General features: G+C 46.3%; 30 protein-coding genes across 36 annotated transcripts; 14 read left to right on the top strand and 16 right to left on the bottom strand.

The window, feature by feature from the left end:
- Positions 1-16,286: 16,286 nt before the first annotated feature.
- On the top strand, positions 16,287-24,332 carry LOC122623310 (mitogen-activated protein kinase kinase kinase 7). 2 transcript variants are annotated; one of them, XM_043802390.1, is made up of 8 exons: positions 16,287-16,423; positions 16,829-17,128; positions 17,349-17,664; positions 17,724-17,905; positions 18,057-18,470; positions 18,906-18,954; positions 23,128-23,591; positions 23,657-24,332. In XM_043802390.1, exons 1-8 carry the CDS (start codon positions 16,355-16,357, stop codon positions 23,897-23,899), a joined length of 2,037 nt encoding a protein of 678 aa, XP_043658325.1. In that variant the 5' UTR covers positions 16,287-16,354; the 3' UTR covers positions 23,900-24,332. The 2 variants fall into 2 exon arrangements, with proteins under 2 accessions (XP_043658325.1, XP_043658326.1); XM_043802391.1 differs by lacking the exons at positions 16,287-16,423; positions 16,829-17,128; positions 17,349-17,664; ... (1 more) ...; positions 18,057-18,470; positions 18,906-18,954 and adding an exon at positions 21,935-22,499.
- A 63-nt stretch (positions 24,333-24,395) lies between these two features.
- LOC122623311 (kelch-like protein 26) lies at positions 24,396-28,783 on the bottom strand. Its single transcript, XM_043802392.1, has 4 exons — positions 28,225-28,783; positions 26,484-27,333; positions 26,032-26,394; positions 24,396-25,936 (listed from the first exon to the last, which is right to left on the bottom strand). The coding sequence occupies exons 1-4, from the start codon at positions 28,411-28,413 to the stop codon at positions 25,476-25,478; spliced, it is 1,863 nt and encodes a 620-aa protein (XP_043658327.1). The 5' UTR covers positions 28,414-28,783; the 3' UTR covers positions 24,396-25,475.
- A 941-nt stretch (positions 28,784-29,724) lies between these two features.
- Positions 29,725-69,285, top strand: LOC122625142 (serine-rich adhesin for platelets). 5 transcript variants are annotated; one of them, XM_043805067.1, is made up of 16 exons: positions 29,728-29,746; positions 30,973-31,083; positions 47,969-48,859; positions 50,655-50,972; positions 51,835-52,367; positions 61,235-61,948; positions 62,033-62,334; positions 62,422-62,496; positions 62,753-63,260; positions 63,320-63,419; positions 63,486-63,584; positions 63,647-63,997; positions 64,054-65,019; positions 65,107-65,367; positions 65,578-66,010; positions 66,072-69,285. In XM_043805067.1, exons 3-16 carry the CDS (start codon positions 48,512-48,514, stop codon positions 67,538-67,540), a joined length of 6,477 nt encoding a protein of 2,158 aa, XP_043661002.1. In that variant the 5' UTR covers positions 29,728-29,746; positions 30,973-31,083; positions 47,969-48,511; the 3' UTR covers positions 67,541-69,285. The 5 variants fall into 5 exon arrangements, with proteins under 5 accessions (XP_043661000.1, XP_043661002.1, XP_043661003.1 ...); XM_043805065.1 differs by having other exon boundaries at positions 29,725-29,850; positions 65,107-66,010; XM_043805068.1 differs by lacking the exon at positions 62,422-62,496.
- LOC122625145 lies at positions 52,734-53,236 on the bottom strand. The gene is made up of 2 exons (XM_043805071.1): positions 53,078-53,236; positions 52,734-53,007 (listed from the first exon to the last, which is right to left on the bottom strand). Exon 2 carries the CDS (start codon positions 52,993-52,995, stop codon positions 52,816-52,818), a length of 180 nt encoding a protein of 59 aa, XP_043661006.1. The 5' UTR covers positions 52,996-53,007; positions 53,078-53,236; the 3' UTR covers positions 52,734-52,815.
- A 453-nt stretch (positions 69,286-69,738) lies between the features above and the next one.
- On the bottom strand, positions 69,739-71,791 carry LOC122625144 (glutathione S-transferase theta-1). Of its 2 annotated transcripts, none has more exons than XM_043805069.1 (4): positions 71,652-71,791; positions 70,820-70,966; positions 70,107-70,529; positions 69,739-70,030 (listed from the first exon to the last, which is right to left on the bottom strand). In XM_043805069.1, the coding sequence occupies exons 1-4, from the start codon at positions 71,740-71,742 to the stop codon at positions 69,885-69,887; spliced, it is 807 nt and encodes a 268-aa protein (XP_043661004.1). In that variant the 5' UTR covers positions 71,743-71,791; the 3' UTR covers positions 69,739-69,884. The 2 variants fall into 2 exon arrangements, with proteins under 2 accessions (XP_043661004.1, XP_043661005.1); XM_043805070.1 differs by lacking the exon at positions 71,652-71,791 and adding an exon at positions 71,098-71,220.
- A 2,070-nt stretch (positions 71,792-73,861) lies between these two features.
- Positions 73,862-82,033, bottom strand: LOC122624429 (small G protein signaling modulator 1). Its single transcript, XM_043803962.1, has 9 exons — positions 81,968-82,033; positions 77,511-77,973; positions 77,225-77,444; positions 76,381-77,104; positions 75,946-76,272; positions 74,833-75,887; positions 74,444-74,748; positions 74,088-74,365; positions 73,862-74,011 (listed from the first exon to the last, which is right to left on the bottom strand). The coding sequence occupies exons 1-9, from the start codon at positions 82,014-82,016 to the stop codon at positions 73,923-73,925; spliced, it is 3,510 nt and encodes a 1,169-aa protein (XP_043659897.1). The 5' UTR covers positions 82,017-82,033; the 3' UTR covers positions 73,862-73,922.
- Positions 82,034-93,570: 11,537 nt separating this feature from the next.
- LOC122624428 (small G protein signaling modulator 2) lies at positions 93,571-103,886 on the bottom strand. The gene is made up of 7 exons (XM_043803961.1): positions 103,740-103,886; positions 98,203-98,876; positions 96,896-97,619; positions 96,532-96,828; positions 94,935-96,417; positions 94,600-94,877; positions 93,571-94,269 (listed from the first exon to the last, which is right to left on the bottom strand). Exons 1-7 carry the CDS (start codon positions 103,810-103,812, stop codon positions 94,181-94,183), a joined length of 3,618 nt encoding a protein of 1,205 aa, XP_043659896.1. The 5' UTR covers positions 103,813-103,886; the 3' UTR covers positions 93,571-94,180.
- A 931-nt stretch (positions 103,887-104,817) lies between these two features.
- On the bottom strand, positions 104,818-107,998 carry LOC122623469 (molybdenum cofactor sulfurase). The gene is made up of 4 exons (XM_043802657.1): positions 107,854-107,998; positions 107,628-107,778; positions 106,503-107,285; positions 104,818-106,441 (listed from the first exon to the last, which is right to left on the bottom strand). The coding sequence occupies exons 1-4, from the start codon at positions 107,924-107,926 to the stop codon at positions 105,106-105,108; spliced, it is 2,343 nt and encodes a 780-aa protein (XP_043658592.1). The 5' UTR covers positions 107,927-107,998; the 3' UTR covers positions 104,818-105,105.
- Positions 107,999-108,463: 465 nt separating this feature from the next.
- Positions 108,464-110,725, top strand: LOC122624013 (activating signal cointegrator 1). The gene is made up of 6 exons (XM_043803431.1): positions 108,464-108,633; positions 108,701-109,340; positions 109,570-110,036; positions 110,097-110,218; positions 110,275-110,469; positions 110,529-110,725. The coding sequence occupies exons 1-6, from the start codon at positions 108,566-108,568 to the stop codon at positions 110,597-110,599; spliced, it is 1,563 nt and encodes a 520-aa protein (XP_043659366.1). The 5' UTR covers positions 108,464-108,565; the 3' UTR covers positions 110,600-110,725.
- Positions 110,726-111,398: 673 nt separating this feature from the next.
- On the top strand, positions 111,399-112,056 carry LOC122623409 (migration and invasion enhancer 1). The gene is made up of 2 exons (XM_043802560.1): positions 111,399-111,501; positions 111,565-112,056. The coding sequence occupies exons 1-2, from the start codon at positions 111,476-111,478 to the stop codon at positions 111,824-111,826; spliced, it is 288 nt and encodes a 95-aa protein (XP_043658495.1). The 5' UTR covers positions 111,399-111,475; the 3' UTR covers positions 111,827-112,056.
- A 30-nt stretch (positions 112,057-112,086) lies between these two features.
- LOC122623408 (cactin) lies at positions 112,087-114,441 on the bottom strand. The gene has a single exon (XM_043802559.1). The coding sequence runs from the start codon at positions 114,351-114,353 to the stop codon at positions 112,194-112,196; it is 2,160 nt and encodes a 719-aa protein (XP_043658494.1). The 5' UTR covers positions 114,354-114,441; the 3' UTR covers positions 112,087-112,193.
- A 273-nt stretch (positions 114,442-114,714) lies between these two features.
- Positions 114,715-117,534, top strand: LOC122623083 (serine/threonine-protein phosphatase 4 catalytic subunit). Its single transcript, XM_043802011.1, has 3 exons — positions 114,715-114,872; positions 115,616-116,509; positions 116,574-117,534. The coding sequence occupies exons 2-3, from the start codon at positions 115,716-115,718 to the stop codon at positions 116,701-116,703; spliced, it is 924 nt and encodes a 307-aa protein (XP_043657946.1). The 5' UTR covers positions 114,715-114,872; positions 115,616-115,715; the 3' UTR covers positions 116,704-117,534.
- A 90-nt stretch (positions 117,535-117,624) lies between these two features.
- On the bottom strand, positions 117,625-118,569 carry LOC122623084 (general odorant-binding protein 19d). Its single transcript, XM_043802012.1, has 4 exons — positions 118,361-118,569; positions 118,100-118,188; positions 117,902-118,038; positions 117,625-117,837 (listed from the first exon to the last, which is right to left on the bottom strand). The coding sequence occupies exons 1-4, from the start codon at positions 118,506-118,508 to the stop codon at positions 117,759-117,761; spliced, it is 453 nt and encodes a 150-aa protein (XP_043657947.1). The 5' UTR covers positions 118,509-118,569; the 3' UTR covers positions 117,625-117,758.
- Positions 118,570-119,785: 1,216 nt separating this feature from the next.
- LOC122624404 lies at positions 119,786-120,717 on the top strand. The gene is made up of 2 exons (XM_043803926.1): positions 119,786-120,141; positions 120,207-120,717. The coding sequence occupies exons 1-2, from the start codon at positions 119,821-119,823 to the stop codon at positions 120,417-120,419; spliced, it is 534 nt and encodes a 177-aa protein (XP_043659861.1). The 5' UTR covers positions 119,786-119,820; the 3' UTR covers positions 120,420-120,717.
- Positions 120,718-120,791: 74 nt separating this feature from the next.
- Positions 120,792-121,948, bottom strand: LOC122624391. The gene is made up of 3 exons (XM_043803905.1): positions 121,759-121,948; positions 121,461-121,683; positions 120,792-121,012 (listed from the first exon to the last, which is right to left on the bottom strand). Exons 1-3 carry the CDS (start codon positions 121,940-121,942, stop codon positions 120,928-120,930), a joined length of 492 nt encoding a protein of 163 aa, XP_043659840.1. The 5' UTR covers positions 121,943-121,948; the 3' UTR covers positions 120,792-120,927.
- Positions 121,949-122,308: 360 nt separating this feature from the next.
- On the bottom strand, positions 122,309-122,931 carry LOC122623354 (general odorant-binding protein 19a). Its single transcript, XM_043802463.1, has 3 exons — positions 122,824-122,931; positions 122,597-122,764; positions 122,309-122,512 (listed from the first exon to the last, which is right to left on the bottom strand). Exons 1-3 carry the CDS (start codon positions 122,929-122,931, stop codon positions 122,309-122,311), a joined length of 480 nt encoding a protein of 159 aa, XP_043658398.1.
- Positions 122,932-124,418: 1,487 nt separating this feature from the next.
- On the top strand, positions 124,419-124,970 carry LOC122624348 (putative 60S ribosomal protein L33). The gene is made up of 2 exons (XM_043803853.1): positions 124,419-124,621; positions 124,689-124,970. The coding sequence occupies exons 1-2, from the start codon at positions 124,559-124,561 to the stop codon at positions 124,815-124,817; spliced, it is 192 nt and encodes a 63-aa protein (XP_043659788.1). The 5' UTR covers positions 124,419-124,558; the 3' UTR covers positions 124,818-124,970.
- A 55-nt stretch (positions 124,971-125,025) lies between these two features.
- On the top strand, positions 125,026-126,291 carry LOC122624347. The gene is made up of 2 exons (XM_043803852.1): positions 125,026-125,186; positions 125,354-126,291. The coding sequence occupies exons 1-2, from the start codon at positions 125,130-125,132 to the stop codon at positions 126,200-126,202; spliced, it is 906 nt and encodes a 301-aa protein (XP_043659787.1). The 5' UTR covers positions 125,026-125,129; the 3' UTR covers positions 126,203-126,291.
- A 122-nt stretch (positions 126,292-126,413) lies between these two features.
- Positions 126,414-143,010, bottom strand: LOC122624968 (probable E3 ubiquitin-protein ligase HERC2). The gene is made up of 11 exons (XM_043804776.1): positions 140,660-143,010; positions 139,955-140,523; positions 139,342-139,890; positions 138,340-139,277; positions 138,124-138,280; positions 136,301-138,063; positions 135,868-136,241; positions 128,127-135,801; positions 127,567-128,050; positions 127,321-127,497; positions 126,414-127,253 (listed from the first exon to the last, which is right to left on the bottom strand). Exons 1-11 carry the CDS (start codon positions 142,560-142,562, stop codon positions 127,101-127,103), a joined length of 14,742 nt encoding a protein of 4,913 aa, XP_043660711.1. The 5' UTR covers positions 142,563-143,010; the 3' UTR covers positions 126,414-127,100.
- A 574-nt stretch (positions 143,011-143,584) lies between these two features.
- Positions 143,585-144,952, top strand: LOC122623656 (syntaxin-16). Its single transcript, XM_043802931.1, has 3 exons — positions 143,585-143,780; positions 143,855-143,988; positions 144,047-144,952. Exons 1-3 carry the CDS (start codon positions 143,700-143,702, stop codon positions 144,879-144,881), a joined length of 1,050 nt encoding a protein of 349 aa, XP_043658866.1. The 5' UTR covers positions 143,585-143,699; the 3' UTR covers positions 144,882-144,952.
- LOC122623657 (RNA-binding protein pno1) lies at positions 144,950-145,877 on the bottom strand. Its single transcript, XM_043802932.1, has one exon. It carries the CDS (start codon positions 145,780-145,782, stop codon positions 145,060-145,062), a length of 723 nt encoding a protein of 240 aa, XP_043658867.1. The 5' UTR covers positions 145,783-145,877; the 3' UTR covers positions 144,950-145,059.
- A 1,600-nt stretch (positions 145,878-147,477) lies between these two features.
- LOC122624683 lies at positions 147,478-148,400 on the top strand. The gene is made up of 2 exons (XM_043804354.1): positions 147,478-148,103; positions 148,168-148,400. Exons 1-2 carry the CDS (start codon positions 147,550-147,552, stop codon positions 148,316-148,318), a joined length of 705 nt encoding a protein of 234 aa, XP_043660289.1. The 5' UTR covers positions 147,478-147,549; the 3' UTR covers positions 148,319-148,400.
- A 3,971-nt stretch (positions 148,401-152,371) lies between these two features.
- Positions 152,372-153,155, bottom strand: LOC122624717. Its single transcript, XM_043804397.1, has 2 exons — positions 152,721-153,155; positions 152,372-152,664 (listed from the first exon to the last, which is right to left on the bottom strand). The coding sequence occupies exons 1-2, from the start codon at positions 153,050-153,052 to the stop codon at positions 152,439-152,441; spliced, it is 558 nt and encodes a 185-aa protein (XP_043660332.1). The 5' UTR covers positions 153,053-153,155; the 3' UTR covers positions 152,372-152,438.
- A 5,525-nt stretch (positions 153,156-158,680) lies between these two features.
- Positions 158,681-159,448, top strand: LOC122624621. The gene has a single exon (XM_043804276.1). The coding sequence runs from the start codon at positions 158,811-158,813 to the stop codon at positions 159,381-159,383; it is 573 nt and encodes a 190-aa protein (XP_043660211.1). The 5' UTR covers positions 158,681-158,810; the 3' UTR covers positions 159,384-159,448.
- A 1,577-nt stretch (positions 159,449-161,025) lies between these two features.
- LOC122624728 lies at positions 161,026-161,879 on the bottom strand. The gene is made up of 2 exons (XM_043804412.1): positions 161,455-161,879; positions 161,026-161,398 (listed from the first exon to the last, which is right to left on the bottom strand). Exons 1-2 carry the CDS (start codon positions 161,784-161,786, stop codon positions 161,167-161,169), a joined length of 564 nt encoding a protein of 187 aa, XP_043660347.1. The 5' UTR covers positions 161,787-161,879; the 3' UTR covers positions 161,026-161,166.
- Positions 161,880-167,999: 6,120 nt separating this feature from the next.
- LOC122624283 (calcineurin subunit B-like) lies at positions 168,000-168,515 on the bottom strand. The gene has a single exon (XM_043803778.1). It carries the CDS (start codon positions 168,513-168,515, stop codon positions 168,000-168,002), a length of 516 nt encoding a protein of 171 aa, XP_043659713.1.
- Positions 168,516-173,804: 5,289 nt separating this feature from the next.
- On the top strand, positions 173,805-174,771 carry LOC122624707. Its single transcript, XM_043804381.1, has 2 exons — positions 173,805-174,210; positions 174,267-174,771. Exons 1-2 carry the CDS (start codon positions 173,876-173,878, stop codon positions 174,529-174,531), a joined length of 600 nt encoding a protein of 199 aa, XP_043660316.1. The 5' UTR covers positions 173,805-173,875; the 3' UTR covers positions 174,532-174,771.
- A 34,467-nt stretch (positions 174,772-209,238) lies between these two features.
- Positions 209,239-210,456, bottom strand: LOC122624602 (serine-aspartate repeat-containing protein C). Its single transcript, XM_043804242.1, has 4 exons — positions 210,209-210,456; positions 209,778-210,149; positions 209,630-209,721; positions 209,239-209,570 (listed from the first exon to the last, which is right to left on the bottom strand). The coding sequence occupies exons 1-2, from the start codon at positions 210,321-210,323 to the stop codon at positions 209,779-209,781; spliced, it is 486 nt and encodes a 161-aa protein (XP_043660177.1). The 5' UTR covers positions 210,324-210,456; the 3' UTR covers positions 209,239-209,570; positions 209,630-209,721; position 209,778.
- Positions 210,457-222,626: 12,170 nt separating this feature from the next.
- LOC122624804 (chondroadherin) lies at positions 222,627-227,963 on the top strand. Its single transcript, XM_043804505.1, has 2 exons — positions 222,627-222,749; positions 226,809-227,963. The coding sequence occupies exons 1-2, from the start codon at positions 222,627-222,629 to the stop codon at positions 227,961-227,963; spliced, it is 1,278 nt and encodes a 425-aa protein (XP_043660440.1).
- Positions 227,964-234,026: 6,063 nt separating this feature from the next.
- LOC122624281 lies at positions 234,027-234,750 on the top strand. The gene is made up of 3 exons (XM_043803776.1): positions 234,027-234,101; positions 234,387-234,504; positions 234,635-234,750. Exons 1-3 carry the CDS (start codon positions 234,027-234,029, stop codon positions 234,748-234,750), a joined length of 309 nt encoding a protein of 102 aa, XP_043659711.1.
- Positions 234,751-247,965: the final 13,215 nt, after the last annotated feature.

The raw sequence follows: 247,965 nt of genomic DNA, 5'->3' as shown, positions 1-247,965 counted from the left end.
ACAGCAGCGAGAAATCCTTGCTGCCGCCGAAAGATTTTGTGCAAATAATTCTAAAGTGGAACGACAATGGCTGCAAAGCGGTGGCAAGTGCCACTGAAGTGGGTGGGTGGCCGAGTGGGTGGTGGGTCATGGGTAGTGGGAGGTGGGTAGTGGGTGGTGCAGGTGACAGGCGGTAGGACACTCTTCACTTAAGGGGAAGGGTAATATTTACTTAGAAAAGCAGCGCAATAAATGTATATTTCACAGTCCGTTTGTACCAACTCTATTTAATAAGATATTAATATTAACAAAATTAAATAATTCTCTTATGTTGCCATAGCTGAAATTTAAGGAAACTAAATTAATTCATGAATTTAATTATTAAGCTCAGGTGTCTGATTTGAAGTTCGAATATGCTTTAAAATAATCGAGAAACTATATAAGGATATTCGAGATACTTTTCAAGAAAGATTTTAAAAGCTTACGTTCAATGACAATTTTTTTAATAGAGTTTAAGGAAAAATTTTAAACTATGGTAATATGTACATATCAAATAAATAAATATGTAGTAGTGCTTAAATGTTCAGTAGTTCGGCTTTCTGAGTATTTATTTGAACGCTCATTAAATTGGATTTAACATTGAACTAAAGCCAAAGTAATAGCAGTAAGCTATATTTATATATATATTATTTAATATCATTTTGTAGCTTAAATTGCGCAAAAGGGTAAATGAAATGCAATTAAAGTCCTGCTTTTTTCCCAGCCTCTCAGTGCGCCTCCTTCAACCGCCTTCCACTCTGGCCCATTGTGTTGATTTTTCTTTTAATTGTTGCGGATTTGAGTTCTGACACATTTGTCAACCTCAACAAAAAAAAACCAAGGGAGGGGAAGGGGAGTCAGTCGGTGTGGGACAAGGTTTGTTTATTATTTATTAGCCTCAGTCCGAGGGGGACTCCCTGCGTAGGGAGGGGGTGTGAGGGGGCTGGGGGACATGCGAGGACATCCGCAGGGATAATAATAAACATCGGGGGACTGAAGTTGTGGACCAGGGAGGGGACACCCCCAGTCAAGTAATTTGTCAACGAGCCAACAACAAGAACAACTATGACAGCACCTACACTGAGAGTTTAAGTGTGCAGCTTCAAGGATATACAACTAAATTGGATATTAGGGTAAACAGTATAAACAGTAGTATGTTTTGTCTCATTTACATTGCACTTTGCATATATATATTTTCGGAAAGCATTTATTGGTCAATAAGTGATACGCCTCAGGATTATTTCAAGTGTACGCACACGGACACCTGTGTGTACGTGCACTTGTGTGTGTGTCTGTTTTGAGTGACATGTGTCAAAACTGAAAAACTACGCGAATTTGTGTCAAATACCCTTGTCAGCCCGCTTCAAGTGCAATAACACTTTGCCCCAACAAACACACGGCGCTCGCTTAACCCCACACAGCCCTTGTGAGGCTCATGCTCGGGCCGAGGCCCACCCTTAACCCCTGGCGCCCCATTTTGAACCGTCATAAAGACAAAGATAAATACCAGACAGGTGCAAAGTGGAGTGTGCGAAGTGGAGTGTTCTAGAGTATGAAAAAGTTTGGAATTCGGAATTTGGAGTTCGGAGAGGTTGCGGCGACTGTTGATACATGTCACTCAGAAATTTATAAAACAGATTCATTTTCAAGGGGATAATTGCAGCAAATAAACTTGATCAGCGTTTTTTTTATAAAGTTCTTTATCAACCTAGTCACCTGTAGAGCTGTATAGAAGTATGGAAAAAATGTAAACTTCTCTTTAAAAATGAGTTACACTTCTGGGTTTTCAGAGATTTTCCATAAATCCATTACCTTATAAAAAAAGCTATAATTTCATGCCAATTTAAATTATATTCCCATAAAAAAATCAAAACAAGATTTTAAACTGTTTACACTCTTCCTCGCACTCTACATTTTTTTGTTCGTTTTCCGGACAGCCTCACACATGAACAGCGATATTTCTGGGGGTCAAAGGTCACGCAATGTCTCAATCCAGCCCGTTTTACCCCCGAGCTAAACGCCGCCGATTACACACATGGGAGCTGTAAACCGCGTTTTATGATTCCCTTCCTTTTTTATGGCCCATACAGTATGTGCCTCGTCGCCGAAACAGATCAGCAAAAAAGCGAAATTTGTGCAAATTGCAGTTTGCCATTTATATTGTCTTCGGCCTTGCCGAATGATGAGATATGGCAAAGTAGTGCTTTGGTGGTTGGTTGCTTGGGGTGCTATGTGGCAAGTTGCTTAGTTTCCGATCCCATAACTCATTTCATTCCATAACTTGTTGTGACAAATGTATTGGCCATGTCCATGGGATGTATGGCGTTACTCTATTATATTTGTACAGCAAATATTCGCTCGTTGGATCTAAAGATCTTCCCTTTTTTATAGATTTTGTTATTTAAAATCTTCGCAGAATGTGCCTTGTACTGCAGAGTACCCACCCAACTTGGTAGTAACTCCTCCATGAGACCTCAAGATACATACTTCTATTTCACGTTACCAGCTGAAAATCCATAAAAAAGCTACTCACAAAAACGCCAAGCTGTTGGTGCGTGCCAAGCATAGTTAAAATGGAGATCCATACTTGGCTTAATGGCCACGGACATGGATATGGCCGGCCATGGAAACCCGAATTGGAGGCTAAGAGGTCTACTGCCGGATGACAATAACCATCGGGATAATAATAAGCGACAGATAACCTTAATAATGACCAGAAGCGTCAAGGAATTACAAAGGAGGGACTCCGCACTGGAATGGGGACGGACGGTGGCTAAAGGACGAAACGTGCTCGATATTCAATAACCACATGGGTGAAAAAGACAAGGGACCAGTGCTGCTCAGGCACTTGCAAGGAGCTATAGCTATAGCTATATAGAAAATAAATTAACAAACTAAATAATAAAGTCTGAAAAAGCATAAGCAACACCTAGCCAAGGGTTTTATGATTACACTACTTAAACGAACTACATTTTGCAGTTTTAAGTAACATTCGACAAACATTTATACGTATCTATACTCATAAAAAAATAAGAAAAATAAGAAAACAAAAACTAACATGAATATCCTTTTTATCTAAACTTAAGCATTCATCATTCAGTGTATCTACCCTTTTCAATTTATTTCATGAAAGGCCATGCATACATGAACAGCATTTCACGATTTCTTTAGCGCACAAACGCTGACTTTTACTGTGTTTAGTAGAATTTTGTTTAATAAAAAGTTTATATTCGTGTGTGCAAAAACGGCATTGCACGAACTCTCTAACCCACGAAAGTTTACTTTGAATTTAGATGGGTGCATTGAGAAGCGAAAATCCTACTGCTATAGAAAATTAAATTAGATTCTTTACTAATTGCTTTAGCTTTGTCCTTGCAGCGCTTTAAATAAATATATAAACAAATTATTATAGCGCTGCTGGTTTCCAATTAGCAGAGACATAATAAAAGCACACATTTGGTTGGCTTTCAGGAAATCATAAATTTTCATAGCATAAACTACTAATTATAATCTCTTTTAGTTTTCAACACAGATAACAACATTTTCTACGTAAGCTAGAAAACCGCCAAGTAGGCAGCGCTGGTGCGGCAAAGGGCTCAATAAAAAATTGAATTGAACATTTCCGGGCGGACAGCGCTTATGGCAACCGTGTGGGCAACCGGACAACGGCCCATGACTGACCCATTCAATTAAGCATGAAAAAAAGTTGTTCGAAAAAATTGGGGGAGTGGCCATGGAGGAGCAGGACGTGGCAGGACGTGGCCGTCTAGTCCATAAAAAAGGACATCACTTAAGGAGAAACTCGGACAGTGGCCGCAACAAAACACGCATCACTTGTCACACATACTTAGCAGACATGGGCGTGGGCAGGGGGGCGCAGGGGGGTTGGGTACGGAAGAGCCCCCCTCCTTTGGCCGCCCCCACCCCGGGAAATCCCCTCAGTCATGTCCTGGTGTTGTTATTGAGGTGTAATACAATTTTTTGCCATGATACCCCATAACAATGGCTGAAACCGAAACAGAAACGGAGACAAAACAAACTGTTCTGCGTTCCATGATATTTGGCGAATTGAAATCGACTCAATGGAACTGAATTTTATAATTTTTTTTTTTAGGTTTCCATAGGCTGAATTTGTCATTCAAAATGTCCTTAAATGGTTTTATTTTATAATATTTTTATATTACTAAAATTAGTATTATTTGTTCAACTCACACGTTAGTCAGTATTTACTTTCTTAAATTAAAATTGAAAAAAAGAAATTTATATTTATTTTGTGCTGTATTTTCACAGATTGGTATTTTCACAGATCCTGAAAGGAATTCGCAATCTGGAACATGGCCAAACTTTCGTGTAGACTGAGAAATCGAATCAGAAAAGGTTAACGAGTCCTGGGCACATATGGCGTCATTAGTTTGGGATCGGGATAAGGGGAATAAGGGGGATAGGGAGGATGAGGCAGGATGAGGCAGGATGAGGGACATGGGGCACGGGGCATGGGGCATCCAATCGTGGACAACGCATAAACTTGCAATTGAGCCAATTTGTAAAAGTGCGGCAAGCCCATTAAGATGAGGTCCTGGCAGTCGGGTCCTGGCAATCGAACGGCGACCAGGACACCTGCTCCATCTCTGGATTCACCCCCATCGTGTGCACGAGTATGTGTAGATGTGCATACATATATTCCAGATAGCCCCCAGCCCCCAGTCGGCAACCAAACGAAACTTTTGTTGGGCATCTACTTTGCATTACAAGCGCCCACATTAAAATTAAAATAAAGTTTTCCTGGGAATATATCCCTTTCAGTTCGGTCCAGTCCCTTGCTTTTTGGTTACTCGTTTGGTTCGTTTTCCCTTTTCTTTTATTTTCTATTCTTTTTTTCTGCAACTACAAATAAATCTAAAACTCGCACATTTCTGATGGATACTTACACTTAAGCTCACACACAAGGACACAAAGGATACGGGTCGGCCGCAGTTGGCCGTTCGCAGTTTTATTTTTGCATTTACATACATCAGCCCACATGCATAATGCATACGTACTTATATACACGGGAATACATAACAACTTATATGGCAGATATTTATCCATCTGCGTGCAAGATGTCCTTTGCATACCCTTTCCGATTAATTATTTACTAGCTTTCCGAGCTTGCGAATAAATATATTAAGCGCTGAAATAATGGACCTAAAACTGAAAAATATCAAAGTGAACCTTTCTGAGTATTTGGTGAAATATGGGAAATATTTTGCTATAACGAATGTATCAGGACTCTCAGATTGTGTGGAACATATTCACCTAGAGGGCATCAGCACTTTCGAGTTTTATACTTGCTGCCACCACTCACATTTGAGCTTAACTTCGCATTTCTTGTTGAATTTCATGTTAAGTTGCGTTCTGTGTCCCTTGTTTGATTTCTGTTTTTTTTTTAGGATTCACTATAGCCTCTGGAACAAAGCGCTGGGCACAACAACCAAAGGGGGCAGCATAAAAATAAAGTATGCAAAAAGTGAAACAAAAAGGAGCTCCGGGCACAAAGGATGCAGAGGATACAATAATATCCTTAAGCTTCGAATGCAACATGAATTTGTCTTTGCTCGACTGGACTTCTCGACCTTTTCCCTCGCTCTTTTTCTTGGCGAGGCCAGAAAAAGATAAATAAATGTACGTACATCCACACATACATACATATATGGGCAAAAGTAAGACAAAAAAACGGAGCAGCAAAAAAGGATACTCGAACTTTACAAATGCATGCACATTAGAGAGCTTTACGTGTGTGTGTGCATGTGTGCATGAGTGTGTGTGTGTGTGTGGGAAAGCAGGGAAAGCATTCACATGCGACGCATAAGATTACTACCCACACACTCGAAAAGCCAACGTCCTTTGGTCCTCGGGTCCTTTTTGGCTTTGCCTTTGCCTTTGCCTTTAGCTTCGACACTTATTTTAATTTATTTCATTTTCATTTACGTACAACGCTTCAAATGTCCTTTTTCCTGCGCTGCCCTCTGTCTGCGTGTAATTAAATAAAAACGACTTACAGCATCGCCCACCCACACACCCACACACTCGCATCTCGATGCGTTTGAATTCTCCAGCAAGCTTTTACTTTAATTGCCCCAACAGAACTTGGGCTATACAAAGTATATGGCTCCTAAGATCTCGGAGAGAAGACTATCTACTTTCAGCAATCGAACAGCCAAAATCTAAGCAGGATTAAATACGTTTGAAATAAGATCCGAGTTACAAATTCCAAAACGCAAGTGCAATAAAAATATATCAAGTACTCCAGATTCACATGAAACATGCATTTCCGAGGGCATGATATTTAAATTTGCATTTACATAACATAATTAACCAGGCATCCTGGTAAAAATAAATCTAATAATATACCAATTTTACATAAAATACATTTCTTCTAGAATATTCTAGAAATATTTATTTAGCAAAAGTCACTCTAACGCCCTTAAACAAACAAAAACTCAACAAAAGCTTACATATTTAAAATTCAAATTGATTATTTATGTGAAAAGTCATTAAATCAAATGCACATAATACTCAAATCTTTCTTAAAGATTTCGTAAAAGAGTAAAAGGGATATTGTTAAGCTTATCTGTACTCATCTACTTTTGTTACATCAAATCGAACTAATAAAAAAGTCTCTCAGTTCGAGAATAGCAACGAATCGGTAAAGACGTGCTATCGGAAGAGCTTCGGTAAATCCACCAATCACAAAAACAAAGTTCTACCAAGTTTGGTAAAAACAAATAAGCGCACAAAGAAGATCTAAGAAAAAAGCACAAAAACAAATATACAGGAAAACAGTTACACAAACGCAAGTGTACCGGGCAGCAGCCCAAGCACAAACGAAATGACGAAACCGCCTGACTTAAATTACCCCGCACTTTGTGGCAAGACCCCCATAACCGAATCGAAGTTTATAACTATCACTAGAACAGACACCAAAACATTTGAAAACGTATCACCATTTGTGATTAAAAAAGTAATTGACTTTACATGCGGAAGCGAAGTAGAGTCATGTAATAAAACTCGGAACGGAACCTTATTAGTGAAGACCAAGAACCTAATACAAGCTAGTAGGCTACTGAAACTAACAGCATTCCATGACTTTACCGTATCCTCATCTGAACATCAATCCTTAAACTATTCAAAAGGTGTTATTTACTCCAACGAACTACGCAACATTGACGAAACGGAAATATTAGAAGAACTTAAACACCAAAAAGTTATTAACATTGAAAAGATTCGTATGTTTAGGAACAACGAGCTGCAGGAATCTGGACTAATAATTGTCACTTTTGGATCAACTATTCTACCAGAAACAATGATGATCGGATATGAACGAGTTAAGGTTCGACCCCATGTCCCTAACCCACTCAAATGCCGCAACTGCCTCCGATTTGGACACCCTTCTAAAGCCTGTAAAAGCCATAAAGCCTGCAAGAACTGCTCGGCAGAAGAACATACTACAGAAGACCAGGAATGCGACAAGCCAAAATTCTGTGTAAACTGCAAGTACGACATCAATGACCAATTCAACCACAGCCCCCTAGATAAATCATGCCCCGCTTTTATAAAGCAAAAAGAGATAACAACAATTAAGACTCTTGAAAAAGTGGACCATAAAACCGCAACAAGAATATACAATCTTCGACATATCCATCAGCCTACTCCGTACTCCAAGATAACATCTGCTCAACAACCTGAAAAAATAATGATGCCAACACAACAGAATGACAAATCCCAAGGATCTACACACAAAAACCCTAGCGCACACCAACTCAATCGCCAAATAAGATCGTACAGCGACATCATCGACACCCAGCCCAGTACCTCATCGAAGTCAACAAACCCAAGAAAAGAATTCGTCGACGAAAAAATGGATACCGAAACTTCAGCAGCCCCCAAGAAGACCCACTCTAACAGACTAATTCCAGAAACTGATCGTAAACTTAGAAGCCAAGTTAAAGATAAGTCTAACCCTATTGCAAAACCCTCTTTAAAAGCCAAAAACAAAACCGAAAAAATTAAACCTAACTCCTTAAGTCTGGCAGAAGAATTAAGTAAAATAGCCAATAACAACAGCTCCGAAGAAGAGCTCTAAGCACTTATTTATAAAGTTTAATTCTCATTTCATTTGCATTTTCCCTTTACATAAGTATTTTTGATGATATTAATTGTTCAATGGAACTGTAACGGTTACCTAAATAATTACGACCAACTTCAATTACTATTAAAATATTATAAGCCAAAAGCCATATGCCTGCAAGAAACCCATCTTCACTCCCTTCATAACATCCCTATCCCTATCAACTTCACACTTATACACGAAAACACGTCAAATAACACTCACGGAGGAGTAGCAATACTTGTCCACAACTCTATCCAATATGAATCTCTAACTCTAAGTAACGACTTCGATGCGGTTGGAGTACTTTTGCACTCCAAACAAAAAATACGACTTATATCAACGTATATTGCCCCAGACAAAAAAGTTGAATTACACAATTTAGAAAACATGTTTGGAAACCCTAACGACAACACTATTATAACTGGCGACTTCAACAGCTGGCATCAGAGCTGGGGATCGCCGAATAATAACAAGAAGGGCAACACTATTTTTAAATATGTTAGCCAGTCAAACTTAATAACAATTAACGATGGATCTCCCACTCACTTCTCAACACACCATACTATGACACATGTAGACCTAACAATTATAACTCCAAACCTTTTCACTTTCACTAAATGGAAAACTGACCACGATCTCTACGGAAGTGACCATTTCCCAATCCACATTTCCCTCTTTGAAAATGAGGTAACGGGAACGAACCACCGATTACCCAAGTTTAAAGTAGACTCTGCGAATTGGCCCCTCTTTACATCTCTAACGTTGACATACCACATTGAAAAACCAATTGGCAACCAAGTTAACCAAGAAGCCGCCAACATCATTAAGATTATTCGGCAAAGTGCCAACATCGCAATACCCCAAACAAACCCAATCTTTAATAAAAAACACACTGTGCCTTGGTGGAGTAAAACTCTCGACCAATTAAAAAGAAATAAAAACAATTCATGGTACAAATTAAGAAGGTGTATTAACATCGAAAACATTATACAGTTTAAAAAAAACAAGGCTTTACTGAGAAGAGAAATAAAGCAAGCAAAACGTAGCTCACTCCAAAACTTCACTGCGGAAATTAATCCCAGCTCATCTCCTTCAAAGATTTGGGCAAACATCAACACCTTTTGTGGCAGAAAGATTAGAAATGACATTCACTGCATAACCTCTCCCACTATTCCTACCCTAAACATTATTGATAAAAAAACCATCGCCCAAATTTTCGCCACCCACTGGTCAGAATCGTCTTCCGACTCTAATTTCAGCGACTCTTTTCAAGCAAATAAGACACGATCAAAAGCTATAATCCCCACCTACGAAACATCATCAGAGTCATTTTTGATAGAAAGTAAAATCTCATACATAGAATTTAGAGCAGCACTAAATAGCCTTAAAGGGAAGACCCCAGGGCTTGACCGGATTTCATATCCCATGTTAAAAAACATCAGTTACCCTGTATCACTCCGCCTTATAGACTTATTTAATAACATTCTCGATAGCCACATTCCACAGCATTTTAAGAACAGCACAATACTACCAATCCATAAACCCAACACAGCCAAAATATCCATAAACTCATATCGACCGATTTCTCTAAACCCTTGCATATCTAAGGTACTAGAAAAAATCATAGCAAACCGACTATGGTGGCTTGCGGTTAACAGCAAACTTCTCGATAGTCGACAACTCGGATTTCGGAAGGGAATGTCAGTATCTGAGTGCCTAACTCTGTTAGATTACCAGACTACAGCAGCCCTATCCACTAGAAGCCACCTATCAGTCATAAGCCTTGACTTTGAAAAAGCCTATGATAAAATTGGAATACACAGTATAATCGACGAATTGCATAGATGGAAAATCGGCCCAAAAATACTGAATTTTATAAAAAACTTCCTGACCAACCGTAAAATTAAAGTCCAAGTCAGCAACGAATTTTCAGACAACCAACCACTCTACAATGGGATTCCACAAGGTTCCCCATTATCAGTGGTTCTATTTTTAATAGCCTTCAACAAACTCTGTCGTACCATCGAAGTCCATAGGGGCTTCCAGTTCTTCTCCTACGCAGACGACTTCACTATTGTAAAGAAAATAAACAAAAACGTAAATTCCTTGCAAATCAATCCCCTTTTCAAAGACATAATAAAATGGTGCGAGTATTCTGGAGCGAAACTCTCGATTCATAAATGCCAGCACCTACACATATGCAGAAAACACAGATGCAACTTCAAGATCAATTCTCAGGCTTACCCCCTTATCCAAACTAACTCCCTTAAAATCCTTGGATTAATAATCTCGAACAAATACAGGTGGAAAGACCACATAGAGTCATTGGCAATTCAGATCTCCAAAAGATTAGATATTATAAAATGGTTAGGGAACCAACGACTCAACTGCGACTTCAGATCTCTAGTAAGTACAATAAATGCCCTCTTAATGTCTAAAATCGACTACTGCCTACCGTTTTACGGGAATTGCCCAACCTCATACCTAAAAAAACTGAAAACGCTCTACCACGCTGCCTTAAGGTTCGCTTTTGGTGCCTTCCGCACCACACCTATTAATAATCTTCTCTTTGAAGCTGAAATTATGCCAATAGAGTTAAGACTTAGTCTGACATCTGCAAGAATATGTAAGTCGTTCCATTTCGCAAACAACACTCCTCTTCAAAGCGTCCTACAAAAAATTAAAAAATCTAGACGAAAACCCAGAATTCCTTCTATCATACACAGAGTATCCAAATTTAGATACGAAAATGGTTTATTTATTCCCCCTTTAAAATCAGGAAAACAAAAAACTCCCCCATGGTCTTTTTCAAAAGACACAATAAACTTAACTTTACACTACACCTTAAAATCCTCCACCCCACCAGAAGTATTTCAAAGAAAGTTCCTCTCCCTCAAAGAACACTATAACACCTACACATTCATTTACACAGATGGATCGAAATCTACAAAAGGAGTCTCTTACAGCATTACTACTGACACACACGTTATCAAATCCACTCTCCTACCAGCACATAGCACTATATACACGGCAGAAGTGGCAGCCATTTATGCTGCCTGCCAATACGCGGAAAGCCAGAAGCAGAGATTTATTGTCTGCTCTGACTCGCTGTCATCACTACAATCAATAGGCAATATTAATAATCAAACTTTTTATACGTCCCAAATCAGGGACATCCTTAACCGATGCCAACCAAAAATAATATTATTGTGGATCCCAGGCCACACAAATATTACTGGGAACGACACGGCAGATTTAGCTGCTAGGGAAGCTCATATCTTCCCACAAATATTCGAAATCAATAAAAATTATAAAGATACACAAATATATATTAAAAACTTATTTAAAAAAGAATCCATATTAATATGGGAAAATACATCGGAACACTACAAATACATCAATCCCAACAAAACATCAATTAAAAACTATAATATTACTCCACAAGACAACATCAACCGCAAAGATATGGTGAAATTTATAAGACTAAGGTTCGGACACACCAAATACACAAAAGAACACTTATTTAACAAGCAACCTGCACCCCAATGTGGGCTCTGCAACGCCAGTATCACGATACGCCACATTTTTCTAGAGTGTCCTCTTTTTGAGGCGGAAAGAAAGAAGTTCCTACCAGCTAACCCAATTGATTCCCTATCCCCAAGTACCATGAATATCATCTCTTCCCTGAAATTCCTAAAGGCTACAAACTTATATCACTTAATGTAAAACATAGACAATACTTTTATTCTAACCAATATCTACTCATATTACTATTAAAACTCAATTTAATGTAAATCCAAGTATGTAAATATAGCTTAAGGCCTAGTAGCTATAGCTTAACAATCGGTTAGAGGTAATTTGTAATTGCCCCGGAACCAGAGTATAAATAAATAAATAAAATAAAATAAAAAAGTCTTTTTTAATGGAATTATTATATTATAACTAAGATTTGATAACTCGGAAACAGCCGCCTTGCTCCCTAGCACTCTCTTTAAGTAAGTAAAGGGTATCCGACAGTTGGATATAGCGTTATTTCTTGCTTTTTTTATAAAAAGTGCAAAGATAACGGGATGGATTCAATGATGCTTCCACAAAGCTCCAAATCGAGGCATCTCGACTCCGGCAGAAGGATAATTCAGTTCGGCTCGAAGAGCAAAAAGGACAACGACAAGTCGGAAAAGGACGAAAAGGAAAAGCTGCAAGCAGAATGAGGAGAGTTTCTAAGGTGCCACGCATCATGGTCATAAAACGGGTGTTCAAATGATTGCTATAGTAACTCTCTCCTGGTATCTGAGAAAATATATAAGACTCTTATTATAATGTAGGTAAAAAGAACATATTACTGTTTTGTTCACCTCTTTTGCGGATGCAGTGGTCTTGGGCGCTTGTAGAGCAGAGCTCCAGCTGGGTTTCGCTTAAGTTGATACCCATTCCATACCCATTGATGCCCATCGATGCCTTTTGCTACTTCTTGAAGTGGCGAGGAGCCACGGGCGGAGCTGGATCATACGAGTCCATGGTTCTGGAAGCAGGCAAATTTTATTCAGGACTCTCACTCTTATGCTCTGAAATCAGTTCCTTAGCTGCAATTCCTTAGTCGAGAGCCTAGTTCGTGAGCAGGAATATATTTATATACCTTATATGCATGCGGTGCAAACAAGGATACACCTATACAAGGATACACAATGATATACCTATTTATCCTTGTAACTCATCATCATTTTTTTAATCCATTAAAGGGAGAACAAAGTTAAAGGCATCTATAATCCAAGTATTAGCTCCCATAAATTGTTTCACGTAGTGTGTTCTTCTTTATCGGGCCTGTTTCAATTGTCACTTGGAAGTTAATTTTGAGTACAGTGGTTGCAGTTCCCTTTAACATAACTACAAGTCATTTCCTTGTTTAAAAACAGTTGAAAAATCAGCTGATTGCCCGACTATTTTAACAAATTAATGAGATACAGATGTCATAAAATGATTTTGAAAAGAACAAGGAGTCTTAAGTCTTTCTAACCGGCAGTGAATAACGATGATTGTATAAAGAGGCTATTAAAGTTTTTCAATTGCAACTAGAACAGTGTTTCTTCCTGGCAACTATAGTATGGAAAATATAGCCATTGAAGCCCCACATTCTGGATCAACACATGATTCTTTTATTTAGAAGCAAGAATGATATGTTTTTGAACCGTTTGTGCTAACACCTTGCGTAGTCCTTTAAAGTGGCAGTATGCATAATTTACATATATAATATAAAGCACTCATTAGCTCGGAACCAGAGAACTGCAGTAAGCCACCGGCACTCTAAGTGCACCTGCTAAACACCGGGTGTCTTAGCACAAAAAACAATCTTATATATTACAATATTTATTCTTAATTAACACTATTCGATTTCTATTTGTCTAGCTGTAATTCAAAGAGAAATTATAAAATTATAAGTAAGATAGCGGAAAGTATTTCGTTACATTAAAAGGAAATAATGAATAATACTTAATAATACTAAGTACTAAATTTTAAATAATACTAAATACGAAATAATATTAAATACTAAATAATACTAAATACTAAATAATACTAAAAACTAAATAATACTAAATACTAAATACTAAATAATACTAAATACTAAATAATACTAAATACTAAATAATACTAAATACTTAATACTAAATCATACCAAAACATATGTGCCCTTCTCTGCGCTTCTCAAAAGTCCTACGTAAGCAAACAACTTTTTCGATGTTTTTTTTTAAATACTAATTGTGAGTGAGTGGTGTAATGATTTTATGTGGCAGCAGAGGATATCAATAATGTGATTTCGACCTATTGGAGGAAGTGCCTGAAGTAGCTATTTTCCAGGAGCTACAACCAGCTGTCAGTTCTTACGTGGAAAGAACTTGAGGAAAGGGGTGAGTACCTGGGGGGAAATGGAGAGGGACGCTTAACTTTCTGACTTTTGGCTGCTTGTTTTTTTTATTATTTTAAAAAGATAAATTATACATTTATAAAGTTAAATATAAGAAGCATATATTAAAAATTTTAACAAAGCAAATAATATAATATTAAAAAAATAAAATGCCACTCTTGCAGTTTTCTGCCCGGAACATTGTTAAAGGGACTATTGGTCTACTAAAAGGTAGATTCAGAACTCTATCCTATGATCCTAAGTTTGGGTGAAATCATGCATGCTTGCTGCAGATTAATGAGGATCTTCTCATGGAAAAGAAAACTTTTTAAGACAGATTTTCTATTTTTCTTATTTTCTGTGCACTTTATGCAGCAATGAGGCTGGGCCATCATCGCTGCATAGCCTCGACCATCTTCTCCAAGCTCCTAACCACACTTTCCAACAATCCTTAATACGAACGACCTCGGATCCTTCGAACACCTCTGGTGGTGGACAACTCCATTCGATTATGAGGCAGCTTTTGTTGCAATTGCACCATGCCCCATGTCATGCACTATACCATTTATAGATCTGTAGGTGTAAAAATGTAAGCTAACCTTCTTCCATCCTGAGACGACTTTAACTGGAGGTCCTGCTGCATTCAGTTGGGCAAGCCACCTAGCTAAATATGTCCACGTTCTGTCCCTTCAGCATCAAGAATGTGTTATCCTTGCCCCGAATTTGTGTGCTTTCGTCAGGATAAGAATATTATAAATAAAGAAGTTCATCGCAATATTCCCAGTTCACCATTGCATATGAATTTCGAACTAAATTAAGTGTTATTCGTACCGAAAAGACACTCATAATAGTCTTACCTACTATATACATAGTATCCAAATCAGAGATATTTAAAATAACTTTTAATAGTTATTTTACAGGCTTCTGAGAAGCCTCTTTAGAATAACTAGTTATAAATCAAAAATGATACTAATTTAAAATCCGATGACGAAAATATAATGTTAGGGCAAATATCCGCTGATCAATAATATATTATAATATATTATGTATATCCAAGGGGTTAGACACTCCTGAAATGGGGTCTACTGGCGCCATCTATCGGAGCTGAATGTGTACCACGTAACGCCAGCAAAGCGCCAGAGGGCGACACAAATTTTCCGACGAGCTGGCATAGCTATTTTAAGAATATTGGCAATTTTAGTGTCTCGTGTGTAGAATTAAATTGATTAATTATTGTTGAAAATTTGATGCATAATTCATCAGTAGTCTGATCTATTGATGCCGCTGGATATAAAAGTACAAATACCCTTGTTATCGTTATCGGCACGGCCACACTGTGCGAATATATCGTGGTACTATGCGCCCGATAGCTAGCACGAAATTTATCGATGACAGTCTTGTTAAATTATTAAAAAAAAACAAGTTTGTACTTGAAAAGTACGGCGTATATCCACGGCGAAGAACGCAAGCATCCGCCAAGGAAACGTCCGATGCAGCAGCCATCCGCTCAAGCATTGAACCCGGAATCCGGAGGAATCCCGGCGAGGATGTGATGTGCGCACTGGGCCCTCTCCGCTGGTCGATATAAACTCGTGCCCCCCTCTTCTCGCCACCTTCCTGCTGTCCACCGCCTGCTCATCCTTCTCCACAGTGTCCCAGTCCTCCGTAGCCATCGCCTCCGCCTGGAGATTCGGCCGTAGTGGAAGACCTTCCGGTAGCACGAGTGGTGGCACCAGGCAGACCGCAAGGCACACGGAGCCCGCGGTGTCTTGCAAATCGGCGGAGCACGGAAACCGCTGCACTAGGGGTGGCATCAGGAACCAGCAACCCAGGAATCTGGGACAACATCTGGAGTCGCCATTGACCTGCGGAACACCCCGTTTCTTAGCAAAACGACATGGTAACGGTTGTGAGTCCCAATCCAGAGAGTGGCAAGAAGCTTTGAGATGAAGTCATTGATCCAGGTGTAGATATTGCACAGATTCCGGAAGCTAAGGATTCCTGCTTCAGATTTCAAGAGGCGCAGCTTCAGAACCGAAGGCAAAACTTGCCAGGAATGCAATCGGGAGCCTACAGTATCTTAGACCCGATAATCCGCCCATAAAAGAGAGCCTTGAGGCAAGGAATCGGTGGCGTAGCTGGACAGGTGCAGAGAACTTAAGATCTGGAAATTCGACGCACCCAAGGGAACTGCAACTAGTACTTATCTGCGAGCCAAAAACCTGACAAACGGAAGCTGCATCTTAAATCCAAGTGGGGAACATTAGGATCCTTAGGGTTCCGCGGAGATGGCCACCGCATCGCTGGACGCACTGCAAGCAGCCTATGTGGACTTCAGTGAGCTAACACTAAGAGAGGTGTGCATCCCAAACTGGCCAATAACCCAGTAATCAATCTCCATTTTGATCAGCAGAAGTTTAAAAAGATCATGTTTCTTAAAGATTCTATAGTGAAAGGAATAAAAGATTGCATTCATAAATGCGTTCCTTCTGTTTAGGGTTTCGTTTCAAACATTTTTAAATTAAACTGCAGAATATATGCATATCTCAGTAAATGTATTTATGATATGTTAAATGATTTATGATATGATGAAATCAGTATGATAAGAAATGAAATTTAAATAAGCCCATATATTCATACGTTTGTTCTACATGTAGTGATTTCAAGTTGTGTTAGCCCAAAGCAAAGGATTATAGCTTAATTAGTTGCACAAGGGCACAACTTTCGACTCAGATCTAATACCTCCACCATTTTCCCCCCAGAAAGTCGGCCATGGGTCCTACGGAGTGGTCTGCAAGGCCGTCTGGCGCGACAGGCTGGTGGCCGTCAAGGAGTTCTTCGCCAGCGCCGAGCAGAAGGACATCGAGAAGGAGGTGAAGCAGCTGTCGCGCGTGAAGCACCCGAACATCATCGCTCTGCACGGCATATCCTCGTACCAGCAGGCCACCTACCTGATCATGGAGTACGCCGAAGGTGGATCCCTGCACAACTTCCTCCACGGCAAGGTGAAGCCGGCCTATTCCCTAGCCCACGCCATGAGCTGGGCGCGCCAATGTGCGGAGGTAGGTCTTCCGTCATCAAGAGGCGCTTTTATCGTAGAGCCCAACCCTGTAGATCCAATTCGTTGGTATCTTGTGGAATAATGACTCAAATGGTTTATAGTAATTCACATTGTTTGCATTTAAATACTTGAAGAGTTCCAATAACTATACCGCATAACTAGTAACTCATAGTTACTTAACTTACCTTCTTTAATTACATTTCCATTTGTTTTCCTTCCAGGGACTGGCATATTTGCATGCCATGACGCCGAAACCGCTGATCCATCGCGACGTGAAGCCGCTGAACCTGCTCCTGACCAACAAGGGGCGCAATCTGAAGATCTGCGACTTCGGCACGGTGGCGGACAAGTCGACCATGATGACCAACAATCGCGGCAGTGCCGCTTGGATGGCGCCCGAGGTCTTCGAAGGCTCCAAGTATACGGAGAAGTGTGACATTTTCAGCTGGGCCATTGTGCTATGGGAGGTGCTGTCCAGGAAGCAACCCTTTAAGGGCATCGACAATGCCTACACCATCCAGTGGAAGATCTACAAGGGTGCGTCCTCCACTTAACTCCACTTCCATCGACTTTATCATGCTCTGTTCACCTCCTAGGTGAACGCCCACCGCTGCTGACGACCTGCCCCAAGCGCATCGAGGACCTGATGACCGCCTGCTGGAAAACGGTGCCCGAGGATCGCCCGTCGATGCAGTACATAGTGGGCGTCATGCACGAGATCGTGAAGGACTACACGGGGGCGGACAAGGCCCTGGAATACACATTTGTTAATCAGCAGGTGAGGTGGACTCTTACAACTTACAATTTCCTTTAAATTCGATTTGAAAGTGGGATTCATTCGTGGTGAATCGCACTAACTACAACCATTTCCCTATACGCCTTACCCTTTTCCACGTAATACTAACTCTTGATCCTTGAACTGCTCGCAGATTGTCACCAAAGAGAGCGACGGCACGGTGGCCGCTCAACCGGATAGCCTCAGTTCGCAGGAGGGGGAACTGAGCCCCTCGTCCACACAGTTAACACCGACAACGGCGGCCAACGCCAATGTGAACGCGATAGCAATAACAGAAACAACGACTAGCTCAATGACCGAAAATACCTCATCAACATCATCGGACATCACGCCGACGAACTCGGGCCAACTTGACAATAATCCGCTATTCCACATGGTCAGCAATCGCTGGGACGCGATTCCCGAGGAGGATAGCAACGAGAGCCGGAACGATAGCTTCAACCTCACCTCGTCGGCGGAGGCCACGCAGCGCCTCGAGACGATCCGGAACGGCATGATCCTGATGGCCTGCAAGCCCATGGAGCAGCTCACCCTCGACGTGGAGGCGGTACGTCTTGCGATGGCTCAAAGTTGAGGAAATTCGCTGAAAGTGCATTTATATTTTGGTGTTATTGGGAACATTTGCTTCTCCTACGAGTGTTTTGCTATCCATAAATAAGTTGTATTGATCTTGAATGCAAATTATGTTTGTTTATAGTCTGAAGTATAAGATTAAGATCTAAATTCGAGCACAGTTCCTAAAAACCAAGCCAAACGTACATATATCCTTTGCAGTAACAAGAAAGTACACAACATTTATGCTAATTGAGTAAACCTTAACAAAAACTACCATTTGTTCATGTTAGAAGGTCAAACCACGTAAATTGTAAAGCAATAGTAATTTTGCCTTGAGATTCGCAGGTTTTTTCCCAAGAACACCACTGACTTATAGGTGTAACACGCTGAGCAGTTAGTAATAATGCCCCTTGATCTCTTTCCCCAGAATGGCTTTGATCTGAGTCGCAGCGAAAGCAGCAGCAGCAGCACGAACGGTGAGTTTGCCATCGGGAATGTCTGATTGTACGTCTATGAACCCACCTGCTGTCCGTATGTTTTCCGCCGATGTTCCTCCGTCTGCCGTGAATCACACGCACTTTGGCGTCGAACTGAGACACAATGGCGTGGTTCGGATTTTATATAATAGCATTTAATAACAACAATTTGAATAACAAAAGACAACGACTTGGTTGCACAAACATTCACAAGTGATTTCAGCAGTAGAATGCCCATGCAGAGTACTTCTTTGTGGAACATTAGGAGTAGATACTATTTCTATTCCAAAGGTTTACTGCTTCAATCCCTGAAAGAAACATTACAGTCCATGACAAAAGTTTGAAGGATTCAAAATCAAATTGGGGCAGTCTTAGATAGGAGCCTAATAATTCGAATAATGATAGCTTGTACTGGGGACTGTGATCACTTTTTAAGTAGATTCACTTAAAACCTTGGACTAGGGTATCCCGATGTCGACTCCACTATTCGTGTGGACCTTCGCAGGTCACCCTTACTAGAGCGTCCCAGCTTGACGCATTGTGTCCACCTCTGTGGCACGACAGCTGTTCGGTCTTGGCTCCCGCCAAAATAGGCACAGGTGACGCATTTTCGCCCAGTGTAAACAATGCACTCGCCAGCCCGCCCTCTCCTCTGTACCGCACATTGCCCAATGCCTGGTTAATTGGCCGCCGCGGTGTTTGTGCATAATCTATGTACATATATGCGAATGCGAATGTGAATTCGAGGGGAATCTTTTGAACATTATTCAATTGTCAATGGTCTGGCTGTGCGACTGCATAAATTATAAATATTTAGTGCGCTCATACGGATCGGATGGGATTGGATAGGTTTGGGATCTCGTGGGATCTCGTAATGCGGTGGGCGTACATAGTTGGGATAGATCGGGAATTTCTTAGCCATGAATCTAGCCTATTTTTAAATCAAACGCCTTTTATTCAAAATGTTTTCGAATTGCTTAAAGCGCAGAGGTTGATTTCATTAGCTTTGGAAGTTAAAGGGGAGTAGACATTTCAGGGTATGAATGTAAGACCAAATGTAGTTTCACATCTAAATACAACAATTCCTGAAATGACTTAAAACAATTTTCATAACATTTTTATTATACCATTAGTTTCCATCGAGCACGCACATTCGAATGCACAAAAAGTACATCGATTTGCACAGAACCAATATACCCCGCGGCGATTGCACGGTAGCGGCCCCAAATAGTTGCACAAAATTTCGCTGCACAATTAAATAATTTGTAATTTGTTAGCCTGGCAATTTTGGGACAGATTTATAGCCGAAGGCATGCTCCGTCGCTGCTGCCCGGCGAGCATAAACAACAACACCCCCCTCTTAGTGCGGAGTGGGGTGGATAGAGGGGGCGGTGCTCGGGAAGATCGGGGCAGATAGAAATCTGCCGTTGAAATATAGGAACGCACACATGACGATGCGATCGCCACGGACTTTTGAGCATCAGCCCCAGCGAAACGCGAAACATGACTCACCCGGCAATAATCTCACTTTTATTTCGATTTCGTCTATATGGCGCACACTCACACTCGCACACACACTCAGGCCAGATCGTAGAACTTATATATAGATCGGCGCATATAGCGGATATATGTGCGGGGCGATGTTACCGATTTGTATAATCGGTGGGAGCCGTCGAATCGAGTGGGCAAATCTCACTTGCTTCTCGGTTGACACAGACTGACGAGATCTCCGACTTACATATCCACATAGAAGCCATATGCCATATATAATATATACATATATATATAACCATATACTACATATATGGGATTTGTATCTGGCACATGGTATATGGTATATGGTATATGGAAGCCATGTACTGCGCTGGCAATGTGTAACTAGTAAATGCATCGGGATACTTTTTGGCTCTCAATGTTCTCGGAGTTCGCCGGCTGCGTCAGATGCCAATACACAGCAAGAAACTCACTCAAATGCAGCTTAAAATCCAGCATTAAATTCCATTTTCCCCATGAGTAGAAGTAAGAATCTAAACGAACATGGGAGTTGCAATGAATCATCCATGCCAAGTCCAGCAGTGAACCCTAATCTGATTTTGAACTACAATTTTTGCTCAGTGCAGGGAAATTATTCCGCTATCCGCTCACACCCCCGCCCCTCTGAGATTTCCCAACTGCAGATGCCAACTGCATTAATCACCGATCTCGATCAATGTTCGCCGCATCGAATTTGAATGAATCTTCATTGACTTTTGGTTCGTCATGGAATTTGGTGGGTGGGTGGGTTGGTTGTCTATTCATCGAAAGGGTTTTCTTGGGTTATTCTTGACCCACTACAATGTGCCCTACGATCTATACTGTTGATAGTAAGAACTAGTTGTTCCTTTTTTCCATTTCCTTTGTTTCTAAGACATGTACCTTCTAACCAAAGGATAGCTGATCAAATTCAAGCCTTTCTGGGATTCCTAGGCCATAAAAAGCCATTTGTGAAATTTTCGAAAATTACATTGTAATATTTCGACTGTACTCAGTAAGCTCTAAGTGCTGAGTCACTGAGTGCGGTATTCGAAAGCGTTTTTCAAATCGGTTCGCCGCCGAGTGACTCACCCACCACAGCACCGCACCGCACCGATTGCCTGTGCTTAACCCATGTGTTACTGCGTGTCCCAGGCTAAGAAACCACTTAACCCGCACATCTTGGGGCGTTTTCCGCCCCGCCGAGTGGGAATGATGCCACGGATTTGCGTTCTGGCCGCGTCATCGCCATCGGGGCCTCCGTATATAGTATATAACCTCCCCCACACCGAATCCCCCCCTCGGCGCTGCCGAGCAGATCCGAGCGATCTTGCCACGTCTGCAGAGCGTTCAGAAGGCAATCCCCGGCGCGAGAATTGGCGCGTTTGTTTGCCTTACGGCGGACGTGGACGTGGACGTGGTCGTGGTCGTGGTCGTGATCGTAGTCGTCTCGGCTTTGGCCTCAGTCTGCGTCCGAGAGCCGTGCGATATTGAGTGCTACGCGAAATGTTCCGGAGTGATCGGGATCGTCTGCAGCGCACTTTGCCGCAGAACTTGGCCAGCAGCGTTGCCTCCCCAAAGGAAATGCTCCCTAGAAAAGCTTGGAAGCCGCTTGCGCCCGTTTGCGAGTGAAATTTCCACAGCATTTGTGCGATTTGTTTGCGGTTTGTTTTCCCCCGAATCGAAAACAACAAAATAGGAATAACAAAAAGGCACCAGTGCTGTTCGGCGGAAGATCAGCAAGCAGAACTGAACTGAACTGAACTAAACAGAGTTGCGTTGTGTTGTATGTGCGGAAAACACGTCATCGCAAGAAAAACAGAGGCGGAAAAAAGAAAAGTGCCAGAGCACCAGTGCGGGCACAAGGATTTTCATCCGCAAACACAAGTGTTGAGTGTGAGGCATCCACCGATGCGAATGCCATATAGCCAGAGTGCCAATACAAAGATCCTGGAATCCCAAGATGTGCGACACACGCGCCCTCATCAACACCACGCAGACCAGCGATCTGCACAGTTGCTGGATCATATATAGTAGGTGGTGCTCCCAAACACCCATCCTTTGGGCTCTGCCAACTGGCGGAAGTTGCTTTTCACACTCACTCCCCTTACAGACATTTTCTTTCACATTTTCAGTTTTTTGTAGTAACTGGAGCAATTAATATTCATTCAAAACCTGCACCGATTGAAATAAATAGTAGCTTAGGAACTAAACAAAACCAGGATGGTTTTTGCAAGTTAATAGATTTATGCATTCATGCACATTTGCATCACTATTTCACAAATAAATTATTTCAATTTGCTTTTATAGATTTGAGTAAACTTTTAGATTTGGTTAGCAGTAATAGGATTCGCTTGAATTGCCATTTATTTCGTACCCTAAAGAATGCCACAAAACAATTTATTTTCCATATTCTTCTGAACATTGAAGAAAACAATCGGGTGTCTAAAAAATAATCAGGACTAAATTAAGTATTTACTGATTTGCAACTGTTTCTCTTTTTAATACTGAGGAAGTCATTTATACGACTTAAAGAGTAGTGGTAATATTTTTTTAAAGTCAAATGCTGGTGATTATGTTGAAACTATCTTAATCACATTCAATCTGAATCTGAGTTGGCACTAGTTCTTATTAAGTAAACTGAAAATATTGTCATTGCAGCAAAGAGCGATGGCCGCGAACGACTCACGGTGACGGACACCAAGCCGGTGATGATGACCACGGACCTGGCCAACAACAACAGCGGCAGCCACGCCCACGCGAACGGACTGCTGAGCCATGCGAATGGGCGGCAAGCGGTGGATGAGGAGCTGCAGGAGCAGGAGCACGAGCAGGAGATCGTCAACTCACTGGACGTGGACGTGGATCCCGACGAGGACGAGAACGACGGCACCGAGCAATCGCTGGCCGAGATCCTCGACCCGGAGCTGCAGCCAGAGCCCCCGATTCCCAACGATGCCGAGTCGCAGCTCATCTACCGGGAGCACCGGCACATGGCCAAGGAGTACCTGAGCGTCGACACGAACCTCTACTACGCGCAGGACTTCAAGGACAAGCTCATTGTGCAGATGGATCGCACCGAGCGCGAACAGAAGCAGGAGCTGCTGCGCAAGATGAAGGATAAGGTGCGCCAAGCTAAAATGTCCTTTAAGCGCTTTTTTAACTCCTTCTTCGTTTTCTTTTCACTCAGGAGGGTCTACAGAGTCTGTACAACAATCTGCAGCAGCAGTACGCTTCCCGCCGACTTGCGGCCGGCCATCATCCGCACCCTCATCCGCATCCACATCAGCATCAGCATCCACACTCGCATCCCCATCCGCACTCGCATGCGCAGCAGGAGGAGGGCAGTGGACTGCTGTCCGGATCGGTGGGCGGAGGCTCGGAGTCCGTGGAGGAAGGCTGGGTGGTCATCCCACCGCACCACAACGCGTAGTCTCGTGCGCCGTCGGATCGACTCTCTATGTCTTTTAGGCTAGTACTGTAACCTTTAATCCGTAATCCGTAATCCGTAATCCGTAATCTGTAATCTGTAATCCGTACTCTGTAATCCATAATCTGTAATCCAATATTCGTAATCTGTATCTGTACCATTAGCCATAGCACATTGTTTATTTCTATAGCTATAACTATTGCGGACGTGTTTGTTCGTTGTAAGCGTTTTTTTATTTAAGTTTAAGCGTATTTAGTCCGTGTTTCTTTTAATTTAGCAAACAACTGTTCTGATCCATTAGCAGTCTCGCAAACTTCATTTAGGTTTTAATATTATGGTAAAGCTTAATTACACACATACTTAGCATTAACACATGTATCTGACAAGGAGTAGACCAAAAAAATATAAAAACCATCGAAAGCAACGACAAAACAAACAGGCGCCCCTTTTTTATTCACAAAAGTCCAGTACATGTAGGCCAAAAGAAAAACGCGCTGAATTCAGATTGATTTAGTGTTTTTATTTATTGCCGACGACCTTAAATACTGAGTAATAAATTCTTTATACAAACTGTAAACCTAGTAGGTCCTTCCTATTATCGTCGATTCAACGAAGAACGTTTTAGTTCAATAACTTAGGCAGTGTCCTTGTTTTAGAATTGCAAGGAAATACAACTTTTAGTGTTTACTCGAATGGGGATGATTCCAAACTTGAAAACCTAAGTGTGGATCACTTTGATGATAAAAAAAAATAAATTAATGAATGAGTGATTTCGGCTCGACGAAGAACAGTCCAGACTTAGGAACGAACTAATTCTAGTTTATACAAATTAAGTACATGGTCTACTTATTTTACACTCACTATTATCAGAGCTCGTTAAAAAGGTTTTCTGCGTAAAACAAATTTATCAGAATAATTGATCGAGTTCTTTAAACATAAAAAAAAAAACAATTCAGTGCAATACACCAATTTGATGAGCAAAAGGTAAACAGTTGTGCAAGAACGCAAATTACAAATAGACAAATTTCTCTCGCGAAAATTGTTACAGCTGATACCGATTTAATCTTGACGTAAATCTTTAGATACCGTGAACTCTAGTTTACAAACTTTCTTATTTCATATATTTACAAGACATGCATAACAACATAGCGCCTTCTACAAAAAACTTACTGCATTTTAAAACACATAGACAATTATCTTTTATGTTTGCCTATGATGAAATAATCAGGGCAATCAAAGGATCACACAAATAAAACCCTATTTTTCGAGCTCTGACTTATCAATCAACTGAGAAATGAAGGCATACGCGGTCTATACAAGTTAATTAAGTGTTATTTAATAATTTAGCATTATCTGTATATTCGTTCGAGAGCGAAATTAAGGCATATACGGTCTAAACATGTTTCGTTGCCGTGCTTGGCACATTTTTGTCACTGCAGTCATCACAAAATCTCGCATGTACATAGGTCTACGCTAGCTACACATACTATGTATACATTTATAAAAATATAATGAGAATCGCTAAATTCGATGGGGAGGATGGTGGAAATGGAGGCTTGGAGGCTTGGTGGGACATCAGTTAGAAATCGCACATGGGCACATAGATGGCCACGCACGTTGATTCCCACACATCGTTGGGCGAGTCCCACGAGTCCTTCTCGCGCCACCATTCCTTGCTATCCAAGTCGTAGGCCATTGTCTCCGCACTGGCGCGATCAATCGATTCCGTAGAGTCCAGTCCGCCCACAAAGAATATGGTTCTGCCCATCGCAGTCACGCCGGAGTAGAACTTTGGGGCCGGTATCTGCGTCTCCACGCTCCACGTGTTGCTCTCAATATCGTAGGCATAGATGTGCTCCACCAGAACCCGCGACTCCGTCAAACTCTCGTGCCATCCGCCGCAGGCATAGATTCGGTTATCCACCGCCACCAAAACGTGGTCGCAGCACGGCGTGGGCATCGAGGCCAGCTCTTGCCAGACTTCTGTCTTCGTGTCGAACACCCACAAGCTCGCCAATATGTTGGCCAAGTGGACGCCACCTGTTGAATGAGAAAAGCACAATAAAATATGACCTTTTACTCAAACGCCTTCCACTAATTGTAAACTATGCATCGTTTGCATCGTGAAAACCCACCAGAGATGTACAGCTTATCGCCCACAACGACGCCGGCATGCTGACTGCGATTCTCCTGCAGACTGGGCATATAGGTCCATACATTCTGGGCGATATCGTAGCGCTCCACGTTGGAGATCATGCGCAGGGCTTCTTCGGAGTTATCATCGTCCAGAATGCCGCCCACAGCATAGAGATGCTGATCGCCCACAGCGTTCAATGAGAAGCGGCAGCGATCCAGCTGAATGGGTGCTATGGTCATCCAGGTATTCCTGAGCGGACAGTAGCAGAAGCCAAAGGGATGGATGTACTCCTTTAGACAGACATCGTAGGCTCCACCCACGATGAACAGTTTGTTGTTCAGAACGGCAGTGCCAAAGTTGCCTGGAATGCAAAAGAACACGAATGAAATAGTACGACCGAAGAAGCTTAACTGATCAAAAATAATCAATCTCAATTCGAATGTCACTTACACTGATCGATGTGCGGAATGGCAGTCAACTCGAACCAATTCATTTTCGTTGGCGAGAAGCACATTATCACGTTGGTCAGTCCCTTCCACTCGAAGCCGCCGATCTTGAGCAGGCACAGCTCCATGCCCCGCATGTTAGTTGGTCCCTGTGGCAGTGATTGATCCTTTAGGGGGACCACTCCGTTGAGCAGGCGCCCCATGTACTCCTGTTTGATTCGATTGTAATAGGTGGTGGGCAGTTGCAGCTGCTTTCCCTCGTCCAGCGAGCAGTTCATGTGCCTCAGTTCGTCCAGGGACTTATAGCTAATGTGCGGCCAGTTGATCAGCCTCAGCAGATCCCCCAAAGCGTTCTCCTCCAGCTGCTGTTCGATTGCAAAGCTGCACACCAGACGCACCAGATCCTGCTCGGCCACGTCGATGGGATAGTTGCTGGAGAGGATGAAGCGCAACTGGTCCACCTTCATTTCCTTGAAATCCGACGTGGTCGCGAACTCCTCGAAGTGAGCGCACATATAGCGGTGGGCCCGCTCGGACAAGTCCATGATCCCATAGATATCGGCCATTCCCGCGATGGCCAGGCAGTTTTCCATCTCGATCTTTGCGCCCAGAAAGATCGTGCATCGCTCAATCACCTCGCGCACCTGGACGTGTGTGGCTGCCGCCAGGATCTCCTCGATGTTATCGTAGTTCAGCTCCAGCATCGATGTGTATATGTAGTCGATGATCGAGCCCATGGCCCTCGCTGTGATCCCATAGAGATTGATCTCGTCCTTGCGCGACTCGATCATGGCACAGTCGGCGAACATGGCGCAGAAGTAGTCGCTGCTGGCCGCCAGGACGACGCGGTGAGCCTGCAAGTGAATAATTTTGTTAACTACTTGGGAAACATGGCAAATAAGAAGTATGTAAATGCTACTATACTCGTAGGTTTTCGAAATAGCTACCTTTGCAACCAAAAACGCTGGTAAATTCCCATACTATTTTCAAAAAACGTTGAAAATCAGATTTAAAAAGATCTATATAATGAAATATTCCTATGAATTTTCTGGAAATATGTATATGCACATATGAATAAATATGAATCCGATTCCGGGAATCCCTAAACATTTACGAGTATAGGAAGCGCGCAGAAAATGCGTCATCGGCAGAAACACAGAAACACATCAATTTGTGTCGCCAATTTGTTTTCGTTTCGTATTATTAGCAAGAGAAAGTAAAGATGAGCTTTTTTGGTGGCCACGATTATCGGTTCGCCTACCACTTACCACTCTAACCCTATAACTGGTCACCTTATGCTTTCGTGGTTTTTGATTTATAATTAACACGAACTCGCCAAATGGCCAAATGTCCAAATTGCCAAACCGTCGAGTTTAGGATGCGAACAATCCGGTTTAGTTCGATTTCTATTTGTCCTATGCGCAGCCATTGAAGGCAGTGCCATAACTAACCTAGCCTAATCATAACCAAGTTGCTCTCAAAGATAATCTATGCATACTTGCTATTCATACTTGCTATGCGCACTTTGGCAGCCACTCTTGTGCAACCCAACCATGAGAGGTGCCCGTTGCACTCCAGCTGCCTTCGAAGATGTGCCTCTGCACCTAATGTGGCATGGGGCAATACGTAACCGCCAGCGATCACAGCTCAGCTGATCCCACAGATGTGCCACGATCTCTGTAGCTGGCTCTGGAGCTGGCGCTGCTCCAAATGGGTTTTGTTTGGATCTGGGTACTGGGTCCTACCTTGAATCGGTGCTCCTCGACGATCAGGGTGACGTCCGTGAGTTTCTCCTCGTTGCGCAGTTTGTTGAGGCCGCGCAGAAGGGTCTCCTCCTCGGGGGACAAGGGATTCGATGGATTCGCAGGAGTTTTCGCCGCAGTCGACGTCGCCGTCGCTGCCGGCGTCACTGCTGGCGCTGGCGTCGCTGCCATGTCGCTGTGCTCTTTCGGAACGGACTATAGATTAGCGCGGGCTATTAACCCAATTGTGCACCTATGTGGGCCCAAGGTTGGGGAATCCGTCTGATAAGAAATTCTTGAGATGACTGAGCTTCTGGTGCGAGTGCGAGTGCGAATGCGCGTGCGAGTGCGAGCGAGAGGGCAGCACGTTCTGTTTACACTCGCGGCCAGCTGTCCACAAACCGTTAGTTGGCGAACTCTGCACCGTTCAACGGTGAATATCCGCAGAAAATGATATAAATTAGTACTAAGCCCGAGCGGAGACAAAAATTTCGTGTGCGTTTTCTTTGCTTGTTGCTGCCCCTTTGCTTCTTTTTTGTTTCTTTCGACTTTTTACTTTTCGTTTTTGACGTTTCTTCTCTTGACGTTTGTGCTGCCAAATCGGTCAGCACCGCCAGAGATGCGCAACTAGCTATCGATTGAGAGGCGCGATCATTTGAAATTATTTAAATAGCTTTGATATCAAGTAAATCTTTATAATTGGGAAAAGGGAAAGCATGCAAATTAAAAGATTTGTATTAGAGCTTTCCTGCAAGTTGGATTTGGAAGCCTAGAAATCGAGATTATCCCCTTTAATATTTGAATGCTAGCATATAAAATTAAATGATTAAAATTAAGTTTCACTTAAAATGATTTGCAATGATATTAGTTAAATTATTCTTTGCTAAGTTATTTACTTTATGTTTTTTGGCACTTTAACAATATTTTTTACAATATTAGCAGAAAAGTGTATATTAAACAAACGAAATACGCTTAAAAATAAAGCGTTCAAAGAGAATACCATTCGAAATATTGAAGTATTGCACAATAACTAGTGGTTTCTTGTCAGAATATGTCTTTTACATTTAAAAGTAATTTAAATACAGTAAAAGCCTGTTAAATTGAGTGATCTAAATGGATACAATATTTGTAATATCAGTGCGTTGGTCAGTCGGGCATACAGTTTTTCAAATGCATTTTTAAAAATATATGCTTTCCTTCCTCGTACTAAATATATTTCGCGTGTTATTTCTTTTTATTGAATTTTTTTCGGAACGAAATTCTGGTTTAGCGGGTAAATAAAATTATTCTGATTTTTTACTCCAAGTATCGTTTGTATCCAGTGTTGACAAATACCCAAAGTGGTGCATAGTGGTGATATCGCAACGAACGCCGATAGTTTGCTGCACGGAATCGATAAGAGTCCGGTGAAAACATCGATATATGCATGAGCATCGGCCGTATTCCATCTCTACTCGACTGGTCTGGTCACTCGAAAATCACATCGGACGAAATCGAGTGGAAAGCGGAGCAAGTAAAACAAGAAGTAGAGTAAAACACACAATTAATTAGTTGTAATTTGGCCGAAAGTGTAGACGGCGCGCGCGCGATCGCTTAATTGTATTGTGAATTATAAGTAATTAACGCAGCGTAAGTGCAGGCGAAACCACAACAACAAACGTGTGGCGTGAATTTTTTTTTGTGAAAAGAAAAAGGCGAAAAGTGCAATAAAAAAGTAAAAAGCAAGCGATAAATGTGTACAAGGCGTAACAAAAAATACAAAAAGCGATGCAAGGCGAAAGAAAGCACACATCGAATTCGGCAAACATTTTAGTTATTCGTTAGTTAAAGTAATTAGTTTATTTGGTTACCGCCGCCGACGACGCCAAAAACGACAACAACAACGAAAGAAAGCAACAGTCAAATGGCGAAGAAGAAGCATAAGCAGAAGCGGCAACAACAACAAATTGGAATGCAAAATGCAACGTGCATGAAATTAAGATATTCACTATGTTTTTGTTGTTTTTTTTTTTGCACAGGCACAAATAAAATTGTCGCCCTGTTGTTTCTTTTTGTCCCTTTCTCTTTCCCGCACGCTGCAACCTTAAAGAAGAAGCAAAAAAGCGGAGCAATTACGAAAGGAAAGAAAAGAAATGAAAAAGAAAAGAAGCCGTGTAGGTGTGTGTGTGTGTGCTTGTGTTTATGTGCGGTATGTGCGTGTGTGTGTGTGTGTGTGTGTGTGTGTGTGTGTGCTGCGCGCCACATGAGGAAACTGCCAGCAGCGACGGCGACTGCGACGTCGGCAACGTGTAGAACCCAAAAAATAAAGCAAAACAAAAAAGTCCACAAGGAAAACATAAAACACAGTTAAGGTTACGATAATAGTATCAATAGCATCGCGTTCACTGACATACATAATTGAAATTGCCTTTTTGATTCTTTAAAAAAATTTATATATTTTAGTATCTTAAAAGTGGATAAGCTTATGTCACGAAAGTAAGAGAGTGCAATCTTTACCACTTTTCTTGCAATAAATTGCAAAATACCGAGATATCAGTACATGTGGAATGCCCTTTGAAGTGCTATTATTTTGACCACCATTGTGGATTTTTTTTTTGGCTGCCACTGACTCACGTTTCATTGATAAGAAGAAGAAAGGCGAGGGAAAAGAAACGAGAGGAAAGAATAGGGAAGGATTGTGGAATGTCCTTAAATAAACAAACAATAAATCGCCTTATCAGCTCTTCACCATTTTGGTTGTGTTTTTTCTAGTTTGCAAAACTAAAACGAAAGCATAAATATACAAACAAAAGAAGCCTACAAGCGACAAAAAAGTGTAAAAGAAAAAAGTCAAAAAGGGAGAACAATCTTCCTAGATTTTTGGTAAGTACCATATGCTTTTTGTTTATTTCATAAAAATGTTGTGTAAATCTAAACAGTATAACAATTGAAGAATCGGCACTTATCGCCCCGTTTTGTGCACTCTCTTTATTGCTCTCTTGCTCTTGTTCCCAACTTCCACGTCTTCCATTTCCCGTTGTACGCCAGCAGCGAAAGTTGTCTTCCTGCTTTTTAGGTTTTTTTTTTGTTTTTTGTTTACGTTCCAGGCTCCCTTCTCTCTTTTATTGGGCCTCTTTTATTTCCTCTCTGCGGAGAATTCTTCTGCGAGAATTCGCAGAGAGAGCGGCTGAGAGAAGACGAAGAGCATCCTGCTCTTACTAGAAAAAGTGGTTCATCCTTAAATCTGCAGAACTACTTTTGGTTTCTTTGCTGCCTAGTTGCAATTTATTTAATTTAAATTTATAGGAATTTTAACCCTTAACAGTTTTTTCGAACTTCAAAAACACTGTTAGGTTCTTAACTGACTGATATAGTTTTCAAAATGATATACTATATTCGCTTAACATGAAAAATATGAAAACGTATTGATGAAATAACAAAAAGGAAGGAATTACTGAAATTATTCCCAAATTACCGCATTATTTGATTGGATACAAAGATATTGCCAAATAGAGACCACTTAAAAGTTGCAGGATAATTTTCGTTATACCTCTGTAATTTGCAATCAATACTTATCGGGTTTAAATTTTCCCATTTCGCAGTGGAATTATCGGACACTTTCGCCAAACTTTTTACCCAAATCCTCTACCATCTTACCATTTTGCCATTTAACTTCGTTGACATTGCCCCGATCTTGAGGACAATGGGCAAATAAACACATAAACAATCGGAGCACACGCACCTCTGCTGCAAATGGTAAAAGTCAATAGATAATTATGTATAATGAGCAAAGAATTACGTTGCCCAATTGGCAATTATTGCAACAATAGTTAAGTCCATTACGTGTTTCCTCCCCTCCCCCCCAAATGCCGGCCAATAATAACGGGCATTTCCAGCTGGAGCTCGAACTCGGACCGAATCACGAATTGTAAGAAAACTCAACTTTATGCGCCGGACTTTGGTTACTGTTACTGTTATTGCCTCTCCATGGGTTAATGTTATTTTGTATTTTGTTTTCCAATTTTTTGTGTCTTGGTCAACACGCAAGAAGCAAAAGTAACACAAGAAAACCAGAGGGGCGAGGAACGAAACAGCAACAAACTAAAATTACATAAAACCTTGAAGTTACACGCGAAGAAACAAATGCTTATCGAACTCACAATTAATTTAGCTCACATATTTGCTAAAAAACGACGTCCCCAAGGAACCCAATATGTCTGAAAAGTTGGATCAATAGGGTTTTTGGAAATCTTGTGCTCAAAACTGTAAGAGTATGGTTAAATAGCGAATGACAACCTGCAGTTTACCTTACTTCGGTGTCAATGGGAGTATTTTGAGATTCATTTAATTGGCAATGCGAAATAGAGGTGCCCAGCCCTTTCTCGCAGTGTAGGGACGGGGCTGGGGGCCTGGGAACCGCTGTCTTCACCTTCTGCCTCAACTTTAAGCCTAGTGGCAGCGGCCGGAGCACGAGCCGCCTTAACCCAAAGTGGGGGAAACGAACTCGGGTCCGAGCCAAGCCGCTTGATTAACCTTCTTTTTTATTACAATATTTTTGTTGACTCTTTTCGTGTGCTCATTGCTGTTGCTATTGCTGTTGCTGTTGCTATTGCTTTTGTTTTGTTTTGGTCGTGGTTTCAAGGCGGCCACGTTCGGGATGGGAAATTAAATGCACTGCAATTACTGCACCCAAAAAAGCCGCGCAATATGTACATACACATGTATGTATGGCTGTGTGTTCAAAGAGAATGGAAGTCGGGGGCAGATAGGATCTCGGAGGCCAACGCGAGGGGATTAGAGTTCAAGGGAAGAGAGCTGTCGAGGGGTGGTGGCCGCAGACTGGGCTTCACTCTACCAGTACAGTGGGCCTCCGAAAAATCAGATTGTAGGGCTCGAGGAGAAACGTTGGTACTCGCAGATCTGCAAAATAACATCTGCATAAACCAATAAATTAGTATCTCTTCTCTTTTTCAGTTTTATGCAGTGCAATTCGAGCGCTGCAACACCCCATGAGCCATGCACTTCGTTTTTACATGTGTATTTACTTACCCCTTTTTTTTTTGCAATCTATTACTCACTTGTTGTTGCTGGTCGTCGGTTAATTAAGCTCAAACATTTGTCAACGGCTAGTCATTGTTCTTTTTGTTGCTTTGTTTGGCTTTGTTGCAAGTCGCGTGAAAATTACAACGTTATACAATTTAAATACTAGAATTAACAACTTGTTATTGTTGCCGTGCTTGTTGTCGCATGACGAGAAAGCGGCGGCGAAAACGCCGAGATGACATAACTAATGTCGCACAGATGAGATCAGAATAATATTCTCAATTTCAATATTATTTATATTTAAGTTGCTTTATAAGCAGTGAGCTTTATAAGTTACTCGGGGCACTCCCTATTTCACTGGCGATCATTGCGAAAGTCCCACACCCACTACCTAAAATCAGTGCCTTCATTCGCCTGACCGATTAAGCAAATGCTACGCTATCACTGCACTTATTTTGTTTTTCGTTTTGCCCTACTCCAGTACTCCAGATTTGTTGTTACTTGAAAAAAGAATGCCAAGGTCGTCGCCGTTTATTATTATTCACTGTCTTCGCGCGCCGAGCTCTTGTTCTTCTCGATTCGCGATAACAGAAGAGCAAGTATGTACATAGGTTTCTAATGAAATGACAAAACTGCTGAACGTGGAAATGGAAATGGAACTTCGGCGGCAGAGAAATAACAAGTGCGACGGAAAGCAATCGAATTTGTTAGAGCAAACGAGTTACCGCCCAGTGCCACCCCCTTTTTCCGCCAAAACCGGAAATGGGGACCAGCAAGAACAACTCGCCGAGTGTTACACAAAATATTTAACATATTTTATCGGTTGCCGAGCCACTTGGCATTCTAAACAACATTTGTTGGGGGCCACAGCTTTAATCAAGATATTAGCTGACCAAAGTATTGGTATTAGCAAGTCATATTAAAGCGCATAGATTGCTGAAGTGTGCTAAGATATTTTTTCAAGACAACTCATTTATATTTAACCATAACACCTGGAACACTATACCTTTGAGGCTTCATCAAATTCAAAGTATACATATATGTGTAATGTTGTCTGTACATGAGTGTTCCCTCTGCAGAGTTGAAACAAGTTTCCAGATAGAGCTGGTGCATCGCTCCAAATTAGTATTTATATTAATATTAATATTAATATTGATATTGATATTGACGGACTAATGGGAAGTGCAAACGCACTGAAATCGTCGTCATTGGCGCAATTGTCTTTGCTTTGCCTTATCACATCGCCGCCTGGCCGAAAGTAAACTAAAGCCAATTGCAAAAACAGTCGGGCGGTACTTGAAAAATGAATTGAGCAAGCAAATTGCAGGGGAAACGAGAATTCGCATTCGAGTGAATGGCTATGGAAATGGAAGTGGAAATGGCAATGGCAGGGGGGCACCACTCTGATTGGGATTTGGGGATTGGCTTGTTTACCACTTACCAGTGTCGAGTGCATCGGACACCTTCCGTGTGTCCTCGCAATTCTCAGGTGGCTCCCCCAGGTAAAAGGGTGCCTGGTGATTGGGCTTTGTCCACCTTGTGATTACATTTCACGCCCCAATCGAAAGCCAAAGGCCGGAAGAGTCGAAAAGGAAATGCAGCAGGAAGCAGTCCGTCACCAGACTGCCACTGCGGCACTGGACGAAAAATAGCAAGTTTCCCTGATAGTCAAACTAAAATGTGTTTTTAAATAGATAAAAGGTACAAATATGAAAGAAATGAATGAATAAACTCTAAAATGAATTGGCAAATGAAGAGTTAGGTGAATATACGAATGAATACTGGAACGATAATTAGAAATTCTAAAATGAACTGGCAAGTGAAGCCTTAAATGAATATAAGAATGAATTCTTGAAAGAAAACACATACTTTTATCAGTCATCCAGCAGAAAGTACGCTTATAAGTAGCTGCATCTGGTTATTTATTAACGTGTAGCCGGAATCCAGATTCAACTCAGCTTCAGACTCATCAACGTCGCCATTATCAACTCGAGCGTTGTGATTATCCTGATGATTGTGGCCCTGCTGCTGCTGCTGTCATTTTATCTCTGGCCTCTGTTTTAGGTGGTTCGGGTTGCCGGGTCGTTGGGTGGTTGGGTGGATGGCTGGTTGCCTGGCTTCTGTGGAGTGGGTGGTGGGTGCTTTCGACACGTGCGACGGGCGCAGAGTGGGCGGCTATGTGCTATCTTTCTGCCTGCCAGCCGTTTCCTCTTATCATAAAGCAAGTCGGCAGCACAGGGAAAAACAACAGCCGTGCCTGGGCTAACGTGTAAGGAAACTCCTCGAATACACTACCTTTTACTCTTTAAAAGTGTGTTTCAGGCAGATGGATTTCCAGGACTTTCACATTTACATTGATGTTATATTGTTTTGAATTGGTAGTTCTATAAACTAGTTGGGTTTTATAAATAATTCGCATGTTTCTGAAAACTAGAAACGTTGAAAACGAAGTGGCAACCAACCCGATCTCAAAGTACACAGAATCAAACGACTCTAGGGTACACAAAAAACAAAAAAGTACAACACTCGGACAAACTGAACAAACAGAGTATCGTGGAAACGGGTGGTGGAGCACGGGGGGAGAGGAGGGGAACGGAGTGTGAAGTAGCATTGGGCGATAGCGGAGAACAACAGAACGCCAATGCGTTGGAGGACAGCACTTGACTACAACGAGCAAAGTCACAAAACAGCCCAGGTGTGCAGTGTAAGAAACCGTTAAAAACATATGTTCTACAGTTCTAAATTTCTTAATTTATTAGCTCGTGTTTTTACCTTTACTTTGAGAGACTTCGTTATGTTTTTAGATCAAATCATAATTGAATTATTTGCAAGTGCAACTAAATCGGTTGGTAAACAAGTATATGAAAAGTATGCCTGTAGTTTCGTTGAGTGTACAAGTTCTATATTTATTTATAGCATGCTTTTAGACACTTTCGAGTGATTTTAAGTCACTCCCATGCAGTTCATATTTGTATAACACATATAACTTTTCAACACTTGAAGAGTTTCGCTACTACCAATTTAATTTGTATCAGTGTTGTTTAGTGAAATGCCTTCAAGGCCGAAAGTACTGAGTACACTTTGGTCGCCTTTTTTCCGAGTTGCACTGCAGCTGAGGAGCTTGTGTATTTCGCACATTTCGCTCAGTGTATGCTTAACGGCGACAGTAGCCGGCTCTGTTAACTGTTAATGCTCACCGGTGACATCGAGCGACAGCAGCAGCAACAAAAGGCGGAAAGCACAGCTGCAGGGCAGTCAAATATCGATCGACATTGTCAAGAGCAGCGGGCTGGGAAAATTCGGTGAAAAGGGGCTGCTACTTGTGCGGCTGACACTTAAAGTATGGGGGCGGAAAAGGGGAAAAGCTCCACGCCCAAGGAAGCCAACCGCGCAATTCTAGCGGTTGAATGAAAGTGCAAAGGCAAAAGGAATTATGAATGGGTTTTGCAGGGCACAACTAAATAGTAACAAGTTGCAACATATACTTCCCAAACCTGGAGCTTCATGACCAGTGGCGTAATTTTCGCAGGAAAACGCTGTTTTAGATCGAAAGTTAATGCTCCGAAATTTCGATTGAGTCATTTGGCCCATTCCGCTTTCCCACCTCATTCAATAATCTCAATTCGATTTCAGCAAAGTAGATTGCATTCACTCTGCGAGGATTGCATCTTGCAGATAACTTGATTTCCTTCCTCGTCCCTCTGCTCAGTTGCCCCTTGGAGCGCACAGGAAATTACGTTTAAATGAATCAATAGATAAAAGCTTTTGCCAATTGCATTCGCATCTATCGCAGTGAAGTAGGGAAAATCCCTCGCTGCACAGTGCAAAATAATTGGGTTAGGCACATAGCACTCTTTGTTGCAATCTAATCAAAGTTGAACCTTATCATTTGGCAGTGGAGTTCTAAGGAAACAAGGTGCTAGAGCATCTGGCAGAATCTAATCATTCTTGCATTCTTTGCAAGCGATTGAACTTAAGTTTTGTATCATATATGATAGCCAAAAGATATGCTGCTGTTCCGATGCTGAAGAATTCGCGTTTAGTTGCTAATATTGACTTTCAGGCCAAACTGTTTGAGTACCGCCAAGGGGAGTTTCGTAGGACATGGACTCTTTTTCGAGTGTATACTTGAACTTGGCTTGGTGGGAGAGAGATAGCGAAGGATGCGAAAGAAAGGGAACATCTCTTTATGTGTGCAATTTCCGTTTCTTCTGCAGGGTTTTCTGCTCTTCTCCCTTCTTCCTCTCTCATTCCCTCTCGCACGTTCTTCCGTTCCCCCCGAATCCCTCAGACTTCTCTATTTTCGCAATGTAACGACTTTTGCGGAGGATGCGACAGATAACAATAATAACAACAACAACAATGACAAGTCAAGGAGCCTTGAAGTTGCAGCTCCTGCTTCTTCTTTTTCGCCGTCTTTGTGTATCTTTATGTATACACTGGAAACATTTGTACATTCCCAACGTTGTAAGCAATGTAAATATTTTTTCCATATGTGTGCATGCATACAAATACCGACTATACATTTTATTTCATTCTGTTTTGTATGCAAGCAAAATTGAGTAATTGTTTTCTGTGTAGCTGTGACTTGGCAGTCACTTGATTTCGAAGCTGAAACTGAAGCCGGTTTGCGATGCTTTTTGCGGCCTGTTTTGTGGCCTGGTCCTTGAACTGTCTCCCTCTCTTTCTCTCTCTCTCTCTCTCTCTCTCTCTCTCTCTCTCTCTCTCTCTCTCTCTCTGTCTGTCCCTCGGTTTCTCCCCGCTTCTTCTTCTCCGTCTCCGTCTCTTTCTTTTTCTGGGTCCTCCCCATGTGTAATAACAAAAAAAATAAGAAATACAAAATAAAAAAAGCGAGGAAGCCAGGGCTTAAAAGCCAAGAATACAGTGGGCTTTCACTTCAAAACATTATCAACAATTATTCAGAAAAAGTACACCAAGTACAAAAGTTTATCCATTGTGCTCGCCTCAAAAGTTTTAATGCAGTGCTCTTCAAACGAATGCATCGAACACACCTGTGTTTATTTAGTAATCGCAATTGCGATGGTCGCTCGCAAGTAAATACTTTATCACGCTTTACTAAAAGGGTACATCATTGTAGAATTCCGTGAGACAGCTTCATCCTTCTGCTCTCCTCCTGCATTTGCAAATTGCATTGAACTGCAGCCAAGCGATTGCAAGTGAAAGAGACAGCGGCGCAGGAGGAGAAGATTGGGGGAGGAAGACCGAGTTGCATCCAATTCATGAAAGGCCCCGAAGGCTTTTCGTTTACATCCGAAACTGTACCAAATTAAACAATAAAAAATAAATAAAATTATGTTAGAGGGGAACGATTGGTGCCCCTCTAACCTCTGTGTGCACTGGAAAAATAATAATAACAGTGTTAGATTAATAGAGTAAAATATACAAACGTATTTCAGTGAATCAACCTTAAAGTGTATAAAGAGTAAGAATTTTCCTATTACTGTGGCAACAAGTATAGGCACTTTATTCTCATATTATTCGATCTTGATTCCTTTAAAGTGGTTTCATTAAGAAACAGCATTTGTGTGATATACGGTTTATGTCCTGTTTTGTAGCTCTGCATAAATCCTTCGGATTATGCATATGGTTGCAAGTTGCAACCCTCGAGCGACACATATGCAACCCTCTTCCTGTTTACCCCCAATCCCAAACCCAAACCCAATATCCACACTCCCCTAGTCTGTGAATTGCATTTTGAATACTCATTACGAAGGGTTTCAGCACCGGGGGACTCCCATTCCCTTTGCATGCGTGAAATGAGCAGGGCGGGGAAATCCCCGAACCACCCAGAGCCCCCTCAGGGGGTGAAACCAACCCTCGATCCCAAAAAAAAAACAGAAAAGAAAAAGCTGGAAAAACCCCCAGAAGCCAAAGCTGAAAGTCCAATCCGAACTTCTGCGCCACCCTTTGTTGCTTTTCAGTCATAAATGGATTTTAAAGTGGATGCAATCTGGGCCCAAAAGTGGGTGGTGGTTCCAGGGGGTGGTGGTGGTAATGGGGGTTCGGTGGCACGAGTTCGGGGACCGTTGCTATTATTAACATGAGTATGCACTTGGAGCCTTCATTATGAAATTAAATATATACACCACACCCCCACCAGAACATATGTAAATGTTTTCAAGCCAGAAAATACGTGTGCGTTTTCCCCAAGATTTTCATTGTTTTCCCGTACAGTAAACACTCGAGACAGTCTTCTAGCGAAACGGCTAGTAGCGAAACACGATAGGTGAGGCAAACTTTCTGCTGAAGACTAATCATAACACATTAACTGATGAATTGGAACTTGAAATGCTGAGCCATTTCTTAATAACATCAAAGTAATACAGTTTTGCATGCCGAAATATTATTTAATGCTATTTCCTCTAAAACTGCTGCAATTTCGACTTAAGGCCTACCCAACCAAAGTGCTGCTTTTAAGATAATGGAATTAGAACCAAATCCAATCAGGCTGATTAGCAAAGTCAACCCTGAAACACCCCGCAAAGATCCCATTGGAATCGAACACTTTTCGGATTGCTACATCGGTCAGAAATAATCCTTGGAGAGTTCGCTGAAAACCATCCATCAAGTTGTCAAACCAGGCAGAAGAAGGCAGAATAGAATGGAATGGAATCGAATGGAATGGAATGGAAGCCAGTTAGGGGATTACTTTCGGGATTCGTAACTGATATGATAAGTGTGTCGGATAAGCTAGGGGTTTTTGCTCTGGGTTCGCAAGTGATCTGATAATAATACCTATAATGCACCAGCTGAGCTGTGGATTTCCATATGTTTAAGGGTGACTATTGCAGTGAATTACAGTGCAGAAAATGAACTTATGCCACCCCAAAGAAATACTCTTACTTGGAGTGTTGCTATCGGATGTGTTTCCTTCGCTTAAAATTGTTCTATATTTTAATAGTGTCTTACGGCCTGCTAACAATTTCATTCGTCTGTTTTCAAGACCGACAAAACTTCCAGTCATGCTGTAAACCATTAAGTGGAAATCTTTAAACCTCAAGTTTAGCCAGCACCTCCTCCAAACTTTGAGCCCGCAGCAAAGTTTCAGTTCAGGGCCTAAAACTACTCGCAAACCAAATTGAAAACAGATACAAAGGAAAAATAATGAAGCTCCTCCCCTTTAATTGAGTTTTGTGATGCACCGAAAAATGACTTTGCAATTTAATAACTAACTTTCGGTAATTTAGTTTTGTATGGCTTTTCCGTAATTTGAATTTGAAACCCAACAGCAGAGAAACTGAGAAATGGAGGCCGAACATAGTGGGGCAATTGCTGTTGCAACATGCAAATGGTCACGTAACGAAAAAAAAAATTCAATTAAAAACCAAAACCGAAACCAATGAACTTTGGGAGACAGCAAAATAAAGAGAAAACTGCCACAATAACAGCACAACCAACTGGAGAATATTCTCCATAAAACGAAGTCAGTGCAAAGATCTTGTGTCTGTGATAATTCGACATATAAGTTCAGTTCCAATTGAACTCCAGGGAATCCATGTCAATGAGCAATATGAACGATGTGAAGTATTTCTGCTCTCACGTTTTGCCTGTTTTTTTTATACTCTAAAAGAAAGTGGTGTTATTGGTGTAGCCATATGGACCTTATGCTCTCAGCCCGCTGGCAAATTGTTATCATATATAATTTTAATAAACCGACAGCTTATCAGCAGCGAAGAATTTTAAAATCAACTTATATCATGAATCCCTTAATATTTCGGAAAGCGTGCTTTAAGTTGCGTTGGCATTTTGCTCTTTTCCTTTTCGGCGAGCTCTCTATTAAATCGGTCAGAGGCCTGAATAATTGCCAGTGGAAGGGGCAATCGCAATTGTGGGGCAGGTCGTTTTTGCATAGTGCCTTCCCGTGCCCCATCCCCTTGTGCCCCTTTAATTTAAAATTTGCCCCGTTTTCTCTGCTGCTGCCAAGGGTCGAAGCGAACCATCGGCTCCACCGCCAGTACATGGGATCCCAAGTTTAGTTCTTATATCAGCTACGCGCGCGTACAATATCATATTCTGTTTTTGCTGTTCTATGTTCTTTTGTTTACTCCAAAAGTGTTTGGTTTGTTTATTCATTCTGGGGCCGCGTGTGTTCGTGTGTGTGCCTTTCTGCCTCTTTTTTTATGTATTCGTTTACTCTTAGGCTGGTTTTCTATATGGTTTCCAATCGAAATCGAATGGGAATCGGAGAAAGCTGTTTTGGGGGTGTGATGGGAATGGAGCGTCTAATTTAGTACTAATGTTTTAATAGTCGGAAGATCTGACGATCAGCAAAAACTTCCCTTGGGCGCCTTATACTAATTTTCAATGACACAATCTTGTGGCAAAATCTGTGGGCTTATTCAAATGTTTACGTCATTGAATACTAAATACTCATGGGAAGACGACAATGTTTACACGAATTTATTCGCTTAAATTACATTTGTCAAAGAGCCAGAAAAGAAAGATCTACACGAACGATCATTAATCATACTCGAAGAATTCAGATAATGATTGAAAAAACCGAATACATACGTGTGGCTTAAATAAACAATACATATATGTGGGTTCTGTCGCTTAATTAATCATTGAAAGATGTATTAACTTATTTTTGGTTCATTTTAATTAATGCAACTGCATTAGTTGCGAAACGATTTTAGAACCAAGTTTGGTAAGTTAAACATTAGCATAAAACAAGGTTGCAGCATTAACCCTCAAGCGCCTTAATCTAAACCCACGTTTTCCGGAATTCAGTTCAAGGTTATTCATAAATTTGTCAGGTTTTCTAATATTCCGCAAAATTTGGGTACTTTTTTGTGACAAAATGTGCAATGCACATTCCTGGGCTGCTGTTCGGTACACTGTGGAGAAATGGAAGCTGTTCTGGGGTCAATGATAAATCACTTAGTTGAATAAAAAAGGCTTTGAACTGATTGAATCATTTATGTGGTGGACGAGTTCAATTGATGATATGATATATATTCTGATTATTGTTCTTAATACACCTATTATTCGTAGTGCTCTCAAAATGAAGGCGTTGGAATCGAATTCGTTGGTTTTAAACTGTTATATTTATTTTATTTTTTTACCTTGAACTAATTTTATTTGTTTTTCACTTCATTTTGGTGCTTAATTATTTTGTGAGCAATTCTTTAGGCACGTCTATTTGTCTTTCAACAATTGACAAGTGGAAGTGTTGTTGAACTTCTCTGTTTAGTCTCTGTGTAGTTTTTCAACCCGGACAGGATTGCGTTGTTTCCAGCTTGTGTTCCTCGGTTTCCTCGATTTTCTTAGTGAACCATTCAATGATGATATAATACAAGCCAACTAAGCACCCAAAATACGCACACACTGGCGCGCTGGGAAATGGCGAGGAAGAAGAAGCTTAGCACGCAAGCAGAGAGTTTTCCCCATTTTCCGAACTCGACCCCCTTCCCCTTGCGCTCCACCGTTTCTCATCTCACACCAAATAAAAAGGTCGTTGAATGAGGTCAAGGTAGCACTGGCTCCCTCTTTGTCTCTCGCTCTGTCACTCTTTCTCTCTCTTGCATCTATATCCCCCTCGTTCTCGATCGATTTTCCATCTCTTTTGGGGGAGGAAGAGGAAGAAAGCGATAGAAGACGAAGAAAATGCTTCCATTTTCCACTTCATTTATTGATTTGCCCGTCAGTTGTCAGAAATTAGATTATTAAGGCGTTTGCTCCGCTCAGCTGGACCAACAGTTTTCCCGCCACTGCCACTCCCACTGCCTTTCACCGCCCACCGCCCATCACCCATACTTGCCGCCCCCCGCTGGCGGTAGGAAAAGCAGGGAAAAAGAAAGACATAAAACACATAGCACAAACAAACAAACGACGCTGCAAGAACATTAAATAAACAATTCGAAAATAAACGTAACAACAAAATTAAGTATCGGAAACAGTCGAGATTTGGACGAGCATATCACCCTGTAAAACAAGCTAATGCTAAATGTTTATACCAAGGAAAAGTGTACATTACTCGGAAATTACACTAGTTCAAATATATTTAACTATGTAATTTATGAAATTACTGAATGGCATCAAACAGAATTTTGTGCTTCTTCTGTTAAAAGACCTGCTCGTCGGAACTGGGACGGTACCAATATAGCCAGGATCTTGAAATTTCCCAGGGTAAATAAAATGGAAATTGAAATTGTGAGTGACGCCAGGCCAAGACACATGAATGCCTGGGTACATTGCCTTTTCGGTGTGTATTGGTGGGCTGTTTCGCCTTCTTTCTGGTTTTCATATAAGTGTACGGCTATTCCGATTCCGAATCGGTGGCGGCGACACTTGGCAACAAGTTGAATGGCTCTCGCTCAGCACCCCAAAGGGGCTCTAACCCCCTGATAACGAGGGGACAGATCAATATACACATCTACGCGTATATACACATATGCTATGTATGTATGTACATATGTATGTACTCATGGACAGGTATATAGCTATATACCGGTTGCTATATGGGTTCGGTGTGCATAATACACGGGCGTGATGTTTGTCGAATCCGATCGCATCGGCATCGGCATCGGTCTTTGATGTGCGTCTGCCACAATATTTTTCATATTCTCCGGCCCGACTTTCTCATGTTACCCCGGCTTGCTTTTTGATGGATTCCGATCGGATTTGTGGGGCGAGAGGTGTGAACACGCCGCAGAGATAACCTTTGATCTGATATGGGTAGCTACAGCTACAAGGTGTGTGATTCAATTGGGTTAGGTCGGCGTTCCAATGGGTTACAGATCGTGCAATATCAGTACATGATTTTGAAACTTAACTTCATTCTCACGATCAAAATATTATCACCCAAAACCTGGGGATACCCTGGCAACCCTATAGGACAAAGTTCCTTTAAACTCTTATTTCGTTCCAATCCAATTAATATGCTATGAAATGTCAGATGTCATATATGGGTAAAGAAACCAGTTAAAAGCCATAAAACTTTATTGTTTACGTATACGATACGCACAATAAGACTTTTAAATAGTAGACGCCTTTTTATTAAGAAGATATTGCCCTTAATACCTTCTCCGATCGTCGAACTGATCAGGCGATTTCCAGCAATTATTTTGCAGATATATGTGCGCAAGTGACTTTTATATAGATCCAGCATATGAATGATTTATCGCTGATATCGCTGTTTGTTTGCATTGTACTTTTGTTTCGCTCTCGTGTCAGCTTTATATACAGACGCATATATCGCTTTTTTTTTATCGACTTCCATTCCGCGAAATTGATAGACAAAGAAATAAAAATGGAGTCAATACGTATACGTATAGTTGTATTTATCTATAATTTCTTTTTGTTTTTTGTTTAATGGAGAGGAGAGAAAGAAACCGAAGAAATTTTATAAATGTAATTGCACGTAATTGGATGCCCCCGCGTGTGTATTTCTCGGTTTGTGCTTCGTTTTTTGTTTATCGATTCCAAGTTGGGCATACGACCAAGCCGTTTATCGGCTATCATGAACACATATATCATATGTCTTTCTACATATATATTTTTCTGCTTTTATCTGTCGACAGATATGGAGTGGGAATGGCTATAGCCCAAAAAATTGTAATGGCAGGTGAACGGTGCAAACATACATAAATGAAAAAATATCATAAAACATGAGGGAACGGGGATCCGAAAGTAAATAAACAGTTATCGATTTATAATTTATTACTAATAAATCAGGAGGTGTGTTTACTATTTCCTAATTTGAACTTTAAATTTAATGCTGCATGTAAATAATACCACAAGTGAATGGGTACAGCAAGGTTCACCATAGAAAACGATGTATTCGAGTGCCTTGACTACCACATACCCCTTACTCTGCTGTTTAAGGCACAATACATTAATTGAGTAATTTATAGATTAGATTTGTTGAAACCACCATTAAATTTGAAAAGCTCTCAAAGGGCAAATTAATCAAAATGACCAAAAAGGTTAAATATTATTATAAAATTTGTTTAGTCTCTCCTCTATTGAATACCTGTTGCACAGCGAATCAATTTTATATATCGAGTCCTTCTAAATTCTCATAATTAGTGCAATGATATTATTGTTGTATATTGTATACATATGTACATATACAGTATGAAGTAATGTTTATAGTTGAAATAAATAAACGACACTGGCACAAAACCAACAAGGAGAATTTCTGAGAATTGATTAAAGTTTGTTTCAGTGAATGAATCTACTCAATGGAGTGCAGCGTAATTTCTGCTCAGTTATTTTAAAGACAGGGCTAAGACATGTTTTTTTTGTAAGAGAAACTAGGTAAAAATACGATATCAAATTCTTTAAAGCAGTAAATCAGGAGAACCGTTACGAATTTTATTGCGCCTCTCGATTATAAAGGAATATAATAATGAGCAGAATAAAAGACATTGCGACAAAAAAGGGGATTCAGTTGCCAGCTTTTTATTGACAATACTGAACAATTCGTGTGATAACAATAAACTTGATTGTTTTGCACTACCAGCGGCCGTTGAAATCGAATTTAACAGAAAAAACCGGGTTACGTACAGTGGAGAGGAAAGATAAAAACCCAGAATCACATCGTGGCAAGTAAAATAATAAAAAATCAAGATTAAAGACAGAACATGCGTGTAATGAGCCAGGCAGCGGTAAAAGTATTAAAACGCTGTTCAACAACGGCAAGAAAAAAGAACAAGGCACAGAATTACATCAATCAAAGTTGGGTTTTTTTTTTTGGGGGCGGTTTCGATTGATGGAGCTTAACGAAAATAAAACAAGAACCCGAGAGTCCGAGAATCGAGAAGAGATAAGTGGAAACTAAAAAAAATATAGGTTAAGAAATGTAATGTTATTGGTGAAACCTAAAATATACATATATTGAAATGTAGGATGGCTTCTGGTCTGCTAGTCTGGCAAATTTTCCATTCCATGGAAAATATCTTTAGTTTTCAGCTATCGCCGCCCAACCTTCAAATGGATTATCGGTGCCGCTGCTGATAAGTTGATATAGGTCGTTATATGATGTTTTTCAGTACCAGTGACGGGCGGCCAAGGTCTAACAGTAGCCAAGTAGTAGAGTGTTTTACAATCATTCATTTGGGTTTGCTATTTCTTACGATTCGCCAACAAAACTTAACACATTTTCAGTAATCTGCAGCCGAATCGGTTTATCTGTGTGTCTATCGCCTTGAGTGACTTGACACACTCGATCTCCCCCTTTCGCAAAAAAAAAATAAAGAAAAAAACTACTTTGACAATGCAATTACAATGGGGCAATTATAGAGACTACTATCTGAACAATCCGTTTTTGTCTGTCTATCTGTTTGGGGGTAATTACACGTGCTTTGGCTCAAATTATTATGGCGGCTGTCGCTTTTGCCTTCTTTATGTTGTTTAATTGCGTTCAATGAGATAAAGCTGGCAAACAAAACAGTAATCACAATAATATATATATACTGCAAATCATAAAGCCTATTAAATCCTTTCAATACTCGGCCACATTTCCCTACGGGTCTTTAATCTTTGACCTTAACGCTCGGCTAATTAATTTGTATTAATTGTGTTGTTCATGAAACAAAACCAATTCGCAGAGGTACATTTAACTTAATGTATCCTCAAATAATTTAAAAATTTAGCTAGCTCTATAGCTAAAGTGTTGCAAAATTGGTATAATAGAAACTGCACTTTGGCTGATACCCATCCTGTAGCTTAGTTTTTTACAAATTAAGCGCACATCGTACAATTAATCAATAAAATGCTAATTGCGCAAGGAAACAAATGTACAGAGTATTATCATTTTGTTTTATCAAACAATTATACTTATTTAGCGTCTTTAGTGAGTCTACACATAAAATCTTCTTTGACAAAAATGTCAAACTAGGATTGCCGACCAAAAGGGGGGCGTTAACCTAAACCCCTTTGAAAGGGCGATTCCGGCTTTAATACCCTTCTTAATTTCAGTTTTATTTTTGAAGAAAGAGATACTAACAGCATTATATCATCGTAGCTGTGTTGATTATTACGATCGACCCAAAGTCATCGCATATGCCCAAGTACAGTTAGTTAAGTGCTTTTAACTTTTAACTGTTGGACAGAAAGGCAAAAAAGAAACAAAGCCTTCGAGACACAAAAGCGAGGAAAAACAAAACGAAAAACCTCTTTCGGCTTTAATTACAATGCATAAAAAATACAGTAAAAAGCCGAAAACAGATTCAACTATGGGGTTTTCTGTGCTGGACATTGACCGTCAAATGAGAAGTCAAAAAAGTGTAACACGCCTCGTCGCATTTTAACCCCTTCTGTGCCTCAGAAAGCTGAAACTATTGGGTTAAGAGTCGGGGAATGCCAGAAGTATTTGATAGCTTGGACCATGTTTAATGGATTCTAAGGAATAGGATCAGTTTTTCAATAAACAAGTACAAAATGTTCTTAGCTCACAATGCACACGTAATTAAAAGTGAAGTGTTTTTAAAGCAAGATGTATTAATTATGTATCAATTACACTCCTAATTGTGATTAAAGACTATACACTATGTCATACTAATAATACATAGTAATCTTTTTATAAATCTAATGCATCTAATCTTTTGATAAAGCTGTCTGTTCGGCTCGAAGGACCAATATCTGTCGAATTTCCTTGTTGCGCAAATTAGTTTGCCAAACCTTTTAAAAAAAAAAATAATCGACTGTCGCACTCTGTTTCACTAAATAATCGACTAAGTCTTATTTCTGTTTTTTGCAGATGATTTTCGTTAACCCATCGATGGATCAGCACGAGGAGTTAGTAGCAGTACTATGGTAATATCGATCGGTACGATGGGCCTCGTGCCGCAGCCACATCGAAAATTTGCAACTTATCGTAGGATGTAAAGGAAAATCCACGAAGAAAGGACCGCAAGCGAAATTGCAGATAGAGGATAAATAGTTTAGCAAATAGAAGAGGCGAACCAGGGGTGAAGCGCCACCCCCACCCACCGTCACACAAATGAGGGTGCCACCAACAGGTTGACCACCAAAAAACAAAAACAAATAATAAGCAAAATAACGTAGTAATAAAAGAAGCCAACCGCACGACAAATAGAAAAGGCAACAACAACCGAAACCACCAAGCCACAAAGCCAGCCACCGAAAGAGATAGAGCGCCAAAACAGAGCGAGAGGAGCGTGTGTAAACAGAAAAAGGCGAAACACAACACACGAAAATACAAAATTCAAGAAGAAAAAAAACCCGAAAACACCTAAAAATCCACACACACCCCCTTCAAACCACAGTATCCCGCTACAAAATGTTACAAAACTCGAACGCCGCTGCCGCAGCGCATTCGGCAGCGCAGGCGGCCTCAGCGGTGGCGACTCCGGCAGCGGCGGCAGCAGCGGCATCCGCAGCAGCTGCTGCTGCAGCGGCGGCGGCGGCTGCAGCGGCCAACAACGCCGCCCTGGCCGCCTCCTCCATCCAGCCCAAGCTCATCGTCATCCGCCGGCGACCGAACCAGGGATTCGGCTTCACGCTGCGCCACTTCATCGCCTATCCGCCGGAAGATGACCAGGCATCGGCATCGGGTTTGGCATCGGGATCGGCATCGGCTTCGGCGACAGCAGCAACGGCGGCATCGGTATCGGCCAACTGGCCACAGGTGAGTAGGGATGATGGTTATAATGGGAAGAGGTAGAGATTGAGGGTATATATAGTATAAAAGATATAATACAATATAATATGATATTGAAGATGTAGAGGATAAAGAAAATATAGAGAATTCAGAGGATAAAGAGGTAGAGATATACATATGAATTCAAACGATATGGGGAATATAGATAGATAAAGTATATCACTGTGCACGCCTGTCTACGTTGTGACGAAGCGCACCAAGAGTTTCAGAGAATGTCGACAGTTTTAGAGGGACATATGTAGGTGCCGAAGTAAAACAAAAAGCGAATACACTTTGGAAAATAAATACCGTGAAATGCAAACATTTATCATAAAAAAGTCAATGAAGGGTTCTCAAGCTTTAGGTGAAAAATTTAGGAAATAAAAACAAATTATAAACATCATAGAAGTGTCCGTTAAGGACATCAAATTAAGAAACTATTGGAAATTGTTGCGTAAAAACCATGCTATTTGTTTTTTGTACATAATCAGTTTTGATCACAAAGTTCTCCCTCTATTTGTTAATACGCTATAATTTGTTTACAAGTTTAATAACTTTTTTGTTAAAACGTGTAAAACTCTATTGGCCTGGCCCCAAGGGTAGTGCAAGTGAGAGAGCGAGAGTGAACGACTCTCTCTTTCTGTCTCTCGCACTACGCTGAGTCGCTGCCTCAGCTGACGTCGACGTCGGCGTTGGCGTTACGTGAGCGCTGCGCACGCGCGACTTATTCAAATGGCCGCTTTTGCTTTTTCTGCTTTCTTTTTGCTTTTCATTTAAGCGACGCTGATACCCAGCACGAAAGTTCATGGGTATGTTGACTAATTGAAAGAAATATGCTGAAAGTCCGATTTCAATATTCAAAAGTGGTCGTCCTTGAATTTTTTATAACAAAATGCTAAATGCGCTGGCAATACATGTTGTTCCATATAACTAAATTCTTTCTAATAGCTTCAATATCTTAATTTTAAACTTTAGGTTCTGTATGCCAGTCAATCATTAAAAAGCACCATGCTATTTTAAAATTATAACTTTACAAATAAGACCACTATTTTTACTCAAACAAAAAATTAACTCTAATAATCAAATAATCCCTTTGTGATACTATAATTTTTATATATGTTGATTAGGGTATTCAAATGTCGGTAGGGCCCCCTTCTCTTTCTCTTTTATTTTTATTTTTGCACTAATTTGCGTTTTGCTCACTTCACTTTTTTGTGCCCGTTTTATTTTTATTTTGTTGATATTACATCCTCCGCTTGTCGCTCTGTCTCACTCGCACACTCTCTTTTCGTCTTCTTCTTGACGCTCGCAAGGCGACTCAATCCAATCTACACTCTCCTCGCAAAATGTTGTCTCACGACCCACAGTCACGTTCGCAATAATAGGTGTTTGTTTTGAGTTCAGCTGGTATCTGCTTATATTCGTAGGTATTTTACATCTTTCTTTAAGCAACAGAAAATGTTATATTACAATTTTTAGAAGACAGGAATTTATTTTTAAGCTACCACCTTTCTTTTTTTTTTCAAATATAAGATTAATTTATAATTTATTCCTGTAAATATTTGTATAACTTTCCTGTTTCGATTCCAATCGGTGAGCAGACATAATTTTTTCATCGTTGCTATAAGGATCCCTCTATAAAGATTTGACATTGGGATATACTCTATAATCCCTCTTATTTTAAAACTTAGGGCCCACCTTTACTGCGGGTGGTACGTAGTTTTCGCACCTCAGGCGTACAGCTGACTAACTATTTTTTGTTTCGGTTTCGTTTGGTGTGTAGGAAGCCTCCAGTGCGGCGGGCAGCAGCAGCGGCAGCAGCAGCAGCGTCGGCGTCGCCGGGATCACCGGTTTGGAGCCAACGTCGCCGACGTCGCTGCCGCCGTACCAAGTGAAAGCGATGGAGACCATTTTCATCAAAGAGGTGCAGGCGAACGGACCGGCCCACTACGCCAACCTGCAGACGGGCGACCGCGTGCTGATGGTCAACAACCAGCCGATCGCTGGCATCGCCTACAGCACCATCGTCTCGATGATCAAGCAGACGCCGGCGGTCCTCACGCTGCACGTGGTGCCCAAGGAGTGCGATGTCCTGCAGATGGTAAGCTCCTCCAAACCCCACAACCACACCCACAGCCCCAGGGCCACCGGAATACCTGAGCTAAAAACTTTTTTTTTTTTTTTTGCCAAGTGTTTACTGCTTTCTTACCCAAAGTGTGATGATAAAAAGTGGTCATCTTTATAAGGTCTGACCTTAAGTCGGACAAAAAGCGGTATTTTCCAAAAAAAAAGGCCACACAAGGGTCTTTCATGCAAACGTAATACAAAAGTGTCTCGTCCGAAATATCACAGATCTTTTAAATATCGCGGATTAACATCCAAAAAAGTGTATATTTACTTGTGATAGCATAAAAGGGATCGTGACTCACCTATTGTGCAACTTATAACAATTATAAATTTATGATTTATGATTTATGATTATTTGGTATCTGCATGAGCAATATTCACTTTATTCGGAATAGTTAAATTGAGATGGAATCGAGCCCTTATTTATTGAATATCGTGTAACGAACAAACCGCTTTGTTAGGCAGTTCAGTTTGTAGCAACTTTGGCGAAAAACAATACATAAACGATGGGTTTTCGTAAAGCCAATACATTTTCCATTGACCAGCGAGTTATGTGAGTAAATGGTGCTCCACTTTGCAGTAATAATAATGCGTTTAAAAATTACAAGAACCTAATACCAGTGACCAAAGTCCGCACTTAAATTATTAATTGGATAAATTATAGCTTGCTTGAGATACATTTGTACGTACATATATACGTACATATATATGAACATATATACATACATATGTATGAAACTACTAATTAAGAGTGTGACTACTATTGAAATACACCCACTGACTAATACGTTGTGTTGTATTATCATCTCTAACTTGTTTTCCCCGTCTTTTTACAGCACTATACGAGCATTGCCCACACGCCGGAGTCGAATCGCCTGACCATGTCGACGCACTCGCCCTCGCTGCTGGCCAACGGCTCCCACAAGACCACATTTCCAGCGGCAGCAGCAGCAGCAGCAGCAGCAGTTGCAGCACCACCGCATCAGCATCAGCAGCAGCAACAGTTGATCTCATATCCCGCTGTTGCAGCCGTGACCACATCATCGCCGGCAGGATCGCCGCAATCGCAATCGCACTCGCACCCCAACCCCCATCATGCACCATCCCTGCACGGAGGCAGTCGATCGGGCAGCATCACCAGCACGGCCAGCGGAGGCATCACCATCCTGAGTCAGCCGTTCTACCCACAGCAGCAGCAGCAGCAGCAGCAGCAACATCGTCACCCAGCGCTGACTGGCGGCAGCAGCAGCATCGATTTCGGGGACATGGCACATGGACTGCGGCAGCATCAGCAGCAACAACAACAGCAGCAGCAGCAGCAACAGCAACATCTGTACCAGCAGCAGCAACAGCATCACCAGTTTATGCGGTAAGTCAACAAAATAAATGAGCTCACCTTGGCGAACGGCAAGCGGCGAGCGGCAATTGACGTCACACATGATGGCAATTACAGCGGATTTTCGGATTTGGGGATTTCGAAGAGCAGAAATAAAGCCCACGTATTTACAACGCATTCAGATCTATAAACAAAATCTATCACCTTTCCGCCAATTTGCTGTTTTTGAATTCAACACACGTACTTTTAACGTTGGTGGGGTTAACGTAGGTTAAACCGATAGACGAACCAGTTAGTTGCCTAATTACATTGCTAAAAGGCAAACCAACACTTTGAATATATTATGAGGCCAAGACTCATCAGGACCAAAAAACCAGACTCATCAAAGACCAGACAATGTTTTACGGTATCATCGTTTGCCTTGATCAATAAACATTTAATTTACGTACACTTTGCACAAATCCGCTCGCAAAAAGAAAAACTACACAACACCATTGGAAGGCAGTACTTGGAAGCCATCGAAGTACTTGGCCAGCGGGATCGCCAGGGAGAAGAGTCCATAGCTCTTTATGAAGGTCCAGCAGAAGTGGTCGTTATAGATGATCGTCAAGACGGAGCGAGCCATTCGCAGCAGCTGAAGTGTTTTGGTTTTCTCCACCATAGCGCCAGAAAACTGTCCATGAATTGTGAGTTGTGAATGTAGAGGGGGATTTCGATAGCTGGCCAGCTGCCCAACAGCTTACCTGATTGTTCGAATCAACGGGAACGATAACTATATAGACTTTTTTCGAAACAAAAATTCAGATGTGTGTGCTCTCCAAAAAACTGAAACAGAACTGGTCGGTTGGCTCAATGCGGAAACACTGAAATCACCAGGTCAACTGGGTCCCAAATGGGTCAGGGGAGTCTGACAGCAAATTCTGGGTAACTTGATGGGTTTTCGGGTTACAAGTAATATGTTTATTTTCTTTATATACCCATTAATTGCAATTACGTTCAAATGCTGCTGGCTCCACTGTGCAGTGGCGATCCGTTGTGATTTATGGTGGCAAAAGTTGAGAGGCGGTCAGTCGTCTCTGCTGTCTTTGAAAGCACAGTGATGCATATATGTACATGCATGCATATTGCACATTATTTCACTTTCATTGCCAACAAAAAACCAACGAAAAAATAAGTGAAAACTTAATATTTGAAATTGGAAACGAGAAACGAGAAATGCCAGGCGATCAGGGGGCGGAAAGGCTGCCAATAAAAGAGGCAAATGAGAGATGAAAATTGCGCTGAATGGCGATGAACTAAATGACAATAACTAACCGCATAATGAACAGCAACTGGCGGCGCACAATGTGCATAATTAAGAACAATTGTAAACGAACTCTGTGCGAAAGGTTTTATTCCCCTCGAGGCTATTCCCTAGTAGATATATTTATATCTATTGCCCGTTGGAATTTTCATCTGATCTCTGACATTGTGGTCGATTTTTGAGACATTACTGTTATTTACAAACTACCAATTGCAAATTCCGGGCTTTGATATTGTTCTTAGTTATAGATTTATAGATAGCTGTACTGTTTAGGGGAACACAGATGACTCGCCACATTTGCCATCCTTGGACCGTGTAGACCATATGACCGTATAGCCATATAGCCATATAGACATATAGAGTCGGCAGCCCAATATTGGTCGCCATTGTGGCTGCGCCGGGGCCGCTCGGTGATTTCATCGGTGATTTTCATCCCCGCGGACGGAACCCACTCCAGTGCTCCTTCATCTGGCGTTCCCATTTCGTACATTCCTCATTTCAGTCTCATTTCATTCATCGCCCGACTCGCGCTGTCTTTCCATGCATATTTGTCATTGTTTTGCGTCTGTCTGTTCTGAATGAAATTTATTTTCCATATATTTCCCGCTGTCTGTCTGTTCGTCTGTCCGTCCGTCCGTTTGGGGATGTGCAAAAATTATTTATTATTTCGTATTCTATAAAAAGTTCAAGTGACGTCAGCGGGATACAACGTACTTATATGTACTATAGATAAGGCCGACCTTTCCAAAGGGTCGATTTTACAAAATATCAAACGGTTTTATCCCTTTTTTTTCTATTTCTGTTAATGCTTATGTTAATTATTTATTGATTTTCGTGCCATATTTTTGAGATAGTTATCTCTAAAGTGGTCTGCCGATGGGAAAGTTTAGACCAAAAGGAAAAGCAATTAGTTAAATTAGATTTTGTGGTACGAAAAGATCCAATGACTTATTGTGTACCCTTCGCTATCTTTCTTTGTTTACACTTTCTCGTATTCTTTTCGGAAAGTTTGTCACGTCTTCACCTGGCTGCATGTGCAATTTTCAAATTACGTGAGTTGGTTGGGGCAAACTTAGGCGAACATTTAGAGAGCTGTCAATTAGAAGAGATACACACGTCTATTGACTAACTGGAAATGAACATCGCCACAGACGAGTCTTTCAAATGTGAGATAACTTTGGAAATTAATTGATTATTGATTGCGTTTCATCCGCCACAAACATGGATTACCACAACAAATTGAACACCTGAATGTTCCAATTAATTATACTTATTTCTTTCGATTCTCCCGATTGAAAGTTCTTTTTCCACGTCAAACACATATCTTGGTTTAAATATAGATGGGTTTAGTGCTTAGATATTAATATAACTTTTATGTACTCGGGGGGCCGTTTTAATTGAAGGTTAAACTTTGCTAAAAACTTTAACGCGCCAATTTCTGCCACCGCATAAATAATTCAAAACTATATTAATATTCAAAACGCAATAGCAGACATTTTTCAACACCCGCTGCAGTCGCGCATTGCGTATACGCAGCGTTGCTGCACATGAATATGAATAAATAAATCAATTATTATTACTGCACAGTAACCACTACCCATTGACTAATCGGGGGGAAAAGATGAGGGAAAAATAAATAAGTAACCGCATAACTTTATGCACACACAACGAGTGTAAGCGGACACCTCGCAACAATAACAATAACAATAAATTTGTTGAGCTGCAAAGCGAATATTTGCTCCATTGTTAAATGATTACGATAAATTTAATTGAATTTTGTATGCCAGCAAAGAATGGGTAGCAAATAATGCCTTCAATTCCCGCAAACTTCAAGTCGTCTCCTCGTTTCGCCTTTCGCCCTCTTTCCCTTCTGTTTCTCCCGAGCGGATGAGGGATTTATCTTTTCGAGATCGAGATGGAGATGGAAACTGAGACCACTCCGATTGGGTTTGAGTTGATCTGGCCGCCCGGCAGGAGGCTTTATGTAAATTATTGACTACTCCAGGCATTCCGATTCCGATTCCGAACATGCCACTGAAGTAATTTGCACTACAAGAAAATATTGCCTCTTTGTGTACGGGGTATACATGTGTACATGTGTACATGTGTACATGTGTGTGTACTTTCTTTTGTTTGCATATGAAATTCGCCTCAATTGATTGATTGATTGATCGCCCGATTGATTGATGGCTGGTGAAAATATGTCATCGGAAATGCAAAACTCATTGCGTGCACAGTGGGTGCTGTTTTGTCGGCCAACTGGAGTTCTGTCCAATTATTGTTATTCTTGCTTGGAATATTCTACAATTTATGCAAGGCTTGGTCCCACTGTGCACTGTACAAATTTAACTACTTTGCTTTGACAATTACGTATACGCCCTGCGGTTGGGTGGACTTCCCCCTGCCGCTCCCCCCTGCCCATCCGCCCACTCGGTAAATAAATAAGCAAGACAAGGTTGCCCGCTGGCCAGGGAGAGGGGGGTGGTTGGGCGGTTAGGCGGCAGAGCATGGGGTATATATTTGGTCAGTCGGTGACTGATAGTGATATAGTGATTCCCACTCTCTCCCTTTCGCCGATCCTGTGCAAACTGTGGGCAGCTCCCTGCGCCCACTTGCCGCCCCTCGCTTCTTTTCTGTTTGTTTATCTATTTATTGGTTACAAAGTACAGTGGACGCTGGCTTTAGGCTCTAATGGGGGAAATCCATGTTAATTGTGTGGTATAAGTTATTGATTTTATCAATAATTTGGTAGTTTTTTTTATACTTATAATTCTTGTATAATTTGTACTCATTGTTCAACTTTGACAACTTTCCTATGGCGTTACGATCTATTACGGGCATCTGTGGGAATACAAGTTGAGTGTATGAAACATTGCCGTTCTCTTTCAGAGGGATCACTGTACTGAAATAATAAAAAAGGAAATCATGTGAGAGGAGAGCATCGGTCGGTGGGTCGTTCGCCATTCGGTCACTGCCCACTCAATGGGTCTCTTTCAATTGCTGAGCCTCCGCCGCTCTTTAATACAAATTTCATACATGCATACAAAGCCAATTTTTGCTGGGTTTTGTTGTGCCTTCTTTTTTATTTATTTTAGTTTAGTCGCAGGGACTTGGCGTAGTACTTTAGTTTAGTTGACGATGGCGAGCGGTTCGCGCAGATTTCAGATATTGTGATACGCGGCAAACGAAGTTTTGTAATTTTAATTCACTTACTAGCATATTTCGAGAGCTCCGGCTGCCGTACACTGCCAGCAAAATGTATGCGCTACCTTATCAGGGCGAGAAAAAGCCGATGCTCATACACATGAAAATGATACGATTCGAGATCGATCCCAATAACGAAAACAGGTTAATTTGCCATTTCTCTACCACTAAGTTGTGTTTTCAATTCCAATTTTTTGTTTGTGATACTGATAATGTGATAATGGAGTAAAACCCAAACAATCGAGAAACCCAACAAGAAAGCATAATTTGCCGAAAAAAAGAATGTACATTAGATCAAGAGTTCAAGTGTTTTCAATGGAAACAATTACAAACAAAGACCACCATGAACGTGCCTCGTGTAACGGTGCTAAGCCCGCCCTTGGAAAGGGTAAACTGAAACCCCAGTTATCACAGCAAGGAAGTGTTTCAGATCGGTTCAAGAAGCACTCGTTCTGTGCGAAAATCGGTTTAGAAATTGCTTGGGGGAAATGCATAGTCTGCCAAACATTTCTGAACTCCTAACAAGTAAATAAGTTATTTACATTTACATAGCAATAGCAGCTTTGTAATGAGAATAACTCCAAAGTGAAACTTTTTCAACAAGGGTCTTAAAAGCAGACAAACCTCTTCAATTGTGCAAGAAAAAAACCCTGGAAATAAACTACTCGACAAGGAAATTGACAATATTTAACGACTTGAATTTCTAAACAATTTTTGTTTGGGGGAAAGAGGGGAAAATTGTGGAACTTGCGGAAATTAAACACTGCGCGAAAAGCAGAGTGTGTTGTGGGTGTGTTTTTGCATGTGCGCCGGCGGGCTCTCTCCCTCTCTTTCCTTATCTATCCCGCTCCCGCTGCTGCTCCCTGCGGCTTCTGTTGCTTATCAAATATGTCAACAATTTTTTATTTACGACTTGTTAATTGCAAAGAGTCGCAAGAGTTGGCAGAACGCAAATCAGGCAACTGAAAATAATACGAAATATGCCCACAGTGCAGACAATAAAACCGCGAAATTCCGCACACCGAAGGGGAGAGAGCTTATAGATATATGCATGCATATGTGTATATGTATCTATGTGTGTTCATGCCCCCTATAGATACAGATACTGCTAATTCGCTGGCCGCCCCTTATCGATATGCACCATTATGGGGTATACTATGTGTGTGCATGTGGCGTGATAAGGGCTTTTGGGTTTGGGTGTGGGTGTGAGGTGCCATGTATCGAATCGAATTGAATCGAATCGAACTGAATTGAATGCGAGCCTAACTTGTATAACAGCTTTTCTGCATTACGCACTCAGGCACCGAAATAAATTTGTACACCCGTTACTCCTGGAGAAACAGGTCTTAATAGATTCTTTGTAGAGTATATTACAGCTAAAAGAAGGAGTTTCTTGCTCATGATCACTCGCTTAGCCTTTCTGCCCGTCCGTCCGTCCGTCTGTCCGTCCGTATGAGTGTCGAGATGTCGGTAACTTTAAGAGCTAGAGATGCCTACGCAGCGAGCCTACCTGTTTCTTAAAGTATTATTAGATTTGTAAATGTCACTGTTTTAGCTTAATAATGCTCATATACGTACCAACAATTGTTTAACTCTGACCATAAGAAACCTGTTTAAAGTAAATGAAAGAGCATTGGAGAGAGCCGTCTGCATACTGCACACTAAACACTACATTGCATAGTAATTAGTAATAATTAGCAATGGGTATCCAATAGTCGACTCTAGCGTTCTCTATTAAAGCTTAATTTTATATGCATTTGACTTAAAGTATCTCTCCCTATTGGCAATATAGATTTTGGGAAGAATTAGAATTTTTGCTCGGTGCACAACCTATCGAATTTGTTGTATTGAGCTTATGCATAGATAATAATCCCGAAAAATGCGCGCCAATAATCACACATATATTTGCTAAGCACACGAGCTCGAGATCCTGATCCAAAGTTTTTTTTTTGCTACCTGTTGTGTCGGCGCACAGTGGGCTCAACTCACACTGTGTTAAAAGTGAGTGTTAAAATATTGCATTTTGCTTATATAAAAAGGAACTTGCTTCTCGCTTAGATAGGTAAACGTTTAAAATGCTAACATGCAACAGGCAAGAAACAGTTGTTGCTTTCTTTCTTTTGCGGAACTACCCTCCCAAATTAATTATTATAAATTTAATATAACCAAGACTCAAAAACTTCTTTTAGGAGAAGAACGTAATTTTTCGACAAGAATCGATCCAACTTAGCCCACTGTGCGCTGATAGCTAGGCAATAGAAACATGGTGCGAATGTGTGTGTGTTTCCTTTATTCTGCGACCTGTGAAATATGATCCAGGGATATAGAAGGAGTGGGGTTGGGGCCATCTATTCATTACCTTTTGACCTTGACAGTCTGACGGGCTTTTGAGCCTCGAGTGTGGGAAGGGCTTTTAAAAGCGAATTGAATTAACCATCCTGGCGCACACACACTGCCATTTACCATACTATTTTTAGCTTTGAACTTTCATTTGACAATCTGAAGAGGCGGAGGTTGCGAGCGCGGGATGCAGGATGTAGGATGTAGTGTGCAGGATGCAGGACGCGGGATGCGGGATGCGGGGGCCAGGGAGTGGAGGCATAGTTAACCTAATTTGCCATTGGTAGTGCCACCACAAGCGAGAAACTAAAACTCGATACGCAAATGCTCCTTCTTCGTGCGCCACATGGAACTTAATTATTCGTGCTGCTCTCAGCCACTTAAACTATGGCTCAAATCTAATTTGTTTTGTTTGCCCGCCTGTGGCTGTGGCCGTGGCCGTTGGCTTACGGAGTGCCCACTGTAGCGGTGGTGGTGGCGGAAAAGCAACAAGAAAAACAAAACATACAGCGGACAAAGAAAAATGCCCAAAACCGGTCCACAATTTGACATTTTCACATTTTCACATATCACAAAAGGCTTTTAGCCGTGAACTTATGTGTATCTACTTGACATTCATGTCAATTAGGGATGTCAGTGGAAAATGCAAAACATTTGATAAACGCGTGGGTTTGATTGCATGCTGAAGTTTGTTACATTTTTCATGAACGTGTTAATTCTCAGAATGTTTTTCCTGGATTTTTCATGTTACACAATTCGCAGAAACTTAATATGAAAAGGTTGACCTTCGTGGGAGATATTCTGTGTGCGCAGAGCAGGTTAATTAATTTGAAAACCCAAAGGTCCATGAATGATGGCTTAAATATCGACTCTACAACATTTATGTTTTTGGGCTTTGAGCAATTTAAACCGTGCTATTTAAGTTGCGAATCTTTTGTATTATGTGGTCATTAGCGGTTGCGCAAGTCGGAAAAAGAAAAACTCTTTCCCCACTGGGGGCGTATGAATGTGTAAAACGCATTGTTTGGCTTCCGAATTTCCCCCTCAGCCAACCTGTGTGTGTCATGGTTGGGTGATAATAAAACAGAGATTCATGATTTTCACACAAAACTTTGTGTCTAGCAATGACAGTTATGAATTGTATCGCCAGCAAAGGAAGTGCATTAAACTGAAATGTGCAAACTGTTTAAGAGGGTGAAAATGGGAACAAAAGGTGAATACTGTGCATAATTTCACTAAATTAAAAGATGATTTAAGTAAAGGGGCCCACGTCTTTAGTGGTTTTAAGAACTACATTTATTCATTTTTTACTGAAACGGAAGCAAACATAAGTTCCATTGAATCGCAATAAAGCGATTGATTGGTTGAGAAATAAGAATATTACGCTTTGAATGTGTTTCTCACAAAATAGGGAATGGAATTCGGCTATATGTCGTCGATCGTGATCGGCCTACGGTAGTGGGAATATTACGCATGCGCACCGTGTGACGACAGCGAATCGGAGCCAAACTCAAACGCATTGAGCGACTGACAAACTGATGGTGGCACGTGCCATCAAAAAGTGGGCAGCCCACTTGGAGCGCACTGCTTTTGGCCGATTGCCAATTTGGAGCTACTGCGTCTGCGTCTGCCCATCAGCCGCTGATTCAATTGACAAATATTTTTGTTGTGGTGCGAAAAAATTAAGGGGCCGCAAAAAATGTCTAGATCCGCCAACAGAAGCACTTCAGCTCGGTTATCGCTTATTGAAAGGCAAATAGAAAATCAGACTGTTGATTTCGGTGTTTTATGTGGCGTTCGGCGGTGTAAATTGTGGAAACAAAGTTCAGTACCGTGGCTTAAATAAAATAAATTTAAGGTTTTCGTGTTGCGTTTTTTTGTGTTTACCAAATGACACAATTAAGGTGGTTTATGAATGATGAATATGCTCGGGGGGACTTAGTAGCGAAATCAAATGCCTTTTCTTTGTGGAAATAAGAGATATGTGTTTTAAGTTCTCGATTCTAGTCGAACACATTTTAATGTTATCAATTATGATTCTTTGTTGTTGCAGTGCTAATCAGCCGCCAAATCTAACAGTATTATCGGCCAGCTCGGCAACGACCACGCCCACACCCACCGCCCGCCAGCCCAAGTCCGCGACGAGCCACAACCAGGCGTTGTATGCAGTTGGCGCGGGTCCGAGCTCAGCAGCCGGATCTGGGTCGGGATCCCTTTCGGGGGGCAGTGAGAACAGCGACCTGATGATCCGACTGCGCGAGTCCATCAAGCAGAAGGAGGAGTTCCTTAAGTCGCCGGTGCCCGCCTCCATGACCTCCGCCTCCTCGATCAACGGCAACCAGGCGCAATCCTCATCGCCGGCACAGCAGCAACACCTGCAGCAGCACCAGCAGCACTTCTTTCCCTCGCACACGCCGCCCGGTGGTGTCCAAGTGGTGGTGCCTCCGCCGCGCAGTCGCCATCAAGTGATGCTCAAGCAGCAGCAGCAGCAACAGCAGCAACACCATGTCCTTGGCTACGACATGTACCACTCCGGTGGTAAGCTGGTGCAGCGGTCTTCCACGGCTCCCGGCAGTGTGTGCCACCACCACCAGCAGCAGCAGCAGCAACATCAGCAGCAGCAGCAACACCACCACTACCACCAACAGCAACATCAGCAGCTCCAGCAGACGCAACATCGCCAGGTGATGATCAACAACAATGCCAAGTACGCCAAGGATCTGGACTATTTCGAGACATTGCAGGAGACGGGAGTCACCAATAAGGTGTAAGTACCAAGCCCCATGCCAGTGACTGTAAATATACCCAATGCGTAAATATTTCATTAATTTGGGTTCCCGTTTATCCGCAGCTTTGAGCGCAAGCTGGTGTCACACATGTCCAAGGGATTCGATCCGTTCAAGCCGCTGTCGATCAACACCAGCGCCCTGGAGTCCTCCGCCAGCACGTCGAGCACTACGGCCACCACGACGGTGAAGAAGCAAAGTGTGCTGTACGAGTCCCTGCAGCAGCATCCGCTGGCCAAGTACCATCAGACGCAGCAGCAAACGACAACGACGACGACGGTGGATGGGCAGACGAGCAGCCGGATGGAGCTGCACAAGGCGACACTGGCGAACGCCACCATCGATCCGGTGCCAGTGGGCTCCAGCAGTGAGTATAGCCACGCATCTATTCCCCATTCCCCCCTTCCATCTACTAAGATACCTAACCACAAACGTGTTTTCATATTTGGTGCAGAGTTTGTGGCGCAGCCGGATAAGCCGTCCGCGGGTTCCTCCGTTGCCACCTTGGCGGACATTGCCGAGAGCAGTGGTAGGTTTTTGGTTGCCCTGTCTAGTTTGCTTATTGTTCCTTTGCTATATCTGTATATCTGATCCCCATGTACTTCGGGCAGAAAGCGAACTTGAACTTAATGTTCACCGAGTTACCAAAACGTAATTAAAAGTAAATTTCCTGCTAAGTGTGGCAGCTTTGATTAAGAATTTTAGTCAATTAGAGTATTTTATCCAATTGGTAGTCTTAAATATTTTATTAAACTAATGGATAATAAAAGCCATTTATTTTACAGCGGCAGCCATTGTGGACAGTGCGGCGGGAAGCGGCCACGTTGTGCGGCGCTACAAACCATTATCCTCCAGCTCCTTCGACGAGGGCAAACCAATGCGTAGGATCTCCTACCTGCGGGCAACCAACAATGAGACCGACTTCAATGCGGAGGCTGCCGCCGGCGGAGATGCCGCGGCAACAGGGGCATCAGGATCAGCATCCGCAACGGCACCTTCATCTGCATCTGCACCTGGACCCACGCCCACGCCCTCGTCCGCTCCAGCTGCAGTTGCAGCTCCAGCTCCAGCACCTGCACCCCTGCCCATTTCGATCCCCATTCCGGTGGCTGCAGTCGTGGAGCCGCAAAAGACGAAGTCCCTGGTGGAGGAGCATCCGGATCCCACCTACGATGTGATTGGAGGCACGGGTGGTGGCCACGAGTTCATTGAGACGCCGAACGGCCTAGAGGATGTGCGTCTGTCGGCCCACGGGAGTAGGAGGGCCTCTATGAGCAGCGACATGCGAAGCAGGTTTGTCAGTGTATCATATTGCCCATAAATAAATAAAACCGTTTTCCTATATTCAATAGCATCCACATTGATGCCGAGTTGAATGGCAAGTACGTGCCAAACGAACTGGAGGCCTTTGAGACGGAAATCGAGATCAAGTCCTCTTGCATCAACGGAAAAGTGAGTGGTCCTCCTTCTTGCAAGGCAGCCACATCAAGCATACTGTAACATTCATTCCATTTTCAGCGCATGTCCGAATACCGATCATGGCGTCAGGTGAAGCTGGAGATCAAGGGAGATCTGCTGCGAATCTACTCAGGCCGCCATGCCAAATCGGAGCACAATGTAAGAGCATTCTATATGAATAACCTAGGCCTCGTTAACTAATGACCGTCTTCTCACCTTAGGTGATAGAACTTGATATTAGAAACTTTAAGTTCTTCGACGAGTCGATGGATAAGAAGAAATACTTGATCCGAATGCAGTCGAAGCCATCGCCCAGTGGAGCGCATTTGGCCTCCTTGGGCAACGAGTTAAACCTGGACGAGGGTCACGACAAGCTGCTAACCTCGTCGGGCAGCAGCAGTGCGAATGAACCCACTGCTAACTCAGCATCGGCCCTGACCGCATCCACCTCCTCGTCCACCTGCAGCAGCGGTCCTTACACGGAGATCCTATTCAAGACGAAGAGCAGCAACGAGATGAAGCGTCTGTTTGGACTACTGCAGTGGAAGGACAGCCTCAACTACGATGATAATGTAAGTGTTCAGGTGCACGTAAGCCGAAAAACATCCACTTACATACTTCTCAACAGGAGCACCAGCCACAAGGCAAGCAGTTGGCAGAACCGCAGAAAACAGTGGCCAGCGCCAGCTATCTGGATGATGTCCAAGGTGCAGCGAGTGCAGCCGACAGCTCACCCTTGAGCTCCCATTCGGGTGGCATTGCAGACGCCAGTGGCAGTCACCATGTTTCCGCGCTACCAGCAGCTGCGGCTATTGTTGCTGCCACCAGCGACTCCATCTCGCCGGTGATGAAGGCAAGGAAATCCTCTTCGCACAAGCATATACCTGATAAGGATTTGGGTTCGCCCAAATCGAAGAACTGGAAGGATTTGCTCTTCCGCCGTGGCGGCAGTGGCAGCGGCGGAGTGTCGCATCACGACTTGGCCTCGCCATCCGCCTGTGCAGCCAAGCAGATTGGCTCCATTGGCGTTCCCCTGCGCAGCTGCCCCATGTCAAAGGTCAATGCCTATGTACCGCATCTGGTAGAGGTGTGCACGAACATTGTGGAGACGAAGGGTCTGGGCGTGGTTGGCATCTATCGCATACCCGGAAACAAGGCCGCCATATCGGAGCTGTCCGAACTGGTCAACACCAAAGACTTTCAGTTCGAGAGTTGTGCTAGCGATGACCGCTGGGAGGATGTGAATGTGGTGAGCAGTCTGCTCAAGTTGTTTATCCGCAGTCTGCCCGATGCCTTGATGCCGGCAAGTTACTACATCAACTTCATTGAGGCGGACAAGAAGTTTGGCTTGGAGAGAATTGTTCTGCTGCGCGAGATTGTGGAATCGTTGCCACGTCATCCCTACGAGACAATGAAGCACTTGATTCGGCATCTGTGCCGAGTAAGTGGCAACTGCGATGTGAACCGCATGGAGCCCAAGAACCTTGCCATCATATTCGGGCCATCGATAATCAGAACGCCGAACGATACCCTGGAAACGGCAGTCAAGGACATGAAGCATCAGTGCCGCATCGTCGAGCTTTTGGTCACACAGGTAAGGATCCTAAATTTGTATACGATATAAACATACATAAATATACGTATAAACTTTTTTAACAATCCACGCACCTTTCAATTGCAGTACGACTACTTCTTTGAGGGCGGCAGTCTGCCGGATTTAGCCGAAGTAAGCGGCGGTACCGCTGCTATAAGCGCCGCTCAGCCGCAGCAGCAGACGCAGGAGGATCAGACGAGCATGCTGCTGCACAACCTGTCGAAGATCGAGCGGATCACAGAGCGCGAAACCACGCGCACCTCGCGCTTTATGCCGCAGCTCAGACGAAAGACCCATGGCAAGCGGAGCGCCGTTAACTCGGACACGTACTCCGGCGAGAGCGTTCTGGTAAGCGGGAGCTCCTCCAACACCAACACCACCACCACCACCACCCACACCACAAGTAGCACAAGTAGTAGCAACACCATCACCACAACCATCAGCACCACCACCATCCAGCAGCGACGGGCGCAGCGCAAGGCTGTGCAGAGCATTTGCGACCAGGCTCTAATCCTGCTCCTGCCCACACCCGTTTCTTCCGTCTCTCTTCCCTTTCAGTCGTTGGACTACGCCAAGGCGTCCGCCTCTGCCTCGGCATCCGCCAGCAGCACCGCCAGTACCTCCAGCAGTTCGACGCTTCACAGCGGCAAGGCATCCGCCTCATCCTCTTCCAGTTCCACCACCAAGTTCAGCTCATCGTCATCGTCGTCAACAACGGCTGTGGCGATTTCTTCCTCCATCTCGGCGACTTCCTCCAAGTTGTTGAGTGCCAATTTTAAGAAGCGAAGCACGGGAGGTTTCCTGGGCTCAAGATCATCGCACCAGACACGCAAGGCCAGCTTGGACGAAAAGGACTCAGGACAGTCGTCTGGCAGCCTTGGCCACAGTTTGGGAGTAGGTATCAATCTGGCCAAGGAACAACAGCGCAGCAGCGTGGACATATCCATTCTGCTAACGGACGACGACTCTAGCAGCAGGCTAAGCGATACGGGTAAGGAAACCCCGGTGAGATGAGGAAGCCGATAATAAAGTTACTCCTTATCGTTGACCAGGTTCCATGTCGCTGACAACCATTACGGACACACTGGACAGCAAGCTACGCAACCTGCGCAGCGGCTCCGAATCGAACGATGAGAATGGATCGCCCGAGTTTCCCAAGAACCGGCGGCACACCTTGGGCCAGCCACTGCACATGCACTCCGAGAACATTCCGTATGCGGACGAGTCGCCTGAGCGGCTGTTCCATCAGTTTTGCAATCCCCTTGAGACAGCCCCCCTATCCCTGCACCTGAGCCGCTCCTGCACGGCCACCAATACAATTGGCGGCGATGAAAAGCCCTCAAAGCAGTCGGCTGGAGTTGCGCCACTACCACCAAGTTTGCTTAAAGCGGCACATAAGTTACAGCACTCAGCCACGGTGCCCATTCATCAAGGAAGCTCCACTGCACCAACTAGCGGAGCAGCCACGCCCGTCGGCACGCCGACCGGGAGCAGTGGGGCCGGCGCTATTCCCTCGCGCAGCTCCTCGAGCAGTGTCACTACGCTAACCAAAAGCATACATCCCAGGTTCAGTAACTATCTAAGCTACGAAAGAGGCAACGCAGCCGCTGGAGGCGCTGAAAGGGTGGTGGCATCCGCCGGAGGAGCTGCCTCCGAGGACGACTCCGAGGGCTCGACCACCAGTGATCCCAAGGAGAAGCTGCTTCTCGGTGAACGCCCGTCGCCTTCGTTTTTTATCGAGCGCTACAACAAAAAAAGACGCGATCATCGGTTATTTCGCAGCGCCAGCTTCAATTGCCGGAACTACTCCACCCGGCACATAACGGCGCAGCCATCCGGAGGAGTAGCGACGGGAGTATCGGGCGGAGTAGCTGGAGCGGTGGCGGTGGGGGTGGCTTGCTGCCAGGCATTGAGCACCACCGGCTTGACCAAGGACGAGAAGACTGACATGAACCTGACAAAGAAGCGCCAGATCCAGAACAAGCAGAATCGATCCATTAAGCGGCGGCATACGGTAGGCGGACCTCACGACTACTCCGCCAGCAATGGTGGCTGCTCGAATCACTCACACGGTCACGACCTGGCGGCCATAAACTACAATCACCACAATCGCCATCACCAGCAGCAGTTGCTGAAGCTGGGCAGCGCTACATCTGGCGGCGGAGGCAGCGGCGCAGCTGCGGCGGAGACGACGACCACCACAACGACCACTACCACGGTGCTGCGGCGCCTCGGTACGGGTCAAGCCGCCGCCGAAGCCAGTGTAGCGTTGCCCGGATCTAGTTCCGGATCCGGCAGCAACAACAATAACTCACCCCAAAGCGACGGCAGTAATGGCAACGGCGGTGGAGTAGCGGGAGTAGCCTCGGGTGCACCGCCAACTGGTGTAGGTGTCGGTGGCAACAACAGCAGCGGAAGCAGCAGCAACAGCAGCAGCACCAGCACAACTCCCGCTGGGAACGGAGATCAGGTCCTGGAAGTGGGCATACGCATTAAGAACCTTAACCGCGGTCGCTTCTAAGAACCTAGATCCCCAAACTGTGAAAACAAAGCAGTTTCACATGCATGAAACAGTCTTGCGAACTCACATTCACAGGAAACAGTCTACACAAATCTAAAACTGTAGTATGGTTAAAAGCAGACAGTCTGCTTATATCGCGTTTTGAAAAACCTGACGAAAAACTTAGTTTATAGCTCCTAATGCAGATTACTGCGACAAGACCACCCCGAAATAGCAGTTGTTTAAATGTGGTTAACCTGATTAATTGACACTTTGAATCCCACAGTTTACAAGAGTATTATCGAAAGGTTTAATATATAAACAAAGGCATAACGAGAAGATATTTAACAATAGTCTGTTAAACACACAAATGCTAAACACACATTTAAAACAAAAACAAAGTTAAATTGAATGTTAACCCTGAACAAAGTTGCTAAAAAGGCAAATCGTTGTAGCAAAGGCTTTTCGAACACCTCTAAGTAGTCTTGCTTCACAGCCCTCGCGTTTAAAACTGAGTTTGGCATGTTAAACGGTCAAAACGAATTCTACGTTCAAATTGGGCAAAGCCACTTAAAAGGGGCGAAAATACCTTATGCTACTTAGATTCTGTAAAAAGTAGTCACCATAATCTATTTTACTATATACCTATATCAATGTGCAGTTGCAGTGTTGTGTCCGAATTGGGTCTTAAAAGTTAACCAAAAGGAGTGTAGAAAAAGAGTTGATTGCGAAACAATTCAGCAGAGCAGTTGAAATACATATTATTACATATTCTATCACAATATATTTATATATTCATGTGCAGACCCCAGGAAGTTGTGTCGACTAAAATATATTACAAAATATAACCCATTGAAACCCAACCAAGGAAACCTAACTTAACTAGTTGGCAAGGATCCGAGATCGAATTGCTTAATGCACTGTAATGAAAAGGCACAACTTCAGGAGACAACAAATCGTAACAATGCAACGCAGGAAAAACAATCTGTACGAGGGCAGGAAGTAATTTATTCGCACACACGAAATACACAAAATACACAAAACACACAAATTAAATGGGAACCAAGCAAAGATGGCACATATATTGCGAGAGACAGAGCAAGATATATATAAGGAGTGACAAGGAGAAATAAGGAGAGGGAGATAGAAAGAGAGAGAAACTATTTTGTAAAACTTATACAACACAATACAGAGAAATCGCATAAGCAACCACCTACGTAAAGGGAAAATTGAAAGAGTCGCCTGTCCGCGTCCGCGTCCGTGCACTGGCATGCGTCCCTCTGACAACTCAGTTGTGCTAGGTCCTGCATAGGGATCAGTTCTGTTCTTAATTTAGATGTGCTAGTTGATTTGTTTTTTTCTGTGTACCTCTGTACCTGTTGTACAAAAATCGTAGGGTTGATGATCCCATTTTTGGTGCCTTAAATTATTGGCTTTAAATTCTGTTAACCTCTTTTCCACCCACAAAATTTGTTTCTTTGTATAAACCAATTTTTTTTTTATTTATTTGGATGGTGCTGAGGAAAATGCTTGATACAGGTGCAGCTACAAAGCTATGAAGTGGGGGATAGATTTTCCCGACAGGCGACCGGAGGAGGGATGGCGTGTTCGAAATTAGGTTTGATTGATAAAGCGACTATATGTTTACCATATGACGCACGAGAAACGGCATAAATTTACATTTACATTTACATATATAATATTATATATTTTTGTGTAGTTTGTATATGATTTAAGTTTGGCAAATAAAAGAACGCATACAAGTACATGCAAACGCATATGCATATAATTAAGCAATTAGATAGTAGTTGTATAGTATTCCTCCAATTTTTTTGCTGTATATACGAGTTAATTTTTTTGATTTCATTCACAATTATGATTTACACCACCCCCGAAAAGGATATATAAACATTATATATTTTCTACGCATTTTGTTTTGTTACCCGATGGCAGAATATAAAAAAAAGAAACAAGAAGGCAGGCGAAAAGTATATAGAAAGTACCCAAGCGCGTAACGTTGCTATATAAATATTATGATTAACTAAAAACAATTTTTTGTTAGACTTTAGGTAGTTATTTTTTAAAAATTGTATTTTCTATTATACATGTATACATCTATATATATTTTATTTGTATTATGATTTTTTTCAACAACAAGTAAATGTGGATTTTCTATAATGCTGACAACACAATAAAAAAGAAACAACCAATATTAAGAATAAATTGTACAAGTATAAACCAGAAACAAGCTCTTTTTATTTTCGCTTTGTTCCCAGTGTCAACACGCTTTATCAACTATATCTAATTCCCCAGCAATGATAATGATAATGATCTATGTACAGAATGGCTTTGTGAACGTTGGAGCTTATAGCTTGGCCTGTGGACCCGTGCCGGAGATCTTGTAGACGAACTCGTGGGCCACATCGTAGTACGGGTTGCAGCTCTGGCGCACTCTCTTCAGCCACGCCCTGATCTTGGGGTACTTGATCCTGACATCGTAGTCGGCCATTCCTGGATTGAATGGATTAAATGTGATTTTTACAACTGGGAAATACTTGAACTATCCTAAAACGGAAAGTAAACGTACGTGTCTGTTCGATTTCACAGGCTGCAAAGATGTCTGCCACGGTGAGGGTGGATCCTGTGAGAAAGTCCTTGCCCTCCAGCCAGACCTCTTCCACCACGTCGAGGTTGCGCTCCATGTGCATGCGGAACGTCTCGATTTTGGCCTCGGAGGGAGTGCGTCCGGTCAGCAGCGGCTCCAGCCACACGGTGCGGAAGTACATGGCGCAGGTGAGCCGCAGGGACATGTGCTGCCACTCGAGGAACTCGTCCACGCGGCTCTGGTCGACGAAGTACTTTGGGTACAGGTGCTCCGGTATCTTGCCCTTGGCGCTCAGGTAGCGCAGGATGGCCACGCTCTCCGCCAGCTTGTAGCCGTTGTCGTGGATGCAGGGCACGCGCTGGAAGCGGTTAATCTCCTTCTTGAAGTCATCGGTCAAGTGCTCGCCTAGGGGCAAAGACCGTGGTCAATTGATTAGATTGCAACAAATAATGGCGGTGGCGTGTGGATCCACACAGAAACACAGATGGTGCCAGTTACGCACTCATTCAAATGATATATAAAATTGAAATGATAAATCCTTTCGCAAGGTATCATTTTTGAGAGTGAGCAAAATGATCAAATGTATTGATCATCAAAAATAAGTTACGCTTTGTATTCTGTTTGAGGTACGTGATTTGTTGGCATACCTGCTCACCATATGGACACACTTTGACCCGCACCCTGAATACCCTTACCATTGCGCAGGGCCACCACGCAGTCTTCGAAGGGCATGTTGCTTAGCCGGAAGATAATGAACAACGCCCTCGAGGGCTGTGACATCAGGTCATAGTAGTAGCGAATGGGAGCGGACATCCTCAGGTTCGTTGGCTGTCTGGAGGGAACTGCAAAGAGGAGGTGGCTACGGTTACAGCGGTTGGGGGCTTCATAAACAAATGGGAGCCGGTCCAAAGATCACCCAAGAATCTCCGCGGAGAAGAAGCCGCGGAGCAGCACTCCATACCCCCGAACTCACCACAAACACGGTCTGTGGGCAACTGGAGGCCGCTATGCCACTGAGCTCCGACTTGGATCGGAATCGGAATCAGCTGGCTGGGCAACCAGTTGTACGTAGGGCAGTGGTGAAGTGTGTGGAGAGCGAGCTTTACGTAGTGAATTTTATCAACGAAAAGCTCTGCGCTCAGTAGTGATGCGCGTTAATGGGAAAATCACGTAACGAACGCATTTACAATTTAAAAAAACTATTTCTGAATCAATAAATAATACAATCCAATAATATGTGCTTAAATAAAAGGGTTCTAGATCACTTATTGGCCACAGTTTGTAAATTCGATACATTCATAATTTACATTCCATAATTTGTTCTTTTAAAAACTACAACTATACTTCTCCATAGATGGCATAGTAAATGAATAAATAACTCACTTCGTCTATAATTTTGATATTATATGAAACACTGTTATATTTAAAACAAATAAATGAAATTAGAAACTTGAATCAACTGCTGTCAGTACTTCTACTAAACTTGATTCTTATATTTATACTTTGAAAACATTTTTGTAAACTAACCTCTGCGATGTTGTACCTCATCAAAGGCCAACTGCAGCTGATCCTCGTCATTGCTGAGTCCCAGTAAACTGGCCAAAAACGACACCGACATGGCGAGATCCGAACTCCTTCGAATCGAGCCAGTGAATGAACTGGATGCAGCTGCTCTAACTCACTATATATACCTCGGTTGTGGATGATCTGCAATCTGGGAGAAAATGCGAATGCGACTGCGACTGCGAGTCAAATAAACAGAAATGAAAGAAAATAGGCGCAAGGTATTATTAACTCTCGAGATAAGGCGGAATTCCCTCTTTGCCACACTGGCTACACTGCAAATTTAAACGAATATTTGTGGGTAATTTATAAACAAATACTCAGTAGGAGTTATTCTCTGAAAATGTTGCGAATGGTATATGAAAATATATGAAAAATGCACAAAACAGGACGAAAAGTCGCATATGACTTCAACTAAAGAGAGAGATCTCCATAATGCAATAATTAGCTAATCAAAATTCCGAGGTGGTAGTGAGCTCCATATGTTTTTTGCAGTGCAGCTGCCTTTCATTCATCCCCCTGCCAATCTGCAAAGTAATAAGTAATCAATCCAGTTCTAAGCAATTGGCAACTGCGGAGGCCACGAATAGAAACTCCACGGAAGGTTCGACTTATCGCTCGATAAGGAGAAATTGTTTACCTCGAGTTCTGTGGCAACAGGTGAATGGGGCGATCAGCTGATGGATCGGGATATATCTGTATCTAGACCTCGGCATCCGCCACGCAAACTTCGCTTTTGATAAGGTATATATCGTATGTGTATTTATTAATTCCGATTTAAACATTCCGACGTCATTTGCTTTGTACTTGTATACATTTTAACTACATATATATATATATGTATATATATATATTCATATTCATATTCAATTTGCGTGGGCGTATATATATACACAGACGTATATATACACACGTATATAAGTGGTATTTGTAATTGAGATAAAGTGGAGCCGAGGTGTCGTCCACCTCCTTTTTGGCCGCGGAAAGGTACATTTACAAAGAGTATAATTAGGGTATAAAGATAATCCACAACATTTATACTCGGTGTAGAGAGAGAGATCACACAGTGGGGGAAATAGTTATGCGTACGCCTTGACTGCGCCTTGTAAATATATTTATATAAAAATAAGATACAATTAAATGAAGCTGGAACTTGGTTTGGCTTGGCAGCGTATATAGATATAATAGACACACAAGATCCGACGATATGCCGCCCATATACATATACATATGGTACTCTAGGGGTACTTGACTTATTGTTGACTTGATTGTTACACACAATTGGATATTTTTCGCTGGTACTGAGTTTAGTTGTCTTTGCTTCAATCTAGTAGAAGGTTCGGTTTACTTGGGAACGAAACGTAATTTAATATTTGTCGCATGTGCTTTTTGTTTGATGTGCGATTGCTAATACAGCCCCATAAATATTGTTAGGCTTTTTTTGAAAATTTCTGGTCATTGTCTTACTTGAAATACTCGAAAATTTGATAATGTACAAACAATAGAGCGTTGAAGACGTCTAACCTCTCAGTCCAACGTTTTCTAATACTTGATATTGAAAGTTTTAAATTTTTAATGTTTTAAATAAATAAATTTAGTATTACTTGTTTATCTGAAATATCAGCTAAACGCACTTGTTGTGTGTATATTGATAATCTAATTCGCACTTTGATATAACGTGATAATTACATTGCACTTTCCTGATTTTCTCTACATAATAACACATAGTACATACATAGTATATGTTTTCCGTGTATGTATACCACTGCACTGAAAACAAATTGTTCGAGTGCACAGTGTAAGTAACTGATGTCTAAACAGTTGTATAAGGTTTTAGATTTCATATAAGTTGTCATTCTTTTGATCAGAGTCTTATGCATTTGCTGCCCCTGTTTTCTGGTTTCCTCCATTTGGGGATATGCGTGAAGAGTTTGGGAAGAACTTACTAGACACTAGACATAGGGTTGGGTTACCATTAGGATTACAGTTACAGGTTCAGTTTCTTCAGTGGTTTCTGGTCGCATACAAATCTAGCTTGAATACTTTATAGCGAAGACATCGATCGACTTATTCGATTCTTATTGTTTGTTTGTTAATCCGCGTTTTCGCATTGTTATCTTAGTGGGTTTCGGTGTATTTTGGCAAACGAAATTTGACTGAACTACGATCTACATTCTAGAATAACGCTCTATATAACTTTATAGCTGGATTCTGCCCATCCTCTATTGTTCTCCTCTACTTGTTCTCGATGATCATCTGCAGCTGGAGAACCAAACTCCGGGCCAATTGGAGCACCGACTGGGCATTGTGGCGTTCGGCCATTTCTGAAACCAAAATAAGCATATAGATAGATAGTTTTAGATAGAATTTCACTTATAAGATGTATGGCGTGCATCCCACCATTGAAGAACTTGATGACGTCGGTGAAGTCCATGCTGTTCGAGAGGATGATGTCGCGATAGGTCTCCAGCAGGGCCAGGGCCAGGAAGAGGACGAAGTGGCCGGAGGCGATGTGCTTGGCCGCCCAGATGACCTCCCAGGTGGCGAAGACGTCGTCGTAGACGAGCTCCCTCTTGAAGTCGAGCAGGAACCACCTGTAGCAGAAGTAGAAGTGCGTGTAGTCGCCGTTCGAGTCCATCAGGTCGTACATCTCCGAGTCGAGGATCTGGATGAGGGACCTGTGCGAAGTGGGGGATTAGTCCGACTGACTCAAATAGTGGCAGCACTAATGGCCATCTTGGCCATTAGGCACTCACCTCATGTTGGCAAAGTGCATGTCCATGGCTCCGCCGCTGGGAAAGTTCTCGATCATGCGCTCCATGAGCTTGCAGAAGCAGCTGTAGCTGAGCGACTCGTCGTCGAAGATGACCAGGAGGGGAGCGACCAGGTCGCACATGCCCTGCATGTAGCCCACGTCCAGGTGCTCCCACACGTACGTGGAGATCACGTTGCGCAGCTTGTCCAGGTTCTCGTTGGCGAAGTACCAGTAGTTCCTGTCGCACCGCTGCACGTCCTTCTCGATCCGGTGCAGATTCAGCCCGAACTGCTCCAGGAGTTCGCTCTGCAAGGATTACGAGCCAAAGGATTACCCCGGGAAATAAAACAATATCTCAGATGTGATTAAAGAAGTTAGTTAGTTACTTACACTGTAGACACCTCCATTGGAGCTGGCTGGTGAAGCGCAAGCGGACTTGGGCTGCTGAAGCGCATCCATATTGACGCCTGCTCCGCCGGATTCTGCAGCCTGCTCCTCAAGGGGTGACATCTGGTCGCCCTCTGCCGTCTTCGGACTGCGCTCCCAGTTGCTGATGTCCACGGAGGCCTTTGTGATGATGACAGCGGCGGCAGCCGGCGGTTGTGGCTTCACTGCATCTTCATCGTCCGGCAGCTGGAGGTCGTCGGCACTCAAGTACTCCGGACTGAGGACACTGCGCGTGTCGCTGGTCGGGCGTTGATGCACATCGCCGGGTCCCACTGTCTCGTACGAGGAGGCTGTGGATGCGGAGCAGCTGGGCTCCGGATTGAGCTGGTCCTCCAGCTTCCGGTACTCCACCTGGTCCTCAGACTCCGGATTCTTTGGATCCTGCTGCTGCTTTGCATTGTTGTCCCCCTCATCCGGTTCGTCCAGTTCATTGAAGCTCTCGCCCTCGTCCACGTGCCCCGAATCCGTGCTGGTCTTCATGGCCCTCGGAATGGGCTTCACGCTCAGGTGATTGCCACTCACCGCACACTCCGCCTGCTGCTGATGCTGCTGCTGCTGTTGCTCATCGAACTCCAGATCCCCGGGATCGGAAATGTCCGAGATGTCCTCGAACACCTCGTTCTCCAGTTCGCCACCGGCTTCGAGGTCGGCTGCCCGCACGGTCCTCTCGTTGCCAGAGTTGCTGCCGGAACTCAGCTTGGCCACCGCCCGCGCTGTCTTCTCCTTCTCTCTCTGCTGCACAATGGCGTCCACCGCCAGCCACTCGCTCATCGTGGTCTCGTAGTAGTGCTTGCAGGTCTCGTCCTGCTTCTTGCGATCCTCCGTCGTGGAGCCGAAGGCGTAGTGGCCCAACAGGTACGGCCACACCTCCTGCCGCAGCTCCGGCTGGACGCCACCGAAGTAGACCAGGCGAAAGAACTCGTTCGCATTCTCCAGCACGCCGTCCACATTCAGCAGCTGCCAGCGCTCCTTCGTCAGGCCCTCCTCATCGGCTTTCACTGAAAGCAAAAAAGAGAGTTACAATATGTGAGGCATCATTGAGTCTTGCCAACTCACTCTCCGGCGTAATCCTGCCGTGCACCAGACCGGACAAGTGGGTGCGGACCGTGGAGAGGTGGCGACAGTAGGCCAGCCAGCCGTAGAAGGCCCTGGAGATGATCTGGCGGCGCATCGTGGAGCAGACCATCTCAATGCTGGTGCTCTGCGCCTGGAGCAGCTGTTGCTGCTGCTGCTGCTGCTGGAGGAGCAGCGGCGACTCCAGCGGGAACTGGTCGATGGAGAGGCTCTTGTTGGAGCAGTCGCTGCTGCCGGTGGTGGAACAGCTGCTCAGCTGCGCCCGCCGCGGAGTGCTGCGCACAAAGTCCAGGATGGAGTGGGTGGCAGCTGGAGAAGCAGAGTAGTCATAGGTTTAATAACTCAGAATGGGTTTAGCAATGAAGAACAACGATATGTATGTTCTGTATTCTTTGTAGTTGTAGCTGTAGCACTCACCGAACTCCTCGTGGCGGCTCTTGCTGACGATGCGGAAGACGTAGTCGATGGGCGTCTCGTCCACGGACTCCATGACCGAGGGCAGGATGCGGCGTCGCATGCTCCTGGGCCACAGGAACATCTTGCCGATGCCCCGCTGCGACCACAGTGGGGGATCCAGCTGGCCGTGCGGCAGGAGACCTGTCTCCAGGCAGCTGAGAAACTGCTGCATGTGCCCGCCCTCGGGGAAGTGGATGGGCGGCCGTTGGACGCCGTCCTGGCCCACAAGGATGACGGTGCCGCCGCTGTCCTCGCCGCGACTCTGGTGACAGTGGACGTAGACGATCTCGTCCACGTTAATGTTGAGGGCGTAGGCCCAGAAGGTGTCCTTGTCGATGTCGTCCGCCTCCTCCGCCTCGGTGTAGCCGTTCATCAGCTGGTTGGGCGTCCACTTGATGGTCAGCGTCTGGATGTGCTGGTGCAGGCTGAGGTATCCCGGCATGGGCTCGGCCACATCCTTGGGCAGCACCTGCACATTGTTCTTGCCGTAGAGCAGCGTGGCCTTCGCGTTCTGATGCAGCGACTCCACGTAGTCCTTGGCCACACTCGCCGAGGCGATCGACTTGAAGGATCCAGTGCCCGCCTCGTCGGAGCTCGTGTTCAGGCTCCGCTTGAAGTTGATGATCGCCGGACGCGAACACGTCGACGAGGAGCGGCGACACGAGCTGATCCGGTGACGTTGCACCTGTTTTCATGGGGGATTCATATATATTTACTTATTTCAACTGAATTATTTCTATATATTAGGTATTATTAGTAAAACTATTTAGGGATAACTTGGGAACTGGTGTCCAGCTATACACACCAGTTCGTCTGCGTGCGGATCGGTCCAATAGTGATCGGCTGTTTTGGCCCGCGTGAATTCCAGGGCGCAAGGACCCACCAGCAAGGAGCTCAGGATGGAGCCGTAGTCCGGATCGGACACCAGGGAGTCCCGGTCGTAGAAGCTGCTGGCATTGCTCACCAGGTACTCAATGATCTTGGTCAGTCGCTTCTCGTAGAGAGCCAACCGAATCCACAGATACCTATGCGAATAGGAATGAATTTGCTTTAGGTCGATTCCAATCTTGCACTCCGTTAAGGGAACTCACTTCATGCTGGCCAGGGACATGCTGGAGGTGCTGGCACTGACGCTAATGGAAGCGGAAGCGGAGGCGGAGGCGGAGGACGAGGTGGCCGCCGCATTGGTGCCGCTGGACATCGAGTTGCTGCTGCTCTTCTTGAGCATCGGCGGCCGCTGGAAGCTGTCGCTGCTGCTGGAGGACCGCTTGCTGGGATCGCTGGCCTCGATCTCCTGCACCAGCTTGCTGATGTGCTCCGCCTCCGGGCAGCTCTTGGCGATCTTGTGCAGCAGCGCCGTCGTCGACGAGGTCTTGAACAGTCCCAGCGCCCTCCGCCGGAGGCCCTGACTGAGGCAGGCCTCCACGGCGCCGCACAACGAGGTCACCGAGCTGCTCTCCTCGTGGACGTACTTCTTGGTCACCGCCTCCTCCATCAGCTGCTTCACCTCCTTCTTCACGCTGGCTATCAGCCGCTCCTTGTAGTCGGAGCCATCTGGAAATGGATACAAAACATGTACAAAACGTATGGAATCATCTACATCTGGGCAAAGTTCAGATGTATGTTCTCGAACGGGAAAGGATTTTGGATCACAGTAAGCAGTATTTTAGGCACTTAACTATATAGTTCCTTTTTTAAAATGTATTTTGTATGTTTGTTATCATAGTAAATAGAATAAAGCATCTATGGCCGCATTATCTAAATAGGGCAATAATTTTGTCCTTGGTTATTTGCCAAATCAAATGTCTAGCAATAAATACGTGTCGAAAATGTGTCGCAAAAATGTAATCACTTCCACCATAAAAATGTAGATAGCGATAGTCGATCTGATCCGTGATACAATCTTATCTGTGTTTATAAAGGTCACCGATGACTGATAGTCAATCAGGGTAAAGTCATTAAACAGATGGCGGAATGTAATAGTTGTGTAATTAGTTTTGTGTGCACATTCTTTTAATATTTAAATATTTACTGCGCATCAAATAAACTATATTCGGTGTCGCGGAAATTCGATCGCTGCCCAAGATGAGTAATTTTAATGATTATAAATAATAGTGATGTTTGACAATCCCCTGCTATTACATTTCGCCGAGTGAGTCCAAGGAAAAGTAAACCCCGTCGGGTCTTAAAATGAAATCACATCGCCAACGCCCAGTAAACATTTACCCCAAGCGCCACATCCTATCCTGTACATACATATGTATATGTACATATCCCCCATGTCCTGTTCGTCCTGCAGTCTCTGAAACTCAATATGTCCAGCATGTGTTGACTGCCGCCCCTCAAACACTTTTCCAACCAGAATGCTAATGGCATTTGCACTCAAAACGCACGATGGCCTGCGGCCACGTTTAATTTCATTTTCATTAATTGTTTTCCAGTCGGAGCGACGGCTAGTAGCATGGTAGCATGGCATCCGTGGCTGGCCCGGATACCCACGGAGTATCTGTACACACTCACAGATCCATTCGGGTGATGGATGATGAATGATGGTCAAAGGACCACTCGGCGCACAATGGGAATACACGCAGATCGGGGGCAAGTGGAACGATGGACCGATGGACAGGCCATAAAACAAGCCAATCAAAGCCATAAATGATTAGGAATTATGATCCCCAGATGGAATCGCTGTAATTGCAGACTCCAATGGTGCGGTCGAGTCTTAGGTGCTCGGCATCGGAATCCTGATCATGGTTTCTGCACAATATTACTTATTGTATTCAAGAAATAGGCACAACTAACAATCTTTCACAGGGAGATCTAAAGAGAGGACTATGGTATGGTTATCATTATTAGGAATATTATATTAAAGAAATTGGCACAACTAACAATCTTTCACAGGGAGGCCCAAAATGAGGACTAAATTATGATAATAGTGAAATGACGGGTCAGCTTGGCTCAGTAATCTGAGTAATTGGCGCCTTAATAGCGATCGATGGAGTAAGGACTTGCAGTGCAAAACGTATGTCTAATGCAAAAGTAAACAACCAAGCTTTGGAGAAATGTAATACATTTCTAAGATGCCAACTGGGCGTCGTAAAAAAGCCTCATCAATATTCCATCAAATTGACTTCGGATTGGATATTGGTTTTGGGGTTTCCCGGATGCACTTCCCACTGGCAAGCTGATGGTCGCCGCCCACTGAGCTCGCTTCATTATGCTGGCTGCGGATGACGACGTGGTCGTGGAAGTGGATGTGGATGTGGACTTGTAGGTGGGGCAGTGGGTCTCCGGAGCTGTGAACTGTGTGGCACAGTGCGGCACTGTGGGTCTGTGGCGACAACAAAGTGCTCGCCGTCTGGAACGCCGACCGCGTTGTCGCCATGCCACGTCCTTGATGGGTGGAGATGGGTGCCAGTGGGTGGTGGGTGGTGGTGGCACGTAATGGGGCCCCTTTTTAATTGCTGCTCCTTTGTTGCACCATTTCCATTTTGCATTTGACACTTGTTGTTAGTTTTCCATCTCCCTTCGACCAGCCATTGCATGTAATTAGCATTTAAATGTACGCAGCACGGGCCTTGGCAACAAGTTTTAATAACTGCACTTTCCATCAGCCGGGAAATGCAAATATGCTGGCGAGAAAGTGGAGAAAGTTTTTCATCCCGCCAGTTGCCAGTTGCCATTTGCCATTTGCCATTCGCTATTTGCATTTGCCTTTTGCTGATTTCTTTATTTGTTTGCCTGGCCTCCGTGGACGCGGCCAAACGAAAGTAAATAATAAAAGATACTCGGATAATTGTACCTTTATGTACATACATATATGTATGTGCATGTACATACATACATACATTAAGACCCAACGTCCTATGTAAATTACAAAAAATGTATTCACATCATTTATTCCTGAATTGCCTTAAATTTATTCCTGCCTCTGATTAAATAAATACTACTTTTAAAACCTTTGCCATGATCGAACAACATGATGAAGAATGTTGCATAAACCTTAACGACATTTAAACAGCGCATAAGTATGGAAATAAAACGGTTTTTAGGCATGAATTAAGATTTTTAAATATATCACTCATACGTACTGTTGTCCATAGTAAAATATGTTTCTTTTAATTTCCGAAATAATCCCTCTGAGTTTCCCCCAAACAAAAAGATAAAGATGGCGAAGTGTTGTGAATTAAGACTTAGTTTGTGAACTGCCCTAAGTTATTTAAAGTTAGAGTTGGTTAAAAAAGCATATGGATACATTTTTCTCCCAGTGCAGTGGTCTCCAGCTCCATCGACATTGGCGCTGGCCACGAACCCCTTTGGGATCGACCAGCCGGAGCAGCATCAGCCAGAGCCACTGGATGGAAAGGGGCGGGGCGGGGCGGGGCTGGTCCTTTGGGCGGGTCCTTACCCGTGCACAGCGACCTTGACGAGCTTGATGGTCTTGGACGTGGTCTTGACCAGCGATTATCCCGCCGGGAGAAGCTGTAGGTCAGCACGCACATAGTAATAGGTGCAAGCGAAGCCATAAAGGCAATCTTTAAAGCTCCCGGCGACAGTAAAACTTTTACCGCTTTCATCACACTAACCGCTTGCTTTAAAATCTGGCAAAGCGTTTGATTAAGTTAAAACCCTTACTAAACATCTCGAATAGGCCGAAATGGAACCCAAGAGAGGGCAACCATCAATCTCAATATATTTAGTTTTCATCGATATATATTATATATATATTATTATTTTATTATATTTGAAACTGGCAAAAGTTAAAAGCTAGCCAAAAAGTAACCAAAGTGTAAAAGCTTAAACAGATTACACTTCATAAAATATGAAACATTTTTCGCAACCCACCTGGCGTATGGGTAATAAATCAATCGGGCCAATGAAAATCAAAATCGACGTGGAAGACAAAACCAATGAAAACGTTTCGAAATTCCTCTTAAAAATTAAAAGGAAACTCTAGAGCAACAGAATGCAGAAGCTCTACGAGAAACTTTATCAATTATCCGCAGAACAATCAGGAGCGAAATTTGCCGCTCTGAAAATCAATTTCAGTTTCTTCCAACTTCAGGAAAGATGGGAGATGGGAAAAACCAGACTCTGGGAAGGTCCTGGAGGGTCCTTCGTCCTATGATGGTGTCCTCTGCCTGCAATCGTAAATTCATTTGGCCCACCAAATGGCAATTGATGGCTTAAACAGGCTCAATAACCATTTTGGGCCACACACACACACACTCAAGGTCGAACCTTAATTAAGGGGAGCGGAAAATGGGAGGAAAATGGGGGGAAAATGGGGGATAATGGCCGCCCGTGTGGTTGTCTATTCCTAGCCAGCAGCGTTTTAAATAAAATGATTCTATTTTCATCGCCCGAAATGTTTCGCTGTTCGCTGGTTCGCATTTTGTTCGCTGGGCTCCTCGATATTTGTTCTGATGTGAACACGGCTATATGGTGTACATATATATAAATATATACATATATATATATATATATATAGATGAGGGGATTTCGTTTAATTTCGTCCTTACGACCCTGAGCCATTTTGTGTACTTACAAGGAGCTATGGACACTTTAATCGGTTTAAAGGGACAGCGATGTTCCATTTGTGGCTACAAGGGAAGACGAATACTTTTCTGGGAAAAAGTTATACTTTTGCTCCAGCTTACACCTTTTAAAATTATTTTGCAAACAAAACGCAGGCCTGAATTCCATTGAAATTGATTGCAACACAAAGTGGCTTTAATGTCTTACTCTGTTGCCCTTCCTCTAACCACTCTCACAACTATTAATTTCCGATTGAACACAAAGGCATTCTTCAGATACTTTATCTGAAATCAAAATCGGGCCGCATGGGTGCAGATATATGTATGTACATATAATGGCTTGGAGTTTATCAAGCTGACAACTATTTCCATTGAATTAAGATAAAGACTTGAGTTATAAAAGGCAATGACAATGACACGAAAAGAACGTTTTGAAGCTATAATAAAATAAAATCCAATCACACACGGCGCCACAACAGATGTCAGTACACTGGAGAAAATTAGTTAGTGTGTAACTCCTATTTCGTTATTTTATTGTTGTTTCTGTTATTTAAAAGCACCCTGCAAAAGTATTGCGGTGCAAAATATTCATATCTGCGGGACCAGCACACTAACAGGATTTACTTTGTTATAAATAGTTATATTTTCAACAACTGCAACTAGTTTCAGGTGCGGTTTTCGCGCAGTGCACAGCTCATTATTCGACATTCGTTCGGATACACATCTATTGTTTCTTTTTGTGCTGCGTGACATTTTTGCCTTCGATTCATTTGGCTGTTTGCCTGTTTGCCTGTTTTTTGGGGCTCGCCATACTGCAGAGAGCGTGGAAAGACCCGCATAAGCAGATAACCAAATAAATGTGTACACGTATCCGTGGACCTGAAGGGGGCAAGGGGCAGGGGCAGGGGAAGGGGAAGGGGGCAGAAACTACGGCATTAATTACAGACTAATGTATCGTACATATTGTACGCTTTGTACATATTGTGTATGTTGGCCCCAACACGCAAACTGCATTAAGTGCTGCTGTTCGCCTTTGAGTGGGGAAAAACTTTCGCTCGCTTTCTCCCAGGGGTGGCGAATCGAAGTTTGAGGGGGCCCCAATACCCCCCAGCCCCCAATTGAACGGCATCGAGGGGGAATTAATGCCGGAGTTACCCAAATACCAAAATACCCAAATAATAGAGTCCCAACGTGTGTGTAAGTGTGTAAGTCCCAAACTTGCAGGAAAATGATTAGCTTCTCGATTAAGAACTCAAGCACCTGCTCAATTAAATAGTTGTGTAAACAAAGTTGGTCGTGGAAGGTTTCCATTTAAATGCACGTGGTATTAATTCCCCTTGCAGAAAGGTTAAACTCATCATCTTTTATCGCCATTGCCTTAAATGCACGTGTGTTTATTTTCCCGCAAGTCCGTAAAAAGTTCATAACGCACGCGTTCGGAAATGAGTTTAATATTTATATTCGGGATAATCTTCACGGAGTATGCTATATACCATAATTCAGACAATAAAGTCTTTGTTTAGTAGAATGCCATTTGCACATTTCGATTAAGTGGCATTAAATTTAAACCAAGTTGAGCATGTGCATGCACTTTGCATTAAAAGAATTTGACGAGTTATAATTTTCTAGAAATTAAACGTTTTTTAAATTCAAACGGAAAGTTTCAACATCAAACTTTTAATTAACGCAAAGGTGATGGTAAATATGTAAACATTGTAAGAGGGCTTATTCCATTAAAACTTTTATCATGTCGTTAATATTTGTGATACATGAAGCTTACAAATTGCCATAAGCTGAGGGTTTGCAAGTCTGTGAAAAACGAAATATTGCACTTAAATACTCTGTTGAAAATTGTATGCATTCTACGTTATCAGAACTAATTTAAAGATAAACAACTGGAAGTTTGTGTCATACTTAAAAGCTTAAAATATGGATAATCCCAGAAATTAAAGTGAGATAAATGCCATTCAGTTAAATGATATTAAGCAAGGAAGCTTTTGCATGTTTAATAAACTGATAAAGAAGGCTAAAGCCTTAATAAAACTCGCTTACGTACAAGCGAGTCTGTGGAAAATTAAACATTTCAGCCCATTTCCGTTAAGAACCTGGGAAAACTTACACTTTTCCATGTCAAAAGAAAAGTGAGGGAAAAGTGCACGAAGGGAGGGAAAGAGAGAAGCCAGGAAATACCGAAAACTGGGAATCTCTGCAGCACTTTCCCTCCAGAAAATGACAGCTAAGCCGCGCGACTTCCCGAGGATCTGGAGCTGGAGCTGCTGAAGCTGCTGCAGTTGCTCGCCCACGCCGCTGGCAAATGCAATTTGTTGGTGTTTGCAATTAAAATTATATGCGCTGGGCTTCTACGCTTTACCATTAGGTCTACCCCCCGCACCGCGCCCACTTCCCGCCGCGCAGTCGACCTCTGAACTTTGCGCTAATTCCCCATCTGTTTGCAGCGCTGGGAAAATGGGCGAGCGGGAAAACTTGCAGTTTTCCTTCGCCGTGGGCGTTACAGTCAAGTCCATGCAAAGCAAACATGGCACGGAGTATTTAAGCAGCTTACGCCGCACGAAAGAGCCGGAATCTCAGGGAGCTGGCAGTCACAGTTTGTGCGCCAACTGGCAGCAAAACTCTGGCAAACAAACACTGGCCGGAATACCTAATTAGGCCGAGGAAAGGCAGCTCCATTCGCCACTCAGCATTCTCTACTTTCCGCTTCCCATTTGGAATGCATCAAGTGCACGGCCAGCAAAGGTCAGAAGGTCGGGCGGTCAGAGGGCAGTGGGCAGTGGTGCATGCTGCATGATGCATGGTGAATGGTGGATGACATATGACTAATGCGCTGACCTTTGCCAATCCCACAAGCCCCGAATTGTGGCGCTTGATTGAGCTGATTCGGTGCCCGAATAAGTAGGCAACATTTCTTGGCATTCGAACTGATTTGATTTGTGGAATTCGCTGTGTGGCATTGCATGTGCGTGCAACAATTACATGAATGGAAGCAAACAAATAGGACCTTATAGATGCAAGAATAATATAGAAATTAGCCAATTCTAAAAGCCAATAAAAGGGAAAGGGATAACCGGTCAGTACGGACTTTCAAACCTGGGGGATGAACATCACGGAATATGCAAAGAGCAAATTTTGTATTCATTCACAGCATTTCCTCACCTTTTAGGTCATATTTCTCGGAATCGTTGCTTCTTGGAATCATTGCTGACCAGATTCGTAACTTTGACCACACTTTTTGGGTCCCATCAAAGCAATTTAATAAAGGTTTCTGTTTGTAACTCAGTGATATTCGACAAGCCGAAGCTTAAATACCCTGTGCAAAGGTATAACAAGTTTGGCATCGACTTAGTTATTAATGTGATAACAAATTTTAGCCTTTCACCTGCTTTCATTCTGCTTTTGATTTACAAATATATGATTTTAGGTGCCATTTTATTTGCAATTTATTATCGTGACTTATAGGAACGTAGCTTACTTAGTCGAATCCTATGCTCTGAGTCCTTCTTCAGATTTCCGTTCTGTGTGCAATCCATACCCATGGCATTTTTTAGGCGAACTTCTATCCGCTCCCTCCCCCATCTGTCCATCCAACTATCAGGTCGAAAAAGAATTGACAAACAATGCGATTTCTTTCCCAGGCGCTTGATTGACATCTGGGAATGCGGCTCTTTGAAGAACTCGGGCTATTCGGTTCGCCCCCTGCTCCGAGAGTCCTTGGGAAAGGACCAACTTTTGGGTCGGCCCCGAAAAGAGCTATCGAAGGGAGGGGAGAGTGGAGCAGACGGGCTGACATGAAATTAATGATGACCAGACAGTGGATTTTTAATTTTGAAGGTGCCCAGCTCTGGCTTCAATACTAATGGCAGCGACAGGACGCAGGGCATGCAGGCCACGCATGTCAGGATAACGACTGAGCCGTTGACAGTAAGCTCACACTTTGATGGCTTTGTCATGAAAGACAGAGGACGTGACGGCAGCAATCGCGCTGAAGCTATGGCACCCGGCGTACCCAGTACCCAGTACCCAGTACAGGTAATGTGCCAACATCTGTTCATATCACTTTCAGTGATACCACATTCCTCCTATTGAGCCAAATATGTTGCTCTATTCGAGCCATTTACTCCTATAATTCCCCCAAGAAATGGGTCTTTAATTAAATTATTCCTTTTACCCATAGACAGCATGGTCTGTAGTGCCAGCATACCCCTGATACCGCAGAGAGGCATGCCATACTTTGTGGCTAGTACTTCGCACACACGTGTGCCTCACAGACGCATGAGCACTGCCACTCGCACACGCACACTCACACACACGCCCTCACACACACACACACACACACACTGAGGCACACAGGGCCTTCCATTTGACCTCTGTTACTTTTACTGTCAACGGGGCGTTAAGTGCACGGCCGTATGTTTGCACTTTGGGGTGGACCTGCCCAATAAGCAGCCTTTTCGAGACCCATGAGTCACAATTATCAATTTGAAACTGTGTGGAGTACAACGAGGAGCTTCTTACATTGCTAAGCATACCAGACATTAGATATGACAACTAGATTGATATTTTGGTACTTATGAAAAAAAGTGCCATGGAAATCGATGTGCCATCATTTTCCGACTTACCGTTATAACCAAGAACACATGTAAATTTTCATCGGTAAAGAAAGAAGTACCCAAATTAAACTATTTCGCATGGCACCGACCTGAAGCCACGTTTATAAATTCTTTTCAAGCTGTTTACCCCTGGGGAAGGTGCTCAACATTTTCTAACTTTGTTAAATCATTTTTAAGTACATAAATATTCTATTTTCAGAGAACGTGGAACACTTTATATATGCACTTCCGGCACAAAATGTGCAGTTGGTATTTTTCAAATGAAAGTTTGCTTTCAGTTCTTGGATCCGTTTGCGATTTCTTCCGTTAAACTAACTCGATTTAACTCACGAACTCGACTTCCATGGCGGCTCACTCTGATGAGCGGCTATGGGCGACAATGAGCCACAACTCTGCCAAGTCAATCTCTTCGAGGCCGACTTGAGTCCACGGCTTACGGCTCTTGGCTTTTAGCTAATGCCATAATTGAGCAATTGATGACGGCCACATCATCATCAGCATTGCCAGGCGATGGCCACGTCATCGGGGATATGGCGGAGAACAGAGTGGAGTGGAGTGGGTGGTATGGGTGGTGTGGGTGGTGCGGTCGGTGTGGGCGTTTGAGGGGCAAGGCCGAACTGCTAAAACATAAACAAACGCCCCCGCCTTGACTACGGCACTTCGCATTGCCGCATTTTGCTGCCACGCCACATCGATGCGGCCAATCGACGTTCATTCATAAAACTTTTACGCCCGTGCTCATCAGTCAGGCTCTCAGTGTGCGGAACCCCCACTGCACTCCATTCCCAAATCACCAGACCTCGTACTCCGGACATTGGACTACGGACATTGGACTACGGACATTGGACTACGGACATTGGACTACGGACATTGGACTACGGACGTTAGACATTGGACATTGACCGGAGTGCAGGAGGAGCCACGGGATGTCTGTCTGGCGCAGGACATGCCGATATGAATCGAGCCGAGCAGCAAACACACAAGGCGCCCCACAGTGCGCATTAAAATAATACAAACCATTGGGGAATGGGTTAATAACTCTTTTGCAATGTCTATCACTTAAAGTGCGCCACATGAAAATGCTCCATAGCTTTGCATTTCAATCTCTCTTAATTGAGTTTTTTGAAGGTAATTCCTTCGCTCGAATTTCGAGTCTGCACAAGTAGTCGAGTTTAATTTGCTTTATGAACTGCCAGCCATCAGCAGAGCGTAATTCACTTACTTCAGAACTACTGAATAGCCAATAAAAATGCTGGATTTATTACAAATCAGCCTCAGTCTGCCTCAACAAAGGCCAAAAGTCAGGGCCACACAGTGGCAGTTGAATAAAACTCATTAAATTATAAAATAAAATTGCAGAAGCAATTAGGAAGAGAGTACCTGTTGTCCTAATCAAATCAAGAGCACTCCGCCAGCATTCCATTCACTGAAAGGGGCTTATCCCAACGGCACACAGATAAGTGGTGCAAGCAAAGGCGGGCCCGAGACACACTTTTGTGGCCCTGACTGTGCGCCTCCCCAGCTACGGCAATTGCATTGATTGCCAGGGATTAGGATTACCGGAAAATGCAGCACGACCATCAACCACCACCCACCTGAGAAGAGCTGCACAAGTCGTGCACACCTGGATGAATAATACCTGGCTACCTATACATACTTCAATTTGCATGAGGCTTGCATCGCTTTTGCCGCTGCGAGCAGGCGGAGTCACGAAAGTCTCGCATTTCTCGAATCCATGAAATATGAATAGCGATGCACGAATGCAGAATTCACCTGAGTCTGCAGATGTGCACGTGTGCACAGGCAGCACCAGGGTGTATCGCTCAGTTTGAGGTTAATTACCATTTGTGTTGCGGAAAAGGTAGTCATCAATGACAGAAGGATGGTTCTGGAGCTACTGGAAAACTCTAAGAATGAATGTGTGATTTCCCAATACACTTGTTACGAAGTGAACGCTTTTCATTTGCCGCAGTTCTGCACAATTCAACTCAGAGTTTGTCCTATGAGTTCTACGCTTAATTGCTGCTTGTTTCGAATTTATTACATTTTTGGAAAGAAAACAAGCTGCAATTGAATACCAATCTCTATAAATTCAAATTGCGTCTTGTGCTTGGGCAAAAACAATGTCCGCAAAATATATCTGTCATACGCCACGTTGGCCCTGTTTACAATATTTCGAGCTACCAGGAGCATTTCACTTGTATCTTTCCACTTCATAATATTCATTCACAACATGTTGATGTACCCGCCCTTAAACTTGTGTTTCGCACCAAACATTCAGGGTTCCAGTGAGAGCAACACTTTTTAGCGCATTTTTGGAGCGACTGAAAAATGCGAGAAGGTGTTATATGGACCACCCAGGTTCTTGTGGGTTTTGGAAATTTTTTGGTTTTTTTTTCGGTTTTTTTTGGGGTCGATCACTGTTATTACCTGCATTGCCTTGCACCATTTCGCAGCGTATCTCGTAGTATCGTATCGTATCGTATTGTGGCGTTTCTGGCTGCGCGTGGGCGTGTGTTTGGGCTTGCGGAGATTGCCCGAAGCTTTTCGCCGTAATTCCGTTCCTCTTCACGCGCGCGTAAAATGTATTTCGAAAAATTGTATTTGTATTTGTGCTCGTACTTGTATTTTGTATTTGTGTTTGTATTTGTTTTGCGTATTTTGCGTACGCCGACCGACGCCAGCAGAGCGCAAAGTGTCGCCTATGGCAGCGTGCGATTGCCTCGCTTTCTGCGCTTTCTCCGCTTTCACCGCTTTCCTCGCTTTTCCTCCTGTATTTTCCACGCTTGCGTCCCTTTTCGCTTGCCCAACTAGTTGCTGTTGTCCTTTATAAATAATTTGGCTGCCGCCGCTGGGGGTGGGGCAAGGAGTTTCGCCTCCCGCTCGCCCATCGGACGACTCCTGGGCACTCTGACGCACTGACTCACTGACCAACTGAACCCACTTTTGGTAGAAAACCAAAAAAAAAAGTGAAATTAGGACCAGACTCTCGGCAGCAAGTCGTGTGTTTTCCCAGGAAATGCGCGTCGTGTGCACGCGACCAACTCCGCAGCGAAACTGAAGCGGGAACTGAAACTGAAATCGAAATGAAAGCCGAAAGGGAATGTGGCAACATCGGCGGCAGCAGCATGAGGCTGAGCGCGCGCAACATCAGTCCAAGCCACTTCGGCAACAATTACAGCAGGACCCTTTGAAAAATCCCACATCTACCACACAACTACAAGGTATTGACTGTTATTATGGTTTTCAATCAACTTGCTGTGCAAAATATAATCAAGATCCTTGCTTTTATAAAATAGTTCAAACCCTTTTGCGTACCTTACATTAATGAACAATGTTGGTAATAACAGTTTGTTTTCAACTTTAATCCTAGAAGGATATAGAGATCTTGTATTACACATCCAAAATTGTTGACCCATGTTGCCCCATCCCTTTTAATGCCCACAAACCGCCCAAAACTAACATGCCCACACTTTTGGAAAATGTTTTGATATTTTTTCAGTTTTATATTGCTCTTGAAAATGTATATTTCCAACGACTACAAACCGGCCACGCCCACAATTTTAAAAAAAGGTCTGTTTTTTTTCGTATTATTGCTTGTCTTCCAATTTCTATCGGTATACCAAAAACACTTTAGCCACGCCCATTCTAACGCCTACAAACCATCCAAAACTCTTACGCCCATAGCTATGAACACTTTTCCAATTTTTATTTATTTTATTATTTGTTTTTTTCCCCCAATTTCTATCGATATTCCAGAGAAATGTTGATATTTCTCGAACGCACATCCACTAGCTGAGTAACGGGTATCTGATAGTCGGGAAGCTCTCTCAATTTTTTTTTAAAAAACTGTTGCATGGAAAAATTACAGTACCAACAGCAACAGCAAAACCAACAACAGCGCTAGCAACATTTACAGCTGCAACACGCACGCCGGCAACATGTTTCACAGCAACATAAACAGTAACACAACGAAGCTTAAGTCTCCGCACCCCGCTCACAACTCATCCTCTCACAATCGAAACTTTCCCGTTACTTTTCTTTAGGAAGCTTTTTGCTACACACATACACACACGCCCACGATGGAGGTCAAAATTGCAGTTACAGATAAATCTTTTCCTAGTTTCCCTTTATGGTTTCTTTTGCCTGCTACTGGAATATGGTAATCAGTTTTTTCCTCACACTATTTGTATAACCGTTGCTGTTCCCTTTGAGAGAGTCATTCTCTTTTAAAGATATGTATTTTTTATATGCAGACCGGTTTCCTGGCCCTGAGAACTTTTGACTTAATAAAACTTAAAAAAACATAACAAAAAAGGAAAATTCCTAACTTGTTACAGATAAAGAAATGCATCCTGACCCCAAATATGTATAAGGTTGCATCAAGTCGCAATACTTAACTATTTTTACGACCGCTGCTGTGTGTATGTAAGCTGGCAGTTTGCTGACGTCGAAGTCGCTGCCTGTGTGGCGCAAAATCCAGCCACAAGCAACAGGACAGCATGCCAGAATTCCCTGCTGAGTGCCGCACCACCAAACGGCCCCCTGCCCCAAAAATTCTGGAAACTCCGCTCCCTCCTGCCACGTTCTTAGAAGAAAGCCCCATCCATGCACACAAGTCTGCCCCAAATTTGGATGAAAACATTTCGGTGTAACTCGTGGCCCGCTGTTGCTTCGCATTGAGTTTGCGCCTTGGCCATGTAACCCGCAACCTTCCGCCCTGCACCGCCCTGCGCCGCCCTGCACCACCCTGTGCCACCCCTAACCACCCTAAGCCAGCCTGCACCAGCACCACTGGAGTGCTTAACATAACCTACTCACTGCGGATTCGTGTGTACCGAAATTTCCCCCAGCCCCGGTCTCAGGTGCAGGCGAAAGCGATTTTCCATGCTGCTCAAGCGGGAATTCTGGCCAGCATTTTTTCGCCATCCAGCTGTGCAGCAGAAATAGTTATGCTTCCATTACTGAAGCCAACAGGACGAAATCGACCATTAGCTCTCCGGGGGGCTTGGCAAATATGAAGGGGACTTTGCATTTATAAACTTTTAAACTACCCTTTATGATAATCCTAACAAAAACTTAGTACAGCTATCTCAAAAATTAGAAGTCACGTATTAGCGAACCAATACTTTTAGATTTTAAATGATATATAGTTATTGAAATTTAAACTTGTTTTACAAATTTAAAATTTTTTAAATGTTTTTTATAACATTTATTATAAAATACCAATGAATTCATTTTGCATACCCGTTACTGAAAGAGTTACCCTATGAAGTATATTTATGTTTAGTCATGATGACAACCCGTCCGCCTGTCCATCCGTTTGTCCGTCCTTTTGTCCGTCCGTCTGCCCGTCCGTTTGTCCGTCCGTTTGTCCGTCCGTTTGTCCGTCCGTTTGTCCGTCCGTCTGTCCGTCCGTCTGTCCGTCCGTTTGTCCGTCCGTTTTATTATCCCTCTGTCAGAAAGTGGGCAGGTAGATTTCTTGTAAACATTTTACATAATTCCTTTTATTTGGTTTTCATCGACATGGTTTCGGTAAATTATACATTGATCAGTTATTTGTATTTTTTTGGGCTTTTATATGGTTTCACTTGGAACATAAAATATTCGTAGTATTCATGCGTATGCTATATGTGGTTACAATCGTGGGTAACGTAATACTCTATATGCTCGGGTTCTATAGGTGGCGTCTCTACACAGACGGGTATAAATATATATATATATACATATATTTTTGTATATGTATATGTATGTGTAGCTTAGCTTGAATACGATACAATATAGCGAGAGTTCCTGCCTTGCTCTTCGGGTTTTAGTTATTCCTACTTCGTCGTGGTGGATTTGCAGATCTTCTGTCGAATATGTGTATCAAAAGAGTGGCCGAAGTTCTGGTTGGACTTTACTGACTTTCCATACCCTGCCTGTTGCCCCAGCCAAGTGTAAAATATATCTTATCTCTCTTTCTTGCTTCAGATCCCCGTCTCTTTCTCTCTATCTCTCCCTCTCTCTGTTGCCCACCATCTCGTTTTGTTTCGTAAGGTATATATATTCATATATACGTTGTAGCGCTTACAAAAATATCGATATTCAAAGAAGCAACAAGAAATCACATGAAGTATTTTTTTGGTTTTTCGTTTTCGACTTTTTTCCATACACAAAAAGCGTGCTACTCGCATTAACTCAGATTCCACACAAAGTGTTTGCGCTCTAAATAGTTCTATATAATATATGTAGGTTGTATATAAGCCCAGTGGAGGGATTTTTGGTGCGCCTGCACTTACCAAAAAACAACGAAAACTGTAACCGAAACCGAAACCGAAACCGAATTTGAAAACCGGAAATTGGAAATTGGAAAATGGAAACTAGGTAGTTCGCCTGAGAATAGCAACGAATCGGGTTCGATTATAACAATACACGGCTAACACATTCCGCTCTCTATAACTATGCTTCGGGTTAATGCTTGTATAAATATTATAATATTCGTTAAATATATATCTTTACACATATTGGGTCGCACAAACAAACTCAACGCTTCGCAGCCATCAACAACAATTTCGTAACAGTTTCGTGTGGTAAGTGTTCGATTTACCTATAGAGATATAGCCCCAGGATCCACCTGTCGGGCAACTCGAGTACAAAATTTCTTCTCAGCGCTTGCAGCTACAAATGAAAAGCAGAAGAAAACATAACTAACAACAATTGCAGTTCGATTCGGGGGTGCCGTCAAATCTCCTAAAACGATGCCCTCGACTTCGCTTTTCTTTCTGAAACTCTACTTATTGCCGATACCCCTCGGGTGCCTCAAAATATGTGAATCGTGGTTTCAAGTGGTTTCAGTTTCCCATAACTTTCATGGCGCTCCCCCGAATGTCGTTGAATACAGGTGTATACTCGTATATAATAATATATCTAATTATTAGCCAAAGCGATAACATAACATTAACAACAGTTGGCCGCAGTCGCAGCCGCACAGCATTGCCATATATAGACGATATCTAATACAATATCCATATATGTACGTGATCCACTCCTGGTTCTCTCGAATATACAAAACGTATAAATATGCCACTGCCTGTGTATAATATAATCGGTATATCCATGTATATTGTATAAGTATAAATAGTTTATCTTTTACGTTGTTCGATTTCCACTTGATTTTCCTTCTTGTGTTTTTCAGGTCACTACAATTTCCTTAATTGTGTTAAATTTCTTTAAGCGATTCCCAGCCGTTTCCAAAAAAAAACCATTGCGGATTACGGGAGGCCTCCCAAAAAACCACAGCGAGATCCTCAGCTAATTGCAATCTCTAGGGTGCAGGTATGTCATATATGTTATATGTTATATGTTATGCGCTATTTGTTATGCGTTATATGTTATATGTTATGTATATATGTTGTAGGGTATACGTTAGTGGGTATGTGGTATGCTCACGCTTTGTGGTTGGCTATATACCCCTAAGCGCTCTCTAACTGCGATTCTACGATTCTAGTTTCTAGGTGCTAACAACATAGTACGTCGCATGCTCAATACTGATCGGCAACTGAGGTCTCCAGGAACTGACGATGGTTTACGGATGGCTGACGATTCGTCCCTCCCCGTCTACTTGTTCTCGATGATGGTCTGAAGCTGGAGGACCAGGCTCCTGGACAGCTGCAGGATCGACTGGGCGTTGTGGCGCTCCGCCATTTCTGCAAGGATCGTGAAAACACAGATTTATCGCAATTCAAGGTAAGAGGAAAATTACACAACGGGCACCCTTTTTCCGAACTTTTCGCGCAACTTTTCTGTTTTTACAATAAACGAATTTGTATTTGCAATTTAATTGCAAGCAGTTTCGTAAAATGTAAAGACGTTACTAGGATTTTCGGAATGAGGATGCTCCTTTTGCAGGATTAACTACTAGGTTTATTACATATCATAAATATATTTCATAATTAACCGTTTAGCTATTTAGTTTATTTTAACTACTATTTCCTTTTCCTGATTACTTTTAAGTCTTAGAATTTGTAAACCATTACCATTGAAGAACTTGATGACGTCGGTGAAGTCCATGCTGTTCGAGAGGATGATGTCGCGATAGGTCTCCAGCAGGGCCAGGGCCAGGAAGAGGACGAAGTGGCCGGAGGCGATGTGCTTGGCCGCCCAGATGACCTCCCAGGTGGCGAAGACGTCGTCGTAGACGAGCTCCCTCTTGAAGTCGAGCAGGAACCACCTGTAGCAGAAGTAGAAGTGCGTGTAGTCGCCGTTCGAGTCCATCAGGTCGTACATCTCCGAGTCGAGGATCTGGATGAGGGACCTGTGCGAAGTGGGGGATTAGTCCGACTGACTCAAATCTTGGCCATTAAGCACTCACCTCATGTTGGCAAAGTGCATGTCCATGGCTCCGCCGCTGGGAAAGTTCTCGATCATGCGCTCCATGAGCTTGCAGAAGCAGCTGTAGCTGAGCGACTCGTCGTCGAAGATGACCAGGAGGGGAGCGACCAGGTCGCACATGCCCTGCATGTAGCCCACGTCCAGGTGCTCCCACACGTACGTAGAGATCACGTTGCGCAGCTTGTCCAGGTTCTCGTTGGCGAAGTACCAGTAGTTCCTGTCGCACCGCTGCACGTCCTTCTCGATCCGGTGCAGATTCAGCCCGAACTGCTCCAGCAGCTCCACGCTGTAGACACCTCCGTTCGAGCTGGCCGGCGAGACGCAGGCGGACTTGGGCTCCTGCAGAGCATCCAGCGAGGCGACCACCGTGATGTCCTCGTTGAGGGGCGACATCAGGCTGGTCTTCCTCGAGGTAAACTCCTCGGTGGGATCGTCGTCCAGGGCGTCCAGCGAAGCCGCCTCTGTTATAATAACCGCAGTGGCTGGCTGCGATGATTCCTCCTCATCCTGGTTGTCCAGCCTCACGTCGTCGGCGCTGTGGAACTTGCTTAGCTGCCCAGGGGTCTCCTCCTCCTCCAGCTTGGCCTCCGCCATGTCGACGAACTCGTTGCCCACCGTCTCATAGCTGCTCGTCGATGGGGAGCTCTTGATGCTCAGCATCAGGATATTGCCGCTGCCATCCAGACCCAATCCCAGATCGTTTTCGGTCTCGGAATCGGCAAAGCAGTTCTCCTGCAGACGTAATGGTTCCATATTGTCTATGTTTTGGAACTCCAGAACAAGTTGCTCGCTGAGTCGCGGCATCTCGCGTTGATCACCGTCCTCCTGGTCCTCCTGATCCTCCTGGTCCTGCTGATTTCCCAGGTTCTCCCGATCCTCCTGTTTTTCAAAGACCTCATCCTCGGGGTTACGTTCCTGCTCCTGCTCCTCGGCCTCCTGGCCCAATTCCGGCTCATCAAACAGATCACCAGGATCGGAAATGTCCGAAAAGTCATTGTCATCGAAGACATCATTCTCGCCCTCGTCCAGGACCAGCTGCTCCTGATCTTCCTCGCCGTTCCCATGAGCAAGCTGCAAGTGTTGGCTGCCGTTGGTGAGTTTCTGGTGGGGATTCGAGGAGCTAGCGGCATTGGCCGCTAGACGCGCCTGCTCAGCACTCAATTTGGCCACGGCCAGGGCCGTCTTCTCCTTTTCCCGCTGACGCACGATGGCCTCCACAGCCAGCCACTCGCTCATCGTCGTCTCGTAGTAGTGCTTGCAGGTCTCGTCCTGCTTTTTCCGCTCCTCCGGCGTGGAGCCGAAGGCGTAATGCCCCAAAAGGTAGGGCCACACCTCCTTGCGCAGCTCCGGCTCCACGCCGCCGAAGTAAACGAGTCGATAGAGCTCCAAGTCGCCGCTGATTACCCCATCCTCGTGCATCGCCAGCCACTTTTCACGGGTCAGACCCTCCTCGTCCGCGGCCACTGGAGGTGGATGAAATAACATTTTATAAAATATCTAGCTATAAAAAGGAATACCTGACAGATACATAATCTAATCCAGACAAAGTAGACTATTTTAAAAATCGAACAACTCACGATCAGGCATGATGCGGCCGTTGACCAGCCCGGATAAGTGGGTGCGGACCGTGGAGAGGTGGCGACAGTAGGCCAGCCAGCCGTAGAAGGCCCTGGAGATGATCTGCCGGCGCATCGTGGAGCACACCAGCTCGATGCTGGTGCTCTGGCTGGCCTGGATCAGCGGCGTTTCGCAGCTGCTCTGGTCGATGGAGAGGCTTTTGCTGGAGCAGTCGCTGCTGCCGGTGGTGGAGCAGCTGCCGAGGTGCTTCCGCCGCGGACTGGATCGTCCCAGCTCCAGGATGGGGTGGCTGGCCACTGAAAAGTACAGCACAGGCTTTCATTAGGAGACCCAGTGCATTCGAATGGGTTAAACTGCTCTTACAGAACTCCTCGTGCTGGCACTTGCTGACCACACGGAACACATAGTCGATGGGCGTCTCGTCGGCCAGGGAGCCGCCGGCCTCCATCACGGAGGGCAGGATGTGTCGCCTCACGCTCTTGGGCCAAGGGAACAGCTTGCCAATGCCGCGCTGCGACCAGAGCGGCGGATCCAGCTGACCATGTGGCAGGAGACCCGTTTCCAGGCAGCTGAGGAACGCCTGCAGGTGTCCGCCTTCAGGAAAGTGAATGGGCGGCCGCTGGACGCCGTCCTGGCCCACCAGGATGATGGTGCCGCCGGTGTCGCCGCCGCGATTCTGGTGACAGTGCACATAGACAATCTCGTCCACGTTGATGTTGAGGGCGTAGCTCCAGTAAAAGCTCTTGTCGCCGCCGTCGCCGTCGTTGTAGCCATTCATCAGCTGGTTGGGCGTCCACTTGATCGTCAGCGACTGGATGCTCTGGTGCAGACTGAGGTATCCCGGCATGGGCTCGGACACGTCCTTGGGCAGCACCAGCACGTTGTTCTTGCCGTAGAGCAGCGTGGTGCGCGAGTTCTGGTGCAGCGATTCCACGTAGTCCTTGGCCACGCTCGCCGGCGAGCAGGCCTTGAAGGAGCCACTGCTCGTGTCCTCCGAGCTGGTGTGCAGGCTGCGCTTGAAGTTGATGATCGGCCGGTGGGTGGTGGGTGGCGTCCGGTTGCCCGAGCTGATTCTGTGGCGCTGCACCTGCGATGCGGAGATTACAAAGAAATAAATATCTATTTTCGGGTGGCTACTTATACCCTAATTCAATTCATCAAAAGCCAATCCTTTCCATGAATGGTACCGGATATGGTTGACCGATCTAGGTGGTTGTTGGCGGTATTGAAACAGACGGATGGCTAAATCGACTGATGCTGATGCCAGTTACCTAACTGCCCTGCCTTACCTAACTGCAAGGGGATCGTGACTATTAGATACCCCTTACTCAGCTAATGTGCACTACGTGCTATCTTTTATAGGATAATTTTCCATTAGACTTTTAGTCAACCCTTAATTCTTTTATATACAAACATTTAATACAATGCAATAATTAATACAGTAGTCCAAATGGGCCCTTTATAGTTCGCCAAACTTCGACGTTTATCCGGACAAACATGTAATCGGACTTGGTTAGTGATTATATAATATAAGCTCTATACGGTCGAGGACATTTCCTTCTGGCTATTACACACTCATAACGAAGTCTCGTATACCATGTAGAGTACAAATTATACAAATTATTTTAGCATGCGTACTTCATTGTCACTTTCGGGAGGAGCACACTCACCAGCTCGTCGGCACAGGGATCGGACCAGTAGTGGTCGGCAGTCTTGGCCCGGGTGAACTCGAGGGCACACGGACCCACCAGCAGGGAGCTCAGGATGGAGCCGTAGTCGGGATCGGCGACCAGCGCCTCACGATCGTAGTAGCTGTTGGCGTTGCTGACCAGGTGCTCGATGATCTTGGCCAGCCGTTTCTCGTGCAGGGCCAGTCGGATCCACAGGTACTTGACCAGCGGAGCATTGGCCCCCACCCCTCCTCCAGGTCCAGCTCCCGCGCCATTGGAGACCGTGTTGATGGTGGTCACCGAATTGCTGCTCCCGCTGCCCTTGCTCAGGAGCTTGGGCTTGATGATGCTGTCGCTGCTGGAGGAAGATCGTTTGCCGCTCACCGCGTGCGACTCCTGCGCGAGTTCCAGCTCGAGGAGCCGGCGGCTCACGTAGTCCGCCTCCGGGCAGATCTTGGCTATCTTCTGGATCAGCGCCGTCGTCGACGAGGTCTTGAACAATCCCAGAGCTCTTCTGCGCAGGCCGTGGCTCAGGCAGGCCTCCACGGCGCCGCACAACGAGGTCACCGAGCTGCTCTCCTCGTGGACGTACTTCTTGGTCACCGCCTCCTCCATCAGCTGCTTCACCTCCTTCTTCACGCTGGCTATCAGCCGCTCCTTCAGTTCGGTTTCCGCTGAATAATAGAAAGCAAGGAATTCGATATTTCAGTTAGGATCGTAAAATCTGCTGATCTCAGACTATAAGCAAAATTGTTTGGCAACAATTGCTCACACTTGTAAAAGGAATCCTTGGTTTTAAACTGAGAACACCTAAAATAAATAAAGTCTAAACGAAGGAAGTCGAGAGGCAAAGGGTTGCCAGAGAAGAGGGGCATTTTGGCCACCAAATGGGAAATTACATATTTACCTTCGTGCGGTTATTGTTAATCCCAGGACCTCTCCTAACGACCGACATGACACTTCCACTCCCACTTTTTACCTCCCCACAGAGCACTCGTAACGGAGGCCCCATAAATGTGCTTTGATTGATTGTACATGCCGCAGTGTTGCCCCATGGAACCCTCCCTTTGCTTGGCATTAGCCTACCCACAAGTTCCCACATTCCACATCCCTGTGTTCAGTGTTCAGTGTTCAGTGCCCAATGTCCAATAACCTGCCCCCAACTCGTCTGGGATTGCGTTTGCTTTTGGAGTCCACCGACCGACGTCAATCATTTTCTCATCGCTGTCAATTTTTTGTTTCGTTAGCTTCAGTGCACATAATCGTCCCTATGCTTCACTGCCCCATGTACCAGCATTTATTAGTACATAAATGTACGCCGAACACAGTGCGTATGCGTAATTTATCATTTTTTGATCGATTTAATGAAAGAAACAAATTTCTATTTTAAATATTAAAAATTCATATAAAATCTGTATAATGAGTTGAATTATTTACGAACTGTTATAATGATCGCTGTTGGTAAGTAAATGCTAGGCCGAACACAGTGCGTATGCGTAATGTTAGAACATTTCCATCAATTTAATACCATAATAGGAGAGCAATTATTGATTTTAAATATTATGAGGTAGTGTAAAGCCTGTTGCTGGGCTGTAATACTTAATGACTATAGTGAATCATAGTGCTTTGTATATTACTGAAGACACGGCGTATGCTTAGCGAGTGAACTTTTTAATCAAGAAAGTTAGGAGCTAAGTTTCTTAAATATCTTAAAGAAATAAAAAGAAAAAAACATATTTAATTAGTTCGTTTTGTAGCGCATTTGTCAGAAAATCAGGCTAAATCATGCATGGTAACCTGTTGCGCCCGAAATTAAAATAAAACGCATTGAACAAAATCTGTGAACAACACTTCAAGTTTCGTTTGTGCTCCTTTAGAGCCCTTTAATTCCTACACGCACTGTACACGCATGTACGCGAAAGTCCCGGCATCGCTCTATATACAAATATGCTAATAGGATGAAACGACCACGAAGTGGGGCAGGCCGAGAATGGAAAAGAGCCAGGAAGCAGGCCGGAGGCAGGGTGCGCTTCTAATTAGAATGGAAATAAAGGATTTACGCTGCTACGTGACATGGACCTACAATGTCTCGGATCCACAGCTCAGAAGCCAGGAATCGAGAGCCGGGACTAAGTTCCCGGAGTCGAGGAGTGCCAAAATCGATAAAGGAACATCCCAAAGACATTGCAACAGTTCTGTGGGCAGTTCAAATGTTTCAGCTTCGGAAAACAAGCTGAAGTTTCACAACTAAATTCAAATAAAATCTAAATGAATTTGAAAGAAAATTAAATTTTTATTGGACTTCCCAGATTATTAGGCATTTAACAAATTTAAGTCGAATGCTGTTTCTATTGTGGCTGAAAGTAACTAAGTAGGTAGGTGAAAAAGATCGAAGAAATATTACAAATCATTAGAGATCTTGCTTTTTTTCAACGCCCACCGATAACAAATCGTTTCGAATAAACGCTCCAATCTGAAACCACGTATGCATCAACAAAAGTCACTTCATTTCGGGTTCGGATGCGTACAGCACATTTTCTTAACATTCAAACTATCCAACATACCGCACTTTGCCTGTAAAAACCACATTGGAAATGCGCGAGGAGGCGGCAGGAAAATACGAAGTGCATTCGGGCACATCGACACATGCACTAAGTTGTTTATTTTCGATTCCCTCAGCAATTTGAGTGAAACATTGCGATAAACAAGACTGCGTGTGTGTGTGTGTGTGTGTGCGTGTGCAGAGTGCGGCTGTGCGTTTGTGTGTGTGTGTAGTAACCTTGACTCGATGCTAAAAAACTTCCTTGAATTCCAACCTACAACAACAGAGCGAGACGGACGAAAGGGCGAGAGAGGGAGAGGGCAACACCTGCGACGCTACCAATACACACAAACAGGCGCACGCACACGCATGCACTTGACCCTGAACAACATAAAACAGCTGATGACAGGGCGAAGGGCAAAGAGAGATAGCAAATGAGACGCTCGCTCTCGCACTTTCCCTACGCTCTCTTTTTGCAAAGAGGGATGGCGAATGTGAGTGTGAGTTTGCATGTGTGTGTGTGTGTGTGTGTGTAGTCGCTCTTTAATTTGCCAGTAACACAATAACAAAAACGACGACAGGGGAGGGTCCCTTACACACACAAGCACACACACAGGATTAAATCCCATGCCAGGGCGGCCATATTGCTCAAACATATGTTTGTTACCGTTACCCAACAAAAGACGCTACACACACGTTCGCCAACATCTGTGCGTGTGTGTGGGTGTGTGCACAGAGAAGAGCACAAACAAACAAACCGGGAATTTAATAATGGGATTGCAAGGACGATTTCTTAGGGACTTTTCAACAGCAATTGCCTTGTTCTTTTTTAAATTGTTAAGCTAGTTATATTAAAACTTATAACAATTCCAGTTAAATGTTTAAAGTCTTAGAATTTTCTAACATTTTTAAATCCCTTTTTTACAAAAATTTGTAATTGCAGTTGAGATAAATAACTACTACCCATAAATGCACAATGATCAGAGATATCTGCATTATTAAGCGATCCAGCAAATGCAACAGTGCGTATACGTCATAAAATATTGCTCATACGCAGCCCTGCTAAATATGCTGCGATTTTTGTAGTTCTCAATGCCGTAAATATTGGAACGCCTTGATAATTGGTAGACACAAGGAGCACTGAGGGAAAAATGTATTTACTTATAAATAACAAATTTGTAGAAATGGTTAAGTCCATAATTAAATCTAAGGATGTACATATGTACATAGGCAATGGATAAACGGAGTGAAGTTCTGCTATAGTTTCTTAACGATTGAATGAACACCGTCTGAAAGGTAAATGTGAGAAAAGAAAGCCGGACAGTCAGCGCGTTCCTTTGATTACATTAATTGCCGGGCAATTTGATTGCTTTCAAATGAGAGCCTGTGGGGGTCTGAGGGGCGTGGTCCGTGGCCCGTGGAACTAACCGAGCGTAATCGCATCGAACGACGTAATGCAATTACCGGTTCCGTCCGGCACTAAGGGTCGCTATATGCGGTACATATGTATGTACATACATACATACATATGTGCGATACGGGCACGCTATATATGGCCAATTAGCCAGGCGCGGAAAGGTAAGGGCCGGGTGAAAGGCGAAGACAAACAGCAGATTAACGCCAAATTGACCTATTGGCCGTGAACTTGAATTTCGCATGGTCAGTGGTGGTCAGTGGCAAGAACGTCACTCAATCGATGCCAATTAGAGCGGCATTACCTGCGATCCACCTGATTGCCGTCTGATGCACCATTTCCCGTTTGACTTTTTAATTATTAAGCGATTGCCTCACTTTCCGGCATATATAATTGCATAAAAGTCCAGAAGGTGATTACCGCTGAAATGCCAAACGCAGACTCTTCTCTCTTCTGCTGGCAATGGCGGGCTAAAGAGGACATTAATTGGACTCCAGTTAATTAAAAGCAGCTGTACTGTATTATACCTCCCCTAGCTAGTTAAAAACGATATCAATTACCATTATTTGTGTCCTCTCACTCAAAGTTCGCCCCATCAGAAGCGCTCTTAATAAATAAAGCAAATCATTTCCATTTCAGCTCACGGCTAACTTCTATGATGTATCGCCGCACTCAAGTTAACTCAATCGCAAAGTATTGTTCAGAAAGTTTGATTCTAAGGCGATGGAATTAATACACATGTGTGTGTACACATCTATTCCGCTTCTTTCCCCGCACAACACCACCCTCTCGATTTTATTGAAGCAATTACGAAAAGTTTCGCTTTCCTTAGCTTTCAACATACAGCGATCTCTGCCCAAATGATTTCACTAAAATTAAGTTAAATTGTGGAAATATTATGGCAAATGCTTTTTTCTAAAACTGGTTAGACATCAGAAGCCCTAAGTAAGATTTACTCCTATTCATTTCTCAAAATGTATTGAGCACATGTAGAGCGGTCCCACTGTACTCCTATATTTTAGTCTTCTTCCAGCTTTTCTTGCAGAAACGACGCCAAATCATTTCACTTTCGCACCTTCTACGCATCAAAGCCAAATACAACAAAAAAAGGCACACATACACACACACTGACAAAAGTCCTGGCATTTTGGCATTTGTAAATATGTGTGTGTATGCATTATATGTAATTGGTATTTGCCACGTTTGTTGTTGCCAAAATATTAACACTGGAAAAACAGCTTTTACTTTCCAAAACATTGTGGTGCGTAAATAATGCCAAGTAAACATAATTGTCAAGGTCCTTACAATATTTAATTAAATGAATGGTCAGTTATTAGATAGTTCTTTGATACCTTAAGAGTTTTTCAATTTTTATGAACTCTATCCATTTAGCCATCTCATTTTCAGTGGTGGGAAACTTTATACAAATACGAGAGATCTTTTATACTCGGATTCCAAATTTCCGAAGAACAAACAACGTTATCAAGACCAACAATTTTTGTCAGGTTATGTGCACCATGTAACCATTTTGTCGCTCAGTGTACGGGGGGAAAGTGGAAAGAGTAACTGTTTCTCACTCACCGTTGCTGACGTCGCCTGAGGCGTTGGCAGCGCTGCCGGCGCCGCCGCCGCTGAAACTGTGTAGCATGTTCATCTGTATTGGTGGTTGATGGACGCGCTTTCACTCGCTCTCTTTTGCTTGCTTGGGTCAAATTGTTCCTCTCTCTCTGCCAGCTGCTTGTTTCCTTTTGCTTTCCTTTGTGTTTTCTTCTTTTACGCTTACTAACAAAAATTGCTGTATCAAAAATTTTCTTAGATTCGTTGTCTCATTTTTTTACTTGGCTTTTGTTAAGATACAATTGTAGTTTTGCTACATTTTTACTACTACGCACGCACACACTCCCGCTCACGCACACACTTATATAACAACAACAGAGTGTGTGTGATGATGCTGCTGCTTTGTTGTGAAGTAGTTATTCACATTTTTGCTGCATACTTTTCGGCTGCTCCATCCTCTTTCGCTTTTCGCTTTTGCGTGTATGTGTGTTAACGCAGCGTTTAATTAGTATTATTTTGTATATTTATTGCTCCTGTCGTCCTTTGTTTATTTTTGATTTTGTTACTTATTGTGCCAGTTGTTGTTTTTCCGCCACTCAGCAGCTTTTCCGCTCTGCTCGCCAGTGCGATTGGTCTTTGCTCTGCCCGTCAATCGACGCAACAGCGCGACCCTCTGGCTATCGATGCGCAGGCATTGCAAAACAGGGTTGCCAGTCCATGGAAATTGTAATATTGTACGTATTTTGGAAAAGTACTCTGTTTCAGATAATTTAGCTTTAGAACAACTTATAAGAGTATAAAAGGGATACGCTAAATTATTAAATTAAAATGAAACAATGACATTTCTGCTGTATAAAAATATTTTTTAATTTATATGTATGTATATCAATAGAAATGTAATTTTATATAAAAAATTTTAATGTTCTATTAATATATTACAAATAATTGATGTTCAGCAACTTGATTTGAATTTGCTTTCCATGTTTCGTTGGCAGCCCTAATCGTCACTTCTTCAAATGATGAGCGCCCGATTCAAAGTGGCATTTACTTACCCCACTGTTGAGGTTCGATTGCCCTTTCCAAGAACGGTAGTATATACAAATCGATTTGAAATTGTTTATTTTGCAATTAAGGCCTTTTAAAGGCTTAAGACACTGGCAAGAGGTATCCGGTTACTTTGGACTTAAGCTATCGTGAATGTTTCTTTAAGAATGTTTACGTATTCATGTTCCACACGTACTTTAAAACAAACTAAATGCAAAATGTGATGTGAAGTTACGCAGAATTACCAAGTAAAGAGAGTTAGGCATTCTTTTGCTAAAACTATGTACTATAAAAAACATATATGTTCAACGAACCACATTTTTGGTATGAAAAGTGTGAGGTGAGCTTATTCCACAAGGACAACATCGCCGCAGGTCATGTGCTCCTGGGGCTCAAGCTCTTTTGTGTCCTGGGGGATCCTAGTGATATAGATGCCGAATCGCATGCGACCTTTTTGCAGGCGAGATATGGTGGTCAAGGTTTCCGGCGACCGTTCGCCTGTCCTTTGGTTAATGCAAATCATGTCGCAGCGCTGGCAGGGACCCTCCACCTGGAATTGGATTCCCCCAATGGACAGGGCTTTGTAGGTAAGCTCCTCAAAGGCACTGCCCGTGTCGATGATGATATTGGCCCGAAAGCGATCCACAGTCTCATCGAGAGGCTCCTCAAATTGAAGAGATCGCACGGAAGATTTGTTTAGCAGCAAGAACTGGGCCTGATTAACCAGACTCAGCTTCTGCTGATCCTTGGAGGAGTTTCTCTGGCCCGATTGCCGGAGCAAACGGAGGCCCTCTAACCCAAGGTTTTCGCTTAACCACTGGGCCACGCCATCGCCGCAATCCAAACCTTCAACGGGCTGTCGACACACCTTGCTTACGCATTTTGCTGAGTCGGCTGCCTGGTCCTCCAGCGAAAGGGGCACCGAGAAATGGGAATTGTCTCCGAACTGCAGCTCCAATTGGTCGACCTTAATCACAGGCCTTATCAGGCACAACTCCGTGCAGCGCTTCTGAGTCAACGCCATGCCATTCATGTCCACGATCATCCACTCACGGTCATATTTCAGACCTTGATCCGTCAACGGCCAGGAGCCTTGTGATTCGATTTTAAAAGCGGCACAGGATTTTACCGGATATATGGCCATCTGCAGCAGTTTGGGCCTCAAGAGCTGGACTCGCTCCTTAAGCAACGGTGGCAATTGCTCTGCCTGCTCCTCGATGAACTGAATTCGCTGCAGCGGTTTGGTTGCCAAATAACTGGAGCGCAGCATCTGGAGCAACTGCTCTACGTCCTGAATGGTTGTCATATAACCAAAAGATACCCGCACCGCTCCCGTCGGCTGTCCATCAACCAGATCAAAGTAGTCGCCGCAAATGCGACCTGCTCGCTTGTATATCGTATCCATAGCATCTTCATCGAGGTTTAAGTAATATTGACAGGCTCCGATGTTGCAGAAGCATCCAGTCCGCAGGAGTATGCCGTGCAGAGCAGCCACACAGGCGATCTCGCCGAATCCCACAAAGGATCCAGATTCAGTGCGTACATTAAAGGCAACGATGCCACCCTGGCGAGATTTTTCCTGGTAGCCCACTTTATTGTACAGCTCGACGAGGGGTTCACCGTTGGGATGCTGCAGCTGGCGCAGCTGATCCTCCAAATACTTGGCCAGCCCAAAGACGTGTCTAAAAATACAAATTTTGGGTGATAAGGCTGAAATCACCTGGCATATCACAATCTACCCACCTGGAAATCCTCTCCATGGTGCTGAACTCCTCCGTTTTGGGCACCAATCTCTCCAGCGTGCGAAATCCCTCGAGCAATCCAACAATGGCGAGGAATGGCAGGGTGCCATCCTCGTAGCGCTGGTGGAAGGTCTCCCTCAGCTGATAATCCATGGCATGTGGATATGCGTAGTTGATGGTACCACCGCCAAAAAAGCGACGCTTCTGGAAGACCTCGGCTCCCCGTCGACTCACCAGCAGGGCTCCCACGCCCGTGGGATAACCGAAGATCTTGTAGAAACTAAGGCATACATAATCTGGGCGGTATTTTTTCAGATCCAACGGACTGCTGGCTACAAAAGACGCCGCATCCAGGCAGATATAGTAATCGTTGTGCGTATTCTCCTTATTCTCTTCCAAAGAGCCCCAAAGCTGTTTTCCCGGCATGGACAAGCCATCGATTTGGATTTTTTCAATGGTATCCAGTGGAATTTTGTATCCACTGAAGTTGCATTGGGCCGAAAAGGTCAGCAAGGAGTTTCCCGTTTTCCCGGACACCTTGTGAACTGTGCCGTTTTCCTTGGACTTTCCGCCGGAGATTTCATTTTCTTTCAGCATATATATCCCGTTGGCACGGACCCTTTCCCGCATTCCCAGCACTGAGGTGTGGTTTTCCTGGCAGAAGTGAAAGTCGCCCGTGGATCCAAAGTCAAAGTTTTCCGCCACCAGCGACAAGGCAGCGGTGGCATTCGCCGTAAATATCACATGGTAATCTTCGGCGGTGGTGTTAAAGAATTGCAGTATTCTAAAAAAGTTTAAATGAAGAAATTTTACTTAAAACTACTTAAACGCAAATAAATTACAATTGGGCAAATTACAATTTAAGTCATATTCGCCAAGATTAGCTTCCCGGCTCACCTAATACGCATAATTTAACAGTTTTATATTAGGTAAGTTGGAACAAATAGTTTACACAAGGTTTGCGTATATGTGTAGCTTTTATAGAGACACGGAGGACTGGATATCTTCTCGATCATAAGGATATTTTAGGAGATTGCTATATGCACATACATATTTGGCCCTGCAAGGGCAACCCAATGACAGTGGGAGTATTACTAACATGGATCGTGGACACGGTTGAACTCACTTGAATCGCACCTGGTCGACGAAGTCGCCGGTGAGGCGACAGGTGTGCGGATTGCAGATGACATTGCGCTGAAGTTGCTCCGCGGCGGCCGTCACCTGGTTCTCGGCATAGAGAGTGGTGCCCGCATGATCCAGGTAAACACTCTTGTTCCCTGTTCGAAAGACGGATAGTTACATAGATTCGTTATCTGTTTGCGGTGGGTATTTCACCACGGTTCTCCACTTACTGGCCAATCTAGAGAATTCCGCGTCGATTCGCGACTGTTCCGCTGCGGAGAACTCCGGGCGATATGGTGTCATGTTGGGAACTAACTATTCGTGTTAGCTGAAAATCGGGCTTTATTTATTTGCGACCGGCCTGCATTTGTTGCGCCATACTCTTTCCTGGAATAAGCGTCCGCAGTATACATCAGCTATTAGTTTAGCATTAGTAATGATTTTCCGTTTAGTTTACTTCCTCATATTTTATGACACTCCATCTATTCAAATACCACAGCTATTATAAAAGTAGCACTTTACTAAATCTTTAAAAAAAATTTTCCCTGAATTGCATAGAATTTGGCAATAAGCCCTGATAAGAATACTTAAACCATGGGAACTGTAGGGTATTAACTAGTCATTGTGCAATTTGTTCCTCTCTTTAAGCATATGTTCTAAATAGTGTTGGCCAACAATTGGCATTAGGAAAATTGTTGCTATTAGCTAATTGGGCAGTTGTTTAAAAATGATTTTAACGAACAAAGACCTTATTATTTAAAACATTATCTAAAGTAGTTTAAAAGTTTCATTTGTGCTTACTTCCAGACGGTAGCCAACACTTACAGCTGATTCTTCAATTGACATCGATATCGGAGGCCGATAACAGCCTGCGTTGAGTTTTTAAAGTTTTACATTGTTATTTCACAATTGTAATCAATTTGCCAGCTTTTTGACTGCAAAATGGAAAAGTTCGTGCGGGACACGTTGTCCAAATGTCTGGACTGTGTGGTCACGGATCAGATGATGTCGTAAGTGCAGGATGCATCCAGTTAAATGCGTTTCTCAATGGGTCAATGGATTCTTAATCTCTTCCAGCGCCATCCTAAGCATCAAAGACGACTATGAATTCGACAGCTACTTTGGCAATTTACTGAGCGAGGACATTGAGGAGCACCGCATGTTCCTGCTAAACTGTCGCCGAATGCTACTGAGTGGCAAACAGCCGCGGAACAACGGCAAAAATCGCTCGCCCCACAAACAACTGGCACCCACATCCCCGCCCAAGGATCCCAAGCAAAATATCAGCCAGGGGGCCAAGGGTAAGTCCGGGAAGTACGTGAATCTGTATGCCAGCGATGGACGTGTGCAGGGTGACACCATACTGCTAAAGGGTCGACGACATTGCGACTGCCAGGCGGCCCAGCACAAGCTGATCAACAATTGCCTGGGCTGCGGCCGGATCGTATGCGAACAGGAGGGAAGCGGCCCGTGCTTGTGCTGCGGCGCTCCCGTCCACACGCCTGAGGAGGAGCAGCAGCTGGCCAAGGCGGCCAGGGAGAAGGGCGGCTCGAAGAGTGCCCCCAAGCACGGCAAAAAGTCCGGCAAGGAGAATGCCAAGGAACCTTCCAAGGAGGCGCTGGACAAGGCGTTGGCCCAAAGAGACCGTTTGCTGGAGTACGACAAGAACAGCGAGAAGAGAACCACAGTTATCGATGATGAGCTGGACTACTTCCAGGTGGGTTTATTCTTATAGAAATCGTAATTCTCGCAATTGGATAGAGAAAAACCCATATTTAAATACTTTTCAAGCAACTTCTAGACTAAACTATGCACGATTTTCAATTTGATGTTTTCTAAATTTCTTATTGTTCGTTAAAAGGCTTTGAATTCTATTTACAAGAAGATAATCTTAAGTTAATTACAATTTATGAAGCGTCAACGATTTTTACTATTACCATTTTTAGGAGAACTCCGTGTGGCTGAGCGACGCTGAGCGGGAGAAGTTCGAGAAACTGCACCGAGAGATGGAGGAGGTAAAGCACGGCAGTCGCATGAAGCGCAAGATCCGGGTTGACTTTGCTGGCCGGGAGTTGCCGGAGGAACCGACCATCTCCAAGGAGTACGAGCAGCAGGTGATCAGCGAACTAGCGGCCGTTTCTAAGGCCTCGGGTGTTGGATCTAACTGGAGTGCATCCGCGGTCACCGGCCACTCCGCTTTGACACTCGCACCCAATTTGGACATGGCCAAGCCGCCGGTCTACAAACCCAGCAAGGAATCCAAGAGTTGGCCAGCTCCCGCAGCAGCCAGCGATGGGCTGGAGAGGATCTACAATCGGGTGCAGGACAAGGAACTCCTGGAAATGCAGGACATGCGCCAGTGTCTGTCGATGCATCAGCCCTGGGCGTCGCTCTTAGTGGCGGGCATTAAAAAGTGGGTGCCAATGAAGGCACACTTCCATATTTTGTATATCTAACCCTGTTTTTTCAACAGACACGAGGGACGAGTGTGGTACAGTGAACACCGTGGTAGACTGTGGATAGCCTCCACCTCCAAAGAGCCGCACGCCGAGGACATTGCCCAAATGGAGGGCTTTTACAAGGTTCTTTACGGCGGTAAGTTTGGACTTCCATTGCAAACTCTCAGGAATTACATATAATTGTAATCGCAGATCCCGATATCAAGTTCCCAAGTCATTATCCCACTAGCAGCCTGCTAGGTTGCGTCAACGTGGAAAGTTGCCTGCCGCAAGAGGAGTACCGAGAGGTATATCCCAACGGAGAGTCGGAGAGTCCCTATGTCTTTGTCTGCACTAAGCCAGAGCAGCTGAATATTCTACTGCCTGTTAACGGCGATCACAAGATATGTAAGCTGTTAAAAGTACCATTTACTTTAAATCGTGTCTTAATTTTCTATTATTTACAGACGACCTCCCGCTGAAAACTCACACGGCCGCCTGCAAAACGCTACTAAGGGCCAGGGCCAACAAGGGTTAAGTTTTCAGTTTCAAGCGCATTCTTATTAGTTTAATGCAAGCAGTCCTATGTTGGGGGTTTGCTAATTTACAAAATTTAAAGCTCATGTAGTTTCTCAGAAATTAAAGTGGAATGGAATATTTAAAACATTTTGCAATTCATTCGCACGTCTGTTTTGTTTCGGTCATTAAATATTTTAAGCCCTGTGGCCTATCTTTAACTTAATTGGGATCCTTAGCTCGAATCCGTTCTAGGAAGTTAAAGTCCAAAAGCCAAAACTGCGATTGGGAATATTTTGCCAAAGAAGAAGATAGTTATTATTAGCTACTGGAAGACATCATATGAAAGACTTCTTATAAAACAGGCAGTTTTACTACAAATTAAATTTTGCATTATAAAAACAAAAACATCGTTTAGAACTCTATTTTAGCAAGAGAAATAAATTTAATAAAATACCTAAATACTTGAATCTTTAAGAAGTTATTTCCAAAATTAGAGTAAATTATTTCATCTTTTTATGAATTTTCAAATAGAATCAACTGAAATAGTTACAAAAAAAACACTAGTAAATATTATGGTGCGTTAGGAAAATTTGGCAGCATCAAAACAACGAGAAAAATAATAAACTGCTAAATTCTAAATTTTCAATGAGTTAAAAACACTTTGTATCACAGGATCGTAATTTGAAATATAATTTTTATTAATGTAAATAAACGTAATTGTTTGTAAAACATTTATATTCCATTTGCTTGCGATTTTGCATTTAAATAAAATTCAAATAATTCAATAATTTTAACGATAACGATATTTAGAACGATAACGACAGCGATAACTCGGCACCAGCTGATGCTGAAGCGCTGATTTGATGTGCGTTTTGATTTCGAATACTTTTATGTAATGGTGAAAGTGGAGGTGGAATACTGGTAAGGGGAATCACTAGACACTGCCAGCACTGAGCAGAATAACGGCAATCAATCCTCCTGCAGCGGCATCTGCAACTTCAGCGGGCAGTGCCACCTGCTGCGCGAGTTCCTGCTGGCCTCGTCGCCCGACTTGGACATATCCTGCCGCCAGGGACGGCGGGGATCCTTTGAGGTGGCCATCGACGGACAGCTGGTGCACTCGAAGCTCTCGTGCCTGGCATTTCCCCAGCACGCGAGTGTGCTGGCCCAAGTGCAGAAGGCTGAGCGCGGGGAGCCCGTGGAGAAAGCCCTGGAGCAGCCCATCAAGGACTGCATTGTGATGTGATCTTTTCGTGATTTCAGTTGAAGTATCCTACTCTTATGGATAGACTGCTAAAATATGAAAGATTCAAGCTTACACCAAAACCAAAACATACGGTGCTAGAACATTTGTAGCATCCGTTCAAAACCTGTGATACATGGCCATTTGTTTATAAATATGATAATGCACTCCCTACTTCCTTTATGGAAAGCATGCTAAATCTAAAAAAGGGAACGGTTAAACTAAAGATCTGCATTCTTAACTGAATCAGCTAAACAATCGCATTAAATGATACCACTTTGCCAGTCGTTCAGGGCTTACATTTTATTTGAAAATAACATATGACTTCACAAAAGGATGGTTTAGGCGATTCAGGCCAAATGACAATCCTTCACCGCCTGTAGCGATAGCGCTTGAAGTGGAACCACAGCTGGAAAATGTTGTTGTGGAACTGGCAGCGGAAGCCTCGCTTGTAGCTGAACTCCCACTCCCGGTTGACGATCTTGAAGGCGATGTCCTCGTACGGCGGTCCTGTGTGGAAACGCAGCACCGCGAAGTCCCCGTTGTCCGCGCAAGGAGTGAGGAAGTACTGCGGCGTCTGGGATTTGTCCATAAGGTCCGGATAGAATATGTTGAACTTGTAGCCCTGAACGATCTTGGGCGGCGGATTGTCCATGTCGTAATGCGTCTGGTTGTACTTATTCCACTCGAAGCCGGTGTGCACGCGATTGAAGTAGCGTGGCTTTCGTGGTCGGTATTTATCGGTGGCCAGCTGAGGCACTGCATCCAGGGTGGTCTCCACACTGAACTCGGCCTCGTCACCCTGCATTCCCTGCCTCGCCTCGTTGCGCATTCGCAGCTCCTGCGGTGTCAGTTGATTGGTGTCCACTCGTTCCGGATGAAGGATTAGCAGACGCTGTCTCTGTGTTCGCCGCTCATCATCCTCCTCCTCGTAGAGGACTCCTTCCGTATCCGGCTCGTCGTCGTCTTCGTTTTGAACTTTTCTGCCGGTGAAGTCCTCTTCGCGTATATAGCGCGGAGTGTAGTTGCCCGCCTGGTAGAGACGCACTGCTTCACGCAGCTCCTTCAGGGGATCCTCTTCGTCTTCGGGTGAGCCCTCAGCAACCTCCGGGTCCTCTGCGTCCTGGGTTTCCATCTCCTCTTCCTTGATTTGTGGTGCCGCCTCCTCCTGCAACGTCTCATCATCGTTTTCACGCTTGAGGAGCAGCAGCTTCTCACGCAATAAGGCCTGATGGCGATCTCGCAATCGAGCTCTGGCCATGTGCGCCTTGAGTTGCGAAAGCAGACTTTCCCAGTAGCTAATATCTACGCCATCCGCTCGCCCACTTATCTTGGCCTCGATGCGCTGCCGCATCTCCTCTAGCTGCTGGGCATTCTTGCCTCTGAAGATATCCGCCACATCCTTCACCACCGCCTGGTGGATGCCATCCCGGCGTTGATTGAGCGAAGTATTCTCCGCTTGCAGTTTCTGTTGGCGCTGCAATTCGTCTTGCACAATGGTGATCATATCGTTCCAGAAATCTATGTGTTTGCCCTGCTCCAGCTCTTCGTATACCTTTATGTCCACCAGCAGGTCCTCCAGTTCCTCCATAGGCAGACCGTTTAGCAGAACATAGGGCTCGTGCATCTGCATCTCGAGGGACTCTTCAAGCGGCGCATTCCCGGCGGCCACATATTGGGCGAGGAGATCTATGGGCTTGGCACGGCCATCGCGGATCCGAATTTCGCTACGTAAGCGTGCCTGCTCTAGGTGAAACTGATCCTCCTGGCGCTGCCACTCTCGGAACTGCACCGCCTCTTTGGCGCGCTGCTGCATCATTAGATCATCCTCGCGCACCTGCCGCTCCAGCTCCCTCTCCTGCCGCCGTTTCTTGACCTTCTCCAGCTCTCTGCGGTTTTCCAACTGCTTTTGCAGGGACAGTACCTCTACGGTTTTGGTGGAGAGATTTGATAGTCCCTCCACCTCCAGCTTTTTGCCCCAGTGGAAGGTGGAGGTGAGATTGGAGTCGCCGAACGGGTTGTCCTCGTTGGAGTACGTCTGGTACTCGTTGTCCCAGCCCATTCGTTCGCGACGACGCTGCTCCTTGGCCTGTTTCTCGCGCAGGCGACGGGCGCGCTTCTCCTCGGGCGTTTCATGGGCCTTCAGCTCCTCCTTCTTACGCTGGCGGTCCTTTTGCTCGACGAGACGACGCGCTTCCAGCGTCTGAAGCAGTTTCATCGAGCTCTTTGCCAGCGGCGAACGAGGGCCACCGGGCGCCGTGCTGGACGTCGAACTGGACGAGGATGAGCTGGAGGAAGATCGGCGCCTCCGGCTCTTGTGCTCCCGCTTCTTGTCCCTGTTTTTGTCCTTCTCCTTTTCCCTGCGCTGATCTCGTTCCTTGTCTCTGTAGTCTCTGTGATCACGCTCCTTTTCCCTCTCGCGCTCACGATCCCGATCCCTGTTCCTGCTGCTCCTCGGATCTGGACTGCGATGATCCCGCCTCTCGCGACTGCGGCTGCGATGGCGGTGCTTGGATTTCTCCTTGGGCATTTTAGAGAGGTTTTTCGGTATAAAATGTGGGGGAAACTTGTGAAATAAAATATAAACAATGCTAGTGTTGCCAGATCGTGATAACAGCTTGAGACCAAAGCAACCCAGGTTGCCGATCACTAATGCCAAAGTGCTATCGATATAAGCATTATAACACTATAATATTTCCTTCACGTATTATGTCGATTTTTAAACATGCGAAGTTAAAAAAAAAAAGAGAAAGCGCGCGAAAGGCACATAAATATTCTCTCTTCGAGTAATCGGGGTAAATGAATTATCGATAGTAGTGTAAAAGGCTTATATGCGCTTAGACTATCGCCCAATATCGAAACGGAGAGCTAGATGGGCCATCGCAAGTGTCATTACTCGATATATCGATACAACCGTAAGTGGCCAACCCAGCTCTACACAGAAACCCGGTTGCCAAAAAATTTGATGTGCATTTTTTGTATTGAAACCCGAGCACGAGAGCCGAGCTACCAGCAAAAGGACTGTCGAGATAGCCCGCCACTGCGCTGAGTAAGTAGTGTTTGTGGAAAAATCGTCGGGAAAAGCAGGAAAAGCACGGCAGACGGTGGAAATTGCGCGCGGCAAAAACGCCAGCGACAAGCCACACACACGCGCGGGCACGCACACACACACAAGCATCCGCACAAAGCCGACGCACACAGACGCATGCACGGCGCATGCAAAAACCGAAACACAAACAAAAGGAAGGCTATACTCGACTATATGATACCTTAGTTCCAGTTTCGCGGCAACTGTGACAAATCTGCGGCTTTCAAGCGGATCACTTCCTGTAAAGAACCAAGCTATAGACCAGAAATTCTAAATTACAGAAGCAAAAGATCCAAACTGATCGACTGTAAAATGCACTATTCGCATTTGAATGTGTTGAATGTGTTCACTGAAAGTATAGCCACCTAAAACAACTAAAAGAAGTTATGTGGAGAATATAGCCTCTCATCTCGTTGGTAGATTAAATAATTTTTCATTGCGAAACAGTCCCATGTACCATTTCAACAAGTGGCATAGCTGGGAACACGAATGTGTGTGTTTATATGGTTTGTCCAGTCTGCAACTATAGTTAAATCGTCTTGATTCTTAGCTGTGGGATGCAGCTACACCGATGCATTTCATAGGGTCTAAAATGCTTGGCTTGCGTTGCACGACTAGATTAGTACCTCATCACTCAAGCGACCAGAAACTCATTGTCTTTCTCTTTTGCAACCTTGTTTCTCCCTAATAACCACCCACTCCAGTCCGGTGAACGACAAACGACGCTGTCCCCGCCCAGTCAACGCCTGCAGTCCGATTCACCGTTTCCCCGTCGCCTCGGCTGCCGCCATCCTCCGGGTGAAGATGTCCGACTACAGCGACCTGGACCGCCAGATCGAGCAGCTGAAGCGCTGCGAGATCATCAAGGAGAACGAGGTGAAGGCCCTGTGCGCCAAGGCCCGCGAGATCCTGGTGGAGGAGGGCAACGTGCAGCGGGTGGACTCGCCAGTGACCGTGTGCGGCGACATCCACGGCCAGTTCTACGATCTGAAGGAGCTGTTCAAGGTTGGCGGCGATGTGCCCGAGAAGAACTACCTTTTCATGGGAGATTTCGTGGACCGCGGCTACTATAGCGTGGAGACGTTTCTGCTGCTCCTGGCGCTGAAGGTGCGCTATCCGGACCGCATCACGCTGATCCGGGGCAACCACGAGTCGCGTCAGATCACACAGGTGTACGGCTTCTACGACGAGTGCCTGCGCAAGTACGGATCGACGGCCGTGTGGCGGTACTGCACGGAGATCTTCGACTACCTCAGCCTCTCGGCGATCATCGACGGCAAGATATTCTGCGTGCACGGTGGCCTGTCGCCGTCCATCCAGTACCTGGACCAGATCCGCAGCATCGACCGCAAGCAGGAGGTGCCGCACGACGGGCCCATGTGTGACCTGCTCTGGAGCGATCCGGAGGACCAGACCGGATGGGGTGTGTCGCCGCGCGGTGCTGGCTATCTCTTCGGCTCGGACGTGGTCTCCCAGTTCAACCGCACCAACGAGATCGACATGATTTGCCGTGCACACCAGCTGGTGATGGAGGGCTTCAAGTGGCACTTCAACGAAACCGTCCTGACCGTCTGGTCGGCACCCAATTACTGCTATCGGTGAGTCATCCTCCAGTGCAATTTCGAAATATTGTTGTTAACTCTGTCATATCTCCACACACAGCTGCGGCAATGTGGCTGCAATCCTGGAGCTGAACGAGTACCTGCACCGCGACTTTGTCATCTTTGAGGCGGCTCCGCAGGAAAGTCGCGGCATTCCCTCGAAGAAGCCTCAAGCGGACTACTTCCTCTAAGACACTCCCGCTCCTGACTCTGGTAATCCGCTCAAATGGACGCGGGACAGAAGGCGGGTGCCCAATGGTGGCTTACACAAATCATCTAGGGAATAGGAAACTGCCAGCCTGCATACGCAAAGCAAACGCGAACAGCAACTGATGGTGTAAAACAAAAAAGATGTAACATAAACGTAAGCTAGGGTAGAGCAGCCGGACACAGGTCCACGTTCAGTTACAATTATTCCCTTTTTTGGTTCCACTTAGATATTACATTTTTTTTACCATCTGTTTACCTCTATCTGTGTTTAACCAGGCCATTTGCGCGATCTTTTGATGGCCGTTTCTTGCTGGAAATGGTAATCATCTAGAGATCAACATCGTAGATCGCGTACGAACCTGTGCACCGCATCTAGCTACTAACTAATAGGATTAATAACCATTGCCCGAGATTCCTGCAAATTCGCCTGGCGTAGACGGTCCGCAATCACAGCCGCCGTCTCCTCGATGCGAATTTCCTGAGCCCGGGCAACACACTATACTTGTAGCGTAGGTTAAGGAAGTAGATATTTTTAACGAAGGATTGTGTCGAGTCGGCAGAGATGAGGACGGATTTAGGGCAGCCGGGTGCAAACGTGCGGAGTCGTCGATGTGTTAATTGATTAAAATACGACTTTGCATGCCTGGTCGGGACTTTCTCCGCAAGAAAACAGCTGGAGAAAACCAGATACGAGGAACAACGTGTAGTAATTTATAGCATGTAAGAATCTTTTAAATATGCCCCAGATTGGGATATTATATACAAATAATTACACTTGTATTTAAAATAAAGATTGTAAGCTAATCGACGAACGTGAGCAGGTATTTTCTGTACATTGGGAGGCCCGAGGAGTCTTGGAGTACATCTATACCATTCCTTTTACAACCCAATAAACAACAAAGTTTGCAGTTACTCAGTATATCAAGTACTTAGGGACTAGTCATAGCATACACATAAAAAAAATAGATGGTTGTATTCCAGAAGGGCGCTTGTGATGCAGCAACGGGGGGTCTCATCTTGGGTATCGAATCTGCTTTCAGTGCTCCTCCAGCTCGAGTCCGTGCTCCTTCATTTGCTCGTAAATGCATCCTTCGAAGGCAAAGGCGGCGTCGCAACTGGAAATGGCAGCAGGATTATAGTCCGGAATTGGGCGTACAGCCTCCGGCGAGCACTACTCACTGATCCTCGGGTGTCTCGATGGCCTCGCACTTGGCCACCACCTCGCCGGGAGCGTCCTCCTTCTCCGCATCGTTCTTGCTCATGACCTTCACCAACTCGATGGCGTGCTCCTTGTTCAGCTTGCCGGACTCATCCATCTGCAATTAGAGACAGAGAAGGTGGTGAGCGGAGCGCACTTCCTGCCGGAGCAGCACTCACGATCTTCAGCTTCTTCATCACGCAGGCGCGCAGGCACTTGGCCTCGTGCCTCTCGGGCATCTCGTGGCTCATCAGCTGCTCCACATCCTCTGTAAGTGATAGATCATGCATGATAGAATGATGATTAAATAAGCCTTTCCTCCTGCGTGCTATGTCTATTTTTTCTAACTCATCCATCACAGGTACGAGTGATATGCTGGCAGCTATATCCCTACTGGATCTTCCCCACTGCTGACCATTGGCCAGTGGCCAACCACTCACCATCGGTGGCTCCAGTCTCAGCCTGGCACTCCTTGGCCATCTCGGCGGCATGGTCCTTGTTGATCTCCTCGTGCGGCTTGGCGGTGGTGGCTCCCAGGCAGAGGAGTCCTACGAGGACCAGGACGGACAGGTGAACCAGATGCGACATTTCGATTTGCGATTGGACTGCGCGAAGTGCGAACTCTGACTTGGATGCGAATGGTCCGTCGAATGGCGACGTCGGCGTTTTATAGGAGCTATTGCCCAAGCCGAGTCCCGTGATTGACTTGGCAGATCGGATCCATCGCCGATCTCCAGCCGCGTCTCAAGCAGCTCCGGCAATTACGCGCAATTATGAACTACATGGGCAGCACATGGCGCTCCACTCCACTCCGCTCCACTCCACTCCGCCGTTCTGGAGGGGATGTGACGGGATCCGGCGGAGATGCCCTCGACTGGGCAACGTGTGAACGAGTGACACCCCGCTGGAACTGCCACTGCCAGATGAGATGGCCCACCGATCTCCACTTACCCGCTTAATTGGTGACTGGCATGAAATCGCTTCAAATGCGGGGGCATATAGAATTGGGAATGGCTATGGAAATGAAAATGCAAAATGCAAAATGCAAAATGCGAAATGCGAAATCCCGCTTGTAATTAAATCGATCAACAGCTCTGGGTGAGATGAGTGATTGTGACTGGCGGGGCCATGGAGCGATTAAATAATTATATGGAACTGGGCGAGCTGTGATGGGAAATTGGCCGTTTAGGCCATAATATACCCTTCATATGTCCGCCTATTTCCCATTTTGCCCGTCAGCTTGCAAACTCTCTGATAATTCGAGTGCCAATGATCGCAATCTGCGTTCCTGGCAGTCTGTTTGTCCATCCATCAAGTGGATATTTCAGCACGCAATCTATATTATGGACTCCAATAGATGGAATTGGATTGTAGCCAGTAGCACTATCGTGTGGGCATGTTGCATGCTAATTTTGTCCAATTCCAATCGGTTTGAGTGCAGCTTACTAGATCATTAAGATCTTTAACAGGTCGGAAGTCTGTGTGATTGAGTATCAAGTATATAGTAAATTATCCATGAATAATAACAAATGGTTTAACTTTAGTTTAATTATCTCTATTATTTTCAAATAGGTTCCCTCGAAAATAGATATACCCTCCAACATCTTGGTAGAACTATCCGCTTTCAACTATCAGATTACAGATCTAAATTGATCCGATGGTCATTGTCTCGAGTGAACTGACACATTGCTCGATGGCGTTGGCGAAGTCACAGATCGTCTTTGGAGCGTGACTTGTGGGGGTGACGCCGAGAATGATGAACTTGGCACTGGAGAAATGCCTGCCATCAGCAAAAATCAAGCGACGAAGCCATGTGCAGACGACTGTGGTGAGGTCATGGGTCACTTTATAAGCCAAGAGTCCGAGCAAGAGCAGAGCCAAAGAGCAAGCAGCCGCCAAGATGAAGCCATCCACTCCAGTCGCAGCCCTTCGCATTCCCCTTATGACGCTCGTGGTCGCTGCCCTGCTGCAGACGCACTGCGTCCGTGGCCAGAACCAGGCCTTCGATCTCACCAAGCTGCTGCCCAAGACCGGTGCGGAGCCCATCTGGACGGTGATCGATCGCAACTTGCCGCAGGTGCAGGAGCTGATCAGCGCGGCCAGGATGGAGTGCATCCAGAAGCTGCAGCTGCCCCGGGACCAGCGCCCGCTGGTGAAGGTGACCAATCCCAGCGAGAAGGAGAAGTGCCTGGTGGAGTGCGTGCTCAAGAAGATTAAATTGGTGAGTAGCCGGACGCGGGGCACAACCAGGACTAAGGAGTACTAATGCTTGTTTTTCGCGCCCAGATGGACAGTGACAACAAGCTTAACGTGGGCCAGGTGGAGAAGCTGACCAGCCTGGTGACCCAGGACAACAAGATGGCCATCGCCGTCAGCTCCAGCATGGCGCAGGCCTGCAGCCGCGGCATCTCCTCCAAGAACAGCTGCGAGGTGGCCCACCTCTTCAACCAGTGCATCAGTCGCCAGCTGGAGCGCAACAACGTGAAGCTGGTCTGGTAGAGGGCATCTCCGCGCCAAGGCCATGGGTACCACCAACTATTACTAAAGATCTTCACTAGAACGTGCATATTTTGGCCATACTCTTTACTGCAATGGTTTCACACATCCTTTAAACCAACAGTTTTTGCTATTGAAGGCAATGTAATTATATTAGATATTACTTATAGTAACCCTACTTTTTCTAGTACTAAAGCAAGTTGTAGTAGCTCATTCGTAACTGATTTTAATAAACATATATATACATATATATAGTAATTCATTTGCACTATTCGATATAATTAAAACGCAATCTTTCGTATTTCGCATAGACTGACGTCCAATTAAGGGATTACGTGTGTTATTCCCACCCGATAAATATTCAGTAATTCGTAGTTCGTTGGTTGGGCGCTTTATTAGTTTAGGAAACCACTCCAGGTTCTCGAGCTTTGGTAATTAAATCGAACTGAATCACTAACAAAAAAAAAAGAGGAGAACATGCAATGGTGGGCCAGTGAGCAGCCCAGTGACCTCATTCCTTGATCTCGGGAATCTTGAAGCCCGAGGAGCGCATCTCGCGGAGCATGCACATGCCGATCCCGTGGGCGGCCTCGCACCTGAAATGATGTGTAATGTTCATATTTGTATTTATGTATCATATCTTTAAAAATATTTCAAAGGCTTTGAAGAGCCCAACCGATTTGGTAGCTTTTCGAACACATTTACTTGGACACTAAAAAAAATATTCCAAAATATTGGAAACTATCTTCTAGAGATCAAAAGCTGTGCACTAAAAAAAACACTAACAGTTCGCACCTCAAAATTCCTCTGGAATTAAACGTGCTTTTTCGAGTTCGGAGTATTTTCGAAAAGCAGAAAGACTGAAAAATTCCTTTTTGAATCGCTTGAACTTTTTGCTTTAGAGTTAATTTACTCCGACTTTGGAAGCTTTCAGTTTCCGATCACCAATTTCGCGATTTCTTGGTCACCGAGACTAGGAATTGGGTAGCAATTCGTTTCGGGCACACTATGGACTATGCTCCTCTGTTGCCCCACCACACTCACTTGTCCTGCTCCGCCTTCATCTTCTCGTTGCAGGACCTGACGATGCGCCGGCCGTCCTCCTCGCGGTCCGGGAACATCATGTTGATCATCTCGAGCGTCTTGTCCTCGCTGTACTGCAGCTGACCCTCGGGCATCAGCTCGAACTGCTCCAGCAAGCAGTGGCGGAAGCACTTGGTCTCGTGCTTGGCGTCCTCCTTGTTCAGCACCATCTCGACGATGTTCTCTGCGGATATGGAGTGTTATGGAATGGCGGGATGGGAGTGGTTGGGTATACGGAGTGACCCATCGGTGCACTTACCCCTCAACGGCTTGGGGGTGCAGCCTTCGCCGAAGGGCTCTATCAGCTCCACCACCTCGTCCACGGTCATGGATACCTCCTCCTCCTCCGCCAGCGACGATCCCATCAGCACGGCGGCGCAGGCCAGTGCTAGCAGCAGGTTTGTCATCTTCAACGACGTCGTCATCCGGTTGCTCTGCATCATTATTGCTCCTCTTGTGAATAGTGGACGGGCAGCAAGCGGCCCGGCAAATTTATACTCGCCGCAATCGTGTCCAGCACATCCGGTACAAGCCAATCGCCTCGGATGTAGATCACCCGGCGATAGCCATGACATTGCTGGGGTGGATCATGCAAGCCCCGCCACAACCACCCATCCACCCATCCATCCATCGCAGCCCAATCAAAATGCACCACAGTTGGCGGGGCCCTTCGGCTAGCTTTTATTGGTCATCTGGACAGGGGATTGGGTTTGGGATTGGGATTTCGGGCAAGAGATATATGTTACATGGATACTATATTTGTTGCGGAATCACCTGTTCCAGATGCCAAAGTGTGACGCATCCAAGGCCTAGGGAAACACGAACACCTTGATGTTGTTCTTCAGGCAGCTGAGCAGGGCGTGGGCGGGATCGCAGTTGGGGGCGTTCTTCAGGCCGACGGTGGAGTCCTTGCACAGGTGGATGCCCTTGCGGTACTCGTCCTTGTAGCTGTCCGGCAGCATGATGTCCATCTGCTTGAGGGTCGGCTCCAGCTGGAACTTTCCCTTCTTGATCTGAGCGGGAGCAGAGCGGAAAGGTTATTACGCTGGGCGAATCGCAGGAGCTGGTGCACCCAATAGAATCTGTGAAATACGTACTGCCTGCATCATCTCCAGGATGCAATTGATGTAGCAGTTGGAGTCCTTGCTATTGGGTATAGCCCCGTTGCGGATGTTGTCGGCCACCTCCACGCTGACCTTGGGATACTTGGGCAGGCAGACGTCGCGCATTAGCTTTCCGGCGGCCCACATCTGCTCCTCCGTCACCTGCAAGTGAACCGAGTATCCATGAGGCAGCCTTTGGCACAGAGAGCTTAAGGACCTACCCCTGCCTCCGACTGGGGCAGTGGTCCCAGGGATATGGCGACGCAGACCAGCAGCAGATGAAACTTCATTTCCGAGACGATGTGGCGGATTCCAGACTCCAGACCCATCGCCGACTCCTTTTATACGCGGTCCCCGGCGACATGCAAATGACTTCATATTGGTTCGATCGAACCCCTAAGAGGGTGCTGGAATTATGGGTTAGCGCCAATCCTGCCCCCAACCGCCCATTTCCATGGGTGGCGAGCGGCGCGCCTGGGGCGGATCGCTGGGTGGTTGGGCTATAATCTCGTCACACTAATTGACAGTGTGGTGTTGGGGCACCGTGCGAGGTGACATGCGAGGCGCGATTCTGGCCGAGATGCGTCGACAATCCCATTGCTGGGCCGCATCTCCCCACTGTTTTCGATCATGCGAATGCAAATAAGACTTCAATCAGAGATCTGCGGAGGCGGTTCCAAAGTTAGAGCTTGAGTCTCAGTTTGAGTTTGAGTTTCTAGTTTTCTGCTTTGAGGCCACGCTAAAATAGTTCGACCTGCTATCAGTATACAGATAATCGGTAATCAAATTATTTACCAACTTAAAAATTATTATTTCAAAACAATTTTTGCATATTTTATTTATTATAACCTAAACATCTAATTAAACAGCTGATTACATTTCTTACCTGAAGCTGTAGATTTTAATATTTTAAGATATGCTCTCAGAAAAAAAGTAGTTTCCCAATTTCTGAATGTTGCTCCCCGGATGGTTACTTTTTTTGTTGGAATCTCAGACAAAAAGGGGTTATTTTTTAAACATATTTATAAATATAATTGCAAAGCAGACATTAAAAATATAACCCTGCCAGCCCTTAAGTAAGTCCATTACACTCACTTTAACCACCTATTACCTTGTAAGCAAATGAGTAGTTCTATTTGATTAGCATTCAAACCAGTTGCAAGTTGGCATTTATTTGGCGAAATATATTTCATTTGTGCATTTAGTACGACTGATGACGTTGAAATAAGTAGTGTTGCGTGTGGCATGAGCACAAATCGCTGATAAAGCTAACTGTAATAAATAATACATGTAAATTATAAAATCACAAAAAGCTTATATTTTCATTAGTATAACTGAAGCTTATTGCTAAATAGGCCAGATTGTTTACACTGCAGTTAGGTGATAAAATACCTTTATAGAAACCCTCAAGCGAACTGGCATTTGTTGTATACGTAATGGTCGAATAACTTGTCTTTTCGTTTATACGGACGGACAGACGTACGGACAGACATGGCCAGAATCCTGGTTGAAAAGGTAGGAATTTCTGCCTTATATTCTACGAGTAACTTTTATAAAAATAGTTTATTTTAAAATATTCCAAAATAAATTGTTAATGGTATTTTATATAGCTGGCCATAAATAAAATCGGACATTTCGAAAGTCCATTTAAGGGTATAGATAACTCCATATTACAATCTCGATAGCATTCGTTTTGCCTCTTGCATATCCCAATTTTCGTCTCATTTCTTAAGCTTCTTAGTGGGTATCCTGTAGTCGATACTAGACTAAAGACTATAGCGTTCTCTACAGTTGGCATACCCGAGACGGCTTTGACGACTGTAAGTGACGTTCCCTTCATTCCGAACGCCTAAAAGTCACAATCCGAGTCCCGGTCCAAAATACAGGTCGAATATCGAATCCAAATTTTAATCTTTTGTTCGCAGCCGCGCCGATCCGGTCCACAACGATCCAAAGATGTCCGAACAGTTCAACTTCAACGACGCCTTCAACAGCCAGACCATGCGTGGTCGCGCCAACGTAAGTGATTCAGTCATCAGCACGGCAGTCTACGAGATGCGCCCAAATCCGCCTCCGAAACCCACAGGTTGCCAAGGCCACCTGGGCCTCGGTGGGCCTCGTCTACGTCCTGGTCAAGATGCACCGCCGCAACTCGAAGCGGCGCGAGGCCAAGCTCTACTGCAAGGGCTGCCAGCAGGCCATGCTCCATGGCTAGGGCGCCGATGCTGCCAAATCATTGTCCCCACTCCTCCGAACCGTCAGCAATCAATATCTCGTTATAATCATCATCCCGTTTGCGGTCCCTGCCACAGTTGAAGGCGTGGGACCGAAACTCCTGTACCTTGTTCAGTCAATAAAAATCGAATCTTGCCACCAATCAGATTTTGTACTCTCTAGTAGGCCGGGCTATAGACTTCGCTCCTGTCATTAGGTTCTCGCTCGGAGCTACAGGCAGAACACACACACCTCTCACCCGGACCCGAAACCAAATCCAAACCGAAACCCAGATCCAGATCCAGTCCTAACGATGGCCGACGGCTTTAAGAAGTACTTCAATGGGACAACCATCAATGGACGCGCCAACGTAAGCACCAAGTTAACTAAACCATCGCTTTGGAGCGGGTAATGTACACAAATGAATGCTCCACATATTTTTTGAAAACTGGTTGAGCATCAGAGATCCTTCTAGATTTGCTTAAACTCAGTCAGTATTCCACTTGCTAGTCGATAGTACAAAGACTCATTCCGCAGGTGGCCAAGGCCACATACGCCACGTTGGCCCTGTTGTTCATCGTGTACAAGCTGCGTCGCGGATCCGGCAAGTCCGGCGAGTTGGCCAGCGGCAAGTGCAGCTGCGAGTCGGACCACGACTCGTCCCTCAATGGCGACGTTGGCGTCTACGGCGTGGATCCCGACTGCTCCGTTTGCCGGGAGCGATCGGAGCGGGCCATGACCGAGTTCGATCGCGAGCAGCAACGCCGGGCGGCGGGCGAGAATGACAATGGCTGTCGCGACGATCCGCCGCCGCCACCACCACCCGCATCGGGGGGATCCGGCTCAGCTCCGCGCCGCAAGTGTCCTTGCGAGGAGCCGCAGCGGCGGGCGGAGGGAGCGGTGAAGCATAGCAGCCACATCAGCAAGGCACGTGGTCAGCAGACCCAGCCGCCATATCAGTACGAACAGTACTCGCAGCCCGAGGCAGAGCAAGTGCGTCCGGCTAGCCAAGTGATGGGTCAGGTGCACGACGCCTTCTACAGGGTGCTGCGTGGAGTCGTGGGAGCTGTGTTGGGCAATGCGGCGGTCAACACCAGCGGCACCGCTTCTGATGCCTCTGCTCAGGCAGCTGCAGTGGAAGTCTCGCGGGATGAGCTGGACGAGGACGAGCGTGACGACGGCCAGGATGATGAGACGCCGTTGAAGCGCCGCACGGCACCGCGCTCCTGCGTGCCCACTGGTAGCCAAGAGAACGCCTCGGGGCAGCCGGAGGAACTGGGACGGGAACAGGCGGGCGCCCAGCCGCAGGCGGAGGAACAGGCGGAGTACAGCGCCTTCAGCGATGGCTTCGCTTCCGGCCTGTACTTCACCAGCGATGAGAAGTAGTTGGCGAGTTGACGAGGTCAGGGCGTAGGCTTCTTTCGATCTGCTAAATTTTTAGTCTAAATAAATAAAAATAACTTTTTTGATCTCGTCTTTTTGCTTAGATAATCCATTACTTGGCGCCCCCGGGCGGATTAATTTCTATTAGTTGTACGATACTCGTAAATTCAAAAGGGGGCGTGTTTGCTTTATAAAGTATTTTATTTAGCTTCCGTTTAGTTCAGATAGAGTTTTCTTTGCGGCATCTAACTTTTAAATAGATCATCATTAGAAACGTATTCAGCCCCTTTCTGTTCTCGGGGTTATCAATACCAATTACATAGCTTATTAACTGTTTTGGGCGGGGTTCGGACTCGAGATGGATGGGAATGGATTGGATTCGATTGGATTGGATTGGGTTGCGTCTAACGTTTAAGCCTTGTGTATAATTATGAGTGGACTTCAACTAACATTTATATTTAAATTTATATGTATATATAATATAATATGGAAATAACTTTAACGTTTTGCTTTTTGGTTTCATTATGCGATCGACCGATTATTTCGCTCTCTCGCCGTCTCTCTCTCTCTCTCTTTCTCTCTCTCTCTCTCTCAATCTCCCTCGCTTGGCGTCTCGCTCGCTCGATTCGTCGTCTTGCTCAGATTCAAGTGCTAATTTAAAATATATGTTTATACGTGTATATATGTGTACGTGTCGCGTGAGTGGGTTTAACTTGAAGGCTTCGTGTGTCCTAGTGGGTGAGGATCGTAAACTGCTGGGAGATTCGCCAGGCTTCCAAGGTCTCCGGTGGATCCTTGATCGATTTGTTCGGTAATGCGGTAACTCGCTACTTTAATTGTTCAGGTCGGGCAGGATGGGTCAGTTGGACAGTGGGCCGGCCGGATGGACAGTGGGTTCGGTTCAACCCTCGTGGCTAGCCACCGACTCCAGGTCGCTGTTGTCCTCGCTGCCGGTGGCCTCGGTGGGTTCGCCCATGGCCACGCGTGCGTACTCGTCCGTGTCAATGCTCTTGCAGAAGTGTATGGCATACTTGAGCTTCTCAAGGAGCACGGCCTGGAAACAAACGGTTTGGCATTAGTCAGATTCCCTGTTTCACGCAATTCGTTGCCATTGTATTTACCTTGCACGAGTAGCGGGGCATCTTGAGCAGAAAGAAGCACGTGTAGCTCTCAGGCAGGAAGTGGTCAGGCGGATTCTTCTCGAGCACTTGCAGCACGAAGTCACGGCCCCGGAAGTCAGCAATGGTACGCGGCAATCGGGTGCGACCCCATACGAACCGCAGGAATAGCGAGCGCTCCTGAAAAAGTCAAGTGTGAAGTTAAAGTGCTGCTCATGAGGACGTATAGTATTGCCATATGGGACCCACCTGATTCGTGAACTCCTCCATCACCTCCCAGAACCAGGTGACCAGCGCAGAGCTCGGATCGAAGCCCTTGTAGGTGGCCACCGACTTCAGCAGACCCAGCGGAATGTCCGGCGAGCCGCAGACCATCGCCTGCAGCTCCGCGGCGGAGAAGAGCGAGAGCAAAGGCACTGGAATCACCTTGGACATGCCGTCCCGAACCGCCTTCACCTGCTCGTCGAACTCGTGCAAACGGAATCCGAGCGCCAGGCGGACATACTCCGCCCGATTCCTGGGCGAGATGTGCGTGTAGCGCGTGGACAGCGGCACCTCGTGGCCACGGGCCGAGGACGTCGAGAAGGGCAGCTCCAGAGCGGTGAACAGCTTCGGGTCGTCGTCCATGTTGCGGATGCAGAGCAGTCCGGCCACGTAGTCGCGGTCCACCTCGGTCAGATCCGTGGGCCGTAGAATCTCGCCCGTCAATTGACGCCATACAGGCTCCGCCAAGCTGAAAAGTCAAAAGAACAGCTTTATCGACTAGCCGAAGAATCGGTTGTTAAGGCATCCCTCAACTCGACACTTACTTGATGCTCAGCGGCGATCCGGTGCGCACGGCGATGCCCATGAGGACGCCAAGGAAGCGGAACATGTTCATCTGGAGCACCGAGGACAAGGTGGGGTCCAGCAGGAAGCAGTCGCGATTGGCGCCCGCCTCGCCGCGTCCGTTGGGGGTGTTGATCAAAAGCGGCACGCTGCCGTTCTGCAGCTCGTCGCACATCTCAGCGATGGACTCGCTGTAGCCACCGCCGCAGTCGTCCACACTCTCGCCCACGAACTTCACCTTCCAAACGCGGTGGGGCAGAGCCAGCGCCTCCTGGGTGAGCAGCGGCAGCTTCTGCACCATCTGGCCAAAGACGCTCTTCATGCCATCGACGCCGGCCAATCCGTTGCACCGACTGCGCGACCGCTTCACCTGGATGCGATTTAGCTCGATGACAGGGCCGTGCTGCTTGTCGCGCACCATCGTCGTTTGGATGACCTTGCGGAAGGCAGCCTCCTTGATGTTGTACACGAGCACATCCTTCAGAGCGCCCAGACTCAAGTCACCGGAGATGGGCAGCATGGCCAGGCACGGGCACACCAGCTCCGAGAAGTGGTGCAGCAGGATAAGGCGAGCGTGCAGTGCCTCCGGCGCCAGGTCGCGCACCAGGTCGTACTCCAGCGGTGGATTGGGCAGCGGGCGCAGGCGCTCGCTCAGCTGCGATGTTGATAGAGCCAGCGTGTGGGCGGATCCACAAGTGACCTTCACAATGTGCTTGCCCTGGAGAGCGGCTACCAGACGCGGCCGCTGAATGGCTGTAACCGTGCCGTCGCCCAGCTGTCCCTCGTCGTTGTCGCCCCAGGTGTACACCTCGCCGGAGTCGCTGCAGGCGACGCAGTGCAGCGAGCCGGTGGCGATGGAAATAATCTTCTTTCCCTGCAGAGCGGCCACCTTCTTGGGCCGGCGGACATGGTCAACGGATCCGTGGCCCAGGCGATGGAAGTCTCCTTTGCCCCACGTGTACACCGCTCCGGATTTGGTCAGTGCCACCGAGAACTGCGAGCCGCACTCCACCTTGACCACTCCCAGTCCGGCCAGACTCTCGATCTTGTACGACAGCTTGCAGCCGTCGCTGCCGCCGCGTCCCAGTTTGCCGTAGTCGCCATCGCCCCAGCTCCACACATTGTCGTCGTCGGTGATGCACAGCGTCTGGGCATCTCCGGAGCCGCAGGCAATGTCGATGGCCCGATAGCCGAGCAGCGCCTCCACCAGCTTGGGTCGCAGCTGGTCCTCGGAGTCGCCGTGTCCCAGTCGCCCGTAGCGCCCCTTGCCCCAAGTGAGCACATGGCCACTGGCCGTGATCGCCGCTGAGTGAGCACTGCCGCAGGCAATGTCCGCCACGCTCATCCCGTTGAGGTGCTCCACCAGCTTGGGACGGTCGTAGCTCATCCGGTTCCCGTGGCCCAGCTTTCCGTCCTCGCCCTCGCCCCAGGCGTACACTTCGCCCTCAGTGGTCAGTGCCAAGCAGTGTTTCCCGCCGGAGTTCACCGCAACCTTCTTGACGAACACGTGCTGCAGGGAGCCCAGCAAAGTGGGAATGGCCCAGCTGTCGCTGCCCCCGACGCCCAGTCGTCCTCCGGATCCGTATCCCGTGGCAAATAGTTTGCCATCGGGCGTCACCGCGAACAGGGATTGCTCTCCGCCAGCCAGCTGAACTGGTCGGAGAAGGCTGAGCGCCTCGCACGGCGTTGGCGTCTTGATACGGCTGCCTTCCAGTCCGCCAAGCTGGCCGCGGTGGTTGTGGCCCCATCCGTAGATGGTGCTGGCTCCACCCCAGCTGAGCGCCCAGTCGTCTGGTCTGCGGTTGAGCCACTGCAGCAGTTGGGCGTCGTGCGGAGCTTGAAACAGCGTGTGATCCTCGTGGAGCAGCGTGCTAGTGGACTCCAACTGATGGGCATGGCAGTGTAGATCCGGCTGCTCGCTGCTGATTCCCGGCGGTGGAGACACATTGCTGACCGTGCTGGACGACAGTGAAGTTGTGGAGTTCAGCATGGACGCTCCGGGCGATTGGCAGCCAGGATTGGCATTGGAGTTCGAGCTCGAACTGGGCAGCATTTCGGCGAACTTCTTGCGCACCTCCAGACAAAACGCGCGCGGCAGCTCCGTGCGCCGGATCAGGGATTGGGCCACTCTAACGGCGATGCAGTATCGCTTGAACCAGGCCCACTTGTGCACGTCGCCAGTCGAGGAGGTGGCACCCGCAACTGCAGCCGACGCCGATGACGAAGTGGCGGGCAGTGTGGCGTCCAGCTGCATATCGCAGGCCAGTGCGGCCAGGGTCTTGAAGTAGTCCGAGTGCATGAGATGGATGCCTCCGCGCACCTGCGGCTCCTCGTACTCGTACTGGCGCAACAGCTCCGGTATCAGCGGCTGCAGCAGCGTGGACAGCGACGGATCCTGTGGTCGAGGAGCTTGCTCCAGCAGCAGTACGGCGTGCAGTTTGCGCAGCGACCAAATCCTCTGGGCGGTGGTTAGGGCGCCCAGTTGTGAGCAAGCTGCCAGTGCGGAGGCCAAGCGGAGCAGCACACTCGGCTGTCGAGGTGCGAGGCGGGAGTCCAGCAGCGACATGACCAGTGCCATCGAGGGTTGTGACAGCACAGCTCGATCCGATCCACTCTCGCCCAGCGTGGCCGCCGGCATGATGGCGTGCACCCAGAAGCGCCAGCCCCATCCGTTCACCGAACTGTCCGAGGAGAATTTCCAGCGCAACTCGTCGCCCGGCACACGGATCTCCGGAGCCCAGTGGGCAAACTCCCGGCCCGAACGCATGGCCAGCACCCGACCAGTGCCGTCCATGATCACCAGCGGATCGTTACGCTTCTCCGTGCTACACTGGCTGTCGAACTCCAGGCGCAGCATCTCCGCACCGGGGATGCGCACCACTCCGGTCACGTTCACGTTGTCCACGTAAGGGTGGCTGCTCTCCTGCATCACTGGCTTGGGCAGCTTACCGAGGCAGTGGCGCGAAGTGCACAGGTCCTCCAGTTCCGTGATGCACGTCTCAAGGAGCATTGCACCCACCGGCGCTGCCCCAGCTCCCAAGGAGATTAGAGTGTCGGCGATGGTCTGCGCCGTGCTTGGTGGTCCACATCGTCCGCAAACTGCCAGCTTTAGCAGCTCCACCAGACTCTTTGCCTCCGGCTCACCCAGCAAGCCGCCGAAGTCGTCTAGGCCGTGGCAGTGGCTAATGTGGGATAGCATCTCCTCCTGCTGCGTCATGGTGGCAGCCATCACGGACATGGCGCTGGCCGACATCCGAGAGTGCTTGTGCTGGGGCAAGGCGCTGCTGGAGAGCGATCCCGACATGGACAGGGATCCAGTTAGGCTCTGGAACGCGCTCAGTGGGCCGGCGGTGAGCGGTGGCAGAGTATTGGCCCCGCCGGCCGACATTCCTCCGGTCATCGCATCAACGGCAGCCTCGGGACTGTGCTCCTGCAGACCGGCATCCGTGGCGTCGGCGGGCGCCTCTCCTCCACCCTGAGCAATCGTTTCCGCCAGCTGCAGCGGTGGCCCCATCATGGGTCCTCCTATGAGTTGGTCCTCCTCGCCTCCGGCTGCTCCCCGCTCCTTGAAGTTCACCTTGCTGTGGCTGGTGAGTGCGGCGACGATGAGCTGGCGGGCCTGCAGGATGCTCATGGCACGCAGTACGTGACCCAGGGCCGCCTGCCGGGCGGCTGGAGTCTCCAGAGCCAGGCTCTCGCTAAGGCTGCTCTGGTTCAAGGGCTTGGCCTCCTGTTTCAGGGTTTGGACAGTCTCCGCTTCGTATATGCCCAGGCTACTCCCGCCCAGGGGATCTCGAGTGCTGCCGAAGGGCACGGGTCCTCGCTTCTCCTCATCCGAGGATGCGTTGGGCAGTCCCCAAGCGATGGAGTGAGAGCTGCCGCACGCAACGCGATTCACAAATACCGCATCCAATCCGATGACCAGAGCCGGTTTCTTGTTCACGAACGTGTTGCCACTGCCCTGCTGTCCGTGGTCGTTGTCGCCCCACGCGTACACCTGGCCAGCATCCGTGACGGCCAGGCAGTGCAGGGCACCAACGGCCACGTGGATGACCCGGCGGCCTCGAAGTCCTCCAATGGGCTGCGGCTTCCGCACGTGCTGATCTCCACCGTGGCCCAGGCGGTAGTAGTCGCCCTTGCCCCAGGTCCACACTTCTCCGGCTCGCGTGAGAGCCAAGCTGAACTGGGCGCCACATTCGATCTGCACCACTCCTATGCCCGAGAGCCGTTCGATCTCGTGAGGGGTGTCGGATCCCTCGCTGCCGCCGCGTCCCAGCTTGCCGAAATCACCGTCGCCCCACGAGAACACGGCTCCGTCCTCCGTGAGGGCAAGTGTTTGTGCATCCCGACTTCCGCAGGCCACTTGAACGACCCTTCTGCCCGCCAACGCCGCCACCAACTTGGGCTTCAGCTGTGTGGCGTTGTCGCCGTGGCCCAAGCGCCCGTACTCACCCAGTCCCCAGGTGTAGAGCTCACCCTGGCTGCTGATGGCCGCCGAGTGCGAGGAGCCACAGGCCACGTCGCGGATCTTCTTGGCTCGCAGCGCCTCCACCAGCCGTGGCTTGTCCAACGTTGTCCGGTTGCCGTGGCCGAGCTTGCCATCTTCGCCCTCGCCCCAGGAGAACACCTTTCCATCCAGCGTGAGGGCGAGCGCGTGCTTGCCACCGGAGTGCACGGCCACCTTCTTGACCACATACTGATGCAGCACGGGCAGCTGGTGCGGCAGTGGCACATTGTGGGTCACCCCGAGGCCGAGGCGACCGTTCGTTCCCTCGCCGCAGGCGTAAACCTTTCCGTCCTGGCTCACGATGAACAGGCTCTTGGATCCGCCTGCTATGTGAATGGGACGCAGGCGACTGATGGTCTGCGAGAAGGTGGGCACCTTCACCTTCGAGCCCTTAAGCCCGCCCAGCTGCTCTTTGTCGTTGAGGCCCCACACCATTACGGTGCACGGCAGATCCTGCTCGGGCGCCGCTCCAGCTTCCTCGTGGGCTGTGCTTACTACTCCGGCTGCTGCTGCCGATCCAGGTCCCACTCCGGCGCTGTACTCGCTGGCCAGGAACTGTGCGTTAGCCAGGATGTGCTGCAGATCCGGTTGCTGGCGGCGACCAACGAACTTGATTCCGTGAATCTTGCACTGGATGCCGTTGTTCTGGCACTGCTTCACCACCACCTCCACCCAAGGGTAATATGTGGGCACCTGCTGCATGAGCAGCACGCGGCTAGCACCCGCCGGCACGGGGATCCATGTGTACTCCTTCAGGCTGTCGACGCACTCGCCCACGCGTATCTCCAGCAGCGAGGGCATGTGCGAGTGATCTTCGGGACTGACCTTCAGGGTCAGGCTGTGGACCAGGATGCGGTCGTGCAGCTCTAGGCGGATCCAATGGCGGCAGGGTCCGCTGGAACAGCTCTGCCACGGCTGGTTGCTGCCGTTGAGCAGATGTTTGGCAGCTGCCTCATTGGAGCTTACGGTCAACGAACGAATGCATCTGGACCAATCCTCGATGAGATCGCTGGGCACCACCTGGCTGCAGGAGTCCCCTAGAGGAGGGAGCGTGGCGACGGTGGGCAGCGATGCCACCAGTTCCACTTCGTTGATGTGACCCTGCCAGGCGGGCAGGTCCGGAAAGTCCACAGTGAGTTGTTTGCTGCGCACGGAGCTCACCACTCCAATGGCCGCCGATCCCTGGCTTCGGCCCAGGCGCAGCTGGCACAGCATTCCGTAGCGGAGCGAGGAGGTGCGCAGCCTTACCCGTGCACCCACTGCGATGGGCGGAGGGCGTGGCTGGTGCTGCGTCTGAGCCGCCTCCACCAGCTCTATGTGCACGAAACACACCCAGTAGGTGGTGCCGTGATTGCGCCAGTCGACTTGAACGTTGAGATCGTGCAGCCCTTCGGTGTCCACGATGAGCACGGTGCCCATATCGCCTTGTTTGATCTCCTCAAAGTCCCGACAGCAGCGCACCGTCATTCCCGGGCGAACTAGTCCCCGTACATACAGGGCGTAGAGGTCAGCAGTCTGGAAGTCCTTCCGAGACTCAAACTTCACCGGTGGTGTGGCGCCACTGGCGGACACCGGCTGGCCCTCTACAGTGTCCGATGAGGAAGAGGACGAGGTTGTCGAGTTCGAACTGGGACACTCGTTGTCCGAATCCGCCTCTGGATCGTGAGCCGAGGCTGAAGAGGCCAGTGGCAGCGGGTCCTCTTCGATGGTGTTAGCACACACATCCGGGTGCTCCAGGATCCACTGCACTATCTGTTCGGGGGTAGGCATGATCTCCGCTTGCAGCGACAGTTGCTTGAGGGCTAGTTCCACCGTGCGACGAGTGAAGCCCATCTCCATTATCTGTCCAATTAGCTGGGCATCGGTGGCCGCCGCCGGCCACTTGGATTTCTGTTCCACTTGCTCCGCAGGCTTCTGCTCCTTCCTTGCCACATTGTAGACAGGCACTCCGTGCACCATTGTCGGCTGAGGTGGCGAAGAAGGTGCTTGACCATTGGAAGGGACACCACCACCCTCGCTTAGTTCCTGGTGAGCCTGGGTGGCCAGAGATTGGATGCAGTTGAGGGCGGCTGTGGCCAGATCCATGTAACTGTAGCAGGCCTTTACTGGGGACGCCTGGGTCGCTCGCAAAAGGATGCACTGTATCAAGAGCTGAGACTCCTGGCCACTTCCTGTGGACAACTGCTGGTCCTGCTCCCCGGCCTGCTGCGACTCCGCATCGCTTCGGTCCGGCTCATCGGCACTTGCGTATATGCTACCTGGTGCACGTTGCTTGAGGATGCGACGCAAAGCGACTTGGTGGCGATACAACACGCCGTTTGTGTGCAGTACCGCCATCTGAAGTTGCTGCGCCCGGAGCAGGGCTAAGTCCAGACGACCATCGGCGCTGCTGGGCAGCTCCCGGAGTTCCGGTGCTGGTCCGTACAGTAGCACTGTCCAAGCATTAAGCAACATCTCGTTCATAGGCAGACGGCTCAAGCTGAATACGGTGTGATCCAGGTGGGGCATCACCGTCGGCAGCTGCACCTTCACGAATCCCACGCCAGATCCCACGCCTCCAGGCGCAAGGAGACAGCGGCCCTTGGGCGTAAAGCTGGCGATCACCATGTGGCTGCCTTCGTGGAAACAATGGAGACCGACGCGCGGACGCAGGTCGTGTCCACCCATGGCTCCGAGTACACCTAGCACAAAGACCTGTTCACTGTCCAGTGTCGTGGAGTGCGGCGACTGCTCGGCCAGCAGCTCGGCGGCTACGCAAAGCTTCTGCGCCAGGAAGGAATTGATGACCGGGTTCCAGGAGGGCAGCGTGTGCAGCCGGCGAAGCAGAGCGACGAGCTCCTCGGCCACGCTGCCCGAATGCGATGCGGTGAGCAGGACGCGCGCCTTGCCCTCGGCCGTGGGCAGCAGACTGGCATCGCCCGGACAATGTAGCGCGATGCGTCCCAGGGTGGCAAACAACTGGTGCACCAAGGCGGGCATCCGGGGCTCCTCCTCAGCGCCCCACTGCGCCAGAATGAACTGCAGCAGGCGCAGGCAGTGGAGCTGCCTGTACACGCCCGCCTCGTTTCCCGCCGGCTGCTCCAGCAGCGACAGGTAGTGGCTCAACCATCCCGGCGTGCTGAGCTCCAGGCAAAGCCGTGGGCAATCACCTAAAAGACGCACATTATTTGTTCCACTTAATCGATGCTGGTTTTACTAGCACAAATAACACCTACCAGATATGGCTCGAATGAAGCCCAGGTTGAGCCATCCCAATGAATAGGAGATGTTTGACATCGTTGGTTTGGGGTAGATGATGGTCCGGAACATGCTGGTCATGCCACGCAGGGCGTGCTTATCCAGCTGAGCCCCGTGCAGTCCAGTTCCCACCGCCAGAATCTGAAGGAGCTTGGCGGCGCAGTGGCGCAGCAACTTCGATGGGTGCGAATCGCTGGTGGGCGACGCTTCGCTTCCAGACACATCCTCTCGCTCAGGTTCCGTGGGTGAGGCAACGTTGAGCGCACTGTCGGCCAGCTGGAGGTCGTACTGACCCTCCTTACCCATGCGATACGAGTTGGTGGCTCCGGTGTACCACTCCACGCGCACCCACCTGGTCAAGAAGGGCAATTAGTTGCGATATCAGGAAATGGAATCAGTGCCAGAACTTACCCGTCCTCGCCCACCTCACTAATGATGCGACCCTCTCCCGGCGGATTGCCATCCTGGTCACCCCACTTCCAGTCCGCTCCCCTCACAATTCTGGTGCCGATCTTCATCAGCTTTGCCAGATCGGGACCGCTGAGCTGCGCCTTGCTGGACTTTTGCTTAAGCACGCTGTCCTCGTAAAGGATACTCAGTTCTCCGTGCACCTGGCCGCCGGTCGCGCCCTCGCCGCCCGTCTGCGCCAGCAATCCAAGCACGGTGCCCAGGAGGCCGGAGTTAATGAGGAGGCCTAGCTCGTTGGGGCCCAGCTCCTTGGCCAGCAGCCCGAACACGCTCAGCAGAAAGCGGGCCCGCGGCAGGCGCTTCAGCAGCACATAGGTGCCCAGATTGGTGCTGTCCTTGCCACGGGCGTGGCCCTGTTGCTCTTGGTTAACCAGACGACGGAGCTCGCGCACCGCCCAGTCAAGGACGCGAGATTGTGCCAGCAGTAGCCTGGCTTTCTGGTAGGCACTTATCATGTTCAGCTGACCGAGAACGTGCAAGGAGCTTCCGGATCCTGCGGATCCTCCGCCGGACGATGTGGATTTCAAGTGCAGCCCGAGAAAACCGTTCAGGAGACTGTACTGTGCCGCATCCAGCAAGCCGTGCAGCTCAAGCAGTTGCTGGACGATCTGGAGCCCGGCCAGCCTCAGTTGGTATCGCTGCATCTGGCAGTACATGGCCCGTCGTGCCGTCTCCACGTCGCAGCTGTCCTGCAGGGCGAAGTCCACAATGTCCTGCATGAGTGCCGGGTCCAGCTCTCCCTCGCCGTGGATCTGGCGTTCATTCAGTCGTCTTAACAGTGTTTCCTCTTCTTCCTGCTCCTCTAGCTCCTGCTTGGGCATGGCCTGTGGTTTTTTCTCCTGCTCCTGCTGAATGGAGGCATTGAGCAGATCCTCCGGTTTGGCCGGTTGCCGCGAGGAGCGCAGCTCTTGAAGCAGACGGCGCACAAGCATCCGGAAGCGCGGCGGGCGCTGCAGAATGGGCAGACGACGTAATCCACGCTGCTGGGGACTAATCGCTGGTCGCACCTCGTAGAGCAAGAAGCGCAGGCGCTCGAGAACGGGGGCACACACCTCTTTGTAACTCCGGTTCAGTTGCTGCCGTGTGCGAACCACCGACCACTTGGCCTGGTGCACAAGCCTAATGATTTCGCCGAGCTGTCGTGGCGGCGGCGACTCTGTCTCCAATGCGTTCAGCACCAGGCCGCCGAGGTACTGGTGCCGGATGAGCACGGCGCTTAGCAGGCGCTCTAGCTCCTGGACGGGATGTTCCGTGGCGAACTCCTGGTGCCACATCAAGTTGTGCGCCTTACAGTACCGCTCGGTGAGCGCCAGCCAAGCAGCCACAGGCGGTTCCGCAATGCGCGCCTCTGCTAGGCCGCTGATGAAAGCATCTGCCCGCTGCTGCAACTGGGATTTGCCCCGACCCGGAGCCAGCTGCTGCTGCATGGGCAATGGAGGCGGCAGTTCCGTGGGCGTGTTACCAGCTGTGCTGTGACAACTGTGGCTGCTGCGCGCCTCGCCCTTCTCCTCGTCGAAGGGATTGCTCGGCTGGAGGAGCTGTAGTCCACCGCTCAGCAGGTTTGACTTGTCCAACTGACGGCACTGCAGTTCCGCCGGCTGTAGAGCCGGTCCGCTGCACATCAGATTGGCCACCAGGCCGAGCAGCTGCGCCAAAGCGCACTCCGAGCTAAAGTGAGTCAGCCGACTGGGTCCAGGCGCCGATGACTGAATCGGATAGAAACACTCGGTTGGTTGAGGAATATCAAACATAGATTCAAATCTCACCTTCTCCTCAGTGCTGGCCTGAACCATGTACTTGCCCAGCTTGTGGTGCTCCAGGATGTGCTCCATGGCGCTCCTGTGCACCTGACTGCTCATCTCGGCCGTAAGATCCTTGCCCAATCCCGAGTCCAAAATGCTTCGTAGTGTTTCCGACTCGCAGCTACAAGTGGTTATTGAAGCTTAGAAATAAGCTGAAGATAGCTCTGCAAGTTGACTTACTTGTACCCGCTTAGATCGCAGACGTAGCCGGCCACAATGATGCAACGACTTCCATCGAGCAGTAGATTTTCCATGTCCGCACGGCGCACATAGTGCGTCTCGGGATCAGCCGGCGGAGGACCGCCCTTGGGGCCCCCTCGACAAATGATGCCCGGCCAGCCCATGTCGTCGCCGTCCCGCAGTTCTCCCTCGCCAAGCGCTCGATTGAGTCTGTCTAGGACGCGGAGCAGGGGCAGGAAGAGGCGGGCCCAACGCAGGCCACCCAGGCACTGGGGACGATCGCGCTTGAGGAGCACCAGACCCACCAGCAACTCGTTCAGCAAAGCGTCCGAAATGTCCGCCTGGAGGACGCGGCCCAGATGGCCAACCATCTGACCAAAGGAATGTTCACCCGGCTCCCGACATTGCAACGCCAATTCGTGGGCCTTTTGTAATGTGGCAACGCAGGCGGGGATTAGCGCATGCATGTATTGCAACAGCAGCGCCTCGGCGCCAGTTGTTTCCTCCTCGGGCTGCGCCTGGTGGATGTGGGACAGCAGCAAGCGCTGGAAGCGGTGGAGTAGGCTCAAGCTGGGACTGGTGCTCGGCTCCTGGTGCTGCTGCTCGCGCTCCTCCTCCTCTTTTTCCTGCTGCTTGCCCAGCGTGGGAGACAGTCGGGTTTGGGACAGCGCGGCGTTGTTGCTCAGCAGTCGCGTGATCAGCTGCAGCAATGGCAAGTGGACTCCGTCGCCGCAGTCCGCGGAGCAGGAGCTGCTCTCCAGACGGATTGCGTGTTGCAGCGCCGACTCTAAGCCGCCCTCGGCCATCAGGGAGCTGACTAGGAGGTCCGTCATGAAGCGGTGACCAGCGGAGGACGCCTGTCCGGGTTCCGAGGGCAGCAGCGAAGTGAGTGTCTGGGCACGCTCCGCTGCTGTGGGCAGCAGAACACTCCATCCGTCCTAAAGTAACAGATCAAGGAAAGGTATTAGTACGAAGCACATAGGATGTGCCCCACATATATACCTGCAGTGCCTGTTGTGCGGCCACTTGGATTGTGCGTAGCACTTGGCTGCCGCCGGCCAACCCGAGGATTCGTGTCTTGAGGCTGCAGAGAAGGCGACTGCCGCTGGCCAGGCCCACCTGGCGCGGCTCTACCCCGTTGGCGATGAGGGCGAGCAGCTGCAGGCGGAACAGATTCAGGCAGGCCACGGCGATGCACTCGCTCTCCTGGTTCGGAGTCTGCCGGTTGTCCTGGCTGCTGCACATGCTCAGCAGTTGGTCTAGCAGACGGAACGTCGGTTCGCCCAAGTCAACGACGAAGGGGGCGCGCCGCGGTACACCCTGGTGGGAGCTCTGGGTCCACACAAGACTCTGGGCACTGGTGCAGGCGATTCCGCTGGCCGGGAACGTCGGCAATGACACGAGTATGGGCGTTCGCAACAGAGGCTCGCTGGACACGGAGGCTGGACAGATTTGTTGGCTGTCGTTGCGGCCCCATCCGAATACCTCCCCGCTGCTAGAGAGCGCCAGACAATGTGCCACGCTCACGGCCACGTCCACAATGCGTTTGTGCTGTAGGAAAAACCAGAGGTTAGGATACGATGGCAGGATAACTGGGTACCTGGCGATAACTCACCTGCAAGCTGCTAACCAGACGCGGAACACTGCACCCCTGGACACTGCGCTCCACCAACTGGTGGCCCAAACAGGTGGCCTTGCCCCACGTATACAGCTGACCCTCGCTGCTCAGGGCCACCGAGAACTGGGAGCCCGCAAAGACGCGCTGCACCCGGGGAAGCGATTCCACAAGGATCGGCTGCAGGCTGCCGTTGCAGTTGCCATTGCCCAGCTTGCCGTAGTCACCGTCGCCCCAGGCAAACACCAGTCCCTCGGATGTGAGGGCCAGCGAGTGGGCGTCGCCGCTGCCCAGGGCCACGTCTACCACCATGTGGTCGGAGAGGGCCACCACAAGGGTGGGCAGACTGCGATCGTCGCTGTTCCCGTGGCCCAGTCGAGCATACGTGCCGCGTCCCCAGGTCAGCAGGTTTCCGCCGCAGGTGATGGCTGCGCTGTAGGAGCAGCCGCAGTAGACCGACTGTACACAGTGCTGCTCCAGGGCAGCGATCTTGGTGGGAACGGCTCGGGCGTGGGTGTCCCCATGGCCCAGGCGGTGATCTTCGCCGGTGCCCCAGGAGTAGGCGTTGTCTGCAACGAATTTGAAGAACGGCGTTAGGTTTATAATTCAGTTAATTCAATGTTAGAAACACACAGGAAACCTTCACCTGCGCAGAAAAGCGTGCTACACTTTTCGCTAAACCAAAAACACTTCAAATTCACTTACGGTTGCTGTCAATGGCCAGAAAGTGGCGACCTTCACAGTGGCCGGCGATGCTGATGAACACCTCGTGGGCGACCTCCTCCATGGGTAGCGGTTCCGCTTCCGGTTTGCCCAAGCGCCAGGTGTACAGCTTACCCTCCTGGCTAAGGATAAGCATCTGTGTCTCGCAGCAGGCCACCTGCTTGATCTGGAAGCGGCAGCTGAGCGTGGGCACGGCCGTGTATTCTCCACTCCAGCTGAGCGTCGGCTCAGCGCTGAATCCCTGCTGATCCTTGGAGAGCGATGGCCAGCCCAAGGCGTAGATCCGCTGCTGAGGTGCCGAACTGGATGATGCGGCGGTCGCTTGTCCCCCGCGGAGCAGGCAGCGCGGCATCAGCGGCTGCACCATGCGGTCCAGGTGAGAAATGATGACGACGGCGGCGCGACGAAGATCCACAATGGCCGCACTGCTCTTGGGCAGCGAGAGAAAACGAAGAAAGGTCTCCGTGGCACTGGCCACTGGAGCAGGCTCTCCTCCGGCGATTCCAGCTCCCTTGGCCGTGGCTCCAATCTTCTGGTAGCGCAGCAGGATGCGCTGCAGCGGGGCGCCCGTCTTGCGTGGCATGTCCCGATTGTCGTTGCCCGCACGGTCCTTCTCCCAGAGCAACAGCAGCAGGACGACGCACTCGAGCGTGGCGGCCAGGGTGCCCTTCTGCACGCCCAGCTCCAGCAGCAGGCACAGCGCCGTGTGGCGGTCGTTTAGTGGTGCGGTACAGCGACCGCCCATCGGATCACCAAGCGCCACCAGACGCAGGAACTTGATGGAGCGCTCCATGACCTCCAGCCAGAGCGAGGAGACGACGGCTGCCTCGAAGAGCGTGGCCTCAGGCAGTTCCTGCAGAGAAGCCAGCGCCTCGCTCAGCAGCTCGCTGCACATTTCCGTGTCCTCACCTGAGCGCCAGGCGCGTCGCAGGAAGGCGAAGCTGAAGTTCAGGGCGGCGCGGGTGGCTACGCGTGCCAGGCCCAGTGCTCCATGCTCCGGCTGCTCAGCCGGCTGGGACTCCACTGCAGCACTGGTAGTGGTGGCAGCAATGGTGGTGTTGGCGGTGGTGACACTGACCACCGCCTGTGCGCTTGTCGTGGGCTGGCGCTCCCGTTCCCTCTCCCTTTTCAGGGCCACAAAGTAGCGCTCGTAGACGAATAGTTGCTGGCGAAGATGCTGTGCAGAGAGGCAGTTGCCGGCTGCGCGCAGAGCCAACTCCTGCAGCTCCGAGATCATGGAACGCTGGCAATCCAGGCGCGCCTGCTGCGACGGTGGCTGGCTCCAGAGCCAGCCGCTAAGGACCATGTCGGTGGCCTGGCTGAGATGGGCTGCTTGCTGGGCGGCGGCTTGGGTGGTGAGCTTTTTGATGGCCGTGTCCGAGTCCAGAGGCCGGCAGCCGTCGCAGTTGCAGGCGGAGAGCGGGCCGCAGTACTCCGGCTGGCAGCAGGAGCACTTGAGCTGCTGAGCACCGCAGTAGTGCTTACCATCGTCGCCCAGGTAGGACAGCTGGCCGCGGGCATTGAGGAGCGGCGCGGTGGGCGAGGAGACCAGCTCGCAGTCCTGGATCAGATGGTTCCACAGTACGGCGCCGTCGGCGGCGTTGCGCAGGGAGGCGATGAGATCGGCGCGCAGCCACTTGGCGTCCAGAAAGGGTAGCGGGCGCAGGTAGAGATCGGGCGAATGGCTGGGCGGTGCTGCTGATCCGGAACCTGATCCAGATCCAGATCCTGCTGCGGAGCCTGCTCCTGTCGCTGCAACACTGGCACCTCCTCCTCCTCCTCCTCCTCCTACTCCCGAGGAGACTGGTGGTGCAGCAGCGGGCTGGCTAGGGCCAGCACCCTGGCCACTGGATCCGGCTCCTCCGCTCGCCTGGCGGTTGAACATGTTATTGTCTCGGCGTTGTCTTCTCTAGTGCTCCACCGCCGAACTCAGCCTAGAAACGAACACGACCACAACCACAACAACGGCAATGGCATGGCACATTTTCCCCTGCAAGGGGGGTGAGGTGGTGGGTTGGGCGCGGGTGGGGGCGGGTCAATGTCGTCACTGGCACACACACTACACACACGCACACGCGCGCACGCACACACACAACTGCACTCGGGAGTCCAGGATCAGGATAATCCGTTGTTATCCTTGTCCGCACTGCTCATTTCGTTGCTCCGCTCGGAGTTATGACATTCGGACTTTTCCACCCGCACTCGCACTCTCCGATATCCGCACTTGCTGCTTTTGAATGGCTATTGGACGTGCCAGTTGCCAGTACAATGGGAATTGAAATCAAGGAATTATTTTAAAATGAAATAAAATTGTTTGATGGCAATCGATATCAGGGGGAGGTGCAAACTGTCAGAGCCATCAAGTAATCGATATCAGGCTCTGATGTGCAATCGATATGATTTGCCTGGCGATAGTTTTCGTTGTTTTTCAGTCGCGGGTTTGAGTCACGGATTGAGACTCAGTACAGTGGATACTGGCTGTTAGAAACCGCCAAACATAACTATCAATTAGTTCCCTGAAATCATGTGCGCTTAAAAATGAAGTGTTAGCTTTGAATTAAAAACTAGCAATATATCACGCGAACTAGTTTAAATTATTATTATTTAAATTTTTTTATATTAAGCTATCATTTATTTAAGGATTAATAAACATATTACATTATAATCAGGCTCGGATGGATGGACATGGATAAATTGGATCGGCCGTTGATGCTAATCAAGATCCATATATGTATATATATATATATACATATGAAGTGTAGATTTAATTCGTGGTGAACTGCTGGATAAAATTCATAAATTATTTAAGACAATATAAAAGTGTAAAACTAGGAAATGTTACGGTGCCATCACCCCAGTGTGACCAGTGCTTCGTACAAACTATCGGCAGTAGTTTAAGTATTCTAGGCGAAAAAAGCAGCGGGCACACTGCACAACGAAATTGGGGAAAAATCTGATTGGGATTTCAGCTGACTTGGATCAATCCTCTGAATCCCCAAGAAATCGGGAGCTGACGGCCAGGATGACGTCGCGCAACCTGACGGAGGTGTTCGTCATCATGCGCAACAACGCGTCCAAAAACCGGAGTCACTACGACGATCGGGTGAGTGCGAATCTGGCGTCTCCGCTCTGTCCAGTGTCTCACCTAGCATATGTTATGGTTTCTCCGTCTTCCAGAGGGGCAGCGATGCGGAGCGCCTGCTGAAGCACTCGGTGCGGGAGGCGGAGGAGGGACTGGAGCTGCAGGACGACTACGGCACGCCGCCCGCCTGGCTGGACAAGTTCGAGGAGGCACAGTACACCATGTCCAAGTGGGTAAACAGTAGTTCGTGCGCAGGGTTCAACTTCACTCGCATCACTCCCTTGCAGGATCAAACCGAAGCTGGATGAACTGGGCTCCCTGCACGCCCGCCACCTTCTGCGACCTGCCTTCGATGATCAGCGGGACGACGAGTGCGACATCGAAGTGCTCAGCCAAATCGTCTCCAAGCTGATCACCTCCACGCACCGGCACATCCAGTGCGTGCGCAGCAGCATCGGCGTGGGCAGCAAGATGGAGCAGTGCCTGACCGCCAACGCGGTGCACTGCGCCCTGCTCCAGCTGCAGGAGCTGACGGTGAAGTTCCGGGCCAGCCAGAACGCCTACCTGCTCCAGCTGAACTCCCGCGAGGAGCGCTCGCAGAAGTACTTCGACGACGGCGGCGCTGGCGACGTCTTCACCAACGTGGAGCTGGGCGAGCAGAGCGTCGAGAACTTTGTCGACTCCTTCGACAACTTCCTGCAGCCGCCGGCGGAGGGCAAGGCGAGCAATGGCTATCTGTTCGAGGACGACGAGCAGGCCATCGACGATCACTTCCAGAGGCCGCCGGCCAGCCGAATGACCCAACAGCAGCTGCTGCTCTTCGAGGAGGAGAACACGCGTGTGGCGCAGCACCGCGAGCAGGAGGTGACCAAGATAGTCAAGTCCATCTACGACCTGAACGACATCTTCAAGGACCTGGGCCACATGGTCCAGGAGCAGGGCACCGTGCTCGACCGCATCGACTACAACGTGGAGCAGACGCAGACGCGCGTCTCGGAGGGATTGCGCCAGCTGCACAAGGCGGAAATGTATCAGCGCAAGAACCGCAAGATGTGCGTCATCCTCGTCCTGGCGGCGGTCACCTTCTTCATGCTGCTGCTGCTCATCCTGACCAAGCTCTAGTTACCCACCCGCTTCCAGTTGGGCGACCTCATTCCCGTGTCTATGTGTGTATATTGTAAATGTATGAATACATGTTATTATATTTATTATTTATTGCTAATGCTAAAAAAAAACCGCGACTACTCCCTCTCAAACTGAACTCCACTCCGCTCCAGTCCAATTCAGTCCAGTCTCCCAATCACATGCGCTCCGAGAGGCGCGAGGCGACTGCCCTCAGGTTGCCGTACACCTTGCTGGGCGGCGAGCCGAGAATCAGGTTGCAGACGGCGCGACGCGCCAGCTGGATGTTCTGGTAGCTGCCCAGGATGTGGATCTTGCTGTCGGCTAGCACGATGCGGGTCTTGGTCACGTTCTCGATGGTGAACTTGGTGCGTCCGCCCTTGCCGGCGAGACGGCCAATGGCGCGCGACTGGTGGTCGCCGCGCAGCGTCTTCACGTCCTTGATCTCGAACGACTCGACGAACAGGTCCTCCAGCCGCAGCAGGGCCAGGGCGTCGTCCACCTCGAAGCCGCAGAGGAAGGCGCGCACGAAGTCAGCGCCGCGCTGCAGGTTGGCAATGTCCGGCGTCTCCGGGCCCACACGCAGCTCCACCTGGCGCGCCTTCATGTTGAAGCGGATCTGCAGCTTCATGTGCTCCACCACGGGCGTGAAGATCTTCATCCAGTGCTCCTTCAGCGAGGAGTACCTGTGTGGCGGCACGGACACTTTGCGCAGCTCGCTCTTGGCCCTCTTCGCCTTGGGCGGCGCCGATGCTCGCGAAGATCCCAGCACCTGGCCTTCGATGCCGGTCGCCTCGTCCACCTGCATCTCCACGTCGTGCTGGCCGCCCCCGGTGGCTCCGCGCTTGGTCGCTCTCTTCGCCGGCTCGAATGCGTCCGCCTTGATGTTCTCTGCCTCCATGGTGCGATCTGTTGTGATTCTACTGCGTTGTTTCCAATAATTTCTCAATCCAGCTGCTTCGTCTTCTCCACGTGCTCAGTGTGACCGCGTTCGAATCTGAGATTTCAAATACAGCTGAATGTGGCTGGTGTGGTAGCACTGGACCTCGACGAAAATACCGATGCGTATGTAAAATTCTACACTGCGCTGGTTCAACGGAATGTAGAATGTGGGGATAATATGCGCATGAATTCTTGATTGGCATCATTAGCTTTTAACGGATGCTTAAAGTGGATATATATTTTTCGCCTTATCGGATTATTGCTATTTAAAAAGTTATAAATCAAGCACAGTTTTAAGGTACAAGGTGTCATGTAGATGTCATGTAGATGAACACGCCTTCTGCACGCAATGAAAATTTGCAATAGATGGCTCTATATGCAAAATGTACTAAACGGGAGAGGAGAAAAGTTCGGTTGGTTTTTGAGTCATAATTAAGCTCTTTATATATAAATATAAATTTATTTTTCGCCTTATCGGATTATTGCTATTTCAAAAGTTATAAATCAAGCACAGCTTTAAGGTACAAGGTGTCATGTAGATGTCATGTAGATGAACACGCCTTGTGCACGCAATGAAAATTTGCAATAGATGGCTCTATATGCAAAATAAACTAAACGGAATGGGAGAAAAGTACGGTTGGTTTATGAGTCATAATATATTTAACAATAAATTTATATATGTATATAAAGGGTACATGTTTTATACTGTATGGGCTGAGATCTCTGAGAAAGTGTGGCAGACAGATAAGTCAAACAGAGGAATTTAGATTCAGATAATGCTGGGGGATAGCTTTATTTTCTAGGGGGTTGGTCTATTGCTGATTTAGGGATGAATGACTAGAACAAGTGGACAATGAAATCCAAAGGAATCGCCTGCTAGTGCCACAGGATCAGCTTTTCCAGGTTCTTTGCCACCTACTGGTTCCTGTTTACCTTCTCCAGCTTCAGAGCCTTGAAAAGAAAGCTTCTAAACGCATGGTACACCGCATCATGGCCTTTCAAACCACCAGGATGAAGTTCAGGACCAGAAGGTGCCATACGTGAAGTCACAATAAATGGAAAATCAAATCTATCTACCATCTATCTTTAGAAATGTAGATCTGCTGGTAGCAGCCCCGATTTTCTGGATGCGTGGCACTTCCGACTCTTCATTATCCCATCAGCTTTTCATTTTCGTTTTATTCCAACTTATCGTTGGCCAAATGCTTGAAGCTGAAGCGTGATGGAAGCAGTATTGAACCTCCGTACCCAATCCTCTAGTCCTTCCCCTTTCCATAGGTTATTCAGAACAAAACACCCTTTATTCGCCTGCGCAGAGATAAAGCAATGGTCGAGCATCGACTATCAGGTACCTGTTAATCAAAGGCATGTGGGATGCAGATCCTTTAACAGTTTAAACATATTAAAGTAGAAGCTTGAAGACTTTTGAAGAAAAAGGGTAAATTGCTGTATTGTATTTCTATACATTTCTCCTACTATTTAATATTTTTTAATATTTAATAATCAAATTCGCATTAACATTTTTAAGTGTCTCTTGTTTACTTTTTCAAGTGTGTACCCAATTAATCTTGTAAAGTACGAAACATTAAAAGCACACTTTTCATTTTCAATCAAGTTGGCCCTGCCTACTTTTGACATTTGGGTTTGAGGAAATTACGAGGAAATTCAGTTCACATCTAGAACCCGAACTGGAGAAACCATAGTCATAGTACAACTGAACTTCGATATGCCGAACAAGTCGAAGGCAAGTCCACCTGGAAGCAACCAAACCCGTTCCTCTTCCCCCGACGAGTTCCTCATGCAGGAGCAGCCTCATCAGCCACGTGGATCCAATGTGGAGTCCATAAAGACGCAGGATATGGTGGATCAGTCTACCCAGACGCGGGATATGGTGGATCAGTCTACCCAGACGCAGGATATGGTGGATCAGTCTACCCAGACGCAGGGTTCGTCACCTGCCTTGAGAAGTGATGACCAGTTCCATGGTCGCGTGATCGAAATGCTGAGAGCACTGAACTCGATCTTGGCCAAAAAGGAGATGCGGGCCACCAGGAATCCTTTGCGCGAAGAGCGCGATCGTCTTGATGCGAATCATTCCGGAATCATCACGCCGAACCAGAACGATATTAGTTTAATCAGCATGCTGGGCTTGAGGAGGAGAGTCCCTCCCGAGGAGGATCTATCTGGGGACCAAACAGTAGTATCACATCTTCAGACAGAGCTAAATCCATATGGGGAACCGCTTGCCAAGCGAATGAAGGTGGAGGGTACCCAGGACAGGTGAACAAATGTCACGAGGAATTTCGTTTATTCCACATATATTAATTCATACATATATTTTCAGACCCCATGGTTCTTCCTACAAGCTTCCTAACACTACTAACGCCGTGGAAAAGTCTCCTCGTGGCAGGGTGGTCTCGCTGGCCAATCTCTTTGAGAAGGGATCAGTGTGGTCACATAGACAGGACCAAAAACCACATTCCGCTGGAATGTAAAGAGTTCAACTAAGGTCATCCTCCACATCCGTCGGCGCAGAGAATGGAGTTCCTTTGTACGCCGTGCTATCATGCTGAGATTAAGGAAATATAGAAAACACTTTATATTCTGAAAGTGTTAAAGAAACCAAGAGTGTCCTGCCTGGCATAGCAGCTAGCTTTGGGACAGGTGCTCGCCAATCGTTATCGAAAGATGCCAATCGAGTAAGCGGGTAGATTGAAATTTACCCGCGGGCGGACATAGGGTTTCCAGATTAATTGTGGTCAGCGTGGGCGGCGCTCCTCTGGCGGCCATTAAAAGTTTCTTGTGCCACAGTGGGAATTATTTGTGCATCAACCGCAGCGATAAGAGGGCCATTGCAATGCCGCCCTGCACTATTGCCCTGCACTTGGAGCAGAGTTAAGTAAGCCAAAGTGGAGTTAAGGAAAGTTAAGTACGAGTAATGCGGCCACCGCAGGCGGGCGATAATCTCAAGCTTGCAATTGCACTGGCAATTTGTTTGTTATCTCCTCCGCTTCCGGTTTCCCACGTCTCTCCCCCTCCACCTCCTCACCCTTTTCCGGCCTCTTGGGAAACTTTTCCCAGGGCGTGAGCTATTTGAATAAGCACACTGCACAAAATTGGTCTCAGCTGTTCAGTGTTCATTCACTGTATGAATGTATATAATGCATATTGAGCATCTCATATCTATTCATCAACTGCAGATTCTATGAAAATTCAGCTTCTTTTATTTGCTTATTTTCTTTGCTTTGGGGGAGTTCAATGGCTTATGGCTTAAATATTGCGAAATGTAATACGTTAATGTATTTCAAATGAAAAGTGTTTATGTTTATGGTAAAAGTTTAAACACAGTTCTTTTAATATAAATATACAAATGGATGGTTTTCAAGTCAATTTACGATGGACTTTTTTCAGACGGAACTGTGCAAAAAATGTTGCCTCATTTATCTGGGCTAAACCATTCGGAACTGGGACTGCCTCCATCCACCAACCAGCTGAACTGGCTCCCTTTTTTCGCAGTGCAAGGAACAAGGAATTCGTGGGCGATATGAGTGCAAATTGCGTTGGCTTCCATTTGGCATGCACTCATTTGGGTTATCTGCTCGCCCACTTAATAAACTTAATGACTCTCGAAGCCTTTGGCTGCACATGATTTTGCCAGGGAAATCGCCTAAAAGCGCTCGCCTCTCGAGCAGCCAGGCCAGCTGATGGGCCACGCCCACCTCAGCCGCTCCGCCCTCGCACCGGCGAGGTCCTGCGTCACAGCGGCGTTGTCCTTGGCAGCCCTGGCAGCTCCGAAACTGACGACGAGCGCGACATGAAAGCGCGAGTACACGCGCAAGGGCTTCAAAGGTTCTGAGCGAACTGCACCAAAGTTATAATTAGTTGAGCTTAGATTCGGGCCAGGACCTCAAAGGCGAGCGTGTATCCTGCGTCAGCCACACGGCACGTAAATCAACATCAGCTGCGCCCGAACTGAAGTTCATATTTCGCAATTAGGCCGCCATGCTGGACCGGATTGCTGTATTGCTGAACTCCTGTATGGCTGGGCATTTGTTTGATCAAACGTAGATGTGTAAATCAATTGCTGCGTTTGCAGCTGGTGGGTTTTTGTTTGAACTAACCGTTTTGAGTTTTTCACAGCGAAAAAGCGTGTATACACACTTAGCCAGCAATAGGCATATACCTTTTAATGTCTGTATCAAATGATTGGCTCCTGTTTCCGTGCCTCATTCGCAGTCTTGTGCCGCAGGGATAAGCCGCTTAGCCACTTGGCTGACCATTGGGATAAGCACGGGGTCCACAAGGGTTGCGGAAGCTGCTCCGAGGATCCTATCCAAAATTCTGCGTCCCGAAAGAATGTGCACAGTGGCCACTAAACTGGCATCATGAACCAAAAGCTCTCAAGTCTCAAGTAGTTGATGAATAAGGACATGTTTCCAGCGTCCCTTAAGAGAGAGGATATAGTATGCTAGTAACACTTGTGCTTCGATAGTTAGTTGTGGCCAACCAGACTGGAATGAAGAAAGCAAGCTTTAGATCGGTTCATAGTGAGTATGGGAACTGGACAGTCCAAACTTGGAAATGGAGGAGTTTCCTCCCAGTTACAACACCAAGGAAACTGGCCGTCTGCACCCGAAAGTAGCCACCTCCATTGCGTCCAAATACGTTGTTAGTTCCTTGAGGATGTAGGTTAAACCTGGGCTCTGCACAGTCTGCGATTCGACTTGATTACGCCCAAACATCTCGACTTCCCAGCCAATACAAGACAGATTCGTGGAGGGGGCGTCTGGGGCTTCAATCGAGGACGTGCTCCTCCATCCGCCGCGTCCAGCTCATTTGGTGCTCGGCTAATCGCGAAAAACACACATCGATTACGGGGCACACATCCCGAAAGGGGGCAGGGGGCGGGGCTCGGAGGGCGGTCTCGGCGAAGAACAGAAGGCAGAAAAACGGCAGCAGAAACAGAAATAGAAACAATTAGCACGGAGCAGGACGTAATTGGCGTGCAGTTACGGAGGCTGATTAAAGAAGCAATCATAAAATTAAGACCCATAATCCTGTGCAATTTGGACAAACACACACACACACACGCACATACACACACGCTAACGGAATGGAGTGGAATGGTGTGGTGTGGCAGAGTATCGCAAGGAATCGAAGGAAGGAAGAAGGAGCCAGTGGGGGAATCCCAAGAACACGAAGCCCAGTGGAAGCTAATAATAACCGAAGGAAGGCAAGGCACACGGCAGCAGGAGCAGCACGGGAAAAACAACAACACCGGCACAAAAATCACTTTACACGCTCCAAATACGAAACGAATGAGTGTGTGTGTGTGTGTGAGCGTGAGTCAGGGGCGGAGACGAAGGGGGGGCGCTCCGCAAGGTCCGAGTATCTTACCTCTAAATATATCCAAGTCAGCTGCAATTGAAACTTCATTTGGTACTGGTTCTCTCTTCCAATATTAAAGCACATATATTGTGTGAGGAGATAGGCTATCCGATACCCATTACAGCCAGCCACACAAATGGAAATAAGCTCGTTTCCTAGAACATTTTATTGCAAGGGAAGAGCAGCCTGAAGAAGCTGTTTCAAGGGGCAACCAGTGCTGCAGCCTTGCGTTAATAGCCCATTAATGGACCCCCCGAAAATACAAGCCACCGCTGCCCCTGGCGTGTCCGTGTAAGTGTGCCGGAGTCCGTTGTCCGTTGTCCATTGTCGGTTGTCCGGAGTCTGAACTGCAGTCCCGTTAAAGGACGAGACGGAGAAGTTGCTGCTGCTGCTGCTGCTACGTGCGGCGATTTGTGCGCCTTATAATTCCGTGCCACAACAGCCACATCAGATCCAAGAGCAATATGAAACCTTCATTAGCGAGCTGGCTGCGGGAGGAGTAGGGGGAGTGGAAGGAGTTGGAGGAGTGGCAGGAGTTGGAGGATGCCGATGCTGAAGCTATAGCCCGCACCACCACAACGGATTGAAAACGCTTCCGGCCATACAAATTGTACGTGAAACGTGAGAAATTAATTTCCAAGGTGGCCACGCAACAGCCCGGGACTCCAGAACGATTTGACCCTGGCTTCGAGTCCTGCATCGGAATTCCGAAAGGACTTGTCCTTGGCTATCTCCATGCTACACACGTGTACATATTTTGAATCTACGTATATGTTGTTTTAATTCAAGTCAAAACCAATAAATCACTTACTCATCCATTAATACGAGTCAGCGCCATTTGTCATTTAGTTTCAATTAAAAAACAAGACTTTCAGATCCACCTCCTTACTCACCACATCAATTTTAGTTACAAAGTTCGGATGCAGGTGACAGGACCATGTGAAGTTCTACTTAGGCATCTATGTTCATATTAATAACTTCTTGGACCCTCTTTATGTATACGAAGGCTGTATAGGATGACATAAACTCAGTTCATTATTATGATTATTTTGATCGCCATATAAATAATCAATTTCCCAAAAAGACAAAATTAAATCTGTTTAGAACATTCATTCAAACAATTTTTTTGTAATAGTTTTAGTTTATCTTTTCCATTTCGACAGGATATCCTATCCTGTAGTCCACCGCATGGCCACAAAGTGGCCAATACGACTTCCAAGCCTGCAGCTAATCTGTACTGGTACTCTTGGAGCACTTGTCGATGGCTTCAGCCTTCGTGGTAGGGTCCATCCTTTCGCCGACGGAGGTGGAAGATGCCATGTCCTGGTTACCCTCCACCTTCTTTCGCTTGGCAAGCGGTTCCCCATCTGGATTTTGCTCTGGCTGAAGCTCTGGTACCCCAGTTTGATCCCCAGTTAGATCCTCCTTGGGAGGGGTCCTCAAGCCCAGCATGCTGATTAAGCCATCAACTTTAATGCAGGACTCTCACAACTAATCATTCGAACTCACCCGAGCTGCAAAGTAATATCGTTCTGGTCCGACGTAAAGAGTCCAGGGTTATTCCGGGTAGCCCGCATCAACTTCTTGGCCAAGATCGAGTTCAGTGCTCTCAGCAGTTCTCTCACGCGGCCATGGAACTGGGCATCACTTCTCAAGGCAGGGTACGAACCCTGCGTCTGGGTAGACTGATCCACCATATCCGATGGCGAATCCTGCGTCTCTATAGACTCCACACTGGATCCACGTGGCTGATGAGGCTGCTCCTGCATGAGGAACTCGTCGGGGGAAGAGGAACGGGTTTCGTTGCTTCCAGCTGGACTTGCCTTCGACTTGTTCGGCATATCGAAGTTCAGTTGTTGTACAATGACTATGGTTTCTCAGGTTCGGATTCTAGATGTGAACTGAATTTCCTCGTAATTTCCTCAAAACCAAATGTCAAAAATAGGCAGGGCCAACTTGATTGAAAATGAAAAGCGTGCTTTTAATGTGGCCTACTTTACAAGATTATTTGGGTACACACTTGGAACGTAATAAGGCCACACTTAAAATAGTATAAGCGAATTTCATATATAAATTCGTATACTAATTTGTGGGAGGAAGGTATAGAACTACAACAGCAATTTATCCGTTTCCATAAATTCAAATTAAAAAGCCTTATTCAAAAGTCTTCAATCTTCTCCTTCAACTCAAAATGCTTGATCGGTTAAATAACTGCCGCTTATTCCATATTCCATATCTACATTCCACTCGAAAGGGTCGAAAGGGTCTCGTCTCGTAGTGCGTCGAACTTTTAAGACAAAGTACATGATTTTGAAATATAAATAAAAATCAGATTATAAAAGTTTGCATGAATTTCCAACTGTCGTTTATACGGACGGACAGAGAAACGGACAGGCAGAAGGACACGAATCGATCCCATTGCCAAGCGATCCTGCGATTCATACATCTATTACAGACTATTTAACGCATCTAGTATACCCTTTTCGCCTAAGGGTACCGAATATTGTGTTAGAAAAACCAGAGAGAAGAAGGAGTAATAAAGACACAAGCATTTTCCAAAGAGTAATTTCTTTTTATTTTACAGGGATCTATTGATCGGAGGTCTTGGACAAGAGAAGATTGAAGCGGCTTGTTGCCATAATTCAGACTGCCATTGGCTTGTGAGCCCTTTATTGTTGCGGCACTTTTGGTTTGGCCAAAAGATTCCCACCCCGCACTGCACCGCACCGCAGGTGGGATTTTCGGTGGCCGCCTACTTCGATATGCATGCAAAGAAATGTCAAAATTCAATTTAATGCTGCCGTAACGAAAATCTGTCAGCTTGCAGCACAAGTAATGTCAAAGCCAAGCGCACACACACATGCAGACAGATAGGGAGTGAAAGGAGTTGAAGGCAGCCACAAAGTGACGCTCACACACACGCACACACACACACACGCACACATGACGCACACAAAAGCCAAAGCAGGATGCTTGCGTCTGTCAGCGGCAATTGTGGCTGATTTGCGCTTTTTCTTCGCCGCAAACGCGAAGGGATGGGCCGAAAGGGGGCGGGGAAGTGGAAGGGGGAGGGGGGCAGGGATAAACGGGGGGCGTGTGGAACACACAGCGTACAGCATTCCAAGGCATTTGATAAACGGTGACGCATCGCAGTATACCTACCTTCCACTTCGACCTCTCCGTAGAAATCCCATTCCTGCTCGCTCTGCACGGAAAACAATTACTTGAAACTTATGAAACACTAATTCATTCACTTCATGAATATGTATGTTCATATATTACAAACATGGTATGTAATTGTAGATTCATTACTAGCTTGTACTACTGCTCTACAGAAATTTTTATTTCGAAAGAGATTATTCTTATACACCAGGAAATGTAGTTAATATGTTTTTCATATAGATTTCTTCAAATAGTTTACTTTACCACGTATAACTGATTTAGGAAGTGTATATAAAAGAGTTACAAACTTTGAGTCCATTACGATGTTCAGTGTATTTGGAGGGCACCTAGTCATCCTTTCGATTTGTACTGAGTTGCGCTTTGATTTCTTGAAAGGTGCATCCGCAAAAGCGGAAAAACAGAAAAAGATTTGGCATGCAAAATGCGCTGAGAAGATAGAAGAGTAAGTATGGGTTTCACTGTATTGCATCGTATTTATCTGTACCTATTTGCTGTAGTTGTAAAGAAATAATGTTACATTAATGTTTTCATAATTTTAGTTCATAAAAATACAACGCTAAAAGTAACCGTCGAAATTATCAAGAAGGTTGAATTTGAAATGCCCATTTTCATTCCAAGTGCTCAAAACATGTTGATGCTTCGTTCTCTTTTTATTCATTTCGAATTAAATGGACATACGGACATACATAAGGACGGACATACGGAAGGACATACGGACGGACATACGGACATACATACGGACGGACATAAGGACGGACATACGGACGGACATACGGACAGACATACGGACAGACATACGGACAGACATACGGACGGACATACGGACGGACATACGGACGGACATACGGACGGACATACGGACGGACATAAGGACGGGCGGACAGACGGATGGATAGAGGTGCAACAGCTGTAGATGCTCATCAAGAATCAAGATATATAAATATATAATAAATACAAATATAAAAGGAAATGACCCTTTTATTGTTTACTCCTTCGCGTTGGAAGCTTTTGACTGAACAATAATACCCCTCCCAATAGCTTAGTGATAGAATAGATAACATTTAAGAACGACTTTATCACTAAGTGCCTTTTTTGGAGCCTGTGAGCACGCTCGTTAAGAAGGATTTTAAATCAAAGTGAATTTTTGTGAGTTAAAGGAGCTTTTTATGTTCTTGCCGCTTTTAATTGAGCTGCAAAGAAGGGAAATAAGAACGGCGCGGAACAGCGCTGAATTTGTGAATTTCTGGCGGCATGCCGACAATACGAATCCGAGTGTTTTGACTTTGTCGAATTAGCCATTGTGATAACATTTATGAGCCCGCGCTCAGGGGTTGTGTGTGTGTTGTGCTGTGTATGCTGTGTGTGCTGTGTGTGCTGTGTGTTCTGTGTTGTTCTTGTGTTCAGCCGGTGCTCCATCGCACTTAATTGGGCAAGCGATTGCCTGACTTGCTTACAAATGTGCGTTTGAGTCGTCGGGCCAAAGATCACCCATCTTCCATCTCCCAGCTCACATCACCCATACGCCCCGTGTGCGGGGCGAGAAGCGAAAAGTGGGAAATGTGGAGTTGCGAGCGGATGGGGGTGTCACGCGCTTGAGGAGTCGCGCACGTATTGAGCATGTGTGTGAATATTGCACGCGATAAATTATTTTAAAGCGCGCCTTCCAGTTTCCATTTCCCATTTCCCGTTTCCCATTTTCCGACCCTCTGGGGCGGGGCCCTGCAGACATCTATTTAATATAGCGCGACGCATCAGTTTTAATATTGTTACGATTTTATTTACGCACATGAACATTTATAAACGTTTATGACATGTCATCCATACAGGCCATCCTCCTTTAATTCCGCTGGCTGCCTTCGGTTTGTGGGCCGACACTACTGAAATAATATTTATTGTATCTGATTTTTCTTTAGTCATTATTATTACGCATATTTATTATGCATTTATTAATTTGTTTTGCTGTGGTTTTTGCCCACCCTCCACCCCCTTCGCCAAACGGACAAACAGACAAGCGGACAAACAAACGAACGGACACATACGGACACGGACAGGGACAGGGACAGGGACACGGGAATAAGGATACATCAGTGGGCAGGTTAAACAGTTTCGTTTGATTTGTTATCATTGAGGGCTGGGCTTTTGCTGTTTTTGTTGCTTTCGCTGCTGCGGCTGTCGTGGCTCGTTGATGGCGTTTGTAATTTCGTTTTCGGCACTATGTAATTTATTAACTTTTCATTGAAAGTTATGTGCAAACGCACGTTGACGACATCTTTAATTAATTACATTTTAACATGATAATTAATAGTGCCGCGTGCGTCGACAGGCCGACAAAGCCGCCATAGCCGCCATAGCCGAGTGCCAAACGCCGAACACCCCGAATGCTAAATCAATCGATGGGTGCTGGTGCTGGTGCTGGTACTGGCTCCTTCCCCGCCCAGGAAGCCACCTGAATCCGCCCCAAACCCATGTCGAATTCCCCCAAACCCGCGTCCTTAAAGCCGCCCGATCTTGGGTTAGGTTATGGCTACGTGCCCGGCTTTAAAGCCGTGCCCATCCGTCGGAGCATCGATAGCCATAATAATAACAGCGGGCACAATCAAACACACTCAGTACAAAGTCGTGGGCACTGATGATGACCATAATGATACACAAACAATTGCCAAGGAATTTCAATTCAATTCCCTTTCATACCCATCAATCGTGCTTACTGCGGGCATGTTCCATTGCTCATTCACATACCTCTTAGAATATCCCCTATTTGCATGTAGCGTGTAAGTTAGGGCACATAAACCAAACGCTTTAAGCATTTGTGGCATATTTGAACTGCCACAGCAATATGCATTTGTTTTCCATCAGGACACCTTCAATAGGGAGTATTTCTCAGTCGGGAGAGTCGCCTCCGTGGCGAACCATTTCCACTACTGCGTTTGTACTTTCTGTTTTTCCGCATCTTGGGTGTGTGCTTGTGTTTTTTTATCATTCCGCCTTGCTCACAGGACCCTTCGTCCTTCGTCCTGCTGCCCAAGAAAGTGGCCAAGAAAGTTGTTCGCACAGTAGCCAAGATTGAGTTCTTATTCAATTTGTACGGATTTGTTGTTCGCCGGTCCTCTTGCAGTCCGCTCTTAAAGCCTAACCCCAAACACCCCCCTCCCACCCAGCTGCTCCAGTTGCTCCACTTGCTCTAGTTGCTCCAGGTCCTGTCCAGCCACTCATCCCTGCCAATCCCAATCCCCAATTGGCCCCGGCTCGAGCCCACTCAACTTCTCATTCTTCTTCGGCTGCTCTATTGGAATTTATTTCATATTATTTTCGTTGGTCATGCCACAGTTTGCCCCCGTCAATATTTCTCCTCTCCCCTTCATCCCCCTTTCCCCTTATCCTAATCCCAACCCTAGAAGCCCAAACCCCGAAGCCCCAACCCCAACTGAAGCCACCGACATTACAAGTTGGCACTGGTCGGCATTGTTTTTGGGGTGCGATGGCAAAAGTTGCTCGTGTTGTGGACCCAGCTGCAGTCAATTTGAGTTGACCACCCAAGGAGCACCCAGGACCATCCAGCACCATCCAGGATCATTCAGGACTATCCTGCACTTTGGCTGGATGCCTGCAGATGGATCAAGTTAGCTGCTAGTTGACTCCTGCTGCCAGTGCAACGAATGCTCGGGGCCAATCAATGCGCCGGCAAAAGTATGCTACGAAAAAGTTGCTATCGAAACGGAACTGGAAAACCATGAAAATGTCCTTGCCAGCTAAATGCCACTCTCACACACACACACACACACAGCGAATGCAGTGCGGCGAATTTCTTGGTATAAACTTAATAATGCATCGGGGCAAATAAGGGAAAAAGGGCGAAAGAAACAACGGCAAGTCGGTAAGCCAACATAAGTTTTGGGGCTAACTTGTTATTTTTGTAATTGGCACTTTGCAGTTTTATTGAAGCGCTGGAGCCCCGAAAAGGGCGCTCGGGATTTGGGACTTCCACTGCCGCCGTCCTTTGTGCGGATCAAAATCCAGTTTGGTTATTTATACACTGCGTTCAGGTGTTGTGATCGATGTCCCTGACCACTCAACCGGGACCTCAACCGGGGTGACCCCACCGACATCCAATCCGCATCCGAGGTGGCCCACGTTAACCACTTTGGCGATGAGCAGCCCTTGGTTCCGCATTCCATGAGCTGGTGATGCTGATACTCTGCACTGGCGGGGTTATTTGGTTCAGGGAGTATAGAGTAAACTGAGTTGGCCTGGACTCGATTTTCAAAGCCCTGCCTGGGGACTGGGAGTCATTGGGCCTCAGTCTTTCCAGACCCCAGTCTCAAACTAGCAACGTTCAAAATTGTCAGTTCTAGTGTTCGGAACAAATTAAGTGAACTCGCATATCGTGATACCACAGTGATAGATTCGATAGCAAAGATGCACGTGGTGGGGGCTCTGGTCAATCTGCTGCTGATCTCGGCCTGCGTCTACACGATGTACTCGCTGACCCCGGCGGACCATCCGTACGCCTACCTGGCGGCGTCGTTCAGCCTGGTCCACGGACTGCTGGGCCTGCTGCGCTCCTACACCGAGGAGCCCGACGAGTGCGGACGCACCTTCATGATCTCGGCCAGCATACTGGAGGTCATCCCGCTGCCACTGGCCAACATCGAATTCTACCTGGTATCCGATCAGTCGGGAGTGGCGCTGGTGCACGGCCTGTCGCTGATCCCACTGCTCTACGACATGATCGGCAAGATGGGCGAGGACTGGGACAGCTCGACGGAGACGCTCAAGGACCTCGCTCTGCTGGGCAACATCGTCTCCACACTGTATCTGGCCATCAAGGACGGCAAGAATCTCTACTACGCCGTGGCCGCAATCGCGTTCCTCGCCAGATACGGCAGCTCCCTGGTCGATCGCTGCAACGAGGGTCTTAGCCACACTGTGGGCACCCTGGGAAACGCCGGCATCCTGGCCCTTATGACCTACTCACTCGCTGAGGGCTAGTTGCTTACCCTTGAAATTGATCGTTTCGCGGAATAAAGCCAGCATTCAATTGCAATGAATCAGAATTTTACAATTGTGCTGCCAATCATTATTGCATTTAGAACGAACATTTGAAAGCACATTTATGGGGTTTTTTGGGTAAAATCTTTAGAGACAAATCTACCATGAAGGAGGAACAAGCATTGTCAATCAAGGAAGCCTTGTCCAGGGTATTCAAACTTCGGTGTGCTGCAGCTAAGTGGCCCTCTCACTCGCGCGACTTCAAATTGCCAACTTCGTTGTTATTTGTTCGCTGTCTGGCTGCAGGGGCAGCGCGGAAAAGACGCGGTTCAAGGGCCGAAGGACGACGGTCGACGGTCGACGGACGACGGACGAAGGACTCAGCACGAAGGACTCAGGAGGGCGGAGAAGAAGGGAGAAGGGACGGGCAATATCCGTGGACGCAGCACTCTGATGGCTCTCACGTCACCACTTCAGCAAATTGCGGCAATAATGCAACAAAGGTTTCTTGGGAAACACATACCAAATTGCATAAGCAAGGCAAGGCAAGGCGAGGCAAGGCCACGGAAACCGGGTGGTCTGGCCCGATTCCTTGGGGCGGTGCTGGTGGGATGCATGTGCGCTCCTTGGCGACTGGCGACTGGCGGATTGGAGGACTGGCGGACTGGAGGTCTGGCATACGGAGAGACTGAGAGACGACGTCAGTCGCTTGGCCGCCAAAGCTCTTGAACCTCCTTCCCCTTCCCCCCTGCATTTCATTTTCAATTTGATTTTTTCCTGCGCCTTTTTTTGGATCTTTGTTTTTCCGCCCCAGAAGAAAGAAATTCCCCTCGACAGCCCTGCGCCCTTGTTTACATTTTGGTTGGCTGTTGTGGCTTCCGCTTTTGGGTCCCGCGTGCGTTTCCGTTTTCGTTTTCGTTGCAACATTTTTGTTTGTAATTTACTTTGGAATGCTGGCGCCACAGTCGCCGTCGTCGCCTTCTGCGGTTTTCTTAGAAAAATCTCCAGTCGCCGTAATTGCAGTGCCTGCAATGCCGCCTGTAGTGCTCCGGACCGCGGACGACGGACTGCGCACTTCGGACTCCGGACTCAAAACCTGCCACTGCCGACAGGCAAATCAACTGTCACCCAGTTGCTCAGATGCGGGACCACGGGCGGTATGAGCAATTCCTCATTCCGCATTCCTCATACGCCGCGTGGGTCGCAAGCAGAGTGGGCAGCTGCAAGGGAAGAAATGCGGGTGCCACTTTAAGCTTGCGTTCGCAAAACACCCAAATATCTTCATCGCCTTGCATTCCCATTCGTCAGAAGAACGTAGGGCAAGGAATAATATTTTGCACCACTTTCCTATGCATAATACAAGATATTGTCAATAACACAATAGATATTCTCACAAAAAACATACATACAAAAGCTGGACTTTGGCATGATTGTGTAAACGATGGTTTTGCTTTAACTTTTCCAATGTTCTCCCCGCAGCCACATTTAACTGCAGGCGATCAGCTGTGAAAAAATCAGCTTAAAAATATTAAAATGGAGCCGCCAAAAAGTCGCACAGGTTACGAGTTATTATCTTAGCTGACATATAAACAATCGATTATTAACAAAAAAATAATTAAGTCTGTTAAGAATATGCATTTCTTGCTTTGGGTTCAAAACAAATATTTTGTAATAGTTTTAGTTGTTGTCCATATTCGTATCAATTTCGCCGCAACAACCTACATATGTACATGTAGTCCACCGCATCACCACAAAGTGGCCAATACGACTTCCAAGCCTGCAGCTAATCTGTACTGGTACTCTTGGAGCACTTGTCGATGGCTTCAGCCTTCGTGGTAGGGTCCATCCTTTCGCCGACGGAGGTGGAAGATGCCATGTCCTGGGTACCCTCCACCTTCTTTCGCTTGGCAAGCAGTTCCCCATCTGGATTTTGCTCTGGCTGAAGCTCTGGTACCACAGTTTGATCCCCAGTTAGATTCTCCTCGGGAGGGACACTCATCCTCAAGCCCAGCATGCTGGTTAAGCCATCAACTTTAATGCAGGACTCTCACAACTAATCATTCGAACTCACCCGAGCTGCAAAGTAATATCGTTCAGGTCCGACGCAATGATTCCAGGGTTATTCCTGATAGCCCGCATCAACTTCTTGGCCATGATCGAGTTCAGTGCTCTCAGCAGTTCTCTCACGCGGCCATGGAACTGGGCATCACTTCTCAAGGCAGGGTACGAACCCTGCGTCTGGGTAGACTGATCCACCATATCCGATGGCGAGTCCTGCGTCTCTATAGACTCCACACTGGATCCACGTGGCTGATGAGGCTGCTCCTGCATGAGGAACTCGTCGGGGGAAGAGGAACGGGATTCGTTGCTTCCAGCTGGACTTGCCTTCGACTTGTTCGGCATATCGAAGTTCAGTTGTTGTACAATGACTATGGTTTCTCAGGTTCGGATTCTAGATGAAAACTAAATTTCCTGGCGACTTGTCAAAACCAAATGTCAAAAATAGGTATGGCCAACTTGATTGAAAATGAAAAGCGTGCTTTTAATGTGGCCTACTTTACAAGATTATTTGGGTACACACTTGGCAAGTAATAAAGGGACACTTTAAAAAGTGTAAGGGTGTTTAAAAAAAACCAGAGAGAACGCTTTAGTCGAGTTCCCCGACTATCCGATACCCGTTAGTGCAGGGTCTGGGCTGCGTGGTCTGGGCTGCGGGGTGCGGGGTCTGGGCTGTGTGGTGCGGGGTCCGGGGTGCGGGACTTGCGCTGCGTCTATGTCTCTGGAGTCTGTATGCTTAATCTCAACGTTCTAGCTTTCATAATTCCTGAGATCTCGACTTTCATACGGACGGACAGACGTACGGACAGACGGACATGGCCAGATCGACTCGGCTATTGATCCTGATCGAGAACATATATTCTTCTTTATATGGTCGGAAACGCTTCCTTCTGCCTGTTACATACTTTTCAACGAATCTAGTATACCCTTGTACTCAACAAGTAACGGGTATAAAAATGGTCACACAAATCGAAAAAACTTTCACTTTTCCCTGCTTAATTTCGATTGCTTAGCCAACAAAATTTTGGGTACGGGTATCTGATAGTTGAGGAAATACAATATAGGGTTTACAATCTATTCTTTTCATATCGAAGAGATTATTTGGTTGTCAAATTGGGAGTTTGAAATATATGATAAAATAGATTTTATTAAAGGGGACAAAAAAATGTTTACAAATTTTGTTCGGTGAACAATAAACATATACTTATTAACAATTAAAAATGTGATAAGAGATAACTAAACAATACAAACGATGCAAGGTAGAACAATAGTTGTTTGCGGCTTTTTTAAAGCATGATAATTATAGGGAATACGTTTCTCAAATCCTCAAAATCTAGCCAAATTTGTTGTTGCGTGCATTTTGGTAATGTTGTTCTGTCTTAAATCGCAATCCTTTCCTCCGATCCTATGCAATTGTGATTCGAGGAGTCCTCTCCACGGTACAGTAAACCTGTCCAGTCCGTCAGACTGTGAAGTGCGAAGCCAGTGTCATGAGGCCTCTATGAACAACAAAACTTTAGAAAATAAATCACCTATCTAAAACACCTATGAACTGTTGGTCGAAAAATGGGGGAAATCCTTGTGTCGACTCCCAATTAGCCTCAATTAAGGGATCATTACGGCTTAGGCTTCAGTACCTTTTGCACCGGAAAGCACACAGCCCGTATCCTTCAGATTCCCATTCAGGATGTGCCCCCCAGCAGCCGAACTTCCAGTTGAACATCCCCCTGGCAACAGGCAAAAGCGATAACTAACTAAATAAATAACATAAATTAACTAAATTTGTAGACAATTTAGTCTGCTAAGTGTAAAAGTTTTTTGTTTTCCCTGTCGCTGTTTTTATTTCAGTTTCTACTCTTTTTGCCATTGTCATTGCTGCCGTTTTTGTATTTGTTTTTTGGGTGCTGCTGCTGTTGCTGTTTTTCTTTTGGTTTTTGTTTTTGTTGCTGCCACTTTTACTGGCCAAAAAGTGGGAGGGGGTCCTGCAAAAGTGAAAGGGGGCTTTTTGAAGGGGTGAGGAAGGGAAGGGGAAGGGAAGTGGTAACGGTTTTGTGCATTTTCGGTGCTTTTGGCGCAAAAAAGGATACGCTTGATTCGGACCCGTTTGGGCTGCCTTCTATGTCACCGTTCAAGGATGCGCCCATCCAGGACACCCAGGACATCCAGGACACCCCGGATGGCCAGGACACCTAGGACACCCAGGCCATCCAGGCCACCAAGGACACACACTGGCACACTCGGCACAGAGAGGCAAAGAGAGGAAGGGGCATGCAATGTTGTGACATCAAATGTTCATGTTAACAACTTTTCCAAAACTCAATGAGCTGTTGTTTGTGTTGTTTGGCGCCCAAGTGTGTGAGCCAGGATACACAGGGACATGCCAGGGATATAGAACGAGATGGGGCTACAGATATAGCGATAGAGATAGCGATAGCAATGGAGCCAGAGACGGACGAGGAGAAAGCGGGGAGAAAGGCAGCCAGGCAGCCAGGCGCAAACACGAATCGAGTGTTTTGTAGCAAATAATTTTGCACAAAGTTCTCGCCTTAACGATTTGAACACATGTTAACATGAGGAGTAACAACAGTTGCGCAACTCCTGTCCCTGCTCCTCCTGCTCCTCCTGCCCCTGAACCCCGTCCCCGCTCCTCCTCCTCCTCCTCTCGTCCAGGCACTGGGCCAAAGGGCACGAAGGATAACACTTGGACAAGATAATGAATATGCTTGAGCACCGACGATGATCCAAATGAAGGCGACTCCAGCAACGACAGCTCCTCCAACTCGCCCTCGTCTCCTTGTCTCCTCGTCTCCTCGTCTCGCCAGGAATCTCTGATCTCCGTGTGGTGAGGTGCTACATGAACAGTTGCATTTTGTTGCACAGTGCCTTTAATAAAACAATCTACTTATGCTTTGCGGCTGCAATTATGTGGCAGTGCTCTCTATCGGATACCCTTTTCTATCGAGCGGTTTTGGGTTTCTCAAATAGGCCAACTGAAAAATAAAGCAAACTGATTGCTATGTAAGCTTTAAAAGCGAACTCGCTTAACAGCACTATTTGCATTTACAAGTGGTCCATAAACTGCATAAGCTTGTTATATAAGTGCATACGAGTATATTTGAGAAATAATTTTCATTTAACTTTCATAGCCGTTGCGACACCACTATTATTGTAACCACAAAAGTGGTTTCGGATTGGGTTGAGTGGTTTTGGCGGATGTGAGCCGACAGTGGTATAACATGTTTATATGATGTCTAATAAAATGGAGCGCGAAAAATGTAAAATTCGTATTCCGAGGAGCCACTCCGCCACTACAGATACTCCGACATGGCAAATTCGCATACGGAATTCACGCCAGCTCTCATCGGGTGGGAGGAAATTGCGTATTTGAAACACGTTTAAGCAGCTGCAGGAGCATAAAAAGGATGAGCGACTGCCAAAGGATACGGTGCTGGCGCAAAAGAATCCTGCACATGCAGTCCTTTCCCGTCTCCCTTCTAACACCAACACTTGCACTAGCATCCACACCCACAACCACAGCCATTTTTGCCATCCCAGGCCAACCGCGATGCATAAAACTTGCAACGAAGACAAATCGTGACACAAAATATGGCAAATTGTAAGCGAAATTATTTGGCAGCATGGACCGAGTGGTGATTTCGAGGGAGCTGCGGAGCCGGATTGAATTACGCCCGCGGCCCAGTTGTCCAAACCATCGGCTCAATCACTGATTGCCACTGCCTTGATTGATCGGCATGGCAATCAAAGCCCCGGGCCAGCAGCTGCACTGCATCCCCAGGAGCAGAGGCGTCCCCAAAGGGGCAAACATTGTTATTATATACACCTCTATATTGTATATGATACATCTCTCAGTCACCATCACCAGATGGTACTTGGTGCAAGGCATATGGCTTTCCACATTGTGTTCTGGTAACTGAAGGCCAACTAGCAACTTGCAACTAGTGACGAAACACGCTTATCTATCAAAGGGGGAGTATTACTGGAGTGTCGAAAGCCATGGTGATATGATAACTCCGCCTGCAGTGTGCCCCTTGAAATTAGTCCTGAAACAAGGAAGCAGAAATTGCACTTGACAAGTGAATAAATTCATTCTACGCCCATGATGCACTTGCTCTCTGCCCTCCCAACTCCACCCGAAGTTGCCCTTTGCTCGGATCTTCTGAGTGGATGGGATGGGATGAGATGAGATGGCTTAGGCGGCACTTGCCGCCGCCAAGAAGAAACGATGGTAAATAGGTGGTAACACATCCTTAAATATTTACCCGGAGGACTCGGGTAGTCGGGGAGGTGAGGAGCTGGGGATGTCCTGACCGGGTAAGCCGCTAAGCTAACCTTGTTACACACGCCACATTCTCGACGGATGCTGATGGCGTCGGCGGTCGGGAGAACCATGAACCGATTTGCCATGTGTCAGGTGGATGAAGCGCAGCAGCTACGGAGCAACGTTAACAAGTTGCCCACCTGGGCACATGTGAAGAGATTTACAGCGGGGCGGCAGCTCCGGGGTGTTCCTGGGTGTTCCTGGGTAGTCCCAGCTGTCTGGCTTCCCAGTGGATGCCAGCTGTCTGTCCCGATCCAATCCCATCGGCTCCGCTCGCCTGCATCCATTGTCTTTGCAATCGAGCAGCGGCAGTGGGTTGGGTATCCGGATACGGCATTGGAGAATGGGGAATGGGGACTGGGGATGGGGAAGGGGAAGAGCGGACAAGTGACAGCCAGTTCCGCGGTGCTGTTTCCCTCTTCCCGGGCCGCCCGCTTGGCACTTTACCGTGCGCTTTTATTATTATAAAATACGCATGAGTTAGTGTGCATATTTCATGGATTTTGTGTATAAAAGGGATAAAAATGCAATCAGTCGCAAAAACCAGCAAAGTGAAACGGACATAGGATGGAGATGGAGCTGCAGTTGGAGCTGGAACAGTACCAGTAGTCTGCTGCACATTGCCACCTGCCAGCTCACACTTTTCGGAACCCACACGCCCAGTCCCCAATCCCCAATCCCCACCAGCTGTCACCCGCGAAATCTCCGCGAAATCTCCGCGAAATCCCAGCTGAAAACTTCCTTACAATGCGATTTGTCCGCACAGAAAGTCCTTGATCCGGGCTAATTTCATAATGGAAATCTATGAGCGAGTGTGAAGTGGCTAAGCATAAAGTGGAATCCGAGGACAGGAGCCACATACAATCATTCTCATTTCCTACTGCCGCACATCCGAGTCTCCGAAAATTACTCATACGACGCAAATGTACCTCAATCTGCAACCGAATCTAAAATAAAAGTAACAATTAACTGAATAGCTTTTATGGAAAATTCAAATTGAAACACGCATCAATTTCAAGCGACTTGCAGTAGATTGAAAGATGATGAGTGCATAATTTAATTACCCCTCCCCCCCGCTGAGGCCAGAAGAAGAAGAAGAAGGGTTCCACGCTGCACAATAGTTGGAATCCGATCTTGCGGCGAAGAGACCATCGCAGCAGACGGGAAAACCACTTTTCAGGGTCAGGAGCCAATCCAGTGGCCATTGGCCTTGTGCACAACAGGGCCTGGGCCAATTACTCAATGTGATGGATGACCCAGCGAACGCTTAAATGAGTTGCCCGACCAAAAACTTCCTTCACAGCGAAGGAAGTGGTGTGGTGACCCCACACGCACACGTAAGCGCACACAGGTACACACACAAGCACACACGTGCCGCACCGTAACAGGTGACCTCAACCAGAGCAAATGAGCAAATGTCGGATTAAACAGAACTTGGCTCGTGGAAAGGTGAAATAGAATCGCTTGAAGATGGTCTAGTTCCGGAGCACACACTCGCAGAAACGGGTGTGAAGTTCCGACGAATGCTTATCCCTACTTCAGTATTGCTTTATCCACTGGCTAGGCCTGTCCACATATGCAGAGAGACCATATTCCTCCTTTGGCAAAATATAAATAATATATATTCAATAAAAAAGCAACACAATAATATGTACCTAACTATCTTTATAAACCAGCCAAAATGATCTCAAGTAGCAAGAAATGAACCAACTTTTAATTTGCAATTTGAGGAACAGTTTCAAACGCAAGCCTCTCGATTCTTTTGAATAACGAATAGTTGCAATCAAAATCTGTACCCCCATTTTCTGCGAGTGTAGGCAACGCAGCCAGGGCTGTGTGTGTGTGAGTGTATGATGCCTGGTTAAGGACACAAAAGTCATGACTGGCATGAGAACGAGCTCAAGTGCCATTGAGGAGGAGTGCTCATATTCCCAGACTTGCCACGCCCCCGACGCCATAGCCATAGCCGCCCACCCGAAGGAGCGGCGCAAGTGCGCGAGTAAATTCAAGAAACAATTTTCAGGAATGACTTAACTTTTGCGTTTATGTGAAAAGTTTCGCAACGTGATGTTATGCGAGCGCCGAAAGGATATGCAATTCACTGGCGGTGTGTGTGTGGGCGTGTGCGTATGTGTGCGCGTGTGTGTGTGTGTATGCGTGCGCCTGTGTGGGTGAGGATGGAGTGTGTGTGTGGTGTGCACACCCGCACAGGTGCGGAGTCAGAGGAATCGCAGCGAGAGACTCTGCTCCAGGTCCAGGCCCCTGGTGATGTGGGCCACGTCCTGGGAGTCCAGCAGGTCCTTCTCGGCCAGCACCTGTTTGAGGCGCCAGCGCATCGCGCGCATTTCGCGTCGCGTCGCCGGTAGGCGGGCCAGCAGGGCGTGGCTCTGCTCGGCGCTGAGCAGCCCGTCGCCATCCGCGTCGAAGAGGCGCAGCGTGGAGGCCAGCTTCCGGTCGAGCGGCTCGCTGCGCCGGAAGTTGGCCAGGCCGCGCACAAAGTGCCGGAAGCCGAGCGACGGATGCAGCATGGTGTCCACCATGTGCTCCGCCAGTGGATGCGCCGCCACCGGCGGCACTCGCAGCAGCTCACTGCGCAGCACCTGATCCTCGGCGTCGCGATCCAGGGCCTGGTAGTGGCCATAGAGGTAGTCGATCCGCGCCAGCGAGAAGCCCGTGTCGTGCTGGATATCGCGCAGCTCCTCGGCGGTCAGGTGGCGGGATGCAGTTGTTCCCATCGATTCCTTGATCTCTCACGTATCCCGATATCGCGGAAAAATATATAGATATACAGTCACGTGGGTAGACTCTTTATGTGGGTGTGGTGTGTGCGTCTGGGGAGCGTGATTGTGTATGCCTGACACGATCGATAGAGAATGGCCATGCTCGATCCGAAATGTAATCACCCAAGGTCACGAGTCCTTTGGTGTCCAGCAGCCTCATATTATGCACAGTCTTTTTTTAAATAATTTAGAATTCACTTTGTGCGGCACTTGGAGTGGAATAATTTAATATTATACATTATTGTTCAATCTTCCTGGATGGCATTTTTAACCTGGAAGCCTTTGAGTTTTTGAAACGACAGCTGTATGACATTTTCTAATGGCAGACATATACGTACATACAAAGCAACATACAAGTACATAGTACTGAGCAAAGCCACCAAGTTCTACATAGTGGGAAATGTGTTCAAACTCAGGCAAATGGAATGTGTTTATGGATTTCTGCCAGCCGCCAGCCTTGACAGCCCAAATAAATAACCAAAACGAGTACAAAAGTGTTATAATATTAATTAACATTCTGCTGGGCCGTGGGCTTGCTGTTGGACAGCCCACCATCTAATGGCGTCGAGCCAAGTCACACGAGGCAATGATAAGGATGCATGGAGAACGGATGAAGTGGAGTACCTCAGTACTCAGTACTCCCCGTTTCCGTTCCCGTGCCCGGTGGAATGATAACACATAACTTTGATTCGGAGCGCGGCGACACCTGACAGCCGCACCTCACACCCGCGTGCCACTTACCGCTGATCCGGATGCGGAAGTGGATGTGGATACGGATGTGGATGTGGATGAGTATGTGGAAGTAGATGAGGATGTGGCAGTAGCTGTGGATATGGATATGTATATGGATATGGATGTTCTGGACACAGCCTTCACTCATTGTGGCATGTGTCAAAATTAATTTCGTAGGCAATATTTTGACGGGCTTTCATGCTAAGCTGAGAGGTCCCCACTTTTCAGCTCAACCCCCAGCTCACCCCCACCAGCAAGTGCTCACCCCACCCATGGCATCATATGAGCAGGTGGCACTTTCGATACCCTGTACTTCGGATTAAATGGATTCATCCAAACTTATCCCTTAACGATTATATTTGAATAACATCAAAATGTAGAATGAATGAAGCTCGTTTGTATATGTAAACATAACGAACACTAATACTTGAAACAAGAGTAATATTCTATAACTTCTAGTTTGAAAATTCCCTCATGACGTCACATAACTTCGCACTGGGTATACGAGTAATCCCTAATACTTTCTGCCACTAAATGCTACTGACATGCGAAAGGTAACTTTGCCCTCAGGTTTTTATTTCCTTGGCTTGGCATACGTTTGATTTTTTTGGGGTATCGTTTCGTTTCGTTTTGTTTCGTTTTGTTTCGTTTTGATTTTGTTGCTTGCTTATTTTGTGGCCAGTCATTGCCCGAATCCGGACGGAATGGGATTTTTCCAGCATCATCCAAGGGACTGGAGCGTGGGTGAGAGGCGGGGGGCCACAGAACTCCTCCTCCTCCCAGTGCTGACATCAGTGCCATCACTGCCACAATATGCAAATCTCATTGCGACGCATTGAAGAGACCACAAACGGGGGCTGATGCCCTGATAGCTGATATTAAAACCATTACTCCGATGCCTGGTGCCTGCTGCCTGGTGCCTGGTGTTCTCCCCCACCCAATCCACATCCACATCCACACCCACAACCAAAGCCGCCTCCACCTGCACACTCGCAGTATCCACAATGCTCACAGCTCACAGCAAGACAACAAATTACAAAAATTAAGAGAACATTTTTGCGGATGAAAGGCATTTGGCAGGAGGGGCGTGGCCAGGTGGCACGGCTGGCGACAAAAGTGGCCAAAGTCCTGCCCATCAGTGGCAGCGGCCCCCGCTGGAGGTGTGAAGATCCTGCGCCACGCCCACTCCTCCGCCCCTTTGTGTGTGTGTGTGTGTGTGTGCAAATTAATGAAATTAAATCGTCTTCATTTGATGGTTGTAAGGGCCGGAGAAAAGAATTCGCCGGTCGTCGTCTCCCCAGGACTCATGGCAAATATCCTAATGGAACGCAGACTGAGATAAAAGAGGCGTCCTGCTGTTGTACTTCAATGCCAGCAACATTGTTCGAAAACCGAAAATAATGTCGCAAACTGGGAATAACAATAGCACATTTACATACCCATGGCGACCAGAAATGGAACAAAAATGATGGTAGTTCAAGATTCAGAAAGGATCAAATCAAACTATACAAATTATTTATTAAGAAAAAATAATGTATTACTAAGAAGAGCTCGATTTTTTGGGAAAACATTGGACATCCTAGAGGACATATTTTATATGAAATATTCTATAGGATCTGTCGTCTTGCCCTGCTTCTCCAATGAAAATTCTTAAGACAATTCAAGACTCGCTAGTCGAGGTCCCCGGCTATCAGATACCTGTTACTCAGCTAACGGGAGTGCGAAGCAGACGAATATATGCAAGTAGGAAAGCAAAAGTTTTTACTGTTGCACACGAGCGCCACCTAGCGCCAGCTTTATCTATTGTTCACGTGTCTTTGACATTATTGATCGTGATATGCCCTCAAATCGAAATTTATTAAAAATCTGTAAAGAATTAGAGTGAGTGATAATAAAAAATATATATTTATAAGCTCTTTTCAAAAGTGTCTTCATTACAGTTCTGTATTGTGTTTTATAAGACACTTGCGCAGCGTAGGCGTCAGTGAAATCTGCTCGATTAATATCTGGGTGGCAATCTTCTACGCCATTAAAAACTGTAAGCTTAATCACATTAATTACAGGCAGACAAACGGACGGACAAAGGGACAGACAAACGTACGGACAAACGTACGTACAAACGTACGTACAAACGTACGGACAAACGTACGTACAAACGTACGGACAAACGTACGGACAAACGTACGGACAAACGTACGGACAAACGTACGGACAAACGCACGGACAAACGTACGGACAAACGTACGGACAAACGCACGGACAAACGTACGGACACAACTAGATCCGGCAGTGTTCCTGATTAACAATAACAACAAGATATACACCAATATGGTAGTAAACGCATTCTTCACATGCTAAATACTTATCAACGACAATGGGAAACTCCTTGACGGTACGAGAAATGGATATAACTAGTCATTGAAGCTGGTCTTGTTTGTTGATTTAGTTCTGTGTAAAGGGGACTCGTGGCACCTTTGTAATTCTCCAAAGGAACAGTCGGCTTATTTTGCAGGGCATTCCCGCTTCGATTTCGGTCGAGTATCGTCTCGACTGGATGGCTGAATTAAATGGGAATGGAATAGGGACGGGGTATTCGTATTGGATGAACGCAGATTGCGTTTTCACTTTCATCATTGCATTTAATACGGATGAAATTGTTTGGTGATGGGATCCGGAACGTGATGCGAATACCCAGAATTAATTGCAATCGGAGCGGCAGCGACCAAGGAATCAAGCGGATTTCGAGGGTGGCAGCAATCCTACACTCATAATATCGTTGGATGCCCCCCAGTTTTCTGCCTTTGTGCCTGTCCCGTGTTGCCCGTTCTCAACGCCGTTTGCTGCACTGGAAGAAAATTTGATTTAAAAGACGGATAAATTGTAAAGCAGAATATGTCAGTGTTCGTTAACAAAAGGCCTGGGCAAAGTTGTTTGCGATCAAAGGAAAAAGGAGTAGAATTAGGGAAATACTGAGAACAGTATTTCCATGTAACACTAGGCAAAAAGAAGTGCAGTAAGTCCTATGCCACATTTTGTTTTGGCAAAGAATATAAATTAAACTAATATTTATTTAGTATAGATTATAGATTAAATTACTATTCTTTTGGGCAGTGTGTGCCAAACCAGTTTGCTGGTTTGGGTAACTACTGCCAGTGGCTTTCTTTTGTCGCTTGCCACACAAAAGCAGCGCGGCAAAGGACACCACAACAACACAACACCTTTGGCCGCCTTGCACCTTTCCTCCGAAGTGGAATCCCCATACCCACACCCACACCCACACCCACACCCACATCCAGAACTACATTCCCATTTTCATCGGAACACGTGTGGGAATCGCCCGCTGATCCTTGCTAAAGGTGCCCGGCGGCTGGTAGCAAATCGCACATCCCTCGTCCCCATCCTGTACAGAATCGTCCTTGTACGCCCAGCGGATCCAATGGACAACAGAAATTAGCAAGTAGAATCAACAGACAAACGGCAATTAACGGATGAGAATGAGCATGGGGGCGGAAAGCTGGGGGCGCGGGTCGGATTGAGTGCAAATGAATAAGTAAGTGAGTGAACTGTGGGTGTGAGTGTGGGTGTGGGTGGGTGTTTCAGGTGTTTCAGGTGGTTCCGCTGTTTTTCAGGTGTTTGGGTGGCTCGCATCTCAAATTGTTTGGAACAAACGCCGCTCCAAATAGAAGGGAGAACAGAACAGAACAGAACGGAAGAGGTGACCCATAGACCCATAGGCAACTGGCCAAAAAAGACGGGAGGGCTGAGGAGTGACTACCACCTGGCGATTTGGTATTTAGGGCTTTCCCCCGGGCATCGCCAATGCCTTTGCTCCATTGTGGTCGCCGATTCCGAAGCGGGTTGAAAAAAGGTGCCCAGATATAGCTGGAATCTTTATATGTCCGACCAGGAGCGGCTGCTTTATTGGCCTTTTTCGGTGTCTCTTTCAAAAAACATGCCAACTGCGGGCCACTTGAGCCTTTAAGTTCATTGGCTGCGTTGGCGAGCAAATTGCACTGTTCTGATTTCCTACTTTAAGGTACTTTTTGCGTGTTCTTTTCCCTCAAATTCCTCTCAGAATGCATTCAAATTTGAGTCCATGAGATGCCGCTTTAAATTAGCAGAGCCAATTAAAAAAAAACTTTGGAAAATCCATCAATTTTCAGTGAAAGGTGAAACTTAATGGCTTTATGCGCAATCTATTTAATAGTAGTAACAATAAAATACACGAAATAAAACAATTTAATGCGCCTAAAGGAAATGTCTGGTATCTTACACATTAAATTACAATATTTCAGGTTATTATGTATATTGCATAATAATATTAAAAGTCTTGGTAGGCACATCTTGGAAACTGGTTGCCTTTGATCAATTTATTTACATTAATAAAAGTGTAGCCACTTTCCCAAGTGTGTACCCAATTAATCTTCTAAAGTAGGCCACATTAAAAGCACACTCTCATTTTCAATCAAGTTGGCCGTGGCTATTTTTGACATTTGGTTTTGAAGTGTCGCAAGGAAATTTAGTTCACATCTAGAACCCGAACCTGAGAAACCATAGTCATAGTACAACAACTGAACTTCGATATGCCGAACAAGTCGAAGGCAAGTCCAGCTGGAAGCAACGAAACCCGTTCCTCTTCCCCCGACGAGTTCCTCATGCAGGAGCAGCCTCATCAGCCACGTGGATCCAGTGTGGAGTCTATAGAGACGGAGGATTCGCCATCGGATATGGTGGATCAGTCTACCCAGACGCAGGTTTTGACGTACCCTGCCTTGAGAAGTGATGCCCAGTTCCATGGCCGCGTGAGAGAACTGCTGAGAGCACTGAACTCGATCTTGGCCAAGAAGTTGATGAGGGCTATCAGGAATAACCCTGGAATCATTGCGTCGGACCTGAACGATATTACTTTGCAGCTCGGGTGAGTTCGAATGATTAGTTGTTAGAGTCTTGCATTAAAGTTGATGGCTTAACCAGCATGCTGGGCTTGAATAATCTAGTCCCTCCCGAGGAGGATCTAACTGGGGATCAAACTGTGGTACCAGAGCTTCAGCCAGAGCAAAATCCATATGGGGAGCCGCTTGCTAAGCAAAAGAAGCTAGAGACTTCGACCACTCATGGCCCCTCTTCCGAGCCTTTCAACAATACTAATGTCTCGGAAAAGCATGAGAAGGGATCAATGACCGATAGACAGGACCAAGAATCCCATTCCGCTCACCGTGACGACCATGAAATGGCTTAAACGGAGAGGGGCGGACCCCGCCACGTGTGGAAGCCTGAAGCCATCTACAAGTGCTCCCAGTGCTCCAGAACATACATATTAGCTGCAGGCTTCAGACTCGTATTGGCCACTTTGTGGCGGTCCGGTGAATGGATACTGTAGGTATTTATGCTTTGCTACATTTACTTTTCGAAGGATGCAGGACATTGACGGACAATTATTTGTTCTGTTACATTTAATTAATTTTTGTACTTAATATCGCTGCCGTTCATCATACAAATAAATGATATGTTCATGTATTAAATGACATGGTCAAGATAATTTTGAACAGAGAAATGCAATTTCCTTAGATGGATAGGTTGGTATGGATTACTTACATTTAATAATAATAAATCATAAAGTGAAATTGAAGCAAAGGCACATTTTTAAGTTCAATACAATCATATTTATTACGCAAAATATAAATTTCTTTGTCTTTACGCTTTTGTGATTACTTTATCTGCACCTTGGCATAATTTGTGGCGATCCTAATAATAAAATATTACTCCTCAGTTTGGTGGTCATTACATTGATAATCCAAAACATTTAAAATTGAATAAAAAAGTTAAAAAATGAATTAACCTGTCTGAAGTGCAAGTAATTAAATCTATAAATTCAACATAATTTTTTTTGTATCGGCATTTCAATAAGAAACATTTGGCGAATGGAACTACAGGGTATATAGGACTGAAAGTATGTGTGAAACTGTGTGAGTGTTAATCGACTGGCAATGCGTTGGTGTTGGTGTTGGTATTGCTGCCTCGCCGAAGGTTGCTGCCAATGGAGGGTTTTATTGCTCTGGCCTGGCTGAAAAGGACAGGCAAGCCCAGACAGCCCCTCAGAGAAATCGGTCGGAGGTGGTTGCTGGATTGTGGGAGCCAGACTGCCAAACTGCCAAACAGCCAAACATCCAAACAGCCAAACAGCCAAACAGCCAAACAGCCAGGCTGACGAGCAGACGAGCAGACAGACAGACGGCTGGGGAAGTGCCGACAGCAGGCAAAAATGATTGCAGACAAATATTGGCGGAGAAATCCGCGTTTATTGTACACTTACGTGGATGGCGGGGAAGGGGGGGAAAAGGCGGGGGACCGAAGGTAAAATGCGTAACTTTAATGCAAACAGCAAAAGGCAGATGAAAACGGCCCACGAGGTACTTACATACTTACACATTCATAAAAAGCACGCAATGCGAGTTCTTTATTGCGTGTCCCCGAATGTATAAATAAACATTTTCGGATTGCATATTTCTGATAACGGATTTCGGTTGATTAATTATAACTGACAGGTTTCACGTTTCGAGTTTCAAGTTAATTACATGAGGTTAGTTTTAACTTTATCACACATACGCACTGCTGCCTTGTGTGATTGGGTATTGGTTTTGATTGAATACTAAGCTTATTAATATCATGTGCCTCTCTTATCTATGAACTATCTTTGATAGTTTTTTTACGTAGATTAAATTTAAATAACAACTTAAGGTACTTAATGGCCTAAATGCATACCAACATTATGGGCAAGAATAATACATACTAACATTTAGAGCATAGGGTATGAACATAGCTTCGAATTCGATAGGAAGGTTATTAAGGTTATTTTATTAACTTCAAAAAAACAAGAAAGTGCCTTTAAGTCGGCTACAAAATACCCATTACTCCAAACCCACATCAATACACGGTCTCACAAATTTCTTGACTTAGTGGTAGAGCTTCTTGTTCTCGAAGTATTGGATAAGGTTTCAAATTCAATCTTATTGTAATCTTAATTTAATTCACACTGTAGAGTCCACACACAAAAATATGCTGATACCATGCTTTTTCAAACCCAAAATTCGATCGGGAAAAATCTTTCATGCAAACACGATTCGGCACTTTTCATGAATCAAATTGCGTATCAAATTAAAGGAATCAAGGGCGTAGCACAAACAGAGTGAAAAATACATATGCTCTGCAAGTAAGGGGTGTAATATTCTCAAGGGAAATGAGCGAGGCAAGGACGCACGGTGGGTGGAGTGGGTGGCTGACTTTGGCCCACGCACACAGCCATGCAGGCACACAGACAGGCAGAGTGAGTAACCCACACTGTTGGGTTTTCAGTGCGAATCGGTGTGCTCGTTGGTGTGAGCGTGCGAGCGTGCGAGTGTGTGAGTGCCCATCCAGACATTTATTTATGCTCGTATTTATGCATATTTTGTGCAGAATTGACGGCAACATTTTCGCACATTTTCGTTACCCCTGAGCCCGAGATTCGTTCGGTGATTGCCTTTCGACCACTCGTTGTTCCCGTTAACACCACGCTGATCTTTGACCTCGGATGTCTGACGTCTGATTTCTGACGTCTAAAGGCTGCTGCGTGATGCCTGATGGTCGTTGGCTGACCGCTGAAGTGGCAACTTGCTCTTGGCCACCGGGGAACTTGGTCGAGCGAACAATCAACGGAAATGCTTTCCACCCTCCTCCACCAGGGGTGATAATGAGGTTTCGGAAAAACGTTCGAAATCAAAGTGCTTAACGTGGGACTTCTAGGCAGTGTGCAACAGCAACTGCATATTTTACAACAAATAAATAGAAATAAATTCATCAAAATTAAAAAAAATCAGATACCAGTTAATCAGATAGTGAAAGTGCGATCAGTATATTTTTCATCATTTTTAAAATATTAGGTTTCTAGCTAATATAGCTCCCGAGATCTCGACATTTATACGGACGGACAGACGAACGGACAGATGGACAAGTGGTTAGACTCGGCTGGTGCTTCTGATCAAGAATATAAATACTTTGAAGAGGCGAAGAGGTTTCCTTTAACACGTTATATTCATTTCATCAAATCTTGTATACCCTGTTAATTTACGAATTCAATTTTGTAGCTTATGATAATTTCTACCGTAATACCACTATTATTTTGTTGTTCAAAAATAATTATAATATGTATAATAGTTAGATTGGTAAGTTAGTTTTAAATATTACGTGTATAATTAATTTTATATTTTCGCAGAACAACTTACATTTAAGTTTAAGTTTAAAATTGCTGATTGCTTTTAAAATTTTTTTTAAGATGTGCTTAAAACGGTGTGACAGTAAAGGACACAGCCAAAACTTTTTCACACTTTATTTTTTTTCCGTTCCTTGCTATGAATAAATTATTTCAACTGACATACTTATATAATTTAAATCACCATGTGTATAGTTACTTTATGACTTCTTTTTAAAGAGGATTGATCAATGACTATCATAAAAAAACAATGCTCCGCTCTTTTAACGAGCAAAAATATGTCAAAAATATATCTTTCAATTTGGCTTTAATTTACATCCTCATAAAACTGGTAAGTTTAGGGAAAAAACTCCATTTAGTAGAAAGTACGAAACTATTTTCATGTAAACTTGAAAGTGTTAGAAATTTTGTTTACTTTCAAATTACTTATTAGGATTAGTGATGGTCATTCTTGCCCGATAGCTCAGTGGAAAGAGGGTAGATCATCCGTTTTTTCGGGTTTATGGGTGACGCGTGGCAGGACCTGCTCCTCCCCACCGATTTTGGAAACCAAATCGGAATCCGGATCCGGATGCGGAGACTGGTTGCCGAGTTGGCTTTCCTCTCGCCAAACTAGCTATTCCGCATTCAGCGCGTGCTGCACTTTAATTAAATTTCTTAATTATGTTGGATTAATACAAACAGAGGGCGCTGGCAAGGGCACACACACTAGGACACCAGCACACACTCACTCACACTCACTCACTCACACTCACTCTCACTCACACTTGCACAGCAGCACACCAGCTCACAGTCGTACAGTTTGCTATTCTCCTTTTAAGTTTAATCAACATACGCAGAGGGCGCTCCGAGGAGGCTGAGCCTGGCCCGAGTAATTGAGAAAACTCGGCGCAAGTGTCGGTCTCGACAGCTCGAACTTCGTTTATGCGTTTCCCCCAATCTTGAATATGAATATGTATGAATACTACCCATATTGAAAGCCACAAGAATACAGCACTTTCGTGAAGAAGAATTAAGCTTACCAACAATAAAACCTCGTTCCAAAAGCAGCTTATGATGATTATAGATAGTCCTGGATATTTATTACATTTTTAGATCACTCCTGAAATAGCTACTAAGTAGCGTCGTGTTGCTGGTTTATTCCAATACCAATTGTAGTTAATGAGTGCACTCCGTTGTTTCCGCATAAACGACCCGGAGGCAGAATCAGTCTGCAAATGAGCTGGCTGTCCTCCCAGACCTGCCACTCGAAGAGTGGCCCCCTAGATCCTCCTCCGCCCAATCCTCGCCAGCCTCGACTGCTCCTCCTGCTCGAGTGCATACACAGTTAGTTACTTTGGCATTTACCTTTGCCGGCGAGCATCCTGCTGACATCCTGCCTCTCGTCCTCGTCGTCGTCCTCGTCGTCGTCCTCGTCCTTGTCCTCGTCATGGTCTTTGTGCCCAGACCGTCTCATCTGTTGCCATTGGAGACGCCTGGTCCTAGTTTTTGGTCCTGGTTTTGGTCCTGGCTTCGGTCCTGGGCGAGATGACAGGCGCGTGTGGGGCTGGGGATTAGTTGCAGCACGTGACTGAAATTCCAAGCGTTGTGGAGGAAGCAAGTGCTTACTAAAAATTAAAACACATGTAAAGAAATAATTAAGATATTATGCCACGAACCTCCGATTGAGCTTCTTCTCTCTCTCCTTCTCTTTCCCTTCCTCCGCCCAACTTCTGCCAGCCACCCGATGTGTTGCTCAGCTCTACACTGTGACAAAACGCAGTGAATCAGTTGAGCTTTACATTGGTTTGCTAATTATTTAAAAATATATTAAGCTTTCATATCAACTATGCAATGCATAGTTCATTGCATTTGTAAGATCAACTAGTAAGTATACCTCTATTTTATCTCAATTTTCTCTGAAATGAAAAATAAACTTATTCCTTAAAGTGCACTCGAAATTTCACTCGTATCTACACGATCGTGAATATTTCATTTATCTCGAGTCCAAGTAACCAATTTCGGTCAGTTTGCACTCATTTTATTAGAAACACAACACTCTTCATTCCAGAGCTTTTTTTAAACAATTTAGTTTCTTTTGGATTTCTTATAAACTCAGGGCAAGGATGTCCACCTTCGTAGCTCAATTATCCTCTAACACTTCAATGTATCACACCATTTTTGTGGTTTATTCCAGGTGACATTCGCTAGTGAAATGCTTTTTGTTGCGACAAGAGCACATTGTCATTCTGAATGGAGTTGGAACTGGTGGTCGGTGTCCGGTGTGTTTCGCTCGTGTAAGGACCTCTTTCGCTTGGGTTTCTATTAATTCAGGAGCTGCTGGCTGCCCGTATATCCCAAGCCCAAGCCCAAGTCCAAGCCCAAGCTCCAAATCGGTGCATTGTCCTTGCGGCACGTGGCTCATTTCTTGCGATTTGTTTCGCTACACTTTGTGCCTCATTATAGGCCCAGTCTGCTGCCTAATGTATCATTAAAAGATGTTTTTGTTTCGCTCCCCGGGTCCTTTTGAGCGGGTGAGCAGGGTGAGCAGGGTAAGCAGGGTGAGCAGGGTGACACTGGGGCGGAGTGGGGTGCTGGAATAGTTGCCGCCTGTTATAATTTCTGCTTGTTTTATTTACGGCACTTACGCGCACTTGTACTGAACAGGATCTGGAGTCCTGCGAGGCGGGCGACAGTGGAAGATAAGGTTCGTGCTCAAAACGTTTTTACATTTTATCGACTGCGGGAGGAGCGACGGGGGCCAAGGAACACTCCAACACTCCAACACTTAAACACTCCAACACTCAAACAGTGAAACACTCAAACACACACATGCAGCACACACAGCAGACAGAATGGTGAGAACGCTGGAACAATTAAATTTAATTGCATTCCCAATTTGTATAATTATGCCTTGGTCTAAATACATTTTTTATTTACTTCACAGCGATGACACAGAAACGAGCCAAGGATGGAGACAAAGGTGGACTTCAAGGCGGTCTCAGATGCTGATGCTGATGCAGCATCCACATCCACATCCAAATCCTCCTCCTGCCCTCGTCTTCTTCTCCAGCCACATTTTGTGGTGCCTTCTGGCCATTTGAATCTCCGCTGGTGGCTCTGGTCCACAGGGCCTCGGAGCAAACGGACTTCCACTTGGACTTGACAATTACTTTCGAGGGTTCGGGAGATGCTGGACACAGCTTCAAACAGCGAGTTTGATTCAGGAAAAATTCCTGGCATTTAATAAAGCTATTTTTAAGTTGATTAAGTGACTTGGATTATGATCTGTAGTTCGTGCTACGAAATAGCTCATCAAATTGAAATTTACTTTTCAATCTTAGTGTGAGTTATGATAGAAAAAGTATGTAGTATGAAGTGGAAAGTGGAAAGGAACCTTTACGATTGACATAAGAAGTTCCTATTAAGAACTATATATCTTGTGCCTAATAATGCCATCATCACTCCCGTTCCCGATGCAGTCACGGGCTGCTGGACACCAGCTTCTTGTCCTTGTTCTTCGCCGGAGCCATTGTCATATGCCGTCAAAGCTGTCGGCAGCTGCATAATTTCAATTATCGACTGCATCTATCAACTCCGAGCTGCAAAGGCATTGCACATCCACTGGGCGGCCAGGGAGGCCAGGGAGGCCATTGATTCATCAGAGTCATCGCAAACGAATGGAAGCCTAATCAAAATTGATGGCTAGATTGCATTGCCATTGTCATCAAGCTGTTGACAGCTGTCATCGGTGGCCGGAGATTTTCCAATTTTGACGATTAGCTCGAGTCCGGCAGCCGGAATGGCGGAGTGGCGGAATGGGCATCGAGATTCGGGGACGGAGGCCCAGGAGCTGCATAATTAGCACCGCCCCCGTGCGGCCCATTCCATAATCACGGAGTGTGCCTTTGATCGGCAAATAGAAATTCCACACAGCGATTAATCCAATAAGTTTCTATTACTTTGATTAGGTGTTGATTATGTGTGTGTGTCTGTGCCAAAAGTTTTCGCCTGCCGACAGGTGGCGTCCCGGTGCTCGGGGGAACTTTTCAAGCTGCCTGCTAATAAAGTCGTGAAAACACAGGCCCACCCAGTGCTACATAAACGCCGCCGTTTGGCGAGCAACAAAGGCCAAGGAGCACGACCAGGAGCAGGAGCTGGATCCTGCCAAAAACGGGGGGAAAAAATCCTGAGAAAACAGAGCAAAAATGCTGGGAAAATGGCAAACTATGCGAAGGATGCTGTGAGAAAGATTTTTGCAATTTATTTAAGTCACGTGCCATATTCTCTGCCACCTCACCTTGGGCGCTTGCCACTCCTGCAGGTGTGCAGGTGTGGAGGTGTGCAGGTTTGCTGCCTTGCTGCTTTGCAGGTGGGTGTGTGCGAACTTGATATGGAACTCAAAGTGACTGGCCCGCCACTGACTGACTAACTGACAGCCGTACTCGTACTCCCACTCCCACTGCCACTCCACTCGACTTCACTCCAAGCCCAAACCAAGACGGAGTCGGGCCAAAGTAAGGCCAGCAGCAAATGCAACATAAATTATATGAAGCAAAGGAGAAGGAACCTGATGCCCGGGGCGGACGAAGACGAAGACGGAGATGGAGATGGCGATGGAGATGGAGATGGCGACGACTAGGTGACGGGTGGGCTCCCCGGCTCCCCGACTCCCGGATGAGGGCCTCCTTTTCGACACTATCATATGCCTGCCTTTTGGGAACCCAGCCGCCTGTTTTCATGGGGCAACTTACTTTACTTAGTTGGCAGCTCTTAATTAGTGTGCGCAAATTTCGAGAACGTGAATTTTCATAAGTGTGTGATACACGGTTGGGGTCAGGGGCTGTGACTAGGATAGACTGATTGGAACGGAGCGGCGAAATCAGCAGGAAACCTAACGAGTAATGGCAAATAATAACGAGTCTCCCAAGAAAACTGCTCTTCAATTCAAACCTAGGGAATTTTAGTTTTAACCTTAATATAAGCTTGTAATGAATTCATACTCCTCCATCTGGGCAAATCATAGTTTGATTTACCATATAGAACACGTAGTTAACAGTTACTTTTCAAATGACTTCTGTTGGCTGAGCGTATAAGGTGAACAATGATGAACCATGTTTGGAACAGGTCTAAAATATGATCTTTAATATGTGAAGGAATGTCACTACGGAGGGCAGTTCACGTAGTGACGCAGCGCACCAAGAGGATGTTCAATTAAAAGATATTATTTAAGTTTATTTCGAACTAAAATAATAATAAAATAATAAAATAAATAAGGAAAATAGCTGAAAAACTCCAGATATCTTTTGCTGATATATGGCTTTAGTTTAAAATGGTTTGTAGATTAAAAAAAAAGTGACGAAGCTAAGTCGAACCACAACTTTGGTTGATGATCGTCAATTGGATTTTAATTGGAGTGATCTTTACTGGCAATGTGCTCCTCCATATTCAGTGAAATCTGATGATGCCGACGACTTGTAAACGAATTGATGGTTTTTCCTCTTTATTCCTCTTCATATTTTTCATCAATGCACATTTACATTTCTTTACGCCTCTCTTATAGAGTAAAAGGGTATGCTGGATGCGTTGAAAAGTAACAGGTTTCCGTTTCCGCCCTTATAAAGTATATATATTCTTGATCAGGAACGCTAGCAGACTCGATCTGTCCATGTCCGTCTGTCCGTCCATCTGTCCGTATGAACACCTCGACCTCAGTTAAGAGTATGCCTACCCCTTTGGAAATTCGTTTAGATTTTTTTTCCCACATTTCTGTCGATATACCAGAAACATTTTTTAATTTTTCCACATCCACTAGTTGAGTAACGGGTATCTGATAGTCGGAAAACTCCTGGTACGCTTCATTACTGCGCGAAGGCGGCCTTGTGATTTATCTCGGGGATCGTACGGACGGACAGGCATGGCTAGGCAAACTTTCCTAGTGATGCTAAAGAATAAATATGTATTTTGTACTTTATAGCCAGTATAGCCTTTAACTCTTTGAGTAACTAGTGTTAAGTGAAGCAAAACAATAGTTGACTTTATCTTCTCCGCACTACAAACAAACAACATATACATAATTAAGCAGATAATTAGGTATTCGAATCATCCTGGCCAATTTTATTTCCCACTGTGCTGGCACATTGAAGGCGACAGAGCCGCGTTTCCTTTTCGTTTTCATTTGCGTCGCGGTCTCACTTTGAAACAGTTTGATTAAGTTTAATTGATGTAATTACACTCTCAAATTGGATTGGATTTGTGAATACAAAGCGTGTCGAGGGGAGGAAACAGGAAGTGCCAGGGACAGTGTCGTCGGCAAGGACGAACAGACAGGGATTGGGATTGGGATTGGGGTAGGGACGAGGACGAGGATGAGGGCGAGTGCGAATGCGAGGGGTGGCACACCTGCTATACCAATCGATCCCATTAACAACTTCAAAGTCGAGATCTCGTCATGGATTTTGTGGCCGGCCCAAACACACAGAGTTACACACAATCACACACATTCTATCACTTTGCACTCGACTTTCATCAATTTCGAAAATGAATTTGAAAGTGTTGCCATTGTTGTTGCCGTGCCTGCGTGGCAGGGCTATGGCGAGGATATTTCGGGGGATCGAAGGGATGCAGGAGCAGGTTCAGCAGAAGCAGCCCGAATGATGTGGCGCGCATATTTTGCATAATTTAAGCAATTTGTGCAACGCCAGCGGAAAGGGAAGAGGATGCGAACTGGGAAATCGGGGTCGGGATTCGGATGTCGGGCATGGGGAATGGGGAAGGGGAATGGGGAAAGGGGAATGAACATGCGAGCACGGACACCGCCGACAAGGATGCGCCCCTCGATGACAAAGACAAGGACGACGGCGATGCGGATGACGGACCATGGCGGCCTGGCAAGGTGCTGAAATTGTTCCCACATTACTACACACAGAGAACAAAATAATAGACTTCGTGGAAACAGATTTATCATAATAATATTTGCGAAGGAGCCAACATACCTTTAGTTAACCTTAATTCGCCAAATTTGTTAATTTTAAAGAAGAATTCTGTTTAAGCACCTTTATGCGTAGTTTCATTACAATACAAGGTTTAATTGTACTATAATTTCAAGTGTCATGAAGTATTTAAAGAACATACAAACTTCCAATACAAGCCATTAAAAATCAACAGAACGGGATTTAAGTTCCATGTAAAAATAGTGAAACAATAGTCTTTTGAGGTAATATTATTGTTAATGGAAGTTCGGTGGAACTGTATGGCCTAAGACTTTTAGCGGCCTGAATTGCCTGAGAATTGTATTTTTTCTGAGTGCAGATCTGACTCTTGTGTCCTGCAACCTGGCCAGGAGCCAATGGCAATGGGCAGTGGCCAACAGGCGGCGGAGCTGAGCCAGCGCTGCCCCGGCCAGATAATGAAGCAGCAACATTTTAACCAGGCAAATGCGCATACACACAGGCAGGGGTGTGGAGCTTGCAGTTTGGAGTAAAGAGTTGGAGTTGGAGCTGGAAATAAGAAGTCGGGGACGGGATCTGGGGGGACATGGCGTGAGTAAGTTGGTGTTGATTGCCGACTGCCAACTGAGGACTAACGTCGGCCCATGACCGGTCTGTCCGTTCGTTTGTCCGTTTGTCCGTCTGTCCGTTTGTCTGTCTGTCCGTATGACAGTTCGTCCGTAAGGCTGAGTGACTAACTGACTTGGTCCCTGCTACTGATTCATGAACTGCCAACGAGCCTGGCCACCAACCTGAACCTGAACGCCGCAATAGCTGCAACATGTTCTGACATCCGTGTGCACCAGCACATGCACCGCATGCCACACTCACCCACACCCATACCCACACCAACACCCACACCTATGGACTAAAACACGCACACGCACACAGAGCCATGTGTCCTGGACTGGTGCTCATATTTCGTTTTCCCACAGTCTCGTTTCCGTTGGGCCCATGATGCTGCTGTTGTGGATGCGAATGTGAATGGGGATGCGCATGCTGTTTTTGTCCGTTGCGTTGCCATGACAGTGGATTTTACAGATACTTAAGTGCCGGTTGGTGGTGTGTGTGTGTGTGTATGTGTGTGAATGTGTGTGCGTTCGCTTGATATATTCAGCTGACTCATTCTGCTGACGCTCCAAATTCAAACGCAAACACTGTTGCATACTTTTGCCCGCTGCAAGCCCACACACAGACAAGGCCAAAAGCAAGGGAGCGACAGAGAGGGGCAGACACGGCGTGACAAAGAGGGAGCTAGTGGCACAGAGACAGACAGAGAGAGAGAGAGAGAAAGGGAGAGAGAGAGAGAGACTGCAATGGACACATATTTTCTGATAAATTATTGCATTGTTGATTTATTTTTGGCTTTTCGCTGTCTGCGGCTTAAGATTAATTTCCTTGCGTTGTTGAATTCACACTTATGTGGCGCCCAACGTGGAGCCCACTCGACTGCAGGCACACAGCAACCACCCACCATCCTGTCAACCCACTTACCTCGCCACACCGCTTCGCTGGCCAGGGCAATCCCTTTGTGCGTGTGCCCCAAGTCGTTAAATGACTTTTTAAAAAGCGCCAATAAAAATTAAATCAAATAAATATAATTTTTAATTAAAATTCCCTTTAATCTTTTTACAATTATTACCAGCTTAATGTACAACAATGGCAACGACAACAAGGACCACGACCACAATGGCGACTGAAACAACGGAATAAAGAACACCAATTGCTGCGAGGCGCAAGGTAACACACTGACAAAAGATTCAATCCCATCAATTGGATTGGATTTTTTATTAAGCTCTGATAAGTGGATGGCGTGGTGGGCTTGTGCATGCGTAAGGATGTGCATATTGTGGTCAAGGAAGGCGGAAAAGGGATTAATTGCAGGACTTCAAGGATGGTGCCTTCCATATTACGAGTACTTACTGTGGCATTTCGTCATCTTAATAACTCAAAGAGCTATCGTGCAACGCTTCACACAGTTGGTAATTTACAATATGAATTTTCGATGTGTATTGAAGTATTAAATCATCGCATGTATTGTATTCATCTGAATTGAGGATAGCACTTTGATGCCTGCATAATCATTAGTGTTGATACTCAACTTAAGCTCACCCTCAATAATATCAGTTTCTACTCTTTGCCAGTGCTCTGTTACTGAGCACTAAATTACCAAAGCTGTCTTTGGTCTAACTGATTTTCACGACTTGGGCGCCTTAATGTAGTGAAGTAATTTATCGATTCAGTGGTCTGTTGCAAAAGCTACTCTCTGCATCTGACCTCTTGACCCCTTGCAGTCACCGCGAACTTTTCTATTGTTAGCAGCGGTTATCATTTCGGTTTTTTTTTCTCGCCGGTTTTCATATTGCTCGCCGGGTGGCTGGAGTGCATGGACGAGTGCTCCATGAGTTGGCCATAGTCGATTGCCGTGCCAAGTCTAATCTGTGAACCGTGCGTGTGGGTGGCCTGCTGGGGGACAAAAGTCGCCGGCTAAGCCGCTCATGAGTGGCCTTTGATTGGCCTTCATCCAGCGAACCCACTTCCACTCCCACTCCCACTCCCACTTCCACTCCCACTTCCAATCCTCCATCCACAAGTTCTTCGCCATATGCGTGTGTGGTTGCCCCAAGGTGCTGGCGGTGGTCGAGGGGCGGTGGTTTAGGGACAGCTTCATACATATTAAACCCATGGAACGTAAATATTTAACGAATACTTTATTTTGCAGCCAGAGCAACAAGGAAATCTATTTTTTTATGGGATATCTCTGCTTATTTCCCCCCCACTTTGAGTGGAAAACTTTGTCAGTTTGCCTGTGGGTTGAGTGGGGCATGCAACATGTGTGTGTTTGTGTTTGTGTGTGTGTGTATAGGTCCTGCAGCCTGAAAGGTTACGGTTTAAAGGCCGGAGCTTATATCTCTGGATGGCTTTAATAATTAAGCGTGGACTTGGCACCCGTTCCTTAGCTATCGCAATCAACGCCAGTTAAAATGATGACCCAGCCAGACTGGAGTTCCAGCTTCCCACTCCATTAACCTTACCAAACCCGTTCCCGCTCCCGTTCCCGCTTCCGTTCCCAAACTCACTAGCAACATGGAATTACTGCCAAAAAGGAAGGATTTCCCCTTAAGCTGAAAGTGAGACACAAATTCCGTGGGGGCTTACAAATTGCAGCGTTAATTGCATACAAAGAACAAGAAAAGTGCCCAAGAAATTGTAACAAAAGGCCGTTTTCATTTCCGTTCCCATTCCGATTTCCCGCTCAGCCGAATGTGAGGGGGCGTGGCAGGCGCAGGGGCGCAAGGGGCGCAAGGGGCGCCTCAAATAGTTGACAATTGACGCATTTGCAATTCAACACTCGAGCAGAACGGAGCTCGAGCGTTGCGCAATCAGCGGCCTCGCGTTTCACGTTCGTCCTGCCCCGCTGACTTCTTCATCCTGCGAACGCTTAGGCATTTGCATTTTGATGCCACTGCGGGGCAGGAGTGGAGAGGGAAAGGGGGATGGGGAGGGGAAGGGGAGCAGGGTGCACGCGGAGCGACATAAATATTTGCAGTGTTTGATGTGGCAGCTTCGGGTTTGGCTTCGAACTGGTGACTCCACGGGGCCACTACACTGAGCGAAACTCCAATCTGTGCCGCCAATGATGTGTTGAAGTAAAACTATACTAAGTAATCGCATATGGATACCTTGATGGACTGAGTAGCGCCATGAGATTTGTTGTAAAAACACCGAAGCCAGTTTTTCAGCCCATCTGAGTTAAATAGGTGGTAACTTAGCTCATGTAGCCCATCAAGAAGTTTTCAAAAATCAACGATAAGAGCTTTTAGTACCAATAAAATACCAATAAACTAATAAATGTAGGCATTAGTAGAGTAGGGCCTATACACATTAATTTATATCATACATTAATATCCAGTAGATAGTATAAATAACTAGCTGAAAGAAATCGATTACTAGTGATTTGACTGGCGTATATTTCGCTAGTATTTAATTTCACCCCATTAATTGTTAAAGAACATACTCCATTTTTGATCAAAATATTAATTATATTTACTCTTAAACTTTGTCCTTCTCCTGGAGTATTTAGGTGATTCCTATACTTCACAGCTCGAAACTATGATTTTCGCAGTGTAACGATGCTGGCTTCTCGGATTTATTAAGTCGAGCACCAGTTGAATGTGTGTGTGCGCACGTGTGTGTGTGTGTGTGTGTGTGTGTGGTGCATGTCCGTGTGTGTGTGCATCTTGCTATTCCTGGAGGCACACTTGCCTTAATTATTGCCTGGCAAGCTGCCCGTGGAGAGGGGGCGCCGGGGTAATTGGTAGCCGCTCGGAGGAGTGGGGCTGGAAGTGGGCCTGGAATGGGTGTGGGTGTGTATGGGGGTGTGTGTGGGGGTGTGTGTGGGGGTGTGGGTGGTGGGTGGTGGGGCGTCGAGCAATGGGAAATAGGAAATAGGAAACGGGAAACGGAGTGTCAACAGTTTATGAAGTGGACTCCTCACGCTTGGCTCCGACTCTGGCTGGCATTTCCATTTCCACCGCTCGCTGCCGGTCGCCTTAGTTTTCCTCGCTTTTCCGGCACATTGGGGGCATAATCAAACGGTAATTGGTGCGGGCAACGATTTTGCAAATTGAAAGAAAGCACACAGAGCCACCAAGAGCGCAGCGGAGTGGGGTGCGGTGCGGTGGGGTGGGGTGGGGTGGTCTGAAAGTGTGTGTGAAAGTCGGGAAGAAAGTCGGGCTGGGTCGGGCAGCCAGTGAGTGCAGACAGAGACAATTTTCTATAAAAACTAAATTTGAAATTGTGTTGACTTAATGTTTGCGCATAAAGCGGCAACCAAAATGGCAAATGCACTCACACGACCAGATGGACATGCTAAAGGACATGCCAAGGGACACTCACATGCACACACACACACACTCGTTCCCGTCTGCGACTGTCTGTGTGTGTGCGTGTGTGTGAGTAGGTGTGCGAGTAAAAGGGGTACACAGAGCAAATTCCCAAATTGAGTTTTCATGTCCTTCAATTTCATTGAGAATAATTCACACTTCGTTCAATTAAATTATCTAATAGCTGTTAAATGCTGTAATACATTTGGCCACTTATGATAATTCATCTTATATCAGCTAGCCATATGTTAATAGAATTAAGTTAAACTCAATGTTGGTTTTTAGCTACCTTGATATGGTTATTTGCCTTAATCAAATGAAATTGGAATGGTGTTATAGTCAGTAAGTCGGCTTGAAGAATGCTTTATTTCTTCATTAAATTTCAATTCTGTGAATTAAAAAAGTTACGCATAAGCAAGTGAGATCATCCACAAGATACCACATTTTGCTCTTTCAATTTAAATTCTCCGAATAAAACAGTATTTTTCGAGTGTAAAGTGGAACGAGTAAATTTCAAGTGGACTGCTTTCGGAAGAACTTTTTTCTCAGTGCATAGGCGAAAGGATGCCGGGTCTTCTGGTGTAGCACTTTGTGCAATGTCTCGCCTCATAGTCGTCATCTTGGTGGAAATTTATTTTCATTGCTGCCGCAGGCTATGGCAATATCAACAGACTAGTGGGTGGTGCTGGGTGCTGGGTGGTGCTGGGTGGTGGGTGGTTCTAATGGGGTGAGTTAGTTTTCGCATTCGCATGGAAAGTCGCCTGACCTTTGCCACGCGTCCTGCCCGAAAGTGTGCCCCCCCCCACCCCCTCCCCGGGGTGCCCACTTCGTGGGGAAATCGAACTAGGAGTCCAAGTTTTCCCACTATAACTTTAATTCGGAAAAGTTCTCGGAAGAGAGTGGCAATTGAGATTTAATCCAAAGGTGCACGCAAAGAAATGTTGCCCCAAACCCAGACTTTAGCTCCTCAATGTTTTGTGATAAGCAGTTCTAAAGCAACACTTATTTCTGCGAGTGCACTCAATAGTGGAACATTCAGAGCTGAAAAATATTCCAACAGTTTTGTGCCTTTGCAAGTGTTGGCATTTTTGCCAGCCCCTGTATAATAGAATAACATTTTCCATGCTACTTATGTCCATTTGAAAAGGGACTGAAACACATTTAATAACTAGTGGCTTAGTTTCGCAAAAAAGTACATCTCAAAGGAATAATGCCTAATGGTGGCTGTGCTCTGAAGTATTTTTGGGTAGTTAAATGAGCAGTTGATCAAACAAAAGTGGTCCACATGCTCAATAGGCTTGGGTGGCATTTCAGTGGCCGAAATGGCTTAAAGCTTCGTTCTTGTTGAATATATTTTACGATTTTTTTGTGAGCAGATTTCTTTCCTTGTGCGCGTCAGTGTGAGTTGCTTTTTTTGTCAGCAGTCCGCTTTATCCCTTTGGTCCTTTTGGACCACTGACAGTCAACGAGCTGGGCATTGCCCTCCATCATTTCGGGCAGCAATGAAAGTTGCAGCTTAGCGCCAGCAGCAGCAGCAGCAACAGCAGTGGCAGCAACAGCAGCAGCAGCAACAGCAGCAGTGGCAGCAACATCAACGGCGGCTACGCGTTCAAGTGAAAAGTCCGCAGCTGCTGCCCGCACTTCATGTACTTCGGACTGCGAGTGTGTGTGTGTGTGTGTGCGAGAGTGTATGTGTGGGTGTGGTGTGGGTGTGGGTGTGTGCGAGTGCTAAGCTTTTGCTCGACGCTTTGTTTTACTGCTTAGCTTTGGTCAAGTCCTGTCTGGGGATGCGCGGCTGCTGCTGATGCTCCTGCTTCTGCCACTGGCGCAGCAGGAGCTACACGGAGAGAAAAGACCCAGCGCGGATCCATGCTTTTGATTAGTCCATTTCCGCAAAGTTCTAAATAACTTCACCAAGTGCAAAAGAGTATGGAAATCTGTAGGTAGGTAGGCAATTATTGAAAAATCTTACATAAACCATACAGCTTAAAAATAAAATACATTTCTGGAGCTTTATTGAATTCCAAAAAAGGTATTGTCTATAAGTTTGGAACCGATAAATTATGAAAATGTTTACATTTCGTTAGTGATGTCATAGAGCTCTCTTTGAAAAAGCTCCAGCTACAGTGAACTCTATAACACACCCAATTTAATTTATGTAACCTCAAGATGAATGATATAAATGTAAAACTGCAACGGATCAACGTAGAGTTTTGGCCAGTGCACATCGCTGTGCGTCCAGAGACGTGACTGGCCAGTGGCCACACGCTTGGCGAGATTCCCAACACTTAGTTGCCAAGGAAGGACCGAAGGCAGGAGCGGGCGGAATCGGAGCACGGGGCGTGGGATCTGGAGCTCCGGGGGAGTCGAGTTCAGGTTCAGTGGCGAACCTCGCGCGGGCGTTCACCCACTTGAACGCTCCATTCGCAGCCCGCAATCCCCAGTCCCCAGTCCCCCATCACCCATAGCCCATCCTCATGCTCATCCCGCCCGATTCGCATCCCCGAACTGGAGCACCCCACCGTCTATTCCCTCGTTCGCCATGATAGCTGTAATCGAGGAAATCCCATAAGAGACGATTTAATCCCATATTTCAAAGTTATTCAAGTGCAAAAATGCCAAAAAGGAATGCAAACATAAGCACTGCCAGGACACGGACACGGACACGGACCTTCTCAAAGACAGTGCAGGCGGGACGGGGCGGAGGGGAGGGGGCGTGGCAGGGCACGAAATAGAAGCTCCTATTGGGAACTGGGCCACCTGGTGCAACCTTCCTCTGACCGCACACTTTGCCACTTTGTTGCATTGAATCAATTCCGGACGGCGCATCCCGCCGAGCTTCCATCACTCCGCATGGTGGATGCTGCTCCTCCGGCGATTTCATCATTTCTGTGCGATTGCGCTTGATTTCGTTTCATTTAGTTTGGCCAGCGAGAATCCCGTCGGGGGGACTCCCCCGGCGCCTCGCACTCCGATTGGTAATCCCCAACAATTAGCTGCAGATTTAAACGATAATTGAACAATCGCACTTTCCCAAACAAGGCGCCCCGATTTCGACTTCCTTCCCAATCCTGAAACCATATCCTGCAGCTCCACTTTTTTCCAGCCGAAATACAGGCAAAAGTGCCCCTAATTGCGTTTCAGTTTATAAATATGGCGCCGCTTTATACTGGCTCATTAAATTTCATTGACGCAGTGACAAATTGCCACCGCAAGAACAGGATGCACTGCAGAAAAAACGCTGGCTTTAATTGAAGTCGTAGGAGTTGTTTTGCCGGAAAATCTACAACACTTTAAGTGTTACATGTTGTGCCGAACATCTGAAAAAGTTGTAGTACATATGTGTGGTTGCATCGAAAACGAATTTGGATTTAAACCATTACAAAAACCATATTCCTCATGCATACATACATACAATCTGTTTTTGAAAACTTATTCTACAGTATCTTCTTGTAGAGTATCTCTAATCCGACTTTATTATAACCCATATATAATATGTACCTGTTTACTGAACCTACCTTTATCCGACCGACTCATGCAATCTACTCACAAACCTTTTCCTGATTTTAGTTAAGTGGAGCTGTTTTAATGCACCTTTCCCCTCGTACTCCTTTTATCCCTTTATTTAAAATCGAAGAATCCATTGACAAAATTAGTTTACAGTCTTATAAAAACTGCAGTTCTTGCTTCTATTTCTCATTTCAATGAAAGAATAAATGTGTTTTGAAATCGGGTTTCCACGGAAGGTGATATTCTTCCTTTGAACTCATTCATTAAGGCAAATGGTTAACGTTGTTATTATTAAACGAAATTAATGCTGGTTCAGGATTGACCACTCGTCTATCTACTTTAGTTTAAAGGGGCCATGGTATGTTGGAGATCGAGGTATTACAAGATTCGTAAACAATATAGCTATCCGATATTGATTTTAGTGCTCCGCTGGCCTTTCCATTGGTCTGCTCTGCTTTCGTTTTGACTGCTGCTGCTCAGTGTTTGCGATGACAGCACTGAAAGAGCCAAAACCCCAAAAGAAAACGTATGAAAAGCGTGCGAAAACACAGGCAGACGTATGTATTTCCACACACCCACACACCCACACTCTTGCTTTTCTGGCTTTTCTGGCTTTTCCCCATTTTCGTTGTCATCGCAGTCGCGTCGCAGTCGCCGTGTGCACATCCATTTGTAGTAATCGCTTTAAAATGATGGCAACAGATTTATGGTGGCTTATCTCGGTGAACTTGGAGTGTGCATAGGTGCTGCAGGTGTCGGAGGTGTTGGAGGTGTCGGAGGTGTTGGAGGAGTGGGATGTGTCGGAGGTGGTAAGCGAAAGCGTTTAGCCAGTCCCAATCCGTAGTCCCCATATCCCAGTCGCAGTTTCCATTCCCGATTCCCCACATCCACTGGCGACCCAAGCGCTGGATGGCACCAAGGTGACAGTCGCTAGCATCCGGAGGGTCCAGAATGAGCCAAGCTGGGGTGGACCTTGGTCACTCAAAGCTATGAAGTGCTACAGCTATATTTTTCAAAACAGTCTATCCTTATAAAACAACTATTTACAATAAATATAATGAATGAGCGATACTGTGCTTTTTAGATTGTTAATCGATTTCTTGTTATATTTAATGTTAGACATTAGATGTTCTTCGAATATTATATTTTTGGCAGCGACGAAACTAACAATTTTTTAATTCATTCAAGTTGAATGCGATTGTAGCACATGGGCTTAAAATGAAGCTTTAATCATCATAATAGAGACTAATGTAAACTACAGCTTAGGTTTTTATTTAAAAGCCCTGATGTGCAGCAAATCATTCTCCTATCCAACTTGACTGATTTTTTTCACGGTTTGGTTAATGTCTTATTCTATAACTACAGCAGATTGAATAATTGAGTAAATGAGCTGAGCTACTAAGGTCCACCCTATCGGCCACTCCCCTCTCGCACCTGCACACATACTCACACACGTGGCTGTCCGTGCAGAGGTGGCAATTTAAAGGCTATCGCCGGCAGCCTTGGCGATCCCACGCCCGACTGAGCAGCAGTTCAGGATTCGATTCGGTTCGGTTGGGTTCTAGGTTCTGGGTTCTGGGTCCTTGGTTCTGGTTCCTGGAGCCTGGACCCTGGATCCTGGATTCTGGTCGTGGCCATCATCAACACAGTGGGCGTCTAAGTCCCGGCTTCAGCCGGGTGATTGACGATGTGGCCAGCAGTTGGGACTAGGCTCTGGGATGGATCTGGAGCTGGATGTGGAAGTGGAAGTGGTACTGGAAGCGCAGTACGAGTAGTGCAGGAGTGCGCTGGAGAGGATCCGGCCCGGATGAGCACTCCTTCGGTGACTTTTCCTGCCTCGGCAGCAGTTGTCCCAACTGCGGTCTGGTCCGTTCCGAATCTCGTCCGGCAGTTAAACATTTATGTCTGCCAAACAAACAAAATGGTCAGTGTGGGGGGTGGTGGCTGTGGGTGGTACATATCCGGCGGGCTGGGAAAACAATTGCCGGACGGGTGGGGGGAGGGAGGGTGAGAGCCTGAAACGAGCATTCGCCTGCAACACTAAAGTCCACACGAGCCGCAGACGCTCCCCCACATTGTCCATTTCCCAAAAGCCTCCGCATTCCCCAGGACACCAGGTACACTCAAAAAAAAAAGAGGATAAAAGTGCATTGAGTAGGGGTAAATGGCTTTTTAAACTTAAATGTAAGTATCCTATTATTCCTATATTGTAATTGGAAAGCTAATGGATAAAGCATTGCATTTCTGTCAACAGCTGTTTAATTTAAATGTGAAAATTTTTTTTAAGTGTACAGCCGTCGGTGGAAAGAAGAGCTTGGCTGTCTGAATCTTAAGCTGAGGGAGATGAGAACCTGAACGAGTACGAGTACGAGAACGACAACGACGACATTTACTGTTTACCTTGATTATTTCATCAAAGTTTGAAAATATTTACATTGGCATTCCGAGCTTGGAACGTGATGTAGATATTTATACATGCCGTAGCCGTTCCGTTACCATTGCCTTTGGTTTGCCATTGCCATTTCCTTTGCCACTGCCACTGCCACCGTCGTAGTTTCCATCGAGTCCCAGCCCCAAGTCGGTGACTGGTAGCTGGTAACTGTATCTGCAGCCATGGCCATGGATGTAACCCCAACCAGCTCCAGCTCCAGCTCCAGACTCAGATTCCCCCCAGCTTCTTTGCATTGTTTGTCTCTGGTGCTGCTGGCTCTTATTTTTTGGGGGCAAACGGCTGGCTTGGCTGGGAGCGGGCAGAATGCCAGAACAATAAGTTTATTTTGATACACAAAATTAATACGTTGTTGGCATCAACTCATGCATCCACTCCTGCCAGCATCCACCTTGTCAGTCATTCAGCCAGTCACTCAGCCAGTCATTCAGTCAGTCGTTCAGTCAGTCAGTCAGTCGTTCAGTTCAGTTACTCTTTGAGGCAACTTCGACACTTGCCACTTGTAAACGACATTTTATTAGTAAAGTTTATTTAAATTCGTTAAAGATGTGTGTCTGGGTATTTGTGCTTGTGCTGCCATTTTCGGATACCTCGAATCTGGAGCCCCGAACCTGGTCGATGCTCCACCTCCCACCTCCTCCGCCTCCATCGCAACGTGGCTGCCGCATTCGTATTCAAAAGATCAACATATTGCGTTACGTGGTGTATTTTAAATTCAAAATTGACTTTCGAGCACTTACAGGCGACACAACACAGCAGCGGAGGCGGTGGAGGAGCAAAGGAGGGGACACTCCAATGGCTGCGGAGCCAGAGGACCAAGTACCAAGTACCAAGGAGCTGGAGAGTTGGAGAGCTGACTCGACGACCTCCTTATCGCAATGCCGAAATCCCCAAGGGTGGCTCTGATTTGCCGGGGGAAAGGCCGTCGCAGGAGGAGGAGGTGGAGGAGGCGGAGTAGGGGGAATAGGAATAGGAATAGGAATAGGAGTAGCCGGAGTGGGTGGGCCAACTATGACCCAGTGAGATCACGGATAGGCACTGAGCAGCCGACGCGATTGAATTGTTTCTGTGTAATCGCTTTCGGTAAGTGAATCCAAGTCCCCGTCCGCCTTAAATAACTCGGGGGCATGGCGGAGTGGCGACTTAATTGCAGCTTTAGGACGTAATCACGTCGTTTAGGTGTTTGGCGGGGCAAAAATCTGTTCATTCCGTGTCACTTTGAAAATTATCATTTATACCGAGAGTTGTGTTTTTTGGCGGCCAGAAGAAAGGGTTGCCAAGTACCTTGTTATAGATTACCTATTAACTATTAATGGCGAATGATTATGTTCGCCATCATGAAAAGTATCAGAATAAAAGCTACCAGTTGCTGGCCTAGGAAAGAATAAGTCTTCTAATTAAAGCTACTTATCAGTTACTTAACTATGGCAGATTGAAGGGTCTCTCTTTACGGATGATATATGATGATATGAAATGTATAAAAAGATATATCTATATCTACTCTCGTTCCTATATTGGCATCAATATCCAGATCCAACATCTGCAGGATAAGCCCCAATTGCTGCGTGGCTGTGATCCAAATTGCTCGGCCCGTTCCTGTCCGGCAAATAAATGCTGGCAACTGAAAAATCAGGGGAAAAGCATTTGATTCGTGCTCAAAGCGTTTTTCTGACAGCTGTCTCCGCCTCCGCCTGCGTCTCCATTTCCATCCGAGTCGCCAAGTGCAGTCCCCCACCTTAACCCTTCTTCGGTGGCGTGGGCGATCTGTGGGGAATAGTTTCGAGACTGGCAAATCTGAAAGTGGAAACTCAAAGCCGTGGCTGGAACTGAACCGAACTGCACCGAAGCTGGAGCTGAGTCTCAGTCTGAGCTGAGGAGCCTAGCCGAGCTGCACTGAACTGAACTGAGTTGAGCTGAGCTGAGTTGAGTTGAGGAGGAAAGAAACTATGAAACTGGGCAAGGAATAAATACATAACTGAATATGACACGTTCGCCGCAAAGTACGGCAGAAGCCAAACAAAAAACAATACGACAAAGTGTCATAAAAGTTGTATACGAAACTTAAGAAGTAGCTGCAACGGCAGCAGCAACAATTACCCACTGTGAAGTGGGCCAAGTGGGTGGTTAACTGGAGTAAGGACCATGGGGCGATGGGCGAAGCACGAAGGACGAAGGACGAGGGACGAACGAACTGGAGGGCAGTGCTAAGCACTCGGAAAATGACATAGGCAACTGCAATTGTTGCAACTTGTTGTGCAAAAATAATAAGGAAGTGAACTTAAAATGATTACACGATAAAGTTTTACCCAGCAATTTGCCATCGAGGTGGAACAAAGGCTGCGGCACGAAGGCAAAAGATTTACATCCACAATCTGCAGTTGTTGAACTTTGCATTTAGGGCTGCATGTGTATGGCAATTGATTGCAACGGCTCTTCCCCTGCTTCCTGTGCTTCCTGTACTTTACGCAATTCTCGAATACCAGCTGGTAGCCATGTCCTGATCCTCCTTCGCCCCTCTTACCCCCATACCTCATACCTCGCCATTCGTCCTTCGTGGTTTTCGACTAGGGACAGCCGACACGCTTTCATTTGTATTCAATATGATTTTGGCAGGCCATAAAAAAACGTTTAACAATGATGGCGGCGGCCATTGGAATGGGTGCTCGGATGGAGATTGGGATAGGGATTGAGTTTGGGTTTGGGATTGGGATTGGGTTTGGGTTCCGGTTCGGGTTCAGGCTCGTGAACGCAGCCATGAATTGTGCGGCCAAAGTGAGTCAAGTGCGGGTGCTGAGATTTTCATTTCATATATTGCCCACAGCAGCTGCTGGGTCATAATCATCATCATAACGGATACATTGGCAAAGCCCTGGATGTTTCAGCTGTTTCAGATGTTTCAGATGCTTCCGATACATCTAGGCATGGCCAGAGTTTATGGTGAATGGCAACTATTTAGCGCCCATTTCAGTAAATTTCAACCTACCCTCTTTGGGAGAGTGAACTGCTGAACTATTTATGCGGGTAACGCTCGAATACACATGGTGCGAAATTCACATTTATTGCGAAATTCAAATATTTTATACAAAAATGGACATTCATATACCTGAAACGAGGATAAGCATATTTTAAGGCTTTGATTTTAATTAAATGTGAAAAGTTAATTATTGAAATGCGCAAATATCTACCAGCGTTCCACAACATATACTTCATGATTGGCAGTCTGATTAGTTCGGTTATTTATTTGATTAAACAGGCTCAAAACTGGTTTATTTATAATCAACTTGAAAAGCGGTTATCGATTGGATTTTTCGAGCTATGAAAGACAAATAAATATGCTCGATCTTGTGAACTGTGCTCATAAATAAAATGATTATTAGCCTTTAGAGAAAACTAGACAATTAGATACTTTGATCACATGTAAATTGATAACTTAACTTTAATATTATATGTTGTCTGGTTTCTTAGCATTGCTTACTTTTATCATATATGACGGGATTTATTCCTTCTTAGCGAAGCTTTATTTCCGCCTGCTCCGTGAGAGGATAATGGGTCTTGAGTTTTTGCCCGAAGGTGTACTCGTATTATAAAGTCATGTTATCCCGGTGCGATTGTACAAACACAAATGAAGCTGGGGGCGGGAGCGAGCGAGGCTCTTTGGCGAAAGTGCTGGGGAGTAGCCTCGTGTTTGTGCATCATTTGATTAACGTAATCGAATGACACGCCACATGTCAGTCATCCAGAGAAGCAGTCACTCGGAGTCGGCCGACTCATCCTGCTCCTCCTCCTCCTGCTCCTCCTCATAACCATACCTACCCATCCCATGCCCATCCCCATCCCCATCCGCATCCGAATCCCCATCCTGCGGCCGAGTTAAACGAAGTAAGTCGGTAAAAAGTCACCAGGGCGTACATGTGAAAGTCACTTGGGCTCTCGCATGTCTCTGTTTGATAAACAATTGACACTTATACGGCAGGGCGGATCTGGGGGCGCACACAACACATGTAGCAAAATCAATTTTCACCTTTTCACTTGATCAATTTCTTAACGGCAATGAAAAGTTTTCTGCGAAGTAAGCTGAGCGCACGGCTGCGGAATGTCAAGCAGGCCAGAATGCCAGAATGCCAGGACTTCGGCACCGCCAGGACTCCGGCAGGATAAGTGTGAGCCGTGCCCGAGGAGGAGTTAAGAGCAGGAGGAGAAGGAGAAGGCACAGATAGCATCATTTGCATTTCCACGCTCAACCACCCACTTACCCACCCACCCACACGCACGTTAACAGTTAGTTGGGCTGCGGAAGTGAGTTCCGGAAGGGTCCTGAGTGGGTACGGGCATAAGTGGGCTTGGGTCTGACATCGCACTGTGGTCCACGTTGGGCGAAAAGGTAAATGGGTGATAGTACAGATTTCCTAGTACCTGTTTATACCTATGATTTTCATACTGCATGGAAATATATGTATAGATATATAGATGTGGATCATCAGTTAACAGAGGTAATGAAAATTACTGGCGTGAACTTGGAACTTTCTATTCCTTATTCGCTTCAGCATTTAAGGCACCTGCACTAAAAAACAATTTGTTCTCTTTATAGTGAAGCAACCGGAAAATAACCTTTAATTATCAGAGTGAAATAAATGATTGCAAATAAGTAATACAAGCTGGAATGTACTTCAAATCTGCTACTGGATCTATAGTTATAAGGCGGGGTGTTACTAAATATGAAATAGATTGGAATATTCCATTGACCCTTTCATTTCTGATGATCAGTTTGCTATTACTCACGGTGGATATTAGTACAAAAGCCAAGCAGATATCCTTTTCGTTGATGACGAAGTAGGATATCTGCATGCTGCGTTAGAACCTGTTGGAATCTATAGCTCCACGGACACGCTAATCTCCGAAAAGCTGAAAAGTAAATAAAATAATATGTTAACCCTTTTTTCTTAATACTTTCCAAATTATTCTTTTTGTGCACAGACACTGTGCATTGCAGCTTTCGCACTTTTCGTTTCGTTGCGTCCCATTAAAAATTATGTTGAAAAGAAAGCAGACAGAGGCGGAGGTGAAGCAGCAGAAATAACACACGGACATGGTCACGGATGCGGCTGATTCGGATACGTTGTGAAGGAGATGGAGCCCCGTCCTCGGCCGGAAGCAGCAAATTTTCATTGTATTATACCCGTTACTCTGAGGAAAAGGGTATAATGCTTAACTGGGTTCCTCACAATGCATGGCACATATATTTTTGATCAGATTTGCAGAGCTAGCAATACTGTCATCCTCCATTTCGATGACTACTTTGCAGAATTGTTGGCAACAAGGCTCTATACTTTAAATGAACATATTAGCGGGTACCTACGGTCGAGCCACTTCAATTCAGGTCTCATTCGTGTTTATTTTACAAAGTGCCTCGACAGCGACTACGACGGCTGGTGAGGGGAATCCAGAAGGGGCAGGAAACGGCACCGGCGTGTCACGCTCCTGACAGGAGTCGTGTCACGGCAACAGGGCGGATGAAGTTTGCTTCATTGGCTCAGCATAATTGTTTCCTTTTGAGCTCCGACTGTTCTCCCCCCCCTGCCAGACGCCCTCGGAAATTTACATGCCGGCTCATGCGAGTGGAAGTGAGTGGACGATGGACAATGGACAGTGGAGAGTGGATGCTGCACAATGGGAGTCAGGCGTCGGGAGTCAAGAGTCAGGAGTAAGGCCTGATTCTGGAATGAATCTGTGTCTAGACCTGGATTCTGTGCCGGACCTGATTCGTTGCGCTGCGTGACATGTCCTGACTGGCGTTGACAGGCGATAATGATGCCAGCCGAGGATCGTCAAGAACTCCACCGCTTCTCCGCTTCTACCCATCAATGGTCGGGGTCACTCACTAATTGATTGACCTGCCCAATTTTATGGCCTGTCAATGTCGCTGATTGACTGACCGACTGACTGCCTGATTGACAGATGCACGAGGCGTGACTGCCGCACATCCACATCAACGTCCAACGTCCAATGTCCAACGTCCAATGTCCCATCCACATGCAACGTCCTCAGCTCGCCTGTCCCCCGGCACTTGTGCGCTGTTACTTTTAGTGCGACTCGTTGGCGACGGCGATGACCTCGAGATTGGTTGTGCAGCTCTTAAACGGACTCGCCCGCAGCAGCCGCCGCAGAAAACGCATTTAATTGACCAATAAAACGGAGCGGATGACCGAAATGAAGGCCCCAAACGGCCATGCAACAGCGGTAACAAGCGCGAAAGCCGTTTAATGACTATGTTTCGGCGAAATGAAAAAACTGGCGCCCAACGTGGGGCCGCCGAGGAAGGGCTTGAAAGGGCTAGAAAGGGGTGGGTTTCCCCAATCCCTGTGCAGATACTTAACATCTCCACTTTCCCTTTCTTATTAGCAATTGATGTGCATACAAAATACAAATTAATTTTGTCATTCGCAGACACATCTATGTATATACATATCACAGTAGGCTGGTGTTTGGTTTACGTTTCCTTTGGCCTCTTTGTGTCCTGGTAATCGAAAGAGGAGCGAAAAATTGCCACGCTGACATAATGGAAACGTTTGAGGGGCCAAGTGGAGAATTTGAATGGATTCCTATGTCAAATGTCACACAGACCTACTCGATTGTATGACTCATTCACACACACTCAATGGTATCGAACAGGCACATGGATCTGGATCTCCCATGCATACGATAGGTACACTCAGCCAGTTTGTCGGGGCGACATTCAGCCATTCCGTCAGTTCGTCAGTTAGTCAGTTCGTCAGTTCGCCAGCCAGCCAGTCAGTGAGTCCGTCTGTCAATGGGAAAGACATTTTGCTAACGTGAATTCGTGAACGAATGAGGAAAGGGTGGGAGCGATATTCTCAACGATGTTCCCCATTACAAATTCAATTACATGCTTAGCTACACTTTAGAGAAATTGAATTTTTATGTGCATTTATATTTAGTATATTTTTACATCTCCCACTCCATGTGCCAGGTACTGAGGCACCGAAGTACTAAAGCTGGAGCCAAGGAGCGAGGGCAGGAGTTCGAGGCTCTGCGGTTAGCTAAGGGATTCCATCAGCCATTTTCATAGTCGCATCGAGTCGACATCTTAATCTCCGAGCTGTGCATAAGTGGAAATGGAACTGGCCCCATGGCCACACCAGTCGCAGCCATCGGGACGATTGAAAAGTAGATCGCTACGGCTTGTCTAACTGAGGCGACACCTTAATTATGGCATTTGCCAGACAACACGAAGGAAAGGAAGGAGGAGTCTTTGGCCCAACTGCATCCCTGCATCGTTGAATCCTTGCAGCCATGCAGCCATGTAGCCATCCGGCAAGGAGACCCAGAAAGGATGCGTGACAGACAAGAGCAAAGGCATTGTCTCCTGACGAACTAAATTAGATTTCGGTTTGGCAAATGCCAGGGCCAAGAATTGGACCAGCACAGAACCACGCGTCGCGAAGTACACTCAAAGAAACATAATATTATAATATTATGTCAAGATGATAACTTATTAAGAACTAATTATCTTCACTATCGGTGGCACATTGTCGACTTGAGATTTATATACCGTGGCAGTTGGAAAAGGACTTGGTCAACGGAGTTTGGAGTGTAGCGGGATGCCCTGGCGTTGCCATTAATGCCGTTGGCTCCCTCAACGATCCGCACATGTTCATCGCACGCACAGCGCCCGTGGCTCCCGACTCCGCATCCTCATTCCTATGTCCATCCCCATCCTCATCCCTGTCTCCATGCCCACATGGGCATGTCAGCGAACTGAATGCGCTGCAGAGAATGGAGAAGGAGAACGAGGCGAAGTGCATTGTGGACTTGTAGCCCCGGTCTCTGGGGACTTGGTGGCTCGCTGGCTCGCTGGCTCCTCTTCCCGGCAGTCCCAATCTCTACAAGCGGGCTTGCCAAAGTGGTTTAAGGCTGCATCTTTCAGCTCTCGTGTGGCCTCTGGGTCGGCCTTTAATTTTAAGACCAAAATAGCGAAATAACATGAAAGACCACCCCACGAATGGAGAGGAATGAATGGAAACAATGCTCGAAATTATTATGCCCCAGCGCGACACCTCGGCCTCCTGCCGCCCGAGATGCGGCTGCTCTGGAACTGCAGTGGAGGAGAGTCCTCGAACTTTCGGCCCCGGCCAGACAATGATTCCTAATTCCAAATGATGGTCACGGGCAAGGAAGTAGAGACGGTTGGCTGTCTCGCATCGCTCCAGACCAAGTTCCCTGGGCTAATTGAAGCCACTGAGTCACCGCAGCTCGGTGAGGGTATGCAGTCTTTGACTTGGTCGTGGAGTTTCGGTTTCGGTTTCGGTTTTCGGTGCTCCATTCGCCATGCTTGGTGCTCTGTGCTCTGTACCCTGTGCTGGCCTTCTTTCTTTTTGGCGCCTTGTCTTCTTTGCTGGCTGGCTGGCTGGCTGGCATTCCATTTCAATTTGTTGCAGTTACTTTAAACAATTACCAAGGCACACGAACAGCTGCAACGAAGCTGGGAGCTGGAGAAAGAATGAAGCAATGGCTGAGAATGGATGACCCAAGTGGTGACCCAAACAGGTCGAGTTCTTTGCTTGTTCTTTTGAAACTGCCCCAAACACAATTTAATGATGAACACGACCAGAGCTGGTTGTGTGTGTGCGAGTGTGTGTGTAAATCGGAAAATGTTATGCGACAAATGAGGAAAAAATTAAATTTGTGCCTTCCGAAAATGATGGGGAAAGATGTGCGCTCTGTGGTCGGGACTCGGGCTTGATGATTTGATGAGGCCCCTTTCCACACATTCACATCCACATTCACATCCACAGGCAGATATCCAGATATCCTATAACCAATCCTGGCCCCCTTTCGACTCCTTTTCTACGTAAATGTGGAATACAAATTGCACTCATTTTAGTTTCTCACGTTTGTTGCATGTTGTACATGACTGCAACGCGCACGCACACAAATTGACACACACTCACAGACACACGTGCCACATCCACATCCACATCCACATGCCCCCGAAAGAAGGTAGGCCTCGACCTCTGCTTAGTTTTGGAGCACCCCGCTCCCATCTCCCATCGCCCATCGCCCAGTGCCCATAGTCATCTCCCCTCCATTTTCGATTCCAGGACTCGCAGTCGCCCCTGCCCACAGCTTCGCCTGCTGCTTTCCTCTGTTTTCCTGTCGCTTCATCGGCATGCGACAAACGGAAATGTTGCTTTTATGCTTTAAATATGGCAACTTTGTGGTGTCGACAGACACACTCTCACACTCACACACTCACACGCTGGCTCATAGATACTCTGACGCACACTAGGCCACACTCGGCACTGGGAAAAAGGCACTTGGCGAAGGGTCATCAATTTCTAAGTTGTTCATTATATTCCCTGTCGATTATAGCATTGTGTTTATGTGGTTAGGCAATGCTTAGGCTCAAGAGCTACCGCCTCAGATCTTTGGAAATTATCATAAAACCTTTATGTGTAAAATGGTTGCTAAAGACTTCCTATTGCGAATTCCAACTCATGCGTTTTTTGGAGTGCATTGACAGTCGTGTCGATTGCACGTCTTGACTGGTGGCCCCTTGTCCACAGGCTTGCTGCCTATGCATCAGCCCCATGCTCATCCTCATCCTCGTCCTGGTCCTCGTCCTCGTTCTCGGCAGCATCCCCTTCGACCTGCAGCCTTCGATTTTCGTCCTGTGGTCCTCTTTGTGTGTGACTATATCGCAACGGGTGTGAGCGAGTGTTTGAGCGATCGACCATGAAGCCTTCATTATTGCATTTCATGATTTTGCGGTTCTTTATGCTCGGTCCTTTACACTAGGCGGCGACAAAAACAGGGAAGCTGCTGCGGGAAAGCCGATGGGGCGATGGGGCTGTGGGCGTGGCTGCGACAGAGCACTGGACGAGAAGCGTCTGCCATGTGCCATGTGCCATGTGCCATTTGCCATGTGTTTGGCCTGGCCGGGACTGGTGTCGACACTTTCACAACATCCACACTTCCACATCCAACATCCAGCGTACAGCATCCAGCATCCAGCATCCTCATCCACAGCAACAAAGACATCGCAGTCAGGGCCAGGATATGGCTTTACCCCGCGTCCTGCATTCAAATCCATCTCGAGAATCGACTGTGCGGACTCGTGTCCGTATGCCTCATTCAAATTTTCAATATTTTCCATGTGTGCTGCCGGTCGTTATCACGCATTTCCTGCCATTTGCATCCACATCCACATGCACATGCACATGCACATCCACATCTGCATCTACATATCCATTGCCATTGGCATTGGATTGGTAACGGGAATTGCAGCCGCAAGACACTGGCTACGTGGCCAGCAACCGACTTGACCAATTTGCCGCCCCTGCGGTTCCGGGTTGAGCGCATTAGGCCGCACACTGGGCCGCTGGCTCACTGGTACTGGTACTGGTGCTGGTGCTGGTGCTGGCTCCACTCCGCATAAATGCAAAACCGATCTTGAGGGCACCTCAAACCGAATCGAACTACAACGGGATGCTACGATGGCAGCTGCTGCGGCATATGGGGCATGTATGCCGCCTATGACACGGGCCGAAGGTTAGGGGGTCAGCAGTTCAATCAGGGGCACAACGCAGCACACTTAACACTTAACACACATGTGGACTCATTTGGAGATGTGCGCGAATCTACTTTGTTGAATTAAAATATGATTTGATTTGGGGTACATTTTAGTAGCCTACTGACGAAGAAGTATAAGTTTTAATGAATTTATTAGTTATCATAATAAAATCAATTCTCTAACATAGGACTGCAAATGTATCCATCTCTTTTTTCATATCAAAGCTTTGAAATATTTAAGTTACCAATTAAATTTTAGTTTACGACTGACAATTTTATTCTTAGACATCGAAGTACTGCTCTTAAATGGTTCTTCAATTTGTTGTTCTAGTACAAAGAGTACACAAATATGAAAAATAAATTATTTTGCATGGGAAAGTCTTCCATCTTTCAAGCACTAAATTTAACTTTATTCAATGGTTAATGTCTAGCATTGGCTTTTATTTGATAATAAGAAACTATATGTAAAACCTCGATTCCTAAGTAAAAAACCAAATTATGTCCATCTTTTAAGTTAAGGCAAGTTAGACATTTTATAGTGACTTTACCATTACTGAAATTATACTGACTTCACACACTCATCGGTCAGACCTTCGCAATGCCTTCTGTATTCTGGCCCACTCCAACGGCCCTGTCGATGATCAGTGACAACTGGCTTCCTATCGGACTGACCCGGCTGTAATCCGAGTGGCCATATCCGCTGGGGAGCAACAGCATCGCATTCGGCTGTTAATGCCACTGATTGCTAATAAATTGAAAACCATTTCAGCGCAGACACGGCCCGCGGGCAATAGGTGGCAGAGGATTTGCACTCGGCGCCGGACCCACCAGCCAGCCTCGCATGGGGATCAGGAGGAGCAAAAGCAGGACCAGGACCAGAAGCAGGAGGAGGAGGAGGGGAATCCGAATCGCAATCGCAATCGTAGTCGGAATCGGAATCGGAGTCGAAGCCTCGTCAATGAATATGCAAAAACAAGGCAAACAGTGAATAAAATCAAAATAAAAACCCATTTATCAACACGCATGGCGTGGCCCAGGTCGTGGACGCAGTCTATCCATCGCCGGCATTGGAGTGGTGGACAAATGTGAGGCGGCTGCTGGGGAAGCCGTTGGCCACGTGTTGGCCAAAAGGGAAAAGGTCACAAAAGCAGGTTAAGCTGCTTTTTTAAATAAAGCGCACAGCACGTTAATGCCCACTGGCAGGACGAAAAGAGAATGCGGCCAGGACGCGGGGGTCTCATCCATAATCCTGGCAGCCACTTGCAGCCGGGCCACGTGCGAACCACTCCGCTGGCGACCAACGACTGCGGACCACTGCTCCTGCCGGTCCCAGCCGAACGCCACCGACATCGAACGATTGCCTGAGCCGAGCGCCCACGAGCGGGGCACGAAGCCACTTCGGAATCGGCTTCGGCTGGCGCCGAGCCACACGATTGGTGATGGCTTCGGCTTCGGCTGGCAATGCGGACAGTGGCCGTAATCCGTTCGCTGGATTTTTTGAATTAGTTGCGTGTGGTAGCTTGTTGACATCAGTACCGGGTACCGGATGCGGATGCGGATACGTGCGTGGCCCGCAAATCTCTCGCCAAATCTCGACAAGTCCAGACGTTACGCGACCCGCAGTTCATAGTTTATAGTTAAGAGTTCAGCTGTTCAGTGGCTGGTGTGTGACATCCCCATCTGACATTTTTTTTCGTCATCACTCTCTTCTGTCCAGCTGTGTACTGTTTTTTTTTGTTTTGCCCGGAATCACGTGTGTGTTGTTTTGAGTGCGAGGTGAGTGATTTCGTTGGTTTTTCTTTCGCTGCGAGGAAACAGTTGCCCGCAACAGTTGCCATCGCTTCAAACTACACCTCAAACTGATCAGCAAGCCGAACCATCCAAACCTCCAATCCAAACCCAAACCAAAGCAAAGTAAAGTAAAGCAAAGCAAACCCAACCGAACCCAACCAAAAACGCAACTAAACCCGGCTGATAACTGGCTAAAACCTGACCTGCGGTCCTCGATTGCCTGCTGTTGGTGGACGGTGGGCGGTTGATGTTGGATGGTTGATGGTGGATGTTGGATGTTGGATGGTCAACGGTTGTCCGTTCAGCTAGTTTTGTGGTCGCTTTGACGTGGTCGCGGGCAATTTGAAAGCCAACACCGAAACGCCGATTACGATAAGTGCAGTCGAATTGAAAGGAGGCGAAGTGGATGGGAATGGGAATGGGATGGGAATGCGAATACGAATGGAAATAGGAATCATCATCATCATCAGCAGCAATAGCAGCAGTAGCAGGAGCAAGCAGAGGCAGAGGCAAAAGCAGAAGCAGATTGGAAACTGCAAACTGCATTCGCTTTCCGCCTGATGTTGTATTTCATTTTGCCATTCGCATTTCGCTTTCTCATCCTTTGTCGTCCTTTTCAGTTTTAGTTGCCAGCAATTGCCGCTGCCAGTTTGCAATTAAAGACCAGCCCCATGCAAATGGCAAATGCGAGTGGCTGAGGCGCTGAGGGACTAACTGAAGGACTAACCGAGGGATAACCGAGGCATAACCGAGGCATAACCAGAGGCATAACCAGAGGCAAAATATTAAATACTAAATGCCAGCTGCCAAGGGAAAGGCAGTTACAGTTCAGCCCGCCTGTTGCCGTCGCCTGTCAGCATTTTGCTGAAGTCACCAGTCACAGTGAAGTCCCAGTCGCAGTCCCAGTTGCCATCACCATCGCCATCAGTGCCACAAGCACAAGCATAAGCACCAGCACCAGCACCAGGACCAGGCCCATCTCCCTCAGGTGTCCTGGGCGACCATCCAGCCACTTTGGGTGTGAACAGGTGAGTGACAACGTGAAAAGTGATCCAAGAGGGAAGTTAGCCTGATCGCAGGGTGGTGCCATATGGGAGAACCCTTCCCGCAAACAAACTGAGCCCAGAATTAAGTAGGAGTACAAGTGCTCCTGGGGGGTCTTCAACCGAAATTAAGCAGATCCCAAACTATCTTTTTTGTAACGTGAATTCAAATAAACCTAGTATGCTATTAATATTAATTAGAACTGCTTACAAATTTTCCCGAAAAAGAGGAGTTCGTTCATTCAAGCTATTGAGTTTCTTTTAAGTTGTAACTTAATTGTGTAAAAACTTAAAGTAATTATTGCGCTTTGCCCAATTAGTGAGTTTCAGTAGTGGTCATTTTAGGCATGAATATTTAATTAGAGAAATATGGCAGCCATCTCCCGTAACAATTTTCAAAGCCAATAGCTCTGCGAGGTACTCGCTTCAAAAATTATGCTACATTAAATCAACCTTAGTACTTAAAATAAATATAATATAATATATAAAATATATGAGAAAACTCTAGTGATGGTTTCACAACGCAATAGTCTGTAGGCCATGGTATCAATCAATTTACTCTATTAGAAACAATTTGACAAATTTTTAAAGTGGAAGAATACTCGTTTTCTGTTGCCGTTAATTGCGTCCTGTATGCTGATATCTAGGGATGCTGTGGACTCTCACAAAAAGGCTGCATTGTCTGTTCCCTGAGGGAGTCACACTTTTGCTGCTCAGGGCCATTTGTGCACCTAATGCATAAAACAATGTGCGATATGTTAATTTGCGTGAATACATAAATGTTGATATGTGGCTAAAAACAAAAAACGAAAGTGAATCGTCGAGGTACTCGGGTAACACGTTTCTAATTACTTTAGGCCTTATCCTGACAATTGAATTTGCTCGTGTGGTTCCATCTCATATAATAGTATATCCAAAAATAGTATATCCATGAGCTTCCATATCTGTGAAAACAAAAGAAACTGCCTGCAGATGGTAATTTAACCAACCCCAGCCCTACTCTAAAAGCTCCTCTTGGAAGAATCGGACTTTTCCTCGCTCTGTTGATCCTCATCCAGCAGGAAGATTGTCTCCTCATTCGGGTTATCCTCGTCCTCGTCGCTCAACATGGGCCGGTATGGATTGTGCAGCCCGAACTCTAGGATTTCCCGCAGCCTATCGTTGTCCCTGGCCTCGTCGATGTCCTCGCCGTCGCTCTCTGCCTCCGAGTCACTGTCGCCCTCGCAGCAGAGGATCTCGTGGGCCAGCAGGGAGATGGTCTCTTCGCAGAAGTCCTCCTGCTCCTCCAGTTCATTGTCCGACTCTCCGGCCAGCAGACTGTACATGCTCGTCTGGGGACTGGTGTCAGGGGCGGCCACCTTGGAGCTCGCATCTGGGTGGGATGTGCTGTTCGCTGTTAGTGGAACTACATGACTGCAGATGGGTAATCACCTTCGCTATCCGTATCGCCGCTGCTGGTTGGCTCGCTCTCGCTGGTGGAAAGATCCGGAACGTCTGCGTCCACTTGCTCGCAATGGGCTCTGGAATCGGCAGTGTCGCTGGCCATATTCGATTGCGTCTAATCCCGACTCCTATATCTGTGCGTCCATGTGCTGTAACTCTCGGTCAGCCTCCGACTGTCTGACTCTCTGACTGCCTCCCGTAGTGATTCCGAACTTGTTTCCATGCGTGCTGGAAATGTTTTGCCCGGCAAATGCTACTCGGATTAGGTTTGGGTTTGGGTTTCGGGGCTTGGGTTTCGGGGCTTGGGTTTTGGATTCGAGATGGGTGCAGGAAGCGACAGTGCCAGCACGTAATGTCCTGGGCGCTTCCTCCCAGGACGGCGAATTAAATTTTATTCCAACTGCAATGCCCTTAAAGGCAAAGGCAAAAGCAAAGGCAACGGCAACGGCGGAGGTCTTCGAAACGGAAAAGGCCACGGAGACAGGGCCAAGATGGAGCCGTAGTTGGAGACCGGGCTAACTGCGGCATCGTCACAGGCCGCAGGCCGCGCTACACATGCACACTGGTTGCCGAAAGGACACAGGACTCCCATGGCCCCGCACACACACACACACACACACACACACACACACACAGACATACACACAGCCGTACGAGGACGCGTACATGAACTGGCTACCGCAGCAAAGTTACATTTGAAATTTTATTTCCATGGCCGGGGCTTAAATGCAACAAATAAAAACGAGCCACGGAGTTGCCTCTACTCCACTTCGCTCCGGAGTCGCTATCATTGTATCACTCTGATCTGGGCCAGGCGACACGCCTCCTTCGCCTCCTCCACCTCCTCGGGAATCCACACCTCCGTTGCAAGGACATCCGGTGGGGGACTCGACCACAGCGTACCAAGCAAGCCACTTAATAGGGCAGACACAAATTGCCGGACAGCGAACGGCCTTAATGCAATTTATAAATTGATATAAATTATGATGCGAGTAATTACCATATCGATGGTGCGGGTACACATATAATTAAATTTGTTGTTTTTTAGCGCGACTAATTATATTTCGCCTATCTACTTCGTTTACTTATTCCTTGCGAATACAAAAATAAGCACAACAAAGTAAATGCACTAGATTTAAAGTAGGTATTCCACATGCCATTGACATAGTCCATCTACCCTATAGGTACTTTGTACCTATTGCTACATATCTTAACTATAAGTCCCATTAACTATTTCCTACATATTTATATTCAAGCCTTTTTTCTGCCAACCTATTAAACTAATATACCCCAAAGCCAAAGCACTGGCCACGAACTTTCGCCCGTTTCCATTTCCCATTGCCCACTCCACGCGCATTCCCTTGACCCAGGACCGAGGACCAAGCCCAGCCAGGACTAGGACGAGGAGCACGACCAGGACCAGTGCCAGGACCACTTTGGCGAGCCACAATTTAATTTCTGTTTTGGTTTCGGTGCAGTTTTTTGCAGCAGCTCAGTAGTTCAGCTGCTTCGCTTTCTTCTGCCCACTGCCTACTGCCTTCTGTCGGTTCCGAGGCCTTCCGGTCGTCAGCGGCAGTCGTTTTGCGGTGCGTCTTTGGTTTCGCATTGTGTCGCCTAAAAATTTGCAGGCCCGGCACAGAAATCCAGTTGCAGCTCCTCCCAGTTCCCCGTCCAGCTTAAAGCCGGAATCCGCTGCGTGCTTGCCCAAAGTGAAATTGTGGGGGAATGGAGCGCACTGCGTTAACGAACATAATAACCCTTTTCTCTCTAATTACACACCAAATTTACTACAAACGAGCAATAAAAATCATCCAAGCAAAATCTCTGCTCCGGCCACTGAGGAACCCACACATCCACCCATCCACCCATCCACCCATCCGCCCATCCACCCAAGCAACCATCAACCCATCAGAGGAACCCCTTTCACTTGGCGTTTTCGCGGCGCTTAAATGCAAATGCTTTTTTCCCATGCACAGCACAAAAAACATTAACAACAATGACAATAAATGAAAGACATTAATGCTAAGCGATCCGCATCTTGTGCCCGACCCACAACGACCCACTCGTGCCCACCATTCCGCGCCCAGAAATCCGGAAATCCAGAAATGGAGAATGGGAATGCGAATGGGACAGGAGCTCGACGTTGATGACGATTGGCGACAGTGACATGCTTGCCGGCAGCCGAAGGAGAGGCGAGGGTCCTCGACAGTCAATGAAATAAAATTAAATAATTATGAACAGGGCTAGAAGGGGCAGGGTGTGGGTGTGGATGTGGATTTAACTTTTATCATGTCATAATTTTGGTACAAATTCCATGTCCTGTCGAAAGTCAAGCAGCGTATTACCCTCACTCTCCGCACGTGTGTCTTTAATTATTTGAAGTTCCCTACATACATGTATCTGAATCTAAATCTGTGCTTGTATCTGTATCCATATCTGCATCTGTACTGTAGCCCGGCAGCTTCCACTTAAACCTCGCTCAATCACTCATTCACCCGGCAGTGGCGCAAATTTTACGCGACGTAATCGTAATATGATTATCGTGCCACATAATCCCCCTCATCCTCTTCCTCTTCCTGTCCTGCTTTATGTCTCTCTGTGCTCGCGTGTGTGTGTGTGTCTGTGTGTGTGACTGTGTGTGTGTGTGTGGGTATGCGTTAAATAACTTCCTTCCGGTGGCGACAACATCCAAGCGACTCCGTGTCGGGGGCATACTCGTGTATCCGCTTCCGCAGAATGATGCCGCAGAAATGCTCCAAATCTCATATCATCATTTACGCAGTAATTTTTAGAAGCCAGCGGGATGATGAGGTCTTGTCCGTCCCCCACCCCGAGCCCCTGGAATTATCCAATTCAAGCAGAGGACACTTTGGCAGCTGCATCAACCGTCACCCGTCACCCATTCCCCATCCCGACTATCCAGGGTATTCAGTAGCATTGCCATAATAAACAAAGCTTCAGCTCGCAACTCATGCAAGTCAACTTCCACCGACGACTGCGAACTGTGACTTTGGCTGCGTGTTGAGGGCACGTCCATCCGGATGAGAAAGGGAGTTGCAGACGGGCAGGATGGGCGGAATGGGCAGGATGGGCGGCATGGGCAGGAGATCGTGGTCGGGTCTGGGGCTTTTTCTGCTCGCCGAGTGTCCTTATTTTAATCTCGACACAAGTTAACAGCATTGTTGGCAGCCGCGTGCCATCCGTGAGCTCTGCTCCTTCGTCCTGCCGCTCTACGGCTCTAACTCAACATAATGCGCACAGCTCGGTATTCATCCCAACCACATCGCATCGCATCGCATCGCAACGCTGCTCCTTTCCACAAGCAACACCACCAGCACCGCCATCTCCCTGGGAAAAGTACTGGCCCTAGTTTCGGTTTCAGCTACCGGATTCCCCCGCCCGCCGTCCTGCTCGTCCTTCGCATCCACATCCTTGTCATTAGCAGTTAGCATTCAGACGACGTCGTCGTCTACTTCGTTGGCTGTCGCCTGCCGTTCATAATGTTATGATGGCTAAAAGCTAATTGCGTTTGTCTGTGTTAGTTGGTGACATTTGGCCTCCTCTCGTCGTCCTTGCTCCCGCCACCTCCGTCGCCTCCGCCACCTCCGCCACTTCCTCCACTCCGCCCACTTCCCCGCACTTCGGCTCACTTGTGTAACCTCTCGTCTCCGGCGTCGACGTGGCGGCATTAAGTGTCACTGGAGTGCGTGATCCTTGTAAGTCGTCTAGTTACACATGTTTTTATAACCTGTTTTCCAGGAGTACCCTGTTGTCCCGACGGCCAGCGCACCAGGGTGGATTAGTTGGGCGCAAAGCAGGCAGATTGATTTGGGGTGTGATTGCAAGGTGGTTCCCTAGCATACACAAATAAACGTATAGGTGCACTGTAGTAATCTTTCTATTTAAAATCACAGATTATAAGTCCCTCTACTAGAGCACTCTCATACTGTAATAGTTACTGGATATGAGTCTGTCGAACTCCGCTCGTCCTTGGCAGTAACTGCGAAAGTTGCCTTTGTTTCGCCATCGTCATCGTCATCGTCATCGCCTTTGTCATTGAAGTCCGTCTACTAAGGGGCTTTCCAGAAAGTCCTTGCCTGTATCGTCGGCGTGTCCTTGGGGGCTCGTTCAACTTATTGCGGTTTCATTCAGAATCCACAGGGCTGTGTGGAGTCGGCTCAAGTGGAATTGAATGGAATCGAATTAAATCGCTTAATCAGCTGAATGCAATGACCGAGCAAAGCCCCTATGACTCCACCTGTCAAGATGCTGGCGAGGATGCGACAGGACGCGTCCGCTTATGACTGACAAATCACCAAGTGAGTCCACTCAGTCCACTCACTGGCTGAGTTCACTGGCTCCACCGAGCTGACAATAAGAAGTGTCATCATTAACGAACATCGGGCCCGCAAACATTTATCAATGGCAAACAGACAGTCGGGGCGGGCAAACAAACAAACAAACAGACGAACCAACGAACCAACCAACCAACAAACGAACCAACGAGCCAACCGGCAGGCGGACAAACAAATGATGAGGCCGAAACGAAGGCGTCAGGAAGTTTGGCAAATTAAATCGGTGCTTAAAATATCCCTGCCCGGAGTGGCCGCTGTTGTGGAGCAGGGGAGAGGAGTGGGGAAAGGAGTGGGCGCCCACCCACAGAGTGGGGAGGTGTGGATAACCGCAGTTGGGACTGAATCCTCTTGGGGATGCCTCAACAGTTTTGTTTCCCATCATCCGGCGAAATCAAGCAAATCGTATTAAATAACAGTTAATTACAAATACACACGAGCCGGCCAAGGACCCAGATTGGCGCCAGGACGAGACCCAGGCTATGACCCACTAGCCACCCACCACCCACCACCCACTAGCCACCCAGCATTCACTGGCCCACTAACCACCACCCTCGGCAGCACAAATCCCTCCCCTTGCGAGCAAAGTGTTTTCCTAGGGAGCTTGGTTTGGGGTCAAAGCCAAATGGTTGATGCTGAATTAATTAATGATTCACTTGAATGATTGATTATTTGACTAAATGATTGAATTATGCGATCGACCCACACTGGCATGGCTTCGACCGCAGCAAAAGAAGCACAGGGAATGTGCTGTAACCTTGGACCTTTGCCCAATTAATTTGCCAGCAACGCCAATAAACACGCCCACACATCCCTCTTCACTCATGTGGCAGGGGCATTCTATTCCATACTCACACGCCCCAAGGCGAAAGCCAAAAACCAGAAAAATGCCAACAAGTCGATGACTATCCCTGTCTTTCCTTTTTTGGAATTTTTTGGGGCCCTTTGGACAAATTGATCAAAGTCGTTGATTGTTGAATTGAAGGGATATAGCGAACCAGCAATCAGCTTTATATAGCTTTATTTTCATTTCTACGCCACGGTGTTCTTGTGTTCTTAGGGAGATTCTAATTCTGGTACTAATTCCTTTTAGTACCATTAACTACATTTTATCATTGTAAGGTATTATGTTCTTGTTCAAAGAGGCTTACGTATATTGAAGCCAAAGAATCCTGACTTTAAACTATCAATTAGTTATTAAATGCTGAGCTCGGTAATCATTGCACAGCTTTAGTTCGTGTAGATTATTTAATCATAAATACTTTAAAACACATTATCAAATATTTTTTGTTACAATATGCCACTTGCCCTTAAATCCCACCACGAACATATTCAACATGTGAGGACCCTCGGCGATCCAGCAGCCAGATGGAAGCCTGAGCCCTCCTGAGGCAGGTTTTGGCTGCCATGGTGGGAGGTCACGCACTTGGCTTTCATGAGAAATATGCCAAGAACATGGCCAAGATAAGATGCTTAGACAACTCTCACCCTCAGTCTCAGTTGGGGCTGCAGCTGAAGATGGCGTCGAAGTCTCAGCCATTCAAGCCTGGCCACACGGCCAAGGTTTTTGAGGCGAGGCTGTGGGCCTGGCAGTGGAAATGGAAGTGGTTGTGGAAGTGGTGGTGGTAGTGGACTTGCCAGTGCCGTTGACAGCCACAAATTTTGGCCTGCCAAAGCAGTCGGACACAAGGAGGAGTGAGGAGTTGAGGGAGGAGCGGGCTGCCCGCCCAGACAGGTCTGAGCCATTTCGGGGCCAAAGGCTGTTCCGGGGCATGGCGTCTTGTGGGAAATCCCTTTCCCAGACGCTCGGGAGCAGCCGAAGGCTTCTATGCTCCGGAAGGATGGATGGGCAGCTCAACTGTATTCGCACATTTATGCGAATTTCTGGATGCAATTTGAGGGGCGCTCTGCGGTTTCGTTATCGGCTTGGAGACCGGTCAGTTAGCAGTGGCCAGTGGCCAGTGACCAGGTGGACGGATCCTAGGGACCTCCACTCCGCCTTATCAATCTGCCCATCATCATTGCTCGCTCATTGTCCTCGCTCGAGTCACCGTTTTTAACTGCCGGGTCTTGGTTAACAAACATTTCATAATTTGATTAGTGACATTCTGCACAGGCATTTGGGCGAAAAGATAAGGAATGCACACACCAGCACACACACATGGCAACTGGACACTGGACACTGGATATGGGAGTCTGGATGCCTGGCAAATGGCCAAAGTTGCAATTAAATTAAAGGATGCGTCGGACTCGTTTAGCCACCTTGCCAGCCATGCAGCCGATTGCCAGATGCAGGAAGTGTATGCGGATGAGGAACAGGAACCGGAACAGGGACAGGAACAGGAACAGAAACAGAAGCAGAAGCAGAAGCACTGCCAGTCGATCGTTAATGAAGTGTCCTTCGACCAGGACACTGCAGCTTAAAGAGCTGCAACCGCCGAGCACCTAATGCATTCGCCTCCCGGCTGCTCCGGCACTTCGCAGCTCCCAATGCGTGTGCCCTGCCTGCCCTGTGGTTTCTGGAATTATCCTCATGGGTAGATGGGTCCGTGTTCGAGGACCACCTACGCAGTGCCATCCAATAGCCATCCAATAGCCCGAGAGCAACCCCACTCCACTCCCAGATGGGAGTGCCATCCTTGGAGGACTGGCAAGGTCCTTGCTCCGCTCCCTCCGGCAAATAATTCCATTTACTGGCTTCTTTTTATCACTTATCCAGTTAAAGATGTTTGTTTTATTCGCGTGCTTCTTATTTATTTCCTATTTATTTTCTCCTCTATCTTGTTGCAGCTGCCACAGCTAGCCAGCCTGTGAGTTATGACCCCGGCAGTTGCCCCTCCCCTCTCCCAGCCAACTGGATGCGATGTAGTTAACGGTGCAGGAATCGGGGGAATTAGCAGTGCCCAGACACAACTTGGGAAACTTAAATAAACTTCTCTATTCAAGCGAAACGCACACAAAATACGTTTCGAAATTAAACGCTGCCCCCGAAACCAATAAAGGCGTTTTTAAAACAGCAGTAACTACTGATTTACTACTATTACTATTTGCTGCCAAGTAATGACCAGAGCTTGAGCGCACATGATACGCTTATTTTCGAATCTGTAATTATGGTCAACTATTTTGCTTTTGGGCCCGTTCTTGCGAACTGTGGAAACTCTGGTTTAGAGAGAGACCAACACCTTCCTTTGGCCCCCCAAAATATTAAAGTCATGTCTCGACTGCAAAACAGCTTACACATTCTGCTGTCATGACACGACTGAATGCTCAGCCAGAAACCAAACACAGCTTATTGCTTTTGCTTTCGATTTTGCTTTTGCAGATAGTTTACGAAGTCCTGGAAATATACGCACATCTTAGACCATTTTGCCGTACTAAGTTGGGCGATTGGTATTTGGGCAATCACTGCTTGCTGCATATATGCATGATATAGTATAGAAATAATCTGTGATTTCCTAATAAAACTTATTTCCAATGCAGCACTGCTATTTGTTTTTATTTTCATTTAATAAACTCTGGCCTGTGAGTGTTTCAGGGCTGTGACCTACGATGCTTTCGATTAGATTTCAAAGTTTCCTCAAACACAAAAAAGAGTTTCACCTTCCTGGCATTTGGCAGTTGGTTATCGCCGTAGTTTACCCGGAAATACGGAAATAATCCCCAACTGGGGTGGCCAGAAGAAAAGTGCCGAAACTTTGGAAATACGAAACAAACCCGATTGGCGGTGCCAGAGAATTAGGGGAACATTTAAGGAGAGTGCAAATTGAAATGTTATTTATTTATTTTGAAATTTTAATTTTGATTTTGATTTTGATTTGCACCTTTGGTTTATTTATTGGCACATGTTTGCATTCATATAGGGGCCAGCTGCACTGATTGCTTTCGTTTTGATTTCAATTTGCGGATTTCGTTTTTCAATTTAATCACCGGCTTTGGAATGAACTGCGGCTCTTCTAATCGCACCATCCATCAACGTTGATTCACTCGCTTTGTCAATATTTTCTTGTCATGCTATTCCCTAATAGTTGAACCGTTTCTTTGAAATATCGTCAAACAACAAATTGTTCACAACTCACTTTGAACATCTAACCTGCGTTTTTCTCAGGCGTTTTACTTTAGTGCTAATGATGATGATAAAAATCACTATATAGCACCTATAAAGGTGTGTAAATACATTTTAAGAGGTATTTTCACTACATACCTTTGGGCTCTTGTGAATGGCATTCCGCGGACTTGAAGATAAAGATATAGTTCCCATATCTGTTGCTGCACATCGAAGAACTTCAAAGGAAGTAATAGAATGACCACACTGCCATTAGCCCATCTCCGCTTTCTGTCTGGGCTCGCTGCTAGTGCAAATTAAATAAAATGCTTAATAAAATTGATTGATTAGTTGAAAACGGCAGACGATGTCGTCGACGCAGGGCAAAGAATCCGCCAGACAGTGGGAGGGGCAGGGCAGGGGGTTCTGGATATCCTGGTGATCCTGGTGGCCACCACCACATATTCCACATGCTTGTTTAAAGGCATTGATGCCCGGCTTGATTCCTGTTTCAAGTGGATGCTAAGCCATATCGCAGACTCCCATGCTGAGCTCGTCGGTTCCTTCTGCCACATTTGCGATTCCTTTTGCCATTGTCCTGATTCCGCACACACACACACTCACACACACACGTGAGGAGTGGAACTCACTTACGGAGCCGATGGAGTCCTGGCAGAATGGAGTTGGCAGCAGTTGGCATACCCGTCGTCCTGCCTGTGCTGCCTGTGCTGCTTACACAATTGTCTGTACATTATTTGAGTTTGTGCTGGCATTTGTTATTTTGCTTTATCCTTTTAGATGAAGGCAACGCAAAGTAATGCGATTGCATGGGACGGGAATAGATTCAGATTCGGGTTCAGACAAAGCGGGCGGGACGGCAAGTCGCGAATCCGGGGAATCCCCATCTCCATCCGCATCCCCAATCCCATCTCCATCCGCATCCCAATGCACATCCAACTGACATCCCCATCCTGCACTCGCCGAAAAGGTAGCCAAGAATCTGGTAAAAAATGTATGTATTTATCGCCAGCAAGTAGCACACAAATCCCCGCCTTTGCTGCTTTCCTGCGCGATTTTAAAACTGCCGGAGGACGGGACCAGCTGCCTGCCAGCCGAGTCAGTCGAATATTTCCATTGATTTCCCACGGAAAGTTCAGCTTCCCGGAATGCAGTGCCTTTCCATGACCGAAAGTAAACACGATTGGTTGTGTGACAATCGAATGCCATTTTCCAGGCAAAAAATGCGCATTTCAAAAGATTTGTTTCAAATTATGCAGAATAATATAGGCAGCAGTAGAAAAACGTTAGCTTACCTCGTCCAACGTTTTGATAACACTAGTAAACACCCTTAGTAAATTTATAATATTAATAGATTATTCAATGTTGGCAGATCAGTTTACAATTAAATTTCTTCTGCCTAGTATTTATATTATATACTTTCGAGAATGATTACAATCCCATCATGTATACTGAAGTATTTAGAGCAAAATGGCCCATAATTATCTCGACTTCGCTTCAGATGCAGATGCATCTGTGAGTTAGACTTACCAACTGGGTTAGGTAAATGGGTAATTTTGCAGCATTTTTTGCTTGGCCTGCTTTGTTGATTTTCAATTATAATGTCACGCATTTATGCCTGCGCTTATTTATTATTGTGCTGATGCTGGCCGTTCGCTTGCATCCTGCATCCTGCACTCTCGAATCCGAGGCTCAACTGCTCAGTTGTCCTGCCAGCCAGCTCCTTTTTGCCATCCTCGGTGTCCAATTAAAAGCCGAAGCTGCTGCAAGGATTTGCAGTCTTGTGGACGACGGGTCGTTCGGGGTTAGGAGGGGTTAACTCCTTTAACATCAGGTGCTTCTCGCATCTCGCAGCCTGCAGTTCGCAGTTCGGAGTTCGGAGTTTGGATGCCGGACTGCTTGCATATTTGATTTGTGCATTTAAACATTTCAAACAAGCTGTGTCAACCCAAGCCCACCATCTCAGCCCGGTGGCAAGTGCAAGCGACATTGCCTCATTGGAAATTCTCTTTAGAGTAATTTCAGTTATTATATTGCTTTGGCTTTGTTCATCCTTGTTCGTCCTGCTGCTGCTGCTGTTGCTGCTGTTGCTGCTGTTGCTGCTGCTGCTGACGATGCTGCTGCTGCTGCAACTTAACTCCTACCTGGGCATTATTTATTATACATGATTAACAAGGGGCTATTTGGAGAGCGGAGCCGAGGCATCGAACATTTGCATCTACATTTGCATCTCTGCCTGCCTATCTGCATTTGCAGCTCAGATACCCAGATACTCAGATGCCCAGATCCTGAGGCTGGGCTTCCATCCCGGCTGTCACATCTGGCATTTGTCCTGTCACCTCGTCCCTCCCACACCCCTCACCGCCTCCCTCCATCCACCGGTCAGCCGTCTTCTAATCCGGGCATAAATGTTGGATGTGTCGAAGGCTTTGAGCGGACAATCCGGAAAGACTCAGCCTGCCACAGGCGAACCGGCAAAGAAGCGAAATTAAATGCCACCTGCGGCCTGGCCACAGTGAAGCCTCGGAAGGCGGAACGGACCGCAGCAGGCACTGAAACCTCAAGCTTAAATCCTGCCATACATTTATTGCACAGACTTGACGGCGGATTATCAGTTTCCAAGCATTCGATTTCTGGCACACCTTGATTATCTTTGTACCGAAATCTTCAAGCTAATTAGGAATCAATTGAAAAAGTTTCGAATATGATATTATTTTCATATAACAAGATGTATAATGATAATCTTTCTTTTAAGCGTATAGAAGTTAAAGGTTGATTGTAAATATTTATAAAACTAGTAATCAAAGTTGTACTTTAATATATTGGGCTGACATTTAAAAGTAATTACTCTGGCATGCATATTTCAAAGCAACAAACAGGCGACCTTGAGTTTGTAATTTTACTATTCATCTCCTGCAGGTATATTTTCCACATCACATTTTTGCTGCCATCTTAATGGTGATTCCGATATTCAAACTGACGTTTGGGGCGGCTTTCGAGAGGGGATCTGTCCGCTTTAATTAAAATATAACTGCCGTGTCCCGTAGCTGTCAAAGGCGTAATTGGCCCGCAACCAAGCTGATTGATACGAGTATAAATGAACGAGGCTTATGCTTAAATATTTTAGTGGCCCACGTGCTATGTGCCAGTCTATGTACTTGATACGAGTACTAACTACATACTTGTACATACTCGTACACAGTGTGCGCTTCGCCAAGTCCAGGAGTATTGTATTCCAACTGAGTTGGAGTAAGCCATAACTTTTAAGTGTCGCATTGCTTCACTCTCGGCCTTTGGACTTTGCAACTGCAAGCTGAAAGCTGCAAGCTGCGAACTCGAACTCGTAGTAGAACTCGAACTATACTAACCCATTCCAATATTGTTGTGCCCCAATATCCGAGCAGCATCTATATCTACCTCTTGCTTTCCCTCTCTTGCAGTTATTGGCATGCCACGCCCCCGCCCCCGCCAGACGTAGCAAAGGGGGCTGAAACAGGAGCAGGAGCAGGAGGAGGAGCAGGAGCAGGAGCTGCAGCCGAAGCCGGAAGAAGAAGCGTAAATAAATATGATAAAGCTTAAGAATATATAATAAAGGAGCGAGCGGCAGAGGAGGGAAAGTTTAAATGAAATAACGCAATATAAAAACATAAATAACCAAGGGAAGTGCCGAGCAAGAAGCAGCAGCGAGGAGCAACCCAGAAAAGTAGGCAACAAAAGCTGAGGCTGCGGAGTTGAGCAGCAGAGCAGTTGAGCAGTTGAAAATCTGCGCAGGCTGCCCCTTCCAAAAGCTGGGAAGAGCTTGCCCAGAACAAGCAGCAGGAGCAGGAGCAGGAGCAGAAGGCGAGAAGAGCAGGAGCTGGAGAATCTGGCCCAGAGGAGGAGCAGCAGGAGCAGGAGGAGCAGCAGGAGCAGGAGAAGCGGAACAACAGCAGCCGGACAAGAGAGAATAGAGCTCAATTACGCCGCCAAACTGTCGTGTCAGCAACAACGTGAAATGTGCAATTCCTGGCTGGTGCTCATAATTGCGCTCTCCGTTGTCGTCTGCCTGTGGAACTCGCAACAAACCGAAACATCCAAATCATGCCCAGCCGAGTGCATCTGCTTGTCCCAGACTCAAGTAAGCTTAACAATCTACTTGTCCACTTGTCTCCTTGTCCACCCAGCCCCAAATGCCGGCAGTATCGGGAGTTACGGGCTCCCCGGCCGCTCGGTTTATGGTGGGTTTGCACTTTGGGGCAGTCCCGCACAGTGGACTCGCCCAGTAGATTCGACTAGATATCATACCATTCGTAGATAGCACAGGCATTATGTACACATAATTGTTTTGCAGCAACACGGGCGATAATCAATCGAATGGCTTCTGCGTTGAATGCAGAAAATGGATTTTGTGGCAAGATTCCAGCACATGGGCTCACCACCAAACAGGCTTCCCATCCGATCCACATAGGCATTAGTACTAGGTGCTCCAAGCTCAGTCAACACCAATTACCTAATTACCCAGAGCCACACAGATGGATGCAAATGATAACGAAGTGACTGATTCAATAATATACTCGTGGAAGACTTGATTTAATGAAAACCAAGGATTCGATTGGGGTTTCAGGCCAAATTCAAACACTTTCATGATTTTCATTGATATTCCTAATGACTTGTTTCATTTTATGTATATAAATTGTAGTAATTTTTTTTGAAAATTAATACATTAATATGTATAAAAGATTATAAGTAGAAGATTAATGTAAAATATGTGTTGAGATAACAGTTGGGTTGGATCTACAAGTTTTCCCTTTCCATTTTCATAAATGTCTTGGAACCGAAAGATATTGTTCTATCTGTTTAGTTTCGTTTGCAAAAGCTGCGAGGGTAATTTCCCATCAAGTAGTAGATTACTTAAGTGAACAAATGGCCACAAGTGCACCTGTCGGGGTCACCACGGCTGCACATTTCCATTTCAAGTTGGAGGGGCTCAGTTCCACAGTGCGCTGGAGTTGTATGCAGAACCATCAACATCGGGAGCTCCAGCAGTGCCAGTGGTCAAAGGAGAAGACAGAACTCTGGAGAAGAGGGAAGGAGCTGGAAGATGGAGCTGGAAGTTGGAGAGTTGGAGAGTTGGAGCATCGGGAGGATCCCTGGGGAACTGGTGGTCATGCAATGGCCACAGCTGCTCGACGGCCTCTTCGGCGCAGTGATGAGCAGAGAGAATTAATCGAAAATGCAGGGAAATGGTTATTTTCCTCTTGTTTCTGCGTCTGTGTCCGTCTGCCACGCCCCCCCATCGCCCATCCCATCCCGTCCAGCCGCAACCGCCCCCGCATTTTTGTGTGTGGCCGTATTCATTGGTGTCCCGCGAGAGCCTTGGAGCACGCTTAATGCGCATCCTTATTACCAGAGGGAACGGAACGTCGGCATCGTCATTTCTACCAAATTGAGAACTTAAGTGATTTCATTATTCCGGATTATAGACAATGCAATGATTTACCCAGCTCTCGTTCTCCACTTATCTCTGCTTTCCGCCTTTTCCTCTCCACATTTCTTGGTTGGATTTCATTCTGTTTCGGTTTCTGGGAATTGTGAGCCTGGCTAGGGGCCTGTATCCTTTCGCTACGCTTAACTGTAACTGTATTGAAGAGGCGAAATTAGTTCAGGTCCCTCTCTCCCCCCTCCCCCCATCCACCCATCCACCAACAAAAAAAGGCACCAAAAGTGTAGCACACTTTTTGGGGTCACCCATTCTTCTCCTGCACCGTCGCCCTCCACCTGTCTTCCTCCGCCGAACACAGTGGCAGTTAAAGTTCAGCGAACAAGCGACTTTTTAACCGAGTCGCTTGAATTCGCGACTGTAAATGCATAGAAACGAAATTTCATTAAACGGCAAAGAACAGAACAGAACAGAACTGAGCAGAACAGAACAGAACAGAACAGAACAGAACAGAACAGAACAGAACTGAACAGTACGCAGTACGAAACTGAGGCAAAAATAACAATCCTGCAGGGGGCACTGTACTGGGCGAAAGGGAAAGGAGCGCCCTGCCAAGGAGGCGGAGAGCCAGGGAAGGAAACTTTTAATTCGTTCATTTAAAAAGGTGAAGCGTATGAAAATTGTGCAAATGTTACGCAAGAAGTGCAGCCAAGGTTGGGCGAAAAACCAGGTGAGCAAAAGGAAATTCGCAAGCGGGGACCGGGGGGGTCTTGTCTTCCCACTGTGGGCGGTGGGTGGTGGGTGGTGGAAATGGCGCTGGGCGGGGGGTTGGGGTCAAGAGGGACGTGACAGGCGATGGACAGTTATGCACAGTTACTTGGCGACCGGAAAGGGAACCTGTGGACTCTGGTCCAATGGATACACTCGAAAAATGATTTCTACTTCAGATACTACCATAGAAAACTAGCTAAATTGTTAATTATGTGCATTTCATAGCTCTTATATTGTATAAGAGAATGCATTTTAGTTTATATTAATGGGTATTTTGCAGTTCTTTACATATGCAATGTTGAAAATGAAACCCAGATTGGTTGACTGATTTTACCACAAATGTATTAGAAGCGCACCTTAAAGTGGGAACTCAGTTCAGAAACCTTTCTCTTGAGATAATTAAAACAGTGTCTAATTCCTTTTCTCGAAGTGCAAGCCAAGAAAATTCCTGGCAGGGAAACGCACACATCAGCACACATAAAAGATATAAAAAACGAAGGCTCAAAGCAGAATGGCCAAGGACGAAGACGAGCACGAGGACGAGGAGCAAGGCGGCGAAGAGCAGGAGCGAAGGATGTGCAAAGAACAATGCTAGACAAGGGTCTCGCCAGTAACCAGTAACCACGGACTCGCTCCGCCGCCGAAAACAAGAATTCGATTTAATTTTATTTTCAGCAATAAAGCCACAAATTCAATTTTCGCGCCACGCATCAAACAAAGTCGCGCTCCCCGGTCCTGCCTCGTCCTTCGTCCTGCGTCCTTCGTCCTTTGACTTCCGACCACGGCATCTGGAGACCCTCCTCCGATGCGGCGTCTGATCTGATTGCCCAACGGCTGTTAGTTGCCACGGAGATGGAGTTGGCCGTGGGAGTCCACGGCGGTATCAATGGCGCCCACGGGAAAAGCGGGCGGGGAAATGTCATAAGGCAGGAAAACACAAACTGATTAACAGCGAGAACCTTTGATGAGTCGATGAGTCCGCTGACAAAGCTAACTTGCCAGCCCGGCCCGGCGTCTTCATTTCCATCATCTCCATCTCCTCCGTCCCCATCTTGAATAAAGGTAACATCAAAAGGTGACCCCGACAATGTGACAGGAGCAGGAGGGTGTGGGCAAATTTGGTCGGTTTGGCGGAGAAGTTGTCTAATCAAAGAAAAACCACCATTCAACGAGCTGGGAAACTGGTGACGATCACATTAACCCATTTCGATTTCAAAAACTTAGTTTAATATGCAGCTTTACTAGACATTTTTCAAAAAAAAGTTCGTACTTATGTACTTATCATGCTCCGTAGAGTGGAAAACTGGTCATCACTAAATTATGAAACAATTTCTTGACTTTCATTATTTTCAAATCTAATGTAACTCCATGAATGATTTTTATACGAATAATAGAGAGATGAAAAATGTCAGCATGAAATGTCAAACTAACATTTAGCATTTAGGATTCAGGTCTTGAAGCCAATTATAAATCGTGCAACGTGAATATGGCGACTTTCTCAGTACGATTGTTAGCTGAGCCTTACGGAAGAAATGAATGTATAATATAAAATCTTGTTTAGATCAAGTAGCATTAGTACCCTTTCTACCTGAATACCACTATTAACATTACTACTGTGGACGGCAGTCCACGTAGTGACGAAGCACTCCAGGGCGGCGTGCTACGAATAAGTACGAATCCGAACATAGCGAGTTACCAAAAACTACTTCGTTGCCTGTGTGGTTTAGTCAGTTTAGTGATGCGTTCTAGATTTTATGAAATGCATTTACATTGTTAAATAAATATTGATAAATCACTTTTTGTCACAAAACCCAATATCACATGTTGACGGTGCCATCGTCACTTGTGTTTTGCCTCGTCAATAAGTTAATAAAGGTTCATATAAGCATATGAAGAAGTTTCCTGGCTGGTCAAGGATTTTGGACTCACCATTACACTTATTTGCCGACTTAAACCCCCACTCAAGAGAGTACATCTCGTCCACAGGTGCTGTGTAACACGGGCGGCCTCGAGCAGATCCCGCTGCGCCAGCTGCCGGCGACGGTGGAGAACCTGGCGCTGACCAAGAACAACTTCCCGATCATCAAGCCGGACTCATTCGCCGGGCTGCGGGCGCTGAAGAAGCTCTCGCTGGACGGGAACAACATCACGCGGATCAAGCAGTTCGCCTTCCGCGGACTGCCGCGTCTCAAGGAGCTCTCCATCCAGTACACGCCGCTGCAGATGGTGGCCCAATTCGCGTTCGCCGGGCTGCAGAACCTGTCCACCATCCTGCTGAGCCACAACCAGATCCAGCGGATCGAGGGCAACGCCTTCGCGGGCACCTCGAACATCAAGCTGATCCTGCTGACCAACAATCCGCTGATCCGCATCGACAGCTCGGCGTTCTCCAGCCTGACCAACGTGGGCCACCTGATCCTGCCCTCGGGCATCCGCAGCATCGAGCAGGACGCCTTCTTCGGCATGGACACGGTGGGTCTGCTCAAGCTGGCCTACATGGACCTCAAGGAGGTGGCGCCCTTCACCTTCCGCGGCCTCTCGAATGTCCTGCTACTCACGCTGCAGGAGTCGGATCTGGGGGTGATTTGCGCGGATGCCTTCACCGGGCTCACCCAGGTGGAGACGCTGCAGATCCTGAACAACAAGATCGACTCCATCGAGGAGCTAAACTTCACCAGCACGGCGGCCATCAAGCACCTCAAGTTCTTCGGCAACCACGTGCTGGAAACGCCCGATCCCAACTCCATCATCGTCGACGGCGTGGAGCACCTGCAGCTGGTGAGCAACCACTTCCCCTGTGGCTGCCACATTCACACCCTGCTGGACGGACCGCTGGCCGAGGGCGCCCACAATCTGACCGACTTTCTGCAGAAGAACTACTGCATCTCGCCGCTGGAGGTCAACGGGCGGGTGATGAGCGAGCTGGACATCGACTCCATTGGCCGCTGCTCCGACCAGCTGACCAAGGGCAATCTCGGCAGCTCGGCGGCCTCGCTGGCCCTTGGAATCAACTCGATGCTGCTTATCGCGGTCGCCAGCTGCGCGGAGTGGCGCCACGTGCGGCTCCTGGCCAACCGGCTGGCCCAGCTCCTGGGTCATGTGGCCTGGCGACGGCGTCGGAAAAGGCGAAAGGGCAATTAGGCGGAGGTGTCCCGCACCGATTACCCGAGGTATGTAGGCTGAAATTTGCGACACAAAAGATCATTCCCTACCAATTCCCATAGTTATATGTAATGGTCCTTCGAGCCGGATCAGGTTAGCTGTTAAGGTGACATTATGCATTTTGAATTACCCACGAAGATTTGGTTGATATCCATCCACATGTTCTGCGGTATACGTAGCTTGTGAGTCAAGCAACACCTGGCTAGGTTCAGTTTTAGTCGCAGAATCGCTGAGAACCACAAAATCCGGCTTTCGGTGCCCCTTATTTCACCGTTTTCGTTTTTGGCCAACTCGCAAATGGAAAACGGTTTCAATAGCCTCTCATCTTTAAATGCAATCGCAAACATGGCCAACAGAGTGTTTAGTCATCGTCATAAGTATTCCACGCAGCCCCATCCAATCGAATCCGCCAGTCCCCCCAAAACCAATTGAACTGCTTGAAAACCCATGCTGCAGTGCAGCCAACATCAGCTACGGATACTCGGATACAGTTTCATTGTGGAGTGTGCTTTAAGAGTGTGCTGCAGGGTGGTTTGTCGGCGGGTTAGCATACAAAACGAAAACGGAAATTACAAATTCTATTCACTCGCCCGACTGTGGCACTCTAATTCGTAGCCGTAGCCGTAGTCCCAGTTGGAGCTGGGGCTGGAGCTGAAACCCTAGCCCCACTCCACTCCAAGAGTGCCTAGTCCAGAGTGGAGCGTGAATCGGAGAGCGTGGAGGGGAGCGGTCCCAGCCCCAAGGCCACCCAATCGCCTAACCCATTTAGCCTTGCAGGCGGACAAACGGACGGACAGACAGACGGACGGACAGAGAGACGGACAAGCGGAGAAACTTTGATGGAGACGTTGGGTCCTTAGGAGCGAGGCCAGGCTATTCTTCAGCCGCTTATCGCAAAGGATTTAGATTTATCTAACTTGATTATGAGGCCGGACAGTGCTCCTTTGCTCGTTTGCTCCTTTGCTCCCTGGGCGCTCCCCCCAGGAAGCCAATGAAAAGGGGAAAGGCACTCGGATCTCGGATCTCGGCCGGCCTAAAACAAATGCCCAGAGAAATCATTGAAGGAAATTAAAACTTTGTTTACTTTTAAGTCCTTCTTCGTCTGAGTTGGCAGCCGTTAGACAGAAGGCAAAACCAGAATCAGCAGCAGCAGCAGCAGCTTCAGCCCGAAAAGCGGGGCCAAAAAGTTCAACAGGACAAAAAAGGACATTTTTTGTGTGCACTTGCGTTCTGTTTGCATTTGCATGGCCCTCCTTGCTGGCCACATTAGATGGCCTATTCACTTAATCAGTTTTTTTGGCTAATTGAAGGACAGACGACGGGCAGGATGCGCCAATTTGAGTCCACTTTAAGACTTAAAGCCAGTCATCCTGCCGCATCCTGCCCCGCTTGGCAAGGCGACATGGACGTGCGATGGTCGCCAATGTGGCCGGCTTAACACGTTCCCCTTCTTGTCCTGCTGCTGCCACGCCCAGCTGGGCCCACGGCACCGCCCCACTGGACTCCTGCTTGGCGGAGCATGTTGTAGGCGCACTTTGCTCTTTGGCGCTTTGGCACTCGTCCGCAGATCGTTAACTTAATTGTTCCGCTTGAAATCCGAAAACTGCCAACGCTATTGTTGCGACTGATAGTCGTGAATGGCCGCGACCACGCCCCCTCGGCAAACGCCTATGGCACAAACCGAAACAGGAAGAGGGTGAGAATGAGCATGAGGACGAGGACGCGGACAAGGACGAGGACGTGGACGTGGGAGAGAACGAGGAACCGGAACAAGAACAGGAACAGGAATGCAATAAAATTGGCGTGACTAACTCAGCTCTGGGAGCGATGCGAGCATTGCAGATGAGCTCAGCCCGAGGCTGAGAAGCGGATGAGGGTGTTGGAGGGGTTTTGGGGACATGGGACGACCCATGGTCCATGGTCCACGGTCCACGGCCCATGCCCCACTCCCCGCTCCACAGCACAGGCAGCCACAGAAGGGCGCAAGTCGTGCGTGCCTCGGCCAACGTTGACGCTGTCATGCAATCAGCAAATAGGCGACCGCAGCAAAAGTCGCGTAATTAACGCGGGGCCAACATGGAGGACTAGGTGGCCACGCCGCCGGATTTCCCATTTGCCATTCAGAAGCTTAAATTGGAGTCCCGAAACGGCGCTCCCCCGCAGCAGTGGCGGCTGTCTATCCTGCACATCCGTACATCCATCCATCTATCTATGTATCTATATACCCATCTATCCGTATCCCTGCACAGCTGTGATAAATGTTCAGCCAAGGTCCGGACTCCAGACTCCGGAGCAAGGCAAACATGGGAAAGTGAAGGGCGATAAATAAAATCATCGACGACGAGCTGTAAAAACGTGCAGCGAAAAGTGAAATGCAATTGAGAGTTGCAAATTGAAAAGTCTAGATTAGAGGATGAGGTATTTCGTGCGATGGTGCCCCCAAGTGGAATCTGCAGATTATCCACAGTAAGTGTTCCCGGCTAACCACCAGCAGCCAAATAGCCAAATAGCCGTGGGTTAACTTGCTTCATTATCGAGGAAAACCATGCTGCTGTAGTAGGAGAGCCATGTGTGGAAATTTAACCAACAATTTGCCAAGTTCCAGCGACGAAGCCATGCGTAATAATCCTCTCGCTCCATGTTCTCCATCTCAGATACCCATTAGCGTTACTCTGCCAAAGATTTGGTTCCATCCGCATCAACTGAACTGCTTACTCATCATATGCAAAACGTGGCGCCCACCCATCCACAATTCATCCATCGCCCTTCGTCCACCGTCCATCGCAACCCTTCCGAAATCGCTCCAAAATCCCTGGCAAATTACCAGCGACATAAATTAGATCCCGACCACCACAATGGATACTCGCATAAGACTCTGGTCGAGTGCGCCTGAAATATGACAACGGGCAGTGGCGGGTTAAGCGACGTCCATTTGCGTGTCATAGGGCATTTTTATACATATTTGCCTGGTCGAGAATTTATTGGGCTAATACAAAATTTAATCAGCCTATATTCCGATTCCTCCTGCCTTCCGCCTCCTGCCTCGGGTCCTTTTTCCTTCCACTTTCTCTCGTCCTCTGCACTTTTCGGTGTATTATCAGACTCGAGTCCACCATAAATAACTGAAAGTAAGGTCCGCAGCCGAGCTCTGGGTCCAAGGTCGGGGTCGGGGTCGATTTAGTCGGGCTTTGGCGCTGGCGGTGGCAGAAGGTGGCCAACAGCTGGCGGCGAAAAAGGATTGGCAATGGTCCTTACACTTCATTTAAAGTCAAGAAGTCGCACATAAATTTCCATGCACATAATTAAACGACCAAATGACAAAGCAAAATCGTTAAAACGAGGTCGCAACGAGCGGAAAACGGGGATACTGAAAATGCGGGCTGGGTGAACTTGCCAGGGGAAAAGTGAGTCAAACGACCTCAGGTTAAACACAAACCCAATAAAATATGCAGCCAGATGACCCCAACTAAGCACCCCGCACCCCGCACCCCACCGACAGCTGCTCGCTTCGTGTGCGTGTGTTTATCTAATAACAAAAATTATGAAAATCTATGTGGGTGTCCTGTCAATTAACGTCGCCTGCAATGCCCTGCCCCAAGCACACGGGGCGTATGAGCAATGCGGGCCAAAGGGACTATTTTTCGGTGGAATGGAAGGGCTGGCTGGCTGGATGGGTCATTGACGTGACCATCCGGAGATCCGAGCATTTGTAGGAAGCATAATCGCCGAAGGAAAAAGGTGATGGTTGCTCCATTTTCAGCTCCATCGTCAGCAAAAGTCAGGATCGCTAGTAATCGAATAGAATTTTGAATGGACATGGTTTGTAAATAACTGTTACAATCAAAACATTTAGCAAGAGTCCTATCTTTTCCTAAATGTAATTAAAGGAGTAAAAAAGGAAATTATAAGGGAATTTTATACATACATATATAAAATACTTTTTTGAAAAACATGTCATAGACTTCAAAAACCTAAATATAACCTACCCAAAAACCTAAAAAAAACCTAAATATTAGAAAGAAGAACATCTGTTATCAAATGTTTGACCCTTCAAAAAATCAAAAAAAAAAAAAACAATTTTATATTTGAATATATTAAAAACGTAATAACTTTTCTGGAATCCTCGCCTTCCGTTAACAGATATTACTTAAGAGTACAATGAATAAGATGATATAGAATATCTTTGGTCCAGTCAGATACGCAATGTCCCATGGAATACATGGTGTTGTATTAATGATTACACGACTAAATTGGGGCTAAGAGGTGGAAATCGTCTGAATGAATAAATTCGGCTATTTGCGGGCCAGGCAACAGGGTTCTAAATTCCAAGAGGAGTCCCACGAAGAACGCCTGCACCTTCATCCCCACCTTCAGCGCCGCCTGCCAGTCCCGATAACTCACAGTTCACGCGAAAATGGGCGCAGGAGGTGGAATTTTGGCAGCTTGGGGGTTAAGGGGGGTTAAAGGGGGGCTAAAGGGGGTTAAAGGCCCCAGGAGCAAGGGAACAACTTCATCAACGCGATTTTGGCCGCTAACTGAGACGGAGACTGAGATTGCGACTGACACACAGTCGAGGCCGAGGCAAAAATGCTTAAGTAAGCTTAGTGAGTTGAGCCCACACCCCACACCCCTCACCCCACTGGCACACTCACTGGCACACTCACACACCCACTCACACAGCCAGCCCCCCACCCACTCCGCTTAACCCGCAAGCAGCCAGGACTCAACTCCCTTTTAACCCATAAAGCATTTCCACACATGTGCGCCCCTTTTGTATGCTACATTGAAACTCAATAAGGGAACAGGGCAGAAGGTAATGGTAATGGTAACATGGGCCAGGCTCAACAATTTAAAAGTTAAAAACTTTGCTGCTTCCCTTAAAGCCTTTAAGTATTTTAATTATGTAGGATTTGAGTTCCAGCAACCGGCAACCAGCTCCTGGCTGCTGGCTTCCAGCTCCAAGTTCCAAGTTCCCTGTTGAGCTCATGGCCCAAAGCCCTGCCGAATTTGTAGATGTCAGCGGAGCAAGAGCAAAGTGGAGCCAAGAGTCCTGGGGCCGCTGACTGCCAACTAATTGAAAAATCGCCTATGCCCGAGGCTCGACTTGTCTCAGTTGCCAAAACTTTTCTGCTGCCCGGGTGGGTGCGAGTTGTTAGATGCGAGCTGTTAGCTGCTGTTAGCTGCTGCGAACTGATGCGAGATTCGAGATGCGAGATTCGAGATGCGTGATTCGAGATGCGACCTGATGTGACACATGCAAATCACATGAGCCAGGGTCTAGGCCGCCTAAGTGCTTTGGCTGTCGGCTGTGTCGGTGCGAATCTGGTTCAAATATCCAAATCCTTCCCGATCCTCCCACTCAAAATCCGACACCAGACAGAGATCATCATCATCATCATGGTGGCCCCAAATCGGAGCACAAGCTCTGGCCCACTCACATCCACATCCACATTCACATACACATTCTGATTCACATTCACATCAACAACATCTTCATGCACTTGAGTCGGCAATATAAATCAAATCAAAAGCACAAACAAGCCGCGAGTGTGTACACAATTCAAGTAAACTCCATAGAGAGATTGCCATGCCCGAAAATCCAAGGCAGTGCTGAATGCGGAGGGCAAGGGATTCGCACTCGGATCCCGATTCGGATTCAGATTCTGATTCTGATTCGGATTCGGAATCGGATTCGGTCCAGAGACAGGCATTCAACTGGGACATAAATCAAGGCGCCGGCAACTTTGCACTGCACTTGCACTTGCTCGACCAGACCGGCTCAGGCCTTCCAGGACAACCAGGACAGCCGGGACAGCCGGGACAGCCAGGAGAGCCAGGACATTCGGGATAGAGTCAGCCATCAGACGGGGCCAGGACATCCCGCGACTCCAGGGGCTGGGTACTCCACTACATACCAATGTACCAAGTGCCCAGGGGAGACGGACGCACACAGATATATCCGCTCATATAGATATAGACATACGATATACGATATACGATAGATAGGCATGTAAGTGCACTCGAATGTTGCTTGTTGCGATGATGACATCGTCATCGTCCTGTCCCCCCCGTCTGTCATCGTGCTCGTACTCGTACTCGTACTCGTCCTTGCTGAGAGTAGGAAAATGCTGTGTTGAACATCAATCTGCTTGAGCTATGACAACGAAGCGTTTTATTGTTGTAAACACACAGGCACACAGAGTGTTTGTGTGTGTGTGTGTGTGTGTGTGGGGGTAGTAGAATGAGCTCACCAACACACACATAGAAATGGCGAGTGTCCTGTGAAGAGCTCAACTAGTTGGGACCCTGTGAACTGCCAATTCAACGAGCTAAACGGGCTGCATCTCAAGTTTTTCGACTGAGCAGTTTGTTTATTACTTGACAAGTTGCGTTTCAAATCAGTTTAAAGTGGAATGTCTAGAGTCGAAACTTGAAGGCTTCCAAAAGTCAGAGTTCCGCCTTCTGGGTCCTGAAGAAACTTCATCCAACTTGAGATTTCACTCGAGGGGCAACTCGACTGGTAAACTTTTTGTAATCTTTCAAAGATCTCCTCGGTTTGCTGAGATATTTTTCTCTATTTTCTATGCCTTCCGTCTATTCAAGTGGAAAATTGAACACTCCTTTAACCCCACTTTCTTACTTTCTTCCAGAGAACTGCAGACTTCAGCTCGAGATCATTGAGGCAGCAGCAGCTTCCCGTGAATTCCTGATAATTCCCGATCACCAACTCCGCCAGGGTATCTGTCATCCATTATACAGCGCATAAATATGTGGTGTTTATGTATCTGCACCGTAAAGTAAAAAGCTGCAGATTGCCAAATGTAAAACTCTGCAGTTTTGCTATCATCATACGAAATCTGAGAGTCTGATGCCGTTGATGTCGCTCCAACTTCCCTTCTTGCCATTTGGCATTTGCCATTTACCATATACCATTTACCATTTACCATACGCCGTTCGCCCTTCGCCATCCTGCCCCAAAAAATGCTGAACCCTAGGCTAATCCTGCGACCAGGATACTGCATCCTGCATATCCTGGGCCCGAGGGCCCAACTACGTTTGTTTGTTAGTTGTTTACGTTTGTGTTGCCATTTCGTTCTGTTTGCGTTAAATGCGAAACGCGAAATGCTAAATCCACAATGCAAAATGCCGAATGCAGAATGCATCATGCAGCATGCAACTGCAGCATGCAGCATGCAGCATTCAGCATGGCAGCATGCAAAATGCGGACTGCGGATTGAACACTAAATTATTATATCAAATTTCGAGTCAAATGTGTGTAAATCATAAAGTGAACGCATATGGACGATGGCATAGACAAAATCCGATGTAAGCATATTTAAGCATGTGTATTTGTATTTGTATTTGAATTTGTACTTGAATTTGTATATGTGAAAGTTAAATATATATATATATATATATAAACCTAGCTGTATGTGCGGATGAACGCAATTTTTTTTTTATCATAGTTAATAGTTCATAAATAACTGGGAAATTTATTGGCCAATTAATAAAGATGCAACTTATACAAACATCTAGTACATATATATGTATATATATATATATATATGAAAATAAACAGCGGCAGAGGCGCAATCTGCACTACCTAGCCAGATGGATAAAGTAAATGCACAGATGTGTGCATAGAGAGTCTAGTCAATTAATGCCATTGTATCTTGTATCTTTGTATCTACGATAGCTATCTAGAAACCAAGCAAACAAGCAAACGAACAAACAAGCAAACAAGCATTTGTACTTATTTATAAATCGAGTGAAACTATACGAATCCGCTATATACGGAGCACACACTATTATTATTATATGGATAAATATGTGATAAAACGTTTGCAATGCCACAAACTCACAGATCTGGGAAGTGGGCGTTACGGGTGGCCATACATATGTATGTACATATGTACATATATACATAGCTATAGTCAAGCGTCCCGCCCACTTTTCCCGCACTGCAGGCTGTACATATCAACAGGTTACAGGTGGACAACTCTTATCAATTACTAACTCGCTTATCTGAGGTGTGAGCCGGTGCAATGTACATTTTATATAGCGATGCCCAGACTAACCCGACTATATCTATAAGTCAGCCTCCGAAACGCAATTTGATCTAACAGAAAATTAAATGTAAATTGTGTCGATTTGTCCAAACAGTTTGCCGCAAATCAAATAAAACAAAACAACCGATTTGTTCCGGCAAATGGGAAATGTTTCCCAGCAAATTGTTTTCTAGGTGTATGCGTACATGGTATTTGTGTTGTATTGGCCTGCCCATGTTTGTGTGTGTGTGTGTGCTTGTGTGTATGTATGCTTGTGTGTGTGTGTGATTGCGTATCCTTTTTTGAGGCCCAGGAGAATTGTTATTCCAATTAGACGTGTTGACGAGCGAGAAAAAACAGACAAAACACGTGCAATATAGTTCAACACTTAGATATAATCATATACATACATACATATGTACGAACATACTATCGACTAGATATCCAAAACTTTTTTTTGTCGCCCATAATAAGAGAAGCGTATGTATTTCCTTGTCAACCCCCAGCTGCTATAAGAATCCAACTCCTATACCTATAACTAATAATGCAACTAGTGAAAAGTATCCATAGAAACTATCGATTGTTAATACTGCGATAACGTCTCCGATTAACTGTAAAATAGCATAATTGTGTGACCCATATAAGTAAGTCCCATTCCCCTTCCCATTCCCGCTCCAGTTCCCATCATCAGTATCTTATGTCTAACCTAAAGGAGAGCCATCATAGCACACATTGCATTATTATACCCAATGAGTAATGTTAACTGTAGGCTAAATATGAGATATACAGGTGCATAACGATAACGATATCGATATCGATTACGATAATGGGATACCAAGCTACAAAGAAAACTCAAAGAAGCGAAGGCAAACAAACACGAATCCCGAACTAAACCCTATGAAAAATTGATAATCTATAATAATACAAATAATAATAATAATAATAATAATAATAGTCAAACCTACTATCGATGGAGAAGCCAAATAAAAAGAATGAGCAAAACAAAAATAAAACAAACATAATAAATTCAAAAGCCAAGCCAAAGGATTATTTATTTCCGGCGGAGTTGTTGCTGGAGGTGGGTAGACAATAAATGCGGCCACTGTGCCCTGTAAGTGGGCGTGGCCGGGCCAATGGGCGGCGGATAAGGGTTGCCAGGGTGCAATAAATCAAGCATTGGCGCATCACAGATGCTCTTCTCCGCCACACTGGCCGCGGCTCCCCCCGTTCCGGTCTTGATGTCCTGATGTCCCGATGTCCTTGATTCCCCGCCCTTTCCACGGAGCCTTTGTCTTTCGCAACATTTTCCTCTGCCGCCGCGGCTCCTTCATTTCATGTTGCTTGTTCCGCTTTGCTAGTTTTTTATTTATATGATGCGAAAGCCTTAAATGCGTCACCAGCAGCAGCACAAATGCCAGGACAAAGCCGAGCGGGGAACGTAGGGGGAACGAGGGGCGTAGAAAAGGAGGACTCCCGGCGCGAGGATACACAGCAATTTCAGCAACAATAATAAATATCTCGAGTCAACCGCAGCCACAGCAAAATGCAAAAAAAAGAACACAACAACAAAAAACTAAAAAGTACAAAATAAGGCACAAAATATAAAACCGAAAACAGAAAACAAAAACGACAACGGCAACCAAAATAAGGCAGCAGCCGCACAAACACAAGCGCCGTATTTTTTCGCCCCCCGAAAAAGGACAAATGTATGCATAAGTCGCCAACGCAGTGTCTGCAGAAATGATTTCAGCCAGTACTTGCCGCATTTGGGGGCCAGCAGCACAGTGCCGCAAAGTGGGGCAACCCCACTGCTGCTTGCTGCTCGGAATAGGGATCACCAAAGCGGCTCGACTAACACACACCCTGGAGGTAAGGCCTCCCAGCGGGGTTCAATCCCTTAAAGCTTCTGTTATTCCCCTAATATAAATCTTAATCTGCTGAATTTTACTATATAAACTTTATTATACGATACTAATTCGATTATTACAGGATATCGCCTTCATTGAAACTTTACTGCTTTCTCATGTGTTTATTCTAAATGTTTAGCTGTAGCTTAAAAAGCTTAAAAGAAAGTTCAATGCGTAAAAATCATTCTAAATATAATATAAATGTTAAATTAAAATCTCATATATTACAATTAAAATTTATTTTACTGTACTATTGAGTGTTTAAAATTCGCTTCCTTAATGAGACAGGTTTATCAATTTTTTGTACTTACCAATAATGAGTCTTTTTAGAAACAGCCAACAGCCTTAAATATCTCTCTTCGTGAAAATGATTCTTTATCTTATTTTTCAAGTTCTCCATAAATGCAGATAGCATTTCAAAAGTTAAAGATATTTAATCTTAACTTTTCTGCAAACTGAGCGAGAAGAAAACCTATCTGATGAATGCTCGCTGGCATAAATATCGCACCGCGCAGCCTGATGGCACTCTTTTGGCCAATTACTTTCGGCGGCACCTGTTTCACACTCACACACACGCTTACATGCAGATGCACACTCACATGCACACTCACAGGCAGATGCAGAGTTAGTCCTTCGGCTTGGGCTGCTCCTGTGCGCGAAATATGAGCGGCATTAAAAATTAGTCCAAAGTACTGCTAAGTGCGGAAGCAGCCGCGCCAAACTATCAACGACAACTACTGTGCTAGGACGAAGGACAAAGGACAAGGGGTCAGCTGAACTAGCTACTACCCTGTCTCCAGGATAATCGTATAGAAAACTGGCGGTACCAAGCAACAATTATTAAGATACTTGCACACCTATGTATGTTATATTGTGACTTGATTAAGTTGAGCCAAACTATATTTAAAGGCCCGCTTGAATTTGCCTTAATTATCTCCCATGAAATGCCAAAAAAAAACGTTACCCCAACTACCCTGTACCCTGTACCGTGAAAGTGTGTGTGAGCATATGAACTGCAACAATGCGGCGCACTCATACCAATGCAGAAGGGTGCATATTTTTAGTGTAGTTAGCAGTTGTGTGTGGCCCTCCGCCCGCCGCCCCCAGCCCCACCCACAATTTGTGCGTGGTCACTAGAGACCGCACTAGACTCTAACTGCATGATATAATGATATGATGGGAAATTATATGATATTATATATACCTAATTTCCAGTTTATTAAAAATCCATCCATAATTTTGAATATTTTCAATGTACAGTGTATAAAAATGCAAAAGTCTTAAGAATCCATTCATATTAAGTGAAGAAATAATTAAAAATATATCTTGAATATCAATGAAAAAACTGTCCATTCTAGGGGGCCATCTCTAGTGGGTGGAGCTGCTCCTGTTTCGCTCCGCGGACTTTGCCAGTTTTGTTGGTCGAAAATTTTAATGCCACATTTAGCGCTGGCGACAATGCCCCATGCCCCATGCCCATGCCACCACCCACTCGGGTTGGGGGAATCCCCACGAAACGAGCGGGGCTTAAAGCGCCCGAAAGTATGCAGTGCTTCTGGCTATTTTTTGTTTTGTTTTTTTTTTCTGTGATTTTTATATGGTGTAGGATGGCAACAATCGACATTGGCATATGCCACACGAATATGAGCAGTTGCATATTCACTTCAGGGGGGCTTAGAGGCGGGTGGAGGTGCAGTCCATTGGCCAGAGAACGAACATAATTGGCAAGTTGTATCCATTGGTAATGGTTGCCGAGGACCAAAAAGGGGGACGAAACGAGAGCAGTAGTATTCTGGTAGCGCTGGCACTACGAGCGAGCGAGTCTGCAAATGGAAAATACAAAACGAAAATCGCTTAAACTGTGCAAACCAATAAATTTAAAGCAGCTTAAGCGATGAACACGAAACAAAACAGAGGAAAACAAAAACAGTCTGGCAAAAGTCCGAATGGGTAGCAAAAGGCGTGGGTGCTATGTGTGTGTGTGTGTGTGTGTGCGAATGTGTCTGTGTGTATGGGTGTGTGTGACTGCACACAAAATGCTACTTTGGGTGCGTTTGTGTTGGTGTGCTGGTTTCGAGTCCTCAAAAAATCATTGAAATTAAATGCAAATCAGCCGACAAAAAGGATAAACACATACATGCACATACATGTACATACATATGTATGTAGCCAGGTGGGTAGGGCAGGGAGGGGCTTTGGTCCTCGAAAGGAGCGGGCTGGCCTAGTGGATCGGTGGACGTTGGGAGTTGGGTTGTGATTCGGCATTGCTGAATGTCACTTGAGCTGCCTGTTATTTCTACGGCCAGCTGGCTGTTTAGTTTGGCCGGTCATGCATCATCGTCATCAGCAGCTCCGTCATCATTATCATCGTCATCATCACCATCATCATCGTCATTCGGAAATGCACATGGGTAAACACATTTGGAACAGCACTCACCTTATGTACTGCTGTACACGAAAACCTATTCGGTTGGATTTCCACTTATTCCATTCTTGCAGCTTAAATCGTACGATTTTTCCTAGCTTTATCTTCTAGCATAAATACTTTAAAAGTTCCGTGTATATCTCCATACCCAAACAAAAGGTAATCAAATGTTATACTCGGACACTGTCCGCTCCTCCGTCTTTCTGTCCGTCCGTCTGTCTGTCCGTCTGTCTGTCCGTCCGTCCGTCCGTCTGTCCGTCCGTCTGTCCTTATTAACGTCGAGGCATCGGAGACTATAAAAGCTAGAGAGTTGAGATTGCGCAAGCAGTGGTCCACGCCCACACTTTACAAAAATTGTTTTGTTTTTTGTTCTTTTTTCATGTTACTATTTGCCTCGCCAATTTCATTGGCTCCTTTTCAAGGGGGTATCTGATAGTCGATCTCATGCTTTCTTAGAGGGCTAGCTTCTGACTTCGGAACGGACGAAAAATATACACCATAAATAATATGACTATTAAATTTATGCTATGAGTATGCTTTTATACTTTATATACTTTTATAAAGTCGATAAATTGAAAATGTAGAGACACCATTTGTAAAAAAAGGTAAAATTCAGAAAATTAAAGCTTAACAACTGTATTATAAATTCAACTTACTTATTCAATCTTACACACAGTACTATTCCTGTATAACAAATGTGGACGATTTCATCTGAAATGAGGTACGAAAAAGAAATGCGGAATAAGCAGCTTCCACCAGCTAAAATTCCAGCTACTTACATAAGTAATGATAATTCGGTTGGGCATGTCGTCTCAAGTGTAATTTGATTAGGGACCAATTAGTCGAATCGGGGCCGCTCCAAATTAGTTTAAGAGCGGCCTATTTCTCTTTGTGTAGGCGGCACATGATCGATGTGTGTGACGCGTATACATACATTTGTACATATACACTCGTACATGTATGTATGTATGTATGTATGTATGTACATATATGCAATGCGAAAGCCGGCCAGCCGAAACCGCCCATTCCCTCCCCCTTTCACTGTTTTCACTTGCTGCACAAACACAACAAACACCAATTGAACTGCAATTGCATGCAATGCATTTTGCATTTTGGATGCCCCAGACAAACACTCAACGAAGTGGTAAAAGGCGTGCGGGGCGGGGCGGGGGTTGGGGTCCTTTGCACGGCAGCGCCATCTGCTGGCAATGAAATGATCCTTAAAAGACCACAAAACGATTTTATTCAATTAAAATGTCAAAAACGGTGTTTGTTTTCGTTATTTAATGCTATAAATATTTACACTTTTATCTATGCCGCTGCCGCTTTTCACCCCAGAGCATTGTTGAGTGCATAAAGAGTCAGTCGGTGCATCAACGAGTAAAAAAGGAAAAGTTATTCGCTCCATCTATATTCATCGATAAAAGCATTTACACATGTACGTACATACGTACGTTTCAACGGCTTGAATTGGTTGGGAATCACAAGTGCGACGAGCAATGGGAAAGGCCATTTATGAGCGAAGATTGTGTGCACTTTTAGAACCGGACTTTAAGAGCTCTTAAAGAGCTGGCTATATGTAAATAAACACATCTATGTACAGTGGAGCTCTTACGGGTACTTAAAGTTGACAGGTGGTTTTAGTATGTTTTAAAGAAGTCGGGTGGATATATAATATATACATATACCGAGTTTTAGCTCAAGAACTCTGTTACTTTCATACTTTAGAATACATATTTAAAGTTATTACCAGCTTGAATGCAGAATAGAACTACAATATTGTTGTTTAGTAGAAACAGCAAATGGATATTATTTATGTAAAAACTGTCTGGGAGTTCCACGTTTCAAGTTGCACGCCTCCATTTCTATTCGGAATGTAAGATACCCGGTCAACAAGTTTCTAATTCATCAGATTGTTTTTAGTTACAGGGCCATAAACATTGCTTACATAATAATTATTATGATTATCATATTGAAAGGGGCGACGAGGACGAAAACAGGACCAGGACGAGGACGAGGTCCTTGGAGGTGGAGGTGGAGGTGGAATATCGGAGGATGTTAGGCATAGCCGATAATTTGTTGTTGCTGCTAGCCGAATATTTTTGGCTTATTGCAAATTTTGGGCACGTACAACTCGTAAAGACTATTTACGATTCTAATAAAAAGTGTGCCCCAGTCCGCCTTCCACCTTCCACCTTCCGCCCACTGGCCGTGTCATCCCTTTTGAAGGAGTAACAAAAGTGGAAGTCCTGCGGAAGGTCCTTACAATAACGAGCCCTTTCGGTGTCTTTGTGTGGGTGTGGTTGTAGATGTGGGTGTGTGTGTGTGCGCATGGAAATTGTTGAATTTGCTGCTAATTAAATTGCCGGCGCTGCTTGAAATTTGCATTCGCTTTTAATAAACTTCTGCGGGAACGAGATGGAATGGCCATTGGACGTGGATGGGCCATGACTGGGCCATGTCCTTGCCATCGAGGATACCCCTTATTAAGGGCCAATATCCCTGACATGGCACTGACAAAGACATTTTAGCTCCTCGTCACGGGATAAAATCTGATCGAATGCCTCGACCCGCTGGCAATGCGCAGATTCCATGTAGATGACTCTGGGATTCTGGGATGCCCTCGATTCCTCAGCTTCCTCGATTCCTGGATTCACGGATTCCTGGATCCCCCCAACACTCGCCACCAAAGGCATCCCACAATTCGTTTTATATTTGCCATTCGATTGTTTTTTATTTACCGGTATTGCTTTCTTGCGCTGCTCGCTTTTTCAACCTGTTCACCACGTCTTTTTCTGCACTGGTTGCAATTTTAAAACTCACTCTCTCGTCATCGCGCCCTTTCTCTGGGTCACTCTGGGCATCTTGGCACTGGCCAAATGAGGAGATCGATTCCGGTCAAAGTTTATATTATACATATGTGAAGTGCTGTATAATATAATAATAATATAGCACGGTATAATTCGGTTATCCAAACCAAATGATTACATCGTACTATTACGTGTCTTACGAATCGTATACCCAATCTACTTAAAGTAATGTCTGCTGCTGTCTCTTGCAATTTAATTAACACTAAAGTAGCTCAAATAGCCCTGTTTGAAGAACTTACATTTATTAGTTTTGCTTAAACTTTTGAATAAATTAAAATAGAAGCCTGCAATTGCCGCCCTGTGACTTTATCACTTCGATTTTTACTTGGCAATCAGCGTGTTTCTTTAAAGGGTACTTCATAGCTACGTGCCACTGTGGGGTATGCTCCAGTCGCAATGGTCCACAACCATCACTGCTGACGTGCCCCGTTCAGTTGCATTGATTGCCACCTGTCAGCCACCTGCACCAATGCTCCTGGCCGCTCCTGCTGCCTGCTGCCTCATGTCCTGGTCGCCGGTGGCTGTCTCTCGCTTTAAATCAATACAACAAATTTCGCGGGTCGCCATTGACTGTTTGTGCCCCGCATCCATCCCACTTTCCACTTTCCACCTCCCACCTCCCACCTCCCACTTGGCCATTTCTCCGCCGGTCCTTGCTGGGTCCATCTTGCATCCCCGGCAGCCCTGGGCCATCTGATCCTTGTGCCGTTTAAAATGTTCTGAGTAATTAACACGCGGCGTGTGTAACCCCAAATGGTCATACCATCAGTGGGCGGATGGGGCAGATGGGGGCAGGGGGGGGCGTGGCAGGGGATTCTCGCACTGGGACTGTGAAAATGTGCAACGTAAGCGCAGCAATATGGAGCACAGGACCCACGCACATGGCCAAAAAGTTGCACGCCCCATCGATGTGTGCGTGTGTGTGTGTGTGTGCAACTTTTATTTATTGATTTAATACTTTTTCAATTTACTGAAAATGGCCAAAGAGTTTCCGATCTGAAGCTGTGTGGGTGTGAATGTGTGTGTGTGTGTGTGCCATAACTACCTCACAGTGGCAGCGAACTAATTCTGGACCGATGGATCCCCCGATTCCCGCGGCTGACAGCTGCTCCCCCGCGGAATACGGAGAATCATCGATGTCCTGGCCATGGCCATTACGGACTTTGTTCGCCGATTAACGCGGCACGGTCACCTGAGGGATGGCCAAAACTGGTTAGCTCGAGGAAATGGCTTTAAAGGCGTTACACCACATACAAAACGGAATGTATTTTTATCCTTATATTCAGGATCACGTAGAAGAGTGAAATACTACTACTGACATTATGCTGCAGAAATAATATTATTTTCGTTTAGTTATGTTTCCGCAAACATTAATAAACATGAGTGTGTTATTCTATACTATTTTATTTGTATGTAATTAAAATGGTTTCGCTGAACGCACTGCAGTACTAATTATAAGCTAGTGCACTTTATTAATTTTGAGTATTATATAACTAAGGGGTGTGTTCGGTATCTAGAGAACTTTAGACGTATATGTACATATGTACACCAGTGTATCTTTAGAATACTTTAATTTGTATATTATTATTTTCCCTCGCCTACATTTCGGGGTTATTCCTGCATTATTAAAGCTATTTTACAACTTGTACACACTTTTAAGCCAGTCACATTGGTGACCACTTCCGAGGGCAGCTTAACTTGTGCATTTAAGAATGCTAGACCAGTCCCAAAACGCAGCGATGCCAGTGAATTAACAGCAGTATTCCCAGATCCCAGATCGCAGCTCCTGTGTCCTGCATCCTGCGTCCTTGTCGCCTGTCGCTGTCAGCTGTTTTAACCTTGTGCACCCAGGGGGTGTGGAGGGGGGTGACTCTTAATTCACAATTTAATATATAAAAAAACAATGAAAACGAGGTGGAAACTTTGAGCCATATGGGATGTGGATGCGGATTCGATTCGAATTCGGGCTGAAACTTTAGATCGCAGATCTGGATGCTTTATAATTAGCACTGACAGAGCGAATTGTGCGGGTCAGTCGGGTTGAAAAACACCTTCATGGCCCACTGGCTCGCTGACCATGCGGAGGCGGATGCGGATGCGGAAGTGGAGGTGGATGCGGATGCGAGTGCGGAAAATGGATGTGCCGGTGGCAGTGGCCAGTGACTTTAGCCGATGTTCAAGCGTGACGCCTGCACGTCCTTGCCCTTGTCCTTGTCCTTCGAGTTGGCTGGAGTTGGTCCGGAAAATTCGCGTAAAAGGCGGCTACAAAAACAGCGGGCAAGTAACTGAAAATGGTAAACATTCAATGAAGCGAAATTGATTTGATTCAATTTGAAAGTTGAAAGCGCTCTCGCTCTGTCTCAGTCTCTTTCGCTCACCGATAACAACAGCGGCCATAAAAACAATACAACAAAAATAAAAATAAAAAAACAGGGACATAAAAAAAGAACGAAAGCCGAACACAAATTTGATTAATTCAACAAAAAAAATAAATGCCGGACTCGCGGTCGGCCAATTGTTTACACAGTGATTGCCTCGCATTGTGTTGCAAATTGAAGATGCATCTTGCAGATGCGCCTGCCTCCAATTGTGGCGCATGTTCGGTGAAAGTGAAAGTGGCAGCGGACCGCAGTGGAATCGGAGGTCGGTGGACACATGGAAGCATTGGGAGGAATCCCAGTTCAGTTTCCCCACAGCGAAAGTTACAATTCAAGCTTAAGTTCATCTAAGTTAAGCCTATTCATCTCTTACTTTAAACTATTTGAATTGATTTTTTAGAGTTTACGATTAACAACATTACTTAACATGCCGGAGTTAAGTAGCATCTAGAAATCAGCAAATGAAACCGTGAATTATATATTAGATCGAAAACCACGTTAACTAAACTGGCAGTCAGCTCAAAATTTCATAACTTGGTTACTATCAAACGAAATAGATTACGCCCATCTGTAGATACCCTTTTTTTTTTTTGCCTTAATTTTTGAAAACAACACGAAGTAGACATTTCTTTTTTATATATTATATTATTTGCGTTGTTAAAATTTATAATATTAGCTTCCCATAGGACTTTTGAGAAGCGCAGAGAAGGGCACATATATTTTGGTATTATTTAGTATTAAGTATATAGTATTATTAAGTATTTAGTATTATTTGGTATTTAGTAGTTTTTCGTATTTAGTATTATTTAGTATTTAGTATTATTTCTTAATTTCGTAATTTTATAGTTTCTCTTTGAATGTCAGCTGGAAAGATAGAAAGAAAATAGTGTGAATTCAGTATAAATATTATTTAATTATAATCTTAAGACATTTGAAACCCCGGTGTTTAGCGGGTGCACTTAGAGTGCTGGTGGCTGGCTGCAGTTCTCTGATAGAGACAGTGCCGCCGTTTCTAATTGCCTTCGGCTGCCCCATTTTGAGCCAAGTGGCAGGTCCTGGCAGGACACAAAGGCAGTGGCCCCGCACCCACGCACAGTGGAGTAAGTGGCATTAGCGGATGATGGCCCCTCAATTGGAAAATTGGAGGATTGGCAAATTGGGGAATGGTGCGAGCAGGCGGAAGGACAATGAGACACCTTTGAATAGCCGAACGAAGGCTCAATGGAAATGGCCAGGTCGTATGTAGATATGTGTATGTGCTCCACATTCGCTGTCAGCGGCATCTTCAGATGGCAGGGACATCGCACAAAGAGGGACTGCCCAAATTAACTAGTCGAGATATATGTGTAGAGCGACCTTGGTTCGACCATAAAGGATCAGGATTCCAGGACTAGGATGTTTAAAAGTCGATTTTAGCAAGCATATGCATTTGGATTTCACCAAACGGCGGTACTTTACCACGAAATCTGAGGCAGTAAATTTCGAAAACGTCTTTTTCAAAAGCGCCTTCTTTCGATGAACTCTGGACTGCGCCGCTGTGTAAATCGCGAGTGTGTGCCTGCAAGCGTGTGGCTTTGAATGAGTTTGTTGGCCGTATTTCACTTGACCATTATTCCGTGTTCTCAGCAGATGCAGGCAATTTGAGTGGGCGGTGGGCGTTGAGCGGGGGGCGGCACAATGGTTTAGGGGGCGTGAGGGGGGGGGGGGGGGCTTTCAGGTGGCGTTAACATAAATCAAAGCTCGGAGCTCAAAAGCGAGCGACAGGCGCAGCGACAGAACCAGAAGCACACAAACAATCACAAAGCGACAGGAAAAAGGACATCCACACAAACACAGACAAAACGATGCAGCATCCTTGTGAAGTGGACGCGAAGGGGCCGTGTGGTGTTGTGAGGAAGGGGTTGAGTACGGAGATGAGGATGAGTCAGTGGGCGCGGCAACGGAAATGCCACCTGACAGACATCCACCTGCATTTCGGCACGTGCAATTGAAAAGCCAAGAAGACGAGCGGCCCCCAAGAACGCCACGAACGGAGTTGTCACAGTGCTCTCTGCCGGCTTTGAGCGAAATTAGACAGAGCATAACCAGAAGCGTCACCGCCAGGACATCGGCACATCGGGACACCCGGCAAAGGGATGCAGAGGGATCCTCCGGCGGCGGTGGAGTGGGACTGACTCGCGTCATTGCCAGTCATATCCTGCGGGGATAAGCGCACTTTATGCAAAACGCACAACTTTTTTGCTCCCCACTATCGCATCACACTTTGCACACTAGGCGAAACGCATTCATCGTGAATTACATATTTCCCAAGCTTTAATTTACAGGTAAATATGAAAATACACAATCTATTTCT

The sequence above is a fragment of the Drosophila teissieri genome, chromosome X (assembly GCF_016746235.2).
Source record: "Drosophila teissieri strain GT53w chromosome X, Prin_Dtei_1.1, whole genome shotgun sequence".
Lineage (NCBI taxonomy): Eukaryota > Metazoa > Arthropoda > Insecta > Diptera > Drosophilidae > Drosophila > Drosophila teissieri.
This window is presented reverse-complemented; position numbering and strand designations above follow the sequence as displayed.

Excerpts from the sequence above, each read along its gene's own strand:
- LOC122623310 (XM_043802390.1), top strand. The coding sequence starts at position 16,355 with ATGGCCACCGCATCGCTGGACGCACTGCAAGCAGCCTATGTGGACTTC. Across the intron at positions 17,129-17,348 it reads GGGCGCGCCAATGTGCGGAG|GGACTGGCATATTTGCATGC; the intron begins GTAGGTCTTCCG and ends TTTTCCTTCCAG. Across the intron at positions 18,471-18,905 it reads TCACCCTCGACGTGGAGGCG|AATGGCTTTGATCTGAGTCG; the intron begins GTACGTCTTGCG and ends CTCTTTCCCCAG.
- LOC122623311 (XM_043802392.1), bottom strand. The coding sequence starts at position 28,413 with ATGGCAGCGACGCCAGCGCCAGCAGTGACGCCGGCAGCGACGGCGACG. Across the intron at positions 26,395-26,483 it reads CATTCCGCACATCGATCAGT|GCAACTTTGGCACTGCCGTT; the intron begins GTAAGTGACATT and ends TTTGCATTCCAG. Across the intron at positions 25,937-26,031 it reads CGATAAGCTGTACATCTCTG|GTGGCGTCCACTTGGCCAAC; the intron begins GTGGGTTTTCAC and ends CTCATTCAACAG.
- LOC122625142 (XM_043805065.1), top strand. The coding sequence starts at position 48,512 with ATGTTACAAAACTCGAACGCCGCTGCCGCAGCGCATTCGGCAGCGCAG. Across the intron at positions 48,860-50,654 it reads TATCGGCCAACTGGCCACAG|GAAGCCTCCAGTGCGGCGGG; the intron begins GTGAGTAGGGAT and ends TTTGGTGTGTAG. Across the intron at positions 65,020-65,106 it reads TCGAGCTTTTGGTCACACAG|TACGACTACTTCTTTGAGGG; the intron begins GTAAGGATCCTA and ends TTTCAATTGCAG.
- LOC122625145 (XM_043805071.1), bottom strand. The coding sequence starts at position 52,995 with ATGGTGGAGAAAACCAAAACACTTCAGCTGCTGCGAATGGCTCGCTCC.
- LOC122625144 (XM_043805069.1), bottom strand. The coding sequence starts at position 71,742 with ATGTCGGTGTCGTTTTTGGCCAGTTTACTGGGACTCAGCAATGACGAG. Across the intron at positions 70,967-71,651 it reads TGAGGTACAACATCGCAGAG|TTCCCTCCAGACAGCCAACG; the intron begins GTTAGTTTACAA and ends TCCTCTTTGCAG. Across the intron at positions 70,530-70,819 it reads CGTGGTGGCCCTGCGCAATG|GCGAGCACTTGACCGATGAC; the intron begins GTAAGGGTATTC and ends CTTTGCCCCTAG.
- LOC122624429 (XM_043803962.1), bottom strand. The coding sequence starts at position 82,016 with ATGGAACATCGCTGTCCCTTTAAACCGATTAAAGTGTCCATAGCTCCT. Across the intron at positions 77,974-81,967 it reads TAAAGTGTCCATAGCTCCTT|ATGGCTCCGACTACAAGGAG; the intron begins GTAAGTACACAA and ends ATCCATTTCCAG. Across the intron at positions 74,749-74,832 it reads CCAATGGAGGTGTCTACAGT|AGCGAACTCCTGGAGCAGTT; the intron begins GTAAGTAACTAA and ends TAATCCTTGCAG.
- LOC122624428 (XM_043803961.1), bottom strand. The coding sequence starts at position 103,812 with ATGAACATGCTACACAGTTTCAGCGGCGGCGGCGCCGGCAGCGCTGCC. Across the intron at positions 98,877-103,739 it reads CTCAGGCGACGTCAGCAACG|CGGAAACCGAACTGAAGGAG; the intron begins GTGAGTGAGAAA and ends TCTATTATTCAG. Across the intron at positions 94,878-94,934 it reads ATGCACTTTGCCAACATGAG|GTCCCTCATCCAGATCCTCG; the intron begins GTGAGTGCTTAA and ends CACTTCGCACAG.
- LOC122623469 (XM_043802657.1), bottom strand. The coding sequence starts at position 107,926 with ATGACACCATATCGCCCGGAGTTCTCCGCAGCGGAACAGTCGCGAATC. Across the intron at positions 107,779-107,853 it reads GGAATTCTCTAGATTGGCCA|GGAACAAGAGTGTTTACCTG; the intron begins GTAAGTGGAGAA and ends TCTTTCGAACAG. Across the intron at positions 107,286-107,627 it reads GTCGACCAGGTGCGATTCAA|AATACTGCAATTCTTTAACA; the intron begins GTGAGTTCAACC and ends AAACTTTTTTAG.
- LOC122624013 (XM_043803431.1), top strand. The coding sequence starts at position 108,566 with ATGGAAAAGTTCGTGCGGGACACGTTGTCCAAATGTCTGGACTGTGTG. Across the intron at positions 109,341-109,569 it reads ATGAGCTGGACTACTTCCAG|GAGAACTCCGTGTGGCTGAG; the intron begins GTGGGTTTATTC and ends TACCATTTTTAG. Across the intron at positions 110,037-110,096 it reads TTAGTGGCGGGCATTAAAAA|ACACGAGGGACGAGTGTGGT; the intron begins GTGGGTGCCAAT and ends TTTTTTCAACAG.
- LOC122623409 (XM_043802560.1), top strand. The coding sequence starts at position 111,476 with ATGGTGAAAGTGGAGGTGGAATACTG. Across the intron at positions 111,502-111,564 it reads AAAGTGGAGGTGGAATACTG|CGGCATCTGCAACTTCAGCG; the intron begins GTAAGGGGAATC and ends ATCCTCCTGCAG.
- LOC122623408 (XM_043802559.1), bottom strand. The coding sequence starts at position 114,353 with ATGCCCAAGGAGAAATCCAAGCACCGCCATCGCAGCCGCAGTCGCGAG.
- LOC122623083 (XM_043802011.1), top strand. The coding sequence starts at position 115,716 with ATGTCCGACTACAGCGACCTGGACCGCCAGATCGAGCAGCTGAAGCGC. Across the intron at positions 116,510-116,573 it reads GCACCCAATTACTGCTATCG|CTGCGGCAATGTGGCTGCAA; the intron begins GTGAGTCATCCT and ends CTCCACACACAG.
- LOC122623084 (XM_043802012.1), bottom strand. The coding sequence starts at position 118,508 with ATGTCGCATCTGGTTCACCTGTCCGTCCTGGTCCTCGTAGGACTCCTC. Across the intron at positions 118,039-118,099 it reads TGATGAAGAAGCTGAAGATC|ATGGATGAGTCCGGCAAGCT; the intron begins GTGAGTGCTGCT and ends CTCTAATTGCAG. Across the intron at positions 117,838-117,901 it reads ATCGAGACACCCGAGGATCA|TTGCGACGCCGCCTTTGCCT; the intron begins GTGAGTAGTGCT and ends TGCCATTTCCAG.
- LOC122624404 (XM_043803926.1), top strand. The coding sequence starts at position 119,821 with ATGAAGCCATCCACTCCAGTCGCAGCCCTTCGCATTCCCCTTATGACG. Across the intron at positions 120,142-120,206 it reads TGCTCAAGAAGATTAAATTG|ATGGACAGTGACAACAAGCT; the intron begins GTGAGTAGCCGG and ends TTTCGCGCCCAG.
- LOC122624391 (XM_043803905.1), bottom strand. The coding sequence starts at position 121,942 with ATGATGCAGAGCAACCGGATGACGACGTCGTTGAAGATGACAAACCTG. Across the intron at positions 121,684-121,758 it reads CACCCCCAAGCCGTTGAGGG|AGAACATCGTCGAGATGGTG; the intron begins GTAAGTGCACCG and ends CCATATCCGCAG. Across the intron at positions 121,013-121,460 it reads ATGAAGGCGGAGCAGGACAA|GTGCGAGGCCGCCCACGGGA; the intron begins GTGAGTGTGGTG and ends ACATCATTTCAG.
- LOC122623354 (XM_043802463.1), bottom strand. The coding sequence starts at position 122,931 with ATGGGTCTGGAGTCTGGAATCCGCCACATCGTCTCGGAAATGAAGTTT. Across the intron at positions 122,765-122,823 it reads TGCCCCAGTCGGAGGCAGGG|GTGACGGAGGAGCAGATGTG; the intron begins GTAGGTCCTTAA and ends GTTCACTTGCAG. Across the intron at positions 122,513-122,596 it reads TCCTGGAGATGATGCAGGCA|ATCAAGAAGGGAAAGTTCCA; the intron begins GTACGTATTTCA and ends GCTCCCGCTCAG.
- LOC122624348 (XM_043803853.1), top strand. The coding sequence starts at position 124,559 with ATGTCCGAACAGTTCAACTTCAACGACGCCTTCAACAGCCAGACCATG. Across the intron at positions 124,622-124,688 it reads CCATGCGTGGTCGCGCCAAC|GTTGCCAAGGCCACCTGGGC; the intron begins GTAAGTGATTCA and ends CGAAACCCACAG.
- LOC122624347 (XM_043803852.1), top strand. The coding sequence starts at position 125,130 with ATGGCCGACGGCTTTAAGAAGTACTTCAATGGGACAACCATCAATGGA. Across the intron at positions 125,187-125,353 it reads CCATCAATGGACGCGCCAAC|GTGGCCAAGGCCACATACGC; the intron begins GTAAGCACCAAG and ends CTCATTCCGCAG.
- LOC122624968 (XM_043804776.1), bottom strand. The coding sequence starts at position 142,562 with ATGTTCAACCGCCAGGCGAGCGGAGGAGCCGGATCCAGTGGCCAGGGT. Across the intron at positions 128,051-128,126 it reads GGATCGCCGCTGAGCATCAA|CTTGGCGGAGCCTGTATGGC; the intron begins GTAAGTGTCGAG and ends TTGACTTTTCAG. Across the intron at positions 127,254-127,320 it reads TGCCCCGCTACTCGTGCAAG|GCCGTGCTCCTTGAGAAGCT; the intron begins GTAAATACAATG and ends GTTTGTTTCCAG.
- LOC122623656 (XM_043802931.1), top strand. The coding sequence starts at position 143,700 with ATGACGTCGCGCAACCTGACGGAGGTGTTCGTCATCATGCGCAACAAC. Across the intron at positions 143,781-143,854 it reads GGAGTCACTACGACGATCGG|AGGGGCAGCGATGCGGAGCG; the intron begins GTGAGTGCGAAT and ends TCCGTCTTCCAG. Across the intron at positions 143,989-144,046 it reads GCACAGTACACCATGTCCAA|GATCAAACCGAAGCTGGATG; the intron begins GTGGGTAAACAG and ends ACTCCCTTGCAG.
- LOC122623657 (XM_043802932.1), bottom strand. The coding sequence starts at position 145,782 with ATGGAGGCAGAGAACATCAAGGCGGACGCATTCGAGCCGGCGAAGAGA.
- LOC122624683 (XM_043804354.1), top strand. The coding sequence starts at position 147,550 with ATGCCGAACAAGTCGAAGGCAAGTCCACCTGGAAGCAACCAAACCCGT. Across the intron at positions 148,104-148,167 it reads GTGGAGGGTACCCAGGACAG|ACCCCATGGTTCTTCCTACA; the intron begins GTGAACAAATGT and ends ATATATTTTCAG.
- LOC122624717 (XM_043804397.1), bottom strand. The coding sequence starts at position 153,052 with ATGCCGAACAAGTCGAAGGCAAGTCCAGCTGGAAGCAACGAAACCCGT. Across the intron at positions 152,665-152,720 it reads GATATTACTTTGCAGCTCGG|CATGCTGGGCTTGAGGACCC; the intron begins GTGAGTTCGAAT and ends TGGCTTAATCAG.
- LOC122624621 (XM_043804276.1), top strand. The coding sequence starts at position 158,811 with ATGCACGTGGTGGGGGCTCTGGTCAATCTGCTGCTGATCTCGGCCTGC.
- LOC122624728 (XM_043804412.1), bottom strand. The coding sequence starts at position 161,786 with ATGCCGAACAAGTCGAAGGCAAGTCCAGCTGGAAGCAACGAATCCCGT. Across the intron at positions 161,399-161,454 it reads GATATTACTTTGCAGCTCGG|CATGCTGGGCTTGAGGATGA; the intron begins GTGAGTTCGAAT and ends TGGCTTAACCAG.
- LOC122624283 (XM_043803778.1), bottom strand. The coding sequence starts at position 168,515 with ATGGGAACAACTGCATCCCGCCACCTGACCGCCGAGGAGCTGCGCGAT.
- LOC122624707 (XM_043804381.1), top strand. The coding sequence starts at position 173,876 with ATGCCGAACAAGTCGAAGGCAAGTCCAGCTGGAAGCAACGAAACCCGT. Across the intron at positions 174,211-174,266 it reads GATATTACTTTGCAGCTCGG|CATGCTGGGCTTGAATAATC; the intron begins GTGAGTTCGAAT and ends TGGCTTAACCAG.
- LOC122624602 (XM_043804242.1), bottom strand. The coding sequence starts at position 210,323 with ATGGCCAGCGACACTGCCGATTCCAGAGCCCATTGCGAGCAAGTGGAC. Across the intron at positions 210,150-210,208 it reads CGGCGATACGGATAGCGAAG|ATGCGAGCTCCAAGGTGGCC; the intron begins GTGATTACCCAT and ends CATCCCACCCAG.
- LOC122624804 (XM_043804505.1), top strand. The coding sequence starts at position 222,627 with ATGTGCAATTCCTGGCTGGTGCTCATAATTGCGCTCTCCGTTGTCGTC. Across the intron at positions 222,750-226,808 it reads TCTGCTTGTCCCAGACTCAA|GTGCTGTGTAACACGGGCGG; the intron begins GTAAGCTTAACA and ends TCTCGTCCACAG.
- LOC122624281 (XM_043803776.1), top strand. The coding sequence starts at position 234,027 with ATGACATCGTCATCGTCCTGTCCCCCCCGTCTGTCATCGTGCTCGTAC. Across the intron at positions 234,102-234,386 it reads CGTACTCGTCCTTGCTGAGA|TTTAAAGTGGAATGTCTAGA; the intron begins GTAGGAAAATGC and ends GTTTCAAATCAG. Across the intron at positions 234,505-234,634 it reads CTCGAGGGGCAACTCGACTG|AGAACTGCAGACTTCAGCTC; the intron begins GTAAACTTTTTG and ends ACTTTCTTCCAG.